This window comes from Panthera leo, chromosome A2, assembly GCF_018350215.1.
Source record: "Panthera leo isolate Ple1 chromosome A2, P.leo_Ple1_pat1.1, whole genome shotgun sequence".
In the NCBI taxonomy this organism is placed as follows: domain Eukaryota; kingdom Metazoa; phylum Chordata; class Mammalia; order Carnivora; family Felidae; genus Panthera; species Panthera leo.
Window position 1 is genome coordinate 81,173,782 of NC_056680.1, and position 288,358 is coordinate 81,462,139.

Consider the following 288,358-nt stretch of genomic DNA (forward strand, 5'->3'; position numbering starts at 1 on the left):
TAATTAGGTAAAAAAGAAAGATCTAGAGTCTGGGAGTACTGCTGAGGTCAAAGCGAAGGGTATGGTATAGAGGAATGAGGAACCTGAATATTAAAACACTATAGTTTAGGATTTCAGAGATGAAAGAGTGATGAAAAGGATCAGGAAAGGGCTATTTTGTGACTGAAACAGGATGGAAATGCAAGTCCTAGAAGAAACACTGAGGCAAGAATATTGGATGGCTCATAAGTGTGGACGCTGAGGTCAGTTAAAATGTTGGCTGAAGGGTACAGGGCATGAACATAAGCAAAATATCAAAATCTTCATTAAGTGTGGCAAAATGACCAGGAAGTCAGTGAAGGATGATACAGCCATACCACAAAATCTGATAGAAGGGAGGGATTTTGACATGACTTTGAAAAGTACTAACAACCTGAAATTCTGTGAGAGGGACAGAGAGAATCTTAAGCAGGCTCAAGACCAGTGTGGAGTCTTGATGTGAGATCATGACCTGAGTTGAAATTAAGAGTCGGACACTTAACTGACTGAGCCACTCAGACACCCTGAGAAGAAACAACTTTCAAATGTACAGGCTATGTCCTCAAGGTTTCAAACAAGATGGAGAAGCAGGGTATATGGGGTATGTTTTCAACAGAGCTTGTTATAGAGGAGAGAATGAAAAGGTGTGGGAAAGATTATCAGTGAGTTGATAACAACAATGAAAAGCAGAAGAAATGGGGATAAAAAGAACAGGAACAAACAAGGAATCTAGTCTTGATGGGGAAGAAAAGGTAGGCTTTCTAAACAAGTGAGAATTGGCTTAAGTTGAGATCCAAAGGAAGTGATTTCTCACCAGCATCTCATGTTCATCAGGTCCAAGGTCAGGAAGTAGTCCAAACTTGTCCCTTTTCCAATGTTTCCTAGCTCAGTGAATGTTACCACTGTCCATCAAGTCATGCAGGTTAGAAATAATGGAGGTATTCATGATATCTGCCTCCATTATGCTCATTATCCAAACCATCACAGAAGCATCAGGTAAGGAGAAAAGCTTTCCACACAGTGGAAACATATGTGATATTCTTAGGTTGAAAGATAGCATGGTGCATTCTAGAAACTAAAGAGCTTTTACCTTGATACAGAAGAAAGTACTAGATCATGATGTGTCTTGTAGGTCACATTAAGGATTTGCTCTTTATCCTAAAAGCAATGGAAGCCACTGGCAGGTGTGAAGCAAGGAAAGAGACATTACCAAATTTAGGTTTTGAAAAGAGCATTCTGGGTAGAATGGAGAACAGATTTGAGAAAACAAGAATATGGAAATCACAACAAAGGTCAGTGTAGTTATCCTGGTGCGAGGGGGCAGTACTTTGAATAGGGTGCCAACAATGGGCATGGAGAAAAGTGGATGGTTTCAGCAACGCAGCAGAGATTAAGCCAACAGGAATTGGTGACAGTGATGGGAATTCTCTCCTAATATTATAAGGAATGATCTAGTTGAAAGAGAATGGTTGATTACACAGGAAAGAAAACAGTTAATTGAACCCTGATAACAGTAATAGTGCAAACTGAATTATCTGGAAGGATCTTCCTCCGATTGCAAAGTGTAAGGAGTCCATGAGATCAGGGGACCATGTGTGCCCAGATCAGGGGGCAGACAGAGCTGTGCTGATTAGACATCACTATTTGCAGGAAGTGAAGGATATGGACATAAGCTTGGACATGTTGAATGCACACGTGCAAGGTTTCCTCTGGTGTGGTAAGTGAAGAAGCTGGGAATGGGAAGAGAATGGGATGCATCTGAGAATGCTAGAAATCTGAGAGTTCTAAATTTAAACCTGGCCTTCCAGATCATTATTTCAGTAGATACATCATGTATTAGAATAGAATACATTTTTTTTTAAGATTTTATTTTTTAGATAATCTCTACACCCAATGCGGGGCTCGAACTTAAAACCCTGAGATCAAGAGTTGCATGCTGCACTGAGTCAGCCAGGTGCCCCAGAATATTTTTTTTATAATAGTTTGTTATCTTGATTTATAACTTAAATGTTTAGACACATGGTACGTGAGCCTCTGAGCCACATTTGCCCAGGCTCTGCAAATTTAAGGTTAGGACTGATAAGAGTGCATAATAGTATAAAAGACTATATATAGTGCAAGCAGAAAAAAATTCCTGAAGGTGAGAGTACATTGTAGCTGGGCCCTTACAAAGTTAGACATCCTAGACTTCTATGTGGGAGATGAGAAAATAAATGGCACAAGTTTCCAATTACCATGTTACCATACACAAGAGACACATTTATGCGCTTGGAAGGTCAACAATTAAGAAGCTACTCTAGGGCGCCTGGGTGGCTCAGTCAGTTAAGCATCTGACTTCAGGTCATGATCTCACAGTTTGTGAGTTCGAGCCCGGTGTCAGGTTCTGTGCTGACAGCTCAGAGCCTGGAGCCTGCTTCGGATTCTGTGTCTTCTCCTGTCTCTGCCCCTCCCATGCTCATGCTCTGTCTCTCAATAATAAATAAACACTAAAAAAAATTTTTTTTTAAATAAAAAAAAGAAGCTACTCTAATTGTAATGGTTTCAGTGTGACTTTGTAAAGCTTCTTGCATATGGCAGAAGTTTAGAGCATGGAAGAGACCTTAGTGATCATATAACTGAATTTATTCCGCTAAAACAGAGGCTCTGACAGATGAAGCATTGTGATGGAGGTCTCAAAGCTAGTTAGTAGCTGATGATTTCCAGCCGCATCCTCTTAGTCTGCTTTTCCACCAATGTTCCTTTTCGTGAATACAAATGCTGACAATCAATTGCAACCACTAAGTTTTCACTTTCTTTCACTGATATGTATTAAAGGAAGTAAATACTTTATTTTAAAAATCTGAGGCACCTAAAAAAAGGACCACTATTAAATTTTGACTCCAAAGTATTCTAAACAAACAAAAAAGGGAAAACAAAAAATTCCAATTTCATATGGTCACAAGAAATGATAATCCTGGAAAGTTACTTTTAACTGTTTTCCAAAAAGTTACAGGTAACTTGGGGCTCCTTTTAAGACTTAAGAATATTCTCCGACTGCTCATTTCCTGATTTGACTTTTATTTTTGCGTCTGTTCCTTTGACTTGTTAATCTCCTGTGAAACCTCAAAGTGAAATTAAAATCTTACTCCTCGCCTCGGTTGCAACTGTACTACTGTACCTCATCTCCCCCAATTCCTTATCTTCTAAGCTAGAAATCAAAACACACGCTTATAAAACATGGAACACTCAGGATGCTAACCACTATTTCACAGTTAAAAAAATTTTTTTTGCCTTTCAAACATCAATAAATATCGCTAACGGATTTTTCTTAGCAAGGTTCATTTATAACAACTGCAATAAAATTAAGATCTTTACGGGTGTATCATAAAAGTTTAAAAGAAAAATTCTCCAGGGGGTCTTACCTTCGAGCTCGGAAGAAATCCGAAAGTTCTGGGTTTGCAGGAAGTTATCTCCCTCAAAGCATTAGAGCTGACGATCTTAGCAACTGTAACAAATCTTGTCAGGACACCAAGTGACCAAGTGACACCAAGGGACCAAGGTCCCTCCCATCCAACTGCCTAACAGAAGGAAGGACTTAATTCCGCACACAATTTTCTCCTCTGAGCTAAGCATCTGCGAAACTCGGATTTCTGAGAGCGAAGAGAAAGGGAGGGACCAAAGGGACCCCAAGGCAAAAAGGAAGAGAAAGTGATACAAAAAAAGTCGTCGAAACAGAGTCGAGTGCGACCTGGCGGGGGCAGATTTGGGGGTCCATTCCGAACACTCACGGGGCACCAGAGTTCACGCTGGCGACAATTGGAAGACCCTCCCCTCACGGCAAGCTCCGCCACTAAGCCGCGCCCAGAGGAGCTGTGACCTCCAAAACGGGTCCGCTTGGCGATCCTGCCTCTTCGGCTCCAGATTCGCGCCTTTGGTTGGCTCCCAGAGGGATCCCTCAGCATGGTTCGTCCAATGGAGGGCTTCGCCGGTGGCCCGTCCGCTCCGCCCCTCCCCCGCCCCTCGCCCGCCCCTCGCTGAGGGCCCGCCCCTGCCCCGCGCCCGGGAGCCGAGGAGAGTAAATACAACAGGAGCGCAAAATGGCGGAACCGCCGAGCCCCGTGCACGGCGCTGCCGCTGCCGTCTCGGAGAAAGAACCGTTTGGCAAATTGCAGCCCCCATTCCGGGACCCACCAGGTCCTCTGTCGGCCAAGAAGGTCCGGACTGAGGAGAAGAAGGCGCCGAGGAGACTGAACGGAGAAGGGAGCAGCGGCGGGAACAGCAGGCAGCTGCAGCCGCTGGCGGCACCTTCGCCTCAGAGCTATGGCAGCCCTGCGTCTTGGAGCTTTCCCGGTCTGTCTGCTGCCCCCTCCCCGTCCTCTGCTCGGAGCAGTTTCTCTTTTTCCGCTGGCGCGGTCCCTTCGTCAGCCTCTGCTTCCTCATCTCAGCCGGTGCCGCGCAAACTGCTGGTCCCTCCTACGCTGCTGCACGCTCAGCCTCACCATCTCTTGCTCCCGGCCGCCACCTCCTCGGCCAACGCCAAGCCGCGCCGACCCAAGGAGAAACGAGAGAAGGAAAGGAGGAGGCACGGCCTCGGCGGGGCAGGCGAGGCCAGCGGGGCCGCCCGGGAGGAGAACGGGGAGGTGAAGCCGCTGCCGCGAGGTGGGTGCCGGCGCTGGGAGGGGGAGGGGAGGGCTCTCGGGTCCCCGCGTCCCCGCCACCTCCTCGCGCCCGCGGGGCCCGGGCAGGGGGAGTGTGGCGGTCGCGGGCGCCAGCCTGGAGGGGGCGGGAGGCGTCCCGTTCTCAGCGGACGATTTTGCAGTCCCTTTGGGGACAGGAAATGGAGCCTGTAATTTCAGTTGCAGCGAGGGGAATGCCCGAAACTCTCATTTTTAAATATTGTTTCTATCTCCCAGTTAATGCGCTGAAAGATTTGTAGAATTCGGTCTAGAGTACCCGCTTAGGTGTGCTGGACTACGGAGGGAGATGGGAGGTGATGGGATCGCGAAGGGTTTGGTCTGGTAAAAGATTCTTGATTATTTAGACCGTTTAGACGTGATCGCGGAATTCGTATTTGTGAACACAGGCTCCAGCGCCAGAAAATCCTGTCAAAAAAGGGGTGTGGAGAGCATTGGCGTCAGCTGGAAGCTACCAGAGGCCCGAGCTTTTCATCCCTATTAGGGAAATGAGGTAGTGTGCAGGGCCCGAAGTGTGCTGTTTCATAAGGTACCTTCCGCACCGCTCCGTATTCTCAAGTGTTTTCTGGGGTCCTCTTTGGAATACCACCACCCTTCGGAGAGAATTTTCAGCCATATTCTTTTTTCCTGCAGCAAATGATAAAATCAGGAGCGTTGACGTTTTTTGGTCAGATCAAGTGACTGCAAAATGTTTTAACATCAGAAAATGGCAAATTCACGAGCGTCCGTTTCAGACAGGGCTAGGCAGTTTTCTTTTAAAATGTAGGCTAGCCATATAATTTTCCGAAAGTGTTTATTTAAAATAGATGGTCCTACTTATTTCGTTATTGATATATAGTGATCTGACGGTGGCACAACATGGAGACTGGTTAAAAAGTAGATTTTTATGTGATCAAAAGACTAAAGCATATAATGATGTTTATTATAAATATACATTGAAAATGTACTGTGAAAGTATCATTGTTTCTTAGGAAAAACGACATGTCAAGCAGTTTTAGCATTGCTGATCTAATTGTAGCTTAAACCATGAATAATTCTGGTTGAGTGGCAGTTTTCACAGTTTTTAAAAATGCTGCACAGGAGTATGTAGTAACAGGGTTACTTCTTCCCTGCTGTTTTGCTTATAGCAAAGCCTTGACATCTAAGCATAGCCATCAGGAACTCTGGCACTGAGTAAAGTTCTCTCAGTTTTGGACTGTGTTGCTTCTAGGAAAGTGGTTTTGAGGATGGAATTTATACTATTAGCTCTGGAATTTTAATATGATTAGTATTTTAAAGCCATTTTGTTTTAGTGGTTACCTTGAAAAGTTATTAAGTGCCTGAAAGTCTGTGCATTTGCAGTTTGGTATTAGTTTTATTTGTGGTATGTAAACAGTGTATTTGTTCTTCTGAATTCTTTGAATGAGGAAGTGAATGTGGGGTATAACATTTGTCAGTGTATTGGAATGGCTGAAAATAAAGAAGTAAACATTCTTTCACAAGTCTAACTTAAAATATGGAGCATAAAAATGGCCCTTAAAATGAAATGGCTGTTAAAGAGAAATTTCTGTAGTCTTTTACGTTTAGGCTCCTCCTTTTGAAGGTCACAGCTTATATTATGCTTTAATATGAGGAATGATAGCTGCTACATTAAAATGTGGGGAACATGTTTTTCCATGATTTATGTAGGGTTTTTACGTATGACTAGATGTAAACACTATTGTACGATTTTCATTTTTTTTTGAGAGAGAGAGAAATGCTGCCATTTTACTGAGAAAAAACTAAAAATCAAAGAGAAGAATTTTTTTCAGTGTCTTGATAAATTTAATGGTGGAAATCTTTCCCTTTTAATTTAAGAAGTACTCTTATCCTTCTAAAGTTCAGATTTAACTAAATCAAATTTATTTTAATTAAGAAAACTCTTAAGCAACTGTTATCAAAATAGCAAGATTACATACATCAATTCAATATAAATATAATTGCAAATATGAAAATCCTAATTTGTAATCCAATTCTCATTTCTGTGGGCTTTATGTAAGAATCTTAGTGAGTGGATGGCGCGGGGGGTTGGGGGGGGGGGGGAGACGCCTGGTTGCCTCAGTCGGTGGAGCATGTGATGCATGATCTCAGGACCTTGAGTTCAAGCCCCAGGTTGGGCTTAGAGTTTACTTTAGAAAAATCTTAGTGGTTAGGTCTGTTGTGTTGTGTATATATATATATATATATATATATATATATATATATATATATATATATATATATATATATAACTCTTTCTAGTGTTGCTCTAAGTTGGATAGTTCATGGATAGCACATAGGATAGTTCAGTGACCCCAATTATCCCATAGCTTCATGATTGAACAATCTGAATCAGAACAGGAAGTGAGCTATAAAGACATCTAAGCAAAGAAAATAGAATGAATCTTCCCTGAAAAAGCAAACAACAACAAAAATCCAAAAAATCTAGCCCACTACCCCATTTACCAGTTAAGTTCCTGTACTGTAGTAGGTTTGGTTTTGGGTTTTTTTTTTGTTTTTTTTTTTTTAAGTCTTTAGTGAGAACTAATTTTTTTTATTGGCTACCATTCTAACAGGAATTACATGGATTAAATGAAACTGTGTATGAAAAGCCTTGGCAGGCCACTTAGTCAATGTTATTTGAGTCAGAAACATGATGATTTTTTAACCCCATAGCAAATTAAAAAGTGGATTAGTCCAAACACAGTAAGGATCATTGACAGTGGATTTGAAAGTTAAGAGTGATAAACAACAGAATAACAAAAATGTGGCAGTTCAAGCCCATTTAGCATAAAGGTTGATGCCTTATGCACCTAAAACCTGTGAGGCCATCTGGTCATAGTGCGGTAGCTGATTTCCATGATAGCCTGAGTCATCATGTGAAAGTTAAATTTATTTCTTATAAAAAGGAGATGTGCAAAACATTTAAAATTTTTAAAACTAGAAAATAACCAGATTTGGTTATAGAGGTAATCTGCTGAAGAATTCACATTCCATCTTCCTGTAGGAGTGAATAAATTTTTGAATTGGTAAAATTTTTGAATTGGTAAATGTGGAAGGTAAAAAATGGACATGTGCTGGAAGTATCTGACATTTAGAATTATATTCTAGCAAAGAGCAAAACAAACGTATTATTAGATAACAAAGTGCTTTAATGATTCAAGTAAGCAGTAAAACTTGTATAGATCTTCTAATTTTTGTTAGTGTTTTTGCTTTGCATTTATTAACTTTTTTTTTCCTTAGAATGATTCTGTAAAGTATCTCAAGATAAAACCAGAGCATTTCACAGAATGTTTGCCTTGAAAGTATACAGAATTTAACTCTAATGAAAATAGAGACTCTTAAAGAATTGAATAATAGTTATTTTTCTTTTTATCTTAATTCCAGTTAACATACAGTGTTCTATTTATTTAAGGTATACGATGTAGTGATTCAACAATTTCATACATCACTCAGTGTTCATCACAAGTGCCCTCCTTAAGCTTTTAACCCCTCTCCCCTCCCCTTTGATAACCGTCAGTTTGTTCTTTATAGTCAGGAGTCTGTTAGAAATGAATAATTTAAGGTATGTAAATGTCAGTGATGTTGGAAGACTTTTCAAACTATACTTTCCCCTATCTTTCTAATATTGTTAATTCCACAGTTTTACCTTAAATTCAATTTTAGAGTTTTCATCATTATGGCCAAATGTTTGTCACTGCTGGCATAGTTTACTGTAATTTCATTTTCTTGTATAACCTTTTTTCATGCCTTGTTTTTTCATTTGTTTAGTTTTGTCTAGCAAAATCTTTCTATACCCTCCAGCAGCTCCATAAAATGCTTCTCAGTACAATTTTCCACATGGTCAGATCTGTCAGATAAACTTACCAGTTCTATTTGTTCTTGTAGTCATCTCTTCTGTAGCTGTCTTTCTTCCTGCTTTAGTCTGGTTTTCTCTTTAGGCCTGCTGCAAAGCTGTCATCTTGGGACTTCCCTTAGCTGATACTCTGAGAATTTCTTTCACTTTTGTTGAGTCCCTTTTTTCTGGATCCTATGTGTTCCTTTTGGTTTATTCCTTCATTTTGGTTTCCTCTACTATTACTGTGGAAGTGTATGTTGGAAATATTTTTTTTTTGGGGGGGGGGATTTTATTTTTACCCTCACAGTTGACTGGCTATTGAGAGGTTTGTATATTGGAAATCATTTTCCCTCAAAAGTTTGGAGGTGTTCCCGTATTGCCTAGCTTCCAGTGTTGATGTTGAGAAATTTGATCTCAAAAAGTTGCTGTGATCTGGGAGATTTCAACCTTTTCATTGAATTTTTAAATTTTAGCTCTCTTTTAAAACAATGTTTTATGAACTCTTGTTCTTTGATCCTGTATTGTAGCATCTTGTTCTTTTTTCATGGGTGTAGCACTTCTGTTACCTCTTCAAGAATATTAATTATAATTTCTTTGTTTCTTGTATTATTTTTGGTTCCTCTAAAATTTTTTTGTTGTTGTTGGTTTTGGTCTTTTTCTTTTTGTTGGAGGCTTTCTGCAGCTCTCCGTGATCCTTAGCCATTCCTTCATACTCAAGGAACATTCAAAGCTGATTTGAAAGCTCACTGGGCATGCATGAGCATGGCTTAGTGACTAATGAACTCCCATGTTTTATCTTGTTTTTCAAGATTTTATTTTTAAGTAATCTCTACACCCAAAGTGGCGCTCAAACTTAACCTTGCTGAGATCAAGAGTCACATGCTCTACTGACTGAGCCAGCTGGACACCCCTCCCATATTTTATCTTCTTTTCCCTGGGTAGTAGGTGACAAGGTTTTCAATTTCTTCAGATAAAGGTCCTTCATTTTTCTGTCCATCTGTATAACTGGAATAATGGAGATGAGGGGATTGGCAGAGGTAATAAGTTTAGATGGTAAGACTCTAATGCTGGATCAAGGAAGAAAACTGTAAGTTTCACCATTCAGTTTCTGGATTTTCATTTAGTCTCCCTGTTTTCATATGAATATGTCACTTCTTCCTTTTTCTGTGTGGGATGCACCTGAACCTGGAGCCATTCTGGTTCAGTTTTGCTGGAGATCATACCTCTCATTCCCTTAGGAGAGACAGAGAGGGAGGGTGAGAGTGTATGTGTGTATGGGAGGGGTGGGGGTTGAGTCTGCTCTCCTGCTTCTCCTAGCAACTCCAGTTTTTCTTTCTTTCTTTCTTTCTTTCTTTCTTTCTTTCTTTCTTTCTTTCTTTCTTTCCTTCCTTCCTTCCTTCCTTCCTTCCTTCTTTTCTCATTATTTTAGAGAGACAGAGTGCAAGTGGGGGAGAGGGGCAGAGGGAGAAAGAATCTCAGGCAGGCTTCAGGGGAGAATCCTGACTCAGGGCTCAATCCCATGACCCTGGGATCATGATCTGAGCCGGATGCTCAACTGACTGAAACCACCCAGGCACCCCTAGCAACTCCAATTTCTAAGCCTTTCTAAGGGTACTGCATAGTAAATAGGATTGTTTGGTATTATCTCTGTAGGACTTAACATTAACCTTCTTCCATTATGCTAAATTGTTTACTATTCTACCATCAGCCGGTTTTCTGCCTTTATACATTGTATTTCAGGTTACAGTTACAGTATCTCCTCGTTACATGAAAGATGGAATTTCTGTTTCTGTTTCTCTCTATTGTTTGGGTATGTTTTTTAAAACTAGATCTTAAATTTTAGCCTTATTTTGATGTGTTCCTATTTTTGGAACATTGATGAAATCACTTAATCTCTTTGAGCCCAACTTATCTGTTTTCTAGAGATACCTTTTTCACGGTGTGGTTGTTAGAGTTACATGAATCTAGCACATAGCACCCATTTATAACAGATGTTAGCTCCTAACTCTTCTTTCCTATCTAACACAACAGAGACATTTCATGTCACTGAACTTACAGATAGGTATAACCTGTATAGTTTTTCTACTGGTATCCTGGTTTCTGGGAATTTCTGGTATTTAGTATGGCCTATACTAACTTTTGAAAGAAATTTTTATTTTCGAGGTGTAGTTATTTTGGTAATTGCTATTTTTCACCATCCTTAAATGAATTAAACTTCCAAGTTACGCATAAACTACTTAAAATAGAGTATTGAAAAAATAAGGATGCTTATTTTGTGCTAGAGTAAAAAGAATTATGAAATATTGTAGCTTACATAAAATCTTTGTGTATGAGATTAGGAGAATCAGTGGTAAAAGTGCATTCTTAACTAAACTAATATTTTTATAACTTCAGACATTTTTATTTTTCAAGGTACATTAATGTGTTGTACATATTATTTACTCTTGAACTGTAGATTGAAAAAATTTAATTTTTTCCTCATGAAAAATTTTTAATTAATACAAAAGAAACCATAACAATATAATGAATTCTGAGTCTACCTTTCACACTGCTTTGACAGTTAACATTTAACACTTCAAGTTTCGTTTCCTTTCCTCCACTTATTTTTATTTTTTGAACTGGTATTTTAAAGCATATTCCCAGCATCTGTCATTTCACCCCAAAATAAGTAGGATAGAAACTTTTTGCATTATGGAACTAATAATGCCTGTAAAGTTTCACCAATGCCTATATGTATGCTTTTAAAGAGTGAAAATCTGCCGTAGTCCCAAACTCATTAATGATTTGGTATATCTCCTTTTGGAGTAGATGTGCGCATATAGATATATATACATATATATACGTATTGCTTAACTCCTTTTAAAAAATACTTCTTAAAAAGTTATGGTAAAATATACCTAAAACGTACCATGTTAGTCATTTTTAAGTGTACAACTCAGTGGCATTAAGTACACTCACATTGTTGTGCAACCATCACCACCATTCATCTTCAGAACTTTTTTTATCTTCCCAAAATGAAACTGCATACCCATTAAAGAATAACTACCCTTTTTCTCCTCCCCACTAGCCCCAACAGCCCCTGGCAACCACCATTCTACTTTCTGCCTCTGAATTTGACTAAGCATTTCCTCGTATGAGTGGAATCATAAAGTATTTGTCCATTTGTGGCAGGTTTATTTCACTTAACATAGTGTCTTCAAGATTCATTCATGGTGTCAGAATTTCCTTTTTAAGGCCGAATATTCCATTATAGGTATATACCACATTTTGTTTAAACATTCATCCCTTGATGGACACCTGGTTTCTTCTACCTTTTGGCTTTTGTGAATAATGCTGTGATAAACATGGGTACAAATATCTGTTTGAGTCTCTACTTTCAGTTCTTTTGGGTATGTGCCCTGAAGTAGAACTGCTGGATCATATGGTAATCTTCCAGTTTTTTAAAGGAACTGCCATACTGTTTTCCATAGCAGTTGTACCATTTTATATTCCCACCAGCTGTGCCCCAGGGTTGGGTTAACTATTTAGTATCATCAAAGTAAACCTAAGCAGACAAGGGGCACCTGGGTGGCTCAGTCAGTTGAGTGTCTCTTAATTTCAGCCCAGGTGGTGAGATTGAGCCCCTCCTCGGGCTCTCTGCTGAGTGTGGAATCTGCTTAATAGTCTCTCTCCCTCTGCCACTCTCCCTTGCTTGTGTGTGCTCTCTTCTTCCCCAAATAAATAAATAAATAAATAAGCAAGCAAGCAAGCAGACAAAAAACTCCCAATAACATTTATTTTGGAGCAGATACTTGTGAAGTCAGTGTGCAGTCAGCCACAACAGCTTAGGAAATAAAATTTGAGGGTTTGGTGGGAGAAAGGAAAGGCATTTGTCGAGTGCTTGTCATGTGCCATGGTATTATCTCAATATTTTTAGATTAAAACTCTGAGTTTTTCTTAGCTCACTCAGAGTTGCATGGCTAATGTGTAAAGAATTTGGATCAACCCCATCTCTGCAAGAGTCTGAGCCTAACTACACAGTGCTACAGTTAACTTAATTTTTTTCCCTTTAGACTGTGATAAACAGGAAGAAGAAAGTGAAGATGAACTTTAAAACTTTTTCCAACTTTTTCTTTTTTCCTGAATTTTTATTATAAAAAAATTTAAGCATACAGAAAAGCTGAGAGAATAACAATGATCTTATGTTGATTTTCCTCCTAGATTCGACAGTTGTTAATATTTTATCATATGTAAGAACGGACTTATTTAAAAGACATGATAGTTCATTTTTTTAAATTTTTTTTAATGTTTGTTTATTTTTGAGACAGAGAGAGACAGAGCATGAGTGGAGGAGGGTAGAGAGAGAGAGAGGGGGACACAGAATCCGAAACAGGCTCCAGGCTCTGAGCTGTCAGCACAGAGCCTGATGCAGGGCTCAAACTCACGAGCTGTGAGATCATGACCTGAGCTGAAGTCGGACACCCAACCAACTGAGACACCCAGGTGCCCCATGATACTTCATTCTTAAATAGTTCAGCCTTCATCTTCTAAAAGTAACCACATAACTAAAATAACATTAAAACATTCAAGAAAATAATCATACAGCGTGTATTCAAAGTCTTCCAATAACCCCCAATTTCCCCATTGTACCACAAACACACTACATCTGTTTATCTTAATCTAGAACTGTCCCACTCACATTTTTTTCTTCATGTGACGTTGACTTTTTGTAAAATTTATTTATTTTGAGAGAGAGAGAAAGTGCACGTGCTCACAGGCCAGCGGGGAAGGACAGAGAGAGAGAGAGGGAGAGAGAGAATCTCAAGCAGGCCCTGTGGTCTCAGCACAGAGTCCTTCTTGGGGATTGATCTCAAGAACCATGAGATCGGGGCGCCTGGGTGGCTCAGTCGGTTGGGCGGCCGACTTCAGCTCAGGTCACGATCTCACGGTCCGTGAGTTCGAGCCCCGCATCGGGCTCTGGGCTGATGGCTCGGAGCCTGGAGCCTGCTTCCGATTCTGTGTCTCCCTCTCTCTCTGCTCCTCCCCCGTTCATGCTCTGTCTCTCTCGGTCTCAAAAATAAATAAAAAACGTTAAAAAAATTAAAAAAAAAAAAAAAAAAAAAAAAAAAAGAACCATGAGATCATGAGCTGAGTCAAAACCGAGTCAGAGGCTTAACCGATTTAGCCACCCAGGCGCCTGAGATTGGCTTTTTGAAGATACTAGTTCAACATACCTGTTACCTTGTAGATTTTTTTTTTTTATATTCATGATTTTTAAACATTTATTTCATTCTGGTATTTTATTTATTTATTTTTAAAGATTTTATTTTTAATATCTACACCCATGTTGTGGTGGTATTTAACTTGATTCTTTTTATTTATTATAACCTGGAAGTTAGGTATCAAGATCAAGGCTGATTAAATTCAGATTAACTAGTTTTGGTGAGAATATTTCATAGGCATATTTCATATTATATCCCATCAGGATGCATATAATATCTAGGTTGTGTCGTTAGTAAATTGGTTGAGGTGCCCATTGTCCCCATTATTATAGTTCATTTTTTGTTTGCATTTAGTTTGTAATCTGTGTGTTGATGCTTTGTGAATATCCAGTTTCTCAGTTATTTTTTACCTCATGGCTTCAGTATCAATGATTTCTGCCTGAGTTACCATTCCGTTGGGACTTAAAGAATGATGCCAAACTATTTCTAACTAAAAAATGAATTAGATTTGGGAATGAGGAATTCATAATAAATCGCTACTCTTATATGTCGATTAACATTTGGCAATCTATTTTGATTTGGAGTACCAAAGTAAATAAGTTCATTGGTCTGACTAGAATTTCATGGTAAACACGTTTCTTGAATTCTTAATTCACCATAGTTTGAATTTTGGAAAACTACTTGCAGAATGCTTATAGTTAAAGATTGAGTGTAGTAGTCTAGTTACAATTGGTGATCTGTTACAATATTGGTAACACAGGCCAAAAATAAGAAATTCCTACCAGTCTTTTTTTTTTTTTTTTCAAATTTTTTTTTTTTTTTAACGTTTATTTATTTTTGAGACAGAGAGAGACAGAGCATGAACGGGGGAGGGTCAGAGAGAGGGAGACACAGAATCCGAAACAGGCTCCAGGCTCTGAGCTGTCAGCACAGAGCCCGACGCAGGGCTCGAACTCACAGACCGGGAGATCACGACCTGAGCCGAAGTCGGACACTTAACCGACTGAGCCACCCAGGCGCCCCCTACCAGTCTTTTTAATATAGTAAATATATAATAGTATAGCATGTTAGAAACTATATATATTTCAAAATTATAATCTCTATTACATAACGTCCTCTGTCGACTATTATAAATTAGCCATATACCTATATGAATTCCTGTTTAACTACATTATATCAATGCCTTCAGAACAGGCATCGTTATAGTCATCATTTTATGATCTTTGCCTTGTTCTCAGTGATTGAAGGAAAAAAAAATACCTCTACCATGAGAGGTAGAGGGAGAGAGAGAGAATCTTAAGCAGGCTCCATGCGCAGCACAGATGGGGTTGATCTCATGACCCTGTGAGATCATGACCTGAGCAAAATTCAAGAGTCAGATGCGCAACCAACTGAGCCATGCAGGTGCCCCTTAAGAAATTAATTTTATCTGTCCTCTTTGCATTGCAAATTTGAGTAGCTACACTTGTTAGCTTTTTTATAGAAAGGGTATACACTTTCTTTAGATATTACTTAAATCAGAACCACTTCAGTGGTTTGACATGTGGAACAATATTCTGAAAAATGGATGTCTCCAGACATTCATTTTCTGGCTAAATCACTGATGAACTTTATACCTTAAGAGGGAGCAAATAGCCACCATTTTTCAATTTTCTGCTTTGAGGATGATGAAAATATCAGAATTAGTAAATTCTGTCAGGCTGAGTTGGGCCACAAGCTGATACAATGAGTAATTGGATGCAGCTTGAGCTAGAATTTAAGCTTCTTGAGGACAGAAACAATAACAATAATACCAATAGGTAACATTTACAGAACTGTACTCAGCACTTTTATGTGTTTCTATCTAATTTTAACAACTTCTTTAAAGTTTAGTTAGATATTAACCTTTTTTAAGTATTGTATGGAAGCTCAGAAAATTTAAGTAACCTGCCAAGGATATTAAATAAACAGGCAATCTAAGTTTTAGATCATTATGTAGTTTGACTTCAGAGCCCCAGCTCTACGCTATTGTGCAAACTGGGTTAATGTTTTTAAATCTCCTTCATCCAGAATTGCACCTTACATTGTGAGCTAGTTTACCAAATAACCAGACTTTGAAAGAAGAATAGGACTTAGGTAAATGGAGATGATGGAGACAGGCTTATTAGGGGGAATGGTATGAGTAAGATCGTAGAGACAGAAGCAGAAGTGTGGATGGCATGTTCAGTAGTCTGTGAATAGAACCATTCAGCTGGGATTGGTGATTTTGTACAAAGTTGGGAAATAACACAGCATGCCAGTTGAAAGTTTGCCATGATATGCCTTCTATTTGCCAGGATAAGGAGTTCAGACTTCATTCTGTGGGCAACAGCAAGGCACAGTTTTTTGGGTTTTTTTAATAGAGTGATAATTTATTCAAATTCGTATTTTAGGAATATTGATTTGTTAGCACTATGTAGGATGAATTGGCTGAGAGAAAAATTAGAGACAGGGATATTGGAGACTACTTTAGTAGTAAAGTGAAGTGATTTTAGTAGTAAGATGATTGGAACTCCTGGACATGGAAAGGAAAAGGTGTGTGTGTGTGTGTGTGTGTGTGTGTGTGTGTGTGTGTGTGTGTGTGTGTGTGTTGTAAGTTTATTTATTTATTTTGAGAGAGTGCTAGCAGGGCAGGGGCAGAGAGAGTAGGGAGAGAGAATCCCAAGCAGGCTCCTTGTTGTCAGCGCAGAGCCTGACACAGGGCTCCATCTCACAAATTGTGAGATCATGATCTGAGCTGAAATCAAGAGTCAGACACTTAATTGACTGAGTCAGACACCCCAGAAAAGATTTTGAAAGGGAATGTATGATAGGGCTTCATAAATACAAATATATAGCAACAAAGGATTTATGTATTTAATTTTATTGTTTCAGATGGAGAAAATAAGCATATCATTGAACAAATGTGGGTAAGCTTGCAGGAGACCTGGTTGGAAACGATGTATATAAGTTTGAGATACAATCAAGTACCTTATGTTAGAGTTCTTATTACATGAAGCTCCAGTTAGTGGTGAGTCAATGTGTAAAGTTTAAAAATTAAAAAGAATTTTTTTTAATGTTTATTTTTGAGAGAGAGACAGACAAAGCATGAGCAGGGGAGGGACAGAGAGAATGAGAGACAAAGAATCCACAGCAGGCTCCAGGCTCTGAGCTGTCAGCACAGAGGTCTGGCGCAGGGCTCAAACCCATGAACTGTGAGATCATGACCAGAGCCAAAGTCGGATGCCCAACCGACTGAACCACCCAGGCTCCCCTAAAGTTTTAAAATGTTTAGGAGATTCTGTTCAGTGAGTGTGTGTATGTTTCAGTATTGTGTATGTGGAGGGGACCATTTTAAAAGTCACTGATAGTAGCAGGTAACAACCACTGTTTTTTTTGTGAGGAACAAATAATTTCAGATCCTGTCTTAGTTCTTAGGTAACCAGCTGTTCACAGCCTTTAAAAGGGCTCTAAAAAAAAATCAAGATTAGACATGGCCTAACAATTTAACAATTTATCTCACATTTGTCCTCCGTCTTCCGGCCTCCCCCACCATTTTTCTTATCTCTTTCCTTATCTTAGTATTTGGTTTAGTTTGGGGCTCTTTTACAGTACTCTTCTCTCTGACTTTGCTAATCTCCTTGTTGGTTTTCTAATGTCTGTTGTTAGCACTCCCCAAATCTTAGTTTAGTTTGGAGTTTTAGATCCATAGATTCAACTGCCTCCTTGACATAATCCCTGTTAGATATTCCGTAGAGCTGTAAAATTAATATGTTCAAAACCCATAGCCTTCCTTACTCAAATTTGTCTTGCTGTGTATGTTCTTTATCTCAATGCCATCATATATCTAGTAGCTCAAGCTTTAAAACTGGATTCTACACTTTACCTTTGTCTAACCTGTAGCCAAGTCTTGTCAGTTCTAATCACTATCTTTCATATCTGTGTCCTTTCACTGTCCTTTCTAGTCTTAGTTCAAATTACCATTATCTCTACCCTAGATCATTATATAACTGCCTCTTTATTGGAATCCCTACTTCAGGTCTGTGATCTTTCAATTCGTTCTTCATGCTACAGCCTTAAGTGATAACTAGAGATCTGAATGCATATGTGATCATGTCACTTTTCTCTTTATGACATGATGTTCAAATCCCAAAATGTCCTCCAACTCTCTGAATGATCATATTCTTGTTTAGCTCTTCAGCTTCTCCTCAGTGCTCCTTGCTGCCTAGGACTTTCTGTACCCATTATTCTACCCTCCCTAGTTCCACATTTCTACTGCACCTAGCTAATGACTACACTCATCTATCAGGACTCCACATGAAAGGAAGGCCTTTGCTATTCTCTAGATTAGGTTAGGCCCCCTTGCTGTCTCTTCCCACGTCACCTTGCACTTCTTCTATCTTCTTCACTTCATTTTAATCAATTAATTGTCTTCTTCACTAGACATAACCTGTGAAAACTGGGGGCTGTGGTTCTCTTCTTTTTAGGTCAGGGTACCTCTGGGCCCTCAATAACTATTTCGGAAATGAATGAGTAATACTACGTGTCAGCCCTTTCTGCCTGCTCAGAAGAGATGTCTGCCTGTTATTCAGGAAAGTTTGGGCACGTATTTCCAACTAAGAACGGCAGAAAAGTGATAACGGGATGAGATGTTGACCAGCAACTCACAGACGATGGTAAAATTGTCAAGTGAGTACAAAAGGCAGGTATTAAGGGCACAGGAACTAGAAAGACTCTGTAGATGATACTAATTGTATTGTGTTTGACTCAGCTTGAGTTACCAGAATTGACATTTTATATACTCTAATGTCAAACAAATGAAGCTTATCAATACATTACACAAAGAGGATATTTTACGGTTTTAATCTGCATGTGTTTACCATATCTGTAATGGCATTATAAATGGAAATCCTTTTCCAGATTGTCAAAAAAGTTGAATCCTACACTGTCTTTTTCATGTTTGGTGTCTTTCATTTAGGATATTCCTTTTTTGAGGTTTATCAGTGTTGTTGCAGTAATCAATTCATTCCTTTTTTTTAATTTTTTATTTATTTTTTTAGAGAAAGAGTGAGTGTGAGCAGGGGAGGGACAGAGGGAGAGAATCTTAAGCAGATTCCACACTCAACATGGAGAACATTGGGCTCCATCTCATTCATGACCCCAGGGATCACGATCTGAGCCAAAATAAGATTTGGACACTTAACCGACTAAGCCACCCAGGCACCCCTCATTTCTTTTATTTCTGAGTAGTTCATTGCATAGAGATACCACAGGTTTGTTTTTTCATTTCACCATTGATGGACATTTAGATTGTTTCTGGTTTTTGGGTTTTGTTTCTGCTACAATTGTTCACAGACGAATCTTGTAGTAGATGTATTTTTCATTCTCTTGAGCAAATATCTAGAAATGGGATCACTGGGTTGTATGGTAAGTTTATGTTTAACTTCATAAAAAACTGCCATACTTTTCTAAAGTTGCTGTACTTTTTTTCATACCCACCAACTTTTGATGTCAGTTTACTAAATCTTAGTCATCCTAGTGGGTGTAGCAGTATTTCATTGCAGTTTTAATTTGCAGTTCCCTAATGACTACTGATGTTGAACATCGTTTATGTACTTATTTTCCATCCTTGTCTCTTGTTTGGTGAAGTATCTGTTCAGATTATCTGTTATTCTTATTTTCAAATTGTGAGTGTTCTTTATTCTGTGTACAAGTTCTTTATCAGATATGTATTTCATGAATGTATTCTCCCATTCTGTGAATTTTCAGTCTCTTAATGTTGTCCTTCACACTTTTTTCATAGCAGAAAAATTTAATTTTGATGAAGTCCACTTTATAATTTATTTATTTTTTGTATGGAATGTGCTTTTTGTGTCTTAACTGAGAGGGCTTTGCCTAACCCAGGATCACAAGGGTTTTTCTCCTATGTTTCCTTTTAGATACTTTATAGTTTTAGGTTTTACCTTTAGGACTATAGTGCATTTTGAAAACTTCTGTATTTGAGGTTTGGATCAAAGTGCCCTTATTCTTACTTTTCCTTCTTGCTTAACTTGAGAATTATTTTGTAAAGTCCACTCTCCCAACCCACTAATCACTTAGGGTGTTTCATTAAATTTGTTGATTAAATTAAGGGCAGATTTTAATTACAGAATTTTCTTTATATTCAAAAGTTACATGTATGTTTTGGGGCACCTAGGTGGCTCAGTTGGTTAAGCATCCACCTTCGGCTCAGGTCATGATCTTGTGGTTCATGACTTCGAGCCCTGTGTTGGGCTGTGTGCTGATACCTCAGCCTGGAGCCTGCTTTGGATTCTATGCCTCCCTCTCTCTCTGCCCCTTTCCTACTCATGCTCTGTCGCTCAAAAATAAATGTTTAAAATAAAAAAAAGGGGGGGGCACCTGGGTGGCTCAGTCATTTTGAGCATCTGACTTCGGCTCGGGTCATGATCTTAGGGCTTATGGGTCAAGCCCCGTGTCGAGCTCTGTGCTGACAGCTTGGAGCCTGGAGCCTGCTTCAGATCTGTGACTCCTCTCTGTCCCTCCCGGGCTCACACTCTGTCTCTCAAAAATAAATATTAAAAAAAAAAAAATTTTAAAAAGTTACATGTATGTCTTTACCTACCCTTATATTCTTTTTTTTTTTCTTTTAATATTTATCTCTGAGTGAGAGAGATAGAGGTGTGAGTGGGGGAGGGGCAGAGAGAGAGGGAGACACAGAATCTGAAGCAGGCTCCAGGCTCTGAACTGTCAGCACAGAGTCCAATGCGGGGCCCAAACTCACAAACCGTGAGATTATGACCTGAGCCAAAGTCAGATGCTTAATCAACTCCACCACCCAGGTACCCTGACCTACCCTTGTATTGTTATATGTCTCCATAAAGTGTACTGATTTTTAATACAGATTATGAGTTTTCATCTGGCATTTTGTTTTATTTTGGGGAGTTTCTTCCAGATTGTTACTGGTATATAAGAAAGCTTTTGGGTTTTCTACATACACTTAGTAGTTGGGTATGTAATTATATAATAGTGAAAGGCTACCAATTCTTCATAATCAGGAATAGTTGAATTACAGTATGATACTTAGTAATACTCAGGAAGTTATGGTACTCCTTGTGGTACTTCAGGCATTGTGTTTGTCTTTGAAATCTGAGATCTCTATTAGCACGGTATAACTATTCAGCTTGACAAATATTTTTAGTGCTTAGGTGCTGTGGTAGGTTTTAATAAAATGACAAAAACAACAATATAAAGCTTCTGCCTTCAAGTACCTTAATCTAGCAGGATACTAGAAAAAGTAATTATTAGTGCAGTAAGTTGAATACCACAAGACAAATGGAAAGTAGAGGTGGTACTTGTGGAAATGCAGGTAGGCAGGGAGGATGGGATTTTTGAGCGAATCTTTGAAGGATAGTGTGGTAGGATTTCAGTAAAGAGATGAAGGAATTTAGGTGGAGAGCTTTATTTGAAGTGTAACATTCATAGAATTGGATAGGAATTGGATAGGAAAACACGTATACAATGTCATAAAACAAAAAAGGAAATAATTTCTAGATATTTGATTCTCTTTGTAGCTCTGACATTATATATTGCTAAACATCTTTATTTTAGCTCTTGACTCTTATTTTTGAGAGAGAACGTGTGTGTGCATGCACAAGTGGCAGAGGGGTGGGGGGGGGGGGGGGCGGAGAGAAAGAAAGAATAGAAAGAAAAGAAAAGAAAATCTTAAGTAGGCTCCATGCCCAGTATCGAGTCTGACATGGGGCTCTATTTCACAACTGTAGATCATGACCTGAGCCCAAGTCAAGAGTCCGACGCTCAACTGACTGAGCCACCCAGGTGCCCCATAACTTTTTAAAATTTAGAACTTTAATTGGTTGCATGAAAAAACATAAGCGTATATAATAAAAGCAATGATTCTCATATATGCTGTTATCATTATACAAAAAGAACTATATAGTTTACTGTTTGCATTATAGAATATAGTTTTAATTAAAGTAATTGTGTAATGTTGACTTAGAGGTCTAGAATGCCCCTGGTTGTATGTGGGTCACATTTTATATGACAGCTGTAGTATAAAATTCAATGAATACAATCTAGATACCAAATCTAGATACCAAATATAATGTCTCGCTACTTTATATCTTTCTTTTATAATATATAGAGAGGAGAGGAAGTATTTACTTCTGTTTTAGAAGCAGGTCTTCCTGGTAGATTAGTGAAGAAAACCTGACCTGAAATTTTTAATTATGATACAGGAAGGCGCCCAGACCACTGTTTCATGTTATGCCTGGTTTGGCTTTCATGTAGGTACATCTATATTAATTTTTTTGTTCTCCTTTTAGGGATTGTATTCTTGTGATTATTACTATACTATTACTATACTATTATTATTTTGTCAGTGTATGCATATTACTAAATGCTTTCCTAATAATCTATATTTAATGATGATAGCTTCTTTTGTCAAGTGCCTGCAATATAAACTGGGGATAGTTGGAAATAATGCATATGTTGCCTTTAATCCTCATAAAAAGTCTAAAAAGATAAGTGCTGTGATCTTTAACAATTAATACTGAGGCACAACGTGATTAGTAAGTAATTTGTGTCAGTGAGTGGCAGAACTGGAAATTAAATATGTCTAATTACAAAGCCTGAGTTATTTCCAACATATTACAGTACATTTAGAGTTTCTTAATACACAGCTGTCTTAAACTATATCATTTTCAACATTCTCTTCCTTGTTTTTTTGGTCTCAATATGTTAGCCAAAGCAGCCTGCCTTTCCCTGAATAGTAAGAGATAAGTATTGTACAATCTGAACTTCCTCATAATATGTTCAGGCAGAAACATTTTTTGCATTACTGTACAAAATATAGGACATTGTTGCTGTATGAGTCATTATACTAAGTTTTTTCCCCTTCATAAGAAAATAGAAGCACAGAATTGGGAAACACTAGAAGAGAAAGGGTCATCAGAGCTCAGTGAGCAGAAGCCCCTGATTTGCAAGTACAAGCAGCAGAAGCTTGCAGCCCTCTCACAGGTTAGCAGTTCCCAAGTCCTTCGGTTCTTACTTACTGGAACTGCACAAGTCTTTCACATCTCAGGGTTCATGACATGTAGCAGTTTTTACAATTAGGTCCATGAAGACCTTTCACTCTTTTAGCATTTTCCCCTCACTATGGATGAGCAGACAACTCCAGAGGAGGCATCAGGTATTTTAAATACCATCTGCCTCATGCCTGTCACATCTCAGCCGTCCTTTAATTGGAAAGGAAGGTTTTCTTCTTTGCCTTCCAAGTTTCTGAAACCCATTTCTATGTTATTCCTTCCCCTGTAATGTTACTATATCCTTATGAAGATGTAGTGCGGAAGAGGTAGAAATGGTGCTGCTTCCGTGTGCAGGTTTAAGTTAGGAACTATCTACGATTAGCTAAATTCAATGAAACATTTGTGGTCCAAAGAATTATATGTTTTTGGTTTTCTTTCCTATAGTGTAGTAATAGGAGCTTTTAACTCCTATTGGACCTGTTTGGGAGTTTTCCTAGTTCTGCCACTTAGTCTCTGTGCATGAGAACATCTTATCTGCTCTGAGCCCTGACTTTTATTCTCTATAAAATGAGGAGAATAAGTGAAATCTTTAATTTTTTCCTATGAAAAAAACTAATTTTGTGGAAGACTTTCTGGCAACTGTCCCGCTTCAACACTATCTTATTGATTTTTGTCAGAGCTCTATTTTTTTATTACTTATTTTTAGAGTCATATAAAATACTGATAAAAGCATTTACTTTCTTAAATTATATCACAGTTTCTCTAATTTGTCCTCTGCTTCTTTCTTAAATGATTCAACAAACACTTACTGCCTGCCATATGTTTGGTATTGTGTAGGGGAATGCAGAGAGAAAAGTTGTTTGTATTTCTTTCCTTCAAGATGTATAATTTAATTGGAAAGATTATTAGCTGCAATGTAAGAGGCACTTTGTATTGTTACTCATCTTGTTTCTGTTTCTGCGTGTTGCTTTTTTTGGGGGGGGTGTCTTCTCTGATTGCTGACCCTTCAGATGATTATTGGTAATAATTTGCTCCTACTTATATTAACCCTTTTTCTTTTGCCCTCTGGAATCCTCATTCATTTTTAGCATCAATTATGTGCAAAACACTATTCTGGGTTCTATAGAAGACAACAAAGATACATTAGATATAATAACCAAGAAAGAGTTTATAATCCAACAGAGCAGATAAAAAAGGTACACAAACAATTCAAATCATAAGAGAGGGAGAAGAAGGCAGTGGTCATTTCAAGTTGAAGGGACCAAAGAGTCCTTAATGGAAAGCTGAATTTCAGGTAGATTCTTGCAGAATGTGTAGGATTTTGGTCAACAAGAATTGGGATGGGCAAAGGCATCCTAACTAAATGGTATTAACAAAAATATTGGAGTAAGTTGTACTAATGAATCAGTCTGGAATCTTGTGTAGATATACATGTGGTTGAAGAGTAGAAGAAATTAAAATGTGTCTTGAATATGTAGATTCTTGAATGGCATACTGTGGGAATTTTCTCTTTTTATGTAGGGTGGTTTTGTTCATTTGTTTAAAGTAGAAGAGAGTGACATGATCAACTATATTTTCAAGGAATATTTTTTGGTCACTGCTGAGTGGATTGGTGGAGAGAGAAACTGTAAGTAGGAAGATCACTTGTTTTAAAAGATAAGTAATCAGTTATGGAAAGGGAAAGGAAGATAGACATATTTCAATGGAAAAATAGACTGAACTGAGAAAGTGATTTAATGTTAGGGAAAGTTATTATATATAATATATATGTTATTATATTATATATAATATGTTATTGTATATAATATTATAACGTTAAGGAAGTATTATAAAGGTTTTTGAGAATTTTTTGAATTTGGATGTTGGAGGATGTTGTGCCATTAACATAAACAAGGAATTAAAAGGAGAGCTTGAACTTTATTTATATGAGAAAGATGGTAATTTTAATGTTAAGTATTTCTTTTTTTTTTTTTTTTTTTTAAGATTTAAAAACATTAAGTAATCTCTTTACCCAGTGTAAGGCTCAATCTAACTCACAACCTTGAGATTAAGAGTCACATGCTCTGCTAACTGAACCAGCCAGGCATCCCAAGTTGTTAAATACTTCTTTTTTTTCTTTTAATAGTTTTATTTTATTTTATTTTATTTTATTTTTATTTTGAGAGAGCGCCAGCAGGGAAGAGGGGCAGAGGGAGAGAATCTCAAGCAGGCCCCATGCTTAGCATGGAGCCCAGTGTGGGGCTTGATCACATGACCCTGGGATCATGACTTGAGCTGAAATCAAGAGTCTAGTGCTCAACCTGCTGAGCCACCCAGGCACCCCCCAAGGTGTTAAATATTTCTTACGGAAATAAGTGGTAGAGCTTGGCCAAGAGGCTGAGTTGAGATATTAGTCTGAGGATTCATTTACGTAACGGTTATAGTTTGAATCATAGGAATGCATTTTCTTCAATGGAAAAAGAAGAGAGAAAGAAGCATGCCCAAGGTAGATCCTAATGAGAATGTGCAAGTTTTGATGGTAGGATCGTGAGTTACTGAGTAGACAGGATAGTGCAGTACCACTGAGACTTAGGGAGGAATTTTGAAGAAGAGGTTAGTAATGTCTTTTGCAGTAAGGACCAAGAAAAAAGGGCTGAGAAGGCATTGCTCCCCTTTTTACTATATCTTTATCTTTCTCTTTCCATTTTTGTAATGTTACCTTCCCTTCTACTTCCCCACTTAAATTCTGTATTATTTCTCTTTTTCTTCTATTTATTGCTTATTTTCAGATCTATTTCTAGCTATACTTACTCCTATCTGGGGAAGGTGTTTAAGGAGATCAGTGTTGTTGTTCAGACTAACTGATTTCATAGACTGTATTATTACAGTGTGAATCATGGCACATACCCAAAGCAGGAAAAACTCATAGCGTGAAGCCTATTTGAGGTTTGTGGTACAAGAATGTATTGTAACTGAAGTCTTCAGTAGAAAATTCTACCAACACTCCTTAAGAACAGGTAGTGTGGAGGGGCTCCTGGGTGACTTAGTCGGTTAAGCGGCCGACTTCGGCTCAGGTCATGATCTCACAGTCCGTGAGAGCCGCGTCCGGCTCTGTGCTGACTGCTCAGAGCCTTGAGCCTGCTTCAGATTCTGTGTCTCCCTCTCTCTCTGACCCTCCCTCGTACATGCTTTGTCTCTGTCTCAAAAATATAAATAAACATTAAAAAAAAAAAAGAACAGGTAGTGTGGATTTTTATGACACTTTATTTTTTTTATTTTATTAATTTTTATTTATTTATTCATTCATTTATTTATTTATTTTGAGAGAGAGAAAGAGTGCAAGTGAGGGAGGGGCAGACACACACACACACACACACACACACACACACACACACAGAATCTGAAGCAGGCTTCAGGCTCTGAGCTGCTAGCACAGAGACTGATGCAGGGCTCGAATTCAGGGACCACAAGATCATTAAACTGAGCTGAAGTCGGATGCTTACCTGAACCACCCAATGCCCCTATTTTATTTACTTTTTTAATGTTTGTTTATTTTTGAGAGAGAGAGAGCGTGAGCGGGAAGGGGACAGAGAGGGAGACACAGAACTTGGAGTGGGCTCTAGGCTACACACTATTAGCATAGAGCATGACACTGGGCTCAAACTCCCAAACCATGAGATCATGACCAAAGCCGAAGTCAGGTGCTTAACCGACTGAGCCACACAGGTGCCCCTGTTTTTTACTTTTAATTATTATTTGTTAATGTAAGCTCTATGCCCATGGGAGGAGTTGAACTCAAGACCCTGAGATCAAGAGTTTACTGAGTAAGCCAGCCAGGCACCCCTCTGACAACATCTTTTAAAAAAAAAAATCTAATGAATCTACATGAAGATCCTTCTTTATACAGAATTCTGTGGTTTAATGAGTCATTTATGGATTTCTCTCTTTTCCTTAAAAGCTATTAAATCTAACAAGTAGTACATGCATATATACATATTGAGAATAGATGTATAATTGCATCATATTTTCTCCTTTTGTTCTTTTTGTTAACTATAACATAACCTTGAGATAATGTATATAAAAGTGAAGTAGAAATACACTTGAACAATTTTAATGAAGTAAGGAATTTGGAAAAAGTAACATTATTTTCATGTGTGTTTGTGTGTTAGGTTACATATTCACTCTTTTATTTTGAAGTGGTTTGTTTTTTTTTTTCTTATTTCTTTCCTTCTGATGCACCTTGATTCTAAATCTTTAAAAAAAAAATTTTTTTTTTTAATGTTAATTTATTTTTGAGAAAGAAAGAGACACAGAATGCAAGCAGGGGAGGGACAAAGAGAGAGGGAGACACAATGCAAAGAAGGCTCCATCCAGGCTGTGAGCTGTCAGCACAGAGCTCAACACAGGGCTCAAACCCACAAGCCATGAGATCAGGACCTGAGTCAAAGTTGGATGCTTAACTGACTGAGCCATCCAGGTGCTCAACTGTAAATCTAGTTAAAAAAAATTTGTCTAAACATGAAATTATCAGTTCTTCTTTCAGGAAAGAGATGTATGCTAACAACTTAATTACATAAGTATAAATATGAATCCCTTTCTGTTGTAGAAATTTCAGATAATTTAGAATTACCTAAAATAAGAATCAGTAGTTCCTTTTGGAGCACCTGGGTGGCTCAGTTGATTAAGCGTCTGACTCTTGATCTCAGCTCGGGTCATGATCTCACGGTTTGTGAGTTCAAGCCCCGCATCAGGCTCTGCACCATGCAGAGCCTACTTGGGATTCTGTCTCTTCTTTCTGCCATCCCCCGCTTGTGCGTGCGTGCATTCTCTCTCTCTCTCTCTCTCTCTCTCTCTCCCTCTCCCTCCCTCCCTCCCTCCCTCCCTCCCTCCCTCTCTCTCACACTCTCACTCTCAAAATAAATAAGTAAATAAAAAATTTTTTTAAAGTTCTTTTGTTCCTTCCATAGGAGCAAACCTGTTAGGTATTTTGTGTTCTTCCTTCCAGATTTTTTTCAATGCATTTACATATGTACATGTGTACATATACATGCACAGAAAAGAATATGTAGCCTATTTTCAAAAGCCTAAATATTCTACCACTTTTGTGCAACTTGCTGTTTTTATTTAACAGTGTCTTGGAACTCTGTCCATTACATAGAGTGAAATTTATCTACACATGCACACAAACTGCATGTGTCTGTGTTACGTATGCATGTATAGTTGACACACAATGTCACATTAGCCTCATGCACAAACCTGTGTGTGTCTGTGTATTTGACTATGGTTGACATACAATGGCACTTTGGCCTCAGGTGTACAAAATAGTGATTTGACAGTTTATACATATGCTGTGATCACCACAAGTACAGCCACTGTCTGTCCCATAAATATGGAATGCTTCATGAATTTGCATGTCATTCTTGCTTGGGGGCCATGCTAATCTTCTCTGTATCATTCCAATTTTAGTATATGTGCTGCTGAGGCAAGCAAGCACTATATTTCTTTCTTACAATTAAGTTTTTCCTTTATAAATTTAGATAAATATAAGTTTTATTAAGCTTTCAATTTTGGAATAGCTTTACATTTATAGAAAAATTTTCTCTTGAAATTTTCTCACTTTCTCTTGTTCTTGAAATTTTATATTTGTATGATACATTTGTCACAATTAATGAACGAATATTGATATATTATCATTAACCAAAGTACATACTTTATTCAGGTTTCCTTAGTTTTTACCCAGTGTCCTTTTTTAAAAAAGTTTATTGGGGCACCTGGGTGGCTCAGTTGGTTAAGCGTCTGACTCTTGATTTTGGCTCAGGTCATGATCTCGCATTTCGTGGGTCCAAGCCCTGCATTGACAGCTCAGAACCTGGAGCCTGGTTCAGATTCTGTCTCCTTCTCTCTCTGCCCCTCCCCCACTGGCATTGTCTCTGTCTCTCAAAAATAAATGTTAAAGAAAAAATTTTTTAAGTTTATTTTTGAGAGAGGGAGGGAGAGTGAGTGGGTGAAGGGGAGAGGGAGAGAGAGAATCCCAAGCAGGCTCTGTACTGTCAGCATAGAGCTGGCATAGGGCCAGATCTCATGAATTGTGAGATCATGACCTGAGCCAAAATCAGAAGTCATATGTTAAACTGACTGAGCCACCCAGATGCCCCCCATAATGTCTTTTTTTCTGTTCAGGGATCCCCCACCCAGGGTACCACGTTACATTTAGCCATTATGTCTGTTTAGGCTCTTCTTGGCTACAGCAATTGCTTAGATTTTTCTTGCTTTTGATTATCTTGATAGTTTCAGGAGTACTGGTCAGGCATTTTATAAAATGTCCCTCAATTGGGATCTGTCTGATGGTTTTCTCACGACTGGAATGGGGAGATGGGTCTTTGAAAGGAAGGCCATGACTTTGTAAATTTTAAAAATAAAATTTAATCTAAAAAATCAAATCGGGATGCTTTGGTGGCTCAGTTGGTTAAGTATTCAACTCTTGATTTCTGCTGAGGTCATGATTTCACAGTTTATGGGATCGAGCCCCACATTGGGCTCTGTGCGGGTGTGGAGGCTGCTTAAGATTCTCTCTCTCTCTCTCTCTCTCTCTCTCTCTGCCCATCCTCTGCTCTTGTTGTCTCTCTGTTTCTCAAAAAATAAAATTTTTAAAAATTAAATACTGAAAGGTTTATAATGAGAAATGGCCCTAACTCTTTGCATTCCCTACCCCTACCCCCAGTTGTTAACTCTTTTAGTTCTCATCGTTTAATTCCAAATTTCTGAATAAAATGCTCATAGTGGCTTTTATTTTTTGACTGATCGGTTTTAGACACACTATATTGCATTCTTGTTAAGGGTAATAAGAATTTAGCACTTTTATAACCTAGCTTCTTTCCTAACCAGTGATTTCATAAAACTTAGTTAAAGTGCAATAATCAGTGCCTATTATGACTTTGCAAATACTGTTCAATGCAAATCAGAGATCCTTTTCTGTATGGCCTTCTGGATTTTCGTAATAGTTAAAAATGGCCTTTCTTTTCATACATATTGGTCCCTGACTTACAGTGACTTGGAATTTTTTGACTAGATGATAGTGCAAAAGTGATATAATTCAGTTAAAAACTATATTTTTGAATTTTGATCTTTTCCCAGGGCTAGTAATATGTGGTAGGGTACTCTCTGGTGATGCTGGGTGTGGCAGTGAGGTGAACTCCCCATCAACCATGGAGTCATGAGGGTTAACAACCCATATGCTTACAACCATTCTGTCTCCATACAGCCATTGTGTTTTTCACTTTCAGTGAAATATTCAATAAATTACTTGAGATATCCAACACTTTATTATAAAATAGGCTTTGTGTTGGATGATTTTGTCCAACTGTAGGCTAATGTAAGGGTTCTGAGCATGTTTGTTAAATTAGGTGTATTAAATGCATTTCTGACTTAATGAAAAAAAATGTTTCTTTGGTTTTTTTTTTTTAACATTTATTTATTTTTGCAAGAGTGAGAGAGCAGGAACAGGGTACGGGCAAAGAGAGAGAGGTAGATACAGAATCTGAAGCAGGTTCCAGGTTCTGAGCTGTCAGCACAGAGCCCTCTCTGAGGCTCAAACCCATGAATTATGAGATCATGACCTGAGGCCAAAGTCGGACATTTAACTGTGAACCATGGTTGGTGAACCACCGACACCCCAGTATTTTCAATTTACAATGAAAGGGTTTATTGGGACGAAATCCCATTATAAGTCCAGGAAGTTCTATTTATATGTATTGGCATCTTCATTTTCTGCCCTATTCTTTGTGTTCTGTAGTAAGAGATAATCTGGCAATTCCCTTTTATTCTTGGAGGTGGTTTGTGCAGTGCTCTATACCTGAACTGGTTATCCTTTAAGCCAACTACACAGTTTTCGTACTGATACTTTCTTGTGTGCCTTCCTGTGGTGGGTCTCCTGTTTCCTTGGTCTCATGCCGTTTTCCTTTTCCTTCTTTGTTTACTCCTTAATTTACTTAAGCGTATCCTAAGAAAGGGGGTGTGTGTGGTAACAATGTTTGAATTTTTGCTTGTGTGATCATGTCTTCCATTGTACTTGGTTGATAGTTTGACAGATCCTATAATTCTAGGTTAAACATTACTTTCATTCAGCATTCTGAAGGCACTTGTCGTCCTATTGCTCTCTACCATCTACTATTGTGTTGAGTTCCACACTGTTATCTGATCTTTTATGTGAGATCTGGTTTTTTGTGTTTTTTTTTAATTCCTCAGGAGGCTTTTAGGATCTTCTCTTGAAACTAAAATTTCATGATGATGTGCTTGGTGTGTATGTGGAGAGGGGGGCTACCACTGTGAATTCCATTCTTTGTTCTCCTCTCTCTCTCTCTCTTTTTTTTTTTTTTTTTAAATTTAAGTAATCTCTGCACCCTGCAGGGGGCTCAAACTCATGACCCTGAGGTCGAGTTCCATGCTCTTCCAACTGAGCTCCTGTGCTCATCCCGTAAAGTTTGGTGACTCATTTTTTCTGAGAAAATTTCTCATTTATTCATTTTGATATTTTCCTTCCCTGTAAAATTCTATTTTTCTTTTCTGAAATTTCAGTTAATTTGATATTGGATCTCCTGAAGAGATCCTTTAGGTAACCTTTTTTTCTGCTGTTTTCCACTTTGTCTTGTTGCTCTCTTTTTGGAAGATTATCTCAACTTTACCTTCATGTTTTTAGCTTTTCAGTTTTGCTATTGTATTTTTCTTAAGATTTTATTTTATTTTTAAAGTAATCTCTACACCCAACATGGGACTCAAACTCCCAACCCTGAGATCAAAGAGTCATATGCTCCACTGACTGGACCAGACAGGCACCCCTTTGCTACTGTGTTTTTATTTTATTTTTTATTCAAAAAAATTTTTAATGTTTATTTATTTTTAAGAGACAGAGCACAAGTGGGGGAGGACACTCAACTGCCTGAGCCACCCAGGCACCACAGTTTTATATTGTTTTGTGTTCCTTTGAACACTGGTAAGGTTGAAATTTTTTTATGTTCTTTGCACCTTTTTCTATTTTCTCTTTTTTATTAAAAATTTTTTTATTTTTATTTTTATTTTATTTTATTTATTTATTTATTTATTTTAATTTTTTTTTTTTTTTTAATGTTTATTTTTGAGACAGAGAGAGACAGAGCATGAACAGGGGAGGGTCAGAGAGAGAGGGAGACACAGAATCCGAAACAGGCTCCGGGCTCCGAGCTGTCAGCACAGAGCCTGATGTGGGGCTCGAACCCCCGTGGGTCGAACCCACGGACCGCGAGATCATGACCTGGGCTGAAGTCAGACGCTCAACCGACTGAGCCACCCAGGCACCACAGTTTTATATTGTTTTGTGTTCCTTTGAACACTGGTAAGGTTGAAATTTTTTTATGTCCTTTGCATCTTTTTCTATTTTCTCTTTTTTATTACAATTTTTTTTTATTTCTTTTTAAAATTCTTTATTGTTTTATTCATCTGTACACTCAACATGGGGTTCAAACTTATGACCCCAAGATTGAGAGTCACATGCTTTTCCTACTGTTACTTTCTTTTTCTTAGTTTTTTAGATGTTATGTTGTAAGAATTCTTCATAAAAGAGAAATTACCCCATTGTCTTTCAGGGAAAATTATTAGCCTTTTTTGAGACTTAGAAAAATTGTGGAACCCTAATGTTTTTGGAGGAGCAACTTCATAAATCTCAGGATTTTTTGTCAGAAACAACCAGGGTAGTTAGAAGGGGAAATAAATTTGAGGAACTACTCCTGGATGGCTTTAAGGGCTAAGAATTTCCTTCCTTGCTGTGGTATGGCTAGGAAAAGAAGGAAGAATTAATAAAGATCAATGTAGAGCACATAAAAGGAAAGTCACAATGTGCTTCAGAAAATAACAGTAATTTACTATATCACAGGACCTGTTTTGTGTATCAAACAAGCATTTATTGAGGTAGAGTCTTTTCTACTCTCAAGGATAAACTATATACTGGTGGGGGAGGATTGATTATAAGGAGAAAGATAAGTTTATAACTAGAAAGAATACAGTGTGAAACTTGTTTTAATAGGGCTAGAGATAGAGAACCTGCATACTGTTGTATACAGTATAGTATTGATGGACCTGGTCTAATTTCTTAGGACAGAGCAGATGAGAATGAGCCTATTGGTGACTGCCAGAAGTTATAGCTGTCACCTCTTGTATGTGGAATGATAAATGACAGCTAAGACAATAAAAATTAAATGATACTCAAATACTGTTTTTTAGTTTTGAACAGGTAAATTTTGTTTTGATTTGTTTTTGAGTTCATCAATATGAGTGTGATAGTGAGAGTTTAAATTTTTGTCATAATGAAAAGACTATATTTCCTAGATTTTTGAAAGCAGGGAAGTATAATACATTTTTGAAAATTATTAGAATGATTAAAAAACAGTGGCAGTCTTCTGTTATGTAGTAACTGTGAATTTATTCTGAAGATTCCAGATAAATGGATTGTTGGTGTATTAGAAGTCTCTCAAAAGGATTCTCTAACAATGCTTTTTATAAGTTCTACTTCCTTTATACTGGACCGATTCACCTAATATTTGTTTATGTGTGTGTGCGTTTTCATTCTATATTATAATGACTGTAATACTGGTGGAGACTAGTAAATTTTATAACAAGATGAAAACAATGATTTTATTATTTAAGAACCGGTCTTTTTTTGTTTGTTTGTTTTAAGAACTGGTTTTCCATAGTGGTACCAACAGTAAGAATCAACCAATATCAACTGATATCGTTGATTGTAAGATTCTTTAGTACAGCACTATTACTCTTTTTATCTCTTGCACATAAGTGCTCAATAGAAATATATTGGGTGCATTCAATCTGAAATATACTGGTAATTCAATAAATTGAATATATGTTTGAAAATCCCATTTATATTATTTGAAATTATTTTAATCAATTTTATTTTTTATATCTTAACTTTTACATATGGTATATGTCTTTAGCAAATGTTTATTTTTCCAACTTTGTAATTTACAGCTTGTTCTAGTTTGATAATGCTTAGTCATTTATTCCTTCTCTTTTCCTCCATTCTTATATTTGTTTTGCTTCTGGGTTCAAATTCTTATCATGGGTCTGTTTGTATCGCTTTTCTTCAGTCCTTTACCACCCTTTTTATTTTTTATTTATTTTTTAATGTTTGTTCATTTTTGAGAGAGAGAGAGAGACAGCACAAGTGGGAGAGGGGCAGAGAGAATCCTAAGCAGGCTTCACACTGGCAGTCAGCGCAGAGCAGGGAGTGAGGCTCAAACCTACCAACCTTGAGATCATGAGCTGAGCTGGAACCCAAGAGTCAGACACTCAACCCACTGAGCCACCCAGGTGCCACCAAAAATAATAGCTTTTAATAATTTGAACTGTTATTTTTCAGTCTTTTGAATGTGTGTACATTATAATTTTTTTAAAATTGGGATGTATAGGGGTATCAGTTCTATATGGAAAATCTGTATATACTTGCTGTTTAGTTTTGCTGAGAACCTAAAACTGCTCTTAAAGTCTATACTGTCTATAAATAAATATATTTATAAGTATATAAATTAAGTTTACTAAAAAATTGGGTCATAACCATATTATAATTTTATTTTCTGAGAAGCTAGTTTAATTTTATTCTGAAAAATATTTATATTTTGTGACTGTGGTAAGTTTATATTATATCATAGTCTTTGTATACATATATGCCATTAAAATTCTGTAGTTATTTCCATCTGTGTGATTAGCAGTTAGGATCTTGGTTACTCTTAGGGGTACTGGAAGGGAAGACGGGGATCCTTGAGGTGCTGTTCATTTTTGTGAAAATTGAACTGTATACTTACATGTTTTTCTCTGTGTGTATATTATACTTTAATAAACTTTAAAAGTTCAATAGTTATTGAAATAACACTTTTAGGTTAATAAACTAACAGGGATGATTGGGAAAATAAATGCAGAGACAGATTATTTTCTTCAGTTGTGATTTTTAAATGATGCATAAATAGTTCATTAAAAATGTATGTTTACTTAGGAAATATTAATTTATATATGTGTCTAAGCTCTAGCTAGTTGGAGTAAACACTTAATAGCTGGATGACAGCCTATGACAGGATCTCAAGGACTTTAAGCATCAAAAAGTAAACTAATCTGAAGTGTGAGAACAGCTTAATGTATTTCTAGAATTTAAGTTATATGTGAACAGATGAGGACCTTACTTACTTGTATTTCCCTAACCCTTTTCTTATACTCAGCAATGCATATTTTTTAAGTCGGTCCCTGTTTTGGTTTGTTCTACCATCACCTGTCCTCTCCTCTGTTTTGAGTATTATCATTTTTGCAAAAGCACTTTGTCAGTTTGATCGGTAGAAGATGTTATTTGAATTTTTTTTTTATTAATGAATGTAAGTTTTAAATTGTTAAGTGCATTAATTTATTTTTCTAAGAATTTTCTGTTTAAGTAGTCTAGACCTGAGCTGTTCAGTGTGGTAGTCACTAGTGTCACTCATGTGGCTGTTGAATACTTTGAATTGAGATATGCTGTTAAGTATAAAATATACACTGGATTTTGAAGTCTTACTGTGGAAAAAAAAATAATGTAAAATGTCTCAGTAATTTGTTAATATTGGTTTCATTTTGAAATGACCATGTTTTAGATTCATTAGCTAAATAAAACGTATTACTAAAATTAGTTTCACCTGTTAGTTTTTGTTTCTAATGTGACTACTAGAAAACTCAAATTTACATATCAGGTAAGCATTATATTTCTACTGGGCAGTACTGATATAGATGGTAATCTAATCATAAGGTGGTTATGGCCTCAGGATAATATTTATAGAAAGGACAGTAAGGGGGGATTTTAAGAAATTCTGCAGTCTGGGGGCGCCTGGGTGGCTCAGTCAGTTAAGCGGCTGACTTCAGCTCAGGTCATGATCTTGCGGTCCGTGAGTTCGAGCCCCGTGTCGGGCTCTGTGCTGACAGCTCAGAGCCTGGAGCCTGTTCCAGAGTCTGTGTCTCCCTCTCACTGACCCTCCCCTGTTCATGCTCTGTCTCTCTCTGTCTCAAAAATAAATAAACGTTAAAAAAAAAAATTAAAAAAAAAATTCTGTAGTCTGTGTATATACACTATATAATCTCTGTTACATTAGAAGATATTTTATAGATTTTATGTGCTTCAATCATGACTTTGTAATCAATGGGAAGCATTTTGAGAACAGAAACTACATCACTATTTTAAAATTCTCTAGATCTTCTCTTTTGCTGGGGGCATTGGAGCTTGATTGAACAAGAATAGGGCAATAAATCTTACAAACTCAAATTTAAATTTTTAGAATGCAGATCAATGATTCCTAGAGTTTTTACACCTTTTATTTAAAAAAAAAAAAATTTTAATGTTTATTTTTGAGAGAGAGGGAGATAGAGTGGGGGAGGGACTGAGAGAGAGGGAGACACAGAATCTGAAGCAGCCTCCAGCTCTGAGCTCTCAGCCCAAAGCTCAATGCGGGGCTCCAACCCACAAACTGCAAGATCGAGACCTGAGCTGAAGTTGGACGCTCAACAACCGAGCCACCCAGGCGCCCCTATACCTTTTATCTTAATATCCTAATATCACCAGCTAGCCAGATCAGTCATATCCTTTTTAAAAGATGCGAGCAAAGGTAGGGGAACTCACATTTAGTCTTATATAAACCAGGCTCTGGGTAGTCATTTTATAAATTGATTTATTTAATCCTTACAGTAACCTGTGAGAAAGATAATAACCGCCATTTTATAGTTTAAGAAACTGTGATTGTTTTTTCATTGTTAAGGTATTAATTCAGATATAGCCAACCTCAAAGCTAGCACTTTTTCCATTGTAGTTTACTATCTCAATTAGCCAGTTATTTTAAGTGATTTGAAGGTAGTCTAATAATATGGTTGACATGAATTAAATGAAGAATAATCTTTAGAATGAAGATTTTTCTTTAGAATCTCTACAAATCTTCATAATGATAAATTTTGACAATATATGATGTGTATATTATGTGTTCCATGTTAATTTATGACAGGAAATTCAGAAATCTATTTCCCCCAAACCTGAGAGGAAGAACAAAAGGCATGATTGTTTTTCATTCCGATTTTTCATGGTATATTGTAACTCTAGAAATTGCCCTATGGTTCATGGGGAAAAATTATAAAATGATTTTATTTATTTATTTATTTTTAAATGATTTTAAATATTTCCTTTGTTTTGTCTTTCAGATAAAATCAAAGACAAAATTAAAGAGAGAGATAAAGAGAGAGAGAAAAAGAAGCATAAAGTAATGAATGAGATCAAGAAAGAAAATGGAGAAATAAAGATTTTGCTGAAAAGTAAGTTTATATTTAGTGATGTAAGTTGTACTATATTATATTGCTCATTGTACTTTCAGACTTAGTGATTTAATGTTTGTTGCCAAATTTTGCTGAGAGCAAACTTTAATGGTTAGAATATGGAAAGTTATTGTAATAGTAGGGAGTTCTAATCCATAATGTTGTTAGTAGTATATTTCTTCAGTATACTTTATGAAGAAGTAGTAAAGGTTGAGCTTCATCAAACTATTAGTTTCCTTAAATATAGGTTATTTAATTCTGTGTTTGCATTACTAGTATTTACCCATGTTTAGATCATCTAAAGAGCTAAAACAATTTTAGTACAAGAGGGATGGATGGTAGAAGAAGTGATCTTAAAAATATTTGACAGTAATCACCATCTCAAAGTCTGGTATCATACAGGGATCATTTACTCTGAGCTGAATTAGAAGGTATACTCTTACTGTGTGTTGCTTGCATACCTAAAGAATATCCTGTTTTTGTTTCCTGCCTTTTCTCTGTTAATGTTTGTTTTCAGTTGCTGTTTATACATGGGGCTGGGTGGTTGAGTAATAATACTAATCCTATCAATAAATCTAAACCCTTCCAGGAAATATGTGGTAGAAGAGAAGTAAAAACAGTCTTAAATTCAGTCAGATAGCAAGAAGAATCCATGGCAATTTGGTTGCTAGACAGCTAACAAATTCATTTGCTGCCCCTATTAAGTCGAGAATTTATGGATCAGAATACATTGACTTTGATTAATTTGATGTTGAACTCATGTGTTAATAAACCATTATATACATTAGGAAGAAAAGCCTATAGCATTGTATGTGTAATGAAGTAACTGGTTAATTTATATTATTTAAGATAAACAGAATATTAGATTCTGTATTTTCATTTCATTCTTTGTCATATTTCCAGATGTTCTTGGGCTATTTTCTACTTGTCAGAACTTCATTTTTAATAAAATTCTTTTGACCTTGGAAGAAACAGGTCAGAGCTTAAGTTGATGGTTAGTTAATGTTCGTGGTCCTTTTATTCTATTTCTTTTGACAGCGTGTGTTAGCTGTGTTGTCTAATTAGATTGCAAGCCTTTGAGGCGGGACTCAAATCTGACCACTCTAGTGCTAATGATTAATGCTTGAAGTGTTTACTTAACTTTACCCTGCTGGTTTAGTCAAATAGTCATTTTTTACTGGTTTAGTCAGATAGTCATTTTCTTATCCAATGGAATGTACAGTGATGGAAATTCCTGTCACTTGGGTGAATGTTGGATTCCTTACATACCATTCATATGAAATACGTGAATCTAGAGATTATATATACAAACAAAATTTAAAATAGCCTAAGAAAATGGAGATTTTTCAGTAGTATGCAGTAGTAACCTTGACTTTGAAGTACATGAAAAATTTAGGAAAAATTTTGAATTGAACTAAACTGAAACCTAGTAATGATAAAGGGGAAGAATGAGATAGTTTTAGAAATGAATCTTAGTGACCTCTGAGATGACCATGGGAAAATGTACTTAATTATAGAATGAAGGTAAATAATAATGTAATTACTGCTTTACAGGGTTGTGAAGATTAAATCAGGTAAAGTATGGTGGAAGTGCCAACCATGGTGTCTGGCCCACAGATTAAGTGGATATGAATCTTTTTTGTAAACATGTATGAAAGATTAACTCTTGCGATTGAAAAACAACAAAATTATCTCCTCCCTAGGTAAAATATAATTAAGTGAATAAAACATGATTCATTTTGGAAATAGTGCCTGTCCCATTGTAAGCACCAAGTAAGTGTTAGCTTTTGTTATTATCCAGTGGAAACAATTTGCCCTGCTAGTCTATGATCAGGGAGAGGTGATGTCCTGGAGCAACAACAGAATCTGTTGGTGGGGACAGTGTGCTGGTATTTACTACTGTGTGCCCTTTGTGCCCTGTTTTCCTTTCAGCCTTTCTTCTCTCTGTATTATTTTCTCCTGATAATGTTACAAAGTATGGCACACACAGGCATTGATTGTTTAATGACAGTGTTTGACATCTAAAATAGATCCTAACTCTTAACTCTGCACCAGTCTCATTTCCTCCAGGTTTTCATCAAAAACTGCATGAGATTGAGTATGACTAGATTATGTACATAATTATATACATGCTAAAAAATCTTTATTAGTGCATAAATCTTGTAAATGTTTTTCATTGACAAAATAGGATTATTTGCTTTATGAGAAATAGTTTAAAGGAATAAGCTGATTTAGCTTATCCTTTTATGTTTAACATCTACCACCTACTTTTTCTGAGCATACTTATATGTTTCAGCCATTTTTATGTTGTGAAAAGTTGTAAGAACAGAGGTGTTACGATTATAGTATTTTTGAGAGTGATATTTATCATTATAGCACATAAAAGAAGCTTGCTGGTGAGCAAGGGGAATGAGGGTTAAAAGAAGCCAATATCCAAGATTATTACTAGTATACCAAAGGTCACAGGTAGGTAATTCATGTCAGGAAGAGTGAAAATATTGCCATGCAAAACAAGCAAAGTCATTCCCCTAAGACCCAGAGGTTGAAAATAGCTAATTACTACTTTTTTTCTATGTATGGTAATGAGTTATATATAAATATTAATTCCCATATTAGATACGAAATCAGATCCAATTTTTCTGCACAGCCCTTATTTTTTCTTTTGTTAACACTAATATACTAACTCTAGTGGTAGAAATTAATGCCAGTAGATTTGTGATTTTTTAAAGTTTTTGTTTAATTAGTTATTAACAATACATGCTGTTTTTGTATCTGTTTCGGTGTGTGTTTATTTCTGTATTTAAGTGAGGGTCTCTTTCCTCTCTGGCAGTGTGTGTGTGTGTGTGTGTGTGTGTCCGTCCACCTCTCTCTGATTGAATCTTTCTTTGGCTCTCGTTGCGTGTGTGTGTCTGTGGTGCTCTGTGTATGTGTGTGTGTCTGGGGTCCACTATGTTCATGGATCTATGGATCTGTGGAGGGAAGGTCCCTTATCAATCCTATTCTTTTATACTTTTTGAGGGTTCAAATTGACAACCCTTTTTGTTATGGGTACGTATCACGATCCTTTAAAAAAAAAGCATACATGATCCTCTAAAAAAAAGCATAGGTCTGATTTGAAGAATCATAGGATTTAGAGAAATGTTGCTTTAAATACTTTTAGTGTAAGAGAAGAACATTGATAATCAAAATGGTCTAATTTCCTTAAAGTATTTAAAGATTGTCTACCTATATGTCTACTGCATTTCACGTGTCTTTCTAACAAAGGAAATGAGTGACAGATTATATAAAACCTTAAAAATCTATCTAGTGAATGTAAAAATACGTCTAGTGAATGTTAGTGCCTCAGTTTGTAAAGAATGCATGTTACCTGTGTCCATCAGAGGTCCCCAACACTACCCCCAGGTTTGATGATTTGCTGAGAGGACTCGTAGGACTCAGCATATAGATGTATTCATGGCTATGATTTACCGTAGTGGAGGATACAAAGTAAAATCAGTAGAGAGAAAAGGCACATGGGGTAATTAATGTCTGGAGGAAATCAGGCACAAGCTTCCAAGAGTCCTCTCCAAGTGGAATCACAGAGGATGCGCTTAATTCTTTGAACAATGAATTGTGATAAACACATGTGAAATGTTGTTTATCAGAAAACTCAAGACTCGATGCTGAAGGTTTCTATTGGGGGTTGGTTACATAGGCATCTTTTGTCTAGCATGTACAATTCCAGGCTCCCAAAAGGAAAAAGGTGTCAACATAAACCATATTGTTTGCACGGAAAGTTTAGATACAGCGAGCCACTCTTACCAAGGAATTGTGGGGACATTCCCAAAGTACCAGTTTCTCAGATACCAGCCCAGGGCCACCCCTGTAAGCAGGCCTTTCTAAGACCAGCAGTCTCAGCCATGTTATGTTAACTCTCTTCTGCATACTGTGCTCGCTTTAGTGTTTAATTACAGAGTACTTTGTCTTGGGAATTTAATTCCTTGTTGCTCATTATAAGACTCTCTTAACTGATTTCTTATTATTTTGCATTTTTCAGTTTCTGACCATTTAATATTGTTACTACTTTCATTCATCCTTGTGAATAGAAAATAGACTGTTGTGCCTAATTCATTTCAAAGTAACATGTGATTCTAATGGCTGGATATTTTCTATTTTACTTTTTAAACATGTGTTAGGTATAAATATAATAGGATATGAAGCTTATATTTTCATTGAAATGAAATTCTTTATTTTGGCAGCCCATTTAATTTGTGCAACTTTATATATATTTTCCATTTAGTTACTGTACTTAGGCCTTTTAAACTTTAAGTTCTGTTTTTGGAGCTCGCTGCAGCAGCACATAGTACTAAGTTCTGTTTTTGTTTTGTTTTTTTTTTTTAAGTGGGTTCCACACGCAATGTGGAGCCCAACTCAGGGCTTGAACTCAGGACCCTGAGATCAAGAAGTGAGCTGAGAGCAGGAGTCAAACACTTACTGACTGAAACCATGCAGACGCCCCTTAAGTTATAATTTTTTAATTCACTGCTTTTTTCTTTGACGCATTTGGATTTTGCTTATGTATATATACCTATTTTATCTTTTCATGCTGATTAACTCCCTGTTTAAATTTTTTTCATTATTAATTTTGTTCTTAAAATATTAACTTAAATCTAATGTTTTGATCATTCCTAGGTAGCAAGTATGAGTTTATTAGTATATTCATTTATTTACGTGTAGACATTAGAGAATTAACACTTTGCATTTTATGACTCTACAAACCTATGTAATCAGTAATGTTGAAAGATTTTTATTTTTGCTTTACATAATTATACCAATTTGGTCTTCGTTGTATATTTATAAATTTTTAGAAGTAATGAATTTTTACAAGTTAACATTAAATTTCCCTTTTTTAGAATTGCTATTAACTTAAGAGAATTTTTATGTTCGTTGTTTCCAAGATTAGGATTTAGTGGTATTTATATTGTGGAAAACTTTGGCTGAAGGAGGGACAAGGAAAAAACCCACAGACCTCAGTTAGTTTATTGGTGAGAGAAATCTCTTCATTTATGGATTTATTAAATGTTCATCCGTAGCAATGTATTAAATGTCATGAGGAATACAATGCCTGGCTAGGGGGGGAAAAGTATCACTTAACTCTTTCTTATAATTCATATAAAAGTTACTTGTTTCACTCATATAGTATGTGGAAGGACGTGATATACAGGTATCCTATGAGTGAAAAAAATATATGAATTTATTTTTTTTAATTTTTTTATTTATTTTTATTTATTTTTTTTACGTTTATTTATTTTTGAGACAGAGAGAGACAGAGCTTGAACGGGGGAGGGTCAGAGAGAGAGAGGGAGACACAGAACCCGAAACAGGCTCCAGGCTCCGAGCGGTCAGCACAGAGCCGGATGCGGGGCTCGAACTCATGGACCGCAAGATCGTGACCTGAGCCGAAGTCGGCCACTCAACCAACTGAGCCACCCAGGCGCCCCTATATGAATTTATTTATTTTAAAGTTTTTATTTATTTTGAGGGAGAGAGAGAACTGAGGAGGGGCAGAGAGAGAGAATCCCAAGCAGGCTCCACACTGTCAGTGCAGAGCCTGATGTGGGTCTTGAACTCATGAGCCGTAAAGATCATGACCTGAACTGACACCAAGAGTGAGGCAGAAAGAGCCAGGAACCTGAGCCACCCAAGTGCCCCTATATGAATTTAGAATGAAGTGATTCCAGTTCCAACTAGAGAGGGAAAGCAAAATGAAGAAAATGACATGAGTTGTCTTTAAAGAATGGTAAGAAAGAAGTCAGATGTGCTGGGTAGGACAAGGGTATTTTCGGAAGAGGAGATGTCTTTGCAAGTAGTAGAAAGATAACACAGGCTGTTTTGTAAGAAATTGTAAGTAGTACACATTGACTAGAGAATGAAGTACTTGAGAGCATTGTCTGTTTTTTTTGTTTTTGTTTTTTGTTTTTTATTTTGAGACATAGTACATGCTTGCGAGCAAGCCGGGAAGGGGCAGAGAGACAAGGAGAGAGAAAATCCCAAGCAGGCTTCACGCACAGAGCCCAAGACAGGGCTTGATCAGTTTACCAACTGTGAGAGAGATCATGAGCTGAGCTAGAACCAAGAGTCGTACACTTAACCAACTGAGCTGTCCAGTTGTCCTGAGAGCATTTTCTTTGGATTCCATATTGAGGAGGTTGTATTTTATTTGGTAGGCATTGAGAACCCTTCAAAGCAGTTTTCTTAAAGGATAAATATGATCCAACAATATATAAAATTTATAGAAAGGTTAATATGACTCCAGCATTCAGGATGAAAGACAGTCATGAGGCTTTTAAACTAAAAATTAGCAAGGAAGTAATGTCAAGCAAAAAATCAAGGATGAACTGGATAATTCTGTTAAAGCTTGGAGAGATCAGGAAGAATGAATTGAGAGAATATCATTGGATTTAGTATTTGAACATTCTGGGAAAGTAAATTTGAGTAGACTGAAGGAGACTTAGAATTTAAGGGATAAGAATAAGGTAATAAATGGAAGGACCTCAGCATGGATGGTTGCTTTGAGAAGTTTGATCAAAAGAAGAGGATAGGGAACTATTTTTGTAAGGGTTTTTGGAGTTGGTGGGAAGGACTTATTTTTTAAAAGTAGGCAGGACATCTCGCTCACTGGAGACAGAAAGGAATAAAAGCTATATGTGCATATGGAAAAATTTAGGTAAGGAAACAGATTGGGAAGGTTTAATTTATAACAGGTTATCTATAAAAGTGAAATAACAGGTAGAAACAGTGAATGCTTTTTCTTCTTAACTCTTACCATATGGCTTTCTCATACTATCTTAGGAAGCATAGTATGTTTTTTAAGTTTATTTATTTTTGAGAGAAAGAAAAGAGCACAAATGAGGGAGGGGCAGAGAGAGAGGGCTCAGTGTAGAGCCTGCCACGGGGCTCAATCTCAGGACTGTGAGATCATGACCTAAGCATATATAAAGAGTCTGGCACTTAACCTATTGGGCCACCCAGATGTCCCAGCATAATACTTTCTTGTGAAGATGTTTGCTTTCTCCTATTTTTCTTGCTGTACAGAAATAAATATATTGTGATAAAATTACACATTTATATGTACACTTAGTCTATAGCTATATAGCCTCTGTGCATTACTCTTGTATTTTTTGGAGTTCTAAATTTCTAGACCCAGAATCTACCTGACTTTAGTTACAGAAGCTTATTAATGTATATGGTTATAATCCCTAAATGTTTTACTTTTTTATTCATCTCTTTACTAGTACATGGGTATCATTTATGCTTAGGACATGTGAAATTATTCTAATTTTGTCATCTCCTTTATGCTGCCTTATTGGGTCTTCATTGGGGACTTTGCAAAATCTAGTGGACCTCTAAAATAGTCCATTTTATTTTTTTTTTTAATTTTTTTTTAACGTTTTATTTATTTTTGAGACAGGGAGAGACAGAGCAAGAACAGGGGAGGGTAAGAGAGAGGGAGACACAGAATCTGAAACAGGCTCCAGGCTCGGAGCTGTCAGCACAGAGCCCGATGCGGGGCTCGAACTCTCGGACCGAGAGATCATGACCTGAGCCGAAGTCGGCCGCTTAACCGACTGAGCCACCCAGGCGTCCCTAAAGTAGTCCATTTTAGATGCAAGAATAGTTTAGTAAGGAGGAAATATGGTAAACAGCTAAGGAATTGCTGTGTTTGTTGCTGCTCATACAATGCAAGTAGTTCTCTCCCTTTGTGATTTATAAGTCTTTTGACTACATGCAATTTTTAAATAACTTAGATGCATTAAAATGATGATATGTGTCAGTGGGAAACATCTGACTGATCTCTGTTCAACTTCCCATTTCTGATTTTTTACATTTAAATTTGAAGATTATGCTTTCTAAAATATCCATTCATTACTTCAGTAAACACTGATTGAACGTCTGCTGCATGTCAGAATGGTACCATGCGCGATAGGTACAAATTTGTCGTAGGCCTTCGTGTGTGTGTGTGTGTGTGTGTGTGTGTGTGTGTAGAGAGGGAAGGAGATTGACTAAATTATGTTTATCAATATTGTGTAAAACAAGTCCCAGATACAAACTCAAATCTGAGTAAACTTTGCTTATTTATTGTACAATAGTTCCTTAAGCATGATTTTTAAGTAACTAAAATATGGAGTGAAAAAAATTTTTTTCTCAACAGGTGGGAAGGAGAAACCAAAAACAAATGCAGAAGACTTACAAATTAAAAAAGTAAAGAAGAAAAAGAAAAAGAAACACAAAGAGAATGAAAAACGGAAGCGTCCAAAAATGTATAGCAAATCTATTCAAACCATCTGCTCAGGATTGCTATCTGATGTTGAAGATCAAGAAGCCAAAGGCATCCTAAATGATAATGTAAAGGATTACAGTGGAAAGAATTTGGATACCAAGAACTATGATTCCAAAATTCCAGAGAACAGTGAGTTTCCATTTGTCTCATTAAAGGAGCCACGGGTTCAGAATAACCTCAAAAGGTTGGACACGTTGGAGTTCAAACAGCTCATTCATATTGAGCACCAGCCTAATGGAGGCGCATCTGTTATCCATGCCTACAGTAATGAACTCTCCCACCTGTCTCCTGTGGAGATGGAGAGGTTTGCAGAAGAGTTTGTGGGTCTAGTGTTCAGTGAAAATGAAAACTCTGCAGCTTTCTATGTAATGGGTATTGTTCATGGGGCAGCTACTTATTTACCTGACTTTTTAGACTACTTTTCATTTAATTTTCCCAATTCACCAGTGAAAATGGAGATATTAGGAAAGAAGGATATAGAGACAACGACTATGTCCAATTTTCATGCTCAGGTAAGAGGTTTTTAGGTTTTGGGTTTTTTTTAACTTTTAGTTACATGTTTTAGACAAGTTTCTGTTTTTTATTTTGCTGTGGGTTTGAAATAAAAAGGTAAGACTATAATGACAATTTTGGGAATATTAAGAATAAATTACTGTCCTGATGTGAACATAAGAGTTTAAATTTCAGATTCTGGGGTGCCTGGGCGACTTAGTTGAGTGTCTCACTCTTGATTTCATCATTGGTCATGATCCCAGGGTTGGGGGATTGAGTCCTGCGTCAGACTCTGTGCTGAGCATGGAGCCTGCTTAAGATTCTGTCTCTCTCCCTCTGCCTCTCCTCCCCTTCCATGCTCTCTCTCTCTCAAAAAAAAAAAAAAAAAGTAATATAAAAAAATAAATTTCAGATTCTACTTAATCTCTTTTTTCTTAGAGATAATGAAATAAGATTCTGTTGTCCTTTTTTGCAAGGATTTATCTTGGAAATGAAAGAAATGTGATGGATGTAGCCATGTATTTTCCAGCCCTTACAGCAGTACTCTTACCTAAAGATCACTTAAAATTATCTTGTTTTCTATCTTAAAAGTGCTTACCAGTGGATCCATCACATAGTAGGTGCTGAGTAAATGTTGGCTGTTAAATATATTTTAGTACAAAGGAATCAGTTAATTCTGCAATTAAGTGAGAAGGTTAGTGTATCAGTGCATTTATTGAGCTAATTTCCTTTTCCTGCCCTTCTCTATGGTATAGAATGTACATTATTTTAGAAAGCAGAGGCAAAATCAAATCCACTGGCTCTTGAAAGTGAATGTGGGCTCATCTAAAAGGTCATTGCCGGGGTGCCTGGGTGGCTCAATTAGGTGAGCATCTGACTCTTGATTTCGGCTCAGGTCATGATCTCATGGTTCGTGGGATCAAGCCCCACATTGGGCTCTATGCTGACAGTGAGGAGCCTGCTTGGGATTCTCTCACCTTCCCTCTCTCTCTCCCCTCCCCTGCTCTCTCTCTCTCTCTCTCTCAATAAATAAATAAACAAACAAACAAACATTAAAAAAATAATAAAAGGCCATTGCAATTTGCACCCACTCTCAGATCAGGGACTGCTTGCTTAGGCCAGGAGATCAGCCAATTTTTCAAATTTATGGGTGCTAAAGTTCCCAGTTTTCTAAGTAATAATTGACATTATGCTAGTTTGGAAAGAAGGAAAAAAGTGAAAAAAGTCCCAAAGAGATCTTAGTGATCATGTATTGCAACCTTTCTCACCTTACAGATAAGCAAACAAACATAGATAGGAGTAATTTACTATTTTAAGTTTGGTAGCAGTGTCAGGAGTAGAACACAATCTCCTCAATCTTCATCCAGAACTGTTTTACTTATTCTATTTCTTTTTGTGATATGTGTTTAAGTTACAGTCTTTTACCTTAAATGATAGTCTGGATGTCCAGTCATATCCACATGTCCAAGCCCCCTTCCCCCACTGTATGTTTGGTATATATTCTGTAATATACTATTGTCTGGAAAATACAGTAGTACTTAAAGTTTTAATGTGCCTGTGGGAAGATACTCCTTAATGTAACATGTTTGAGAATCAGAATGTAAATATTCTTTTAGAGCTGAAGGGGAGCTATAGAGCATCTATTATTAGCACTGTCATTTTATAGAATTCTAGAATGGTTAGTAACTTGTCTGAGATTACACCTCTGTCTCGTGGTGGAACTAGTGATAGTATCGATTAGTATCTAGTAATAGTATCTACTATTTAGTCAATAAATAGTTCTGTGCCAAGAACTGCTCTAAACACAAATGTAATAACTCATTTAAGCCTTATTACAATCTAATTTTAGAAATAGGGAGAGAAGAAATAACTTGTCCATAGTCCTTTGGTACTAGATCATTCATTTGTCATTTATTATACGTCTAAGTGCTAGGTTTTATGCTCGGCCTCTTGACTTCCAATCCCACTTATTTTCATTATATCACAAACTTTCTTGCTGCCATGCTATGCAAGTTTATTTCAGTAATCTTTCAAATGTCATAATACATTTGCTTTTCAAATAGCTCCCAATACATTTTCTTTCAAATTAGGAATTTTTTATTAAACAAGAATTTTCATGTTACTGTGTAATAAGTGCTTTTGTTGAATTAAAATGAGATACTGGGACTCATTAATTGTTCCACTGTGTGGCCGGGTTGTGGGTCCTTGAAGAGCCACCTACCATTCATTTCCTATCCAGGGTTTTGGTATAATACATGTTACATAGAGGAAACGCTAGGCAGATGCTAGAGTTCTTGGTTACCAGCTGTGGCTCTCGCCCCTATATGATCTGTCAGCTGCAAGGACAAGTTTTACCTCTTTAGCTTTATAGTTACTAGCAGGAAGCTGCCTATGCAAGGTCCATGTTTCACTGCCCCAAGATGCTCCAGATTGAGTCATTCCTGTGGTGTGGGGAAGAATATCCAGCAAAGAGCTACTTTGAACTACTCATTTGGTATTTCTTGTTTTTTTAAGAACGAGGTATCTGAGGAGCGCCTGGGTGGCCCAGTTTTGGTTAAATGTCTGACTTCAGCTCAGGTTATGATTTCATGGTCCGTGGTTTGAACCCTGCATCAGGCTCTGTGCTGACAGCTTGGAGCCTGGACCCTGCTTCATATTCTGTGTCTTCCTCTCTCTCTGCCCCTCCCAGGCTCATGCTCTGTCTCTCTCTCTGTCACTCAAAAATAAATAAAAACATTATTAAAAACAACAAAATGAGGAAACCAAGGAAGAAGTTGTTTGCTGCCGACTGGGGCAGGTAGCCTTGTGTTTGTTCTTAGGCGCTAGCTATCTGAAACTGAATGGAATCCAAAAGAGAGCAAATAGGAGAGAAATGAGTATACTTTTTGTAGCTTATTTTTATTTCTGGTTTCTTGATTCTTCCCAGTAAACCCCCATCTCTTAACCTAATTTGTGGTATCCCTCCAGGAAATTATTTAACCATTTGTATAGGTTTTTATTTGGGAAAATGCTTTATGAATTACAGAGACTAAGTTATAAACATGTATTTAGAGCTAAACCAGTTTATAACTTGAGCCTTTTCTTGTCCTGAATGTGAGAACCTCTCTTCAAAATTTAATTTGTAGTAATATCTTATAGTCATTGTAGTGAGTTGTGACTGGGTTAGTGTGAATAGCTGCTTGAACTCTGATGTGGGGTGGATGGAAAGAGAAGGGGTCTAGTCAGGGTCTTGCCATTTACCCACTGTGACACTAGCCTGCTACTTCAGCTCTTTGTCTCCGATTTCTAACCTACAAAATAAGGATAATATTATTTAATTCACAAGGCTGTTGTTAGCAGTATTTCATAGACTACTAACAGGTTATACAAAGAGAGTTGTTATAGTGACTTAGTGCGATATTAAAATTTTCCATTTTGTTGAATAGGTGACAGCTGACTTCTGGGTGAGGATTCTTAAAAGTGTGTTAATTTATGGTAGGGAGTTCAGCAAGTACTGAAGGTCAAAAATTACCACAAATGCTTTATATACAAATAAGGAGTTCACTGAATTATGATATATGCACACAATGGGATATTATTGAACCATAAAAAGGAATGAAATACAGATACTGTTACATAGTGTGGGTGAACCTTTAAAACATCATGCTGAGTGAAAGAAGCCAGTCACAAAAGGTCACATATTGTATGACTTCACTTACATGAAATACCCAGAATAGGTAAATCTATAGAAACAGCAGATTGGTAGCTGCCAAGACCTGGGGGAAAGGGAAAATTGGGAGTAACTGCTTAATGGACATGAGGTTTTCTTCCTCCCTCTCTCTCTCTTTCTCTCTCTCTCTTTCTCTCTCTCTCTTTCTCTCTCTCTCTTTCTCTCTCTCTCTTTCTCTCTCTTTCTTTCTTGCCTTTCCTTTATTGAGATTTTCAAAACTTTTTTTCTTAACTTTAATTTTTTTTTTTTTTTTTTTTTTTTTAAGTAATCTCTGTGCCCAGTATGGGGCTTGAACTCACAACTCCAAGATCAAGAGTCACATGTTCCACTGACTGAACCAGCCAGGCACCCCTTTTATTGAGAATTTTAATTGCAATAATTGAGGTAGAACATTATGTTAGTTTTAGTGTATAACTTAATGATTCAATATCTGTATATATTGCAAAATGATGACCACAATAAATTAACAACCATCACACATAGTTGCAGATTTTTTTCTTGTGATGAGTGCTTTTAAGCTCTATTCTTTTAGCAACTTTTAAACATAAAATACAGTATTATTAATTACAGTCACCATGCTGAACATTGCATGCCAGTGACTTACTACTTATCTTATAATTGGCTTGCACCTTTTGACCACCTTCACCCTCTCTTACCCCCTCCCACCCCACTTCTGACAACCACCAATCTTTTATCTGGATCTATCAGCTTGGTTTTGTGTTTTGTTTTAAGATTCCACATATAAGTGAGATCATACAGTATTTGTCTTTCTTTGTCTGAACTTATTTCAATATATAATACCTGCAAGGTCCATCTGTGTTGCTGGAATCAGCAGGATTTCCTTCTTTGTTTAATGGCTAATACTCCATTGTATGCTTATATACACCTCATTTTCTTTATCCATTTATCCACAAATGGACACTTACATTGTGTCTTTTTCTGTGTCTTGGCTATTATAAATAATGCTGCAGTAACCATAGGGGTGCATCTGTCTACTCAAGACAGTAATTTCATTTCCATGAGATAAATACCCAGAAGTGAAATTGCTGAATCATATGATAGTTTTATTTTCCGTTTTTCATTAAAATGTTTGTAAAAGATAAACTTCTTTAAGCTTTTGTTAAATTGATTTTTTAAATAAACTTTTTATTGAAGTATATATATATATACACAGAATGCACACATTATAAATGCATAGCTTGATGAATCTTTACTAAATGAACACACCGAGATTTTAAAAAGTAGAATATTACTAGTAGCCAGAGCTTTCTCCAAATCCCTCTTTATCACTACTTTGCACCCCACCACCAGCACATACACAAGCACACAGGCAACTACCTCCTGACTTCAAATATCACAGATAAATTTTGCCAGTTTTTGAACATTTCTGTGACAGAATCAAATAGTATGTGCGTTCCGTGTGGCTTCCTTCCTTTTATCTTTATGTTTGTGAGATTCATCTATCTTGTGTGTAGCAACAGTTTATTTTCTCATTGCTGTATGATATTCTGTTGTATGACCATACCACAATTTATTTGTTCTTTTTAATATGGATGAATATTTGAATTGTTTCCAGTTTGTGGCTATTACAGTAGGGGTGCTATGAATATTTTTGTACATGTGTTTTTGTGAGCATATGTATTTGTTTTTGTTGGCTCTGTATATAAAATTAGAATTTCAGGATCAAAAAGTATGCACATGTTCAGCTTTACTAGATACTGCAGGTTTTCCAAAGTCATTGTACCAATGTACATTCCCACCAGCAGTGTACCACATCTTTGGCTATACTCAGTGGTGTCTGTCTTCCTCATTTTAGCCATTCTGGTGGCTGTGTAGTAGTATCTCATTGTAGTTTTAATTTGTATTTTCCTGATGACTAAGGAAGTCAAGTTCCTTTTTATCTAATCATTGTCCAATTGGATATCCTCTTTTTAAAAGTAACTAGTTTACTCTTTTGCACATTTCCCTACTGGCTTTTTTTTTCTTCATTGAGTTGTTGGAGTTTTTAATATATTGTGGATAGGATAAGAATCTTGTCAATTATATGTATTGCACATATATCCTCTTACTCGAAAAGGCTTGCCTTTTCACTCTTAAGAGTGCTTTGATGACTAGAAGTTCTTAATTTAATGTAATCTAATTTATAAAGGTTTTTTGTTTTTTTTTTTCCCATTTATGATTAGTGCTTTTTGTGTCCTGCTTAAGAAATCTCTGCCTAACCCAGGTCATTAATGTATTCTCTGAAGTTTTCTTCTGGAAGCTTTTATTCTTTTATCTTTTGCATTTAAATTTACAGTTCTTCTGAATAGATTTTTGTATATGATATGAGGTCACCATCAGGGTTCATATTTTTTCATATAAGTACTCAATGGACATGATCATTTATCGAAAAGGCACCCATTCCATGCTACATTGCAATGTCCTCTTAGCCATAAATCAGCTGAATCGTATATATGGTGTGCATTTCTGGGCTCTTTCCGATTTCCTTATTCTTTTTGTCTTAGTTGCTATAACTTTATAATATTTCTTGATATCTAGTAGAGTAAGTATTAATTTTGCTGTTCTTCAAGATTTTCTTGGCTCTTTAGATTTGCGTATAAACTCTATAGTTGTCAGATTCCACAAAAAATCTGCTTAGGATATTGATTGGGATTACATTGAAGTTGTAATTAAGTTTGGGTACAATTGATGTCTTTACAATTTTGAATCTTTCAGTCTGTGATCATGGTATTTTCCTTCATTAGTTTTTTATTTTCTCTCAATAATATTTTTTGGTTTTCATCCTACAGATCTTACACATCTTTTGAGATTCATTCCTAGGTATTTGAGGACTTCATTTTATTTATCACTGTTTTTGAGAACTTGGAAGTTCTGAGTACCTCTTAGAATATGACATTAACACTCATCTTGAGAAACTGAAAATATGTCTTGTACCTTATTTCTCTTTCAGCACCTTTCTTCCCTTTACCTATGGCATTATTGTGCAGCATGCTTATTAGTAGAATCATATAGTGAGGCTATATATTTTGGTGATGTCAAATGAATTAGCCTACATCCTGCCATGTGCATTTGTCTTCACCAAAAGAATTGGTTGAGATAACATTATTGGACTCATGCATGGTAGTATTCTACGGGAGGAAGAAAATTAGGTATCAGTGTTGGAATGTAGTTTCACTTAATATCAACCATAACAAAGACAGGGTGTGGGAAACAAAGCCAAATTCATGTTCTAGTTTGATGATTTGATCATGACCTCTCATTAACTAAGTTCAATAGGTTAGGTTTACTAGAACCTGGTATAGTTGAGAGATAATACTTTTTACAGAGCGGAGGAAAGAAAATCTATAGAGAAGTTTTGAATTTTAAAATTTTGTAATTCACTATCCTTTAATTCCTCTTTCTGCCTTTTATATTCTGAAAAACCTCAGATTTAGTCAAAACCAGTCCAAAAAGCAGTATTCAAAAGATCTAGAAACATGCGAGAAGAGATAATTGAATGAGTTCATAGAGAGGAAGTGTGCAAATCTAACCTTTACTGTTTTTCTTTAATCTTAGTTTGGAAAATGCACTTAGCAGCATTAAAGAAATTGTTGATAGGGACGCCTAGGTGACTCAGTCATTTAAAGTGTCTGACTCTTGATTTTGACTCAGTTCATGATCTCACGGTTCATGAGATTGAGCCCCACATTGGGCTTTGCCCTTCAGTGCAGAGCCTGCTTGGGATTCTTTTTCTCTCCCTCTCTCTCTGCCCTACCCTGCTTGTGCTATGTGCGTGTGCGCTCTCTCACAAATAAATAAACTTTAAAAAATTTTAACAAAAGAAAAGAAATTCATGATAATGAGTATCTGTAATGAATTAGCACTATTTTTTAGTGGATAAAACAGTATAATAATGTTAAAATATGTATTTTATGTTTCCTTTATTTGTAGTATTGTACTGTGTGCAAATATTGAAACTTAAAATGTAAATAAAACCTCATCTGTTTCAACTTAAAATAGGTCCTCATATGCCCAAGTTTAGATCAGACCCAGAGAATTAATACTACCAGCAGGGCTGCTGTATATGCTGACATAAAATTGTTACTGCACCTATTCATAGTGCAACCTGATGGTCCTGACTACCAGTGGCTTGTGGAACCCAAACTAAGTCCATCCTCATGAGACTAAGTTTGTTTCCTTATCTCCCTCCTTTCCTTCCCTCCCTTCTTCCTAATTTCCTTCCTCCCTGATTAAAATCTGATCAACCAAAATTCATTTGTCCTCAATTCTGTGGAAAGTAAAAGATGACAAATTATGTAACCGTTCCTATGATCTTTATAGTGTTTATCTTTGTAATATTACTCTGTAGTTTTCACAAAAACTCATTTTTGCACCTGTTCAGCCTTTATCCTTGAAACGTGTTAATTTGAAATTTTTTGTGTATATGTGTGTGTGTATACACACAGTGCGCACGCACACACACACACACGGCAGTGACAGATGATCGAGACCTCCTAGTCTTTGAATTCTTTTGGTTTTAGAATTCTTTTTACTTGTGTAATTATGTTTTCTATCTTCATCTGTATCCTTGCAGGTTGCCTGAAAATTTTAAAGACCATGTAGAATTATAATGTTGTTTTAGTAGGTCATGTCATGTCAGTAGTGTTGTGGCTCTGAGGTTAGTGATATAATGTCAGTCAAAGTGTATGATAAAAGTCTTTTTGAGAACAGAAACATATATACATGGATTTTTGTTGTAAGTTAATAGCCTGTCAGTTCTTTTGCTGCAGCAAACAAAACCTTCAAAACTTAATGGCTTAAAGTGATTTCTCACAATTCTTTGGGCTGTCTGGAGAGTTCTTAAGGTCTTTGTTGGGTTGGCTGGGGCTGAATGGCTTCATTCACGTGTCTGGTGATTGGCAGGTCAGTTGGTCTTAAGAGATCTTGCTTGAATGTCCAGTGGTTGTTGTGCTGTCACCTGGAGTGATGATCCCATTTCTCTCATCATCTAGCAGGTTAGCCTAGGCTCATACACATGGTGGCAGGTGCAGGACTCCACAGAGCAGAAAGAGGGCAATCCCTAGTGCACAAACCTCTGCTTCTGTTGGGTTTGCTAATGTCTGTTGGCCAAAGGAAGTGAAATAGCCAGGCCCAGATTCACTTCTTGATGATAGGACTGGTGCAGTCATGTTGCTTAGAAGTGAGCACACAGGGGCGCCTGCGTGGCTCAGTGGGGTGAGTGTCCAACTTCGGCTCAGGTCGTGATCTCGAGATTCGTGAGTTTGAGCCCGGTGTTGGGTTCTGTGCTGACATTTCAGAGCCTGGAGCCTGTTTTGGGATTCTGTGTCTACCTGTCTGCCCCTCCCCCGCTTGCACTCTGTCTCTCCCTCAAAAATAAACATTTAAAAAAAAAGTTTAGGGGGGCGCCTGGGTGGCGCAGTCGGTTAAGCGTCCGACTTCAGCCAGGTCACGATCTCGCGGTCCGTGAGTTCGAGCCCCGCGACGATCTCGTGGTCCGTGAGTTCGAGCCCCGCGTCAGGCTCTGGGCTGATGGCTCGGAGCCTGGAGCCTGTTTCCGATTCTGTGTCTCCCTCTCTCTCTGACCCTCCCCCGTTCATGCTCTGTCTCTCTGTCCCAAAAATAAATAAAAAACGTTGAAAAAAATTAAAAAAAAAAAAAAAAAAAAAAAAAAAGTTTAGGGGCGCCTGGGTGGCTTGGTCGGTTAAGCGTCCGACTTCAGCTCAGGTCATGATCTCACGGTCCGTGAGTTCGAGCCCCGCGTCGGGCTCTGTGCTGACCGCTCAGAGCCTGGAGCCTGTTTCAGATTCTGTGTCTCCCTCTCTCTCTGCCCCTCCTCTGTTCATGCTCTGTCTCTCTCTCTCTGTCTCAAAAATAAATAAACATTAAAAAAAAAAAAAGTTTAAAAAAGTGAGCATACATGCTTGGGAAGAATTTTTGGCCATCATTTGCAATCTCCACATTTGTCCTAGTTTTTCTACCATCTCCATTTTGTTCAAATATTCATTTGATAGTAGGAAGACAAAAAGGCAAGTAAGACAGGAGTTTTATCTGTTAAGGTATAAATGAGGTTTCTTTCTTGTCACTCAGTATTTAATCAGCACATACTCTGAACACTGTAGTTGGAGCTGTGAGAATATGAAAACCAGAGCACTTATCTTCTGACCACCTTTCCCCTCCCCAAACTCTGAATCCTGGTTTTATTTCATCTTGGTTCTGAGTTGTTTGTATCAAATAACTTAGGTCACGATGTTAACTCATGATTAAATGGCTGGTACCTTAATAGTGAAAGTTATTAAATCTGATCTGATTTGTTAAGCTTTGTCCCTCTGCAGAATGAGACAGTTAACATTTGTTGGCTTCTTGCTGGGGTCATTCACTGTTTTAGGCCAGTAAAAATGATTAGATATGCCATCTTTGAACCATTGGCTGCATTTGTATTAAAATTTTATTTTGACCATTTGTGCCTGTCCCATCTTCCTTGAATGCTTAGGAGCAGATCTATGCAAAACATTACTGTAGCAAGTGCCAGGTGCTCTAAATGAGAAAGGGGACTTTTTCCTTTATTGTACTGTTTTAAAAATGAATAATGATATTTTGATCCTAATTTTAGTTGAAGTTACATGGATATTTTTGAAATAGAATGTTGACTAAATGTCATTACCTGTTAGATTTTGATTTGAAAGGATATGCCAGATGTGATGGGGAATGGCTCCCCCTTGTGGCACACTCATTTATGTTAGATTTTAGATTTGCCTCAGTAAGAATGGGATGAGCTTTTTTTTTTTTTTAAATAAGACTTTCCCTCTCCTTCCCCCTCTCCCCTCAAAACACCCAGCAGAATTGACAGCCTCTTCTGCCCTCACCCCCTAAATTTTTGGTTCTGATAACTATCCTGTTTTTGTGTTTTCTTCAGATTGATGATGATACTAGCTAGCTAGGAACATCTGTAATATCTTCTGTATTTATTATGGCTCACTATTATTCTGTGGAACCATTACTATCTCAGGATGTTGGTAGGCATGCTGAAACAAGTATGAGAAAAACTGGTTTTGAAGCCAGAATAGTTTGTGTAAGGCTGGGTCAAATAAGTTATGTTTACCTTGAGACCTCACAGAAATGCTAATAGTCCCTGTGTGTGGTAAACCTCCCACATGGAAGAGTTTCCGAAATTTATTGGACTGTATAGAATCCTCTTTGCAGGGGCTGGCATATCAAGAAACATATTTTAGGAAGCAGCAAGTTGTTTCACATGAGTCATTCTTCATGTTTTTTTTTTTAATTACTTATTACCATATTTGCTTCTTCCCTTGTAGCCATATTTATACATAAAATAAAACAGTTTTGAGTCCTACGTATTTATTTTTGGCTGCGTTTTTCTTGTCAGAAAGTCTACTTTTTTTCTTTTTGTAAGCAGGCCGACCTCAGAATCATAAGGTCTTCTTTTTGTTCATTTATTTTAAAGATTACTTTTCATGAGGAATGATGAATAGGATTTCGGTTTAAACATGATTTAATTAAACAGTTCATTTCTTGTTAACCAGAACTTCTTAGATTTTGTTTTTGACACTTAAACAGGCATTGGGTACAAGAAGTTTCCTATTCCTGATTTTTTTTTTCCCTTTATAACATTTATAAAGAATATGAGAGGGGAAAGGTAAACATGCAATCATGATGGTGGTAGGTTTTGCGGGGGGGGGGGGGCGGTGGTGAAGGGAGCTATAGGGAGGAGATTTAGATTAAAAATATTCCATCTGCTTCTAACAGGCACTTTTTAAAGATGAGCTTAATTTAACTATTTAAATATAAGCAAAAATGTCATTTCTATCTTTTATTGTGTTGTCTTTTGAGTGTACCTAAATTGAGAGGAAAAATATGTGTACTCTTTGTAACAATGCATTTTTCTTTCAGCATATAGGATTTGTTTTAAAGCAGTGACACGTTTTGATATTTTCTAGTAAACTTTTTAACTGCATCAGAAAACTGATGGCTTGACTACTGTTTACTGAAGTGAGTCAAAGCAAATAAAGTAATCTCATATCCAGTGTCATCAGGATGTGATATTTTTCAGATAGGTGGTTTTTCTAGATAATGGAAGCCCATAGTTTTAGGTACCAAGATTTTAATGAAAATACCCTTTTTAAAAGCATATGCAATACAATTTAACTCTGTTTTCAGTCTAGGTTTGTCATTCTGATGCTCTAATGCATGCTAGGGGAGTTGCAAATATGTATGCCTGCTTCTTGTCACCACTCCCCACTTCACATTGGTGATTTCTTATCCTTTATGATTTTAGAGTTTAGTTAGGATTGTGCCTAATGTAGAAACATACGTCAGAAGAGACCCTTTTATGAGTCATGGTTTTATGGCATTTATTTTGGCTCTCCAGAGATTCTTTAGAACCTTACCTGTTTCCTCCCCCTCAACTTCCACTGCCCTTTAGTTACAATTGTTAAATAGATGATTTTTGGAGAGTTGAAGCTTTTTATCTTATGATATTGTAGGTTTAATTTCATTCCGTGTAAGAATAGATATTTGCTATGTAGTATTGCAGTAAAATAGGTGTCCTCTAAATCAAGAGGTACTTACATTTTTTTGTGAAAGGTGTGTGGATCATATTCTTACATTTTGTTGTAACCACTTAAGTGCCATCTGTATATTTTATCAAGAGATACATACTTTTTGAATTTGAATGCATTATTATGTGTAATATGCCATGTTTAAAACATTAAATTAGTGATTCCGACTAATTTAGTCTATGTTTGAATATTGGGTTATGAAATTACAAAGTTAAGTGGTATATAATTAAAAGTTATATTACAGTGTATTTTAAAAGATTGCTTTCACAAAAATTACTTTTGTGAAATTTTGTAAGTAAGATTTTGATGACTTCAGTTTAATTTTTAAAATGTAGTTTTAAATTTAAATATATTTGTATCCATCGTATTGAGTTATCAGAGTATTATCTTTAATATTTGGAGAATAAATGTTTTAGAAGAAAATTACTGTTTTGTTTTTGAACATGATAGATAAGTATACATAGTTTATATAAAGACCATACTTTTAGTAGAATTTACCTGTGTGGTTTTTTTTTTTTTTTCTTCAATGTTTTTTATTTATTTTTGGGACAGAGAGAGACAGAGCATGAACGGGGGAGGGGCAGAGAGAGAGGGAGACACAGAATCGGAAACAGGCTCCAGGCTCCGAGCCATCAGCCCAGAGCCCGACGCGGGGCTCGAACTCATGGACCGCGAGATTGTGACCTGGCTGAAGTCGGACGCTTAACCGACTGCGCCACCCAGGCGCCCCTACCTGTGTGGTTTTAATAGTAGACAAATAGGATGTATTTTACAGTTTTAGCACATTTTGGTGAAAAGGAGAGAGACCTGTACTTTTATTATAGCAAATTATGTATATAAGTAAATTTCGTATATAATATATATGTATTTTGCCATGAGGTGACAAGAACTATAAAGATGCAAATACAATATTTAAGATTATAAGCTGACGACTAGAGTCTATATTACTTTACTCTTGAAAATTTAGTTTTTCCCAATTATCTTTTGAAATATTTATGACTTATAATAGGACCATATTTTAAAACATCATCAAAAGATATAGCCTCTTTTTAGGTGGCCTCAAAATAGAAATGGTGGGAGGGGGACTCAAGTTTGTTCTAATTTATTTAATGTATTATGTTAAAGTTTTTAATAGTTTTTAATTAGTCTGTACTAATTTAGATGTGTTTCGTTTTAGTATATGTGCTGCCAAAGCGAGCACGTTTCATTTTAGTTTTAAACAAACAACAATGTTTATAACTTAGAAATTAATGTAAAGGTAATTTGAAATGAGATGACTAGGTCAATATGTTCCTTTCAATTAATAATCATTCTAGGCTAAGATACCATCTGGTTAACATCTGGTTAAGTCAGTTAGTGAAGTACTTAAGTTATAAGATAAGACATTATCATTTGTCTTTAATATTATCATCCAAGAAGCTTTACCCATTTTTTCAGTTACTAAATGATACATTTTTACTTAACATTTAAACACAGAAATTATACTCTTAAGAGGGCTGAATGTTAAATTTGTTAGTAATTAGTTCTGGTTTTCTGATTACTGTATTTATCTCATCTTCTCTATAGTTTAATAATGCTTTTAGTAGGTTTTTGTTTTTTGTAGGATGGAAGCAATTTGAATTGCATGGCAACTGCTAGGTAGAACTCAGAAAACTACCTCAGTTATTTGCGAAAAAAATTATTTCAAGTATAGTAAGACCTGTTTTTACCTATTACATAAATTGTTATGATTTCATATTTACATTTCCTCAGAGAAGATTATCTTTGATTCCTAACATTCACATTAAAGAGCATTCTTTCTTGGTGTTATCTTTTATATGCACACATTTAATTTTTGCACTTGGAAAGAAAGTCCAGTGGACCACCACCCATTTGACTTTTCTTGAAAAGTATGTTCAAAGTGCCTATTTCTTTAGGAGAGCTCATAAATTGAGTTGTGCTTAGTATTTTAGAAGAATTTGATTGTTGAAGATTCCTCCTTCCCAAATTATTTAGTTGATCATTGAGTCACTGCCCCAATTATTCAGTTGATTGTTGTTGATATTGTGATGTCGTAGAATGAACAAGCTGGGTGGCAAAGACTTCCTTGATTTTGGCTTTGTTAGTACTAGTTAATAATTAGAAAAGTTTTTTTAATGTTTTATTTATTTTTGAGAGAGACAGAGGGAGACAGAGGGCGAGTGGGGGAGGGGCAGAGAGAGAGGGAGACACAGAATCCAAAGCAGGCTCCAGGCTCTGTGCTTATCAGCACAGAGCCCGAGGAGGGACTTGAACTCACAAACTGTGAGATCATGACCTGAGCCGAAGTCAGACGCTTAACCTAAGACTTAGCCACCCAGGCGCCCCAGAACTAGTTAATGATTTAGATGAGTTATCTGAGTTAAACAAATTAAGGAGATTTGAGGCACAGAACTTTGGTTTGAAGTGGAAATATTATTATCTTACTGTGACTTTTACAGGTCAAATAATGTATTTCAAAGCACTTGGAAAACTTGAGTTTTGCACTGTAGGTCTGATTTCACTGAATGGCCATGCGGTCTGTTAATACAATCATATGCAGATCCAAAACTGAAGCCACAAACTCAGAATCACCTAATAGAATTAATGTTATGTCCGTTCTGGTAAATTTGCTTAATTTTGAATTGATAATAACCTTTAGCTTTGTTAGACTGCATTACAGAATGCACACTGATGACTAATTTTCTTGTGGTACTGTTAGTACATGTAACCATCTAGAACCTCTAGAGTACAGTCAGATCTTAACATTTAGCTCTCTCAGTATTGAAGATGCTAAGAACTTGGGATACAGGAAAAAAGATGAAGTCATGAGTACAAAATGGGGACACAGAACTTCCAATTTTTTTTTAACTTGAGGATTGGAAGAGTGTGTTACGGTTCTAAGAAGTGACTTTTTGACAGTTAATCAAAACTTAAACTTGGAATTCTGGTAAATAAACTTATTAAGGAATTAACGTATCATTGTTAATTGCTTTTGCTGATTATAATAAAAATGAAGTGAAATTCTCTAGTATTTGAGTCAAATTAATCTATTGTGATGGAATTTTTGTCATCTTTTTTTTTTTTTTTTTTAATATGGGGGTGGAGGGCTTACATTCTTGGGTACATAAGACTATCTGTGCCATCTGTGATAATAGGAATTTGATTTGTGATGTGAATATCTTTTAAGAGTGTATCCATGATGTGACAAAAGCCTAACCATTCCAGGTTTGCCTCTTGAGATATATAGGACTTTGAATTTTAAAACTGCCATAGACCCAGGCAAAGTGAGATACTTTGATCTCCCTAAATTTAGTGCCCACCAAAGCTAATCCAGAGATGAAAAAGATAATTAGGATTTTGCTTAAAGTTTATGAAAGGAAGTTGTTTTGCCTTATAAAGATTTTTGTTTACTCCCATTAGGATATGAAACGGCATAGATTTCTTTGCAGGATTTAAATGTGCTTGTTAGAATTCAAGTACCAAGATTCTTGAGGTGTGGGTTGTTTTACTTCACTTGATACTCGAATGCCGCCCATTTGCTAGCATTGTGCAGGTGGCTTTATAGCTTTATATAATTGTTAAGTGTTCTTCAGCAATCTGAGGTAAATCATTCCACTTAAGGAAACTAAAACTCAAGGAATTTATGTGATTTCTGAAGGTCACATAGCTGGTAGATAGCAAAGGTAGAGTTGGAACCTAGGACTCCAGATTCTCAATCTCTAGTAGTTTTTATCAGAGTTAATCATAAAAATAAACTGGATCCTAGGTAATAATGTATGATCTAGAAGGGAAAATCATTCCTGGTGGCCTTTCAGACATATAAACCACTGGTATCGGATAAATGTAACATTTCAGGGGGAAATTCCAATAAAAAGATATGAGGCATTTAGGAAAAACTGGTATACAACTTTTTAATATAATTTAATTGGCCTTATAGATCATATAATTAACTGTATTGTGAGAAGTTAGTGTCTAGAATTATGCTGTTGATCTCATCTGTGGTTTTATAAGCAGTGTGTAGAAATAGCTAGAGAAGGTAAAATAGCTTGCCTTAGTATGGATTTTTTTTCATGCTTTTTTTTTTCTTTAACTGTTTGTAAAGGCTTTTGTTTTGTTTTGCTTACCTCACATTATGTTCTTATGTTCTCAGACAGTATAATTTAGTGTTACAGAATGATAGTAAACATTATCTTATGTGTAACTTTTAATTAAATCCATATCCTTCAGGTAAAAAGAACATATTCTCACGGTACTTACAGAGCTGGCCCAATGCGACAGATCAGCTTGGTGGGAGCAGTTGATGAAGAAGTGGGAGATTACTTCCCTGAGTTCCTTGACATGTTGGAAGATTCACCATTTTTAAAAGTAAGAGAAAACAGTATCAAGCAGTCTAAATCGTGGGTGTCACTTTCACACTATGGGTGACACAAATCATGGTTGTTTCAGAAATAGAATTCTTGTGTAGTGTGTGTGCACATGACCTCTCAGGTACTGATTATAATGGCAGAGCTAAGTGATGGACCAGAGTAACATTTGCCTGTTGCTCCCACTTGAGGAAATTAGGTTCCATCCGTTTGTCAGCTTTGTATCAACTGAGTACCAGAGGATTTAAAGTACAGGAAGGATGCCTACAAATTAAGTGTTTAGGACAAAGTAATGGCAGTTTGGCATTGTGGAAAACTGGCTTGGGAGATTATAGCTCTGTATTTCAATCTTGGCTCTACTTGCCTGGGATGGGCAAGCCATTTAAACTTTCTGGACTTCAGTTTCCTCATCCATAAAACATTGCATTTAGACTATGTGGCTTTAAGGCCCTTTTAAATTTTTTAAATGATTACTAGCCAGATTTATTTTTTCAATAATCTCTGCATTCTAGAAAATATTTCTTCTTGTGGGCTGCTGGGACTGTCCCACTGAGAGAGAAATTTCTGAGCTGTGTAGTTCTTTCATCAGTAATTTAAAGGTCAGAATATGACAGGATCCCTTTATCTCTAATATTTGCTACATAATTCGCTGTAGATAGCTTCTTTTTTCACTTTCTTGTTCCATTTTCTAATCTATGTGTGTATGCATATCTTTTCTAGCTTTTTCACTCCATTCCATTCCCCTTATATTTTTTTTATTCCTTTACTAGTGAAATCATGGAATTTGATTGCATTTATTTTGAGTGGTATTTTTAAAATGCGTAATTTAGGGGTGCCCAGGTGGCTTACTTGCTTGAGCATCCGACTCAGTTTTAGCCCAGTTCGTGATCTCACAGGTCGTGAGTTTGAGCCCCGTGTCAGGCTGTGTGCTGAGCTTGGAGCCTGCTTGGAATTCTCTCTCTCTCTCCCTCTCTACTCTCCTTCTCTCGTTCTGTCTCAAAATAAACTGTAAATTAAAAAAAATATATACCATTATTTAAACATCATTGTTTCAGATTTTAATTTTAAAGGCAAATGAGCTAAATGCATTCTTTCAGGGGAAATTTCATGTGACAATCCTCCCCTTTCTTGGAAATGATAGGATAAATGTTTGTTGGTTTTTTTTTTTAAATACCATTTTCACCATTCCCAGGACAATGGCCCTTAGACATTTTTTTTTCTCTCTTTTCTTTTAAAAAAAAAAAAAAGTTGCTTTTAGACCAGCAACCTCTTCAAGCAACTACTAAACAGAAATAAGTTTTGACTTTGGTTTGGTTTTCCTTTTCGTTTTGTTAGGTTTTGATGATAATTATTCATAGAGGTATCTTTTTTTTTTTTTTTTTTTGAGATGCCTAGTTTTTATAACTCAGTTCATTTTTATGGATTCTCATGGAGAACACTTGCTTATTTTGCCGGCTTATTAACATCATATGACCCTTTTATTTGGTAGAAGGAGGAATAACAGATGATGAATGTAGTAAATCATATTCTGCCAGGGTTAGAGGAGAGAATCATCTGAGAATAATTACTCTTGATATGTTTGAAATAGAATTTTTTGAAGGAAAATGTATAAATACATAGGAATATATTCAATATAGGTATGTGTTTTAAATGTATAAGTATAAAGGTATATATGAAAGTTTGTCAAGGGGGCAGTATTCTTTATGTTGGAAGATGCATTTTGAAAATAATTGGTTTCTGTGTAACTCTTTGCCTCTAGTGTACACTGCCATGGGGGACACTATCTAGTCTAAAATTAGAGAGTCGAAAAGACAGTGATGATGGTCCCATCATGTGGGTGCGCCCAGGAGAACAAATGATCCCTGTGGCCGATATGCCAAAGTCACCTTTCAAAAGGAAAAGGTATGTTGAATACAAATTTTTATTGCCAGGGATAGATGTCTGTACACTGGGTGTGTGTGTGTGTGTGTGTGTGTGTGTGTGTGTGTGTGTGTGTGTGTGTGTGTGTGTTTGTTGGAAATTGGAGAAAGAAGGAAGGGAAGGTTTAGAGCATACTTTAAATGTAAATTCAAAAATGGCTACACGTGCTGATTAATTTTTTTTTATAAAATATCAAATATAAATGAGGCTTGAGTAATGTAGGCAAATTACAATAAATTGTAAGTAGGAATGGGAAAAAATGTCATTCACAACAAAGACATTATAAACTATTTTGGAATAAATTTAATAAGATATTCAGAACCCATATTAAGAAAACTAAAACATCTCCTGGAGGATATAAAATAATAACCTAAATAAATGGAAAACCCTACTGTGTTCTAGATTGGATAAAAATGAGTGTCTTTTGAAATTTTTAGCATTCCAGTTGGACTCACACTTCCAGCACTGGATTTAATGATTTTAAAGTTCAGAAGGAAGGATAAGTAAAGTCAACAAATTTCCAAGAAAACTGTGAAAGAGAAGATAAGTGAGGGGGCCTTGTATTACTCGATATTAAAAATTATTGTAAAGCTCAAAAACATCACTGGAATACAATAGAGTATCCAAATAGATCAAAATATGTTGAGACCTTAATGTATGAGATGGATGGGAAAAGGAAGATTTATTTAATGAGTAATGCTGGCATAATTGAAGTCCATTTGAAAGAAAACAAAACCATAGCCCTTATCTCAAACCCTTATCAAGAAGTCAGAGATTTGAACATAATAGATAAAAAATTAAAATAAAAGAATAAAAACTTTAAACCTAGGAGTAGGTTTAAATAAGATAGAATAAGATAGAAAATAAGAAAGAAAAGATAGAAATAAGATAGAAAATAAGATAGAAATAAGATAGAAATACTATCTAGTATTATCTAGTATAATAGTAATACTATTTGTGAGAAAAAAGACATGAACAACAAAGTTCAAAACCATGATAGACTGGACTAAAACATTTATATTGTGTGCCAGACTAAAGTTAATATACAAAAAGCATTCCCAAATTCACAACAAAAATGTAACACAACCCAGTAGAAAAATAGGCTTCAGCCAGTTACATTAAAAGAATCATGAGATACTATTTCTACCTATTACATTGGCAAAAAAAAAGTATTAGAGGCTGGGAGGTATGAGGAAACAGAACCATTTATATATTGTTGGTAGAAAGGTGAGCTGCTATAATCATTCTGTGAAAGTAATTTAACAATAGCTCATGAAGTTTAATGCATATATACTATTTGATCCAGCACTACTACTTTTGGGAATCTGTCCTAAGAAATGAAATCACCAAAGGTAAATGTATAAGAATGTTAATTTCAGCATTCTTTGTAGTGAGAAATAGACTGTGAAAGCCTCTCCCCAGAACAGTGCAGATATACACAGAATTTTACATGTGATTTAAGGGAGTTCACCAGCCCTCTGAGGAAACTGCCTGCCCTCAGGGATTAGAATCCATGTATATGTGATGATTGTATATCACGTAGTAGTCTGACCAACTAATAACAATATTGCCCAAGGCACTGTGCTAAATGTTTCATATAAAGTTTTAATTCATTAGAATGTGGTGTTAATGACACTAGAATTGTAGGCTTGAAAGCCTGTTAGCTTTCCACAGGAATTATCATCTAGCTTTCTGGCACCTGTAGAACATAGTCACAAAAGGCAAAAAAAGTATGTTGTAGCATCACGTGTGTGTGTGTGTGTGTGTGTGTGTGTGTGTGTGTGTGTGTGTGTGTGTGTGTTGTAATACAAGAGTGCACAAAGAGCAGTGGTAGTAGAGATGGACAGTGGGAAATTAGAGAACTAATAAGAAAGAGTGATTCTAGGGGTTAAGTCTAGGATGAGAGGAGAAAATTATGGGGGCAATCTGGATTTGTCTCTGAAAGCAACAGAAAACCACATAGGAAGATAAACAAGATGATGACTCCCAAAGAAATTGTTCTCACCCTTTTCCCCTTTTGCAGCAAAATTAGAGGGTTTTTGCATTGAATGAGACTAAGTAGCAGCTTCTGTATGCTTATCTAGGTGAGCCATAGGGGAATGCAGGTGGATGTCCTTTAAGAGGGAGCTAAGGTTTTCCTTTCTGCCTCCAATAAATCATGCATGTTTTGTGGAAGTACTTACTACTTGGTATTTTCTTCCTATTTATTTGTTAGTCTTTCTCCACTGGAATATCAACTCCTATGAAAGTAGGGAACTTGTCTGTTTTATTCACTACTGTCTTGTTCACTAGCTGCAGTGCCTAGATAGCACCTAATATACAGTAGGTATTCTATTAATATTAATTAACCCATTTTTGAAAGTTACCTGTTTGTTCCAGATAATATATCTTACATTAGCCACGTGATTTGAATGAGGGGCATGGTTCTACAGATAAGACCCAAACCTCAGGTAAAGATTCTGGAAGGGAACCTGGGTAAACCACAACATCTATGATTTAGTTGTTTATCCACCTTACAGTGGCCACTTTTGTGAAGACTGTTAGAAAAAGGAGGGGATTATATGCATTTTTGTTTGTACTTGTTCATTTTAAAAATAGAACTTGATTTGGGAACAGGTGATGTAAAATTTCCTTTTGTCTGAATTATGTAATTACTAAATCCTTGATGGCAGTTAAGCCTCAGGACATCAATACAAATGTTTGAAGGCGATTAAGCTTTAATACGTAGGCCAGCCTCTTTCCCCACCTCCTCTATTTATCTTCCTTCCTCCCTCCCTCCCTCCCTCCCTTCCTTCCTTCCTTCCTTCCTTCCTTCCTTCCTTCCTTCCTTCCTTCCTTCCTACCTGTCTATCTTTGATTTTATTTTAACAGAACTACCAATGAAATAAAAAACCTGCAGTACCTACCTCGAACCAGTGAGCCCCGTGAGATGCTCTTTGAAGACAGGACAAGAGCCCATGCAGATCATATAGGACAAGGTTTTGAACGACAGACTACAGCTGCTGTTGGAGTGTTGAAGGCTGTGCACTGTGGAGAGTGGTATGTATTAACTACTGCTTTTTCTTTTCTTTTTCTTTTTTTTTGACTGCTGCTATTTTAATGAAAGGTTTTTGGGTTCTAAAATTTTTCTTGGGAAGTTTCTCAGTAATTCTCCTTCCTGTGGGGAAAGAAAGTTCCATTTTTCTCTGTATTTGTATGACTAATTGTATGACTGCACTAAAATTTTTTAATTGTTAGAATGTGCTTTTACTCTTTTGGGTTGGACCATAATAATTTGATTTTCTAAGTGATGAGAAGTAAAAACAATTGCCTTAACTAAGGTTAAAGAAAAACTAAGGTTCACTTGGTGCTTACTGTGTCGTCATTGTCCCTGATGATCTTACCCTACTTTCCCTGTGTATCAGTGTAACGTATAAGTTGTAGATTTTCTCTTTATCACTGGTTTTTAAAAATCTGTTTATGATTTGCCCTGGTATGATTGTTTTGTAGTTCTGTTGCTTGGAATTTCATTTCAAAATCCATTTTTTAGCATGTTCTATAAAAATGTATTTGTATATTGCTACTTAATTGACGAATTTGGGGATTTTTTAGAATTATAAAGACACTGTTAATCCTCCGCAAATAGAGTGGTAATAGTTTAGTAGCACTTTTCTAGTGAATGTCTCTTAATTTATTGAGTGACTTAGGAATTTTACACATAATTGCGGTTATATATGTCTTTATTGAAAGTATTCTCTTCTCATATTTACCTCTAATTTTTATTTAGTAATTTCGTCTTTAGCATTTAATTTGCTGAAGTATTAACCTTCAAGATAATCCCTTACTTTTTTGATTTCTATAATTAACCAATTCAAATTATTTTACTTTTTCAAAATACGGTTATACATAGCTATAATAAAATGAAGCGAGTTGTTCTACTTATGTTTAAGCCAAAACTCATGGTTTTATCCCTTTGTTTAAATATGTAAAGTGGTCTTTACATATTTAAACATTTTGACTTTATTTCTAAGTACTTTTGTTTTGACCATAAAATTTAATAAGGACTTAACTGAGTGAAACATTAATGGAAGATTCTTCATTGTTTCATGTTTTTGTAGGCCTGCTCAACCCCGAATAACCAAAGATGTAATTTGTTTTCATGCTGAAGATTTCTTAGAAGTAGTTCAACGAATGCAGTTAGATTTACATGAACCTCCACTGTCCCAGGTATATCTTTAACCATTATTGTCTTCAGTTTAATTTTTATTGTGGAAAAGACTTACTGGTATTTCTGTCTCTTTTTTTAGTGTGTCCAGTGGGTTGATGATGCAAAACTTAATCAACTGAGGAGGGAAGGCATCCGTTATGCCAGAATTCAGCTGTATGATAATGACATTTATTTTATTCCAAGGAATGTTGTTCATCAGTTCAAGACAGTTTCAGCTGTATGCAGTTTAGCATGGCATGTTCGGCTCAAGTTATATCACTTAGAGGAGGACACTGTACAGAATACAGCTACTCATGAAACAGGCACATCACCAGATACCACATCATCAGTTCTTGGACCTCACACTGACCACATGCTTTGTGCTATAAGCAAAACCTCCTTGGATTCTAATTTTTCAGACAAACTTCATTCTAAATCTGAACTGCAGCAGATTAAACATGAACCTATTCCATCTGTAAGAATCAAGGAAGAACCTGTGAATGTTTATATTCCTGAAAAGACTAGAGCACCGAATATGGATGGCAAGAATGTTAAAGCAAAATTGGATCATGTTCAATTTACAGAATTTAAGATTGACGTGGACTCTAAATTTGAAAATACCAACAAAGATTTAAAGGAAGAATTATGTCCTGGAAGTCACATAAGTCTAGTTGATACAAGACAACCTAGTTCAGCACATTCAAATCAAGATAGAAAAGATGATGACATTTTGTGCTGAATTTGTACATACCATTTACAATTCTTTTTTTTTTTTAAGTTAATAATGTAATAAAGATTCATGAATTCTGAAAGCAAGCCAAGGACTTGCTCCTAAGTCTGTTACAAAATAGAGTTTATGTAGCTTTGTAACATTCCTCAGTGCCTGTCCATAACTGTGAAGTATCAAAGCACTTAGGGCCAGATGCACTGTAAACATTACAGGTTTAAACAAAAGGAGTCTTTAAAAAAATCATTTGATTTGGAATTGTAGGTTTTAGAATAGAGCTGACATTAACATATATATATATAACATATATATATATGTTACATATATATATGTATACATATGTATGTATATATATGTGTATATATATGTATTAACATATATATATATATATTTTGTAATATGAGCCAGAATTCTTTTTTGACAATTTAAAGGCTTTTCCATAGAGCTTATTTATACCAATTTTTTTTTTTCATTTTACTGTGTCAGCACTGTAGTGTAAATAGCTTTTAAAAAATCTTTTTAGTGTGATTTATACTGAAATGTGAGCCACTTAATAAAGGTTCATAATAATAAATATGTTTTCTGTTGGGTCTGCAAAAAGACAAACTGACAATTCAGTTAAATCATTTGATCTATTATGTTTCTGCTGGTGTATGCATTTAGAGTGGTAATGGAGTGCAATGTACGTATTCAAATCTAGTGAATATTTAAATTCTCCACACTGTGTAAGCATTTTTAAAACCAAGGTTCAGTTATGAAAGCATATTTATATACGTGTGTATGTATGGGAATATATATATATGTATATCATATTTTGCATAACTTCTTAAATTGCTGAATAAGATGAATATGTGAAACTTCCTAGCCTCACTCCCTGGAATATGTTTTAAAATATTTATATTCAACATTAAGAAAGCAGTTTAGGTAATAGAAACAGTTTTATAAAGTTGGGAGAAACAAGGTCTGTTAGTGATATCTAACTCTTCTAACTAATGAAGTTTTGTGGCCAGATTGCATAGCCCTAAGGTAAATTTTCTCTGTAGTGTGTGGAATAAGTTGAGAAAATTTTCTTACTAATCAGCATCTGTACTATATATACTTCATAGAAGCTGAGTAAAAATCTTTAGTTACAGAATGTTTAGTTGTGAGCAGTTAAAATCCTTTTTTACATTTTTCTTGCAGACCAGGAGGAAAATACGACAAATACAAAATCGTAAGGGCAATGACTCAGCTGCCATACAGAGATAGAACTAACAAAATAAGATGTGTTACCTCATTTTTCTAAGGATCCTTCTCCCTACCTTAGCAGGTAAACAACTTAGAGTACTTTTTTTCCCCCCAAAAAAGCTCTAGAAAGTAAAATTAGGGTAGAAACATGATTGCCAGTGCCTACCTAAAGCTTAAAACAAATCTCTTCAGTGATGGACTTCAGCACTATTTGAGACTGCTTCCACTACTGTAATTGAAAGTCAAACAAATGTCTTTAATGTATACTTTGATATAAGGAATTCTACTCATTGCAGATCAATTTTATTTACCTTTGGTATTTTTCTGGGCTCTTACTTTGGTTGATGACTTTTAACTGTGGTTCTTTTGGGCTAGTGTTGCTATTTAAATTGTTTCTGTCCCAGCCTTATTTGTGGTACCCATAAAACTGCTTATCTTTCTGGTTAGGGAGAAAAAATAATTGCAGCAGTGATATTTCTGGCTCACAGTTTAAAAGGGTAGGCAAATATTGTAGGAAATCTCAGTGGTTTACAGGAAATCAGTATGTTTGTAACATAGGAATTTTCATGGGATAAGGAAGGTATAAATCATGATAATGTAAATAGGGATTTTGTTTTATACGTTACTGCCTTAGCCTGCTCTTCACCACTTAAATCTTCTCTTTTAAGCTAAATTTATCGTTTGCATCTACCTTTTGGATACAAAAGTTAGTAACAAACCAGTATTGAGAAGTAGGAGAGCATGTGGTTAAAATGTTTTTCTGTTTTTCTTTTTTTAATTGAAGGGTGATATATTTAACAACGTTTTCGTTTCAGTTTTCCAGTAGTATACACATAGATGCATGAGATCATACAGTAATAAAATGTCTTTAGGGTATCCGTCCAAAACATTATGAGCCTTAAACTTTTAACTAAAAGACGTATCTAAAACAACCACAGTGGTTGCTTTTAGGTATAGTTTCTTTTATAAATACTCAAAACTTGTCCATATTTTGAAAACGTAATGTTTTGTAAAATGCATACATTTCTCTGGAAGTGAAATACAAATCACTGGGCTCAGATTTCAAGATATAGCCTTGTCACCTTGAATAATGCTATGTTCCTTGTCTTACGGGTTATAATTTTAAAATCCTCTTCAGATGCAATCTGAGAACTTTCTGACTACCTTTGTAACACACAAATAACTTCTATTTCAATATTGCATTATATTAATGGTTTCCTAGTTAGTACATTCCAGTTCTTTATCTGAACACAAGTTTGTTAGGTTTTTTTGTTGTTGTTTTGTTTTGGTTACTTCCAGTTTGTTGGACCAGAATAATAAAGCACTTAAGATGTAGTTTCTATATGATCTTATGCTATATTAACAGTGATTATGTAAATTATTAAATTGATACACAGACCTTTAAAAAAATAACTAAGGTACCTCAGTGGTGTCTGCTACAGTGCTTTTTTTGTTTGTTTGTTTGTTTCAATTACTTTTGTTCATACCCTTTTAGCTAAGAAGTAGTATCTTTTCCATACTCAGGTTAGCTGGTTAGCTAGCAAAAGAATTAAACATTTGTGATATTTAGTTGAAAACTTTACTAAAGCCATATTCATTTTCTCCCTTGTCCCTAAAGCTGTTGACCTTAAATAAAGATTAGGTTGATCTAGCACAACACTGTGTATGTGTGTGTATGTGTGTGTATGCATGTGTGTAAGATTATTGGAAATATTATGTTTATTCCCACATATATCCATTTTTAATCCATTATATAACTTGGGGGAGTTGGGGCCAGGGAAGGTAGGAAAAATTTTATTTCTTTTGTTAGGTCTTCAAGGTATTTCATTAGTGTTCCTGAGTGAAACAGTTTTTTCCCCAAATACTTATGGCAGGTAAGATCATGTTTGTAAATAATAGATTAGCACTGTTTTGGTAAATTTGCATTCAGGTATTTTGTTGGACAAGTTCATTGTCATGTAAAGCAAATATCTAAAAATTCATTTTACATTTAGCAAAGATGCAAGATTTGTTTTTAGAGTTTGAGAGGAATTTTCCTTGTCTTCCACCTTTCAATAAATACTAAAATTGATAACTGTAATCTTTTTACCTTTGTTTTGTAATTATTTTCTTATATTTGACATTTTATTTTCATCTTGTCATCTTTAAAAGTTCTTGTTTCTCTGTCTTTAGCCAAAACCATAAGATCTTGAATTGCAATTTGAAAATCTTTTTTTTTCCTCTTAAAACTTAATTATCAAAAGTTGATTCATGCCAACTTTAGAATACTGAGGATTACTTTAAGACTGCTAAACTAGTTAGGTATGGGTGACAGGATGATGGGCTAAATTACTTCCGTTCCCTCTAGACTCTCTTTCCCCTGAGGGGAGGTCAAAAGTGCCATTGTTTTCCAAATACTTTTAAGCTGGTAAAAACTGACATGTTGGGTTTTAGATCTTCAGAGTGGTAGTAGAGCTCTTGCTTAATCTTTCTCCCACCTGATGTAACTAATTTGATATGTAAACAGAATTTTGGTTTTTAGAATGCCTTGTCTATTTCATGAAAGACTTATGTTTGGCACTGACAGTGTATCTCAGATAAGATAATTAAGAGGACAACTAGGGAGAAGTGTAAATCTCTATCTCTGCTCTGGCTTTTCTGTTCTGTGACATACTGCATAATGCAGATGGAACGATTGCTTTTTAGAATGTCAAGCACAAGAGGCTAAAAGCAGTGATGTCTTTTCTTTTTTAAGTTTACAGAGGTTGTATATCATATCTCTACTAGGTTGTATATCATATCATATTCTCTACCAGGGAAAGGAGGGGGAAAAAAAACATTCTGCATTTCAGGTTATCTTCCCTTCTAGGACTTTAGACCCAATCAGGAAATGCGAATGAGCCAAGAATAAAATGTGGGCATATAGAATATATGTTAACTAGAAACGAAGAGGACAACAAAGAAATACTACTGTGTTTTTTACTATTATCTGCCTTCCAAGAACTGCACTATCAAAATAAGAGAACTCTGGATCCTTCTACACATTTTAAAATTTAGGATTTATACATCTTGTGTGTTTTTAAAATGTTAAATCTATATAGTTTCCTATAAAGTTCATTGCTTTTGTATTACTTAACACTACTAGGCAGATTCAGAGACAAGTCAGTATAGCTGCAAATATTTTGCATAATGTAGTGTTTAAAATTTTATTTGGACAGGCAGTTCCACATCTTCCCTCTACACCCCAAGTGTCTTCTTTCTTTGAAATTTTGTTTTTAACTGAGCCAGACATTTATGTGAAAAATCTCATCTGCCTTCTTAAAAAAAAAACAACAAAAAAAAACCACACACTTTTCAGTCTGGCTTTTGTTTATACTATTGTTCCATCTTCCTGACAGTTCTTGGAAATCTCTGTCTGCCTTCATTTCCTCATTTCACTCCAATTTTGTTTTAAGCCTCAGATTTAATCACCCTGCTGAAGTGGTTCTCTCAAAGGTCACCGTTTGACTGCCAGATTCAGTGGCTTCACTTAATACTTCTGTTTAATCCTTGAAGCACTTGTAAACAATCATTTACTCCTTAAAACTCCGTACTTTTGACCTAACTGTTCTGCTTTGCTTTTCCATTCCTTTGGATGTCTTCTTTTGCCTATTTACTATTTAAAGCAGTCTCCGGTTCCTCAGGTCTCTATACTCTGTCCCTGAATTATCTTCATGACCCCATGACTTCACTCAGCCTTGGATTCTCACTGCAGCTCTAATGATCCCTGTAATCAAATCTAAATTCTTCTCCCTTGCCCCCAAGCATTAGCTGTTCCATCCCTCCTAATTTGGTTATTGGCGTCACTATCTCTCTACCTAGTCATCTCACAGTAATCAGAATTCTCCATCTTTCTTCTAACTATATACAATGTATTGTGAGATTTTGTCTTGGTCCCAGAAGTAGTTTTATAATTTGTCTACTTCTCTTGTTACAGTAGATATTTAGCCATAGTAGATGTTCATCTCACCTGGACTCTTAAAATAGCCTAAAATGTTCTAGGCTGACTGCAGTCTTCTGCCCTTATCCCCATTCCAATCCATTCTTTCTTACTACCAGATCAATCTTTGTAAGACAAACAATGATTGTTACTCTTTTGCTTAGAAATATTCCATAGCTCCTTTCCTAAATAGAAGCCAAATGCTCATCATTGTACCAAAAAGCCTTCATGATATGGCCCTTCCTTTCCAACTTCATCTGTTGTCACCTTTCATTAACGTGTGTGCCCAATTTTCAGATTTATCTGGTGCCAGTACTTGCCATTTCCCTTGTGTACTTTTAAAATTCTTTGCCTTTGCTGGGGAAATCTCTGCTTGGAATATAACACAGTGAAATTTTACTTATTTTTTTCGAAATTCTAGTTAAACATCTCTTCCACATGTCATGAATTTGTTCCATTTGTGCCCTTATCCCAAAGTCAGTGTAGAACCATTTTTTCCCTCTGCTTCTTGTGTTCCTTTGTGCATATTATTTAGTGTACATATTAGTTAAGTACATGTTGGGCTCTGGCTAAACCATAAGCTAGAAGTTACATTTTCTTTTCCTTCTGTATCCTCAACATCCAATATATACACTTGGTATTCAATAAATATTTGAAGGAACCTTAACTGTTGTACCTTTACTGGGAGTGGGAAAAACAAATTATGTAGATTTCTACTAAAAAGTCTGTCTCTGACTAATTCATAATGTAACTCCAGAATTGCAATAGAAAGAAAAGTGAGGAAAATTAGATCAGCAGGCACTATAAAGAGACCAAGTTTCTATTTTGTACTATGGTCTTACAAATAAAGTGTAAGAAGCGACCTGTTAAATATCTGGGCCCATTGAGCAATGTGGAGGAAGTAAATATTGTAAAGATCATTAAACCTGTAAAATCCAACTTTTTTCCTTCAACCAGACATACATTCATTACAAATTAAGGATAGATTTTAACTAGACCTAAAATGATTAAAATTGCAAATAATCATATAAGAAGCAGTCTGAAGCAGATTTTTAACTGTTGCTAAGTCTTGCTTGGCAAGATAAAGTCTCCCTATTGATACTGTAAATATTCAAAAATTGAAAATTTTGAAGGTGATAACACGCACTAGTGTTTTTAGTCTATATCCTTCTGTTGCAGGAGTGGGGCAAGGACAAAACGGTGGCACGTTTTCACAGACCCTCTGTGAACCCACTTCACTAGTATGATACTATGCTGAGGGCATTTGAGCAGTACAGCTATCAAGGGGGAATAATACACTTGTATAATGTTGAGAAATTTCTTAGTTTGTATTTTTCATATGTAAAATGGCAGAGTGGGGAGAAATACCTTTTCTGTTAATTTGTGGTGAGAATTAAATGACAACATGCCAAATGTTTACGTAGCACATTGATTTATATATTGTAGACACTACAAGTGTTAGCTTCTGATCCTGGAATTAACATAGTAAAAAGAATAGAAGAGCTATGTTCTGGGTCAGCCTAATCATTTCACGCCTTTCTCACTAATGATCTCTTCTCTGTATACCGCTCTCTAATTTTGGGCAAATGATAGGTATCTGGGAAGAGGAAAAAGTTTATCAAGGGATCAAGGTGAGGTTGTGGCAGAGGTTAGGGAGATACAAAACAAACTTCTTCCTAGTTCACTATTTTGCCCAGAGCCAGAAATTCAAAATCATGTCTTGTCACAGACTGCTTTTTCTGTCTTGTCACAGACTGCCTTTTCCTGATTAGAAATTTGTGTTTGTGGTATCTACATGATAGTGGTAGTAAATTTACTTTGAGGTATAAGATTACCAGTATGATTATAGTATGGTAACTTGAACATAGGGCAAGCAAAATGAGAGTAAAACATTAAAGTGTAAAGTAGATCCCTCTCATAAAAGCTTTTAACCCAGGGTTACCTTACCTAGCAGTTGATAACTGGTATGCATCTTCCACTGATAACTTTCTATTTTTTTTCAATAGCAAACCTATTTGTGGAAATAGCATTTGGAGTTAGACGTCTCCATTTATCAATGACCATGGTCTGATTTACATTTCATTCATCTGTGCTTTAGTTTTTCTGTCATTGTAATGAGGTGGTTTTTTTCTTAGTTCTAACACTGTAATTCCTGTGTACCTTCACTATCTATGTCACGAATTATAGGAACACCAACAATACTTTGAGATCGACTGACATTTACTGTGCAAACGTGACCAATCAAGATGAGAGGAAACTCCTTTTGTAGTTTGTGGCTTAATATAATACTAAAAGCACTCTGATTGTCTTCAGGAAGGGAGAAATGACTATTCTTTTCTTGATGACACAGGTGTATAGTAACATGCCTGCCCCATATGAAAATGGTTCTATGGTTTCCTCTTCTTTTTTGACCATTACTTCTGTTAACTAATCGACATCAGTTTCTCTTACTTGCTGCACTGTGAAAAAGCAGAATGGAAAACAGCCTAATTCATAAGGTTAATAACTTTTAAAATTACAGTAAACTTTAGCGCACGGATGGATCTCTACTTCTCAAAGCTTTGCATAACTATTTTTCTTGGTGCGTGAAAGCCCTCCATTGGTGGGCTCATGTTTCATGTGGTAAGTTGATTGTACCACCATACCCATCCTCTGTGTTAATGAAATATTGCTGAATTAAGTTGTGCGTTCTTTCATATTTTCTACTTTTTCTATTTCCAAGTCTTATAAAAAGTTATTTTGTTCACAAGTTGCTTTTACTCAGAATTTTTGATAAATCTTTCACCCCAAATCAGATTAAGTTACTTCTTGTCCATGCTGACCTGGAAAATACTGACTTCACGAAGAAACTTCATGTTGCATACTTTCATGTTTAAGTTTCTTTCTTAAGGCAGAGTGTGTTCTTTTTATAAACACCATTAGTAAACAACTTTATATTATAAAGGTAATAGCCTATAATTAAAAAGAAATGGGAAGGTATTTTTCTTCATATTATTTATTATTCCATTAGTTTTGCTTTTTCTGTGAGCATAGTTTCTATCCTATCTTTAATTAATATTTTAAATGTATCCCGACCACTGAGGCTGTGATACTGTGATTTATAAGAAATACATATTTGATCTTCATCCTTATTCCAGGCACAGGAATTTTAACACCCTTGGAACTTAAATGTTAAGTGTAATAAGGTGTCTGTTGAACTAAATGAGGTGACTTTTGGAAAACTCCTAGGTAACCTAAGAATAGGGGCTGGTTGCCAGGGGAAACAACCGTGTGATTAAAGGGTTGGAACTTCCAGTCCCCCTGTCCTTATACTCCAGGGGAGAGGAACTGGAGATTGACTTCTGTCACCATTGGCCATTGATTTTCTTAATATGCTATGTAATCAAGCCTCCATAAAATCCCCAAAGGACAGGGTTCAGAGAGCTTCTGGGGTGGTGAACACAAGGAGATGGGGGAAGAGTGGTGTGCCCAGAGAGCATGGAAATTCCTTGCCCCTTCCCCATACCTTGCCTTACCATTTCATCTCGCTGTTCCTCAGTTACATCCTTTTATAATAAACTGGTAATCTAATAAGTAAAATGTTTCTTTGAGTTGTGAGCTGCTGTAGCAAAATTATCGAGAGAGTCATGTGAACATCCAATCCAATGCTGGTAGGTCAGAAGCACAGGAAACAACCTGGATTTGTAATTGGTATCTGAAGTTTGAGAGAAGGAGGCATCTGCTGGAATTGGACCCTTAGCCTGTGAGATGAGATACTATTTCCAAGTAGTGTCAGAACTGAATTAATTCCTTGGTGGTATGGAGATAAAGCACATCTGAATTGGTGCCAGAATCAAGGAGGCATACATCAATAACTTACTATGCTGCTTCAAGTTGTTTGTTTATGGTGTCAGTATACCAAGTTAAGAAAGTTCTACTTTCTGGGAACCTTTCAGATACAATTACTTGATCCTCATGGGTCAACAGGTTGGTTATTACATGGCCTTTTAGATATATTTCTTACCTAGTTTCTCATCCTCTGAGACTTGTCCCATATTTTTCTTTTAGAAAATCTCATACAGAGATTTGCTTATTTCATGGCCTAGCTTAGGGGTCTGTTTTTTGAATGGCTGTGAGGCAAGAATGGATAGTTTTGAGTAAGTGGAACAAAAGTCAAAAGAATAATAACTTTGTGATATGTGAAAATTTTACAAAATTTAAATTTCATTGTCCATAAAGTTTTATTGGAACATAGCCATGGTTTATGGCTGCTTGCTTGCCACAGAGCTGATTTGAATTGTTGAGACAGACCCACATAGCCCACAAAGCTTAAAATATTTACTATATAGCCCTTTAGAGAAAAATTTTGCTGACTCCTGACCTAGCTAATTGTTTGCATGTGGTGCTGTCCTTTTCCTTTTCCCTGTGAGAGATTATACTGAGAGATAATACATGCACAAATATAGCTTTTGCCGAATTTCAAAATCCTATCTGGTTTCTCAAAGAGATGAAAACTTTTTTCTCCTTTGAATCTATCATTAGAGAGACCAAATGGTTTGGATCTCTCAGTTGAATTAGAAATATCTGATCAATTCTGGAACATTATGTTCCCCATATTAACTATCCCTCTCCATCCTATTTTTTGATGCTCAAAATAGAATATATACCAATTATAAGACAGCAAAATGCTTGTAATTGATAATTTTTATTTAGCTTAGCTCTGTAGTTTCATAAGCTACATTAATTTGTGGTGTTATAACTTAAACTGTCATCTGCTTTACAAAGGAGAACTAGACCAAAATGCTATATTCAAAGCAATCCTCTCAAGTATTAGCAGCCAGGAATCACTTTGTGTGTTAGATATTTTTTAAGACAAATAAAATACTACTTTAGGTTCTTTCTGAAGCTAAAAATGAAGGCTGTATAGGGCGAGAACAATCACCTGCTTTAGGGTTATAATACACTTAAGACTGTTGGGAATTCTTCTAAGTAATGTCACCTAGGCTTCACTGGAATGGGTTAAGTGCCTTGGTAGGATGATCTATAAATTCTCAAGCCAGGATATTCTAAGAGTGAAAGGGGCACTAAATTCCTGAGACTGAGGACAGCAGGCATAAATGAGGCCTGTCCTGATTTAACCAGGATAAAAGGCCCCTCTAAATTTAAAAAGAGGCAAGCCTCTGCTCTAATATGCCACTTCTAATTCATGGATCATAAACAGGAGAGAGAGTTAATGCAGTTAGCCTAGATAAAAATCTCTCAAACTCTGATTCTGAATGTAAACATGAAAGTGGCACACCTAAGTATTTCATTAACTAGGTTTCTTTGTTCATAATTACAAGCACAAATGACCATTTACATTGGTCATAATGGGGCCATGATATATTAAACTCCTACCCAAATAATGTAGATTAAAGACTTTGTGTTTACTTACTTTAAGAATTGACCACATACTTATAACAGATTATTCAAGAGTCAAGTATAAAAATAAGGTCAAAAACAAACTTTATTTATATAGGGATAATAAGGATATTAGTAACTCAAATACTGAATAATTAAGCTTTGGATTGACTAGAAGTCCATGATTCACAAAGACTATTTTATGGAAGCAGTATAAAACTACATTTGGTTATTTTTCTCAGTTCTCTGGTATTTCTTCAAGCTTGCAAAGATTCAGAACACTTTAATGACAGCTTGTTGAACAGCAATAAAATGAGATGATGTCCTTAGAAGTCAGTCTCTCACAAAAAAGACGTTATATCCAAGTTCTATCAAAGCCCCAGCCAGTAAGGCCCATAAAGGAATGAAGACATAGGACAGATTCATTGTAGTAAACTGTTCCAGTTTAGCACAGAGTGCAAGGCAGAAGGCTAATTTAAGTAACATTGCAATGAGGTACCAGGCTTTTTTTTTAATATTGTGTGATCCATGTCGAGGGTCAAAACCAGACTTACATCGCCCAGCCATTTTCACAATCAGCATGACAAGAAGGATAGTATCAAATATCCAGACTGGAATAAATATGAGGAACCAGTTCCAAGGTGCCTTCTCATCCAGTTTCAACACCAACATGATCAAGAAGAGTAATGTGAAAAGCCAGGTGAGTAGTACTCTCTGAGCCAAGGACATTCTCATTTAAACAGTTTAAAGAGGCTGTTGCAGAGTCGAAAAAAGGGAAATATACCCTAAGAGAAGGAAAAAAAGTCAAGATTGTTTTGATACCAGAAAAAAAATCACTTCCATTCCTGGTGAACAAAGCTGGTTCTTCCCCCACTCACAGATTTCCTAATTTTGAAAAATCCTATTCTGCCTTTCAAAACCTGTAAAATTTTGTAGCCATCTTTGACAACATTATATCCATCATTCCTTAAAGCCTATGACAAAATACAATAAAATTTTTAGTATATCAACTGGGCATAAGCTCTATACAAAAGTCTCAAGAATAGTCTGTTCCTTTTCATTTGCAGTCACTCAATTCCAAGTACTCATGACTTTATTCCTGCATCTCAGGGATATTCTTAACCTCTTTTTTATACATTTGTACATCTATAAATTTTCATTCAATTTGGAGATGTACTAAGAAAAAGCTTTCAAAATCAAAGTAGTGAAAAAGGAGGAAGTGGTATCAGGCTAAGGGAGGAGAGTTTTAATAAAGAGGGAATGATAAAAATTAAGATATTAAGTAGAATTACTTAAGTAAAGAGGTCATTGGGCTAAAATAATACAGAACACATTGATAATACTGGGTTTTCACATAGTTTAGTCTCTGGGTCTTATATTTTTAAATTAAACTTTCTCATTGCAATTCTTAATAAATAGCTATTAGTCTGAATTTTTCTTTTTAATACTAATTATATATTGTTTGGTTTGTGGTATAGATCATGATTTTTTATCATTTGCTATCCAATAATCAAGACCACTTAAACTTTTGACATTTTGTTACCAATAGATGCCAAATTATTCAATAATTTAGTCCCTTCTTTCCTTTCTTAGAGTAAGCTCTATGCCCGTTGTGGGGCTTGAACTCAGGACTTGGACAGGCAACCTGAAGCTATTTCTTATACTTCTATTTTGTCTTACTGGTCTATATTTGTTTTGCACTAGTACTATATGACTATGATTGGATATGTTCCAGGATATATGCTCTAATATCTGGGAAGCTTAGTACCTACTCATGGGATTTCTTTTCCAGAATATTTTGCCCTTTCATTTTTTCACTACTAAAATCACTAATTCTTTAAAAATTGGAATTTTGATTGGGATTCATTAATCTATAATATGGTATAAGCATTTAGTCTTCACATACAAGTTTACAGTATGTTCTATACTTAAATTGTGACCATTTGGAGAAAGAGTAAGTAGAATGGAAATCAGAAGCCAGATTGCATGCAGTTGGGTAAGCAGTTAACAGAAGATAACGAAATGCAAATAGCTGACAACATTTTATTCTTTTGAAACATTTGGAGAAAAAAGATGAAAGATAAGACAAATAATGAGCCTGAGAAAGGGTTAAGAAGAAATTTTTCAGTAAAGGAATAATCTATGATTATAAGCTGAGGGAAATAAGCTACAGAGGAGTGATTGAGAGAGGATACTTGGTGGAAAGAGGAAAGGATCAGAAGGTGGTGGGGTAGATAGCAAAAGCATGAGAGCTAGGAGTAAAAATGCAGAAGATAAGAAAAATGCAGGAAAATAAGATAAATAAAAAATGCCCTAAACTAGCATGTTTAATTAATTATATTTTAGAACTTTGATATTCTTTGCTACATCTCTACTACTTTAAACAATGGGTGGCTATCATAGGGCAAGAACATATATCTGTTTTATTACAATAATGACTTAATGGATCTCCAAACACCCCTCTTCCCCTTATACCCATCTTTTGGCACTCATTTACTTAGCTGGCAGATGCTTCATACTGCAGTATGAAAAGCAGATGCTTTTACTCCGAGGAAGGCATTTTCTCTAGGTCTCATTTCCTGACCAGAGGCTGCCATAGTGGGATATGGGCTGAATTTGGAAGAGGTGTGAAGGGTGTGTACTGATTATTAACTACAAATGGATTTCATGCTGTAAAGGAAGTTTTTCTCAATCCTGATTCCCAGTCTATCTGAACATTTTTGTGAACCTTTAAAAAGTTTACAATACACTTGCTTAAACACACTTTTCCACTAGCCATTGGATGAGTCAGGGTTCATATTTTTGCATGTTAAGACTGAGTAAGCACCTGGTCAAAGGGTAGCTGCACTCAACACAGGCACGTTAGGATTGGAGGTGGAAAAATACAGCACAGTCTTAAGGCTTCCAGTTTTATAATGTGGGATGCAACAAAAGCTCTGTATGCACTTATACTAAAATGCCCTCAACTGAGAAGCGCTATGTCGATATTTAAATGATGCTTTAAGAATTCTGGATGCTGAGCTACAACGTTAATTTTACTTTATTCGTAAATCTTCACTAATTGAAGCAATCGTTGTTTCCTACTACTACTCTTCTTTCCCCTCAAGGGAGGGGGTTGCCTTCTCCAAAACAAAAATTTGCTCTACTGAAGTCCCATTTTAGGTGGTTACTTCTGGTACTAGGAAGATAATTATTAGTTCATATGCTTCCTCATTCATTGTCAAAACGTTCTGCATCGCCCCAAAATGGAAATCGAAAGGGCTCTGCCCACAGTTCCAGCGTCTATCAGTTGTGTGTGCAGGCATTGATTTGCCCACGGTGCTTCCCACACCACCCCCGTTTCCTTCTCTCGCTACCGCCAATCCTCTTCCAAATGAACTCGCCTCATCCCAAAAGACAGTTTTGCTTATGAGCCCACAACACAGAATTCCTCTAAATAACGAGTAGCTTTTGAAAGGCCCCTGCTGCAACAGCCTTGGAAAACTTAACCTTCCTTCAGAGGAACAGCGTTTTGCTTACAACTTACATGGTTTTTGGGCCTACTTGTTCCTATAACTTCAGGATGTTCCTAAACTCTCCTCGCCCTTAGTCTTCAAACACTGACGGTCCGCCCTATCCGGACTGTTCCCATTCTGCGCTTTGGGCGGCCCCGTACATTTTGAGAGTTGAACGAGGTTTCCTGCACAAGATCCAAAACGCACGCAGAAGCCTGGTGCCAAGCAGGTGTCAGTCCTTTTGGCTGGGAGTGGGAGGGGGTGGGAGGTAGAGACAAACCCCCCGAGGCTTCGGGAAGCCAGCACCGGGGCACCGGCAGGGCAAAGGCACCTCGGGAGACTGCTGGCCCGGCCCATTGGAGCCCGGGACTCACCTGGCAGCGCCGCTGGCCGGAGAGCGGAATGGGGCGCGAAGATCAGAAAACTCGCCAGTTTGGATCCTTGGCCTTTTCCACGCTTTCTCCTCCATTAAATCCAGAACCCGTCACATGATAATCAAGAAAAAGATCTCAGTTCCGCCTCCCCAAACCACCACGGCGGAGGCTCTATGTTCTACCTCAGGGCCACGCCCACATCCGGGGCAGGTTCTCACCACCCCTGGGACTACCCTCTCTACCTATAGGTAGAGAGGATGCCAATCTAAGTTCAGAGGCCTTTTTTCCTGTGGTAATTGGACCATTTGGCCGCCAGTGCGAACCAACCGATCTTTTCTTACGTTTGGGTTTGTCAAAAAGGCGGCTATAAGAGAAGCCACTAGGCCCGCCTCTCTACCGCTACGGGCTAGGAGGGAAGTCAGTCTAAGCACAGCCTGGAGTGTCCGTAGTCCTATTGGGCCCACAAGTGCCAATCAGACCAGCCAGCTCTCGGCTTCGCCCCCGAGGGCGCCCCGCCCCTTCTCTCCCCCTCCGCGCCAGCGCGCGGAGACTGCAGGCTCCGGCGCAAAATCCTGCGGGAGAGGGGGTGGGGCGACAGCTCTGGAGGCAGCGCTCCCGCCGGCAGCCTCGTTGTGACTCCTCCGGCTCCCGCAGCGGCGGCGGCGCTCGCTTCGGAGTCTCCCGCGCGCACCCCAGCCGCCTCCTAGCGGCGCGGCGCCCGCTCCTACGGTAAGAGCCGGCATCACCTCTGTGCTTGGGCGGGCCGTGTGGAGGTCGTTGGGTTCTGACAGAATCCTGGGGATGGAGCAGGACGAAAGAGGAAAGCGGCGGGCAGGATGGAGGTGGGGGCTCCGGGCCAACGCATCGCCCTCTGCCGCTGGTGACTTCCCCGGCAGCCGCTGGCACCTGCGCGCCGGGGTCAGCCGCGGTCCCCTCCCATCATTTGACCGGTGGCAGAGGCTCAGCTTCCCTCCTCTCGAGCCCGTGCAGTCCTCGAGCCTCGATGGTGAAGGGCCAAAGCCCAGCGCCGCCTCCCGCCCCTCCGCCCCCTCTCGCGGCCCCTTTCCTTCGCTTCCTTCCCCTGGCGCTGTGTTGGGGGCGCGTCGGGTCCTGGAGGGCGTGTAGGGGCATCGGCATCGGGTGGCCGAGCCTGGGCTGGCGGGAGAGGTCAGCTAGCGGCCGGAGGAGCGGGCTCGGGCGGAGAGGGCGACTGTGCGCGCGCTGGACGCAGGTTGGAGGGAGGGTCGCTGCCCTGCACCCACTGAGCAGGCAACAGTTTAGTTTTCTGATTCCGGCACTGACTACGGAGCGGGTGCTGAAACCTCTCAGGGGCCTTAAGGGCTGTTTCCCCTCTGGAAACAATACTGCGGTCCACCAGCTTGCTTTACCTTTTCTTATTTTTATCTAATGTTGACAGCCAGTATTTTGGTATTCCTTCGTGTCATGACTTTTAAACTCAACACCTTCCTTGTGTAACTTTGGAGATCATTCTGTCACAGATTCATCACTATTTTTAGCCTGACCAAAGGAAAAAAAAAAAAAAAAAAGGAACTGCTTTATATCATCATATACTGACTAGGGGAGTGCAGAATATGGACAGTTTATTAATGTCAGCATTTACATACCAAGTAATTTTTAAATTCGTGAATGTATTAAACATTTTTTAATTTACACTCGCTGTCTTTGTTTATGGTATATCCTACTTACTTTGAGGTTATTTTGTTGTGTGCTTTGATTTTATAGTTTTTGGTTAGCTTTAGCCAACTAGCCATTTTAAGATTTTTCTTTTCTCCAAGACTTTCGGTATAGACATGGTGTTTGCTCTTGTTTTTAGAGATCATGTATTTTTTAAAAATTTGTTTCCTCCCAAACTGGATTTTTTTCATAACGTTTTTAAAGTTGTAAGGGGGAGTTCTGAGAATTTGGAAACTATGCACTTTAGCCTAAAGAACTGTAAATTATCACAACAATTTGAAATTCTAGCTTCTTGGAGTAAACATTGCTAAGTTGAAGAGAGGGAAATGGGTGTCCCCTGTCAGTTGTAGTGGCTCAGTCTCCAGATACCAGAGGAAAGGAATCTAGAGGTCTGAGGAGAATGAGCCATGCCTGAGTCCAGACACAAGGTAGTTCCAGGAAAAATTCTTGGTGGGGAAATAGCTTGCCTCCCACACAGGTTAGTTGTGTGCATGCATGGGATAGTATTAAGTTAGATGTTAGGTAGGAAATGTCTTTTCTAATTTTTACCACTTTCTGATAGGGCATGAAAATGTAATAAGAGGAAAAAGTATAATGTACAATGGAGGTCTGGCATAGTCAAACCTCCCAGAATAAACTTTTTTTGAGTCCAAACTGGCACTGGACAGTTGGCCCTAAAAATGGAGTAGGTGGCCTGAGCAATTTTTTATTTTTTAATTTAATTTTGTTATTTTAAAATTGTTATTTATTTACTTACTTGTTTATTTTAAATAAGCTCTAGACCCAGTGTGGGGCTTGAATTCACAACCATGAGATCAAGAGGCACATGCTGTATTGACTGAGCCAGCCAGACATCATGGCCTGGCAATTTTTAAACCACCAACCTTTTTACTAGCCCATTTGATACAAAGTTGCAAGGAATTTGTAATGAAAAAGGCTTCACTAAACTAAGCCAAAGAAAATTTAGAGTGGCATGTAGAAAAATTGAGGATAGAAAAATAGTCGGATTGCTTACATACTATCTCATTTAATCTTTATAATGCTATAAGGTATGTATGGGATTATTGTTCTGTGTTATAGATGAGTTAACCATAACTTAGGTTAATTCATTTGTTCAAGATTTCTCAGCTAATAAGTTGGTGGAGTTGGAATTCAAATCTGTGCAATCATTACAAAGCCTACATTCCAAGCCAATAAGTTTCACCACCACAGGGGCTTATTAGAGACCTGATACAAGGAGACTAATCAGTGGAAAATAATGCTCCAGAATCATAAACTGAATAAGAATATTGTAGGTGTTCAGTAACACTTTGAGTCATTGTATAGTACGGACTGTTGAGTGTTGCTGGGGATATAAGGATGGAGTCATCTTCCCTGGCCATAGTGGGGGAGAGAAATATTTAAACAGGTAATGATAATAAAATACAACATGTACTATAAGAAGAGTGATACAAATCTGTGATTTAATGGAAGAGAAATCAGTTGAAGTTTAGACATACCACCATTTTAATTCCTATTTGGCTTTATGACCTTTAACATGATGGCAAACCTTTTTGAGCTTCAGCTTCTTTATCTGTTAAGTGGAGAGAATATTACTTCAAAGGGGAATATTAAGTATTAAACAGAATATATAAAGTACTGACACATTGGTAAGCACTGAATAAAGAAGACAGAATAATTTTCAGAGAGAGTAGAGAAGGGGTTGGAGGTTTAGCAGGGAGCTATCTCTGGAGCCTTAAAGGGTGAGTAGTAGTTTTCATTATTGGGGAAGGAGGGCATTCTACACAGACAGAACAGGAGGCAGGGTCCTGGAACAGGAATGTGGATTGTTGAAGGAATGGCAAGTAATTGTAGCTTTGTATAAAAAGTATTTGCGAAGGCCAAATTTAAATGATAATTGTATATAAATGTGGCTGGGCAAGGTGAGTACTACCCAATTTTGGTGGTTGGAAATTGCATACTTAGATATTTAAGTTGTTGGAAATTATTTGTGCATTGTTGTATTTGTATTTAATATTTACCTTTTAATACTTATTTTCCCCACTGTCAGTTAAAACTTCATTTCCAAACATGTCCAGCTAAGCGCTTTCATTATTTCATTGTGATATTTCACTCTAAACTGTAAAGGAAGACTTAACACCACTAGAGGCATTTGCACTTAATTTGTGGGATGTATTTTGGGAGTATTTAAAAAAGAAGAATCTTAAAGTGACTGTTGCCTTCCCTTAACCCCTTTATCTAGTATGTAGCCACATAGAGCCAATATTGCAAACTACCCTTTGCATATGTTGACTGCTTTTTCTGAATCCAAATTTGAGACATGGGAGTGGGACAGAACGTTTCAAATTGGGACTGTTCTTAAAAACCTGAGAAAAAGTCCCATGTGTGTATCTTCCCTTCAGGTTAGCACAGAACCATAAATGTTCCCATTGGATTGATAAATGTAGATCACTTCGTGACCAGAATTATTTGACAAAATTGAAGATATTAAATGACATTTAGGAAAGCTGCATTTTTATTCCAACGTGTTAGCCTCATACAGATTGCCAAAAATGACACAAAATACAGAGATCAGATTTCAGATGAGAAAAACCAACTGCTTCCTAGAACAGGTAGGTTTAGAGCACAAGGAAAGAGTGCTGGACTTCATTCTGAGTAGTGAACAGGAACTGGGCAGGAAATGGCTGTGGCTGCACCACTACCTGATAATAATCATAACATGATTGAATCTGACATTTAATGAGAGGAAGTAAAGGGGGGAAAAAGTGCACTGTATGCAGCTTTCCAGTTTCAGAAACAGTAGGGGAAAGGAGCTGTTAAAAGTATTTCAACAGAAGTTTTGAAGATATGTCGTGGGCACTCCTCTATATTTACATGAATGAAAGCACCTTAGTAAAACATTCAGTAAAACATCTGTTACAGATAGCAGAAAACGTTTTGCTAAGTTATGCGGCACAAGTTTTGATGCTCTATAGACCTAGGTTCAAGTCTCAGTTCTTCAGTCTGTCAGTTATGTGACCTTGGGCTCATTATGAAATCTTTTTAAGGTTCAGGTTTATTTAATCATAAAATGGAGATATTTATTCTGAAAATTATGTTTGCTAATGTATGTAAAGCACTTGACACATTGCCTGGCTTATAAGACATGTTAAAAAAATGGTTGTTGCCGTTAAAGTTAAGTTAAACAGTTGTGTTTTTATTTTAAAAATACAATTCTCAAATAGAGTATGGGAAAGTCAGAAAATGGCAAACAGATAAAACCTTAAAGGGAGGCAGTAGGATGTCATACAGGCAACAGGCAAAGTTGAATAAAAAAATTGAGTTATTGCAGCCACATAGAAAACAAAGGAAAAGATGGGGAGAGGGTTTCATATTCTGAAGTGTTTTTTTTTGAAGATAGTATGTCAGACTCATTAAACCAGATAGAGTAAATAAATAAGGTTTTGCTATTCTAAATGACAATAAAAAGGTCACTGAAATTGGGTCTCTTGTACTGTGAATTTAGTATGTACAGAAAGGGACTTTCTTTTCTCAGACTCCTTAACCACTTTCTTATCTCTAAAATTCTTTTAACAGATAGAAGCCATTAATTTTACAGTTATAGAGAAGGCTTTAATTGCAGGGACTCCTAGGAGAGCAAATTAACTACATGTATTTCCTAAGTGTTGGTTCCATATATCCCATTGCCTGCTATATATCTTTTGGACACTGAATGTCTAAGTATATCGTATGTTGAAAAATAAACATATCTTGTTCCCAAATCTGTTTCTCCTCTATATTCCCTGTCGTAATGAATGGTTTTTCTAGTGTTTAAGCCAAGAATCACGGAGTATCCTTACTCTTTCTTCACTCTCCATACCTTTCATGTCCAGTCAGTCATTCTATCTGATCTTTCCTTTTATTAGCTGTCTTTTAATCATGCCCGGTCCGAATACTCACTCCTCATTGCCACTGATTTATTTCAGACCTACATTGTTTCTTGCCCAGATTATTGTTACTAGTTTTCTTGGTTTTAAATTAGCCTCATATTAATTAGTTCATATGTTGAAAAATAAACATATATTCTTGTTCCCAAATCTGTCTCTCTATATTCCCTATCCTAATGAGTGGTTTTTCAGTGTTTAAGCCGAGAATCATGGAGTATCCTTACTCTTTACTCTCCATACCTTTCATGTCCAGTCAGTCATTATATCTGATCTTTCTTTCTACTAGCTCTCCATCTTTTCATCATGCCCTGTCTGAACACTCACGCCTCATTGCCATGGATTTATTTCAGACCTTCGTCGTTTCTTTCCCAGATTGTTATTAGTTTTCTTGGTTTTGATGTAGCCTCATATTAATCAGTTCTTCCCACAGCTTCCTTCCAGAATGATTTTGCTGAATAATAACATAAGCATATTAAAATATATCCTTAGTGCCAGCACAAGATGATAATTAATAAATACTAGATCCCTCCATGTATCTTAAACTTAATACTAAATGACTTACATACCTGTGTCTAGAGTTTTCTTTGTGGGAAAGATTTTAATAATTAATTTCAATAGAGAGCTATTTAGTTTATTTATTTGTTTGTGTTTGAATGAGCAATAATAGTTTGAATCTTTCAAAGAGTTCGTCTACTTAATCTAAGTTGTTAAATTGGCATAAAATTGTCCATAATATTCTCTTACTATCTTTTAATGTTTTAAGATCTGCAACTATGTCCCCTCTCTCATTCCTGACCGTTAATTTCTGTATTTTTTTCATTGTTTCCTTTTCACTTTGGCTAGAGGCTTCTGTTTTATTGATATTCAGAGCAGCTTTTGCTTTTATTTATTGATTTTCTGTTCTCAATTTCATTGATTTTTTTTTAAGTTTTTCATTTATTTATTTATTTTGGGAAAGAGGGAGAGAGGCGAAGAGAGAGAGAGACAATCATAAACAGGCTTCACACTGTCAGCACAGAGCCTGATGAAGGGCTTGATCTCACAAATTGTGAGATTAGGACCTGAGCCAAAATTAAGGGTGGGGCGCTTAACCAACTGAGCCACTCAGGTGTCCTTGATTTGTATTCTTTATTATATTCTTTTTGCCATTTCATTTCCATTTTATTTGCTCTTGGTATGCTTGAATTTTAAAAATAAAATCTTAGCTCATTAATTTATTGTTTTCTGATATAAATGTTTAATGTTGTAAAATTTGTCTCTAAATAGTGTTTGGCTGCATCCCATGAATTTTGATAGGTTGTATTTTCATTTTTATTCAGTTCAGAAATCTTGCTGATTTTATTTGTGATTTCTTCTTTGACCCCATTGGTTATAAATGAGTATGTACATAAGTTTCCAAATATTGGGGGATTTTTCAGATATTGATGTCTGATTTAATTTTACTGTGGTCAAAGAACATACATTATAAGATTTGAATCATTTTACTGATTTTTATTTGTTTAAAGTTTGTTTTGAGAGAGAAAGCATGTGTATGTGTGCATGGAAGTGGAAGAGGGGCAGACAGAGAGGGAGAGAGAGAATCCCAAGCAGGCTCCATGCTATATCAGCAAAGAGCCCCATGCAGGCAAGATTTCACGAACCAGGAGATTAGGATCTGAGCCAAAATCAAGAGTCAGACACTTAACCAACCTAGCCACCCAGGCGCCCCAAGATTTGAATCATTTTAAATTTATTGAGACTGTTTTATTGCCCAAAATATGGCCCATATTGGTAAATGATTCATGTGCACTTGAAAAGAAAGTTGGGTGGAGTGGGCTATAAATGTCAGATCAAGTTGATTGATAGAATTTCTCAAGTCTTTTCTAATTGTGGACTTGCCAATTTCTGCTTGTACTTCCATCAGTTTGGCTTCATATATTTTGAAGTTCTGTTATGAGATGCATGCATGTTTAGGATTGTTGTGATTTCTTGACAAATTGGATCCCTTTATCATTGTGAAATGGCTCTCTATTTCTGGTAATATGCTTTGCTCTGAAATCTACTTTGTCAGTATTGATTTTCCAGCTTTCTTTTTTCTCCCAGCTTTCTTTTGATTGGTATTAGCATGGTGGCTCTTTTTCCATCCTTTTATTTTTATCTATTGATGTGTTTATATTTGTAGTAGATTTCTGGTAGATAGCATATAGTTCAGTCTTTTTTTTTTTTTTTTTTTTTTTTTTTTTTACCCAATTTCCCAATCTTTGCTTTTTAATTTAGACCATTTATATTTAATATGATTATTGATATTGTTGGGTTTAAATCTGCTGTCTTGCTGCTTGTGTTTTATTGCCCCATCTGTGTTTTGGTTTTTCTCTTTGCCTTCTTTTGTAGTACTTGAGTATTTTTTATGACTCTCCTTTATCTCTTTTTTTGGCTTGTTTATTATCTGTAGCTTTTTTGCTGTATTTTTGTTTTGGGGGTTTTGTTTGTAGTATGCATATATATCTTTACCTTATTACAGACTCTTTTTGGATAAAATACTACTTCACATATTATATAAGAACTTTATAATACTATGCTTCCATTTCTCCCTCTTATTCTTGTGTTGTCATACATTGTAGTTCTACATATGTTTAAATTGCACAATATATTTTTAGTTTTTTAGCTTTAAATGGTCAATTCTCTTTTAAGGATTTAAAAATAGTTTTTTGGAAAAAGGTTCTTATATTTACCCACATCTGTCCCATTTTCAAGGCTCTTCATTCCTTTCAAATTCCTTTTCCATCTGGTATCATTTTCCTTCTGCCTGAATGACTTCCTTTAGCATGTACTGTAAGCTGAACTGCTGATGAATTCTTTCCGCTTTCATATGTCTGAAAAATCTTTTTTTTTTTTTTTTTGTACTTCAGTTTTCAAATATATTTTTGCTGGGTATAGAATTCTAGATTGACAGTTTCTTTGTTTCAGGACTTTAATGATAGGACTTTAATGATGCTCCACTGTCTTCTCATTTGCATTTTTCTGACCTGAAATCTACTGTTCCCCCTATTTCTTTATACTAAAAGTGTCTTTTTTCTCTGGCTACCTTTTTTTTTTTTTTTTTAAGTTTATTCATTTATTTTGAGAGAGAGAGAGAGCACAAGTTGGGTAGGGGCAGATAGAGACACAGAGAGAGAGAATCCCAAGCAGCCAATGTGCTGTTAGCACAGAGCCCAGTGGGGGACTCAATCTCACAAACCGTGAGATCATGACTTGAGCTGAAATCAAGTCAGATGCGCAACCAACTGAGCCACCCAGGTGTCCCCTCTGGCTACTTTTAAAATGATGTCTTTAGTTTGTGGGTTTATCATTTTAATCAAATTTAGAAAAGTTGTGGCCATTATTTTTTCAAATAGTTTTTCTCTCTTCCCTTCACTCTCTTCTCCCATTCTGGTATTCCATTTAATATTGTCCCACAGCTAACTGATACTGTTTTGTTTTGTTTTGTTTTGTTTTGTTTTTAGTTCTTTTTTTGCCTTCTTGTCTCAATTTGGATACTGTCAATTATTATGTTTTCAAAATTACTAACCTTTCTTCTGCCGATTTCTAATCTGCTGTTAATCTTATCCATTGTATGTTTCTTATTAGATAGTGTATTTTTTATATCTAGAAGTTTGATTTGAATCATGTTTATAACTTCCATGTCTCTCCTTAACAGTGCTCATGCATTCGTCTTCTACTTTTTTGAATAAATGGAGTTTATAGTAGATGGATTTTTTTTAGGTCGTGGTTAAAAATACATAACATAAAATTTACCATCTTAATCATTTCGCCATTTTTACTTAACCAGTTCAAGAGTGTTAACTATATTAACGTTGTGAAACAACTCTCTGGAACTTTTTGATCTTACAAATCTAAAACTCTATACCCATTAAACAACTCCTCTTCTCTCCTTCCCCCGACCCAGGTAACTACCCTTCTACTTTCTGTCTCTATGAATTTGGCTATGCTAGATACCTTATATGAATGAAATTATGCAGTATTTGTCTTTTGTGATTAGTTTATTTTACTTAGCAAAATGTCCTCAAGATTCATCCATCTGTAGTTTGTAACAGAATTTCCTTTAAGGCTGAATAATATCGTAATGTATGTATTTACCATATTTTCTTTATCCAGTGATCCCTAGATTTGGGGATCTTTACTTATACCTCTTGATTATTGTGTATTAGTGCTGCTCTGAACATGGGTATGCAAATATGTCTTCAAAAACTAAGCTTTCACTCTTTTTGAATATATACCCAGAAGTGGGATTGCTGGATCATATGGTAATTCTACTTCTGAGTTTTTGAGGAGCCTCCATACTGCTTTCCATAGCGATCACACCTTTCTACCATTTCACTAACAGTACACAGGGCTCCCAATTTTTCTACATCATTGCTAACACTTGTTATTTCCTGTTTTATTGATAGTAGTCATCCTGATGGTTGTGAGGTGATATGTCATGGTTTTGATTTGTATTTCCCTAATGATTAGTGATGTTGATTAGCTTTTCATATGCTTCTTGGCCATTTGTACATTATCTTTGGAGAAATGTCCATTTGAGTCCTTTGCCCATTTTTTAATTGAGTTATTTGGTTTTTTGTTGTTAAGGAGTTGTTCTTTATATATTCTGGTTATTAACCCCTTATCAGATATATAACTTGCAAATATCTTCTCCCATTCTATAGGTTTTTTTCTCTGTTGATTGTATCCTTTGATGCACAACAGTTTTTCAAGTTTGATATAGTCCCACATACTTGTTTTTGCTTTTGTTGTCTGTGCTTTTGGTGTCATAGCTAAAAAATCATTGTCAAGTCCAAAATCATGAAATTTTTCCTCTAAGTTTTCTTCTAGGATTTTTATAGTTTCAGGTCTTAGGTTTAGGTCTTTATCCATTTTGTGTTAATTTCTGTATGTGGTATAAGATAAAGGGCCACCTTCATTCTTTTGCATGTGACTATCCAGTTCTCCCAGCATCAGTTGTTAATGAGTCTGTCTTTTCCCCATTGAGTGATCTTGGCATTCTTGTTAAAGATCATTTGACCATATATGTGACCATACACGTTTATTTCTGGACTCTGTTCTATTCCATTGGTCTTTTTGTATGCATTTATGCCAGAACTACACTGTTTTGAATGTTTTGAAATAAATGGTGAGTCCTTCAACTTTGTTCTTTTTTAAAATTATTTTGGTATTTGGTGTCCTTTGAGATTCCATAGGAATTTCAGGATGGATTTTTCTATTTTTGCAAAAAAAATATCATGGAATTTTGATAGAGATTGCATTTAATCTGTAGATCACTTTGGATAGTGTGGACTTCTTAATAATCCTAAGTCTTCCAATCCATGACATAAGGTTGGTTTGCATTTATTTTTGTCTCATTTAATTTTTTTCAGCACTGTTTTGTACATAATAGCTGTAATGTCCTTCCTTAACTAATCCTATCACTTTTGTCATTTTTGGGTCCATTTTTAAAACTGGTTTTTCTCCTTATTATGTATTGTATTTTCCTATTTTGTATGCTTGCTAATTTTTGTTTGAATGTTAAACATTGTGAATTTTGTTGTTTGGAAATACCTTTCCTTTGTATTACATTTTTGAGGTTTCTTCTGGGACACAGTTAAGTTACTTAGAAACAGTTTAATCTTCCAAGGCTTGCTTTTTAAGCTTTGTTAGGTGAGACCTGAGCATCCTTTAGTGTAAGGTTAATTTGTTCCTAGTACTGGTATAATCCTCTTCTGAATGCTCTAGCTGTTGCCCCTTGTTACAGGATTTCTTCACTTTGTGAACTCTTTTCATTCCTTTGTGAACTTTGGTAATTGTTCTGATTGCTTCTGTCTCTGGCTTTCTTACATACATGTGCTGATCAGTATTCAGCCGGAGACTTGTGGGGGGATGTACTGCAGAACTCCAGAGGGTTTTTTTTGCTGCTTTTTCCTCTCTAGTACTTTGTCCTTGGAACTCCAGCTATCTTGGTATCACTGAACTTTCTTTCCTTTTTTAAGTAGGTTCCACGCCCAGTGTGAAGCTCAAACTCATGTCCCTGAGATCAAGAGTCATGTGCCCTACCAACTGAGCCAACCAGGTGCCCAACTGTTTTCTCAATTTGGGGAGTCTCTCTGGCTCTGGTTTTCCCATCTTAGTGCTGCATCCTAGAAACTCTATGGACAGAACACTAGAGAAATTAGAGGGCTTACTTTTGTTTCCTCTTTCAGAGATTGTGCTGCCTGTTGTACAGTATCTGAAAACTTTTTACTCTTTTGTCCATGTTTTTGGTATTTAAGATGGGAAGATTAATGTGGCCCCTGATATTCTCATCATGGTTAGAAATGAAAGTCTCTGTTGGGGCGCCTGGGTGGCTCAATCTGTTAAGCATTCGACTTCGGCTTAGGTCTTGATCTTGTGAGTTTGAGCTCTGTGTCAGGCTCTGTGTTGACAGGCCCAGAGCCTGGAGCCTGCTTCAGATTCTTTGTCTGTCTGTCTGTCTCTCTCTCTCTCTCTTTCTCTCTGCCCCTTCCCTGCTAGTGTACTCGCTGTCTCTCTCTCTCTCTCTCTCTCAAAGCATAAATAAACATTAGAAAAAAAATTTTTTAAAGAAATGGGAGTCCCTGTATATTTTTATAGTCATAATTTAAATGTAAAGTACCACTTTTTAATTGTTTTAATTAAATCCCATGATTTCATAATGTATTAGCTTTGCATAGCCAGAACCAAAGGATACCGTATATTTTGATTGGATAAATGTATTTATGTTCATGTTCCTCAGCATTCCTATTTCCTTTAAAACAAATGTAGGAATGTATGATGAGTTAAAAGGTGAGCAATTAGTTGCATTTGCTTCTTTTATAAATCCAGTTTTTATGACAAAAATTGTTGAGTGTGAAACATATGACTAGAATATTACTAGGGTCAATAGTGAGAAGTGTTTATTTCTCTAAGTATAATAATTCAATTTTTATCATCATTGGAAAATATTTGCAACGATGACTAAAAATACTGGTATGATCCAGAGTTATCTTTTATATTTTGAGCAGTCATTATAACTTAACCTTTGAAGTAATAAGTATTAAATGGTGTTAAAAATCTCTGGAGGAAATGGGCTTTAAGATATTAGAAGAGGAGCAGCTGGGTGGCTCAGTCATTAAGCATCTGACTCTTACTTTCAGCTCAGATCGTGATCTCACAGTTTGTGAGTTCTATCCCCACATTGGGCTCTCTGCTGTCAGCATGGAGCCCACTTGGGAACCTCTCACCGCCCCCCGCCCCCACCCCCGCCGGCCCTTCCTTTGTCTCTCTCACTCTCTCAAAAATAAACATTAAAAAAAAAAAGATATTAGAAGAGTATCTAAAAATCTGTCTCCTCATTGATCATAGGCAACTGAAGTGACCTTTTTCTTTTGATGGAGGTGGATTTGTAAATTTGTTAAATTAAAACACAGGGATAGTTTTCTTGTGCTTATCCTATTCTCTACCACTGCAACCACACTAATGAGAAAATAAACTTAATTATAAGAGGAAGGCTTTGGGGTGCATGAGTGGCTCAGTCAGCTGGGCGTCTGACTCCTGATACCGCCTCAGGTCATGGTCTCATGGGTTCATGAGTTAAGAGTCTCGCATCGGACTGTGTGCTGACAGCATGGAGCCTTTTTGGGATTCTCTCTCTCTCTCTCTCTCTCTGCTCCTCCTCTGCTCATGCTCTCTCTCAAAATGAATAAAAATTAACTTAAAAAAAATAAAAGGAAGCATTATGTATATTTAGTTGATAGTTTGTGTGTAGAAAATTAACATAAAAAAGGTATTTTAAAACTGAATTAAAGCTTATTGTAGCTTTTTTCTTTTTTGACATAATTTCAGGTTTGAAGGAAAAGTTGTAAGAACAGTATAAAGAATTTTTGTGTATCCTTAGCCAAAATTAACTGTATATTACAATTTTCCTATATTTGCTTTATCCTTTTTATCTATGTTGATAGATACACGTGTATTACTTTTTCCTGACTTATTAGAATCCTGATACTCCTTTTCTCTATATGCCTCAGTTTTGTTTCCTAAAAACCAGGTGATTCTCCAACATAAGCAAAGTGCAATGATCAAAAATCAGGAAATTAACATGGATACAATACTATTATCTAGCTGCCAGTATTATTCACATTTCACCAATTGTCACAGTAGTATCCACTTAGCAAAAGAAAATCCCGGATCATATGCCGCATTTAGTGTCATGTCTCTTAAGTTTCCTTTAAGCTGGAATATTTCTTAAGCCTATGTTTGTATTTCTTGATATTGACTTTTTTTTTAAGTGTTGAGATGTCATTTTGTTGAATATCCTTCCATTTTAATTTGATTGATTTTTCTCCAAAAATTAGATTCTGGTTCTATAAGGGCAGGAATACCACAGATGTAATGGTGTGTTCTTCATAGTGCATTATATCAAGAAGCAAATGCTGCAATTTCTCCTTTTACTGATGATGATAACTTTGGTTATTTAGTTAAGGTGATACCTGCCAGGTTTCTCCAAGGTAAAGTCACTCTTTGTAGCTAATAAAATACCTGTGGAGAGAACCTTTGTGTAAATATCCTATTACTCACAGATTTGCCCATTAGCTTTAATATTTATTGATGATTCTTGCATGAATCAGCTATTAAGATGGTTACTTAAAAGTTCTCTTTACAGAGATACCTGTCTGGCTCAGTCAGTAGAGCATGCGATTCTTGATCCGGGGTTGTGAGTTCAAGTCTCATGTTGGGTATAGAGCTTACTAAAAAAAAAGTGTGTGTGGGGGGGGTGGGGGTGGGCGGTGCCTGGGTGGCTCATTTGGTTAGCATCTGACTTCGGCTCAGGTTTTGATCTCGGCTCAGGTTTTTGATGAGTTCGAGCCCCACATCGGACTCTGTGCTGACAGCTCAGAGCCTGGAGACTGCTTCACATTCTGTGTCTCCCTCTCTCACTGCCCCCTTCCCTGCTTGCACTCTGTCCCTCTCTCTCTCAAAAATAAACATTTAAAAAAAAAAGGGAAGTCATTTAGGTGACTTAGTCAATGAAGCATCCGACTTCAGCTCAAGTCATGATCTCACAGTTTGTGAGTTCGAGCCCCACATCTCTGTGCTGACAGCTCAGAGCATGGAGCCTGCTTCAGATTCTGTGTCTCCTTCTCTCTGCCCTTCCGCTGCTCATGCTCTGTCTCTCTCTCAAAAATAAATAAACATTAAAAAACATTTTAAAAAACATTTAAAAAAAGTTCTCATCACAAAGGAAAAAATTATAACTGAGGTGATATATGTTAACTGAACTTATTGTGGTAATCACTTCACATTATATCAAATCATGTACAACTTAAACTTATGCAATGTTCTGTATCAATTACATCTCAGTAAGATTGTTGCCAAATGGTAACTTTGTTTTTGTAATTCTCTAATTTCTTCTGTGTTAGCTGGCTCCCTGCTATAAAGAGAAGTTTCCCTCTTATTCATTCATTCATTCATACCAGTATATTCTTTTTTTTTTTTTTTTTTTTTTTTTTTACATTTATTTATTTTTTGAGAGACACAGAGAGAGCACAAGTTGGGGAGGGGCAGAGAGAGAAGGAGACACAGAATCTGAAGCAGGCTCCAGGCTCTGAGCTGTCAGCACAGAGCCCGATGCAGGGCTTGAACTTACAAACCATGAGATCATGACCTGAGCCGAAGTCCGATGCCCAACCGACTGAGCCACCTAGGCGCCCCATACCAGTATATTCTTATTTTAATTTTTGACAATGTCCCTATCATTCTTTGAGCACCTTCTTAATTTCTGACCCCACAAGATGTTCCAGAATCACCTTGTACTGTCTCTGTGCCAACTGGAATCAGACATTTCTCTAAGGAGCCTTGGTTTCTTTTAGTGTAGAATGGTGTTTAGAGATTTGGTTGCTAGATATGCTTATTGCTACTAAGGAATCGCTGCTTCTAAGCCTTCTCAGTGGACATAGCTAAATGTATTGTATACGTATGTGTATGTATATGTGTGGATGTGTATAATACACCTTTATTTTCAGAAATGATTATTGAGTCAACCAGTGTCGTGGCTGCTAAGAAAAGTGAATATATTCTTATGCCGCGTGACCAAATGATCATGTCCCAATTAGTAGAAGTTATAAGTCTACTGTATTTTGTACTCTTGGGATAAATAAATTATTTTCTTGGCCAACTACATTTTAGGAATTATTTAGATCTTATCTGGTGAGGAAGATGCCTTGGATCATGAGAGGTATGGAAATCATGTTATATGGAGAACATTGAAGGAGCTGGGCACATTTAATCTGGAAAATGATTAACAACAGCATATACTTATTACATTATTTTATTTGAAGGCTGAAGATGTGATAAATAAGTTTTGTGCTCATTTAAAGTAGGTAACTAATACAGGTGAATGGAACTTAAGAAAAACACAGTTTCTCTCTGCATAAGGAAAATTTTGAGGCAAACTCTCTTCTAATGGAGTGAGCTGCCTTGAAAACTTCAAACTCAGTCATTACCTCTTCAGAGGGAAATTTTGCCCATTTTTATATAATTAATTTGTGCTGTGAAAAGTTGGAACTACTTGAAAGATAGCTTAGTATGGTATATTTAGTGGCTTAGTTAATTGTATATCTCACAAGATGCGTCATGAGGAAAGGATTCTGTTCTAAATAAGTATAAGACATATTGTGTACATACTCTTCTCTTGGATATTTATAATGCACAGTAATATATTAAAGGCTCTGAGAAGTCCTTAGGTAAGGAAATTTATCTGACTTTTTCTAAACTAGGGGATTTAGGGGACAGGTGAGGCTGCAGCTGTAATCTACATACATGGTATTTAAACCAAGATACCTGAAGTGATCGTCAAGGGACTAAACAAAGCCAGAGAAGATGTCTAAGTACTGAGCTTAGGGAGAAGAAGAGAGCCAGCAAAAAAGGTGAGAAGGAATAGCCAGAAAGTTAAGAGCAAACCCAAGACAGGTTTCCTAGAAGCTAAGTGAATAAAGTCTTCCAAGAGGAGGGAACATAATTGGCTGCATTGTATACTGCTGGTATGTTGAGTATGATGAGCAACTGAGACCTGATCATTGGATTTATTATTTTTTTTATCTTTTAATGTTTATTAATTTGAGAGAGAGAGCACAAGTGAGAGGGGGCAGAGAAAGAGGGGGACAGAGAATCCTAAGCAGGCTCTGTGCTGCCAGTGCAGAGCCTGACACGGGGCTTGAACCCACGAACCATGAGATCATGACCTGAGCCGAAACCAAGAGTTGGACCCTCAACCAACTGAGCCTCCAGGTGCCCCAAGACCTGATCATTGGATTTGGCAACTAGAGTAGAAGTCATTGGTATCCTTAAGGAGAGTTTTCAATAGAGTGTGGGGAGTAAAAGCATGATTGGATTGAAGAGAGAAGGTAGAGAAATTGGAGAAGATAGCAAAACTTTGCTGTGAAGGAGAGAAGAGAAATGGAATAGTTGTAGTGATTGAGCACCTACTGTGGTCTTTTTTTAAAAATTTTATTTATTTTTAAGAGAGAGAGAGAACATGTGCGAGCAGGGGAGGAGCAGAAAGAGACAGAGAGAGAGAGAGAGGGAAAGAGAGAAAAGAGAGAGAATCCCAAGGAGGCTCCACGCTGTCAGTGTAGAGCCCGACACAGGACTCACAACTGTGAGATCATGACCTGAGCCAAAATCAAGAGTCAGATGCTCAACCAGCTGAGCCACCCAGGTGCCCCCCTACTATGGTTTTTATTGTTGAAAAGATTAGGCAAAAATGAAAAGCTCATGAAATTGAGCTCATGATTCTGGTTTAAGTAGTAGTTGTAGCATGTTTATAAAGTACTTTTCTCTGTGATACAGATTTGAATGGGCTAGAAAATTGAAGTATTTGTTTTTTCCTGATATGTAGGAATTTCCCTCAGATTAGAAGAATGTAAGTTTAGTGGCTGTGAAATTGTGTTGCATTCCTGACTTTCCAGGCAGATTAGGCCTCTTGGTGTGGTAGTTAGTAGTAATATGGAGCAAAGCCCCCAAATTTTATTTTTATTAATCTGAAGTGATGATCTGGACATATTAATAACGGTTTTACCTAAAATAGATTTGCAGACCAGCAATATGTTCATCATTTTAAAAATGACTTGGTTTCCCTGAATAGTTCACTTGCCCCTAAAAAGTACTCTGGTTACATTTAAAGCCATAAATACTAATTTTAAATTGGCCACTGTAACTATAGGACAAAGAAGCCCAGGAACACAAATTGGTTCTCATTTCTACTTCACCATATTAACCCTCCATCTGCCTTCTTAGAATGAGCCCAGTCAGTAACTCCAATTACAGTTGATTCCTGTTATTCATAGTAGTTGTGTTCTATAAGGTGGCAGCAAACACTGAATTAGTGAACATTGAAGCAAAGCTCCTATGGAAATACAAGGTTAAGCTCCTATGAGCCACTGGTCACAGCATTTTCATCAGCTGATCAGTACCTAACCTTGTTTCATATGTGTTGCTGTTTACAGACACCTTATTTACTTAGTGTTGGTTTGCTAACATTGAATTCATGGCCAATAGCCCTGTAACTAATATGAAAATGAAACTTACCTAACACACATTTTCTTCATAAGGCACATCAAAGCCTTCTTGCATTAGGAACACTAGACAGCACTTCAACACTACCCTTGGGGGCCATTTTAAATAAAAAAAATCAATAAAAAGCAAAACATGCAAAAAAAGGTCACAAAATAGTCCACAAAAAAGGTTTAAAAAAGATTAAAAAAAGATAGTGTGAAAGCTGTCTTAAGAAGACAGACCATCATCTTGTTTGACCTCTTCTGGAAACCTTCACATCAGACATCTCAAGTTTTTTGCTAGTCTCTGTGTGTCTGGAAATGATTAGGGAAAGTACTATGAGTATTTTGACCTTGCAAGTAACAATTAACTAGCAGGCAAATTTGCAAATAACAGAATCTGAGAATAATTAAGACTATTAGGTAAGAAAGAGGTGGCTGTCTGATATGTTAAATGAATGTTTTGGAATATACTTACATAATTGAATCATGTTTATGAATACTAGGATTCCAGTTTACTGAAGCTATAACTTTGGAAATTGAAATCTAAAACTTGGTTCAAGTTGTAATTTTTATCAGAGTTCCACAGATACATGTCTTAAGAGTATAATTCTGGTACCAATTCCAATGTGTGTGTTTTTCCCCCGCCACCAAGCAATTCTCCAGCATCATCTGGGTGTCCTATAATTCAACTCAATTCTGACACTATCTTTCTGGAGATAACATCACATCCTACCAGGTAAGGACTCAGTCATGCAAGACTGCCCCTCCCCCTGCCTCAGATGTCATTCACAAGTCCAGACCATCCCCTGGGCTTTTGACTTACATATAGATTGGAGGTTCCCACCACCCCCTCCTGGAGGTCAGTTAATTTGCTAGAGCAGTTCACACTACTCAGAGAAACATTTTACCTACTAGATTACTGGTTTATTACAAAAAGATGTAACTCAGAAGAGACAGATACGGCAGATTCATAGAGGACATGATATGGGGAAAGGGACTTAGAGCTTCCATGCTGTCTGCGCACACTTAACCTGTCCCCAGATCTCCACATGGTCTCCAACCTGGAAGCTTTCCAAATCCTGAACTTTTGTTTTTTATGGAGGCTTTATTATATAGACACAATTGACTGAATCACTGAACTCCATCTCCAGCTGTTCTCTGCCCCCAGGAGGTTGAGGGAAGGGTAGGGAGTACTAGGACTGAAAGTTCCAATCTCTTTGACTCCACTGGCAAAGAGTGTCCTTGTTCAGGTGCTTTCCGAAAGTCACCTTATTAACATAACAAAAGACCCCTTTAGCATTCTCCCCATAGGAAATTCAGAGGGTTTTAGGAGCTCTGTGTCTGTAATAAGAATGAAGACCAAACATGGTTGACCTTTCAAAAACAGGGGTTTGAGCGCTGTGAGTCCAGTTATATGCAGATTTTTTTCCCATAAGTACAGTGTAGTACTGCAGATGTATTTTTTTCTTCCTTATCATTTTCTTAATAACATTTTCTTTCTCTAGCTTACTTTACTGTAGGGTAATAATACATAATAATACATATACAAGATATGTGTTAAGTGGCTGTTTATGTTATCAGTAAGGCTTCTAGTCAACAATAGCCTATTAGTAGTTGAGTTTTAGGGAAGTCAGAAGTTACGTGTGGATTTTTGACTTTGCAGGGGGGTCTGTACTCCAACCGCTGAGTTCAAGGGTCAACTACATTTCTTACTATGAATCAAAATATCACAAAGAGATGGTTATACAAAGTTTAGGAAAAATAACAACCCTAGAACACCTTCCCCACATTTTCCCTTTCCCAGGGGCAAATACTTTCAACATTTTTAGTTGATATTGTATTTACCTGTCTTTAGATACACATGTGACTTGGTGATCTACAGGGGCATGGAGAAATAGTCACTATTATAGTATGGAGTGAGAATGCACATCTGCTGCTTTAATAGCTTTTAACTAGACCTCCTTTCAGCCCCACCTTTACTCCTACTTCCAGTGGAACCTGGGCCACAGTCCTTGAAGCTTTTGTTGATTTTTATGGTATAAATTGGGTTGATGTTCTCTTTTGTCCACTATCATGTTCTGCTTTCTCAGATCTGCAAGGTTAGTTACTAGTCATACATCTTATTTAAAGCTTCATTTTTATTTTTGTTTTCTATTTACCTGTGCATATATATGTATGCCTTTGCTGTAATTTCCCTTATATATTATATATTTTTTAAGTTTATTTATTTTGAGAGAGAAAGAGTGTGCACACAGGAGCATGAGTGAGGGAGAGGCAGAGAGAGGAGAGAGAGAATCCCAAGTAGGCTCTGTGCTGTCAGAGCAGAGCCCAGGTTGGGGCTCAAACTCACAAACTGTGAGGTCATGACCTGAGCCAAAATCAAGAGTTGACCCTTAACTGACTGAGCTCCCAGGCACCCCTCAGTTACATAGCGTAAAGGAGTAAAGTTCAATGCCGTGTTTAATTAGCCTTTTTTTTTTCTAGTAGTTTAAAATACGTAACTATAAAATTACTCTCTAACTAAGTCATTTGAATGCTACTGCTTGTATGTTCTCAAAATTTAATTTCCTGATGAACTTGGCCTAGAAGAATCCAATGTGTCTTGTCAAATAGGTCAGAACAGGGATAAAGTTATTTTATTTTATTTTTAATTAAAAAAAAATGTTTATTTTGAGAGAGAGAGAGAATGGGAGAGAGGCAAAGAGAGAGAATACCAAGTAAGCTTGGTATTGTCAGCTCAGAGCCCGACTCGGGGCTCAACCTCATGAACTGTGAGATCATAACCTGAGCTGAAATCAAGAATCGGACACTTAACCAACTGAGCCACCCGAGCTCCCTGATAAAAATTATTTTAGACAGAGGAAATATGACCAGGACTGGAAGGCAAGCATGAAAATGTATGGTACATTCAGAAACCCACATGGCTAGATTGTAGGATATGTATATGAATGGTAAATTGGAGAGGGTAGCTGAGAGGTCGTGTGTGGAAGAAGATAGCTGCTACTGATTGTAAAGGCAATAAATCTATGATCAGGTTGTGAAAAAGGGGGGGGGGGTTGTCTACTATACTAATTAAGCTTTTTTTTTTTTTTAAGTTTATTTATTTATTTATTTTGAGAAAGAGCACGTGAGCAAGGGAAGGGCAGAGAGAGAGAAGGAGAGAGGGAGAATCCTGAGCAGCTCAACACTGTCAGCGCAGAGCCTGATGTGGGGCTCAAAACTGCAAAACATGAGATCATGACCTGAGCCGAAACTGGTCATGCCTGAGTCAGATGCTTAACCAACTGAGCCACCCAGACGCCCCTGATTAAACTCTTTTCTTAGGCAATGGGAAATCATTAGATATTTTTGAAGAGGAGATAGACATGAGGAGGTCAGGAGTTCAGAAAATGAAGAAGTAGTGGGGCACCTGGGTGTCTCAGTCAGTTAAGCGTCCAACTTCGGCTCAGGTCATGATCTCGCAGTCCATGGGTTCGAGCTCCGTGTCGGGCTCTGTGCTGACAGCTCAGAGCCTGGAGCCTGCTTCTGCTTCTGTGTCTCCCTCTCTCTCTGCCCCTAACCCACTCGCATTCTTTCTCTGTCTCTCTCAAAAATAAATAAACATTAAAAAAAATTTTTTTTAATAAAAAAAAAAGAAAATGAAGAAGTAGTAAGAGACTGTTAGAGTGTTCTTGGTAATAGATGATGGTGACTTACTTGCACCAGACCTGATAATGGGCCCGGAAGGGTTATAGGAGAGATGTGTTGGCAGCATGACAAAGTAGACTATATTTATTTACTCCTTCATGTTTACTGAATGGTTCCTATGTGCCACATATAAAAAACTAGTGGTGGTGGGAAAGGGAGAAGGCAAAAAAGTTTCTAGCGTTCCTTGTGTGCATAGGAGATTGAATAGATGGTAAAAGAGGAGTCAATTTGAGAAGGGAAAATGCATTTTATTTTTTTTTCTTGGAGGTACTTATTACAGGTTCACAGAAAAGCTTAATTTATGGTCCCATATTTTCTGTTGAGTGTCTTGAATTGAAAAGAAGAAGTGAAACTGGGTGTCTTCTCTGTACTTCCTTCTGTTAGGAATAACAGAAGTAAAAATGCAGCTGTTGTTAGTTTTATTAAAAAATAAAATACAACCGAGTAAATGTAAAGATCCATTTGGCTTTATTCAATAATTCATGAATTGGGCAGCATCCCGTTTAGCAAATAGAAAGGAGCTCCAAAAAGCTGAACAAAATGGAACACTTTTATAGGCAGAAGGAGTAGGGACAAGGAAAGAGCAGATTAATTCATCTTTCTTTGGGGGTCGGAAGGGGTCTGTTAGACAGACTACCTCACTAGTGCTGACCAGGAAATTCCAGATTCACTGGTTTAAGAAGACATTCCTGGGAAGAGTTGAAGCTGCAGTTAGGTTAGGTATTAAGTCTTGGTTTGCTGACATGGGGTTTAGCACAAGTGACTCTATTTGGAGTCTGTTGTCTTTTATTTATTTATTTTTTTTACATTTAACAACTCTATCTTAGAATAATTAAATTTTACTTTTCAGTTGTGTCAGTAACTTAAAAGATTACGTTTAGTACTTAAAACATAAATGTTGAAAAAAAGTAAGGGTAGAGTTTCTGAATAAAAATGAAGTAGGATCACAGACCTTTTCTTCACTAAAACCAAAAAAAGAAGGAAAAAGTGGGTGGGAAGAGGAGAGGGCAAAAATTGAAATAGAAGAGGACAAAAGAGGGGTATGTGTGAACTTATGCCAAATACTTAAAAAACTAGAGGCCAAGGAAAGAATGAGAAGCTAAAAGGTGTGTCAGATGAGGTTGGTAATTCCCGCTGCAAATCCCAGAAGCCAGACTAAGGAAGACAAGGCCTACAAAACAGTAAGCAAGCTCAATAATACTGCCCCTGGAGGCAGAGCTAAGAGGTGCGTAGGGAGCGAAAAGTCAAGGAAGAATCTTCATACTGATGCTGAGCCTCACAGAGTCAGGGAACATTGCCATTTTAATTACGCTTTGGTAAAGGACAAGAGCCAAAGCCCACGAAGGTGTAATAGCCTTCTGACTGGAGGGATAGATCCTCATACAAGATACCTAATGAAATTTCAGCATTCAGAAGTACCCCATTTCCTGCATCTTTGGGTTATAGAAAAATAGATGAAAAGCAGTATCCAGTTGTCAAATTGAAGACTCTGTGTGTGTGTGTGTGTGTGTGTGTGTGTGTGTGCATGCGTGTGTGTGTGTCTGTCTGTCTATGCCTGCATATGTCAGCACAGAAATAAAAATGATCCCAGCTATAGTGAGAACGGTGTTGAAGTTGTTAAGCAGAACCTATTGGATATCAGAATAAGTAGGAGCTTAGCACAGCCCTCCCCATGTTAAACACCATCAAGATTTAAAAAAAAAAAAAAAAAAAAAAAAAAAAAAAGGCATGGCAGCTCTACAGATATGCCACAGGAAATAAATAAAGGAAAGAAATGACCACGAAAAGACTCCTGGATAAGAATAGCGTGTATCCCTGACAGAGATTACAACAAATGGAAAAGAAACAATTACTCAGAAATATTCTGAAATAAAACCTGCATTTTCAGGTTGAACGACACTGAATTCCAGGGGGGAGAATTTATGAAATGATTAAAATTGACTGTACCTTAGAAATAACTAACTTTAAAAATGAGAGAATTATTTTGGCATCCTGGACAAAAAGAGAACATGACCTATAGAAGCAGGGACAAAAATTTAGCTGACTGCAGACTCCTCAATTGCAGTCAATAGCCAGAAGACACCAGAGCAGTGTTTACAAAGTTTTGTTGGAAAAGAAGAGTGAACCAAAAGTATGCCCAACAGTATCCATTAGATTTGGTTTGGCTGCTAATAACAGTGGCTGTTATAAGTCAGTCACATGATCTATATTGAAGTGATCTTTGAAAGGCACATCTTTCAATTAAGTATGCATTTGTTCACTTTTGACAAATGCATGTATCTGTATAATCCACCTCTGATTTTAAATATTGACAATGTGTTTATGGTTCCCAAATCCATATCTCTATCCTTCTTGGTCTCCTCCAGCTTCAGACCCATCTCTCCAACTACCTGTTTGACTTCTTTATTTTAACGTCTAGTCACTTTAACAGGTCTGAAATTTTTGTATTTATTCTCATAAACTTTTTTTTAGTGTGTGTCCATCTCAGAAAATGGTTCAAGGCAAAAATCTAGATTCTTCTTTCTAATCCCTTTCCCCAACCTGCTTCATCCTAGTCCGTTTCCAGGTCTTGTAGATTTTACCCATAAATAAAACTCAGAACTGCCCACTTAGTGCCATCTCTCCTGATTGCACCTGAGCCCAATATGTTGTTATCTTCTACATGGGATTAAGACTTTCTTAACTAGCATCTAACTAGCATCACTGCTTCCACTCTAGCTCTTCAGTCCAGTCTGTTCTCTATAGAGTTGTCAGAGTGGTCTTTGCAAAATAGAATATTACTGCATTCTCAAATCACTTCAGTGACTTCCTATCTTTGTAATAAAATTATTTGCTATGGTGCCTGGGATCCCATGACCCCTACCTCCCTTTAATACATCATCTTGAATCACTGTCACTTGTGTCACATTGGCTTCCTTTCTGTTCCTTAGAAATACCAAGCTCATTCCCACCTCAAGGTCTTTGTGTTTGCTCCTCCCTCTGCTCAGGGTGTCCTCCCTCAATTCTTCATATAGTTGGCTATTATCGTCCCTAAGATCTCAATTCACATGTCATCTCACTGGGATTTCTTGACCATTCTTTTCAAAAGTTTCCCACCCTGTCCCAATCATATTTCCCTGTTCATTTCTTTTATGGCACTTCTTCAACACCACGTTATCTTGTTTGTTCATTTTCTGTCTTTTCTCTTTGCAGTGTAAGTTTAATCAGGGCAGAGACCTTGTTTGGTGTTCACTTTTGTATCCTCAGTGCCTAGAATAGTACAGTATTAGTAGTAGGTATTCAGTAAATAAGTATTTTTATTAAATGATCAGATTAAATATCTCTAATGATTTTCAAATTGTATTCATAGCATTTTTGATGAGGTATAGTTAACTATTTTAATCTCTAAGTAAAATCATTTTTAAGATCTATTAAATCTTTAAACCATTTGAATATCATTTAGTGCATTATTATTTTGATAAAGAGTACCTGGGCCATTTATTTAGTGAATGTTTCTACTAGAGGCCAGTAATAACATATCTATATTTAAAAATTTTTTTTAATGTTTATTTATTTTTGAAGGAGAGATAGAGACAGAGTGTGAGCGGGGGAGGGGCAGAAGAGAGGGAGACACAGAATCCGAAGCAGCTCCAGGCTCTGAGCGGGCAGCACAGAGCCCAATGCGGGGCTGGAACTCACAAAGCACTACGAGATCATGACCTGAGCTGAAGTCAGACGCTTAACTGACTAAGACACCCAGGCACCCCAACATGTCTATATTTGAGTGGCGCCTGATTGCTTGATGGTAAAAATTTCTTGTCAGTAAATGAGGAGGTTAAGCCATTTAGACTGTATCTCATTGATTTTTTCTAAGTGGCACAACAGTCAAAAATATTAAGTACTTTAAAAAAAAAAAAAAGAAAAGCCCCCCAAATGCTCAAGAAATAGAGATGATGTGGGTATATGCTAAGGTTAAGAAACCCTGAAATTTACAATGTTGCATTAAGGGACATACAGGGTGGGTTGGTTGTACCCATCAGGAAGTTCCAAAGAGGTCTTTGTGGGTAGTATTAAAACTATCACTCTAGGGATTCTCTTGGATTTCACAGTAGCACAAAATGTTTTTGTAAATACAGATTTAGAGAGTTACATGCTTAAAATTTTCCTTCTTAGATTAGGTGTTATCTTCCAGCCTCAAATATACAGACTATGCACTGGTTCCATGCAGGGAAATAAGAATTACAAATATTCTTTTTAGGGGCACCTGGGTGGCTCAGTTGGTTAAGTATCGACTTCAGCTCAGGTCATGATCTCACGGTCCGTGAGTTCGAGCCCCACGTCAGGCTCTGTGCTGACAGCTCAGAGCCTGGATCCTGTTTCAGATTCTGTGTCGCCCTCTCTCTCTGACCTTCCCCCTGTTCATGCTGTCTCTGTCTCAAAAATAAATAAATGTTAAAAAAATTAAAAAAAAAAAACAAATATTCTTTTTATGAACTGGTAAAAGAGGAAATGTATAGCTCTTTTTATTAGACCTTATTTTCCATTTCATTTTTCTGTCCTAAGATTGAAAACAACTTTAAACATGTAGTGTGTGGTATTTATTCTTCACAACATTTCTTTGAAATCGTATCCTCATTCCAGATTTAAAATTTTGCAGGAAATTTTAACAATCTGTGGGTCCCATGATTAGAAAGTAGCTGCCTTGAAGCTGGTAGATTTCCTTCAGCCCATACCATGTTCCTTCTACCAGAGTTTCATTGTCTTCCCAACTTTGCTACCAGTGTAGCAAATTTTGACTTGAACTTTAGCATTCATTGCCTTTCTAAGGTCAGAACAGCTTCCTAGTTTCTGAAGCAAAAAAAAAAAAAAAAAAAGGCTTATTTTAGCTGTGGAGGAAGTCACTGAGTTATATTTAATTTTAGCATTTAAGAATGAAGTTAGACTAGAGTTGGCAGGTTTGACTTTAACTCCTTTACTTTATACTTTTTAAATCTACAAATATTTATATATTTGTTGATTGAGTGATATGTCAGTAAATAAGCCATATTTATTATACTTCACAATATTTTTATACCTCTTAGTGTTAGGAAAGAGTATGTTTCTGTATTTATGCACGTGTCACAGTAGTGCAGGAGTTTGATGGGTAGAATTTTCAATTGTGGTCCTTAAATGGACTCATCTGTGGGTGTGCTTTCATTAGCAGTTTTTAGATTTGGTTGGTAAACATTGTGTTTAATATATACAAAAAAGCTATTATGAGAATTCAGAGATAATGACAACATTGGACTGCTCTCAAAAAATTTATAGATGGGACGGGGCCACATATCAGCAAGTACACAGAGTATACACTAAGTATAATGGGAACACAGAACAGGATGAGAAATCTTTAGTGGAGAAATTTGGGAGAAACTTGTAGAGAAAGTGGAATTTAGGATGCCTTCTGGAAATCCCCCTTGTTTTGTAAAGAGAAGTGTTAATTTTGACACAGAGGTGGAAAAGTGTAGGAAAATATGGTATGGTTGAAACAAGATGTATGAAAACAGATGAACATAAGGGAAGCAAAAATAATATAAAAACAGAGAGGGCGACAAAACATAAGAGACTCTTTTTTAAGTTTATTTATTTATTTTGAGAGAGAGAGGAAGAATAAGCAGGGGAGAGCAGAGAGAGAGAGGATCCCAAGCAAGCTTCATACTGTCAGTTTGGAGCCCAACACGGGGCTCGATCCCTCAAGCGGTGAAATCATGACCTGAGCTGAAATCGAGAGTCTGACACTTAACCGACTGAGCCACCCAGGTGCCCCATGTAAAAGACTCTTAAATATGGAGAACAGACAGAGTTGCTGGAGGGGTTGTGGGTGAGAGGATGGGCTAAATGGGCAAGGGGCATTAAGGAGGACACTTGTGATGAGCACTGGGTGTTATATGTAGGGGATGAATCACTGGATTCTACTCCTGAAATCATTATTGCACTATATGCTAACCAACCTGGTTGTAAATAAATAAATGAGTGCATGAATAAAGGAATGAATGAATGAAATAGGGTGTATGAGAAGATGATAGCAGTAATGTTGGTAAGTTGGTTAGGGTGAGATTTTAAAAAGTCTAATTCTAAAGGGTAGAGGGTCTAGATAGGTTTGTAAAGGTAGTAGACAGTGATACAAGGTTGTTGAACAGACTAATAATGAAATCAGGGTCTGAGGAGATTTGCATAAACTGCCTTTTAAAAATAACCCATGTTCCATTTTGTCTAAAGGTTTTATTATGTTAAGTTCCATTTATGTAACACTGGTTTAACTAATGGTCGTGTTTTGGGGTGAGTTAGTAAAGGAATGCAGAGAAACTCCTGTACATTATTAGAATTGTTAGTTGTTTAGTCTTTATTGAGTTGTGGAATGTTTGGCTAGATGGCACTAGTGAGAAACTAAGGCCCAGAGAACTCAGTAACTAATTCAAAAGCACATCTCATTTAGCGTCAGAACTTGGATCTAGAACCCAATTCTCCTGATGCTTAGTCATTGCTTTTTCTCTGCTCTACTTCCTCTACGCCTATTTTAAAGTACTGGGTATTTAGAGACACAAAGGAAGAAAGATGCATCTGTTTTTTTCCTTTACAGTGTTTACATGTAATCAAATGACATGTGGCTATACTGCTTTTCATTTTTATTTAAATACCAGATTTGTTAGTACAGACCAGTCTGAAAGAGACATCAAGCTTCAGCACTTTTTGTCCAAGTGAACACTTGTAAGAAGCTTCATTTTAGAGTAAGTAGGATTCTAACTGATTGAAGAGGATGGTTGAGTGGAGAAAAGGAATGAGAATAACAGCACAGGCGAAGCATCAGGGGTGGGCATGAATGAGTTGTTTTGGAGCATGGTGAGAACCATGGTAAAGCAGAGAAGTTTGTTTCAGAATAATGAGAGAAGTTCCTTATAACATTTGTAGTGTTTGATAGACTGGGTTTGTTTTGTTTTTTTTGTTTTGTTTTGTTTTTTTAACATTTTTTTAATGTTTATTTTTGAGAGAGAGAAAGAGAGACAGAGTGTGAGCCAGAGGGGCACACAGAGGGGCAAAGAGAGAGAGAGGAAGACACAGAATCCAAAGCAGGCTCCAGGCTCTTAGCTGTCAGCACAGAGTCCAACACGGGGCTCAACTCTCCAACCATGAGATCATGACCTAAGCTGAAGTCAGACGCTTAACTGACTGTGCCACCCAGGCGCCCCTAGTCTTTGATAGATTGGGTTTTGTTCTAACATAGGGAATGGTTAAAAACCTCCCCCCCCCCTTTTTTAAGCTACAAAGAATACCCTTGGGCATTACTATATTTGTGATAGTGAGATTTTATAAAGGTGTACTCAACATACGATCTCTTTGTAGTCGTCCTTTTTCTCTACCCTGGGCTTTAGCATCATAAATGCATTTTGCGTTGTCCTTGACATAGTAAAGTATTTTCAGGTGTTTTGACAAGGTATAATGATTAAAGCAGTGTTAAGGAGAGAATTAGCTCAGAGTAACTGTCTATACTGATATTTAAATGTTATGTCTGCAGTTAGCTCTGTGGTTTATAATTGGATTATTTCTATATCTTAATACCCATCCTTCTCTGAGATCAGTTGATCAAAAAAGATTAAGATTCTCAATTCAAGGTACCCAGTAAGCTTTCTATGCCCCTCTTTTTGTCTGTAAATTAACTTTAGTGTCATAATGTAGCATTAAAAACAGCATGAACTATCAATATGATAGAGACTGTAAACCTGTGTTTCTGGACTGTTAGAATCATCTTAATTATTCATGAAATCGTTTGTTGACTTATTCTTGTTGTATGAAATTTGGGTGTCTCTGAGTGTACTTTTTCAGATGTCCAATTCAGAAATCTATCTCAGCATGCTGTAAAACCTGTTTTAAAAATAGGTATGAGCCACTTGTGTCACTGAAAGGCTGTTGACACAATGGAAAAACTATTAAATGAGTTTGCAGAACAAACCTTGCCATTACTGAGGAAAGGCTTGTTTAAAAAAAAAAAGTAGATTGACTTTTTATTTCTGTAGATCCAAAGAAATACAAATAAAATGTTTATAACATTTCATATACTTTGTGTCCTGTTATAAATGATTTTCAAAATTTATTTCTAAGTGTAGCTTGGTGTAAACCAAAGTATATTAAAAAATAATCTTTTAGATCATTTTATTTGAAGCAGGCAATGTTTTCCTCACTTTCATTGAAGCTTTTTTTAAAAAAGTTATTACTGTTTATATGTAACCACTTAAAGATTCCCCAAATGTATTAAATATCTCATACATTTAATAGATGGAGTGAATAAAAAATCCTTTCACATTTTGTATATGAAATGCATATTATTTGCACTCCTGGAGGATTAGGAGAGAGGATCTTTTATCTTGGTAGATAACCTGGAATTTTTGTCAATAAAGATTAGGTAAAGAGAAAGGAGGTGAAAGTGAAATGTTGAGATTCTCATAGTTTTTGTACCATTTTTTCTGCTTTTGCATTTGGCAAAGGTGAAGGGCAGGAGAGGGGAGAATGAATGGAAAAAACTTCTAGGATGAAATGTGTTGAAGCTAATGAACTACTCTCAGAGATGTCTAGGAAAAAAAATGGGAGATTTTATTTATTTTATTTTATTTTATTTTATTTTATTTTATTTTATTTTATTTTATTTTATTTTATTTTTTAGTGTTTATTCATTTTTGAGAGAGAGAGAGAGAGAGAGAGAGAGAGAGGATGAGAGCATGAGTGGGGGAGGGGCAGAAAGCGAGGGAGACGCAGAATCCTAAGCAGGCTCCAGACTCTGAGCTGTCAGCACAGAGCCCAATGTGGGGCTCAAACCCACAAACTCTGAGATCATGACCTGAGCCTAAGTTGGACGCTTTAACTGACTGAGCCACCTAGGCACCCTGATTTTATTTTTTTTAATTTTTTTAATTTTAGTTTTTTTAATTAGGGAAAGAGAGAGTGAGAGAGAGAGAGAACGAATGGGGAAAAGGGGCAGAGGGAGAGAGAGAATCCCAAGCAGGCTCCATGCCCAGCACAGAGCCCGACTCAAGGCTAGATCCCATAACCCTGGGATCAATCATGACCTGAGGCTAAATCAAGAGTCAGACAATCAAATGACTGAGCCACCTAGACGCCCCCAAAATGAGAGATTTTAAATCAGTAGTAAGGGAAAGCTTCCCCAAAAACCCTGGTAAGAAAAATGGAAGTAGCCATACCTGACTAACTTCAATGGCGGTGAACTTTGAAATCTCTAAATACTCCCATGTGCATGTAGTTGGAAATTGACATTGTGATTTTATGATAGTCTGGTAGCTATTTTTATTTTAAATGTCAACAAAAACTGATTACAGGTATTCCTTCTCTAAACCTTTTGCCATGTTTAAAAAAGGAAATATAAACACTTCCCAGTTCTTGGCTTGCAGGATTTTTAAATATAAAATTAATAATAAAAATAATCATAATTAACATCTGTTCTACGTACTGGACTCTGGTAGGCATTTTATGTATATCATCTTATCAGTCACAAAACCCTCCAAGGGATGAACAGATAGTCATTCCTATTGTACTAGTGAAAGAAACAGGTTAGAGAGATTAAGTTGCTTTTTCAATATTACATACCAGATAGTGGAAGACAGTATTTGAATCCAGGTCTTTAGACTCTATGCTCCTCCGTTTGTCCGGAATTTCAAAACATAGTTTGGTTGAATTTGGTCAGTTAAAGATGGAATTATTATTATCATAGGAAAGGTAATAAAACAATCTGGTTTATAACACTGTCAAAAATACACACATCAAGTAAATTCTGCCTTAAATTTTATTTAGAGACTGATCATCTGAACATTTGAACTTGTGGATAGTAATTTTCTTTATATTTGAATCCTCATATGCTTCCAAGAATGATTTGTAAACCTGGTATTTTGTTTACTCTGGGCAGACTCTGTAGCAGTAGCATCTCTAAAGTTGCAGACCTGCATGTGCTCACTAGGGTACTTTACTCCCAGGATTTCCCTGACATCCTCTGTAGCCTTAGATGATCTTGGTTTGTAATGAGTTCTGGGGCAAGTGTTTGTGTTTGAACCTGTTTAGGCTCATCCTTAACACCATACCCTCCATGCCAGCCTGGTCTTATGACTAAAGAAGTATTCCAGAGTTAACTGGAATCAGCCTGGAATTAATTCTCTCCAGGGCTAAGGAACCATTAAGTTTTGAATCCAGAACTCTTTTAGACAAACACACACAATATGCTTATGAAATGGTCTGTGGTAAATTTCTGAAGATTAGCAGACTGATATCTGGGAAGTGTTTAATATTAATTATTCCTCTGTAACTAACCCTGATATCAATTTAGTATTTAACATAAATTAGTTAAGTTTCTCCAGTTATTTGATTTTAGTTCGAAGTTCTGTTTACTGAGTACCAGGGAGCATTAAATATGATTATAAACTTTGGCATCTTTATCAAGCCATCCTTTAGCAACAGTAATTGGCACTAGTTCCTAGATAGGAACTGTAGCAAAACTGATCTGTTACTGAGTGAATGAATGGATTTCTACTTTTAAATGAAGAAGTTCCAGTATAACCTGGGAAATTCTGAAATTTATTTAAAAGGCTTATTTAAAAAAATCCATCTTGTTAGAAAATTCAAGTGTTACATTCTCTTAGAAAGATCCTTTTATTATGGCAACTGATTTTTGTTTACTTAAGAGAACCTGTTGCTAAAATAGTAATGAGGAAGGGTGTAATACAAGTATAGTCATACACCCCTTGCTCTGCAAGTAACCAGAGTGCTATATTCGCGTGTTGTTTAGTCTCATTTTGGACGTTGGAAATAAAGTCGTCTGTGTGTTTTTCTCTCTTGCACAGCCTAAAATGACGAATGTGTGATTTCAGTGGAATAAATGGCGTCCAAAGTCACAGATGCTATAGTCTGGTATCAAAAGAAGGTAAGTTGATCGTCAAAGCTTTCAACCTTTTAAATATTTTTATTCTAAAAATGCATGCTTTTTCTTAAGGTGCTATGGGTTTATGTCAAATATTACCTGAAATAATGACATATAGATTTCAGGATCTTTTGAGTGGAATGGGAGCATTTTGGTTTTTCTTGTGCTAATTTTATTTCTAAAGAAATTAGAAAGATGATGCTTCACAGTGTTTTTCTCCACTGTTTACTCCACATTATTAAAGTAGCTAGATTAATTATTTTCAGTTATAATATAAGCCAGATTTCCAGGACTTTGAATATAATTAGCATTTTATAAAAGCATTAAATTTTTCTTGCATTAACTTCTTTTAAAGCTAGGTTAGCAGAAGTCTTGTAATTTTATAACTTTTTATATCTAGAAAATATAGTCTTAATCTGTTTCTTGTAAGTTCAACTCAACAGTTGAATCTTTTCAATAAAATAAAATAAACCTTTGAGGTCTGTGTTTTTCAAACCAAAATAGTAAAATGTTTATTTTGATGTTTTAGGATTAATTGTCCTAACTACTAAACTAGCTGTGTCCTCTATATATTTCAAAATAAGCTTTCAATGTAATATTTTTATGAAGTGCAAGAGAATAAATGTCTTTTTTGAAAATAAAGTGTTTTTTCCTGAAGAGTGTTGTTTAGACTCTTTAAAATGTATGTTGTTATATGTAGTATTTTAGATTTTTAGTGTATATAGTGAGTTATGTTTGTTTTCATAGTTTAAAACATTTTTGATGCCTTATTCTTCAAGTCCCTATTAACAAAATATAATTATATATTTAAAGCTTTTCTCATATGGGGTAAAATCAGACAATTTGTAAGTTTACTTGAATTGAAATGGTAATTAGAGTGCTTTCAAGATTAAGCAAACCTGAGAATACAGTCTGTCTTTGGATGTGTTTCTCTTCTGTGTAGAACATGCCACAGATATACAGGATCACGTTTCATATAAGGTACTGAATTGGAAGTATTGACATTGATCATACTATTAATTCTGTCTTTTGTAGTTCTGTATTCATGTCATCTTTACCTTTAAACTTCCATTCAACTTAAAACTGAATAATGAAACTAAAACAAAATTATTTTTTATTTTTTTTTATTTCCTACATAAATCCTTGAAAGCTTTTCTGTTAATGCCTACTTATTATGAGAGTTAGTAATGTTTACTAAGCATTTTATCTATCTGGTTTTTTATGTTAAACATTTCAAACTTCACTGAAGATCATTTGTAGAACATGCTAGATTTACTGTCCTTTCTTGGTAACGGAGGGTTTGAAATATTACACTCGCATTCAGTTAGCTCACTAATACCCTTCTTATCTGCGGGTCATTTACCTAGCAGCTTTAGATATGTGCAACCAAAAAATTCTCCAGAGCAACCATAACAGATGTCACAAATTATATCTAGCAAATGTAATCACACACTTTATGTTACTGAGTCACCAGAACCATTAACCAGATTTTATTTGCTCTATTTTTAAATTTTGCTTTTAAATTTAATTGTCTTGAAGAAATACATGTGACTACTTTGAAAAATTAATGTTTCTGGGCTAATTGGGAAAAAAAAAAATAGCCACCAGTACTACCTTTCCCTGTCCTTACCCAACTTCTGAGCTTTGCTCCCCAGAGGCAATGATTTTACATTCTTTATAGCTGAAACCAAAGTTCTACTACTCCTCATCACTGGTAGGGAGTTAGGAAGGATGGGTTACAAATGTGGGGTGTGAAGTTTTGGTTTTCTTAATTACTTTTGGGAGAATGCTGATATTTGTGGGTTAGAAATCACAGATACTAAATGTCATGCAATACTCTAAACAAGGGTTGGCAGACTTTTTCTGTAAAGGGCCATATAGTAAATATTTTAGGCTTTGAGAGTCATACGTATCTGTGACAGCTATTCAGTTCTGCTGTTCTATGGTACAAAAGCAGCCATAGACAGTACATAAATGAATGAATGAATGAGTATGGCTGTTTTCCAATAAAAATTAATTTACAAAAACAGGCAGTGGGTTAGATTTGGTCCACAGGCCTTAGTTTGCTTATCTGTACTGTAACATAGCCCAATACAACAAATAATTGTCCTATTCAAAATGCATTAGTGCCCTATTAAATTACACTGCTTTTTTTTCTAATGGTATTTGTGTTTTAAACTTGGCCCTTTCTTGATTATTTCATTATAGATGTTACTTGTTGATTTCTGACTGTATGATAAAGATTTAGCTTTTTTATGAGTCCCTCTTCAACCAGTATTCCTTACCCGAATCCTCCCAATGACTACAAATTTTGGTGAAATCACTATGCAGAGCTTCTGTTTGTGTATGTGTTGTTTAGAGCTATGTCATGCCATATACTCTGATATTTTCTGTCTGTGCAACTTTTTCCTCCTTTTGCTTAATTTTCCTAATTCTCCAAAGTCTCTGATAGAACTATAAAACTCCTTTTGTTGTAGTCAGTCATATTCAAATATTCTAGTAGTTCTTTGCCTCCCCCCACAAATCCCCCTTTGGGAATGACCTCCTAGAATTCTCTGTCCTTCTCTTCCATTCTGGGGGGATTGTTCTCATGTCACACCTCTCATCTGCCCTCTTGGTGTTTTGTTTTGTTTTGTTTTGTTTTGTTTTGTTTTGTTTTAAATATGAAATTTATTGTCAAATTGGTTTCCGTACAACACCCAGTGCTCATCCCAGCAGGTGCCCTCCTCACTACCCATCATCCACCCTCCCCTTCCTCCCACCCCCCATCAACCCTCAGTTTGTTCTCAGTTTTTAAGAGTCTCTTATGTTTTGGCTCCCTCCCTCTCTAACCTCTTTTTTTTTTTTTCCTTCACCCCTCCCCATGAGATTCTGTTAAGTTTCTCAGGATCCCCATAAGAGTGAAAGCATATGGTATCTGTCTTTCTCTGTATGACTTATTTCACTTAGCATAACACTCTCGAGTTCTATCCACATTGCTACAAAAGGCCATATTTCATTCTTTCTCATTGCCACGTAGTATTCCATTGTGTATATAAACCACAATTGCTTTATCCATTCATCAGTTGAAGGACATTTAGGCTCTTTCCATAATTTGGCTGTTGTTGAGAGTGCTGCTATAAACATTGGGGTACAAGTGCCCCTATGCATCAGTACTTCTGTATCCCTTGGGTAAATTCCTAGCAGTGCTATTGCTGGGTCATAGGGTAGATCTATTTTTAATTTTTTGAGGAACCTCCACAGTTTTCCAGAGCGGCTGCACCAGTTTGCATTCCCACCAACAGTGCGAGAGGGTTCCCATTTCTCCACATCCTCGCCAGCATCTAGAGTCTCCTGATTTGTTCATTTTAGCCACTCTGACTGGTGTGATATCTGAGTGTGGTTTTGATTTGTATTTCCCTGATGAGGAGCGATGTTGAGCATCTTTTCATGTGTCTGTTGACCATCCAGATGTCTTCTTTAGAGAAGTGTCTATTCATGTTTTCTGCCCATTTCTTCACTGGATTATTTGTTTTTCGGGTGTGGAGTTTGGTGAGGTCTTTATAGGTTTTGGATACTAGCCCTTTGTCTGATATGTCATTTGCAAATATCTTTTCCCATTCCGTTGGTTGCCTTTTAGTTTTGTTGATTGTTTCCTTTGCAGTGCAGAAGCTTTTTATCTTCATGAGGTCCCAGTAGTTCATATTTGCTTTTAATTCTCTTGCCTTTGGGGATGTATCAAGTAAGAAATTGCTGCGGCTGAGGTCAGACAGGTTTTTTCCTGCTTTCTCTTCTAGGGTTTTGATGGTTTCCTGTCTCACATTCAGGTCCTTTATCCATTTTGAGTTTTCTTTTACCATCCGCCTGAGAGTTCCCTTCACTCCTCTTAGGTCATACAGATTTGTTTTTTTCTTAAATACGTATTTATTTAAAAAGTCCTTTTACAGGTGTTTAAGTTTCAGTGAAAAGAAGGCTTGACTGCTGTTGCTGATATGATACTTGCTGATTATATGACCATGGGCAAATAACTTCATTTGAGTTTCGCTTACCACTCACTACATTAACTTGATAATCATTCTCAGCTGCTTTTCAATCATCCCTTTGAAATTGTGATGAACTTTCCAAATTCTCAGGATCTTATTGCCAGAAAAGTGTATATAATATAGAAACACAATAAAATTTTCGCATCTGATTTGAACCCTCTAAGTCTTCAATTAGATAATTTTTAGAACATTAGTATTTTAACATTCTTTAATTTTTGTGACCTATCATTCAGTGGTATTCAGCTTATAGTAGGAAGTATTGCTATAAATAAAACCAAGAAATGTTCAGGGGCACCTGGGTAACTCAGTTGGTTAAGTGTCTGACTTCAGCTCAGGTCATGATCTCGCCGTCCATGAGTTTGAGCCCTGCCTGTTGGGCTCTGTGCTGACAGCTCAGAGCCTGGAGCCTGCTTTGGTTTCTGTGTCTCCCTCTCTCTCTGCCCCTCCCCCACTTGCGTGCGTGCGTGTGTTTGTGTGTGTGTGTGTGTGTGCACGTGCGCTCTCTCTCTCTCAAAAATAAATAAACATTAAAAAAAGTTTCTTTTAAAAAAAGAAATGTTCAGCTTCATTTTCTTGAACATATGTATGTTTAGTTGTAGCTCACTTTAGTATCACCTTTTCCACTTAAAAATGGTGACATCTTTATATTTTTGTTTTGAGTACTGAGCACTAGCTAACCCCAAAGACCATGACTTGATCTGTGGACTGTTGTGAACATGAACTCTAATATCAGATGTGAAATTTCGAGGAGAAAATAAAAACAAAAGTTTTAAAGTATTAAATCTAATTAGATGATGTCAGGGTACCTTTAAATAAATTATTCTCTGCATGATTTATTTTGAAATTTTTAAAAGTTCTTTTAACATCTTATTTTAAACTTCATTTGGTACTATTGTAGCCATCCATAGTCATGAATAATTTGAAAGTCCCTATTGAAAAAAATAATCTTCAGTCACTAATTCAGAAGAAAAATTAATGCCTCAAGAATGGTGATTGGAGAAACCAGAATAGATTTCCATTAGTATTAGGCTGTTAAATTGAAGTACTGAGCCTCAGACAAATGGGTTTATTACTTTTTCTCTTCTAAGTTTTTTTTCCCTGAACCATATTCTCATATGTACCATTAAATATTTAATGTAATTTTACTTACTTATTTTTTAAAATGTATTTATTTTTGAGGGAGAGAGAGAGTGAGTGCGAGCACGTACACATGTAAGCTGGGGAGGGGCAGAGAGAGAAGGAGAGAGAATCCCAAGCAGGCTCTGTGCTGTTATAGCACAGATGAGGGTCTTGAACTCAGGAGATAAGGGATCATGACCTGAACCAAAATCAAGAGGTTGAGCCACCCAGGCTCCCCCAAACCTTTTATTTTTAACTAGAGGTGATGAAAAAGACCCTGTTGCTTCTTTCAAGGCACTAGAAGGATTGAAAGTCTGCAGCAGGCAGAAGACAATGAGACAGCACCAGAGCAGGTCAGAAATAGGGAAAAAAAGAGACAACCACAGGCCAGCATAGCGCTCTAGTCCCTGGATTCACTTCACCCCAAGATTAACTTCACTCCAAACTTGGAGTTGTTTACCCATGTCAGCCAATAACCCCTCCCCCCCTTTTTGCTGATGCTAGTGTGAATTGGATTTTTACTTGCAAAACAGAAAGTTCTGACTAATGCAAAGGCAATATATATACATTTTATTGAGGTGTAACATACTCAGAAAACCACACAGATTTTAAGTGTTCAGCTTCATGAATTTTTACAAACTGAACACCTGTTTGTGTTTAGGACTGTTTGTGTCTTGTTTATGAAACAACTCAGATCAAGAAACAGAATGTTAACCAGCTCTACAAAACTTTCATCCCTCCCTCTCAGTCACAACCTGCCCTTGTTGAGGGTGACCACTGTGCAAAGCTGTGTATCTTAATGGGTAACAAGAACATAGATTTTGGGATTAGAAAGCTGAGATTTGAATCCTTGTTCTTGAAAGCCAGTATGATTTTGGACAGGTTGCTTAATTGTCTCTGAATTTCACTTTCTTCATGTACATAAATACCATTTTTTGTATTTATTTTAGGAGTAACTGATGATATATGTAAAATGTTAAGCAAAGTGCTCCACACAGGGTAAACCTTCAATAAATGAGAATTATTTCTATTATTATTACTTCATATTCACCATACTTATCAGATGAATTGTTCCCCAAACTTATCAGAGTGCTTTATTTCATGGATTCTAAAAATTCTCATGAGGCTAAAAAAAGATTCTTACTTGTAAATGAGAAATGTAAAATGTCAGGCTTCTAATATTCAATGTTAAAACAGTGGGTATTTGTTGACGTTTGTTGTCTAACCCTCATACCATAAAATCATGATTAAGTGTAACTTATAAACTTCAACTGTCCTTGCTTCAGTCACTGATCATGTTTTCCACTTCTTCCTTTTTAATATCACTTACTTGCCAAAAATAAGACTTGTCCTACCAGAAATAGATTGGTTAGTTTAGTTGCTCAAATATTTGCCTTTTCACTTAAGGTTTTTCTCCCCGTTTTAGTCATGAAATCCTTGATTTTCCACCTTTATCCATTTCCAGTTCGGGTATTTATAGCATAAATAATTTGAGTTTTAGTTTTAGTTATAAGGAAGAAAGAAACTATGCTGTGCAGTAGTCATGATAGTTTGACTTTAGAGATCATCTGGTTTCTGTTAAACTTTTTGCTTTATAGGTAAGAAACCTGATGCCTGTAGATCTAATAACTTGATCATAGTCATGAATTAGTTATAAAACCAAAACTCAGGTCTACTGACTTTCAGGTCACTCATCCTTCTGTACTAACGTAGCTTTGAAAAACAGACTGAAGAAACTTTTACTATAAAATTTTCTTGTTTAATTTGAGAGTTTATTTTTAGATGACTTCTAATGCGAAAGTGAGGAGATACACATTTTTTTTAAAAAGATGGTTAGTATTATACATATATATCTGTTGATTTAACAACAGTAATGATAGTGATGATGATGGTGGTGGTGGTGATGTGATAGCACTGCTTCACATTTAAAAGCATTTATTTTTCAGAGTGCTTCTGTTTCTGTTTTCATGGTTTCATTTATTGTGATAATGAAGTGGATTAACTCAGTGGTTATTATATCAAGATACTGTAAGAAGTTTTATAAGTTTCCTGGGGCTTTTGTAACAAAGGACCACAAACTGGGTTGCTTAAAACAACAGAAGTTATTTTTTTTCACAGTTCAGGAGGCCGGAAGTCCAAAATCAAAGTGTCAGCAGGGTTGGTTCCCTCTGTAGGGAGGCTTGAGGGAGAAATTGTCCCATGGGCCTCTTCTAGCTTTTTTTTTTTTTTTAAGTTTATTTATTTTGAGAGAGAGCACACAAATGGGGGAGGGACAGAGAGAAAGAGGGAGAGAGAATCCTAAGCAGGCTCCACACTGTCAGTGCAGAGCCCGATGTAGGGCTCAAACTCATGAACCATGAGATCGTGACCTGGGCCAAAGTTGGCTGGTTAACTGGCTGAGCCACCCAGGTGTCCCTCTTCTAGCTTCTAATGAACACAATCCTTAGTTTTCTGATGCATCATTCCAATCTCTCCCTCCATCTTCATGTTGTCTTCTTGACTCTTCTTATAAGGACACCAGTCAATGGATTTAGATCTGCTCTAAATTCAGAATGATTTCATCTTGAGATCCTTAATCAATTACACCTGCAAAGACCCTATTTTGAAGTGAGGTAACATTCCAAAGTTCTGGGAAGACATGTGGTTTTTTTCCCCACTACAGAAGTATGTCTAAAGCATATGATTGGTTTGAGTGGATTCAGTGTGGAGATGTGTAGCTTTATTTATGTCCTTTTGTGTAGCTGTGTCCTAGACCACCAGTATTGTACTGAGTAGAAGAAGATCAGGATCCTCACTATTTTCTTTATATTCTTAAAAGTTAAGATTGTGATCACTTAGCTCCTCCCATATGAAATGTTAAGGAAGAAGTTTCTATAGAATTCAACACAATTTTCTGTTTCCAGTTCTTAATAATACATAGATATTTGTGTTCTTTATTTAATCTAATTATATGAGGTTTATTGTCTTAATTATCATAGATAATAATAACATTCTTTCCCTTTAAAACTGCATGTAAGTTAAACCACAGTGTATATTTTTCAATGTTCTAATCTTTAAGGGTCATCAGATCTACTTTTTGATAAATTTTGACTGTTTCTTAAAATGCCAATTGTTTATATTAGAACCAAACAATTTTATATATAAAAGTAAATATTTAAATGTGTTTAAAATATTAATCTGTTGTTTCAGATATAAAACTGTGTCAGTTGAGTTAAAGTATGGAGTTTTATTTATTTCTTATTTCAAAGCTTATTTCTTTTGAAAGAGAGAGCATGCACACATGTACATGGGAGCAGGGAAGGGCAGAAAGTGAGGGGAGGAGAGAGAGGGAGAATCCCAAGCAGGCTCCTCACTGTCAGCTCAGAGCCCTACATGGGGCTCAATCTTGTGAGATCATGACCTGAGCTGAAATCAAGAGTAGGACACTTAACCAACAGAGCCACACCAGGTGCCCCCAAACTATGAAGTTTTAAAAATTTAAACTCTTATTGAATTAAATGTATGAGAACATTTTTTTTTCTATTTTTTTCTATATTTGCTACAGACTTTTGAACAATTATCAATCTCTTTGATGCTTCAGGAACTTGTATTTGGGGCTAATTATGTACAACACTAGTTTCTTAACTTTACTGAGTTTTAGTTTCTTTGTCTATAATACTGAGATGAGAATCCTTAAAGATTGCTATGATGATTAAATGAGATAATATGTAAACACCAGGTACAGTGTTGGTGTATAGTAGGTATTCAGTAAATATTGCTAAATACCAGTTCCTGTGCCTTATGTTCTCTTTCACTAAATATGGAGTGTTGTTAATAATATATTTGGTTAATTAAAGGTTTTGGTTAGTAGTTCTTGTAAACTGAACATTTTTGTATCTATTAAAATAGAAAAACATTAAAAGAAGTGGTCAATCTTTTGTGTGTTTTTGTATTCTGCACTTGCATTTAATTGCTGTCTCCTTTATCCTTTGCTGTAATTTCTAGCACAAATAGTTTTTTTCTCAGCATATGTCATTATTTATCTGAGATCATTTTCTTCTTTTTTGGCAAGAGGTGTTTGGGGAATAAACAAAACAAATGATACATTAAAAAGTGGATAGATAGATTGGGGCACCTGGGTGGCTTAGTCAGTTGAGCATCTGACTCTTGATTTCAGCTCAGGTCGTGATCCCAGGATCTTGGGATCTAGCCCTGAGTTGGGCTTCTTGCTGAGCATGGAGCCTACTTAGGACTGACTCTCTCTCTCTCTCTTTCTTCCTCCCTCCCTCTACCCCTTTCCCCTACTTGTATTTTCTCTCTCTCTCTAAAAAAAATAAAGTGGATAGATTAAATAAATAGAAGGATAGATACAGTTTCTTACATTTAATGCCACCTAACTTTACATGGTATTTGCAGGCACATACTACACTGCTGGGTGAACTTTCTGGGTACCTTTTTTTAAATGACCAAACTTTGTTTTATTTTTGACTCTTTATAAAAAGTTTTTTTTTTTTTATTTTCTTTTTTCTTTTTTAAATTTTACATCCAAATTAGCATATAGTGCAACAATGATTTCAGGAATTGATTCCTTAGTGCCCCTTACCCATTTAGCCCATCCCCCTCCCACAGCCCCTCCAGTAACCTCCAGTTTGTTCTCCATATTTATGAGTCTCTTCTGTTTTGTCCCCCTCCCTGTTTTTATATTATTTTTGTTTCCCTTCCCTTATGTTCATCTGTTTTGTCTCTTAACGTCCTTGTATGAGTGAAGTCATATGATTTTTGTCTTTCTGTGACTGACTAATTTCAATTAGCATAATACCCTTCAGTTCCATCCGCGTAGTTACAAATGGCAAGATTTCATTCTTTTTGATTGCCGAGTAATACTCCATTGTGTGTGTGTGTGTGTGTGTGTGTGTGTGTGTGTGTGTGTGTATACATACACACCACATCTTCTTTATCCATTCATCCATCGATGGACATTTGGGCTGTTTCCATACTTTGGCTATTGTTGATAGTGCTGCTATAAACATGGGGGTGCATGTGTCCATTCGAAACAGCACACCTGTATCCCATGGGTAAATGCCTAGTAGTGCAATTGCTGGATCATATAGTAGTTCTATTTTTAGTTTTTTGAGGAACTTCCATACTGTTTTCCAGAGTGGCTGCACTAGCTTGCATTCCCAACAAAAAGTTCTTTAACTTCAACTGCAAATTGAATAGAAATAGCCATTTCTAATATTTTTCTGAGCAGTGGTTGTTTTCGTCTATTAATTTCAGCTTTGATCTAGAATGCATTGTAATTTATCTCTCTTCCTTTCCTGTGAATTTTTACTTCTATAAACTTCTCTCCATTTGTTGTTTAATCAGTTAGTGGAACTGAAGGTAAATTAATTACATTGCTCTGAAGCAAAACCTGATGGAAGGCTCAAGGGAATTTCTCCTTGGGTAAAAAGTCAAGTATTCCAGTGAACTGATTTTGCAGACAGATCTCTAAGGTTCAGAAATCTCCAGTTTGCTTGCTTGCTTCTTGCCTGCTTGCTTGCTTTCTCTCTTTCTCTTCTCTCTCTTCTCTTTCTTTTCTCTCTCTTTCTTCCTTCTTTTCCTTTCCTTCCTTCCTTCCTTCCTTCCTTCCTTCCTTCCTTCCTTCCTTCGTTCTTTCCTTCATGTGTGTTTGCCTGAGGCTATCCCTGAGGTTGCCGTGTGCTAGAATCTAACTTCTTACTAAGGAATCAGGAAGTAGAGATGGGAAGGACCTTAAAATTAACCATTCTAATATTTTTATTTTACAGATGAGGAAACTGAGACACTGAGAGATAAGGGAACAAGGTTTTGTTTTGTTTTTTAAATCTAGTCTAGAGATCTTGTCAGCTGTACCATGACTTACAGAATTTCACTTTTTGAACAAGCAGAACCTGTACTTAGTTGAGATAGCAGCTTCACCTCCCATGGGTAAAGAAAATGGAAAAAATCGGAGGAAAAAAAAAAAAAGAAAGAAACCTTTCACTATTCCCTAGCAATATCCTTCTGGGCTACCCAGTAATGTTTACAGACTCCAAGGGGACCTATATTCAGTACTCCTGAGTATAGAAGTACTGGTTTCACAAAAACACTTTCAGTAGAAAATTCTTTATCTATTTTTAAAGTTTTTGCAACATCTTTTTAAACTGTGAAGACATGAACACCTAAATGGTTAGTATTTATGTTTGTCCTCTTTAGAAACTGAGTGTTTGGAAATAGAAGGTTTTGTTTTTGTTTTGCAAATACATTGATGTGTCAGAAATAGGAATTTCTACATAGTACATAACCTCTTTGAAATGCTGTGGTTCTCTTACTTATTTGCTTATGAATTTTTTTTTCTTTTGGATAAATGTAATAGTTATTCCATTAAAAGGAAACATCTATGTGCCTACAGCAGTTGCCAGTAACAGTGCCTAATAATTAAAGTAGTTGTTTACACAGGTATGAGGAGATTCAAGAAACAGTATTATTTGACTAGAGTTGAAATTTTTAATGAATAAAGCTTCTTATGCCTCTTGGGAGTTGGGAAGAAAATTATTTTATGGCATACTGGAAAACTAGTTTCTAACCATTTTCATTTTCTGATGAATAGATTTAAAATAGAAATGTTAGCCAAGGATAGAATGTTTGCCAGTTATATTCCAAATATCTTGGAGTTTATCTTTAACCATGGTAACAGACATAGTGGTGAAATAAGTTGGTAGGTTGCCGTTGGCTGCCTAAAATTAGGCAAATGTACCAGCTTTGAAAAGGCCTGAGAGTGTCTAAAACACTGGTGTTAACCTGCTGAATGTTTATAGTTGCACGATGAATAACATTTATAAATGCTGTTTAACAGAGTAACTTAGAAGCTAAATTGCTCTTTGCCATATGGCCCCTAGAGTTTATTCAAATGAAAGCTGTTAATTCAATACCAGGGACTGATTCACAAGAAGGAAATGCTGAAGAAGCTATGAAACTTAAAAATTTCTCATTCTAGTTTTTGCCTAAAATTAATATCCTTATTAGGATATGTTATATTCACTTAAAGTGGAATCTTGTTTTAGTTTGCTTTCTGTTTTTAAGTCTTCCCCCACCCAGCCCCATGAGGGAATTAGAAGTACAGATAAAGAGTTCTGGTTTACCTTGTTTATGGAGAAATGGGTTGGTATGTGGCTCTAACCAGGTAAAAGACAGTATGTAAAGAGAAAGTCAGGTGGCCTTATTAAAATTTAAGTCTTTTCAAACATTAGGGAACAAGAAGATGAGATCTTATTTTTCCAATCTCAAAATTGTAGACAGCAGGATATATTTTAATTACCGCTTTATGGACACTGTAACACTTTGCTGTGTGGTTTATTTTTATTTACTGGTAGAAAACAAAGGAAAATTGCTAGGTGAAGCCTTATTACATTGACTTCAATTAGGGAAGATTCAGTACATTTAGTTTTACTAGTACAGTTTGACTTTTAACACTAAAGACTTTTATGACCAAGACTATCTCTGTCTCTCTGTCTCTCCAAAAAAATAATGTCATGGTAGAATTTGCATCTGTCTACCTTTAAATAACATTTATGATGGACCTACTATGTATAAGGCACTGAGCACTTATCTTAATACAACTCTGCATCATGGAGGAACCAAAATGCAAATAACTATTATACTTTATGGTAAATGCTACAGTGGAATTGTCTTTAAAGCATTATGGTAAGTCACATAAATTTCCATCTAAGTTTGTTTTTCCAGTCACCATTCTGTCACTACTTTTATCTCCCAGATATTTTTCAGATTTCCTATGATCTCCCTTCCTTCATTGTTTTCTTCATTCTTATTTTCAGTCAAATATTTTCTCTTCACAACCCACCAGGGTGACTTGTCTTAAATAAAAATTTGACCTTGTCATTTACCTACTGAATAACACTCTTCCAAGATTTCCTCTTACGTGTGGTATAATCTTCTTCCCGAGGCCTTTAAGGAATTTTTTTAACATCCAGTTTCAGTTGGCTTTCTAGCCCCATCCAGCCTTCAGCTTTTATTCATTAACTCCATCCATCAACTCCATTCATTAACACCAAATACAACTTTTTGAAGTCTCTCCATGCTGCTTTTCACCTTACTGCTTGGGATGCCCACATCTGCTTTTTTTTTAAATTTTTTTTTTTTTCCAACATTTTTTATTTATTTTTGGGACAGAGAGAGACAGAGCATGAACGGGGGAGGGGCAGAGAGAGAGGGAGACACAGAATCGGAAACAGGCTCCAGGCTCCGAGCCATCAGCCCAGAGCCTGACGCGGGGCTCGAACTCAGACCGCGAGATCGTGACCTGGCTGAAGTCGGACGCTTAACCGACTGCGCCACCCAGGCGCCCCCATCTGCTTTTTTTTTAAATCTCACTTAAATTGGTCCTTAAAACTCAAAGCTAGTATCTTCTTCAAGGACATCTTTCCTAACCCCATGGGGACTGGATTAGGTGTCCCAAGCTACTTCTCCTATACAAAGGTTATGTGTGCTGTTTTCATGGCAGTAGTATTTTTTATTTCTTGATTCTTCTTCTTTTTTACAAGTATACCAAGTAACATGGTAGTTACATACCATCCTTCAAAAGTCAGCACTGTTGTTTGTCTTTAAATATCATTGTGAACTCTTGGTTTAAAGATACTTTACATGCTTCAAACTGTTGCAGTTATTCATGCTTAGATTGTTCTGTTTTGCCATTGGGAGCTTCTTTAGATGGCTTCTGAGTGTCTAGTCGTATTTGACTGTGTTCCTTTGAAGAAGCAAATTTGAAATGGGAGCGATCCTTTCTGCATAGGGACAAGGAAAACTACAGAGAGATCTTGATCCTTTTTTAATCATCCTAGATATAAACATGTTGAGATGGTGGTATAGTTATAGACTGAATTACTTCTGCTCCATCTAAGAGCAATTACAGGGAAATTTTTCTATAAATTCAATTTTTCTTTTATCTCTGTGTTACAGTGGTATTTGTGTATTCTAGCATTTATCACAGCTTGACTTGCATTATAATTAATTCCCCCCCTGCTAATCTGTAAGGGTAGGAATCATTATGTTTGTATCTACATCATTTATTCCAGTGCTTTACCTTATAGTTGGTACTTGGTAAATGTCTGCTGCTTTGAGAACAGTGCTCTCAGGAGACAATACTTACCTTAAACTTTTATTTAGTTCATGTAGTTCTTCGTTATATTGAGTGCTTAGGATGTGCCATGCACCAAGTTAGACACTAATTCAAGTAACTTATTTAATGGTAATGTGTGAAATTCTGTCTGTATGCTGAATATCTATTACATTAAGTGCTAAACATAATGCTTTAACCTATAGCAATATTTCCCAAAGTGCATACTGAATAATGTCAGTAGGCATTAGCAAAATTAGAGGGATTTTGTGATCAAAGAGTTTGGGAGATACTGAGCTAGACAAAGATAAACAAGTTTCTGATTACAGGATTTTATTATGCAAATACGTGTAGTGTTATTTACTACCTAAGAGTCAAAGAAGATATCATTTCTCAATTTGTTTGACTTAGGTTTTTTTTCCCCAAGTATTTGTGGAACATTCTTAGGAAAATGCTGACCAAGTTACATAAAAGAATGTGGTTCAGCAGAAAGGACGTGGGGTTGTAAGTCAGAACTTGGGTTCTGCCCCTAAATACTAGGTATAGAACTTTCTGACCCTTCTTAAAGCCTCAGTTGTCTTCTTAATACAAGAAGTTAATACAGGTCTATACAGCATAAGACTGCAAATCCTTTACAAACCACTTGACAAAAATTAGTACTTTTGTACAGTCTTAGTATCTAGATAAATAGTTCATTATAAAGTTAAAATCTGTAAGTGAATATTTTATTTCTTCTTCTGCAGAGTTTTTTCCTTAATTCTCCATACTAAAGATTAAAGGTATAACTTCTGTAGGCATACTTGAGTCAGTAGCAGTTTTATAGCCACCTGGATTCTTACAATTACAGCATAACTTTTCTTGACCAATGATGACAGTGGACTAGCTCCCTTAGATTGTAATTCTGAGGAATCTGGACTAAGCACCCAGGAGCAATTTATCTTAAGTTTTTTCTCCATAGTAATGTTACCCTATATAGATAAATGGAAGGAAGCCAAACAAATTAATGTTTTGATTTTGAATAATTGAACAGATTTAGATCTGTTTCAGGGTCTCGTTTTTTATTTCAAATAAATGAATGACAGCAATAATGTTAGTTATTTTCTAAAATACAAATGTACTTAAGTAACCAAGATATGGTAATACTCTTGGCATTTAAATTGCCTTAAAAATATGATACACATTTTTATGCTATTTATAGTACACTATTAGAAATATGCAAACAAGGAAGGTACTGTAGTCTTGATTCATATTACTTATATGTGGTTTAGTCAGGTTATGTTTTAGAATAACAAACGAGAATATATCCTATGATAAAAACTGAAAGAATGTAGATAAGGCATATGCATTCCTTCCTTGTTTCATGCTGCAGTATGAGGGAAAAGGAAGCATTGGGTAATTCATCCAATGACATAATAGATAACTTTTTTGAGTTCTTATGTGTCTGTTACTGTTGTTAGCTCAGTATGTGTTAGCACATTTAATCCTCAAAGTGGTACTGTGATTAATATATTAACTGTTTTACATATTTTTAGGGCTGAATAAGTTGGACTTCATGAAGTTTCGTGTATTTTCATTTGCTCTTTTAACAGGGTCTGATAGCTTCCCTGCTAGGAAGGCAACCAGGGAGAGACATGAGAGACAGAAGTCTCTGACAGCAGTTAGGGGTTAACTGCCACTCTTCAGACACCTCTTAGTGATCAGAGCCAAGACAAGAAAGAGAACATGGGTGGGTTTTGTTAAGAATGTGAATGAAATCACTGGTGGGTAACTACTGGCTCAGCTGTGGAGCCAGTCACTTGGATTTGAATTCCTGTATTTTGCTGCTTACGTTTAGCTTTGTACAATTTAAGGTTTTGTTAACTGTGCAACAGGGATGCGGTAATGTCTATTTCATAGAGTTATAAGGATTAAATGAGCTAATACATGGAACATGTGTCTGGTACTTGATAAATAATAAATGCTAACTCGTTATTGTTACTGTTACTACTATTATTAACAATATCAATTGCCTTGACTGACAAGGGAGTGGAAACCAGAGACCTTAATATCTTCCTCAACCAGTGGTGGGACCTTCCATCCAAGCTGGGTCCCAGTCAGTCCATGGTTATTTTAGACATAGCCTCTTATTGCCATCTTGGGTAGTGTTTAAGTTGTTTGTTTTCAATGATTATCACCCACTACCAACACTTTTTTCTACATTTATTTTCAAGTTATGCATAATTTTTATATATACTGTTTCTCAAACAAAACTCCTAATAAATATGTTATTATTATTTGATTTCTTGAGGGGGAAGGTTAGGGGAGAGATTTTGAAAAAATGGGAAATTTCTTCTGAAATGTCTCTCTACTATCATAAATGAGAAAACCCAGAGAACTCAAAGTAATTTGACTGAACTCATTGAGCTGGTAAGTAATGAGGCTGGAGTTTAAATATAGGAATTTAATTCTGTGCCCTTACTAATTAGTTCTCCTGCCTTTTTTTTTTTTTTTTTTTTTGCAAAGAAATAATAAAACAAATTATTTTAGAGTGAATATATATTTTCTAATTTACTTTCTTTTTGTAAAGACGGTAATGTCTTAAGTTAGACATGTAATAAGACTGGGTTCCATTTTTTAAAAATTGCTTTCATTTCTAATATAGAATGATTTTTTTTTCCCTGAAAGTAAATACTATGGTGTCAACAGACTGTAGTTTGATATGGTTGGATTTTTAAAATCAAATCAAAATGGAGATAAATATTAAGTCTGATCTGTACAGTATCCTTGGTTGATGTCTTTGATGCAAATTAGCACAAGACTCCCTTTTTATTCACTTGGAGATACATTACAAATTCCTGTGAATGAGGAAAATCTTCATTTATGTAACCCCAAGCAAAAGTGACTGCATAGAAATGCAGACAATGAGAAATAAGAAGTTGAGGGATTCTTGGAGTGTTTGAAAAATGTTCATAGGGCACCTGGATGGCTCAGTTGGTTAAGCATCCAACTTTGGCTCAGATCATGATCTCACAGTCTGTGAGTTCGAGCCCCATGTCGTGCTCTATGCTCACAGCTCAGAGTCTGGAGCCTGCTTTGGATTCCATCTCCTTCATGTTCTCTCTCTCTCTCTCTCTCTCTCTCTCTCTCTCTCAGAAATAAACATTTAAAAAAATTGAAAAAAAAAACAATGTTTAGATACAGGTATTCAGGAGACAGGAGACTCCATCTCCTGATGTTTTGTTCTTTGGAAATTTCCTTTATTGAAATTGTTTTTGTACCTGTGATGCTTAGAGAAATGCCCTGCTGAACTAATCAAAATTGAAGGCTAAGAGAGCTTGGTTTTCCAATGAATACTTCAATTTAATAATTGCTGTTGTCTAATTAATATAAGCATTCAAATCCTTCCTTCATAGCTTAAACTGTTCCTAATTACTTATCATTTCTATTTGCAAGTTCATACCACAGTTCAACGTGTCTAAAAATCAGAAATTAACTCAGCTCTCCATTGTATTTGAAATACTATGTCATGGAATCAAGAACTCATACTTTTATTTCAGTGTTGATCCAAAAATTCAGGAGAGATCACTTTGATGAAGTCCACTTACACAGATTCTCTCCAAATTATATGATATTTTTGTGTAATTCTAGACCTGGCTGGGGTTAAAAACAAAATTTAAACACCTAGTGTATACCAAGTGTTGTGCTCAATGAATTACACATCATGGTCCAGTTTCCCAAACATTACTGAAGAAACAGGCTCAGAAGTTTTTTTCATTTGTTTTATTTTTTTTTTAAGTGCTCCAGTCACTATATAAATGGCCTGCCCAGATGTTCAGTCTGCTTACAGCCTTGCCTTTAAAAAACATTCTCAGGGCACCTGGGTGGCTCAGTCGATTAAATGTCCAACTCTTGGTTTCAGCTCAGGTCATGATCTCATGGTTCATGAGTTCAGGCCCAGCATCGGGCTCCACATTGCTGGTGCCGAGCCTATTTGGGATTCTCTCTCTCTCCTTCTCTCTCTGTTCCTCCCCCACTCACGTGCACTCTCTCTCTCTCTCCCTCTCAAAATAAATAAATAAACTTAAAAAAAAATTCTCATTCTCACCCTTTATTATTGTAGCAATTACCTGGTCATCCAAGCAAAAATTATCTATTTAATAATTTCAATTATTTGAAATGTCACGTAATTTTAATTTTTATTTGAAAATTTGCATATTTTCAAATAAACCTTAAAATTCCAAATAATGCAAATTTAGCAACTATTTGTACAGCATAGACAATTTTTAAATATTTTTTTAAAGTTTGTTTAGTTTTAGTGATCTCTATACCCAGTGTGGGGCTTGAACTCATGACCCTGAGATCAAGAGTCACACACTCCTCCAACTGAGCCAACAGTTTCTTTATATTGACAACTTATTTTCTCAGTTGCAATGAACTGTAATTTACACCACATAGCGTTTAAATATCTCAAATCCTTTGGGAAGTAAATCTTACCAATATGCAAGTGAATGTTAGGCCAAGATTAACATTAATTAATAATAATCTAGCATAGGCACCAAAAAAAAAAAACAAAAACAAAAAACAGAAGTAGTCTTCTGGATAGAGAGGAATAGCCTGCTAGGAGTCAAAACTTGATGAAAAAGTTTTTTCATTCCAAATTCCCCTAAGATCTAAGGCCTGTGTGTGTGTGTGTGTGTGTGTGTGTGTGTGTTTATCACTTTAAATGTTTGTCATGTTAAAGAAATCTTACAGAAATATAGCTATTTCTTCTTTTACAAAACAGCTTTATTGATATATAAATAAATGCCATAAAATTCGGTTGTTTTAAGTATCTAACTCACTAATTCTTACTAAATTTATAGAGTTGTGCAGCCATTACCACAATCTAATTTCAGAACATTTCCATCATTCTAAAAAGAAACTTCTTTCTTGTTTGTAGTCACTCATTCCCACCTTGAGGCAGCCACTAGTCTACTTTTTGTCTCTATAGATTTGCCTCTTTTGTACATTTTATATAAATGGAATGATACTATACATGGTCTTTTGTGTCTGGCTTCTTAACATGATGATTCTGAATTTCACCCAAGTTGTAGCATGTTTGAGTACTTCTTTTTTTTTAATTTTTTTATTGCCGAGTAGAATCCCATTGTGCCACATTTTTTTATCTGTTCACAATTAATGGACATTTGCATTGTTTCCACTTTTTGACTAATATGAATAATGCAGACATAAACAATTATGTACAGATCTTTGTACGGACATTGAGTTTCATTTCTCTTGGGTAAATAAGTAGGAGTGGAATTATCAGGTCATCACTGTCAAATTATTTTCCAGAGTGGCTGCTTCATTTAACAGTCCCACAATATATGAGGATTTTAATTTCTCCACATCCTTGCCAACATGTTATTGTCTGTCCTTTTGATTTATGGCCACGTTAGTAGGTGTGAAGTAGTGTCTCTGTGGTTTAATTTGCCTGGCTACTTCTTTTCATTAATTGTTTATTGTCTATATTGAATGACATTTCTATAGCTTTGGAAATCCTGCAAGAGACTTAAACTGGCATGGTCCTTGCCATGTGAAGTATTGGTTTCCTCGAAGATTCTGACTGTATCCTGTAAAATAAAGTCTTTGAATTGTGATTTAAAATTTAGGCCTCTTCAGGTAAAATCAAAAGGAAAAGAGATTAATTACTTGTCACACAAAAAATAATCAATCTTAGCTGATTGGCATATTACTGGTCATTTCCTGCTTTAACTCTGCTATTACTAGTTGAGTTGTAGGAGGTTTTTTGGGGTTTTTTTGTTTGTTTTTTTGTTTTTGTCTTGATCTTACCTATTATCATGAACTATTATTCCATTTTCCTCAAAGTGTGATGATAATTGATGAAGTAGTCCTGGAATTTTCTTTCCCCTTTCTGGACCATCTAAGAAAACATGTCAAATAATAGATGTCAGTCGGCAAAAAAATATTTTCATTTTTTTCATCATTGTAGGTTGGGCAATAAAAGGTGTAAAATAAATATTTAATCTACAGTTTGATGCAGTAAGACATTTATGGAATTTTCCTTTTGGTTTTATTAGACTGATGAAACCCTGTTTAAGGAATTTACGAGGTGGGCTGAACTTTAAAACAAGTTGCATTTTTGTGTTAAAGCATGCCCAATACCTGTTATAGTTAAACAGTACAGGTGAGAGGACAATATAAATATATATTCATTTTAAGGAAATGTTTCTTTTTGTTCTTCCCCCTCAGTCTACCTGAAGTGCCTTGGTGGGAACTTTTCCCACTCTTCCAGGATGGCATTTAGCCTATTCTTTGCAAAAGAAGTAATAATATTGGACTTTTAATTATAATCATGAATACAAAGAAAAAGTGATAGCTGTTCTTGGGTGTGTGGTTATTAAAAAAACAAGTCTTGGCAAGTCGAAGGATGGATATGTCTGAAATAGGTGATATATTTACTTAATTCTTTTCTAAAAAAAATGTTTGAAATGGTTTCTGCTATTAAGGCATAGCAGTTTCTACAGACTGCTATTATTTTGAGAAAAGACAATTAAGATTTATCTTAGGAAGGTAAGACTACGTAATGGCCAGCCAGCCAATGGGCAACTGTGTCTGTAGATGGGGTCCAAATTCTATGTCTTAAAAGCTGTCCGACCATGGGCAAGTTGTTTCAATCTCTCTGAGACTCAATTTTTTTATCTTTAAAATTGGAGTGAAAATGTTGACTTATGAATAGTTTGTAAGAAAGTTCTAGCACAGTATCTGAGAGCTTTTGAAGTAAACATTATGTTGACTCAATTTGTATTTGTACCACACATGGATACACTGTGAGTCTTATAACTTAAAAATCAATCAGGAAAAAAAACAAAACAAAAAATAAGGCCCTTGGAGCCAGCGCATCTTGTGTTTGAATCTGGTTTGGTCATTTGCTGTCTTTCTGACTTTGGGCAAGTTATAGAACTTCTCTATCTCTGTTCAGCTTTCTTTAAAATTGGAACACTATCTGGGGCTCCTGGGTGGCTCAGTCGGTGAAGCAGCCGACTTCGGCTTAGGTCATGATCTCTCGGTCCGTGAGTTCGAGCCCCGCATCGGGCTCTGTGCTGACAGCTCAGAGCCTGGAGCCTGCTTCAGATTCTGTGTCTCCCTCTCTCTCTGACCCTCCCCCCGTTCATGCTCTGTCTCTCTCTGTCTCAAAAATAAAATAAACGTTAAAAAAAAAAATGGGAACACTATCTATTTCAAGGATTGTTGTGAGAATCGAATGACATTGTGTAAGTAAAGTAGTTGGCCCAGAGCTTCCTCTGTCATGGTTGTTGTGCTGGTTGAATAACAATAGGTGGTATTTATTGAACACTTACTGTGTGCTGCACACTTTCCTAAGTCTTTACATGCATTTAGTCATCACAGCAACCCCATGAAATAGGCATTACACTCGTACATACACTGACTAGCTTGGTTTTGGTCATTATTATTTAACTGAGTTAATTAATTTTTATAAATGCATATTTGGCTAAGAGAATTGTGACCTTTGTTGTCAGTGAAAGCCCTTTCTTGGACTAGGTGGGAGGATGAAGTTCATGTCTTTTTGAAGTTTTTTTCCCCTTAAGTTTGACATATAAATATGAACAGCGCTGTTAGTGGTAAAATCAAGAGAGAATAAAGTTTGTTATTTGGTCTTCCACTGTGTTTCAATGATTTAGAAGCTAAAGACCTGAAACCTTATTTTTTTTAACTAACCTGTTTGTTTTAAGTAGTAAATAGCTTTTAAAAAGCCATTTTAATTCGTTTTAATAATTATTTTAACTATTTTTAATAAAATTACATTTTTATTTAATAAACGAATTGTTGAGATAACACTTAATGAAAAGCCCAGATAATTATTAATTAAATTAAACTTTAAGGGTTTGTCTATATAAAAGGTTTAAAACCTGGGGAGATATGTTACAAGTTTGTTAAATAGAACTTTAGTATTTACCCTGGATAATGTGTCTTGACCCTCTGCTTAATTGATGAAGTAAGGCATATTTGAATTATTTCATGTGATTAATATAAAAACCAGTGATGGGGGCGCCTGGGTGGCGCAGTCGGTTGAGCGTCCGACTTCGGCCAGGTCACGATCTCGCGGTCCGTGAGTTCGAGCCCCGCGTCGGGCTCTGGGCTGATGGCTCGGAGCCTGGAGCCTGTTTCCGATTCTGTGTCTCCCTCTCTCTCTGCCCCTCCCCCGTACATGCTCTGTCTCTCTCTGTCCCAAAAATAAATAAAAAACGTTGAAAAAAAAAATTAAAAAAACAACAACAAAAAAAAAAAAACAGTGATGATCTTTTTTCTGTCATTAGCGGGGTCTGCACAATTCATGATGCAAGGTTTGGTTAAGTAGAAAAGCAGAAGTTAAACGGTCTTTGCCAAGATGACTTCTTGGGAAAGGTTATTAATTGGGCAGTACCTTGATTAATAAATCTACTGAGAATGTACTGCCATGTACCAGCAAGTTGGAAAATAAACAATCTTTGTAAATTATGCAGAGTGGTGTTGGTTTGCATTAGCAGCAATGTTCTCATTAAAGTTGGGCCAGGAAAAAACACCACTGTGTTCTGCTTCTACTTTTCACTACGCATGTAAACTACGCCAACAGCAACAGCCAACACCTGGGAAAGAAAGGCAAACCACCCCTATGTTGGGCCCCTTAGCAGCAGAATTTCTAGAAACTTGTCTGTAGGACTTTGTTGTTTAATTTTATTCTCCTCTATTAGCCATCCAAGTGTTTCTCTTGATGATCGGATGTTTGAATCGGGAGAGAATCTGATTGGCTCAGCTTGGGTCAGCTCTCTAGCTTTGGATTACTGTGGAGAATGGTTTCTTGCAGGATCAAATAACAGTGACCTGGTCCTGGAGAGTGCCCCTCACACACAGTATAGCAGGTTCTTAGTTCTTTACGCTTAGTGATTTAATGATTTTACTTAAGTATACATGAGAGAGAGGTATTGAATCAACTAAGTACTTGCTTTTTTTAATCTTAAAGAATTAGTTTCTTATTAAAGATGGGGCTTGGCATTTGAGGACCATTGAGGGACCCCTGAAATCTGCACTGTGTCTAGTAAATCTCACTGGCTCTGAGGGTTAATTTTAATCTCTTGAGAACTGAGGGGGAACAGAGAACAGGAGTCAGATGAGACAGTCCATGGCCAGTCCCTGCTGGTTGCTATAGAGGCCAAAAAGCTGATGATGGCCTTCTCTCCTTGGCTCCCAGAACTTGGAGTTCTCCCAGTTCTACCATGTAGCCGTTTATTGGGCTCCCTTCCCTCCATTGCCTCCCTTTCCTGTGTGAACCATTTGAATTCCTTCCCTTACCACCTAATGCAATTTAAGTTACCCTTCTGCCACAAGAGTCCCTTATGGAATGTTGTTTTCTGGGGTAGTATATATTTTAGCATTTTGGTTCTTTAACCCATTTTTTCCCCTTATATCCTAGCTAGGATATTGGTGTCTGTCTGCCCTTTTATAGTACTCAACTTTGACAGTTTTATTGTTAAGGTATAACTTTTTTTTTTTTTAACTTTTTCTTTTTTTATTAAGGTAGAACTTATTAGGTGAAATTTCCATTCTGTAACTCATAGGAAAAACCTTATTTATTTTCACAGTGAGACTTAATTAAATTGATTTTGTGCAGTGGCAATTCCTTTCTTAACAACTTGCCCCTCTTAACAGTATTTTTCCATGAGAAAATGTGTTCAAGAGCATCTAGTCCAGTGCCTAACAGTTGTTATTACTGTGATTAGCTTTCATTTTCTCTTGATGTTTTTAAATGAGATTTTATTATGATTTAAAAGTTATACATGTCTATCATAGGAAAATTGGAAAATGCAGGTAAACATAGTAAAATCACACAATTGCCCTACTGTTAACCTTGTGAAATTTCCCCCAACAATATTAGGATCATATTGTATCTAGTTTTTCTGTTATCCTGTTTTCATGTAACATACCAAAAGTATTTTCTCACATTACTGAATATCCTTTTACTTTTTAAAGTTTATTTATTTATTTTGAGAGAGAGAGCGAGCGAAAGAGAGAGTACACATGTGATTGGGGGATGGACAGAAAGGGAGAGAGAAAGAATCCCAAGCAGGTTCCCCACACTGTCAGCGCAGTGAGAACTCACGAACCGTGAAATCCTGGCCTGAGCCAAAATCAATAGTCAGATGCTTAACTGACTGAGCCACCCAGGTGCCCCTGAATAACCTTTAAAACATAATTTTAATGAGCATAATATTCTATTGTATAAATATGCCGTAATTTATTTTTTAAGCCTTTCCCCTGACTACATATAGCATTCACGTCGTTGAGATAATCTCTTACTGGGACGCCTGGGTGTCTCAGTTGATTGAGCGTCTGGCTTCAGCTCAGGTCCTGATCTCACAGTTCGTGGGTTTGAGCCCCACATCAGGCTCTGTGCTGACAGCTTGGAGAGCTTGCTTTGGATTCTGTCTCTCTCTCTTTCACTGCCCCTCCCCCACTTGTGCTCTGTCTCTTCTTTCTCTCAAAAATAAACAAACGTTTTTTTAAAATTTTAAAAAGTAAACTCTTATTTCCTTTTTTTTAAAGGTGTTTTTTTTTTTAAGTTTATTCATTTATTTTTGAGAGAGAGAGAGAGAGAACAGGGGAAGGGCAGACAGAGAGGGAGACAGGGAGAATCCCGAGCAGGCTCCACACCAGCAGCGCTGAGCCTGATGTAGGGCTCAAACTCACAAACCCTGAGATCATGACCTGAGCCGAAACCAAGAGTCAGATGCTCAACTGACTGAGCCACCCAGGTACTCCTCTCTTATTTCTTTAATAGGTTTATAGGTAGAGATTTCTGAATAAACACAGTGAACATTTTCAGTCTATTGAGCCCTCAGTCTCCACATATGTAACCAGTCTCCCATTGTAGCTGCCATCTCATTCTGTATATGGATACCTTTCTCATCCCATTCAAACTTTTTATTGTAGACCTCTTTATCTTTCTTGGGCTCTGACACCCCACATTAGGATAGATGTTCTCCATGTGAGGATCTTCCTCACCCTGCATGGGTTTTTAACACCCTGTCTGTGCTGGGTAACCCCAAAATATGGTCATCTTCATGACCCTGCTCAGGCTCTGAGTTCCCTGACACCACAAAGCCCCTGCTCTACACCCCACTTGGGCTGGTACCCCACACCTAGCCACACCTATGTGTTAGACCTGGCTTTGGGCTCCCAGGGCTCTGCCCTATTTAATGATGTTGACACTGAATTGTTCAGGAAAGGCATGGGGAAAGGGAAATGATGCTATACCGTTTGAAGACTTACTGAGGGGTGTTGCCAGGTGATAGCATCATGCCTGGCGTACTGTAGGTATTTGGTGGCAGGGTGTGCATACGTGTGTTTAATTCTTCCCCTCCTGATCCTGGAGTGTTGAGTCTTGGTGGTAAAAGGAATGATTGCTGTTTACCTTTTTTATTGACCCCCATTTTCCAAACTCCAAGCTTCTATATCTTGGCTAATGACTTTGCCTACTATTTAAATGAGATCAAGATTATTTGAGATGAACATGTTTAACTGCCTAACCACCTCAGAACATTTCAATATTTTCAGCTCTTCTTATTTTACCTTCTTTCTTGAAACTCTTTCCTCTTTTGGCTTTTATTATAGTGTATTGTCCCACTTTTCTTCTTGCCTGACTAATTTTTCTAAATCTCCTTACCTGACTTTGATACGTCTACCCCCCAGCTGGATATTTATCTTTCTTAATATTTTGTTATTGATCTCCTTAAGCCATTCTGTTTCCCTAGATTATTATTAGCCATAAATTGTCCCAACACCTAGGTTTTGCTGCTGAATTCTGGATTTTATTTTTAGTTTATTTTTATTATTTTTTTAATATTTATTTATTTTTGAGAGAGAGAGAGAGAGAGACAGAGACAAAGCATGGGCAGGGGAGGGGCAGAGACAGAGGGAAACATAGAATCTGAAGCAGGCTCCAGGCTCTGAGCTGTTAGCATAGCGCCCCACTCGGGGCTCAAACTCACAAACTGTGAGATCATGACCTGAGCCAAAGTCGGACACTTAACTGACTGAGCCACCCAGGTGCCCCCTGAGTTCTGGATTTTATACCTTCCCAACTCTAGCTCAGATTTTATACTGACTCTAGCCATAATTCCTAGTAGGTTTATAGCTCCCAACAGTGGTTTTTTTTTTATTCTTTTTCTTCTCTTTGCTATTCTTTTATTTCCTTTTTAAATGTTTATTTATTTTGAGAGAGAGAGAGTGTGCAAGCAGGGTGAGGGGCAGAGAGAGAGGAGAGAGAGAATCCTAAGCAGGCTCCATGCTTGGGGAGTGAGATCATGACTTGTGTTGAAATTGAGAGTCAGATGTTTAACCAACTGAGCCACCCAGGCACCCCTGCCCCCAATTTTTTTAAACATGGGAGAGGGAGAAAGAGAGAGAGAGAACATTTTAAGCAGGCTTCACATCCCGCACGGAATCTTTTGTGGGGCTCTATCTCCCTGCCATGAGATCATGACCTGAACCAAAATCAAGAGTTGAAAGCTTAACTGACTGAGTTACCCATCCCGTAAGTTTCCTGTTGTACATTTTACCTTACAAATACTGCTATTTTTCAGACTATCTCTCATTTGTGTATAGTACAATAGTACTTACTTGATTCTGCTTTGAATTATAACTAATTCTCTGAGTATTTTTCTTTGGATTTGTAACTTCTTCGAGGCAAGTTCTACTATAATCATTTCTTTTTGTTGAATTAATGAACACTCTTAAAGACATTTTTTCTAAACTTGAGTCAGTGTTTTACTGTATCATTAACTGGTTTTCCCTAGGCAATAGGAAATTGGTCATGATTTGATTATATGTATGTGGCCTGTAATACACTATTCTTAGGGTTAATGCAGGAAAGGGTGTGATTTTAAGATGATGCATAAATTGACAAAATATGTGGGAAGATTTTAAATAGCTTTAACTACTATTATAATGAATAGAATCTTTGCTAATTACCTAGATTCTAGCATCTCCAGATGAGAATGTGTTTTCAGACTTTGATGTTTACGTCTGAATGTCAGAGGCTACCTAGAAATGTATTTCATAATTGATTGGATTCTAGAAATCTGTTTTCTTTCTTGAAAAGTTGTATTCTCCCCCCCACCAAAGATTTTAATCTTTTTAAAAGTTTTATTTTTTTATTTGCTTTTCTACTCAAGCAGCTTTTCTTTACTGTACTTAAACTATTAATTATATGATTCTGCTAATAACTAATAGCAGAAGAAATAAAGGACAGTTGAAGCAAAGGTTACAAAGAAACTCTTTGCTTATAATTATTCATATTTATTCCATGATTTAGAATTCTTTCCCCAATTAAGATATCTTAACTCTGAATACTTACCCATGTCTTCCCTTTCCCAAATAACACTAGAATTGTGGTGAAATATTTTAATGATTGGATTTAAAGACTTCTGTGATTTGGCTTTTCATGTTTTTTAGAGCTCTAAGAAAAGGTTGATTCAGAAGAATTAAAGATTTGGTAAAAAATTTGGTACTTGTTTTACATTTGGAAGGGTTACTAGCTCTTTCCATATCCTCAGACCACACCTTTTTGTCTGACATCATCCTCATTCATAGTTCATATTGTGTAATTAAATGATTCAACTTCCTCATATTTCCTCATTATTAAAGTCACCTGAGTGTCTGACCTCTCTAGGTATTGGGGGGGGGGGGGCAGTGCATGTGCACGCATGCAGTGGGCAATCAGAAACATTGGCAGTATCTTGATTAAAATAGGACATTGTGGGGGCACCTGGGTGGCTCAGTCAGTTAAACGTCCAACTTCAGCTCAGCTCATAATCTCACTTTTTGTGAGTTCTAGCCCTGCATCAGGCTCTGTGCTGACAGCTCTCTCTCTGACCCTCCCCGACTGGCATGTGTGCGCTCTCTCTCTCTCTCTCTTAAAAATAAACATTAAAAAAATAGGACATTGTGAAGAAATAAGAGAATAGAACAAGAGAGCACGAAAATGGAGAAGTAATGGGAATTGCTGCGCAATATAGTAGATTAGAAACAAGGTTCTTCAGGAGCAGTTATAAAGACTCAGAGATAGGGGCGTCTGGGTGGCTCAGTTGGTTGAGTGTCCAATTTCAGCTCAGGTCATAATCTCACAGTTCCTGGGTTTGAGCCCTGTGTTGGGCTCTGTGCTGACAATTCAAAGCCTGGAGCCTGCTTCACATTCTTTGTCTCCCTCTGTCTCTGCCCCTCCCCCACGCGCGCGCGCGCGCTCTCTCTCTCTCTCCGTCAACAATAAATAAACATTAAAAAAAGAGAGAGAGAGAGAGAGATATTGCCAGGCATTCAGTAAAGAAATTTGTTTGAAAGTCAGTAGTTATGATCAAAGAACGGTGAAAACCTATTTGATAAGCCCTGAAAGCTATACTTGGAAATTAAAAGTTATAAGAAGTCTAAAAAATCAGTTTCTACTAATGGATTTATCTCAAGGTTAATCAACAATTCTGATGGAAGTGGCCCTAATCGTTTTGTTAGTATGGTTTAGTGATATGAACAGAAGTATTAAGTCTAATTTCAGAATGTCCATAGTAACTTTAATTTTGTTATATTGCTCAATGCTTCAATTTATTTTTTACCAAATTTATGAAAATGCAAGTTATATATAGTTTAGATATCTGGGCAGATTAGATTGTGAGTGTTGACAGCCCTGTTTTAATTTATAAGTTGTAAACAATTCTTTAAAAAGTGTAACATTGACTTTTTAATTGTCAAAATGACATTTATCTCCACAGCTTATTTCTGCTTTATTCTTTGTTCCTTTTGCCCAGGCATTTATAGCTACTTTTATTGGTTCTTTCTTTTTTCATAGTTGTAATGAGTCTTTTCTCCCCACATACTCATACATTAAAAAATTATGGCCATCCAAATCCTCATTAGTGAATATAAATATTGTTATAAATTAATTTAAGTATAGTTCCACTTTATCAATTTAAAAATGAGATATTGAAGCCTAGAGAAATTGATTTACCAAGAAAGGAAAGAACTAATATTTAAGGAGCACCAACTATATACCAGACACTCTTTTTACATTCTAGTTCTGTGAAGTATGTTTTGTTGTCCCCATTTTACAGATGTTCAGAGGTCAAGAAACTTGCCAAGACCATAAGACTTGTCATGGTGGAGGCAGGATGATAATCCACTTCTGGTGCACAGTCTGGGGTCCTTGCTACTCCTGTCAGCAAACATTAAAAGTCAATCAGCTAAGGCAGTGAGAGAACAAAGGATTAAAAACAAACACTCCAAATATAACAAAGGGTATTTTCTGATTGATAATTTTGTTTTTATTAAAAAAAAAAGACTCAAAGGTAAAAATTATCTTTGGTTGTGTAGCTATTTAAATCACTATTGGGGCACCTGAATAGCTCAGTTCGTTAAGTGTCTGACTCTTGATTTCAGTTCAGGTCATGATCTCATGGTTTGTTAGATCAAGTCCTGGGTCAGGCTCCATGCTCATGGCAAGGAGTCTGCTTGTCTGCTTGGGATTCTCTTCTCTTCTCTTCTCTTCTCTTCTCTTCTCTTCTCTTCTCTTCTCTTCTCTTCTCTTCTCTCCTCTCCTCTCCTCTCCTCTCCTCTCCTCTCCTCTCCTCTCCTCTCTCTCTCCCCCTCCCCTGCTCTCTCTCTCTTCCTCTCTCTCTCTCTCTAAATAAGTAAACATTAAAAAAAAAATAAATCCCTATTAAAATATGAGACTTGTAGGTATAAAAGCAACATGACCTTTACCTATTTGGGTCTTCTAGTTGATGATGTATGTACAAAAATATAGTCACAGAAAAAACTAGAATATATTTACTATCAGTATAGAGATGGAAAGAATCACGAAGGTCACAGGCATCTTTCCTTTTATTTTCTTTTTGAGAAGTGGTCTCAAGAGATTCTTTAGCTTCTTGCCCTGAGGGTATCCTTGTCATGTTCTTAACACACACACACACACACACACAATGGAGTACTACGTGGCAATGAGAAAGAATGAAATATGGCCATTTGTAGCAACGTGGATGGAACTGGAGAGTGTGATGCTAAGTAAAATAAGCCATACAGAGAAAGACAGATACCATATGTTGTCACTCTTATGTGGATCCTGAGAAACTTAACAGAAACCCATGGGGGAGGGGAAGGGAAAAAACAAATGAGGTTAGAGTGGGAGAGAGCCAAAGCATAAGAGACTCTTAAAAACTGAGAACAAACTGAGGGTTGATGGTGGGGGTGGGTGGGAGGGAGGGAAGGGTTGGTGATGGGCATTGAGGAGGGCTTCTTTTAGGATGAGCACTGGGTGTTGTATGGAAACCAATTTGACAATAAATTTCATATATTAACACACACACACACACACACACACACACACACGCACACACACACTTTTGCTATCAAAGGTTCATTTGTCCTGGCACGTGATTGGCCTCTGATTAAGTTTATTGAGTGGACCAAACTCAGAAGGGATTTGGGTTCTGTGTTAACTTTTTGAATTAAATTTGATGTTTGTGAGAATTAATAGGTTGCTTTTCAGAGTTTTTGAAATGAGATTCCAAAAACCGAAACTGAGCATGATAGAAGTAGGAAAAAGTAGGACTTTGATATATAGTATTATGGTGTATCTGTTCATTTTCTAAGGAAAGGAGGTGCTTAAAATATGTGTGCAAATCTGGGCCTCCATTTGCCCTGCTTATGTCTATTTGTTAACTCTAAATCTTTTATCTAAGCACTTAATCTAATTAAACTATTGGTAACTACCTTTTTGAAGCAAGACACCTTCTCTTTAGTCTCTTGATATTTGAGCCACTGCCATTCTGAATGTGATGACCTAAGGGGTAATCAGATCACCTAAGAGTAGCTTTTCAAATTGTTTTTCAAACATTTCTTTTCTAGAATTCCTTAGTGATGTGTGTTTCCCATTTCATCATCATCTAGGTTTTAACATTTGTACTCTTGATACCATCATATTCATTACAATTTTTTTTTCCCTTAGAAGCCAGAGCTGATTCTGGCAGACACCTAGACAAAGATACTCTTTTTCTCCACCCACCAATCCTCCCCTTCCTTATCCCTGTCTATCCCTGACTTCCCCTCATTGTCCTCCCCTCTTTTTCTCCTTCTCCATTTTGTTTTGTTTCAGTGTACAGGAAGATAAAAAAATTAGATTGATGATAGGTAGAGGTAGGTGATTCCCTGTAAACATACTATTTAGTGGTAGAAACATTAATTTCTTAGTTACTTCAAATTACTTTGGGTTAGAATCTTACTTTACAAAAGTAGTACATATCTATTATGAGGGGGAATATGATGTAAAGAAAAAAATAAAAGTATTCTCCTATACTTCTTTTAGATAATCTCTATTAATAATGGCTTTCATGTATCTTTCTAAATATCTACTATATATATTTAGGGATATACTTAATGTAACATTAGCCACATTAGTTTCAGATTTATAACATGTACATTTTCTTTTTATTTTCTTTTTAAATTTTTTTTTAACATTTATTTATTTTTGAGAGACAGAGAGAGAACATGAGCAGGGGAGGGGGAGAGAGAGAGGGAGATTCAGAATTCAAAGTAGGCTCCAGGCTCTGAGCTGTCAGCACAGAGCCCAACGCAGGGCTCGAACCCACAAACCGTGAGATCATGACCTGAATTGAAGTCAGACGCTTAACTGACTGAGCCACCCAGGCACCCTACATTTTCATTTTATGATAGTCTTCTGTAGGTCAGAAAGTATATATAGTATTCATTTGATTCAATTTTAATTCACTTGATATTACTATAGTATCTCAATTTCTTCTTTTTTTAATCAGTCAACCTCTGTAAAGGCTCAAAGTTTATCAAAATAGGAGGAAAGAAAATAATACTACAAGTAATAGATGAGAACACGGATACTAGAGATGGAGAAGACAGGAAATGAAGACATTTGCATCTTATGACTTCAATCTTAGTAATTGGAGTGGTTAGCTATATGTTCTGCCAGGAGAGGTAATGCTCACAGTAATTAGGAATTAAAGCCTGTAGGAAGAAAGTTTAGAGCTCCCCTTACTGTCATGGGAAGTATTGTAACAAATCAATACAGGATTGCCAGACCTGTTGTTACAGACACAGAACGTTACAGATATAGAATGTTACAGATACAGAATGATTTGTAGAGGGCAAAGTGTTTGGTCTGGAACCAGGTGAGAAAAAAGCTAACTGTAGGTCAGCTCTGGTTGGGTAAGAGTACACCGGAGGCCTAGGTGTTCATGGAATCTGTGGGAGTAATAACCAGAGTGTTAATAAAATTGCTTATCATAGCCAGGCACCAGATAATGAACTTTCTTAATGGTTGCCTGCACATCAAATGTAAATCAGGATTTCAACGTAGTCTCTCATAATTTGAGAGAAAGTGTTTTTGCCTCCTTGAAATAGATGGTTGGTTATGAAGAATATTGTTTGAAAGCCATATAACTACTCATACATTAATTACGTTGGTATTTTGTAAGGTACCTTACAGAAGGTTGGTCTGTTTACCAACAAAGCATTATTTGTATGTATATCCCTTTGTTTCCATAGAATATGGGGCACTTTTCTAAACATCCAAACAGTGGAGGGCAGGGGAGAACAGAAAGGAAGTAACTGAAATTTGGAAGTAGCCAAAATATTACATAACATTCTTCTCTCAGTGGGAAAACATATTATCTTTTTTTTTTTTAAGAACATATTATCTGATTAAATTTCTTTTCTGTTGGACAAATGCTACTGCTGAGATTCCTTTAACTTTTTGTATGGCATTTAAAAAATAATGTAATTTTTTTGTCCTGATCTTTTGCAGAGAACTATAATTGAACTCAGCTTTGTGACTTAATTTTATGTAGAAGAAATACAGAAACAACAACAACAGTTATTAAGGTTAGGTGACTTAGTCAAGTCTGCCAAGTGTTTGTGTGTAGAATAGAACCTTTGGAAAGTGTATTGAATTATTTGTTTTTTAATTTTGTTAGCATAGCTCTGCAGCTTATTCTTCATCCCTGACCCTAAGTCTTGAGAAGATGGTTCTTCTGTTTTTCAGTCTGAGTTTCACTTCTTTTCTTGCTCTGTGATGATTGACCATAAGATCACGTTTCTTTCAGGGGAAAAGCTTGAACTCAGCCACTGGGGTTCTGATTTATCGTGACAGATTGCAGCGTGGAATTAAATGAGGCTTTAGACCAGAAGGGGTCTTGAGAATTCCTTCCCTGCCCTTCTGGTATCCTGTCACCACCCTTATTTCATGATACTTCTGATGTGCTACACACATATCCCAAAAAACCAAGCAATTTTCAGACGCAATTAGGTCTGAATGTCTATTTAAGAGTAATTTGTTAATGGCATATGCATTGCTAAGCAGAGCCACGAACATCTAAAGCACCTTCATTTAGGTTCACAGCACCCTCACAATTTTTTTCAGAGAAGTAGTCTATTTGCTTATGTAACTAAAGGGTCCATTCTGGTGGTATTTTTTAAAACAAAAAATGTCTACTGCAAAGGAAAACTGATGTTTCCACTTGGAGAGACATTTAATTGCTTGTAACTGAAAGTGATGCTTCTCTAGTTTTTTTGTTCTTTGTTTTAAGATCCCACATTCTGTTACAGTAAAAGTTGTTCTTCCTCTAACCCATTAAATCTTTGGGAGAAAAATGGACTCCCCAGTAAAATAAGCCATCTTTATCCTCTTTATATCCTTTTTATAGGAATATCCCTCACCACCACTGCCCTTTTTTTAGGATTACATGATGCTATTTACAAGTGCCTCAGCCTTCAAAAAGCTTTTCGCCTTTTAGCCACTGCTTCACCTCAAGATTTATTAGACTTTCCTAACCTTTTTAAGCCTGGAGCTACTGAGTACTGTACTGGGATTGTATCAAACCTAGTTAGGCCAACAATTAACATGTATTTCTGATTTGGTCTTTTGCATATACATTATTTTATCTTCCTGATTTTAAGATGGTGGGACATATATTTCCATGTCCATATTCTTGAGTCATCTTGAAATAAAAAATATAGTTCTTTTTAAAATTCTCTTTAGAATTTAGTACATTCTTTTGTACATGCAAACAAATACTGCCAATATAATCATTAAAACAAATTAGTGCCTATGGGGCGCCTGGGTGGAGCAGCCAGGTCACGATCTCGCGGTCCGTGAGTTTGAGCCCCGCGTCAGGCTCTGGGCTGATGGCTCGGAGCCTGGAGCCTGCTTCCGATTCTGTGTCTCCCTCTCTCTCTGACCCTCCCCCGTTCATGCTCTGTCTCTCTCTCTGTCCCAAAAATAAATTAAAAAAAAAAAAAAAAAATTAGTGCCTATTCCTTACTAGTTTTGGTTATTGTTTCACTAAAAAATATACAGTACCATTGAAATAGTTACACATTTTAAAGGTAAGTTTTGATTAATCCCAGTCATTCTGAATTATCAAGTTAGAGCAGAATTACTCTTGTGGAATCTATGTCCCCATACTTACCTCTTCTGATTTTAAAGAAGATGATTGTTTGATTGAATTCAGAATTTAAGAGGGTAAAGGACATCTGGTCACTGCAGGTCAGCTCTGCCACTAAGTCCAACCAGTTGGTTACTGATTATCTACCCTGCTTTAGAGACACTCATGGCAGATTCGGTTACATATAAGTGAGTTGTTCAGTCCATGTGGCTTGGTCTAGGTGTTCTAAGATTTTAATTTGCAGGGTATATTATATCACACAGTGATTTTAAAAATAAGAAAGGAGCCACAGGAAAGCAGTGAAAAAGAGAAAAGGATTTAAAGGACCAGAGAAATTAGTATGAATAAGATAATGTCTGAGAGAGAATAATCAAAATGAACGGCTCTTACAGAATCATGTAATCATTTTTTTTTTCAGAATCATGTAATCATTTTATTGTACCTCCTTCATGTCTGTCTTTAAACCATTCCTGTATTCTCGATTTCTCATTCCTTGAAACAAGATTTTTATTTGAGTGTTTATTTGTTTTGAGAGACAGACAGAGAGCGTGCGCATGTGTGCGTGCGAGCAGGGGGAGGGGCAGAGAGAGAGAGGGAGAGAGAACATCTCAAGCAGGCTCCGCCCCATCAGCACAGAGTCTGATGTGGGGCTGTATCCCACAAAATGTGAGATCGTGATCTGAGCCAAAATCAAGAGTGAGACACTTAACTGACTGAGCCACCCAGGCACCCCTTGAAACAAGATTTTTTTTTAATGTGTAAATAAGAGGACTTTTAGAATGATGTTGTGAGTCAGAAAGTGCTCTCTCCTGAATTTCCTCATAATATCTCTGCCTGTTTCTGGTGTCCATTTCGTCTCTTAATTGTAATTATTTGAAATAATTTTAATTTCTCAGGATTCTAATTTTCAATTAATGCTAAAAGCGAAAATCCTTAGTTAAAACTATGTTATTGACCCATTTCAGTGTCCTGTTGGATATTGGGAACTAAGGGGAAACTTAGTTTCTTAGTATTTAGTTTCTTAATACTGAGATGGACCATAAGAGTGGTTTCTTCATGCTGCCCCGCTGAAGGTGTACTTCAGAGAACTTTCCAGCATCTGAGAATGATGGGCATAGAAGCTAAAAGGAATTCTACTACTTGATGTTTACCCTGTGGCTTCAATTGCTTTCAAGACTTTATTTTTCAGTTTAAACCGTAACCCACATGGTAATTGTGATCTACATGTTTATGAATTTTTAATTCTGTAAAACATTGACATTTTGTTCTTTAAAAATAACTCCATAAAGAATTTATTATTGGTAGTTTTTTCTTGAAGGTACTAGAGCTGTAGCAATTGTGTTTATTTAAAATAAAGATTCCCAGTGCCGCGCTAGTCTCAGTCTGGTGAAGCTTTTCCGTCGCTTGCAGAGATTCGCCGGGTCATGGTGCCAGCCTGACTGAGAAAGGGACGCTCCTGGGAGACGAATGAGGAACCACCTCCTCCTGCTGTTCAAGTACAGGGGCCTGGTCCACAAAAGAAAGAAAAGCAAAAGACAAGAATGGCTAAATTCGTCATCTGCCCAGCCCCTGCCACCCACTGCAGTGACATCCTGCGGCTGATCAAGGAACTGGCCAAATAAGAATATATGGAAGAGCAAGTAGCATTAACTGAAAAAGATCTATTAGAGGATGGTTTCGGAGAGCACCCTTTCTACCACTGCCTGGTTGCAGAAGTGCCCAAGGAGCACCGGCTTCTGGAAGGACGCAGCGTTGTTGGTGTTGCCATGTACTAGTTTACGTATGACCTGCGGATTGGCACACTGTTGTATCTTGAGGACTTATTCATAATGAGTGATTACAGAGGCTTTGGCATAGGATCACAGATTCTGAAGAACCTAAGCCAGGTTGCGATGAAATGTCGCTGCAGCAGCGTGCACTTCTTGGTAGCAGAATGGAACGAACCATCTATCAATTTCTACAAAAGAAGAGGTGCTTCTCATCTGTACAGCAAAGAGGGATGGAGACCCTTCAAGATAGACAAAGAGTATTTGCTAAAAATGGCAGGAGAGGAGTGAGGAATGCTGGTGCAGAAAATGACAGCTTCCATTCTATTTTAGATTAAATTCTCAACTGATCTTGCTTTCTATCCTGTTTGTGGTCAAATAATAGAATGAACACCCATTCCAAAACTTTATTACCAGTGGCGTAGTTTGCATATTTGAAATGCGGTCTGTTTAAGATGGTAGTCTTGTATGCCGTTTGGAGTCTCCTTGAACATCTTTTGATAAACAACAAGATGGTGTGATCTTGATGTATATGAAAAAGACTTCATTCTTGTGAGTCATTTAAGTGTGTACAATGTACACACTGGTACTTAAGAGTTTCTGTTTTAATTCGTTTTTAATAAACTCCCCTTTGATTTAAAAATAAAATAAAAACATAAAAAGGTTCCCTAGAGTAGTGGTTCTCAAACTTTAGTAGTGTGTCTGAGTCATCTAGAGGAATTTTTAAAACACAGAGTGTTGGGTGCTATTAGTCATATTACTGATTCAGCAACCGTGGGATGAGGCCAGAGACTTTGCATTTCCAACAAGTTCCCAGGTGGTGCTAAAACTGCTGGTCCTGAAACCATACTTTGAGAGGCACTGAGTACAGTATTGATTGCAGAAGTCTGAGACAAAGCTGAATCTCATCTGTGCTGAATGAATGCTGAGTTGCTTGTAATGCAAGCAGAGTCATTCTACCTATTGGATGAGTACCAACGATGAGCATTTAATGCAGTGTCATATTTTATTTATTTTCATAGATTGGAGCATATGATCAACAAATATGGGAAAAATCTGTTGAGCAAAGAGAAATCAAGGTAACAAGTTTATTTCATTTTGTATATTCTAAAACATAGTTCTATAAGTTGATTATTAACCACATTTTAATTTATATCTTTCCATATACTTTTAATTAAAGTACTTTTAAATAACGAGATAAACTCCAAAGTTTTAAATAAAGAGGTAAACTCTTATGCTGGCATAATCATGTGTCTTTACCTCTGATGATTTATTTATTTATTGTTTTTGCTTTTTAGCATCTTTCTGTTCTTTTAAAATTTAATTTCTTATGATTATTTTTTTATCAGCTGTCTGTCTTCCCCTTTCACTTGTCACCTTATACTTCTAGTTTGCTTTTCCTCCCTTTTGATGCTGTCATTGCTCTGTACAGTTTATTAAACTGGTAAGTGTTTCAGGACTTTTCCCGCCTGAGTGATCCTGTCAAATGCCGCTCTGCTTCATTGAGATCTGCTTTTGGTGCTACTAACAAGAATGACTTGGACGCAAATAGTTTCGCTGAAAAGTTAGTCATTTTTTAAAAGAACTTAGGAAAATAAGGCATTAATTAAAGTGTTTTTGTGTTAGGTGGTTTTCATGTAATCACTTATGCTGATAAGACATTGTCATAGGCTCCTTGCTAGCATGAAAACTATTTTTTAACCAAATTTATTCTGTTTCTCAGCAGTTGCTCTTTTTTGATAATATTTATATTTTTCATTTGCATAGATAATACTAATCTGTGTGTTCCTGCACGAGCTAAATTTAATCTGAGCCCAGAGAATGTTACTTTAGCTGCTTGACATTTTCTATCTTGTATAGAAAGATGTATATTAGACTGGAAACCAGTTTTAATAGTTACTTAAAAAAAATCTCAGTGTTTAGACAATTTAGTCATCTATGATAAAGGGCAAGGTTCTTTGCCATTGGTCATTTTTAATCTTTAAACTTTTCATGAAGAATTAAAGTTGGTGTAAACACCCAGTATGTTAAATATAGGATTAAATCATGGGGACAAAAAGATGGAATGGATTTTATTTTTGTAGTAAGATACATAATTACAAATGTGATCAGTTCAGTTAGGCAAGGGAGGTGTAGGTCTGTGATGGGGAGTGCAGGGGGAGGCATCCCCGGGGAGGTTAAGAAAGACTGCATAGAGGAAGTGACTCATGAGCCGAGTTTGACAGACGTTAGGGAGAATGAGGAAAACATTCCAGACAGAATGGAGAGCATATGAAAATAAATATGCAAGAAGGAAGGAACATGACTGACTGACTGAGGAATCCTCAAGAGCTTGGTTGATAATAGGGTGGATGGAGGAAGGAAATTGGAACGGTTAGGCACGAAACTAGAAAGGAAAATGGGAGTCAGATCACGGAGGGGCTTGACTGCCTTACCTGCCAAGTTTGAATATAATCTGGAATACAGTGAGGGAGACATGGATGGATTTTATTTTATTTTATTTTATTTTATTATTTTTTTAAAAAGAGAACTTTTTATAACTTTGATGTGCAGCAAATTCAGCAGCATACATTTAGCCCAGTTTGGTGGCCAATTCTTTAGCCTTTGCCTTTTCTAACTTGACAGTGTGAGCCACTGCCTTTGGACCCAGGACCCAGGATAGTGGATCTCATCATCATATCTGTCATTGTAACTGGTCCTAATAGCTTCCACCTGCTTAGCCAGAGCTTCTTTGTCTTCCCAGTTAACCTGTGTGAAGGCAACAGTGGTGCAGATCTTCCTATGGACCAGACACCCTAGCCTGGCCTTTCCCTTGATGATGCAGTAGGGAACCCCCCTCTTGATGACACAGGGCAGGCAGGAAGACAACCAGCTCAGTGGGATCCACATGATTTGCAGTCACCACTGGCTGAGCTTTCTTATTTTCCACCAAGGTGGTGACAGTATTAACCCCAGCTCAAAGGACAAGCGACCTCTTAGAGGGGACATCACCTTTGCTGGCAGCTTTCTTCTCAGCCTAGGGCATCAGTCTCTGCTTCTTCTCTTGCTTTGTCTCTGTTGTGTGTCGGGGGTGGGGGTGGGCAGTATAAGTAGTTGAGCAGCTATTTGATGGTCGAGGGCCCGGGAGAGCTGGTTAATTGTGGGAGGCACTTTTAGACATTTATAGAGAATGGCCCTTTGCCATTACAGCTGGATGTAGTGGGGCCATTTAACAAAGCAGATGAGGTCTCTTTTGGTCTGGATATCCTGTCCAGTGCCAAAATTCTTGGGCCTTTTCTCACATAGGGGATTGACCACCTTCTTGACCTCCTCCTGCTTCTGCATGACAGCAGGAGGGGGCGGGGGCAACTAGCCTCCCCTTAGCCTTTTTTCCTTTCAGCATCTTGGATGGCTGGAGCTGTGCTACTTTGATTTTTAAAAATTTTATTTGAGTATAGTTGACATGCACTGTTACATTAACTTAAGGTGCATCATATTTTAGTGACTTGGCAAATTCATACGTTGTGCTATGTTCACCACAAGTATAGCTACCATCTGTCCCATTGCATCACTGTTACAGTAGCACTGACTGTATTCCTTATGCTCTGCTTTTTATTCCCATGACTTACTCATTCCATACTGGAGGCCTGTATCTCCCTTTCCTCTTTACCTGTTTTGTCCAACTCTCCCTACTCCTTACCCCTGCCCCCCCCACCCCAGCAATCATTAGTTTGTTCTCTGCGTTTATAGGTCTGGTTCTGCTTTTTTATTCTTTTTTTTTTTTTTTTTTTTAAGATTCCATTTATAAGTAGAATCATATGGTATTTCCTTTTTTTAATTTAAAGTCAAGTTAGTTAACACATAGTGTAATAGTGGTTTCAAGAGTAGAATTTAATGATTCATCATTTACATATAACACCCACCCAGTGCTCATCCCAACAAGTGCCCTCCTTAATGCCTATCACCCATTTAACCCATCCCCCCCCCCCACCTACCTCCCCACCAGCAACCCTGTTTGTTCTCTCTTATGGTTTGCCTCCCTATCTGTTTTTAGACATTGAAGGATTTTAAGCCGAAAAAGTTGCCTGATTAAATTTATGTTTTAGAAACTTGGCTTAGGCAGCACTGTGATGGGAAATACTACAAGAGGAGCAGATTTAAAATTGTGCTTTAGAAATATCCAGGTGGTACTTGAGAGAGAGATTTGGGAGTCCTTGGTATGAATGTGTGTATATCTAGGAATGTATATATGTATGCTATGTGTATTATATAACATATCATATAATACAGCTGTAGGAGTGGGGGGATTTCCATTGGATGATGAGAGGAAAAGGCTGAGAATAGAACACAGGGAAACATCAACATGTAATAGGTAAAGAGGGAGATATAAGTGGAGAGTAAGAGATCCATGACACAATAGTCTGGCAAGACTATCAGGAAAAGTAGGAATAGTCAAGCAAGTAATGAGCAGCATACAGGTTTAGTAAGATGCCTTGAAACCTCTTAAGCTGCTCAGTACAAATAACTGCATTCCTCATTTTTAGAACTATTTTAATGCCTAAGCAGAGGTTAGGGTAAAGGAGGGTTACTTATTTATTCCTTTGTGCACTGACAGGATGAACTTGGAGAAGACTAAGAACTATAACTTTTTTTCTGGAATATGTCTCCCTTTAAAGATAGTACTTTATAATTGAAGAATTAAAAATGGTATTAAAACTTACTCTTGTTATTTTGAATTAAATAAAGGGGCCAATTTGTTGACAAGTCTAAAATATTCCATTCTTGCTAAACATTTTAGTGGAGGCAAATTGTTTGTAGTGTAAAATAATTTTGCATTTACTCTAAGGAAGGTAGAGAAATAGCTGCTGTGTATTAATATAATATTTGATTTAAAGCACCTGGTGCTTCGAAAACACTGTACGGAATGTGTTGAGTTTGTCCTCTGTAATCGATTGTCTCTCTGTCATGGCAGTGAGCAGCAACTAAAGAAACCAAAGAAAGCCATAAAAGTAAATTCTTTGGAAATGTTTATTTTTTTAATTGAGACCTTTAGTTGATATTGCCAAAGTTTTTTGTAAGTTGCAGATTATTTTTTTCTTAAACATTTTAGAAATTATAACTGAAAACTTACATTTTCTGATCACCTTAACCCAAATTTAAAAGTTAATGTGGAATTTCTCCCAGCTTTAGTGCTTACTAGAGTTTCAAAACTTCAATAAAAAGAACCATGCTATTTAAAGTCATTATAGAGGAAAAACAGGATGGGGAAAACTAAATAGGATTTCTGGAAAGTGAAACTGATGGTTACGTCCTTTGGTGGAGTCTAAGTATTATAATAGTTCCATGCATGGGAAGTCTGCATCATTGAACAGAAGTACTTTCTAAATTTAAGCAGCTGTTTTAAGCTTTTTGGCTCAACATTATCTGTGTGTACTTACAGATTTAAAAAAATTCAAAACTTCATATAATTTGTGTCATTGCACCTTAGGAAGGTACTATGAGAGTTTAAGTATTTATTCAATAAAGAATATATTATTTGGATTCTTAGAGATTAATTATATTTCTAATACTTAGTTGTTTCTACTTTCTAGTTTGATCAGTAAACTAGAAAATCTTATTAATTAATTTTAATAAAAATTATTAACATCTTTTATTTTAAACTAACTTGGTTTTTATTTTTTGTTCATTTAAACTTTTGGTGGTCCATAATTATAGTTAGTACCTGAAAGCTATGCTATTTTGTTTGAATATAGTCTACTCTAAACCAATTAAAAATTTTTCCAACTTAAAATATCTACTTAATTAAAATCAGATTTTTTGAATGCTCACCTGTGGGTGCTAATATCTTTTATTTTTGTGATTGAAATAATTAATGTTAGAAGATTTATCAGTGAAATTTTTCTTTGTTTTTCTTTTTTTAACACTAAATAGTCTGATAGGTTACCTTGAAGGGGAGTTTTATCAAAACTGGCAATTATGCTATGATTCTACAATGTAGCTCAAAATAAATATTTTAATAAAATATAAAATAAGAAATGAACCACATAAAAAAGGTCAAGAAGAATGAATCTTGTGTTGTTGAAAAACAACATAATTGCAGAAATCAAGATAATTTACTGTTCCACTCAAAGGACTTTAAGTTCTTAAAACAATCTTTAGAAATTATAGGTACATAGCAGTAAATTAAGCTTCAGGTTTGCCATAAAACATTGGCAATAAGATTATTTTCAAATTATCAGGAAAATAATGTGTAAAAGAAGTAAATCAAAGTATGTTACTGTTTTCAAATTTGTTGGCACTAATAAAGATTAAATCTCAAACTTTTTTCTACATCTAGTGCTCTATTAAAGAAATTTTGTTTTTCCGTATGTGTATTGTTAGAATTGTTTTCCCAATTTGCAAAATGTTGGGAGTGATTTATAGTTCTGCTAGCCACTCGATCATGACGTTAGAATGGGAATACAGATGGAGTCAGTTCTCGTTATTTGCAGGAGTTGTGTAAAGTCACCACAAACACTGAACTAGCAGATACTGACCGTTGCTCCATCTCTAGTCACAACTCTTTTGTCAACCAATCAGTACTTATACTTGGTTTTTGTATGTTTCTGTTGAAAGGCATCTTATTTAATATATATTGTTGATTCACTAACACTGAACTCATGGCCAACGACAGTATGACTCATGTCCGAACAAAGCTTATGGAGCACATGTTTTCTCAGTGAGGCACCTCTCAGCCTTCTTATACTCACTTCAGCACTGTGCTTGAGGGCAATTTTAAACAACAAAAATACCAACAAGAAGCATAAAAAAAGCAAAAACCAGCACTTTGTGAAAACAGACTGTGAAAGGATGCATATTTACAGCATGAGAACTGAAATAAGAAGGCAGATTGTTGCCTTGTTTGACTTCAGATGGGAATGTGCACATTGGGTGACTCAAATTTTTTGCCAGTCTTACTTTGTGCATGTCTGCAAATGACTGCAAAAGCACAGCAAGTATTGATTTGGGGTTACAAATAAATTCTGTGAGCAGGTAAATCTGCAAATACAGAATCTATGAATATGAAGATTGACTATATATATAAAATTACCATGGCTGTGTCTTCAGTCCTGACTCTTTTGTTTTTGTACCTGCCAGTGGTTTTCAGCTTCACATGGACAACTATTCGAAGGGGTTCTAAGGTTAATTGCTTCTTGATTTCAGGGTACATTTTTGATTTAAACATCTCCGTTAATTCTGAGCTCAAATAGTCTCCTTTTCTATGTTTCAGATGCAAACAGTACTTAACTAAACGATTACCTTACGGGTCATTGTTACTTGGATTAGGACCAAACAGAATTTATTACAAAGTTACCTGATTAACTGAATGAATAGTAAACAAATTACCTACACACTGTGTCATATTTCAGCACTTGACTCCTAAAGAATTTAGTCTAAGCTCTTCCAATTCTTAACATCCCTTTTTAAGTTATAAAGTGTGATTTTTTTTTTTTTCAGTGATTTTGATCTCTGCCTCTGCTCCTGCTCCATACACTGATGGCAGAAACTTAATCTTAGTGTTCAGTAATTCTGGGTTTAAACTAATTCAATTCATGATTCCTGCTTTCCCTCCTCTTCCTCCTGGGCATGGCATCTAAGTTCTAAGGTGATTAGGTGGCATTGTGGTCTCATTGGTGGTTGGCATGTGAACGTAGTGGCGACCCTGAGATCTGCATCATCCTCTCCGGGTCTCAGCTAGTATCACCCCCACATGCTGGCATCTGCTGAGAAGTCTGCATCCCTGTCTGTCCCCAGCTTTGTGATCTTCTGCTTCCTGCAGCCACACCCCCAACATCACACCTTGAGGGCTTTTCAGGGCCACTGCTCTCCCAGCCAGCCCCACCCAGTATACTCTCCTGTGCAGATCTGGGGCCAACACAGTCTCCTGGACCGTCTCAGGCTTTACATCCAAATTGAGTTCTGGTTATGATAGTCTTTGTTTTAGAATTTTACTTTTAGTAATAAACAGACCTCACATGTTACACACATCCCTAAATGTATCCTTTTGGAAAGTAATAAAATTTATTACAATACTACAGTTATGTTCCAATTGTAACAAATATGTGATGTGTTATATTTTTGTCCAGTGTATTACTTACAGGGTTTTTTTAATTGAAATCTTTAGAATTTGATTATTTTCTGTTGTTCTGGATTTAAAAATATGTAAATTGAATTCTACTTTTTTATTGAGGTATAATTGACATATAAGATTATATTCTAAGTGTACAACATAATGATTCAATATTTTTATATATTGAGAAATATATGTATTGAGAAATGATACCACAATAAGTAGTTAACATCCATCCCCATACATATTTCCAAAGATTTTTTTTTCTTATGATGAGAACTTTAAGATCTACTCCCTTACCAATCCTACTTTTAATATATTATAGGGTTTAAGGAATAAACCAAAGAAAACAGCGCATGTGAAACCAGACCTCATAGATGTTGATCTTGTAAGAGGTGAGTCTTGAATAAATAACAGCTTAATGCAATTAGAAATTGACCCTGAAGAAACATTATTCAAAGTGGGTTAAATATATATGTAGAGATAAAAGAAATGTGAGCCAAAATGAAGGTGGGAATAGTACAAGAAAGACATAGTGGAAGTATTTAAATACCATTGACTAGTCTTTCTCCCCACTAAAGATCAGTCCAAGAAATAAAAGAAAAGCAGCTTGTGTTTGCCTAGCCAACTATATGGCTTGTTTATAAAAATTTAAGTGGTAATTTTTAATTTCTAATTGGAACTGACCTTTGAACATTGTCTTGTATTTATAAAATATCTGGGAGAAATTCTGCTGTTGTTTCAGTTAAAATGGTTTCTTTCAGAGTACCTAAGTTAATAAGATAGCACTAAGAATGTTTTTAAAAGTGCCTACCACCCAAAATTGGGCATTTCTCACTCATAGTATAGTGCAAACTAAAATTATACATGGTTTTCTCTGTCCTTCAAATGTTGAAATATTTTCTCTAAGGAAATTAAAGAATGATGCATGTATTTTGTCATTTTATTTGACTTTTTTCAGGGTCTGCATTTGCTAAGGCAAAACCTGAAAGTCCTTGGACTTCTCTGACTAGAAAGGGAATTGTTCGAGTTGTGTTTTTTCCCTTTTTCTTCCGGTGGTGGTTACAAGTAACATCAAAAGTCATCTTTTTCTGGCTTCTTGTCCTTTATCTTCTTCAAGGTATAGTTAAGTGATAGAAATTCATTTTGCTTTTAACTTTCAGAATGTTATGTTTTTAGGCTTACTAAGGCTTTTGAGAAAACATATACTAATTATATGGAGTATGAAGATACACATTTGTTGTGATATTTCATTTAATAAGACACAGCTGGTTTGGTGTTAAAAATGTTTGAGAAAACAGTTATGTTCCATTATAATTTTTATGAAAACTTGAATTTGCAAATGGCTAAAGAAAAACACAAATTGAGAGTAATTTAACAATTAGAAAGTCTCTTCAAAATGCACATACATATCACATGTACCTACCACACCAGTCTTTTTTTTTTTCTTAAGTTTATTTATTTTGAGAGAGGTAGAGTGTGTGTGCACGTGGGCACACAGTGGGGGAGGGGCAAAGAGAGAGGAAGACAGAGAATCCCAAGCAGACTCCATGCTGTCAGCCCAGATCACCACATGGGGCTCAGTCTCACAAACAGGGAGATCATGACCTGAGTCAAAATCCAGAATCAGACTCTTAACCAACTCAGCCATCCAGGCACTCCCACACCAGTCTTTTTGTATACAAGCTATGTGAGTTCATTTTTCCTGTATCAGCTATAGTTTCTCTTTTCTTCTAACCACCATATTTGGAGACTGTCCTCATTCTGTATTGAGAGTCTGTGTGCCAGGCAGTATTCTGAGTGCTTTTCAGAGTCTCACTTAATTCTAACAACCACACAGTGAAGTGTTGGTACCAGTAGTTTGCCTAGCTTATAGAGATGGGACCCGAAGGACCTGAGGGCCCCAAGTCACACAGTCCCCAGGGGCAGTAGAATCCAGGTTCGAGTCTAAGCCATCTGACTACCAAGCCACATGCTTAACACAACTCCATTACGCTGCCTCCCAGCACAGCAGCACTCTGGTGCCCAGTCAGAGCAGCAGCGCACAAGGCATAATACGTGATGCTCTATAGAGTGTTTGGAGGCTTGAAGAAGACACCACTCGCATCCCAGCACTGTAACAAAAGCAGTGGTTTTAATTCAGTGGGCACCCTTTCAGTCTTTTTAATGTCTTGCTTTTTTAAAAAGACATGATAGTAATCCTGAATGATTATTTAAATACGTTTCATCAACAAACTCTAAGTAAAAGATTAAGTATCTTATTTTTTTTTTTCAGATAAGTATCTTCTAAGTAAATGAAAATACAATAAAGCCTTCAGACTTTTATTTAGGTAAAGTTGTTTCTTTTGAGCCAAGGTACATCATATATACCTAAGAGAGAGTAAATTATGAAGATTCTGTGATTTTTATCAATAGAGAGATTTGTGTGTTTTTCTGATTAAAGAAATGATAAATTTTAATTGAAGAAAATTTGGAAAATATAGGAAAAAAATATTAAAAACCTGCCTGTAATCTGGCCCTTCAGTTTACTTTGTAACATTTTTTATGTAGTTTTGATTATTCTGTATAAACAATTGTATTTTTTTGCCTTATGTAATCACAAGTATCATAGTCTTTATAATTATATTTTTAAATTATTATATACTGTCCTACATCAGTATTGAGCATTTAAGCTTTTTGCTGTCTTTTGCTATTAGAATTACTGCTGAAGTGAATGTATTTGTGAAGTTTTTCTTATATTTTGAATTATTTTCCTATGATAAATTCCTAGAATGCCTGCAATGGGGTGTAATAACATGTCCAAGGATTTTCATATGCAATTTTTAATCACTTTCAAGAATTTGACCTTTATTGTTATTGTTAAGTAATGCTATTATATGATAGTTCTTCTAACTGTATTTTTATCAGCTATTTTCTAGGTGTAGTGATCCCAATTTTTATTGAGTTACCATCTTGTGTTTGCTGTCCTCCCCAAAAGATTTAAGAGAACTTAATCTAAATGTAGCTATCTTCTAATGCTTTCTAGTTTACCTACAGGAGAAAGCTTTATTCTAAAGTAGTCAGAAACTGTAATTGCTAATGAGAGTAATGAGTAATCAGTACCATTGATTGTAATCTCTGTGCATTGTGCTTTCTACTATTTGAGGGCAAGGAAGTTTCCACTGTAACTAGATGTTCACATGTTGTGTCTGAAATTCACTTACTGGCTTGCCAAAGTTAAATAAGAAACACGGGTTAGAACAGACATGAGGTAGATCTTTTTCAGTTCAGAACCAAAGTTTAACATTATAAGTGTTCATAAGTGATAAACACTGAATATTCTCCTAGTAAAGCTTAAAGAAGTGACTTAACCCACTTCAAGTCACACAGCCAGTGACAAAGTGTTGATATGACCCTTAATGACCCTCAAAAATCTGTTGGCACCTTAGAAACCCCTGTGCCTCCATTTTTTTTGAATTAAAAGTTGTGTCCTCATTCTCTATCCCATCCCTAGCTCCTGAAAGGTAGAAAGAATCACATGCAGTCAGACTTGGTTTTGTACAACTACGTATAGTTTTTCACTTCAGTTACATAAGTATCTCAACTGTGTATCCTCAACTACATTTATGCTTTTTGCTTATATCATTTCTCACCCAGATTTTTGCCAAGAGCCCTTATATCTTCTACCTTCTATTCATTTATTTATTTATTTACAGAGAGAGCTAGAGAAAGCACCAGCAGGGGAGAGGGGCAGAGAGAGAGAGAATTTTTTTTTTAATTTTTATTTATTTTTGAGAGAGAAAGAGACAGAGTGTGAGTGGGGGAGGGGCAGAGAGAGAGGGAGACACAGAATCTGAAGCAGGCCCCAGGCTCTGAGCGGTCAACACACAGCCCGACACGGGGACCGAACCCACGAACTGTGAGATCATGATCTGAGCTGATGTTGGACATTCAACCGACTGAGCCACCCTTGCGCCCCAGAGAGAGAGAGAGAGAGAGAAAGAGAGAGAGAGAATCTTAAGCAGACTCCATGCTCATTAGAGAGCCTGACATGGGGCTCTATCCCACAACGCTGGGGTCATGACCTGAGTGGAAATCAAGAGTTGGACCCTCAACTGACTGAACCACCCAGGCAGCCCTGTCCATTTACCTTTTAAATTGCAAATCCAAACCAGCCACTTAAGGTCTAAATCTCTTTTTAGTTACCATTGCCTTCAAAGTGAAAGCCAAGTTTTTAGTCAATCCTTTGTTGAATCTTTCCCCAGGTTTAACCAGACTAAATTAGCTCTTCGCTGTTTCTTCAGCATTTTGCGGGTGTTTTTGTTTGTTTGTTTGTTTTTTTAATGTTCTCTGCCTTTGGACACACAACTGTCTTTGCTTGGGTAACCCTTTTTCCTTATAGTTACCTGGTCAGCAGCGTCTTCTTGTTCTCTCAGTTAGATTAGGCATCAGATGCCCCATTCTTTGAGAATCCTTTCATAACCCCCCAATTTAGTTATAGGTCTTTCCTGTATATATTACAGCACTCTTTGTAGGTACTGCTCGAGCTGCCATAACAAAATAGCACAGACTGTGTGGCTTAAGTGACAGAGATTTATTTTCTCACAGTTCTAGAGGCTAGAAGTCTTAAGATCAATGTGCCATCAGGATGGTGTCTGGTGAGGTTTCTCTTATGGACTTGTAAATGGCTACCTTCTCACTTGTTCTCACATGGTCTTTCTTTTGTGTGTGAGCAGAGAAAATTCTCTGGTGTCTCTTCTTAGAAGTATACCAGCTCTATTGGATTAATGCTCCACGCTTACAACTTCATTCAACCTTTGCTCTATGCATTTGGCCGTTTAGGGCTTCAACATATGAACAGGGCAGAGGGTACAATTCAGTCCATTACTGGTATCTTGTTTCTTTCTTTTTTTTTTTTTTTTAATTTTTTTAATGTTTATTTATTGGGGGGGGGGGGAGGGAGAGAGAGAGACTACAAGCAGGGGAAGGGCAGAGAGGGAGACACAGAATCCGAAGCAGGCTCCAGGCTCTGAGCTGTCACAGAGCCCGATGTGGGGCTCGAACCCACGGATTGCAAGATCATGACCTGAGCCAAAGTTGGCCACTCAACCAACTTAGCCACTGAAGTGCCCCACTTGATTCTTTATATGTCCCCCTTTTCCTCTAAATTGAGGAGGGGCAGGGAAAGGGACTATGTCTTATTTGTCTTTCTACTCCCAGTGGCTCACATATGTCACTAAATCTCAAAGACTGACAGACCTAAAAATTGACCTTTAGATGGTTTTTTATTTCTAATGATTATCCCTAGAGTTCTGCTTGGCCAGTATGTGAATCTTTGGAACTTTTGTGCCTAATAAACATTTTGTCATAGTTGAGCTCTTAGAGGAATCTGTAGAAGTTCTGTCTAACAAAAATCTCCAGTAGTTCTGTCTAGTTCACAGGACTTCATTACATGATCAAAAAGTATAACTTAGCATTATGTAAGAGAAGTGAATGCTTTCTTCTTAACCCCTCACTTGAAGGGGAACAATAGGATGGAGGTGATACCAGAACTGTGGATACAGGAACCACTGTCTCAGGAACTGAGGCCATGGGAGGGACATGGACACTTAGGCACAGCCAGAAGAAAGGAAGAGGGATAAAGTTGGTTCCCAGCCCCACCAGAGAGGATGGTAGTCACAGGGCTGAAAGAATACAGATAAATAACCAGCAAGAGGTTATATAAAATCTGAAGTTCTTTAAGATGTTCTTCTTTGTGCCTGAAACTCTGAACCTCATAAGTAGCGTTTGCATCCCCCTTCTTTTTATTTTTTATTTTATTTTTTTAATTTATTTGTTTAGTAGTCCCTACACCCAACCTGGGGCTCGAACTTATGACCAAGAGATCAAGAGTCACATGCTCTTCCAACTGAGCCAATTGGGCAGCCTGTGTCCCCCTTCTTTTCAAAGATAATTAATTTAGTGTTAGTGAATAGAAGTACTATCACTAATGTTAGATACACACTATGTAAGGAGCTTTTCAGAGTGTTTTACTTGAATTTCTAGTACCTATCTCCGATTTTATTTTACAAAAAAATAAATAAATAAAACAAGGCTCAGAAAGGTAAAGGGACTTAATAAGCGTCACATTAGAGTTCATATTAAAAACATCAAAAACTATACTTTTCAAAATTTCAGCTTTGTTATAAAACAACTAGACACTTTGAGTTAAATTCCAGGGTAGTTCATAAAGATGATTGGTATTTAAAAAAAAAATTTAAGTCTCTTTTTTCTTTTTAAAGAAACTTATTACTTAGGAGATTATAAAGCTGAAGTTTGTTTTTATGGGACCTCTTTAAATACATATTAGGAGGTAAAGTGGTATGTTAAGCTTCCATCTTGGTGTGCTAGACCAGGATTCTTTCGGTTGCAGGTGGCAAAAACCAAATGCAAACTAGCTTTTGCAAAAAGTGTTGTTTTTGTTTTTGTTTTTTTGCTGCTTATTATAAAAATTAAAAACAAAAACAAAAAAACCAGGAAACTAGATAGACTGGTCAGTAACAATAGCCCGATGGCTGTATGTTCCAGTTTGCCTGGGACTGTGCAACCGTCCAAGTCTACTTGTGTTGTCCTGAGGCTTTTATTTCACAGCTCTTCTTTCACTCTCAAAAGAGTCCTGATTTACATGATAAGTTGCATAGTCATTCAAAACAGCATATGCCCATCTCTTTGATTAAATAATTATTGATATTTTAGAATATTTACTTAATATATTTTGTTGAAGTAAATTATATACATCATGATATTTTACCCCAGTATACATCAACATGCATCTCTTCAAAATAGGCACATTACACGACATTACAACAATCACACCTAACAGAATGAGCAAAAATCTCCTAACTTTCAGATTCTCCAGTTGTTCCAAAACAGAATTTGAAACTCCTAGGCCCTGCATTAAAGCATTGCTGGATCTAGAGGCTCAGGTGATGTCTTTTTGTGGTGTTGATTCTGTTCTCATCATGCTGGTCTCATTCTTAAGAAGGCTTTTTTCTGAGTGGTGGCTGAGGTGGTATGGTAATTTTGTATTTCCATAGTAGTACTTGTGATCTAGGAGAAGGGCCTTCTTTCAAGTACTTATATTAATCCCTGAAAAAGATTCTGATTGGCCCCACTTAGGCACATGCCCATCTTTTTATTTAAAAAAAAAACAAACAAAAACAATTTTTTAAGTGTTTATTTTTTAGAGAGAGACAGAGACATAATGTGAGTGGGGGAGGAACAGAGAGAGAGGGAGACACAGAATCTGAAGCAGGCTCCAGCCTCTGAGCTGTCAGCACAGAGCCTGATGCAGGGGTTGAACCCATGAACCGTGGGATCATGACCTGAGCTGAAGTCAGACGCTCAACCAACTGAGCCATGCAGGTGCCCCGCCCATCTTTTTATTAATTCCTGTGCCCAAAATTAAGACTGTGGCAAGACTAGCATACATTTCTATCCCTGAAGTCAGAGAAATAAGACCATTTGATTGACAGATAAAAGGGGCAGACTCCCAAAAGGTAGACACTTTTATGTCTAGAAAGTATAAAGGATGCTGAGCAGGCAAAAGCAAGATTTCTTCTTCGTATGACAGTGCTTAGTATTGGTGAGTGTTTAGAGGTTTTCCTGAAAAATACACCCAAGTAAATTTATGTTACTATTTCTGAGTGGATAAACTTCTATTGAAAAGAAGCTCTTTATAGCCTTATTACACATATCATAGACTTACTTCCTTGTTTGGAAAACAAAGAAATAAGAGCACTAGAAGTTAGTGGTTCTTTTGATTGTGATCTTACTAGGGATGCCCTTAGATTTATATGCAGCTGGTTTTCACTATAGCGTTAAAGTGTGTACTTTAGAGACTGTGTTGGATGTTATCTTGTTCCAGGAGTTTATTACTGAATACTGTGGGTAGCCAGTGGCAAAGAAAAAATAGTCTGAAAGAGCTTGTCTGGAGTAACATCTTAAACTCATTTAAAATTAGAAAAATAATCTGCCAAGAAGCAGTGTTAGAACAATTTTTAAAGTTTTGAAGAAGTGACTATCAGATCTATAATTAAACATATTTTCTTTCCCTTTTTGTAGTTGCTGCAATAGTGTTATTCTGTTCCGCTTCTAGCCCACATAGCATACCTCTGACTGAAGTGATTGGGCCAGTATGGCTGATGCTGCTCCTGGGAACTGTGCATTGCCAGATTGTGTCAACAAGAACACCGAAACCTCCTCTGAGCACAGGGGGTAAAAGAAGGAGGTACTCTGTTATAAGTGATCTTTTTGTGTTATGTCTGTAATTTGAATCTAAGATTGTTCTTGACTTGAATAAAATGTCATCTTGTAAAGTCACTCTTTCAAATAAAGCAAGGAGTTTCAGAGTAAACTGCCAGGAGATTTAGGTTGTGCATTTGCTTCAAGGCCATTGTGAGACCACATACCTACTTTTGTTGTTTTTGCTTTCTTTTCTGAAGCTCATCTGCAAGGCACCTAATATCATTGCAGGGAATATATTAGCTGGAATTGCTGATAATTCTCTCTGTTTACAAAATCTTGTACTTACACTTTGACAATAAGAGCCAAGAAAAAATTTCAGTCAAATTCTATTTATTAAATGCTATTTGAAGCTGTTTCATATTGCCCCTTGATTAAGTAAACGTAGCAAGTCTCACTGGCCACTCAGCACAATGGAGTTCTGTTTAAAGGGTCTTTTGGAGGAATTCCTCTTTTGAATATCGTTGCTAAGAGATTGTGACATTTGCAGTATGGGGATGTTGAGATTTAAGCCCTTTTTGTTTTGAAAAGATAATACCTTCATTAGATAAATAGCATTATTGATCAGTTAGATTATAATTCTTTCCAATCTAAATTTTCTTCTTTCTTCTTCCTTCTTCTGCAGATAAGTGGCATTCAAGTAGGGAAGAAATGCTTTTGTAAAAATCTGTCCAGTGTTATCCTTACAACCTAATGTCCACTGACCTGTCATTAAGAGCAAGAAACAATACCTAACATTTATAGAAATTGTTCTCAAATATGTACCTTAACATTTGGATTAACTTCTATCCAGTTTATTTGAATTTTATTGTGTATTGAAGTTCCTGTGTTTATGTTTTATCAAAATTTTGAATGTACTGCCAAGAAAGTGGTTGTTAAAATTTTAAAGTTAATCGGCTCTTAACCTCTTCTGATGAAGGAAATTAAGAAAAGCAGCCCATTTGGAAGTACATAGGGAAGGAGATGGTTCTAGTACCACAGACAACACACAGGAGGGAGCAGTTCAGAGCCACGGAACCAGCACCTCTTATGGCGTCGGCGCTGTCTTCAGAGACCTCTGGCACGCGGCTTTCTTTTTATCAGGGTTTGTATTTATTCAAGGCTTTATATGGCATAGAGATGCACTATCCCTTTTCTGGGACTCAGTCTCAGTTAATGATTATTAATGACTTTAAATATGACAGTTCTGGGGGGTGCCTGGGTGGCTCAGTTGGTTAAGCATCTGACTCTTGACTTCGGCTCAGGTCAGATCTCACAGTTCGTGAGTCAAGCCCCACTTTAGGTTCAGTTGAGACCCTGGAGCCTGCCTGCTTCAGATTCTATGTCTCCCTTTCTCTGCTCCTCCCGCATTCATGCTCTTTCTCTCTCTCAAAAATAAATAAACATTTTAAAAAAATAAAGAAAGAAAGAAAGAAAGAGAAAGAAAGGAAAGAAAAGGAAAGGAAGGAAAGAAGGAAAGGAAGAAAGGAAGTAAGGAAGGAGAGGAGAGAGAGAGAGGGAAAGAGAGAAAGAAAAAGAAAGAAAGAAAGAAAGGAAGGAAGGAAGGAAGGAAGGAAGGAAGGAAGGAAGGAAGACACAATATTATAATTGGGCACCTGGGTGGCTCAGTTGGTCCCACTTCGGCTCAGGTTATGATCTCGTAGTTCGTGATTTCGAGCCCTGTGTCAGGCTCTGTGCTGAAGAGCTCAGAGCTTGAACCCTGCCTTGGATTTTGTGTCTCCCTCTCTCTCTGCCCCTCCCCTGCTCAGAGTCTGTCTTTCTTTCTCTTTCTCTCAAAAATAAATAAACATTTAAAAATTTTTTTTTAAATATGGCAGTTCTGGTATGGATTTTGTTTTGATAAATTATAATGCTACAGATGATGGAAAAACAGAGACCATAAAGTTTACTTTGGGATATGTGTAAATACATCTATATGAGAATGAGTATATACCATTACAGTATGTTTAGTTGGGATTTCTTGATTTTGGTTTATTTAATGATTTTTCAAATACTGTTTGACTTCTATTGAATTGGTCATTTTATTTTTATCAGCACTATTAGTCAAAGTGACTATTAATGCCATGTGAGTTGTACATTTTTCTCTAATCCCTGCTTCAATTATGTAAAATTATCTGAAGTAAAACATATAGGCATTATTATTTAAAATAATAAAATGTATACCATAGCATGAAATTCTGGTTTTATACATTGGGCTTTTTGTATAGTTTGTATCACAGCAAAGATTTACCAAATAGGGAAATATAATTACAGCAAACTTCAAAAATAAACCTAATTCAATCTTGTATTGTCATTTTTAATGGTTGATTCAAAACATGTAAGGGTTATATTAATAGTTTACATAGACATAATAAGTTTGAAAAAAGTTAAAAAGCTATGATCAAAACACAGAATTGATAAAACTTGCCAAGTTAATAAATCAAGGGATACTGCACGTAACTATTTTTGAGCACTTTTGTTAACTCCTTCACTAGTATCATTGTTTCCTCAACTTGTGTTTGTGCTCTTAATGATAAAGTTTATCATACGTTACACAATTAAGCCATGGTATCCTGGGAGTATTTTCAAGTGCTTGTAATTTTGAGGGAAATTGTACCAAAGCCTAAGTTTGAAGTAACATGAAATTAAGTTGGATCCCCTGACCATTCCAACCACCTGTTCTTTGTCCAGAAAAGATACAGGCTTTGGTTTTATTTTGAATTTGACTTTCATTGTCTTTGTTAGTTTTTTGTTGTTGTTGTTTGTTTTTTAATAAATAGCTGTCCTTTCCAACAGTAGGATGTGAAAGTTTTATCACTGTGAAGTCAGTTTCTTAAGACCTTCTGATGAGCACTTATAAATAGCATAGTATATATGTTTTGCTTTTGGGGAATCATTTAGTTGTTTGGGTTGTCCAAAACTAAAATTGTATTACATAGTATTCAAAATCCCCCTAGATCAATAGGTTAGTGCCTTTGGAATTCTACCATGTTTCTCTAGTCAAATGAGATTCAGACTTCAATTTTCTTCCTTTTGGACTATAGAATGACCTTGACTACCAGTCACTGATATTATAATGGCTAAATCCCTTTGGATTTATATCTTTAAAATGACAACTTTGTAATCTAAATGTTTCTATTTTTAAAAAAAAAATTTTTTTAACGTTTATTTATTTTTGAGACAGAGAAAGACAGAGCATGAACGGGGGAGGGGCAGAGAGAGAGGGAGACACAGAATCCGAAGCAGGCTCCAGGCTGTGAGCCATCGGCCCAGAGCCCGATGCGGGGCTTGAACTCACGGATCGCGAGATCGCGACCTGAGCTGAAGTCGGATGCTTAACCGACTGAGCCACCCAGGCGCCCCTCTAAATGTTTTTAAAGATGTACTATTTTAATCTGTCTCATTTTGGAACGGGTTTGTTAGCATATGAATGAATGTTTTAAATATTAGGTACAAAAAGATCTTAAGAAAAATGTTAATTTTGGAATTTCTAAACTGAGTTCTGAAATCTTGATGATGTCTTGTTCTTTCAAGCTTTGATAAATCAGAAAGGCCTTAAACTGAAATACCAACTGAGACTTAAAATTGTTTCTGGTGATAATAAATTGAAAAGCTAGATACCTCCATTAAGGTATCTGAATTAACATAACTAGGAAAATAAATGTATGACCACACAAATGTTTAAGCTTCATGTAGAGTGTCTGTTGGTTTTGTAGATGTTAGGATGAAAACTACTGTTTATTTTTATATCCTGAATTTGTAAGTTGGGAAGGCCCTATTTATCATTTCTAAGTACATTTCATTTTCAGGATAAAACAATTTTTTAGATAAGGCATAATATTTCTCATTTGAAAAAAAATTAGGAATTATTGTAAAAGGATTCCATGAACCTAAGAAAACAAAGCCAACGAAAGTAGCAATTTAAAAAGATGTAGAAATCAACTATACTTCCTAAGTATTTAGTACTTTAATTTCAAAGAATTATAGTCATAAATTAGCATAATTATAAGTTTTAGTAAGAATATTGAATAGGAAGAATTACATCTAGCTAGTATATCTCTTCAGCATAATACCTTCTTCAGAATTCAGATACTAAGGTTTCTTACCTGTCCTTTAATTTACTATCACAATATCACTGAAAAACAGTCAATATAAATTGACTTGGTGGATGAGAGACAGATGCCAGAGTAAAACTGGTTATACGTTAATTCAGATGGCTGACCTCCATATTGACTATTTTTAACACCTAAAGATTTAATAAATTGATTTTTTTCACATAATGTAGTATACTGCATAATGAATTAAAGTGGTATGCAGTCCCACCATAAATTTTTGGTATAAGGATTAAAATTTTATTTTTAATTTAAGTCATTTAAGCTATGAACTGGGTGAAGCGTGTCTTCCACAGACAAGGATGAAGACCATGTAAATATCAGTATATCACAGATTTTTCAAAAATATCTTAGGCCAAGGGCGCCTGGGTGGCTCAGTCAGTTAAGTGTTCAACTTCGGCTCAGGTCATGATCTCGCAGTTCGTGAATTCAAGCCCTACGTCGGGCTCTGTGCTGTAAGCTCAGAGCCTGGAGCCTGCTTTGGATTCTGTGTCTCCCTTTCTCTCTTCCCCTCCCCTGCTCTTGCTCTGTCTCTCCCTCTCTCTCAAAAAGTGAATAAATGTTAAAAAATTTTTTCTATATCTTAGGTCACAGATTAACTCATTAAGCTCTGCTAGAGCCACTCTGTTTTGGAGTAGTCCTAGAAAAATTACAGGTACCATACATAAACCTGGTACATAATACATAATTTGGTACACACCTCTCAAATTTGCATGTTACAAAGGATACCTAGGGAAACAGGGGCCCAAAAGTCTTTGAAGGGCTATGTTAGCATATCATGAAGGTATATGCATAGTTGTGCACACAGTAGAGGTAATATGTAGGCTTCTGTGTCATTTTCTAATGTCTGAGATTTTATGCATTCTGTCTCTCTAGCTTCCTTTCCCTCTGGATTCTTAACCTTGTAGAAATGACAGCAGGACTAGAAATTTCATACCATGTTCTAGAATAAGAGTTATTTGCTACTGTTAACTTTCCCCATAGGAACATCTCTCGAATATCCTTTAGTACTGGAAGGATAATCTTCAGTTGGGTCTATTTATATACCTCTAAATGTTTTCAAGAGCACCAACAAACATTTCCAACTTTTTTTTTCCCTATAGCAGTACAGAGTACCATGAATGTTATGATTACCTGATGAGGTTTTTCAAATAGAAACACACTGGTTTTCATGTTTGGTACAGTAGATCTGAAATTTCATAAGCTAGTAAATTCTTTAAAAGTTGTGTTACATTTTTGGTTAAAGTTTTCAGTGTTGAAAAACGCAACCATTTTCATGATTTATTTATGGCATAGGCTGTACATTTATTTGCATTTTTTCAGACAAGACCAAAATCATCATTCATCTCACAAAGGAACTAAGCTAATTATACTGCTTACATTTTGAAAGTCATTTCCTCCTCAGAGTATTTTTGACATAGAGTTATCCTTCTTGACTTGTCAAGCATAAGACTTTTAAAACAATTCTACACAGGTCATGCCATTCAAAGATTAATGTAGTAGGCTAGTTACAAAATTAACTATAAAGTTATAAAACATGGTAAGCCTTGACCATGGCAGTGGAATTGCACATTGTTTCTTTGCAAATGCTTTTTGTTCAAAATCCAACGCATGAAATACTGTTTCTATCACAGAAATAACTAAGAGCAGTATGGCCTAGTATGTCTCCTGTTTTCACCGCACTGCTAACCTCATTGCCCACATGCCTGTGACTCATGGTATTTGGGTTGATCTAAGAAAAAAATTGTTAACTCTGGTTTTTACCAAGTTAGTGTATTATATGCATTAAATGTAGCTGTCAAAAGGTAGATTTTTTTTGTGGATAATATGAAAAAAGTACCATTTCTTTCTATACTACAGTACTTTAATTCCTAATACCAGCTTTTTTTGTACTGTGTGTTTTATTTTTGGTAGAGAACGATGATTTAGATACATATGTTTGTTTTAAAATCAAAATGCTATTCACTTACTCTTATTTTTGTACATATTTTAAAGTTGACTTGAATGAAGTACCCATCCCTTTAAAAATTAGTCTAAGTAGAATTTTACAATATTAGTATTTTAAATATATCTCTCAGTCCTACTCCCTTTCTCTAGTATCTTTACTCCCTAAAACAATGGAATGTGGTAATAAAGCATCTGAGTCTTGGTAACCTGTGTTCCTTTTGAGAAACTAATATTATTCTCTGAGGTTCTTACTTTCAGCTCTTAATGGCACTATGAACGACACAGCAGTCAGTGGTGGAACTAAACATCACCTGGAGCAGCCAGTTTTTGACCCTCTTTACCTCCATTAATTGGAATTTAGCTTTCCTACTCTCTCTTTCCTTTCCGCATTTTTGTGATGCTCAAACCAAGAATACCCTAATCAGGGTACAAATCAGCTTGTACTTTTTAAAAGATGTAATTTTATTTTGAAACAATTTCAAACTTCTAGAAGAGTTGAGAGAACAGCACAAAGAACTCCCATATATCTTTCACCCAGAGACCCCATTTAAATTCTGATGGTCTCTGTTAATAGCTTTGTTCCTTCCCGCAGAAGCTCTAATCTGGGTCATGTCTCTCTAGTCTCCTTCAGTCTGGAACAGACATCAGTCTTTCCTCAACTTTCACGTTTTTAACGTTTCTGAAGACTTACAAGGAAGTCATTTTGTACAAAGTCACTTAATTTAGGTTTTGCCTCTGGTTGGGATCTGACTCCAAATGACTTGTGAGTGCCAAATATGTGTATCTTTTCCTAACTCCAAGGTCAGCATTATCAGTTGGTTGGTACTTGAAACTGGCCATGGTGGGATTACTTACACCATGGAAATCAGGAAACACTACAAACAAGGACTGTAGAGCTGGTTGTTTAACATTTAGCAGCATAATACTGAGTTAGTAGTGTGATGTTTCTTCATGATTAAACCCAAGTTATGCATTTTTGGCAGGAATATCAGAGAAGTGATACTTAGTTCTTATTTCATCCTATCAGATGGAAAACAAAGTAAATTTGTTCCTTTACTGCTGATATTGATGTTAATCACTTAATATAATATCTACCAGATTTCTCCATTGTATATTTACTTTTCCATTTATAATCAACAAATCTCCTGTGTGGAGACACATGAAGATTATAAAAATAACTTCTTTCTCATCCCACCTTCACCTTCTAGTTTTAGCATCTATTTGATGATTATTGCCTGAATTATGGTGGTTGCCGAATGGTGATTTTTCTTTCTCTGTCATTTCTTCTGCATTTATTAGTTGACATTCTGCTTTAAGGATAAGCTTTCCCTTATTTATTCCTAGATTTTCATTTTATTCAATTGGTTAATGTCATTATTCATTTTGATGATCAGATTGGCCTAAATTTGGCCAGTGGAGCCCCTTTGAGCAGTTTGTCTTTTTCATATTTCCCTATCATTCCTTGATCACTTTCTTACTTTCTAGAACAACAAAATGTTTTAGGTTCGGCTTGTACTTCCTCTGTCTCAGCCCTGGAGTCATCCATTTCTTCGAGGAGGGTGGTATATAGAAAGCAAGATCTGAGTTCTAAAAGTGCTCATTGCTGTTGTGGTGTTAAAACTCCCAGACCTTCTTAGTGGGCAGAGCTGGAAAGTGGTGTGTGTGTGTGTGTGTGTGTGTGTGTGTGTGTGTGTGTGTATCCCTCTACTTTTATTTCTATATTTAGATGTATTATAAACCATGACTTTGCAATGATAGCTCCAATTCAAATATGGTACCTCAAAGTTTATCTTTTCTTTATATTCACATGTTCCTTCTCTATCACTGAAAAATCTGATTCCCATTGTCCTCAGTATACTTATTTATTCAGTTAGTCTCCATTTGTAGCCCATTCCCAAAACCCCATTGGGCTACACCTGACACCTTGCCCCAGAATTGTCCTTGAATGGGGTGCTATTATTGGCTGCCACCGGTCTGCCCTGCTGCCCCACTGCAGCACTTCTCAAGCAAGAGCCCTTACTACCAGCCACTGCCAAGCTGCCTGTTTGTATTTTGAGCTACTTTGTAAACTCTGAGGGTGGTACTTATATTTGCTATTTTCTTTGTCCTTTCAGCTTGGTTTGCAACTTCTCTGCATTTAGTTTGTGAGAAACATCAGAAAGCTGCTATAGCTTAGTAACTTACTGTTGATGTCTCCTGAGGGTGTTCCATGTACTTTGAGGAGATAGTGGGGAAAGAAACAACCCAGAGAAGATTGGAAGTAGAGATAAAGAAGAGAGGAAGGGAGATAGCAGAAAGGTATGTGGAATGGGTTACTGCTAGTACTTCCATCCTCCCCTCCACCAAGAGTACATTCCCCTCAGAAAAATCCCAGAGGCAGCAGTTACTACTGATTCAAAGCCCTTTTCCCTAGGCCTTTATCTTTTTGCCCTTTAGGGTTCTGGTTCACTCTGCAGGTTTTCAGCTATTTTTTCTACTTTGACTATAGGCCTCCAGGCCTGTGTTTTCAACTGCCTAGTGATCTTTCTAAGGATGTTCCTAGGCCCTTGAGGGCCATCATTTCCATCTTCTAAGATAAATTTCTCCTCTTGCATATCCTGTCTGATTAATAGTTCTACCAATTTTCCAGTCTTCTTTCATCCCATTCATCTCCTTTTCCCCGTTTTTCCACCCCAGTGTAATTTCTAAGAACCTTCATAGATCCCTTTCCAGCACACTGGTCTAGCTTTTCAATTCTCACATTTTTGAAATATCAAGACTTTATTTCCCTAGGTCTTTTTCTATATCCACATGTTGCGCAATGTTTAAGGGAGAGATGTGAAGGGAACAATTAATAACTGATGATTTTATCACTTTATTTCTGAGGCAGAGAGGGTCACACATTTTCTCTGCATCTTTTATCTTCTGTTTTGCCCTTTCTCCTCTCTACTTTAATCCATTTTCCTCCTTCCCTCTGTAACTCTTAAGTGATCTTTGTTCAATGGTTCATTCCCTTGGTCTCTCCATCTCTTAGGGTCATATAGAAAGAAAAGGGTCAGGAGATTGGGCTTCTGAGTCTTGCAACTCTATGGAGATGTGTTCTGAATGACTAGAAGGCATCAGACATCTGCGAAGCTTATGGGAAGTGTGGTCTGTACCATTTAGTAACCTTGCAGGAGAAGATCAGGAAGAAGAGAGGCCTGTTTGTATAAAACAAAAGCTTTTTAGGCTTTGATGAGTGTGTTAAGAAATCCCATCAGGCAATTTCCCCACGAGGAGGCACTTGGAGGTAGTGTGGAGAATATAGTTACCTTCATAGTCAGAAGGTCTGTATTCTAATGCTGGCTTTGCCTCTAACTAGTTCTGTCACCTTATATAAGTTACTTAGATTACTTAGATCTCTTTATATCTCTGATCCATTGTTTCCAAAATGAGCATTTAGAATAGGTGAGTTCTAAGGTCCTACAAAGTTCTAAAAGATTCCAATACGACTGAGTTAACTATAGTATTAAAGATATGTTTTTTGTGTGCATTTTTAAAAAATTTTGTTTTTTGGCCTTTAAAAAAGCAATATAATTTTTTTTTTCCTGCAAGTCTGATACTCTGCAGAAAATTCAAGGGGATTTATTTAAATAAAGTTAAATGCAATTGCTTTTTAATAATACAGGCTTAATAATTTAGGCTTAATCTGCATTGAGCACATTTTAATTTTGTGTGGGACTTCCACTGTATTTCTGCTATTTCTTTTGGATAGCTATTCTTTCACCCTCTGTAGTCTCTGAGAGTCTCTGAAAAAGACTCCTCAAGCATTGGCCTGTTAATCAAAAAGTCTTGTTTATTATTTTACATGTTGTATTTTATGTATTGAAAATAATTAAATTCCTATAAGTGAAGAATTTCAGTGGTAGCCTTTTAGGTAATTAATGGCTACATGATGCTAATATTTTTTCCAGAGTATTTCTAGTGGGTGAAAGAGGTTACTTCTTTATTTTCTTTGCGTTGTTCATGTCTACTTCTTCCATTATTTATATTTCTTTCTAATTTTTTTAAATGTTTATTTACTTTTGAGAGAGAGAGAAAGAGAGCAGAGGCAGGGGCAGAGAGAGAGAAGAAGACACAGAATCTGAAACAGGCTCCAGGCTCTGAGCTGTCAGCACAGAGCCCGATGCAGGGCTCTAACTTGTGAACTGCAAGATCATGACCTGAGCCGAAGTCAGATGCTTAACTGACTGAGCCACCCAGGTGCCCAGAAACTTGTATTATAAAGTTTTCCCTTTCTTAACATATTTTTATGCTACAAAAGGTTATATGGCTCCTTTGTATACTACAATGAATTTATCAGAGATATTTATTTATATATACTAATAGTAAAGTATTGGGGTAAGCAAAAGTATTAAAACCAAGATAAACCACCAGTCACAATTTAATCTAATAATTATAGAAACAGTTTTTTTGTTTTTTGTTTTTAAATTTATTTTTTGAGAGAGAGCACATGCACTCACAAGTTGGGGAGGGGCAGAGAGAGAAGGAGAGAGAGAATCCTAAGCAGTCTCCGTGCTGTCGGTGCAAAGCCCAACTTGGGGCTCGATCTCACAACCCTGAGATCATGACCTGAGCTGAAATCAAGAGTCAACACTTAACTAACTGAACCACCCAAGCACCCTTAGAAACAGTTTTTAAACAAAAATTTAAAATATATTATTAACTGTAATAAAAAGGGCAAAGTTTTGATCATAGATTTTTCATAAAGACCAAGTGATTTTAATCAAGAATCATTTGATAAGTTAGGGCATGTCTCTTAGAATTGATATTTGTTAAGACCTCAAAACCAATCAAGTAAGCTAAATTAGGACATTGATTGACAATTATTGACTTACTTTTTATGATAGGTATTCTATTTCTAAATTATTTATTGTAAAAAATAAGATAGCCATTAAAATTCTGAAAAATAACTACCAGATTTAATTTTTAACAGAGCATAATTTCTATCTAACCCATGAAAATAAGCTAGGTCTACATAACATGCTTCTGCAATTTCTTCTTTTTAGATCAAAGAAAGCGAAGAATTCAATTGATAAATCAACTGAGACTGACAATGGCTATGTATCCCTTGAAGGGAAAAAAACTGTTAAAAGCAGTGAGGAGGGAATACAAAGCCATGAACCTCAGTGTGAAACTGTTGGACCAGAAGAGACAACGTGGCACACAGGAACACTGAGGAACATTTCCAGCAAAGTAAGTGTGATTTTTAAAATTGTTTGTTTGTGTGATCTTTTATCAGCTGATGGAAAGTGACTTAGACATCGGAATCACCTTTGAAGTATGTATTTTTTCCAGAATTTATTCTGTAGCCTTTACAAATCACACTGATAAAGCTGAAAATAAAGTTACTTGATTAAATTTGATTGCTAGTGTAACTTGGTGCCTTCTGAATTGATTGATGGCTCCAATTTTTCCAAAATGTTAAAGCACTTGGGGTTGCCTCGGTGGCTCAGTCGGTTGGGCGTCTGACTTCAGCTCAGGTCATGATCTCACAGTCCGTGAGTTCGAGCCGCACGTTGGGCTCTGTGCTGGCAGCTCAGAGCCTGGAGCCTGTTTCAGATTCTGTGTCTCCCTCTCTCTCTGCCCCTCCCCTGCTCATGTTCTGTCTCTGTCTCAAAAATAAATTAAAAAACATTAAAAAAAATTTTAAATGTTAAAGCACTTTATAATTTATAACTGATGTTTGTTAAACCTACCTTCTCTTTCCTCGTTTCTCTGTGTGTGTGAGAATTTGTTTTAAATGGAACATTTAAATTATTTTAGAAACTGAACTAGGAATGTGGCTTTCCATCCATGTTCTCCATAAGAAAATATTACCTGTTTTTCATTTCATTACCTTTGGTGTCAGCACATTTGTTCTGTTTTGTTTTGTTTCGTTTTGTTTTGTTTTTAATTTGAAAAAAAATTCTTATTGATGACATTTGTTAAGGATAGCAATTGTTTGTTTACTTTTCCAAAATAATAAAGAAATCCAGCATTTATTGTAACAAAGCCTATCGTAATATTATATATCTCTTTGTTTCTTTCAGGTTTTTTTGTTAAGTAATTTTTTCTTTAAAAAACTGTTACAATAAAACAGTATGGCCAAATTAAAAGATGTTTGCTTCTGTTACATATAGAATGTGAGCATGAACATTTATGTTGCTTCTTTAGGTTTGAGTGAAATATGTGTTACCACTTGACAATACATGTATTTTCAGTACCAGTAGCATACAGTAAATACCATGGGGTGCAGTGAAATAGAGTCCCTTACTCTGATTTTAGATTTTGGAAGCATTTAGCTCTTTAATACTGTGAGCTTCACATCACTATCATCATTCACCAGATAAGTTTTTAGTCCTACCGCTTTCAAACACATTTTTAGCTGTGTATTACCTACTAAAGTTATATGAGTTTATTGAGAAAATCAAAACTAAAGCTCTGGAGTCTCCCAGTTTCAGAATTTCCAAACTCTGGATGTCTCTTACAAATTGGTATGGACATAACGTTGTCTGTCTGATATGCACATACATACAACTGCCATTCACTTCCCCCTGCCTCATAAGCCATTATTAAACCAGTAATGGGCTTATAACTGACCGCATTTTGGGTTTGTAGAAATAGTATAATAAGTTCATCTCGGTTTTCTCAGTTCCTCTTAAATAAATGGTCTCTGTTCTTCTTTTATCCTATTTTATATTTCTTAATTTTCGAATCTATTTCTCATCCTTTTGTGAGCAGAAATTTTATAGGACAGTATTTGACAAATAGCTGTTGAATTACTCTTAAAATTGAAATAACAGTATAGTCACTAACTTAAGACATTTTTAAAGAAAATCAGGTAATACTAATCAATCACTTTTAGGTTTTTGAAGACATATGTGTATGTATGTATAATTTAAACTCTTACAGTTTTAAAGTAACAAATTCAGTCATAAATTACCAATAAGTCTCTTCCTGTACTCTCAACTTAGGATACTCAAAGGACAATAACAAATGTTTCTGATGAAGTCTCCAGTGAAGAAGGCCCTGAAACAGGATATCCGTTACGCCGTCATGTGGACAGGACTTCTGAGAACATTCTTCGAAACAGAAAATCACACCATTATAAGAAACATTACCCTAATGAGGTATATACTTTGTCCTTATGTATATGTATACATACTTACTTATATGTTACTAATTTACAGCTTCTTTTCAATAATTGAATAAAATTACTGAAATAAATATATCCCATCAGTATGAATACCTTGTTATATGACCTGGGTTTATAGAGTAGCAGTTTTGGATTTGTGTATTCCACACATGATAGATAGCTACACATTTGTTCTCGTTTTGTGCATTTTATCCAAAGACTCTCATACATTCAGTTCATTGTTTGCTTTTAAAGACAACCATCCTAGAGAGAGAGAATCTGTGAACGCCTGTGTTAGTCTTTTTCACAGTATGAAAGGCTTTATAGCTTCTTGATTGTAGTAGAGTTATCATTCCAAGTGACTTTCATGTTATTATTACTAGTTATTGAGTTTCCTATAGTATAAAATTCAATTATTTTTTCTTCTTTGATTCTTTCTTTATTAATATTTGGTTTTCTCTAAACCCTTTTCCAGCTTTTTCACATCTCTTGAAACTATTTAAATAGAAAAAGAATTTCATTCAATTGTATTTTTAGTTTTTATTCTAAGGACAGAAAATTTCATTACCTGACTTCAAGGCAGATGTCACTTATGTCACTTTTTGATAAACATTGCCTTCTCCTCTTTTGAGACTATACTAGAATTTTTTCCTGGATGATTTAGGGCTATACTTTTGAAAAATCATACATTATGCTTGCTGTGAGTGTGAATACCTTGATTGTTTTAAGCTTAGAAGAGTTACTTCTTTGTACATTCTTCTCTGTGGTTGTAGCTCTGTTTAATCTTGCTGGTAACTGTGGCTATGTTTCTTCTCTCAGTGGCTGCCATTAGGCAGACACTAATGCCAGTGTGTCTGCTCATTGCCTGTTCACCTGGATCATCTGATATACTTGTGAAATTCAGTCTCGTTAATTTCTCAGTGTTACACTAGGTATCGTTAGAAGTCAGTTGGTACTAGAAGGGATTTCAGGACCTCTTATAGAAAGAAGTCTCCACTCTCTAAGAGAATAAATTATTTGGCTTTGGAGGTACTTTTTTTACCCCATAATCTTTGCTCTTCTTGATTTGCAGCTATATTTTGAACTATTGAGATTCTTGAAGGGCAGACCAATATTCTACTGATCTTAACTTTTAAATAAATATGTTGCTTAAAATCTTCCAGGTTTCAGGTTAAATAAGGCTGATAAGTAGCAAATCGGCATTGATTGTTTTCAATCTTTTTTTAATGATGTAAAAGATTACCTAAAAATAAAATCTTGTCTTCAGATTCTTTATCTGTAAAGTGAGGAGCTTTAGACTAGAACATATTTTAAAAACTGCATTTCAGGGGCACTGGGATGGCTCAGTCGGTTGAGCGTCTGACTTTGGCTCAGGTCATGATCTTGCAGTTCATGAATTTGAGCTCAGCATTGGACTCTGCTGTTAGCATGGAGCCAGCTTCAGATCCTCTGTCTCCCTCTCTCTTTGCCCCTCTTCTGCTTGGGCTCAGTCTCTCTCTCTCTCTCAAAATTAAATAAACACTTAAAAAAAAATCTCTTTAAAAACTACATTTCAGTTCAAGAAAATTTTGACTCTCAAATCAATCTCACAAGGTATTTTAAAAAAGCAAAACAAGGGCGCCTGGGTGGCTCAGTTGGTTAAGCATCTGATTTTGGCTCAGGTCATGATCTCACGGCTTGCGAGTTTGAGCCCTGCATCTGGCTCTGTGCTGACAGCTCAGAGCCTGGAGCCTGCTTTGGATTCTTTGTCTCCTGCTCTCTCTGCACCTCCCCCATTTGCACTCTTTTTCTCTCTCTCTCTCTCTTAAAAACAAACAAACATTAAAAAAAAAAAAAAGCAAAATGAAACCTCCTTTGAATAAGTAAAATTGAGACAGATAGCCATAGTGTTGTAATATTGTTTTACTTCTTTATGTATATATTATTCTGTTCTTTTCAAATTACTGGTGATATTTTTTTCTTTCAGGTTGAGGCACAAAGGAATCATTTTGGGAAGCACTTTGTGCTTGGGTGGAACTGGTGGTCTTCACTATAAAATGAGTGGTTAGGGATACAGCCATTTGTTATAAGGCTCTCGAATGTCAATATCTATAGATACACTTTTTAGGGGATTTTAGTTTTTCAGGAAGAATCATCCAATCTTTGGTGGTTTGGGTGGTAGATATTATATTAGGCTGCCGTAATGTTTGGCATCAAGGAGATTGGGAATGAGGTGGTCTTGTCATTCAATATGTAGACTTTCACTTAACCTTCTTTCCTCCCACCCCTCAACTCTCCCATCCCCACTTCTGCCCCAGTTTTTTGCCTTTTTCTACTATCCACTATGTATATCTGGTTGTCTTCTTCTAGTCTCCTGTTGGGAAGATGGTGGTAGAGTTACTTGATTATCTGGCATAGGGGATGTCCTGTGGAATTGATACCTTCTTTTAGGCATTTGCCCAGTTGCCTGCCCCATCCTGCTTTGTTTAACTCTACAAATACCTTTCAGTTTTTATTCCCTATTGAAAATTAGGTTTCAGTTTTGATGGCAGTCATAATAAAGAAACTGTGGGCTTGGACTCAGAATATTTAAGTGACTTTGGAAAAGTTATTTAACTTCTCTGAGTCTCAGTTTCTGCATTTGTACAGTGGAGAGAGACAAGCCTCATTGGATTGTTAGGATTAAATAAGATTTGCACAATTACCTGGCACAAAGCATTTATGTTATAAATTCTTATTCCTTTCAAATAAATATTTTTTCTCCCCTTAATTTGATTATATACTCAGTTTTAGCTAAATGTCTAAAATGATTTAAAATGAGCAGAGCAAACCAAATTAAATGAGCTATTAACTTGAGCTGCTTTCTTCAATTCAGAAATTTCTAATTTTTAGCCCTTATTCAGCAATTTGTAGTGGAATCCAAAGTGGCCATTAATCACCTAAATATTGCAGGCAAAATTCTGTTTGGCATGTAATCAGTTATAGACCATAATTTTTAGATTTTACATTTGTAAAGTAGCCCACTTATTAATCAGTATTTGGCAAAATGCATCTGTAAAGAATTAGAGATATTTTCTTATCCCTAAAATCACCCATTAGTTTCAGTTAAATAATCATCAGGGCTTTAATCCTGTTACTCATTTCTGTATCTGATTAGCAAATCTACATCAGAAATTAATGATAGTTGGGGCGCCTGGGTGGCGCAGTCGGTTAAGCGTCCGACTTCAGCCAGGTCACGATCTCGCGGTCCGTGAGTTCGAGCCCCGCGTCAGGCTCTGGGCTGATGGCTCGGAGCCTGGAGCCTGTTTCCGATTCTGTGTCTCCCTCTCTCTCTGCCCCTCCCCCGTTCATGCTCGGTCTCTCTCTGTCCCAAAAATAAATTAAAAAAAAAAAAAAAAAAAAAAAAAAAAGAAATTAATGATAGATAATTAGCTAGTTTTATCAAAAAATTTAAACTAGCCATTACTGGTTTCCTAATGCATTCTGTGCCTTGCTAGCTAATGAAAACAGTTGTAATGAAAACTGCTTATGCTTCAAGTATTCTGGTTGGCATTAGTGAATCATATATTTTTGGAGTGCTTTTTATAAGACAAAGCAGACTGATTTTTACCTTTTTTCTTTCTGTATTTTTTTATTTTGATTTCTTTACTTACTTTCCTGCTCAACTCTTTCAAAACACTTTTACTTCTCCTTCAAACATATAATTCTCCCACAAATCCGTAATCAGCACACTAAATGTGTTTTCATGGTGCTCCATTCTAATATCAGTAAATTAATTATCAATAACCTGTCTCATTCATTCAAGATATTTTTTTAACTTGTGGTGAGGGTGGCAAAAAAATGGTTTTTGTCTTTCATTGACTTACAGTATAATTGAGAGTTATGACTTATTTGAGCATATGAAGTACATGAACATTTAATAACAGACAATATTATAGATGCTGAATAGGAATGTAAAATTTATTGTCGTGAAAATAAATAATAATACCTCACTTCAGGGACAAAGGGATCACTCTAAATAGAAGGCTCCAGGGGCGCCTGGGTGGCTCAGTCGGTTAAGCATCCAACTTCGGCTCAGGTCATGATCTCACAGTTCGTGGGTTCGAGCCCCGCATCAGGCTCTGTGCTGACAGCTCAGAGCCTGGAGCCTGTTTCATATTCTGTGTCTCCCTCCCTCTGTCTCTGACCCACCCCTGTTCATGCTCTGTCTCTCTCTGTCTAAAAATCAATAAACGTTAAAAAAAAATTAGAAGGCTCCAGAACTAACATTTGTGGAGCCCCTGCTTTGTACCTGGTTTGTCTTAAAAGCTACAGTGCTCATTTAATTTTCAGTGTCTCTTTAATTAAGATAGGTGGTTTTATTCCCCCTTCGTAGAAGACTAAACTAAGGGTCAGAAACAAGGTAAGCCACCTAGAAAGGGATACAGATGGCATTTTCCAGACGCTTGGTTGAGTAGGTTGTAAAGGAGAGTAGGATACAAGGTAGGAACATAATTAGAGACTAGAGTGGCAAAGAACAAACAGGTTTAGGGGCTGGGGAGTAGCCCCTTGTCACTGGAGGAGAAGGTTGTGGTAGGGACAAGTGGAGAACCAAAGTCCAAAGAATAGCACATTTGAAGACAATCATGCTGGTGAAGGAATTTGAACTTTATCCAGGAGAGCAGTGTGAAGTCACAGAAGGACTTTGGTCAGAGGAATGGAAAAAAGCTGCACTTTTGGAAGATTAATCTGGAAAGTGGGGAAGGCCTTTCAGATAGGGGTCAGTTAGGAGCCTCTTTATAGCAAACAAAGTGTAGATGATAAAAGCTGGTGATAGCATGAGAAGGAGAAAGAGATACACATAAAACATTTTAGAGGTTAAATTGACAGTCTTAGTGACGACATAGGATAGCTAAAAATAAATGTGAAAATTTCAGCATACTTGGCTGTAAGGATTACCATTCTTTATTCAGTAAAAGTTATTTTGAATTATTTTTTAAGCTTATTTATTTTGAGAGAGAGAGAATGTGAGCAGGAGAGGGGCAGAGAGAGAGGAAGAGAAAAAATCCCAAGCAGGCTTCGTGCTGTCAGTGCAGAGCCCAATGTGGGGCTCCATCTCACAAACCATAAGGTCATGACTGGAGCCAAAACCAAGAGTCAGATGCTTAACCAACTGAGCTACTCAGGCACTCTGTTTTCAATTATTAAATCAAACTTTTACTCAGAATATTTATTTTATACAATAACAATTCCTAGGAAAAGAAGTAAATTGATTAGAAATTATGTAACTTGTACCTTTTAGGTTTCACTTTTGTACCATAGATGACCTCAAAAACATGAGTTGGCAGTTATCTTCCTGGTATAGATTATTTACCAGTTTTACATCAGTTTCTTGAACTTCTGTTTGAAAAACAAAAACAGTAGGTATATGAGATCCACTGTTGCTAAAAAAAAAAATGAGAGTAAGAAAATACTCTTAATACTCAAAATACGTTAAACACATCGGTTAAAGTTGGTTAATATTCATTGACTATACAGTTCATATGAACTTAGGCTGGTCTCTGCTTGCCTGAATTCTGAACTTTGTATAAAAATTTAAGAGAAAACAAGCACAACCTTTGCATGCAAAATAACACTTGAGCTGAGATGTGAAATCAAATAGATTTTTGATAATAAAAAAATTCTGTTACTCCTTAAACACTAATATATATCTTTAATGTTTTGCTATTTCACTGTCATTTGACAGTGTACTTGTCATTGCAGCAAAAAGTAGCAAAGTATGGTTCTGATAGAATCCTTTGATTTGGAAAGGGTACATAAATTGTATTAATGTCAAAGAATATCTTGATTTCAGGATGCCCCTAAATCGGGTACTAGTTGCAGCTCTCGCTGTTCAAGTTCCAGACAGGATTCTGAGAGTACAAGGCCAGAATCTGAAACAGAAGATGTATTATGGGAAGACTTGTTACACTGTGCAGAGTGCCGGTCATCTTGTACCAGTGAGACAGATATGGAAAATCCTCAAATTAATCCAAGTGTGAAAAAAGAATATAGAGACGACCCTTTTCATCAGGTTAGTTTACAGCATTGGGTTATTTGGGGCTCTCAGTCCAGCTCTTTTGAATGTATGTACAAATTTTATAGAGGTAAAGAAAAAGCTTACATTCAATTAAAGTAATATTCCTGTGATTTTTTTTTTTTTTTCCTTTTTATGTGAGCTGTGGTCTGGCTTCATTGGAACATAGAATCTCAGTATTTATATTATGGTTGTGTCTCTGATGTTGCTACTGAGAGGTTGTTGGTAAATGGAGTTTTGTAAGTCAAATTGTGTTTTAGATGCATTAGTCCTTTTCTCCCTCAGCATACTTCATGGTCAGACCAGCACTCATGGCCTTAACTCCACCTATAAGGTTATAATTCACAAATCTATATCTCAGTACCAGATTTATATCTCCTAAGAGCCCATATAATGAGAATCACATATGTAATTTTAAATTTTCAGGTAGCCTCATTTAAAATGTTTAAAAAGGTGAAATTAATTTTAATATGTTTTACTTAGCCCAGTTTATTCAAAATATTTTCACTTCAACTTACAACCAATGTGAAAAATACTAATGAAATATTTTGCTTTTTTTATACTAAGTCTTCAAAATCTATTGTAAGCCCTGACAGGCACAACTTATTTAGACTAGCCACTTCAAGTACTGAATAGCCACATGTGAATAGGGTACCATATTGGACAGCACACCTCTATAGCATATCTTCTTTTGAATGTTCCACCAGTATCTCAAATTTAACCAAACACCCCATCTTCCCTTATAAATCTGTTTTTCTTCTGGGACTCAAAATCTTAGTGAGATCCATCCATCCACTCACCAGTCCAGAAACACGGTGGTTATTTAAAATTTTCACTCTTCCTCTTCTTTCTCTTATTTAACTTTTCATCAAATCCTAAAAATAAAACCAACAACTAAACTCTTAGAAAATTAGAGGTAGAAGGGAACTTCCTTAATCCACTAAAAGGTAGCTATCAAAGAGCTATAGCTTCTAAAAACCTATAATGATGAGATTTTAGAAGTGTTTCTATTAAAGGCAGAAACACTCAGAGATGTCCATTATCACTGCTTTTTCTATCAAAATTACACCAGTTATGTTTGTTTGCCTGTCTGGTTGAACTTAGACTGATTTAAAGTCCACATTGAAGAGCAAAATGTCAAGAATAACTGAAGCAGTTTTGAAGAACAACAGGGAGACTTTCCCTGCCAGATATAAAAACTTACTTAGAAAGTACATACAGTAATAAAGATAGTATGCTATGGGCGTCTGCTATAGACTGAATGTTTATGCCCTCCCCCTTCCACTCACCAGTTCCTTTGGTGAAACCTAAAGCCCAAGGTGATGGTATTTGGAGATAGGGCCTTTAGGAGGTGATTAGGTTATATGGGTGGAGCCCTCATGAATATGTAGAGTGCCCTATGAAAGAGACCCCAGAGAGCTCCCTTGCCCCTTCTACCATTATGAGGTTACAGCAAAAAGAAGGCAGTCTCTGAGCCAGGAAGTGGGATCTCATCAGACACCAAAACTGCCAGCACCTTGATCTTGGACTTCGAGCCTCCAGAACTGTGAGAAATAGACTTCTATTGTTTCTAAGCCATAGAAATTCTGTGGTATTTTCTTATATCAGCCCAAGCAGACCAAGACAGTGTATAAACAAATAGACCAATGGGACAGAATAAAAAACCCTGAAGTAGTGCATGTTACATGGGTCTCTAATATATGACGTAAGTGGCATTACAACCATTGGGAGAAGAATGAACTCTTCAGTATATAGTTATAGATCAAATGATTATTCATATACAAAAATATATTCCAGATAGTTCCTAAATGTGAAGAAACAAAACCTTAAAATGTTTACAAGAAAATATAGGAGAAAAATCTTTGTTACTTTTGGTAAGAGAAGAATTTTTTAAAGAAGAACACAAGAAACACATTCAAATACCAAAATGAGGCAATCAATAATTCAAATATCCTAAAATTTAAAACTTTGGGCTACAAATTAAGCCATAAACATTGTTAAAAGATGGAGAAATAGAATTGAGGGAATGTTTTGACTCCACCCCCCTCTCTCCCCCCCCCCCCCCCCCAAAATGTGAGATATTTGAGCACCTGTGTACATAGGGGAAACCCAGGAGGGAAGGACTGAAGAGATACAGGAGAAGAAGTTGTTGAATGAGATTTCTTAGGATTCTAGAGGGGAACCATAATTAGGAAGTTTTGCCTTTGATAGGAAGGGGATCACATCTTCTGCTGAAATAGGAGGAGGAGTAAGTGCACAGAGAAAAATTAGTAAGATGATGAAAGGATTATTGCCTAATGTAGTGCAGGAGGCCAGGAGGTCTGTTAACAACAAGTGAGATGATAGGATTGGTGGTGACGGCTCATAGTTATCATTTGTGAAAAGTGAAGAGAGTTTGTTTGTGCATGTATTCAAGCCAATGAACACATTAAGAGTCACACTGCCATATTGTTGAGGGTCCAGATGGAATCTGAAACCATGAATTTGTGATTGCTCAATCCACACAGTTGTGTGATAGTCTCTGAAATACAGTTGTGGTAATCAATAAAGCAAACATTTAAAAAGCATTCACTACATGCCAGGCACTGTGCATAGTAATCTAGAAGCATTATGTCATATAATTTTCACAACCTACAACAGTGTAGTGTATCTTTTATATATATGGTTATATATTCATTTCATAGATGAGAAAATTGAGGCTCAGAATTAAATAACACACCCAAAGTCATACAATGTAGGTGCTCAGTAAATAGTTGTTATTCAAGGAACAGGAGAGACCATGAAATAATGGAAATGCTAAGAGTCCAAACAATGTTAGATAGAGAAGAAAATGAAACCAAGAAGGGGATAGACTGAAGGATAGGTGTGTTCAGAAGTGTTTTAGAATTGAAGGTTTGTGAGACCTGGTAAGATGAGAAGTCGAGCAATTCAGTCCAAGGCCCAGACTATGGCCATGGGAGTAGCTGAAGGTCCTTGGAATTTAAGAAGCAAAAAATAAGAAACAATCCATGAGAACAGGTTGTTGGATGAGTCACCTGGATATTCATCTAAGTCACTGGGCAGAGAGCTGAAATTGAAGTTTAGGAAAATGCCTGTGAGCTATTTTCCCAGTGACACCATCAGAGGCATAGAAACAGGGACTGTGTGTTCTTTTGCTCATAGTTGTATCACACAGTGCTTGGTACTTAGTAGGTGTTTAACAAAAATTGAGTAAATGAATGAAAGGAAATACAGGTTTTTCAAAGCATTCCAAATTGTTTTTAAAGGATGCTGTACAGAATTAGTTGGCCCTAAATCTATCCCACTACTCTGCTCCTTTTTGGTACGATTTTTAATGTTCTACTCTGCATATTAATTACAGTATCACAGACTTAACATTGGTTTTGCTTGCGGATTAAAGACTTGATTTTACACACATTTCTTATTCTCAGGCTTCTAAAAAATGAGCTCATATCTTCAGTTTTAATAGTAGCCATGTAATGGAAATTAGCTCCCTTTAATGAAAAGCTACCAGTTTTTTCTTATTAGACTAAGATCTGTATTGGGTTTATTGGGTTTGGAGGACCGTTTTCTGCCCACCATAAAAACTGAAAAATACCTCCTTACGAAGAAACAATGAGCATCTGAATCTGTGTGTTCTAGGCAGGATGTCACCAAATCTGTAGTTCTGTTTTATTGTTTGTTTTATTTTCTTTGGAAATAGTAACTGAAACATTTCTACAGCAGAAAACTTCTCTCCCCCAGTCGTGGCTGAGTATATAATAAAGTATGAGGCCATATTCAAGTGAAATTCATTTTGCTGTAGGTGAAGCCAGATTTTAATGGGTACAGTTCCCACAGGTAGAAACTGCAGTAAAGCGGTTGTCATGGTGAATTTACTTGAAATAAAACATGGAACCAATTAAGTGTTAATGTTTTCAGGCAGTTTTGAATGAACATGAAACAAAGCAGTTGAGATTTTGAATGAGGATCCAGATTTTAGTCTGAAAAATATACCAAGAAGAACCTATATGATAAAATTATGAAATGGAATTATTCAGTTTTCCTTGAGCCTTTCTGAAAAAGCATTTCATGTAATGCTGCTCTTCATACACTGTAGACAGCACATGTTGCAACAAGACTGTGGTTTCAGAATATATTTCACACACACAGATACAGGGTTGGGTTGGGTTTTTCTTTCTTTTTTTTTTTTTTTTTTTTTCCAGTTAAGTCTTTTTAAATTCACCAGTTTCTAGTTGCTCTCTTTCTCCTACCTGTTGGCTTTCTAGAAATAGGAAGATGATATCAAATGCTAAGTAAAGTAACTGCAAAGGTGACTGGGCAAAATGAATACTTTTGGAGGGTGAACTTCTTGAATTCCTATTTCTGTCCTAGATAGACCTTGATATGCCTTGCTTCATGTAATTGGGAAGGCTTTAATTCACTGTTAACAGACTGAGAGTTTAAAAAGATTAGAAGCCTGTAAATCAGTGGTTGAAATCTTGTCTCTCCAGGCTTTACACTCTGCATTCAGCTTCTAGCTCTTCTTCCTAGCCTTTGAGCCCATGTTGTTTCATAATGATTAAATTTCCGTGGAAAGTTTGATACATATTTCGGTACAAATAACTTTTATCCTAGTTAGAATATTTTGTGGAATTTTCATTTGTGGAATTAAGTGGATAGTAATAACTAGTGTCTTAACAGTTTTGAAGGCTCTCCAATAATGAAATATATACTATGATGGTTAGTGTATATTAAAATACCATATCTTTGGAAAAGATAAATTTTTAGAGAAAACTTCTTCATAGTCAAGTAAACTAAATGTAAAAGAACTTTGCTAATAATATGGCTAGTGGCATTACGGTTTGCCTGTAATTATTCATCAATTTTTATTTTGCTTATAGTAAACCTGGTATATATAGCTTTACATGCAGAAAATTAATGTTCGACTCAGAATGATAATAACTTCCCATATCTGTTTTCTTACGTATTATTAATGACTATTTTATATCTTTAATCAAAACAAATCAATGCAATTTTATTCTCCCTACAGGAAAACAATTCCTTAAGTTTTCAAAAAACTTACCTTTACCATATTTTAATCACATTTCTGTTCTTCAGAGAATAACTATAACTATAGTAGATTCTTCTACTCATTGTTAGAAGTTATTTTAATGAAATATGTTATAAAAATAAGTTAGTAATACTGTAATGTAAATTCATGCCATTTTGGGTCTAATCTTTTAATGTTTTAACTTCTCATGAATATCTGATAAGGTAAAGATTAGTGTTGAATTTTGTTGCTGTCTTTAATCCCCAACATCCTATTTTGAAGTTTTATTTATTTATTTATTTATTTATTTATTTATTTATTTAAAGATTTTATTTAAAAAATTTTTTAATGTTTTATCTGTTTTTGAGAGAGAGGGAGACATAGAATCTGAAGCAGGCTCCAGGCTTCAAGCTGTCAGTGCAGAGCCCAACACGGGACTCAAACCCACGAACCATGAGATCATGACCTGAGCCGAAGTCAGACACTTAACCGACTGAGCCACCCAGGCGCCCCTAAAGATTTTATTTTTAAGTAATCTCTACAGCTAATGTGGGGCTCATACTCACAACCGCAATATCAAGAGGCACATCTTCTGACTGAGCCAGCTAGGCACCCCAAAGTTTTATTATTTTAATTATCTAAAACAAACAAAAAAAACAAACTTAAGCATCTGATCCTTTGTATTAAGGCTTTCAATTTTTCTTTTTTTTCTTTTTTTTTTTTTTTTGCCTTTTTCTATTTCTTGAAACATTGAGAGAGTACTTTTAGTATCATGTGCTTCCATTTGCAATATATACTCAAAGGAACAAAAAAAAGTTAATCCTTTGGGGAAATGCTAGATTAAAATACAGAAAAGTAACTAAATTAAATAATGAGGGTAAGGGCATGCGGAAGAGTCTCTTCCAGGATGAGATTGTATCACTGTTTAGTATTTCAGAGAGGTTTAAATCTTAGCTGTCATGTGCTTTGTATTGAACAACCGTAAGTTGGAGAGTCAGTAATATGAACAATTTGATATCCATTTGTTTTTGAACACTACTATATTAGTAGCTATGTAGACAATTGACAACTAAGGGCTTTTGCTGACACATTTTAGAGGATTTTTGAATAGTAGCTTGCCTAACACCTATTAGAGGAAGTTCTTAATGTACACATTTTTATAACTGTAATTTTTATGCCATCTGTTCAATGTATATGCTAATTAATGTTAAGATAGAATTTTAGTGTCTTTGAAATTGGGTGTATGTACATACAGGTATACCCGTGTTCAGACATACATATGTTCTGTTTTATAAAATATGATAAATGCATTCACCAATTTGTTTTTTAGTGTATTTTATATATATACACACGTTTTATTTATGAAATGTGACAAATGTATTCACCAATTTCTGTTTATTTTTTATAGAGTCATTTGCCCTGGCTCCATAATTCCCACCCGGGATTAGAGAAAATAAGTGCTATAGTATGGGAAGGCAATGACTGCAAGAAAGCAGACATGTCTGTGCTTGAAATCAGTGGAATGATAATGAACAGAGTGAGTGCTTAAATATTATTCTTTTAGTTCAGGAATAAGACAGCAATTATTAATATAATAAATAATTACTAGGATGTTATGTTTACAACTTATCTCGTTTCTTCAACATGAAAAAAAAGTATTTGTATTTGGTCCTGTCTGTGATTTATACAGTGATTTGTCACCAAACCACTGTCATGCTTTAGTGTTTCAGTTCTTCTGACTAAGAACAGATGATGCAATTTAAAATTTTCTTCTTTTATGTTATTCTTTCTTTTGCTTTTCATGGATCAAATTGTGCTAGACATACACAAGTGTTGATGAAGGCTTATTTTCCTGTGTCCTCCCTCCTGCTTCATTTATTATTTAAAAAAATCAAAATAGAATATTTATATTGATACTTGCTTGCCCACTTAAATATATAGAAGTAAATGCAGCTAGAGGTAACAGGTTTTGAGTAGTTTCAGGAGGTAGAGTACAAATACTATGGGTTTTAATTTCAGTTATGAAATTGTGTCTTTTATGAAATCATTACTACTTATTAAATTTTATCTGATTCCTCTTGGGCAACTAGGCATGATTTAACTTGGACTTTTTTTTAAATTTTTTAAAATGTTTATTTATTTTTGAGAGACAGAGAGACAGTGTGAGCGAGGGAGGGGCAGAGAGAGGAGACACAGAATCTGAAGCAGGCTCCATGCTCTGAACTGTCAGCACAGAGCCAGACTCCGGGCTCAAACTCAAGAGCGTGAGATCATGACCTGAGCCGAAGTCAGAAGCTTAATCGACTGAGCCACCCAGGCACCCCAATTTTACTTACACTTCTAAATTTCCGTGCATTGTTCATTATGTAAGAACTATTATGCATACTTTACGGAGGACAGAAATTAAAGTAACTGCTCTAGAAATTGATTTCCATCCTATGACATACTCCTAAGGAATCTCTGGAGATGTGGATCTAGTTGGTGCTCCATACCTTAGCTGTCTGTGAACTAGCAGGTTGTTTCCAGAATGTATAATATGATGATAGAAAGTTAGCTAGATCCCTCCCAGTCCTACCAGTCTTATATTTCCCATTATTTCATTTGCAGTTTCCTTTTTCATAATTCTCCCTTTTTCCCCTTTTTTATTTAATTTTCCCCCCTCTAACACATTTTCTTTTAAAATGGTTTTAAAGTATAAGGAGATACCCATTTGTATACTGAGCTCTTTGAAGGAAAACACAGATTGCAAATTTATCAAATAAGTGTAATTCTAGATTTTTCTTTTTATGTACTGAGCTTAAGTGGATATGAGATCTCATTCTTTTTAATATGGAAGTATTTGTGAATATTTCTAACTTTTGAAATAGTGAGATCTATAGAATTTTTTCCCCAGACCTAGGTAAGACCAAAATAGTTCATCCTTTTGCATCTACTTAGTGAATTAGAAATCTGATAATGAAATGTTTTTAAAAACTGAACATATAATGACTTACAATCTACCTGTAATATGCTCTGAAACTTTGAGTCAATTTAAATTTCATTATTTGTGTATTAAAACTCATATATTTTAACAAAATGATTTTATACCGCTATAAATAAAATAATGCCTAATAGAATTCATTTTACTGTAGATAAAATTTATGTACAGTTGGGTTTCTTTCTGTCTCTCTCTCTCTCTCTCTCTCTCTCAATATAGGTGAACAGCCATATACCAGGAATAGGATACCAGATTTTTGGAAATGCAATCTCTCTAATCCTGGGTTTAACTCCATTTGTTTTCCGACTCTCCCAAGCTACAGACTTGGAACAACTCACAACACACTCTGCTTCAGAACTTTATGTGATTGCATTTGGTTCTAATGAAGATGTCATAGTTCTTTCTATGGTTATAATAAGTTTCGTGGTTCGTGTGTCTCTTGTGTGGATTTTCTTTTTTTTGCTCTGTGTAGCAGAAAGAACTTACAAACAGGTGAGTATAATATAGAATTTTGAATAGAGAATATTTTATCCTTTTCATAATAGATAATTTCTGAAGTATTTTAGTATTTCATTAAATTATTTTGACCCGCTAATTATTTTCCTGTTTTGTTTTTGTAGTACTTAAGCAAATACAATCCTATAACAAGCCATATTTTGTTGATTTTTGTTTTTCTATGGTAATCTACTTGAAAATTAATCCTATCCTAATCTGTTTTTAGCGATTACTTTTTGCAAAACTGTTTGGACATTTAACATCTGCAAGGAGGGCTCGAAAATCTGAGGTTCCTCATTTCCGGTTGAAGAAAGTACAGAATATAAAAATGTGGCTATCTCTCCGGTCCTATCTTAAGGTAGAATGGTAGTGATAAAAGTACTCTTAACATGCTGCCTTCCTCTCAGAGTTTCTCTTTTTTCAATATGGATATATGTCTAAATGTATAGTCACCTGTGTACTCAACATGCTGCTGCGTGGTCATACTTAGTGTTCTTTTCAATCCATATTCAGAAATTGAAAATAAATGTTTAACTGGTTCTTTAGATAAAACACCTGAGGTCTGAAAGGCTTGCATACATTTTTATGTAGATCATTCAAGATCAGATTGTCAAGATTTATATTTTATTTTTAATTTTTTAATTTTTTTAATTTTAATTTTTAATTTTTTTTAATCGAAGCATAGTTGACACACAGTGTTACATTAGTTTCAGGTGTACAACATAGTCATTCACCTCTGTGTGCTATGCTATGCTATGCTTACCACTACATGTAGCTACCGTCTGTCACCTTACAGCACTGATACAATACCATTGATTATATTCCCTAACCTGTGCCTTTTATTCCTGCGACTTACTCATTCCATAACTGGAAGCCTGTACCTCCTACTCCACTTTGCCCATTTTGCCTATCCGCTCACCCCCTTCCCTCTGGCAATCATCAGTTTGTTCTTTGTATTTATAGGTCTGATTCTGCTTTTTGTTTGTTTATTCATAGGTTTTGTTTTTTAGACTTGACATTAATCTTTTTTTCATAAATCTCACCAACTTCTACTCATTCAGAAGCTTAAAGATTTTATTCGTACCTAGAATGGTTATCAGAAGCCAGCAGAGGGAGCCCACTGCTTAAAAAAGAATTTAAAAAACTAATCAGTGAGTATCCTCACTGAAGTGGCCTATTACTATTTAAAAATATTAGCTTGCAGTTCTAAGCCATTCTCTTCATGCTGTTCTTTTCCCTTAATCTTTTAAAATAACTTTCCTAATTATGGCAGTAAGATATAAAAACTCAGGAGGGAAATGGGAAACTTCTGAATTAAGTTTAGGAAAGCACTTCTTCTGAGGATTATTTCTTTGCTACGTTAAGATGCAGTGATTTTCATTATGCATGGAGTAATCAGGCCTTAAATAAAGCTGGCCAGAAGATCAGAAACCCTCTGATATACCTAGATCTTTAATGCTTTTTATTTTGAAGTAACAATGAAAGAAGTGGAAAAAAGTTTGCACTATTGTCTACCCTTCTATTTAAAAAATTCATTGTTCTGTTCATTGATTTAATTTGTTAGTCTCCATGGGGAAATGCTAAAAATTGGCATGGATTATTTTTGCTCACTGTGAATTTTTTGTTATGTGGAGGGATGAATATGATCTTTGTTACGTGGCTTAGTGAGAAGCCATCTGTAATTCGTCCTCATTATCAATCTGTTATATAAGTAGATGTTGTATTCTTTTGTACATTGTTTGTTTCATTCAATAAACATGTATTTAATGCTAACCACTTAACATCCACTACTGATGACATGCAAGGCCTTACCTTTCGGAGCTTAAAATTTAGCGAGGAAAATCTGTAGCCCCAGACCTAGGAATTATCCTTGGTATTTATTACTTCCCTCTCTTGCATTTCCAACATCCAACTCATCACCATTTTCCACCCTTTCTACTTCCAAAATATATCTTGGATCCATTTACTTCTTTGTTTCCAGGTCTGCAACCTGAATGAAACCTTCAATCATCTGCTTTGGGCTACTGTAGATGCCTGTTAACTGGCCTCCCTCCATTCAGGTTTCCTCCTTCCAATACATTCCTCAGTCTGCCACCAGAGATCTTTTTAAAATTTAGATTTCATTATATGATTCTTTAAAAAAATTTTTTTTGAATGTTTTTATTTATTTTTGAGACAGAGAGAGACAGAGCATGAGCAGGGGAGTGGCAGAGAGAGAGGGAGACACAGATTCTGAATCAGGCTCCAGGCTCTGAGCTGTCAGCACAGAGCTCAACACGGGGCTTGAACTCACAGACTGTGAGATCATGACCTGAGCCGAAGTCGGATGCTTAACCGACTGAGCCACCCAGGTGCCCTTCATTATGTGATTCTTAAAACTTTCTGAGGGTTCTCCATTGCTCTTAAAGGACAAAATCTGAACAGGGCTTATCAATGCTCTTCGTGACCTAGCCCCTGAGGATATCCTGTCTCCCTTGTCTCATTTTGAAACACTTTCCTCTCTGCATTCCAGCCATACCAGACTGCTTCAGTTCTTTGAATGCAATATTATTTTTACTGTTTTGTGCTCTTGCACTTGTCCTTCTTTCTGCCAGGAACACTGCCATGTGCTATCATACCTGAGCACCCCATTCTGGTATAAATATCACAGTATCAGGAAGATCTTCCCAGGTTATCTTCCTAACTTGCCTGTAAGAGTTAGGAGTGTGGGCCTGGGAAAGATCTCCTTAAGGAAGTGATACTTAAACCAAATTCTCTACCAGTTTTCTCCGAGCATCCTTTACCTTTCCTTTATAGCACTTATTACAACTGATCACATATATCTGTGGCTATAAGCTTGATGTCTGACTTCCTGCTACTTCCTGTGAAGGTAGGGACCGTGTGTGTTTTGTTCTGTGCTGTATTTTCAGTGCCCAGCACAGCGCCTCATTCTGAGAAGGTGCTCAAGAAATATCTGTTGAATAAATGATTAGTGTTTGACAAAATATTTGGAATGAAAGGAAATAAAAAATGTGGAAGTTATGCTAAGAATTTTATGCTATGTATTCACCATGTTTACTGTATTGCAAATCCTCAGGAAATAGTAACACTTTGTAATTAAAATTCATCCAACAAATTAGGTATATTTTCAACATTGTAAGCTATGATCAACCTGCAGGGAGGGATCAACACTTTAATTGAAAGCATGGAATTAGCTGCTAATTAGTAAATATATTTAAAAGCATTTTTCCTCTTTTTCCCCAGCGTCGAGGTCCTCAGCGATCTGTTGATGTTATAGTTTCATCTGCTTTCTTGTTGACTATATCAGTTGTATTTATCTGTTGTGCCCAGGTGAGTTGACTTGTTCTGTGTAGAAAGTAGATAATCATATCTATAATTATTAGGCTCCAGAAGGCTTTCTAATAATAAACAACCACAGTAATAATATTATAAGGAAGCCTAGTTGTACAAGTTTTGAAATTGACCTTTTGCAGGTTTTTTTTCAGTAGAATAAATAAATGTGTCTTATTCATCTCTGTGTCATGAACAGTGGCTAGCATAGTCTCAGATGTCTATTGATTGAATATATAGTAATTACTTTTTCTCAGTCACTTACCTGGTTATCTTTATTTCCCAAAACAAACTTATTAGTGGCTAGAATTGCAATATTGTTTCAGACTGTTTTTCACAAATCTCTGCTTTATTCACATGTAGTATTCTTTCATTTTATATCTGAATCGTCGCTGTGACATGACTGCCTCAGGCTCTGAGAAAGAACTCTCGTTGTCCAAGACTAGTCAGGAAGCACAGAAGTATCTCAGGATATTCTGCGTTATAAAATTAAACTTCCATTTCAAGTACTGTGACATACTAGATTACCTGAAGATTCTTCTGCTTTAAAATACTGTATAGTCCAGAGGGTGGGTGGAAACTTAGCTGTTTAATATTCATATATAAGCTCTTCTATGTACATATTACATGCATATCTGAGTTTATAAGACAGTAAGGGGCCAAAAATGAAGATAAAGCTAAAAAACAGAGCAGTTAAGTATATGTGTTAATGCTGTGAGAGCGCTAGGATGAGGAGGTGAGGTACACTGTCAATCTTCGTATCCTAGAGACTTGAGATTTAGGCCCACAAGAGGACAGAAGATGAGGCCTCAGCCTGCATACACCCTTATACATGCTCCCCCTCGTAAACCAGACCTCTTACAGGACTATGGTCTCCATGAAAAGGTAGAATAAGAAAAACAACCTGTCCACCAGCCCAGGAGGATAATAAGAAAGCTCATCTAACTCTGCCTGGACTCTGACTAGAATGGGGGGATAAGTCTCTGCCCTAAGAATATGTAACTGTAGGTCTGCCCTTATTAGAGGTTCAGGGTTTAAAATGTGCATTACAGATCTTGTCCTGTTATCTCCATGTCAAGAAGTTAATATAAAAAGCGGTCCTAGGATATTTGGCAGAAGCAAAACCAAGATTGGTTCTTGGGGAATGTGACTTCAGCCTAGGCCTCAGGATGTCCACAGATGAAGCCTCTTGAGGTTTCAAAACACTGAAGAAACCATCCATGTTGAGCCAGTCAGTGAACCAACAAGCAGGAGATTAGGTCTCCAGCTGCCTCAGATGATAAACTGATCAGATAAGAACTATAAGATAAAGACACAGATAACACTATGAAAAAAGAACAGAGAGATTTGAAAAAGAACTGACAGCACTTCAGAGAAACGAAAAATTCAGTTATTGACATTAACAACACAATAAAAAATAGCAGATTGAAGACAGCTAAAAATAGTGAATGGGAAATGGAAGAAGCTACCCAAAATATAGGACAGAGATAAAGAGATGGAAATATGAAAAGGAGATTGAAACATGGGAGAGCCAACATATATCCATAGGAATTCCAGATGGAAAGGAGAAGGAGAGCAATATTTGGAGAGATAATGGCTAACAGTTTTTCTGTGTTGCTAAGACCTTAACTTCGGATTTAGGAAGCACAACAAGAATAAGAAGGAGCAATAAATATAAATCTACACTCAAGACACATTGTGGAAGAACTACAGAACACCAAAACAGAGAGAAAAATCGTAAAAGCAACCAGGAGGAAAAGACTGATTTCTTTACTTACGGTTCCTTATTGCATGTTAGCCTTTTGTTCCAAGTTTAATTTCCATGTTCCTGAAGTACATCCTGTAGTAGTTCTGTCTCTTATGAAGAGGCAGGCAAATACTAGCTATAAGAAAGCTGGTGAGTTCATATTAATACCAGATGAAATGACTGTAATCTAAGTTCAATGGGGTTTAGATAAAGGGAAGCGTGACAAAAATTAAAAGAATAATTCATCAAGGTCTTATAATTCTCAGCTTGTATGCATGTAATCCAGTAACTTCAAAATATATGTACAGATAGCCAAAATCAATAACACTAAGAAGTTATTTTTAAAAACCTCATTGGAAGGTTTTTTTTTAAATTTTTTTTTTAATGTTTATTTATTTTTGATACAGAGGGAGACAGAGCATGAATGGGGGAGGGTCAGAGAGAGGGAGACACAGAATCTGAAACAGGCTCCAGGCTCTGAGCTGTCAGCACAGAGCCCGACACGGGGCTTGAACTCATGGACCACGAGATCATGACCTGAGCCAAAGTCGGCCGCTTAACCGACTGAGCCACCCAGGCGCCCCAGTCATTGGAAGGTTTTAACACATTTCTTTCAGTAATTGATAGATTAAACAGACAAAAAACAAACAAACAAAAAACAACGAAGATATGTACCTAAACAAGATAGTTTAAATTTTGTTCTAAAATTAGAGAATACATATTCTTTTCAAACACAAGGACAGTTTACAAAACTTTCCTATGTACTTGGACACAAAGTAATTCTCAGCTGAGACAATGTAGACCACTTAATCTAACAGTAATGCAGTTACGGTAGAAAACAATGACAGCAGCAAAAAAATTCATACATTTGGAAATTTTAAAGCATGTAAATAACAAATATTTAGAAAGCATAGTGTATTAAACTGTAAGCTACTGACACAGTTGAGAAATTGTTTAAAGAATGCTAGTATAAATTACTTTATATCATTAAAGTTGAAAACCTAGGTGGACAATTTGTACAAATGCATAATGTACTAAATCTGACTCAAAAACTGAAAACCTGAGGAGACCTGTAACTACAAAGTAGTATTGATTCAATAGTTTAAAACTTTGCCACCAGCAAAAATCCTCTAGACCCATGTGGTTTTACAGTTGAATTTTGCCAATTATTCAAATAAACAGTAATTCTAATCTTACACAAAACACCTCAAGAGTAGAAAAAAGGGACTATTCCCCAACTCATTTTGTGTGACTAATAGAATCTTGATACCAATTGACTGGAGAGACAGTATAAAAATGGAAAACTGTGAGCTAATTTTCCTTATTAACTTCAATGCAAAATACTAGGAAGATGAAGCCAGCAACTTAATAACAATAAATATGCCATGACCAATATAGTTTATACCCGGAATGCAAAGATTTTCAACTCACAAATCTGGTTTGAGCTCCTGTAGTTGATTAAAAAGGGAAAAAACATATGATCATCTTAACAGATGCAGAAAACAAATTGGTGAATTTCAGTGGAGATTCATAATACAATGACTGGAAAGTACTATTCTTAATCTTAAAGTATATCTTTAAAAATTTAAAGCAGACGTTGTACATACGATATTTAGTACCTTAGGGGTATTTACTTTAAAATTGGGAGTAAGGCAGTTACCCTCTCTACCTTCTCGTCGTGGGTTTTGATTACATTATTGATGTGTTTGAAATATTTCATAATAAATGTGGAATGTTTTTAAAATAAAAATACTATATTTGTGATCAATTTGTATGAAATAAAATGTTATTTCCTTTAAAAAAGAAATTGTTTCAATCACATTGCTGCTTCATGTTGCCTTTTTCGTACACTTTTAGTTGCTTCACGTGCATGAGATCTTCCTTGATTGTCACTACAATTGGGAACTAGTAATCTGGTGCATCTCGTTAACACTTTTTCTCCTAAGATTTGTTACCCTTGGATCAGAGACAAGTAAAAAATATAGCAATACCTCAATATTACTTACTGAACAGGTGAGAATGCATGTTTATTATAAGTTAATGCCTATAATCTACATATTAAACTAAAAATCTTTTCATTTACTTGAGGTTTTTTAGGAACCTGTTTTTAGATTGCTTTTGTGTTACAAGGAAAAACTTGACATTTGATAGGACATGAGCCTTTCTTCAATGTTCCTGCCTTGATATGGCTTTCAAATCTGACCTGTTGTTTTTCTGTTTCACTTTGATTTGACAAGAAGCAAGTACTATTTATAGAAGTGATGAACTTTAAACCATTAGTGGGATATGTTTGCTTGGCAGTCTAGCAGAGCCATATTTGAAGAAGTAGGAATTTTTATTCAGTAGGAAGGATAAAGCATAAGAGTTTTGATGGTTGACTTTGTTGTGTATTAATTTGTTTAATATTTTCCTTACCATTCCATAGGAATTACTCAAAGAAACTTACTGCAAGTGAAAATGTTTTGAGTAGTTTTGCCAGGGAAAGTATGATTTTTAAAAATCAGTAATCCTGTCACATGAGCTCAATTAAAGGGAAAGGGGAGAACAGCAAACAAACCAATTGATCTACTTTAGTTATTACTTACTCTTTTGTTTTGGCTCTAGGAGTAAAGTATTTCACCTATTAAATAATGAAATCGAGTTTTCCTTTCTTGTGTCAGCTTTAATCTGAAAAGTTTAAAATTTTATTATAAAATGTTTACTGTAAGAAATTTGGAATATACAGTAAAGTATGAAGGAGAATATTAATGTCATCTATAATCTCAATACCCGGAGAAGCACCATGAATGTTTTAGTGACTGTCTTTCAGTTCCTTTTAAAAATGAATATTTGTTGTAATTTTAAGTATTTTTAACTATTCATTCCTCGTTTTCATTCCTTTTTTTATAAAAGATAAACCTCTACTTGAAAATGGAGAAGAAACCTAACAAAAAAGAGGAACTGACACTAGTGAATAATGTTTTAAAGCTGGCTACTAAACTGCTAAAGGTAAAAATAAAACTGAAAATGGATATAACGTGGAATATGCTGTTCTGACATTTTATCTTAGTCTTTTGTTTGCAGATCCTATCTTATGTTTGGTTTTTATGATTATCCAAATTGTTTCCAAATTATATTTGAACACATTCATGTCATGTACATTTTACTTACTGTAAAACTAACCAGTGTGATCCAAATCATATCATTTTGAAATTTTAATAACTTTTGAAAATCTAAGACTTTAATGTTTAAAGTATTTAGAGGTTGGTATCTTTGGAAATTTTGCCTCCTAGTACTTAAAATAGGTTTCAAAAAGGGAGATTTGGTGTTAATTTGGAAATTTTCTCATTTTGTATTTCTCAGAGCAGTCTTCTGCGTGGCCTGAGTTAGCTTAAAAATTAGTAATACAGAGTAATTATAATAAATATATATCACCAATAAACCTTTAAATTTTCGAATCATTTTTGGTAACAAAAAATATAATTTCAAAATATTTGATGTCATAATAATACTCTTTGGAGGTAATTTGATAAAATATTTCTAGCATTGCTTTGCAGTGTTAGTAATGTTTTTCTTTCTTAAAAGGAAAATGTTTTTTAAAATCTCAATTTCTGTAACAAATTGAATATAATGTTTTCAGAGAATGGTGTAAAATTAGTAGTTTCTCAGTATTACGTTTAATTCTTCAGTCAATTAAAAAGTCTTAATTAGGTACTGCCTCACAGTATATAATAGGCCTTGACAAGCAAGGTTCAGAAGAGAGGCGGGTGGGCTTGTCTGGTACATATGTGTTGAATATCTTCAGAGTGTAGGCACTATGCTAGACAGGATGAGACTTACAAGCAGCTTCAATCCCAGAGTAGAGGGAAATTTGAGAAACTAAAGTACAAAGCACAACAATGTGATCCTTTTTGATCACACACAGTCATATACAATCTTCTACTCAGAAACCTGGGAGTTAATATAGATTGGTTTTTCTCTGTCACTCTTCACTGCCAAGAAATTCTCAGGCCCATTGATTTAACCTCTCCAATATCCTCTAGTTCATCTCCGCTTCCCTATCAGTACTATCCTAGGTCAGGCCCTCATTGTCTCTCACTTGAGCTTTGATCCATTGAACAAAGCAGGCCTTCCTGCTTCTAGTCTCACTGTTCTCCAGCACGTTTTCCACAGTGCTTCCCTACTGCCTGTGACCTTTCTCATGTGCACATCTGATACACTCTTCCTGATTAAATTCAGTCTGTTAGTACGATTTGTGTAAAGAATGACCCTTACCTAAGTAGCCCGTTTTACAAATTTGAAGGATTTCTTTCCTTGCAGTTGGCCCCTAACAATGCTGGGCAACCTGTAGCCATTCAAAGATGCCATGTTTTCATGTGTCTTATGGAATATCTATTACCTCCTCCCACTAAGTTTTAGGAGCACCTTCCTCTAGGACCCACTGCGTTTTTAATACATAGCTCTTTTATGGGAGACACAATTAATTATTTGTATGTCTATTCAACTGTAAGGTCTGTCAGCACAGGGACTAAGTCCTGACTTCCTAGAGCTTAACACAGGGCCTGCCATATAACTTTGAATCTGAGAATAAATAAATCATAGAATTTTAAATCTTTGAATCAGTTAATTCTTATATTTGAAAAGTAATTGTCTTAAAGGGAGTTTTGTGTATGTTTTAATAATAGCAGAAAATTTGGCTACTTTTCTAATTCTTGTGCAAAAAGGTATTATTCTCTTACATTTTTTGTTCTTATACTAGAAAATGTTTCCATACCTCTTGGTAATTATTAGACCAGTACTTTACTAGTCATTCATTTGAGACGGAAATTGCAGTTACAAATTTAGATCACAGAGTTCTTTTAATGGAAGTCACTTCTAAGAAAAAGAAAAACCTGAAAGTATATATATATATAATATACATATATATATATATAGTTTAAGTTTAACCAAGTTTATCCTTTCTAAAACTATCCACAATTTGTAACTGTTTTATGAAAGTTTTTTTCAAAAATTCTCATTGTATATTGCCCTGAATTAGTTTAACTCTTGATTCTTAATGTATTTCTGGGCTCATGTTTTTTGTTTTATGTTTTTTCTTTTGCTAGGAATTGGACAGTCCCTTTAGATTATATGGGCTTACAATGAATCCACTGCTTTATAACATCACCCAGGTTGTCATCCTGTCCGCTGTTTCTGGCGTTATCAGTGACTTGCTTGGATTTAATTTAAAGGTAAGAGTTTCCAAGTTTTTGTGTTGTTTTTTCTTTTTAGAGAGAGAGAGAGAAAGAGAATCTTAAGCAGGCTCCACATGCAGCATGGAGCCTGAGGTGGGGCTGGATCTCACAACTGTGAGATCATGACCTGAGCCACAATCAAGAGTCAGACACTCAACTGACTGAGTCACCCAGGTGCCCCTTCCAGGTATATTTTTATTTCTTAGTGCCCTGTGACACCTTGTGACATTTATTTTACCCTGTCCGTCTTTTGAGATCTCGAATGCACAGTGGTGAAATCATTTTCATAATATTGTGCACAAAGAATGAATAATTTTCTTGGTTTATAATGCTCATGGAACTCCTAATTTGGAACAGTATTCATACAAATAGGATTCTTGTATAGAATAAGGTATTCATTTTTTACTCATAATCTGAATCTAATTTAGGTGATAAAAAAGGAAAAGAAGAGGCTTATTTCTTTTTTTGGCCAAAAGTTATTTATTACACAGCAATGCATATATCCCCCAGCATATGCACAACTCTTAGTGAGTAAGGTGTAGATTATTCATATTAAACAAGTGGTATATGTATATTGCTACTTCCCAGTAAAAGAAAGCAAGGGAAATCTGATTTTTACTTTTTTATTTAAGGTGAGTTACTCTTGAAAATGCAAGGATAAAAGAGTTTAAAATAGTAGAACCTATACTTGTTTATGAATGAAATTTAGATAATAGCATTATGTAATATAATTTATAAGTTACAGTATTAAAACTGACTCTAGGGGTGCCCAGATGGCTAAGTTGTTTGAGCGTCCAGCTTCTGCTCAGGTAATGATCTCGTGGTACATGAGTTGGAGCCCTGCATTGGGCTTGTTGCTGTTGCCGTGAAGCCTGCTTTAGATCCTCTGTCCCCCTCCCTCTCCCTGCCCTGCCCTCCGCTCAAGCGCACACTCTCTCTCTCTGTCTCCAAAATAAATAAAAAACATTTAAAAACATTAAAAAAAAAAACTGACTCTAATGGTTACTACTTCTATTATTTTTTCACTAGCTGTGGAAGATTAAATCATGACAATGCAGAGAAAAGAAGATGTAGCCTCTTTTCCAGAATAAGAGTACCAACTAAGCTGCCTGAAAGCAGTCACTGACTCTTTGCTTCAGGAGTCTCAGCTGGGAAATCGAAGTGTTTACATCAGACTGTCTTGTGCAATTCTTATATTTATTTTACTTGTTCACTGTTTTTTACATTTATTTTAGTCTTTATATTTTATTTTTAGCATTGATGTACTTAGTTGTCGAAAGGGTGATAAAACTGATATCCAGATACTTGAGATCCTGGTAATTGTTCATAAATAATTGACAAAATAACAAATCGTGAGAATAGAAGCCATTGCTAAGCCCCGTTTCTCCATCAATGCCGTGAACTTGCCTTACTTGAGGAAAACTTCTTTAACTTGGAATATTGCATTGGACTCAGCTAAACACATAAAGTGTGTTCTTTGGTGAATCAAGATCCAGTCAGGGTTTCTCTTGAATTATTTTGGAACAATGCCAGGATCTGAACTGATTAAGCTGCAGTTACACACCCTTCAGTATTAATATATATGGTATTACATAACAGGTCAACAAGTGCTCTTTGATGATAAAACTCTTAATAGAGCAATAATTGTAAATGGTTACCATACTGTAAGATATTTTGATAAAAATTAACTAGTAATAATTGTATTTATTTGAAACACTGGGCTGTTTGCACAGCTCCAACTGTGCATGCTCAAAATGTGCACTTTTTAAAATTGTTACTTTTAATGCGTATCTTTATATGGGGTATGTTATAGTGTACTAGGGCATGATATGGTATCCTTTTGAGTGAGGTATACACTCATCTCACAAGTGAAGTGCCTATTGATATTACTAAAGTACATTATTATGTTTACTCAAGTAAAATAATTTTCTCCCCATGGTACACTATAGTGTATACACACTCAAATGAACAACTTAAGAACAAGGTTAAGAACCAATAAAATATTCCTTTGATTGCTAGTTATAAAACTATATCCAAATTTTCAGAAAAGAGCTTCAGTTTGCAAATTCTATCCTCTAAACTTAACCTGGTGCATCCCCCTCACCTCCAATTTTATAAGGGCTATTTTAGATGCTTTTAACCTGGAAAGTTACCTACTCCCCCCACATACACATGCACACACAATTTGCCAAGTGTCCAAATGAGAACATATCATGTTGGCATGTTAGGTAGATAGGGCAAATATGGTGATATCTTACATTGGACCTTGATTTTAAGTTGTTACATTTGTACAATCAAGAATATATTAGGAATTACATAAAACATGAAATGTTTTTGCAATTTTTTTTTAACTGGGTATCTAGTTTCTAAAACAAAGAATTTATTTGAAACAGTATAGAATTTTCTTGGTGCAAGGTATATCATGTTGAATATCCTCACATTTTTTACCATGTTTTAGGGAATTTATTAAAATAATTAATTGTAAATGATTTATTTGATTGGTGCAGTTTTAATCCCCAAATCATAATCTTAAGATCAGGAATGTGTAGAGAACAGAGCCATGTCATAATATCACTTTGCTCTTACCATTCCTTTTGATCAGCCTCATTGTGTAGTATATTTTCTTTATGTAGAAAACAACAAAAGCAATTTGTTTTATTACCTATGTTCTCCTATGTTTAATAATGACCAAAGTGCATTCTGAGTTCTTTCAAGGAATGTATTACTGGAGCTTTAAGAACATACTTATTTTCTCATGTGGAAACTTAGGCTTTGTTTGATATGTTTCTTCTTCCTCTATTGTCTAATGTTGAGGTTGTTTTTAGGAATTATATTTTATAAACTTTTTCAGAATAAGGTACATACCTATACAGAACTTAACATTTTGCACAGAATATATCAAATATATTTTGAGAAAAAAAAGTACAGCATGAGTTCTGTTAGGAATAAAAGATGAAACTATTGTATCTCACAAAAAAAAAAAACTTATTTCAGAATGGAAATATTTTTGAGAAAGGTAGCTGAGTATACTGATTTAGGAAAATGCTTGTTTTGGATTGAAGTTCATTTTAACTTAGAGTTGGGAGTTGATTTATTGAGTACAGTATACCTCTCAACAACCTATAAATACTATGAATTATGTCTCTAATGTGGGCAGCAATAGAATACCAAAAGGAAAAAGTTGTCATTTTAAGCAATTTCAAAATATTAATGGAATTGTTTTCAAAGCAGAAAAAATAGACATTTGCTGCCTTTAAGAATACCATGAATGTAAGAAATTGAAAGAAATTGTAACATATCACATAATATAGAAAAGGCAGTTCAGAGATAGAATTGTGGCAGATGTTGTGTGTTAACTGTTGTTTCTTTGCCACATGTGTTGTAATTGAACGTTTGAACAGCAAGTTTAAAATAAAATATTCTATGCTGACAGTGTTAAACTGAAGGTTTTCTGTTGTTTTCTTTTCATTTTAAATTCATATATATTTCTATGGTAATGTTGTATTTACTATAGCATAAACTTTAGTTATCACTCTTAGATTTCAGACGAGTGGAAATAAATTTTTTAAAACTTCCCGACATTTAAGATTTTGTTATGATTCTCAACATGAAAGAATATCTTCCACCACCAAAATGCTATGATGTCATTAATTTTTTTTTTTTTTTTTTTGCTTATTTGTTTGTATTTAAATACAGAAAACTGGCCATGGCCTGGGATATTAAAGCTCATTGTCAGAAGGATAGTGGTATTTTTAATCAAACAGTTTGCCACATGAGTTCAGCATGAGAGATCATGGCCAAAAATAAGATGGGTAAGCATTCTAATATTTCTATTGATTGGTACAAGTGTTCATAGGACTTTAATTAATCAGGGACTTTTAATTCAATTGCACTTTGCAACTTACCTTAAGCTTGGAATTGGCTCTTTCAATGAGTCTCCCTTCAGAATGCAAAATAGAGCATATGGCTGGCATGTCTTTGAATTGCCGTATCATTTAGAACACTGATTCTCAACCCTTTTTCTGCCAAGTCTGTACAAAGGATACCTCAAATGCTTATCAATAGCACTGGCTCCTCACAGAGCCTACCTACTGGGGGTGAGACTGTGGATCTAGGAGGCAGTATATTTTTTAAAAAGTGTTCCCCAAGTGACTTGGAAAATTTGTCCCACCTGTCACTCCTCACCACCTTGAGAATTACTACCTTATGATCAGGAATTTTGTAGAATGTAAATTCCATGAGATTTTAACTGCATTCACCACTGTATTCCTAGCACATAAAATGGTACCTGATACATAGAAAAATCTCAGTCTATTGAATGAATGAATGAATGAGTCACATAGGCCCTTAGACACCACCTAGTCCAACGTCCTTATCAGATAAAAAACCTGTCGTCACAAAAGCGGTTAGGAAGCTTGCCCAAGGTTGGTATGCTTTGTTAATGATAAAACCCACATTTTCTTTTATTCCCTTTGAAAGTATATTCTATAGAGACAAAGAAGATGGAAGAGTAGGAGGACCCTAGGCTTGTCTCATCCCATGACTACAATTAGATAACTGTCAAATCATCCTAAATACCCCAGAAATTGACCTAAAGACTGGCAGAACAAATTCCATAACTGAAGGTCGAGAAGAGGCCACATTGAAGAAGGTAGGAAGTTCAGAGAAATGGATTTTGGATGTTGCAGAGGGGAGACAGCCATAGTCACACAGAAGGGCGAGAGGGAGAGGAATGCACAGGGGAACACACAAGAAGAATGTTTCCCCATAGCCATTGGCTTGGAAAGTGAGAGGGGCTGAATTTTGTGAGTTCTTGCAACCAGTGGGGCTTAAGGCCTGAAGTTTTAAAGATGAGCAGGCTTGGCTGGGATAGAGCCTGGAGAGCACTGTGCTGCTCCTAGAGAGAAGGCAAGCAAACAATACAGGGGTATATACAGTGTGGAAACTGACCTGAAGAACACCGGGAGCACATGGTGTGAAGACTATTTGGAGCATATCCCTGAGTGGCAGTGTTCACGGGGACACCTCTCCTGGAAGAAAAATTGGCCAGCACCATTTCTCCTCCCCTGCCCTTCAGCATAAACACAGAGTTACCTGTGGGACGCAACACATTGTGGACACTGGCTGCCTAACTTGCTTATCTAAGGCCCACCCCCTGTACTCTGGTGGAACTGCCATTCTCAGTCACATTTACCTCAGTCCCAGTACAGCGAGCCCCTCCTTAAGAAGACCAACACAAACCCCTGCCTGCACATCTCCTGACCAGAGAGTTTTGCAGGGCCTCATTTACAGTGGAGGTGGTGACAGGTCTCATTTCACAAGCAGACCAGATCACACCTAGTTGAAGCTCACCACATTCAGGCCAGGGACCAAATAGTGCCCACAGCAAACAAGGAGAGCCTCAGCAGACAACTGGCCTGAAGGATAGAGCATCCAGAACACAACAGGAGAGAGCACATGGCACATACTGGAGACACTCCTAAAGTGCCAGGCCCTGGGCACTACATGACTTCGTCATAAGGCCATTACTTTCAGGAGTAGGAGACACAACTGGCTTTTCTAACATAGAGAAGCAGGTGGAAACTAGACAAAATGAGAAGACAGAGGAATTTATCCCAAGTGAAAGAACAAGATAAGGCCACGGCCAGAGATCTAAATGAAACAGATATAAGTAACATGCCCAATGGGGAATTTAAAGCAATGATAATAAGTATACTCACTGGACTTGAGAAAAGGATGGAAGGCATCAATAAGACCCTTACCACAGAGATAAAAAAGTTAAAAAAGAATCAGAGATGAAGAGTGAAATAAATGAGATTAGAAACACACGTGATGCCACGAACAGTGGGTTGGAAGAAGCAGAGGAACGAATTAATGATCTAGAAGACAAAGTAATGGAAAGCAATGAAGCTGAGTAAGAGAAAGAATTATGCAACATGAGAATAGACTTAGGGAACTGACTCCATCGAATATAATAATATCTGTATTATAGGAGTCCCAGAAGAGGAAGAGAGAAAAGAGGGCAGAAAATTTATTTGAAGAAATAATAGCTGAAAACTTCCCTAATCTGGGGAAGGGAACAGACATCCATATCCAGGAGGCACAGAGAACTCCCATCAAAATGAACAAAAGCAGGCCCACATGAAGACATAGTGTAATTAAATTTTCAGAATATAGTGATAAAGAAAAATCTTAAAAGCAGTAAGACAAAAGAAGATAGTGATTTATAAAGGAAAACCCATAAAGATAGCAGATTTTTCTACAGAAACTTGTTAAGGCACAAGGGAGTGGCATGATATATTCAAACTGCTTAATGGGAAAAATCACAGCCAAGAATACTCTATTCAGCAAGGCTGTCATTAAAAATAGAAGGAGGGGCGCCTGGGTTGGGCTCAGTCGGTTAGTGTCCGACTTCAGCTGAGGTTGTGATCTCACGGTTCATGGTTTCCAGCCCAGCGTTGGGCTTTGTGCTGACAGCTCAGAGCATGGAACCTGCTTCAGATTCTGTGTCTCCCTCTCTCTCTACTTCTCCCCCACTCATGCTCTGTCTCTCAAAAATAAATAAACATTTTTTAAAAATCAAAATAAGAGAGTTTCCCAGACAAACAAAAACTAGTTTGTGACCACTAACCCAGCCCTGCAAGGAATATTAAAGGGGACTCTTGGAATGGAAAGAGGAGACCAAAAGTGACAACATAACACTAGGAAACACAAGAGCAGTAAAAATGAGTATTTCTGTAAAAAATCAGTCAGAAATTCTCACACACAAACACACACGCATAAAGGATGTAAAATGTAACATATATCTAAAACATGGGGAGGAAAGAAGAAAAGAATGGGTTCAAACCTAAACAGCCATCAACTTAATATACACTGCTATATAAAGAAAAGGTTATATACAAATCTAATAGTAATCATATATCAAAAACCACTAATAAACATGGAAAGAATAAAGAGAAAGAAATCCAAATATGTCACTAAAGAAAATTAGCAAAACGTGAAAGATAGAAAGACAAGAAAGGATCAAAGAAAATCTCCAGAGACCACCACAAAACAAGTAATAAGATGATAATAAATACATATGTATATCAATAATTACTTTGAATGTAAATGGACTAAACACTTCAATCAAAAAACAGGGTGTCAGGAAGCCATCAAGATCCTCAAGGAGAAAGCAGGCAAAAACCTCTTTGATCTTGGCCACAGCAACTTCTTAACATGTCTCCAGAGGCAAAGGAAACAAAAGCAAAAATGAACTATTGGGACCTCATCAAAATAAAAACTTCTTCACAGCAAAGGAAACAATCAGCAAAACTAAAAGGCAACCGACAAAATGAGAGAAGATATTTGCAAATGACATATCAGATAAAGGGTTAGTATCCAAAATCTATAAAGAACTTCTTAAACTCAACACCCAAAAAACAAATAATCCAGTGAAGAAATGGGCAAAAGACATGAACAGACACTTCTCCAAAGAAGACATCCAGATGGCCAACTGACACATGAAAGAATGCTCAACATCACTCATCATTTGGGAAATACAAATCAAAACCACAATGAGATACCACCTTACACCTGTCAGAATGGCTAACATTAACAACTCAGGCAACAACAGAGGTTGGTGAAGATGCGGAGAAAGAGGATCTCTTTTGCATTGCTGGTGGGAATGCAAGCTGGTGCAGCCACTCTGGAAAACAGTATGGAGGTTCCTCAAAAATTTAAAAATATAAGTACCCTACGACCCCAGCAATTGCACTACTAGGTATTTTTCCGAGGGATACAGGTATGCTGTTTCGAAGGGACACATGCACCCCCACGTTTATAGCAGCACTATCAACAATAGCCAAAATATGGAAAGAGCCCAAATGTCCATCGAAGGATGAATGGATGAAGAAGTGGTGTATATATACAATGGAGTATTACTCGGCAATCAAAAAGAATGAAATCTTGCCATTTGCAACTACGTGGATGGAACTGGGGGGTATTATGCTAAGTGAAATGAGTCAGTCAGAGAAAGACAAAAATCGTATGACTTTACTCATATGAGGACTTTAAGAGACAAAACAGATGAACATAAGGGAAGGGAAACAAAAATAATATAAAAACAGGGAGGGGGACAAACCAGAAGAGAATCAAATATGGAGAACAAATTGAGAGTTACTGGAGGGGTTGTGGAAGGGGGGGGTGGGCTATTTGAGCAAGGGGCACTAAGGAACCTACTCCTGAAATCGTTTCACTACATGCTAATTTGGATGTAAATTTTAAAAAATAAAAAATAAAAAAAAAACAGGGTGTCAGAATGGATTAAAAAAAAAAAAACCCTATGTATATGCTGCCTACAAGAGACTCATTTTAGACCTAAAGACACCTGCATATTAAAAGTAAGGGGATATGGGGACATCTGGCTGCCTCAGCTGGAAGAACATGTGACTCTTGATCTTGGGGTCATGAATTTGAGCCCCATGTTGGGTGTAAAGATTACTTAAATAAAATTTTAAAAAGAATAATAAAAGTGAGGGGATAGAGAAACATTTATCATGCAAATCGATGTCCAAAGAAAACCAGAGTAGCAATACTTATATCAGACAAACTAGACATTGAAACAGACTGTAACAAGAGACACAGAAGGGCACTATGTAATAATAAAGAGGGTAATCCACCAAGCAGATACGATGATTGTAAATATTTATACACCCAACATGGAAGCACCCAAATACATAAAACAATAACAAAGGAAGTAATTGATAATAATACAATAATAGCATGGGACTTGAACATGCCACTTACATCAACGGAAAGATCATCTAAACAAAATAAACAAGGAAACAATGACTTTGAATGACACACTGAACCAGATGGACTTAACAGATATACGCAGAACATTCCATCCTACAGCAGAATACACATTCTTTTCAAGTGCACATGGAACATTTTCTATAATATCACATATTAGGCCACAGAACAGGCCTCAACAAATTCAAGAAGATCAAAATCATACCATGTGCCTTTCTGACCACAACACTATGAAACTAGAAGTCAACTACAAGAAAACATCTGGAAAGACTGCATATACATTAAGTTAAATAACATGCTACTAAACAATGAATGGTCAACCAAGAAATCAAAGAAGTTATTTAAAAATACATGGAAACAAAATGAAAATACAACAGTCCAAAACCTTTGGGATTTGGCAAAAGTGGTTCTAAGAGAGAAGTATATAGCAATACAGGCATACCTCAAGAAGCAAGAAAAACCTCAAATAATCTAACCTTACACCTAAAGGAACTAGAAAAACAACAACAAAGCCTAAAGCCAATAGAAGAAAGGAAATAATAAAGATTAGAGAAGAAATAAATGATATAGAAACTTAAAAAAACAAACAAACAAACAATAGAACAGATCAGTGAAACTGGAGCTTTGGAAAAGTTATTTGAAAAAGTAACGTTGATAACTCTCTAGCCGGGCTTATCAAAAAGAAAAGAGAAAGGACCCAAATAAAATCACAAATGAGAGAAGAGAAATAAACAACCAACACCACAGATATACAAAGGATTATAAGGGAATATTATGAAAAACTATATGCCAACAAATTGGATAACCAGAAAAAACGGATAAATTCCTAGAAACATATAAATTACCAAAACTAAAACAGGAAGAAATAGAAAATTTGACCAGACCAATAACCAGCAATGAAATTGAATCCATAATCAAAAGCCTCCCAAAAAACAAAAGTCCAGGACCAGATGGCTTCACAGGCAAATTCTACCAAATATTTAAAGAAAAGTGAATCCCTATTCTCAAATTATTCCAATTATTTTGGAATATTCCTTATTCTCTCAATTGTTCCAAGTATTTTGGTTGAATACAACCAAATACAACATCCATTCATGATAAAAATCCTCAACAAAGTAGGTTTAGAGGGAACATACCTCAACATCCTAAGGGCCTTAAATGAAAAATGCACACTAACGTCATCCTCAATGGAGGAAAACTGAGCTTTTCCTGTATGGTCAGGAATGAGACAGGGGTGTCCACTCTCACCACTTCTATTCAACATGGTACTGGAAGTCCTAGCCACAGCAATCAGACAACAAAAAGAAAGAAAAGGCATCCAAATTGGCAAGAAAGAAGTAAACTTTAACAGTATTTACAGGTGACAGGATTCTACATATAGAAGACCTTAAAGGCTGGGGCGCCTGGGTGTCAGTTGGTTCAGTGTCCAACTTTAGCTCAGGTCATGGTCTTGTGGTCCATGAGTTCAAGTCCCACGTCGGGCCCTGTGCTAATAGCTCAGAGCCTGGAGCCTCCTTCAGACTCTGTGTCTCCCTCCCTCTTTGCCCCTCCCTCACTCACAACGTCTCTCTCTCAAAAATAAATATACATTAAAAAAATTTAAAAAAAGAAAACCTTAACAGCTTCACCAAAAATCCTGCTAGAACTGATACACCCAATTCAGTAAAGTTGCTGGATACAAAATCATTGTACAGAAATATCTGCATTTATATGCATCAATAATGAAGCAGCAAAAAGAGAAATTAAGGAATCAACCCCATTTACAATTGTACCAAAAATAATGAGATACCTAGGAATAAACCTAACCAAAGAAGTGAAAGACCTATACTCTGAAAACTATAAAACATTGATGAAAGAAATTGAAGATGACACAAAAAAATGGAAAGAACTTCCATGCTCATGGGTTGGAAGAACAAATATTGTTAAAATGTCTATATTATACAAAACAATCTACACATTAAATGCAACCCCTATCAAAATACCATAAGCATTTTTCACAGAGCTAGAACAAACAATCCTAAAATTTGTATGGAAACACAAAAATCCTGAATAGCCAAAGCAATATTAGAAAAGCAAAGCTGTAGACATCAGAATTCCGGACTTCTAAGTTAATATTACAAAGCTGTAGTTATCAAAACAGCATGGTACTGGCACAAAAACAAATACATAGATCAATGGAACAAATAGAAAGCCCAGAAATGAACCCACAATTATATGATCAATTAATCTTCAACAAAGCAGGAAAGAAGAGCCAATCGGAAAAAGACTGTCTCTGTTCAACAAATGGTGTTGGGGAAAGTGGACAGCAACATGCAAAAGAATGAAACTGGACCATTCTCTTTCACCATACACAAAAATAAACTCAAAATGGATTAAAGGCCTAAATGTGGAACCTGAAACCATAAAAAGTCCTTGAAGAAAGCACAGGCAGAAATTTCTCTGACATTATCTGTATTAACTTTTTTCTAGATAGGTCTTCTAAGGCAAGGGAAACAAAAGCAAAAATACACTGTCAAGACTATATCAAAATAACAAGCTTTTGCACAGCAATGGAAACAGTCAACTAAAAGGCAACCTACTATATATGGGAGAAGATATTTGCAAATGACATATCCAATAAAGGGTTAGTATCCAAAATACATAAAGAACTTACAAAACCTAACACCCAAAAAATGAATAATCCAATTAATAAACGGGTAGAATACATGAATAGACATTTTTCCAAAGACATACAGATGGCTAGCAGACACATGAAAAGATGCTCAGGGACATCTGGGTGGCTCAGTTGGTTAAGTGTCCAACTTTGGCTCAGGTAATGATCTCATGGTACATAAGTTCAAGGCCCACATCGGGCTCTGTGCTGACAGCATGCAGCCTGTCTGTGATTCTCTCTCTCCCTTTTTCTCTCTTACCCTCCCCAGCTCTCTCAAAAAATAAAAGAGATGCACAATCAACATCACTCATCATCAGGGAAATGCAGATCAATGCTACAATAAGATATCATCTCACATCTGTCAGAATGGCCAAAGTCAACAACACAAGAAACAGCAGGTTTGGGGGAGGATGTGGAGAAAGAGGAACCCTCTTGCCCTGTTGGTAGGAATGCAAACTTATGCAGCCAGGGTGGAAAATAGTACAGTTTCCTCAAAAAGATAAAATTACAACTACCCTAGGATCCTGCAATTGCAGTACTAGGTATTTACTCAAAAAATACAAAAATACATGCACCCTGATGTCTATAGCAGCATTATCTACAACAGCCCAAGTGCCCATCCACTGATGAATGAATAAAGAAAAAATATGTGTGTGTGTGTGTATATATATATATATATATATATATATATATATATACACACATATATACACATATATACATACATATATATGAATATTACTCAGCCATGAAAAATTAAAATCTTGCCATTTGCAATGACATGGATGGAACTAGAGAATATTACGCTAAGCAAAATAAGTCATTCAAAGAAAGAGAAATACCATATGATTTCACTCATATGGAATTTAAGAAACAAAACAAGCAAAGAGGAAAAAGAGAGAGAGAGGCAAACCAAGAAACAGACTTAACTATGGAGAACAAACTGATGGCTACCAGGAGGTAGGCGAGGGGATGGGTCAAATAGGTGATGGAGATTAAGGAGTGCGTTTGTCATGAGTACTGGGTGATGTATGGATTTGTTGAATCAGTATATCATATACCTGAAATGAATATTACACTATGTTAAATTAAAAAATAATTAAAATACTTAATCATGGGAAAATATTCTGGAGAGAACAAAGATACTGATAAGTTATCTGTCCATATTTGTAGTGAGGTAATAATATAAAGTAATAGGCCTTGGCAGTAGGAAAAAATCAGAAGTCATTTGACATCTGCCTGTTCAACTCTCTGCAGTGTGGTTTGTTGGAAAGTACATATGCTTTGGAGTCAAACTTGTTTTACAATCTTGGGCAAATTACTTACCCATTTGTGAGTTTTGGTTTTCTCAGCTGTAAATTACTGACAGTGATACTAATATCTATCCTACAGGGCTACTAGGAGGATTAATGAGACAGCATATGGAAAGCACCTAGCTTAGGAACTGACATGTATGGGTTATGCAGAAAGGTCAGTTCTTTTTCCTCTTCAAATAAGTAATGGCTTAGGACAATTAACAAGGATTTCCAAGGTAAACCATTCATATTTCATATGGTGTCATGTGCATATCTGTCAAATATGATACATAATTAATAATTATGCTTCATATAAATGATCATACACAAAGAGTTCTTTTCAAGGATTCAACATTTAATTCCTTCTCTTTATAAGCAGGCATACTAAAATATGGAAGGGAAGTTTTCTCATTCTTATGTAAGCCTACATGTTATATCCAATTATGAACAATTTTGCTTAATTCTCAGGAGTATATTCTATTCATATCTTTCCATTGTTAGATCTCTGTTTCATTTATATATGGATTCTCTCATTAATAACACCCTGGAGCTTTTTTATCTTCTGCCTTGTCTCAACCCTCAACCTTAAGTTGTCTGCTCACTGTTCATGCTCTGAGTTGCGAGAACATCTGACTTGACTTTTGACAAATTGCACTTATCAAGATTTTACTGGAACCTTTGAGTTGTATATTTGACAGGTTGTTTGTTTTGTTTTAATCAGTCTCTTGTACATTTGTATGTTCTCTACAATGGCTCTTCCAAACTTCCTCTGTCATCCCCCAGCTCCTAAATCCCTCTCATCCTATAACTATCAGCAATTGACATCATCATGTGTGAATTGTATCACTTTCCTCCTTTGTCACCTCTGTGGAACAAGTGTTGCTCTGTGAGGCCATCTGTCCATCAGTGCTCAGGATTCTGTCCCTGCCCTTCTATATAATACTTCTTGGTTTTGCCCTGCCATCATCATTAATCTTTTCCTTGTCTGATGTTGTAAGCTATTTGGATTTCAGTGAGAACTGCTTTGATCTAGAGTGTGAGAACACTGTTTCAGGTTTATAGGTTGGCTGGAACCATGGTATACTGGATGGCACTGTGAGGGCTCACCATACCCTCAGCCCTTGTCTAAACAAAGCAGGAAGTTGTTTCTTCATGTTCATCAAGCTTTGTTGGACTATACAGGTATTCCCTGCTTTTTGAAAGTTTGTGTGACGCCACTTTGCTCTTATGAAAGACCTACATTAGTACCTGTTTCCTCTAACCAAAAGAAACCAAAGAGGATTTTGGCTATTATGAGAAAAGGCGAAAAGTGAAAGTGCCTTCAACATTTGTTTTGCAGCCGTTATAGAAGGAGTAGGCACCCTGAGCCCCAAGAGTAGTACTCCCAATCTCCTTCCAGGGGACCACATTCAGCATCTCAGCATCAAGCTGCCGTAGTTTTGAACTGTGTCCTCAATTTATTGTGTGCATCCATTAGCAAGATGAGCCCTAAGATGTCTGAAAAGCCTAAAACAGGTTATTTTTTTGGGTCTGGGAACACTAAAAAAAAGTAATGGTAATTGCTTCTTCGCTTTATGCTATTCAGTTTATGAAATAGGAATGCTGTTCTTTCAGATAGCAAGAGTAAACTATTAACTTTTCCCTCAGATGCAGCTGATTGGTGCCCAGCCCTAAAGCAGCCAGCCGTTTTATGGGCCTGTGAGTAACCTGTGAAACCAGCTGGCACAAGATCTGTGCCCAGTGGAGGCACTTCTACCCTTGATGGTGACTTGCTGACCCAGTGTCTCTCTGTTACCGCAAGTTTGAGTCAGGATACTGTGTTAAGCAGGGAGAGTTGCTAGAAAAGCAGAGACCCAAGAGAAGTCATGAATTAATCAGCAGAACCATAAAGTAGAAAGGAGGTACTTATAGTGGAGAAGGGAGAAGCAACTAACAGAAATTACCCCAAACTGGCAGAGAACTGAGTGATAGCTTGGTAGACTGTGTTATTGGGTCATTAGTCTCGGACTGTGGGAGCTTCATTCTATGTCCCGAATCATGAGGCCACATGTCCTGTTTATCTTATGATAAATTCATCACCTGAAGTAACAGAATGATGATTCTCATCCTGAATAAGACTTACACATTTGGCTGCCTGTTCAATCTTGAGCCTTTTTTCTTCTCTAATTAGTTCTCACTCTTTCTACCCATATCGAGTTAAGTGTACTGCTTGGCAACCTACCCTTTCCGCATATTTAGGCATCCTCTCTGTCTATAAAATAATTGTCAAACTCAGTGCCAAGAGTTGTGCTTGCTGCTTAGTTTATAGAAAGTTATTTAGTTCTGTGTATTCAACAGTGACCTGAAATTCAAATTAGTGGCTTGTTTTCTTTATTGTCTTTTAAAGCTAATCCAACTCTTACTGCCAAATTTAATCATTGACTTTCTGAAGTTATTTAATAATCTCCTTGACAGATAGGTTTTCAGGAGTTCAGGGTTGTTTTAGTCAAATTCTCTTACAAGTTTTGATCAATTATTTATATATGAGAATTTGTATTTTTCCCAACCTTGGTACTAAGAGGTATGCTTTAAGGCAAACTAGACTTGTTGCCAAAGGCTATAACCAGTTTGCATCCCTTGGGATATATGCCCAGTGTTAGCAAATGCATTTACTTGTTTTTGCCCAGAAATGCAGACTTGGAGCTAGCAGCTATTCTGCCTTCTATTTATATCCTTCCTATTGCTCTCAGCCAGAACTGCTGGGTCAGATTAGTGGTACTGGAAGATTCTAACAACATGAATTGTGCTGTTTGGGAGAAGACATTGGGGTAAGATGTTAGCCTTGGAAATGTGGGAAACAGACCAAGTATTTTTATTTGTTCATTCATTCATTCATTCACATTTATTTATTTATTTATTTATTTATTTATTTATTTATTTATTTTAAGAGAGAGAAAGACAGCATAAGTGGGAGAGGGGCAGAGAGAGGGAGAGACGGAATCCCAAGCAGGCTCCATGCTGTCAGCACTAAGCGTGATGCAGGGCTCAATCCCCAAAACCACGAGATCATAACCTGAGCTGAAATCAAGTGTCGGATACTTAACCAACTGAACCACCCAGGTGTCCCCAGGCCAAGTACTTTAAAATTCCAATTGTATTCAGTTTCTCTTTCATCCATTCCATGAATAGTTTTTGAATATTATGTGCTAGACAGTGAGCTAGGTACTAGATATATGGAAATTAAAATATAGTCCATCCTTTCATTTAACTTGGATGTTAGATGAAAGTATAATACTTATTTGGTATAGTCATCCAAATAAATTAGTTTGAAGGAGGTACATGCTATAATGGATTTGCTAGTGTAAATAAGTGTCATAAGCAAGCAGTAGTATGGCTAGAAGATGAGTTTGTGAAGCCAAGGAATTTGAATTTTGTCCTCAAAGATGAGGACAGCCTCCTACAGTATTGGCATGTCATAGTTGCTTGCTGAATACTAAATTGAGATGTCACATTCTTCACTGGGACACATAGTCCCCAGCTCCAGGCTGAGAATTAATTTTGTTAACTTAAAATTTTAGTACATGTTAAGGACTCTGTTGGAATTTTTATGTAATTAAAAAAAAAAAAAACAACTGGAGCATCTGGGTGGCTCTGTTGGCTAAGCGTTTGACTCTTGATCTCGGCTCAGGTCGTGATCTCACGGTTTGTGAGTTCGAGCCCTGCGTTGGGGCTCTGCCCTGACAGTACAGAGCCGACTTGGGATTCTGTCTCTCCCTCTCTCTGCCCGTCCCCTGCAGACTCTCTCTCTCTCTGTCTCTCTCTCTCAAAATAAATAAACTTAAAAAAAAAACTGACAGGAACACCTGGGTCATTCAATTGGTTAAGCATCTGACTCTTAATATTGGCTCAGGTCATGATCTCACAGTCATGGGATTGAGCCCCGTGTGGGGCTCCATGCTGAGAACGGAGCCTGCTTGGGATTCTGTCCCTCCCTCTCTCTGCCTCTCCCCACCTCTCTCTTTCTCAAAATAAATAAATAAACGTTTAAAAAAAAAAACAAAACAACCCTGACATGTCACAAATCTGTATCCAAGAATGTGTATAATTAAATTAACCTCAGTTGGATGACAGAGTTAATTTATAATTATTTGCAAAATGATTTTTTTTTAAATTATAGAATAACCCAAGTCATGGGCACTATGATAAAGATTATGGGTTCTGGAATCAGGCAGAGCTGTGATTCTTTGCATGTGTATGACCTTGGCCAAGTTACCTTACTTCCCTGATTGTCTTCTGTAAAATGTGGTGGGGAGATGCTAATGTTGGAGCCTCATGCAGTTCTTGCAAGTATGAAATCAGAGAGGGTTTGTGTAATGGGCATAAACTTGCTCTACAACACTCCTGTACAGCAAAACATCATTTTTTTGTCCTCAATTAAACTATATCTGGCACTGAGCCCCTGCTCAAAAGACTATCAAGAATTCAGTCTGTTAAGTTTGGAGGAACCCCTCCTCCCTGGATTGATACAGAAATCCAGTGGATTCAGCCAGCGCCTAGAAAGTATGGAAATGGCCTGGTCCTTATTCTCTGATAGTAGCTTTTCCTCTATCCTGCCGCTTCTGCCTGGCTGACAACCTCTTGTGTGTGTTGGGCATGGGTGTCCTCGCCAACTCAGAGATGTTTCCCATAGATATCCTCCCTGGCTGACTCCAGACTCAGCCTCACAATCCTCACCTGTGCTTCAAAGCCTTAAGATCTCAGTGCCTGTCTCCTTCCACACACACCCCTCAGCCGTGCTCCGTTGGGCACATCTGCAACCTCTCTGGAAGACGAGCCCCTCTCCCAGCAACTCCCACCCCATGTTTCCATGAGCTGCTTTCTATCCACCGGACTCCCAAGCCAAAGTCTGGCTGAGGAGTTGTCTTCTGGGACCTGACAACTTCTACTGTCAGCCCAGAGCTCCAATAGCAGTGGTCCCCATGGAGGGGAGGGAATCCAGCTCAAAATAGGGTTGTGTGATGATCTTCTTGGAACAGTGGAAGGACGCTGCTTATTCTTCTAAGTCTTTCAGCAGCACATATCCCAAGTTCTCATGCCACTTAGGGAACATGCTTAGTCACCTCACAATAATTATTCAACATTATTATTTTTATTAGCATCCCTTATGGAAAATAGGCAAGGATTCAGAGAGATCTCAGTAAATTAAAGAAATTATCCAACTAGAAAATGAAATGGAGAACCTGAAGCTGTCCAAAGAAAGAAATCTAAGTTATTAAAGGGAAGAAAATAAGGCTTTGGGAGAAAGCACTAGTATTACTCAGTGTGGAAAATAAAACAAGTAGAAGGCTTACATTTGTCTTTAAGCATGTTACAGCTTGCAGCCAAGGTCCCCATCCTCTGTTCTTCATCAACCCTGAGGTTTAAAGCAACAGACAGTAATTTGAATTGCATTGTGAGATTTTGGCTGGTCACACACAAAGTACTTGCTCAATGCAGAATGGTAATTTGTGGATGCCACGCCCCCAGGGATGCTGGTGGAGTTCACCTGCAGGGAAATGAGGACTGGCTTGCTTGATACATTGGGTCCTCCTCAACACTGCGATTCTAGATATGCTTTTGTTACTTAGTGGGTGATCCTGAAAGTTATATTTGCTCACGTACAGTTAAAATACAAAGTGAGATATGGCATAGATAGAAGGTCTTACTCTGAGTATCTGGAACCTAGGCTTGTATCTGCTCTTAGACTGGTTTCTTGTGTGACCTGTAGTGGCTGTTTACCCTGGAACCTGAATAGAGGTGGGTTTAGAATTAGCATTAGTTGATCTATCTTTCCTCCTTTAGCTTTACCATTCTGAGATGTTGTTCTCCATATTTTCTTTATCTGCTAATGAGCAGGAGAATTAAGAGTACTTTTATTTTCAGAGAGTTGACTGTGGTTGTAATTTCCCAAGGTAATTATTTAATTTATAAACGTCTAGTTTCTAAAAGAAAATTAAAAGGTTTCCTTGTGGAGAAATTTAGCTGCCTTGTTATTCCAACAAAATATGTTTTTATCAGTTGTTTTAATTTGAGGGAACTGATTTTCCATGGGCCGGGTAATTTAGTATAGTTTTGTTTCTTACCATGACCCATCTCTTTGGCAAATTGTGCTTTTTTCACCATTCTCAAGTGAGCTTTCATTCGTTTTGGGTTGGTGGGATCAAGCACTCCCACTTTTTTTTTTTTTTAACATTTATTTATTTTTGAGACAGAGAGAGACAGAGCATGAACGGGGGAGGGTCAGAGAGAGGGAGACACAGAATCTGAAATAGGCTCCAGGCTCTGCGCTGTCAGCACAGAGCCCGACGCGGGGCTCGAACCCACGGACAGTGAGATCGTGACCTGAGCCGAAGTTGGACGCTTAGCCGACTGAGCCACCCAGGTGCCCCCAAGCACTCCCACTTTTAAACAGAGCCATGGTGTTAACACAAGCCCCTCTTCAGTTTCAGGTTTTTCTGATTCCCTGAAACCAGTCTGTCTTAATTAAGCCATTTTACGCCTGACCATGGCATTAATCAGATGACATCTCATTAATAGTTTTATTTTAAAACTCTGGAAACAAAGTTTCTTCTCCCATTGCTTTTCCACCCATATCTAAAATGCAGCTCTTGGTGGCAACTCTTTTTTTAATTTTCTACAGGTTTGTCTCATTGCAAATAGGTGAATTACAGGATTGGAACGAGGCATCCTTAACTGATATCCATTTCATTCTTCCCTCCTTGCTTCAGTCCCTAGCAGGTATTCGACTGTGAGTGCCACCTTGCTAGCTGGTGACAGAACCGCTGCACTTAGTTCTTTGTGCATTGTGCAGTTGGACTTTGTGTTTACAACTTACTTTTCCTATCTTCTCTAAGCATCTTATTAGAAGGTAAGGTAGTTTATAATGTAAACCAGCCTAATTCTGCCTCCATAATGGTGAATAACATCTATGTAGCTAGGTTATAAGATGCTCTTCAAAACAAAGTCTATGTCGTAACTATTTTTATGTATTCCAAAAAAATGTATTGCAGGTCTTTGAACATAGGTACCCACTGAGGGAGAATAAGGGGGGAACAGCAGATGGAGACCAAAACGTTTACTAAGAATGTGGTGTCTTCATAATGGACTCAATACTGGCTGCCTGTTACAATGGCTTGGACTCAAAAAATAAAATACAATACTGATACCTTTGTTCCACTCCTAGAGATTCTGAGAGGAGGATTTTTTTTTACTCCCCACCAAGTTGTTCTTGGGGAGCAAGAATTGTCATTATTAAAACACTGGTCTACATTGTCAAAGGCATTTAGACAGTGATGAAGACAATTGTCAGTGAGTACATGAACAAAGATGCTAGAACAAATGTATCTACTATGCTGACAACTTAAAATTTTGTGCCCTAAATAATGTATCACTGTTTTCCATTTTTTTATTTATTGGTGGGGTGGGGGGTACTTCTCTTGCCCGGAGACCTGATCCTTGTCACATGCTGACAGCACACCCAAGTGATAACTGCGCCTGCTTCAAGGGCTTAAAGATAAATGATATGTTCAGATAGTATATGTCAGCTGAGTAGTGGCAGTGACATTTAGCCCTTCTGTGTTCCCCTGGGTGCTCATCAGTGGTACACAGGTACTGCAGATCTTTTAGGAACTTTGTTTCAAGAGGATATTTAAAGAGGACAGAGTAGCAATTTGTTGCCAAAATTGAACTAATCCAAACTACCTACTAAATCTAGTCTTTAAATCAACATGAACCCTGCCTTCCTCTCTTTGTCACAGATCCTTTGTTGTTGGCTCAGTTGCAAGAATTGCCTTCATATTAGTTGGTAATTTAAGCCTTTTTTTTTTTTTTTTTTTGACAAATTGAATAGTTTTGGGGCATCTGGGTGGCTCAGTCAGTTAACTGTCTGACTCTTGATTTCAGCTCAGGTCCTGATCTCAGGGTTCATGAGATTGAGCCTGTGTAGGGCTCTGCTCACTGACAGCATGGTGCCTGCTTGAGATTCTCTCTCCTCTCTCTCTCTGCCCCTCCCCCTGCTCACATGCGTGAGGTCTGTTTTTCAAAATAAATGAATAAACATTTAAAAAATTGAATAATTTGAATCAGTGGTTGTCGAAGTGTGGTTCCAGGAACTCTGGGGGTTCCCAAGATTATTTCAGGGGTCTGCAAGGTTAAAATCATGTACAGGTAAGAGATCTATAAAAGTATAATACGGACCAATGGATTTCAATGAAACAGTATAAAATGTGCATGATATGGTTTCACATTCTACCCTGTGACTTACCTTTAAGAAAATATGCCAAGTTTGGGTGTAGTAGCAAAGGAGAGTATCTATAATTATCAGAAAAGTCTAAGAAAATATCTCTCTTTTCTAGTAACATATCTGTGCCAAGATGAGTTTTCTTTTTTCATTTTTTAAGATTTTATTTTTAAGTAGTCTCTACACTCAATGTGGCTCTTGAGCTTAGAACCCTAATATCAAGAATTACATGCTCTACTGACTGAGCCAGCCAGGCACACCCCTGAGTTTTTGGGTTTTTTTAATGGAAGTTTTTAAATTTTATTTTATTTTATTTTATTTTATTTTATTTTATTTTATTTGTTTGTTTTTGGAGAGAGGTAGTGCGAGCAGGGGAGATGGGCAGAGGGCGAGAGAGAGAATCTTTTTCTTTTTTTTTTTTTTTCACTGTTTATTTATTTTTCAGAGAGAAAGAAAGACAGAGTGTGAGCAGGGAGGAGCAGAGAGAGAGAGAGAGGGAGACACAGAATCCGAAGCAGGCTCCAAGCTCTGAGCTGTCAGAACAGAGCTCGACATGGGGCTCAAACCCATGGACCACGAGATCATGACCTGAGCCAAAGTCGGATTCTGACTTCAATGATGACCAACTGAGCCATCCAGGTGCCCTTTGAGTTTTCCTCACACACATAATCAAACAACACATCAAAGCAAATCAAATAAAGACACACTTAAGAGAGTATAGCTATCTTCTTCCTTTTCTAACATCTTTGTTGAAACCTAGTTGACATTCAATAAACTACACGTTTAAAGTGTACAATTTGATAGATTTGGGCATACATGCATATCACAAAACTGCAGCATAATCACTTTCATGCAGGTATCTGTCATCTCTAAGTTTGCTCTGGCCCCTTTGTATTCACTCACTCTTGCACCTCTCACTCCCTACCCCTGCCATCCTCAGACAACCACTGCTCTGCTCTCTGTCATGATAAATCAGTTTACCCTTTCTAGAATTTTATATATATGAGACTGCATTTGGTTTTTTTCCTCAGGATTCTCTTTCACTTAGCTTACTTATTTTGATATTCATCAATATTATAGCATGTATCAGTGGTTCATTCTTTGTGTGTGTGTGTGTGTGTGTGTGTGTGTGTGTGTGTGTGCAAATAGTATTTCATTGTATTATGCCAGAGTTTGTTTATCTGTTCACCTTTTGAACATTTGGGTTATTTCTGTTTGGGGCTGTTACAAATAAAGCTGTTTTGACCATGCATGTATGATTCTTTGTGTAGACATAAGCTTTCATTTCTCATAGTAAATACTAAGAAGTGAAATGACTGGGTTATATAGTAGGTGTATGTTTAATTTTTTAAGGAACTGCCAAACTGTTTTCCAAAATGGTTATACCACTGGATATTCCTCCCCACAGTGTATGAGAGGTCCAGGGGCTCTGGACCAACACTGGTCCAACACTCTGAACGGTCAGTCTGTTTTAGATATTCTAGTAAGTGGATGGTGTATCTCATTGTGGTTTTGACTTTCATTTTCCTAATGACTAATGATGCTGAGCATCACTCCTTTATATTTTTATGCCTTTATAGAGATATGTTTCACATATTGAAATTCATCCAGTTAAAGGGTACAGTTCAGTGGTTTTTAGTGTATTCACAGAGTTGTGCAACCATTACCACAGTGTATTTTTAGAGTATTTTTTGAGCATTTCTAGCATCCCAAGGAGAAATCCCATGTGCATCCAGTGATCATTTCCCATTCTTGCTCCCCTAAACTCCACCTCAGCCCCTTGCAAATTCTAATTTACTTTCTGTCTCTGTGAACTTTGCTATTCTGGGCATTTGTCATATAAATGGAATCATATAATATGTGGTCTGTAGTGTGACTGGTTTCTTTCACTGAGCATAATGTGTTCAGAGTTGATCTATGCTGTAGTATAACTTCATTCCTGTTTATTGCCAAATAATATTCCATGTATAGATATATCACATTTTGTTTATTCATTGGTTGATGGATATTTACATTGTTTATACTTTTTGAATTTTATAAATATTGCTACTATGAATATTTGTCTATTTATTTTCTATATATATGTTATAATTTTTCTTTTTTAAGTCAGCTCCATGCCATGCCCACTGCAGAGCCCAACATGGGGCTTAGATTCATGACCCTGAGATCAAGAGTTGAGCTGAGATCAAGAGTCAGACACTTAACAGGCTGAGCCACCCAGGAGCCCCTATCCTTTCTTTTATTGATGTGATGTATTACATTTTGTGAATATTAAACCACCCTTGCATCCTGGGGATCAATCCCACTTGATCATGATGTGTGATTTTTTTAATGTATTGTTGGATTCAATTTGCTTGTATTTTGTTGAGAATTTTTGCATCTATATTCATGAGAGATATTGGCCTGTAGTTGTCTTTTTTGTGTGGTGTTTTTATCTGGTTTTGGTGTCAGGGTTATGCTGGCCTCATAGAATGAATTAGGAAGTTTTCCTTCCTCTTGTATTTTTTGGAATTGTTTGAGAGGAATAGGTACTAGCTCTTCTTTAAATGTTTGGTAAAATTTGCGTGTGAAGCTGTCTGGTCCTGGACTTTTGTTTGGAGGGTGGGGGGTAGGGAGCTGTTCTTTGATTACTGATTCAACTTCATTGCTGGTTGTTGGGCTGTTCACATCTTCTATTTCATCCTGCTTTAGTTTAGGTAGGTTACATGTTTCTAGGAATTTATCCATTTCCTCTAAGCTGTCCAATTTGTTGGCATTTACATTTTCATAATATTCTGTTACAATTATTTCTCTTCTGTTTATATTGATAGACTCAATTTGCTAACATTTTGTCAAAATTCTGTATCTATGTTCATGAGAAATATTGGACCATAGTTTTCTTTACTCATTATATCTTGTCTGGTTTTGTCATGCTGGTCTCATAAAATAAGTTGGGAAGTATTTCCTCCTCTTCACTTTTTTTCCAGAGGAGCCCTGTATAGAATTGTGTTATTTCTTCCTTGAAGGTTTGGCAGAACTCCCCAGTGAAGCCATCCGGACTCTGATTCTTCTGTGGAGAAGATTTTTAAACTACAAATTAAATTTCTTTAGTAGGGGTGATCTTTAGTAGTTTGTGTCTTTCAAGGAATTTTTCTATGATCGGTAGTAGTTTGTGCCTTTTAAGGAATTTGTTAATTTCATCTAAGATGTTCAATTTATTGGCATAAAATTTATTCATTATCCCCCTTATTTTTCTTATATCTATGGAATTTTTAGTGATATCACCACCCTCATCCCTGGTATTAAAAATTTATATATTCCATTTTTACCCTGATGAGTATAGCTAGAGGTTTATAAATTTTATTAAAATTCTCTAAGAATCAATTTTTTATTTTATTAATTCCCCCTATTGTTTTGTTTTGTTTTCAGTTTCATTGATAAATATTTTGATTTTTAATTCCATTCTGTTTTTTTCCTCTCAAGCCTCGAAAGGTGGTAGCTGAGGTCATGGATTTTAAACCTTTCTTTTTTTTTCTAATATAGACATTTAGTACTACAAGTTTTTGTTGAATACTGCTTTATTTTCATCCCACAAATTTTCATATGATTTGTTTTCAGTTTCATTTTGTTCAAAATACTTTCTAATTTCCCTTTTGGTTTGTTATTTGATCCATCAGCTGTTTACAAGTGTGCTATGTAGTTTCGGAATTTTAGAGATTTTTCAGATAATCTTTCTGTTACTGATTTTAAATTTAATTCCACTGTGGTCAGTGAACATGCTTTGCATGATGTGGATCCTTTTATTTATTGAGACTTGTTTTACAATCATGAATATGGCCTGTCTTGGTAAATGGTTTGTGTACACTTGAAAAGAAAGTGTATTGCTATTTGTTGGAGTATATGACAAATTTCAGTCAGGTCAAATTGGCCAGCAGTGTTGTTCAAGTTTTCTATACATTTATGAATTATCTGTATGTATTTTCTATCGGTTATTGAAGAAGCAGTATTGAAATCCCCAACTATAATTATTGATTTAGCTATTTCTCTTTTCAGTTCTGTCAGATTTTGCTTCATTTATTTTGAAGTCTTTTTTTTTTTTTAATGTTTATTTTTGAGAGAGAGAGAGAGAGACAGAACACAAGCAGGCGGGGCAGAGAGAGAGGGAGACACAGAATCTGAAGCAGGCTCCAGGCTCTGAGCTGTCAACACAGAGCCTGATGTGGGGCTCGAACACATGGACCATGAGGTCATGACCTGAGCCAAAGTCAGACACTTAACCGACTGAACCACCTCGGTGCCCTATTTTGAAGTCTTATTATTAGGTGCCTACATGTTTAGCATTCTTGTGAACTCTTGATAAATTGATTCCTTTATCATTATGAAATGACCATCTTTATCCCTGGTAATATACTCTGTTATGAAACCTACTTTGTCTAATATTAATATAGCCATCTCAGCTTTCTTTTGATTAGTGTTAGCATGATATATATTTTGTCCATTTTTTTCACTGTTAGCCAAGTTGTGTCTTCATATTTAAAGTGAGAGGGTTTTTTTGGTTTTTGGTTTTTGTTTTTTGTTTTTTTTTTGTAGTTGGGTCTTTTCTAGCCAGTCTTCTAATCTCTGTGTTTTAATTGGGATATTTAGACCATTTACATAAAATGTGATTATTGATATAGCTGGGTGTAAGTCTACCATGTTGGTATTTGTTTTCTATTTGTCCCTTTAGTTCTTTATTCTCTTTTCTCTTTTTTCTGCTTGCTTTTGGAGTGAGCATTTTTTATAATTCGTTTTTTATCATTTTGTTGGCTTGTTAAGCTATAGCTATTTGTTTGGTTTGGTTTGGTTTCACTGATTGCTTTAGGGTTTGTTTTAAACTTACCACATTCTACTTTGAATTGATGTTATATTACTTCACATGTAGTAAAAGAACTTTATACTTCTATACTTCCATTTCTTCTGAGAATTCGTTTTGTTCTTACCAAACATTTTGCTTCTACATGTATTATAAATTCCACGATGCATCATAATTGCTTTTACTTGAATAATTGGTTATATTTTTAAAGTATTTAAACAATGCAAAGAAATATTTATAATTATTGACATAATTACCAGTTCTGGTCTGCTTTATCCCTTTGTGTAGATGAAGTTGTTGTTGTTGTTGTTGTTGTTGTTGTTTAAGATTTCTATCTACTGACCTTTTTCTTTTACTTGAAGGACTTCCTTTAATATTTCTTTTTGTGTAGATCTGCTGGGAATAGATTCTTTCAGCTTTTGTATGTCTAAAAAAGTCTTTATTTTGCCTTTGTTTTTGAAAGATATTTTCATGGAAAAAGAACTTACAGGTTGTAGGAATTTTTCCCCCCAGCTCCATTTGTCTTCTGCCTTGTATTGTGTTCATGACAAAATCTACCTTCATCCTTGTCTCTTTTTCTGTATAAATTATGTGTCTTTTTTTTCTGGTTTCTTTTAAGATTTTCCTTTTTACAACTGGATTTAGGCACTTTGATTATGAAGTGATTTGATGTAGTTTTCTTCATGTTTCCTGTGCTTGGAATTTATTGAGATTCTTCAATCTGTGGATTTATAGTTTCATCAAATTTGGTTTCATTAAAATATTGGTCATTATTTCTTAAAAATTTTTTTTTCTGGGACGCCTGGGTGGCTCAGTCAGTTAGGCTTCCAACTTCAGCTCAGGTCATGATCTTGCAGTCTGTGAGTTTAAGCCCCATGTTGGGCTCTGTGCTGACAGCTCAGAGCCTGGAGCCTGCTTTGGATTCTGTGTTTCCCTCTTTCTGTCCCTCCCCAGCTCATGCATTCATGTATACACTCACTGTATAATAAATAAATATTTTAAAAAATTTGTTTTTTTCTGATGGTGCCTGTATGGCTTAGTCAGTTAAGCATCTGACTCTTGATTTCAGTTCAGGTCATGATCTTGTGGTTTATGGAATCGGGCCCTGTGTCAGACTCCACACTGACAGCATGGAGCCTGCTTGGGATTCTCTCTCTCCCTCTTTCTCTGCCCCTTATCCACTTGTATGCATTCTCTCTGTCTGTCTCTCAAAATAAATAAACTTTTTTAAAAAATTAAATTTTTTTTTATCTCCTAACCTGCTTCAGAGTATCCAGAAACATGAATATTAGGCTGTTCAACACTTTGATTTTCTTTTCTTTTTAATCTTTTTTCCACTTTTGTTTCTCTGTATTTCATTTTGTATGGTTTCAACTGTGGTATCTTCAAGTTTACTAATCTTTTCCTCTTCAGTGTCTAATCTTCCATTAATCCCCAGTATATTTTACATTAGAGACATTGTAGTTTTCCTATTTGGAATTTCAAGTTGGGTCTTCTTTATGAACCCATGTCTCTACTTAACCTGTTCATTCTTTCACCTTATTTCTTAAACATATGGAATATAGTTAGAATAACTTTTAATTTCTTTTTTACTAATTCGATTATCTGTATCATTTCTGGTTCAGTTTCAGTTGGTTATTTCTCATTTGTGGTTATATTTTCCTGCTTATTTGCATGCCTGATTATTTGTTGGATGCCAGACATTGTGTATTTTACTTTGTTGGGTGCTGGATATTTTTATATTCCTATAAATATTCTTGAACTTTGTTCTGGGAAGTGAATAAGTTAGTTGGGAACAGTTTGATCCTTTTGGGTCTTGCTTTTTAAGCTTTTAAAAGCAGAGCCAGAGCAGTGTTTATAATTAGTTTCAGATTAATCTTTCCCCATAACTGAGGCATTATTTTCTGAGTGCTCTACTTTGATACCTCATGAATGATGATGTTTTCCACTCTGGCCTGTGGGAATAGACAATATTTTCAAACTTGTGTGCATTTCCCAATCTTTTCGGGTGACTCATTAACTTCAGGTAGTTCTCTTACATAGATTCTCCAATCACTTCTTGCCTGAATACTTGACAGGTGCTCTCTGGGACCTCTGGAATTCTCTCTTTACATGGCTCTCTCTTTTGGTATTCTGCCCTACATACTCTATTCAATTTGACTTACCCACACTCCAGCTCCATCTCAACTCACGAAGACCACAGAACTTTTACTGGGTTCCCTTCCTGGCATTGTCCCCTGGAAATTCTCCCAAGGCAGTAAGCTTCAGCAAGTTTAGGACTCATTTCATTTGTTTTCCATGTCTCAGAGATTAGTGTCTTTCACTGCCAAATGTCTTGAGAATTAACTTTTTATACATTTTGTCCAGTTGCTTAGATGTTGCAAGAAAGAGGGTAAACCTGATTCCTGTTACTCTGTCTTATTTGGAAGTATTAAACAGACTTGCAAAGATTTAAGACAATTCTACTCTTTAAGTTGTTTTATTTGTTTTGGAAAATACAGTTTTTATAAAAAACATTTAGTTAACATGTAATTGGTTTATTATCACTATCTTTAAATGAATTAACAAATACTTAAATTTTTTTCTATTTAATTTTTTAACTTAGTAACTGTCAATAGAAATAACCCATGTAAACAAAAGGTCTTTGGATTACTCAATAATTTTTAAGAGTGTAAAGGGGTTCTAAGACTAAAAGGTCTGAGAACAGTTGATCTAAATGTATTGAAGTAGTTATTGTTGGATGCCTGAAACTTAAAGTTGGATAACCCTCATGCTGGGGAAGGGCATGGGTACAAAGATGAGAAAATCCATAAACAGAGAAAAGAAAGAAGAAGAATAATAAAAGGAAGTTAAGAATCCATTTGGCTCCCAAGAGACACAGAGAGTAGCATAAATTCCTCATTTTCCAGTTGTTGTCTACACATTCGCAAGGCTCTCTTGCCCTTGGATTCTTTGAAATAATACTAAAAATAAATTCTTTTTTTTTCCCCTTAGAAAAAAGAAACAGGGGCAGGAGGATTAAAATACTACGTAGGCTTGAAAGGAGGACATTTGGAGAGTCCAGGGTCCTTTTGGAGTCTAGAAATCACAATGCTATGACAAAGGCTGATACTCATGATCATGAGCTCAAGCATAGACTAACAAATCACATTCTGGAGTGTGGGGAAAGAATCTAAGTTCTGTGATTTTATGGCTATTTATGCTGGTTAGTCTGTTAGCACTATACTGTGTGGAGAACCAGGACTGTCCCTCATCTTACAGTCTAATCTTGACTGACACCTCTCTGGAACTTACTTTCTCCACATTAAAAAATGAGAGTCAGAAGACTTTCTAAGTCTTTGTTTGCAAGTGACAAAACCTACGGCAAATTAGCGTAAGTACAGTAGAGTGTTTATTGACTCCTATAACTATGGGAAACCAACCTGAGCTAGTGCTGGCTCTGACATCCAGGTGTTCAATGTCTTCATGTCTTCACTCTATTTTCTCTCCCCTCCTATTCCTTCCCATTTTCTGCACATTCCCTTTTGCTTTCCTGTTTGCTTTGTTCTCCATTCAACCACAGAATAATCCCCAGAAACTCTAATCATTTATGGACCTTTGAGATCATGAGTCCAGATATAGAAACAAAGATTAACTCTCTCCCAGCATCCACAGGCCCAATCCCTTGGAGACTTTATTGTTGGCTGTACTTGGGTCACCTGACCATCCTTTATTTATTTATTTTATTTTATTTTATTTTTTAGTTTTTAAAATTTACATCCAAATTAGTTAGTATATAGTGAAACAATGATTTCAGGAGTAGATTCCTTAGTGCCACTTACCCATTTAGCCCATCCCCCCTCCCACAACCCCTCCAGTAACCCTCAGTTTCTTCTCCATATTTTTGAGTCTCTTCTGTTTTGTCCCCCTCCCTGTTTTCATATCAGTTTTGCCTCCCTTCCCTTATGTTCATCTGCTCTGTGTCTTAAAGTCCTCATATGAGTGAAGTCATAGGATACTTGTCTTTCTCTGACTCATTTCACTTAGCATAATACCCTCCAGTTCCATCCATGTAGGTACAAATGGCAAGATTTCATTCTTTTTGATTGCCGAGTAATACTCCATTGTATGTATACACCACACTTCCTTTATCTATTCATCCTTCGATGGACATTTGGGCTCTTTCCATACTTTTGCTATTGTTGATAGTGCTAAATAAACATGGGGGTGCATGTGTCCCTTTGAAACAGTATACCTATATCCCGTGGATAAATGCCTAGTAGTGCAATTGCTGGGTCATAGGGTAGTTCTATTTTTAGTTTTTTGAGGAGCCTCCATACTGTTTTCCAGAGTGGCTGCACCAGCTTGCATTCCCACTAGCAATGCAAAAGAGATCCTCTTTCTCCGCATCCTCACCAACCTCTGTTGTTGCCTAAGTTGTTAATGTTAGCCATTCTGACAGGCGTAAGGTGGTATCTCATTGTGGTTTTGATTTGTATTTCCCAGATGATGAGTGATGTTGAGCATTTTTTCATGTGTCGGTTGGCCATCTGGATGTCTTCCTTGGAAAAGTGTCCATTCATGTCTTTTGCCCATTTCTTCACTGTATTATTTCTTTTTAGGTGTTGAGTTTGAGAAGTTCTTTATAGATTTTGGATACTAACCCTTTATCTGATATGTCATTTGCAAATACCTTCTCCCATTCTGTCGGTTGCCTTTTAGTTTTGCTGATTGTTTCCTTCACTGTGAAGAAGTTTTTATTCTGATGAGGTCCCAGTAGTTCATTTTTGCTTTTGTTTCCCTTGCCTTCAGAGACGTGTTGAGTAAGAAGTTGCTGTGGCCTAGATCAAAGAGGTTTTTGCCTGCTTTTTTCCTTGAGGATTTTGATGGCTTCCTGTCTTACAGTGAGGTCTTTCATCCATTTTGAGTTTATTTTTGTGTATGGTGTAAGAAAGTGCATGACCAACCATCCTTTAAATCAATGACCTTGGACAGGACCATGAAGAACCAAGAATAGCTGGACTGGGTTCTGCACCTGCTCCTTTGACAGGGAGTGGAGGACGAATTGGTACTGGCAGTCCCATCAGAACGCATCTAGAATGTGGGGCAGCTCAGTGGGGTGCTTATCAGACTGCAATCAGCACTCTTAAAGTGAAACAAACTCTGTATGTTCTGTGTTTATGATTTTAAAAAGAAATACAACCACGTGGTTATTGCAGCATTACTGGGAGTTTGGCAATTTCTTCCGAGTCCCCAATTCTCTTCTTAGGGACAGTTTCATCTTCTCCTATTGCTTTTCAGGTATTTTATTTACATGGTTTAAATTTCATCTTTGTTCTGAAACCTTTTACCAACTTTCTTTATGTCAAGAACAGAGTTAGCTGCACCCAGAGCATTCCCAGTGATTCCAATTCCTGCCAACACATTCATGCTTCCTTTCAAATCTAACTTTCTTCTACCTGAATCTTTTCTTAAACCTGATGTGTAACAGAGATGTAGAGTCAGGGTTGATACAAAAAGACTATAAATCAATAAAAAGCAAAGAGGATGATCTCTTGATATGGAGCCCTCATCAGATTTAACATTTAGTTGAATAATCACTTCCAAGCTCCTTGGGAGTACAAAGTAGAGTGAACACACAGGTGAGGGATTTATTCACTGCACCAGAAATGCTTAGTATGCAAGACAGAGTCTCTTCTCCCTGAAGTAGCAGCCTCTAGTAAGAAGCTCTCTACACTAACTGACTTTGGAACTCATTCCTGTGTTTTTCCCTTCTGTTCAGAAGGACTGAATGAAAATGTAGAGTCTGAATCTGTTTACTCAGAAAAATAAGATCTATGAATAGTGTGATTTTAGGCATAGTTTCTGAATGCAGCTTAACACCTACATGCTATATTTAGATCGGTACTATCAAAATGAAAAGGCAACATGCCAGGTGGTTATTATGTTCTAGAATATTCAAGCAAAGAAATTTGTGTTTGGAATTAAATATAAAGTCCTTGCTCTCCTATAGATCCAGCTAATGCTTGTGGTAAAAGACAATCACTGTTGTGTGCTCTTAAATGGGTGAGCTGCTAGAGAGAAACACTTGAAATAGTCAGCAAAAGTTGTTTCTGGAGGTGAAAATATATGTGATATTAACTTTCCTTTGTCCACTCTTCTCTGCTGTTCAGATTTTCTGCAATGGATACATACCATTTTATTTCACAATAAATACAATTCTAAAAATTCCATTTATGCTAAATTGTGAACGTTTTTGGTATACGCCAAATTAAGCAACATACACCTACTAAATGAAACTGACTGGTACCCAACTCCTTGGCTTGAACCATGTTCTAGAAACTCGGATTCTACCTTGACTTTGCGGCAAGAGTCCCAGTGGGGTCTGGCATGTGTACCCACCTCAGGACCCTTTGCTGTGCCATTAGGTCTACAGGAGTCCTGTCTGCATGAGCATTATGAGGCCTCTTAGGACAGACCCAGAGAGGACTCTGGAGCTTAAGTTCAGGTCTCCAGTTCCCAAGCTTTCAGACTGAGTCAAAAAGAGGAGACTTTCCCCCCAACCTCTGGGAGTGAGGGGCAAGGTGGAGAGTGAGAGCATATCCCTATCAGTATGTGTGCTGCAGGGGGAACCACTGGCAAACTTCCCTGAGAAGACCCTTCACGCCTAAGCCTTCTCCTCAAGCGCTTAACTAGTCTACGTGCACCATGTGCCAGCAGAACCCTGGCTCATCTCTTCTGAACACCTGCAGGCTGAGGTGTCAGGTTTGGATAGCATCCGCTTGGCACACAGAGAGAGCCCTGTGGATAAAGAGTGCTCCCGAGAACAGCGTAGTGTGGTAGCACTCAAATCTCTGACCTAGCCTGTGGAAGCTGCTCTTTCTGATTCACAGTCTACTTGTTCAAGAACAAAGTCACAATTTGGAGCCTATGAAGACCCGAAGAGCTGTGAGCACCCACCAGTAGCATCAGGTCCCAGTTAAGAGTGTGAATGGGCCCTGGAGACAGAGCTGAGTCTGGCTCTTCCCCAGGAATGGTGAGATCTGGGGGAAGCACTTCTCCCCTCTGAGACTTGATTTCTCCACATGTAGAAGGTGGTGGTTTATTTAGTTACCAGAAATAAAATGGGGGTGAAATGTTGACAATAGAAATTACTCAATAAATGACAAACATCATTGGAATTACATGTTAAATCATGGAATACAAAGTAAGCTCAGTCTGCTCCCAGTCATTTCTGTCAGACTCAAAACCCCATTCTTCAAGTTTCCCATTGAACTTCTTAGTAAAATCAGCAACCAGCAACCGTTTGTTGCTCATCTCTGAACCAGCTGTGAATGTCTTTTTCATGTTTCAGCTACAATACAGAAGCTGAAAACAACTTGGCATTCATCTTTTGGATTCTAGGGATGACTTTTATCACCTTGGGAGGCTTGAATGTGTTTATTCATAGGAAGTGCTAATAGCAGGGAAGATCATCATCACTACTGTTGAAATTGAAACATATCAGAGTGGTTTCTTTCTTCTTTCTTTCTTTCTTTTAGATAAAAGGAGAAAGAAGGGGGAAAAAAGAAACAACATTACTGAGTCTGCTGATCCTATGGTTGAAGTTAGGGCCTTACTCTTTTGTATATTCATCTATCACTAGGTTAGCTTTCATATTTTACTTTTTTTTCTGGTTAATAAGGCCATATTTGACAAAGCAATAGTCACCAAATCAGTCTGTTTCTCTAGTAGAGTGAGATGTGTTAACGATAATGGAAGTCTTCGAGCATCTGGTCTTGGCAGAGAGTAAATGGAAGGTGGGCCACAGTGGACTGAAGCAAAGGAAAGTATAATCCTTGGAACTGTCATTGTGCCACAGACACTATGGATAATCATACTTTTCGCATGCAAATGTTAGTATAACATTTCTATCTTTTCCCCAAATCACCCAATAATTTCACATGAACAAATACTTTGCCAGTGTTTTATTGAAACTAAGATACCATCTATTTTAAAATATATCATTATTCTGTGTATTGCTAAGAAAGCAAAGGCCTTGCTATTGACGGAGATGTTAAATGTGAAAAAAAAGAATCTAGAAATCATCAGAGATGGATGGTACATCCTTCTGTTTGATGAGCTCATTTTAACATCCTTTGTGTCTGTCTCCTTCCCACTATACTAAAGACATTGGTTGACTAGTTTGAGAGCATTGATCACAATTCAAATAGATGTTCTACTTTATGCAACACAAATAACAACCATTCACCACTGAATGCCTAAAACTTAATGGCATTTTAAGCACTAATGAAATGAAGCTAGTTTATGTTTCTTGAATTAAATAAATAAGGGCTCAGTCATTAGGCAAATCATGACAGACCTCACCAGGAGGACTGGCTGGATCTTACAGTGTTCAAAGGATTTGAAAATGGAAATGTCACTTTGTCTTACTCCTACTTTCTTGAACATTTGTTCCTAACAAATTCTTGAGATAACACCAGAAAGATCTGATGTTTTCTTTTCTTTTTTGTTTTGTTTTTTCTTTTCTTTTCTTTTCGTTTTGTTTTCTTTCTTTCTCTTTCTTCCTTTTTCTTTCTTTTTCTTTCTTTCTTTCTTTCTTTCTTTCTTTTCCTCCCTCCCTCTCTCTCTTTCTTTCTTTCCTTCTTTTTCTTTCTTTCTTTTCCTTCCTTCCTTCCTCCTTCCTTCTTTCCTCTTTCTTTCTTTCTTTCTTTCTCTTTCTTTCTTTTCCTTCCTTCCTTCCTTCCTTCCTTCCTTCCTTCCTCCTTCCTTCCTCTTTCTTTCTTTCTTTTTCCAGAACCAGTCACAGAAGAGCTCCAGATTTTGGCTAATATTAATCAGTTCACCTCAGGCAGTTATGGAATATTCTTCAGGAGTATAACAGACAGAATTGTTTAAGAAACTTCCCTAGCGGAAGGTTAAGAAACAACTCAGCAAGGAAAATGGTAGATGGAAAATGTCAGGAGAGAGACTGGGTTTCTATTTTGAGGATGGTAAAACCATTATGTTTTAATGCAGCCAAGTTCAGACTGAGTCATAGCCAATGACCACTCAAGTTAAAGCCAGAGGTTGCACACTTCCAAGATGCAGTGAATTCAGACTCTGCCTCTCAGATTGGAGGATAGGAGGTAGGAGCTTGATCTCTGGAAGCTTCAGTTTCCTCATCCAGACTGATGGTCTCCAAACTCCTTTCAGTCTATAGTGCTGTGGTCTAGCCAGAAGTCATGAGCCATGGGACAGCCTCCTCTAGAAAGAGATTAGGTCTGAGTAACTGTGCCGTGGTGCCAAAGACTTCTGGCTTTGGACTGACGTGCAAGGCTTTAGACTTTAGGTTCCTAGACCTTGCAGAGTGGTTCCTAAGATTGTGTTTGGCTGCCTAGTATCCAAACACCTTTCCTATTGGGGGACAGCCCCAAATTAGGGAGAGCACAGGGCCAGCCACCTGTCACAGAAGCTCCAGGGCAGCCAGGACATGGGCATGTGCCAGGCCTAGCCAAGCAGAGCCACAGACAAAAAACACAGGGAGAAGCTGAACTTTCCAGGCTGGGCTCAGCAGTAGGAGGTGAGCCTTGAACAATGTCATCCAGCATCCAGGGCGTGGTTCTGGCAAGATGGTTCTGGGACCATAGTCTGGCTGTGTTCTTGCTGTATAGTCTCCCTTTGTCCCTGCCTGTTCTTGGAGCCTCTTTCCAACTTTTATGAAAATTCTCTTTGATGTCCATGATTTCCTGCCCTTTGCCACAAAGAAGTCTGACTCTCTGATGTCTGTGAAGGGCATGTTGTCTGTACTAAGCTCTGGAAAGCCAGAGATAAGGGCCTAAGCAAAAAGGTGGCCAGATGGGTGCTATTGGGAAAGGCAGCATGGGAGGACATCTGGAGTGGCATTGTCAGCTTGTCTGACTGCTTAGGAGGCTCCCCACAAGGCACCATGCCACCTGGTAGATTGTCCACGTTCCATGTCTGACCATCGGCCTCTTTTCTCTGATCTCCTGTCCCCTGTTCATAAACCACTTCTGATGCCCTGGGCATGCAATTAAATACTTTTTTTTTTTTAAATCAACTTTATCTATGCTCCTTATGGGTTATCTCTGCTCCCACAGAAGTGCTGGAAACTGACAGCACAATAATTACACCCAACTTGATAGAGTCAGCCTGGGGAGTTGAGATGTATGGGGCAGCTCTATTCTTGGCCTGCCTCTCTTGTGGGTTTCAATACTTATCTCTTAAGTCACTGAGATTTTTGTTGCAGTTTCCCTCATGGTATAGAGAGTGCCTGACATCACAGTGCTGAGGTAAGATGGATTTCTTTCTTTAAAAAAAAAAAATCCTGCTTTTTCAAGCACTGGGAATATAGTTCCTGGCATTTAAGAGAATGTGACTGTTAAACTCTGAATAAGGCCATTTCCTCTGCAATTAGAGACTTTTGGCTCAAAAAAGATCTTTTCCGAGAAACCATATAAGCCTATATTCTGGTATTTCAACATTTTATCCCTCTTCCTCCCCTCACTCCTCACTAGGGTTCTTAATGTCCCAGAAATTGAACATCACCACAAAGCAATCACCCAAACTGATGCTTCTACTTTGTAAGCTTAAGAAAAGGAAGTTAAAAACACACAGAGAGACCCAAAAACCTTTAGTAGGGCTTTAGACCTAATATATGTGACTGGCTGTTTTCAGAAGGAATAATAACTAGAAGGCACAAATAAAGCACTGAAGTAAAATCCCCCTTTGAATTATGCATAAGCAAAGTAAATTAGTAAAATCCAAATGTACTTTAAGAATAGATATTTGCCATTTGCTGGGACTGGAATTTATTTTGTTACTGAAGAGGAAGGGGGAAAACAGAAATAATAAAGTTAGTTGTACCTCATGTCAGTGGCAAATGTGCTTTACATTTTGATGGTCTTCTGTTGGGTCCATAAATATATTGTTTGAGCTGTACATGGGTTAAAATTGTCTTTATGAGGAGAACTGTTTTTTATTTTATTTTTTTTTTAAGTTTATTTATTTCTGGGGCACCTGCGTGGCTCAGTCGGTTGGGTGTTTGACTCTTGGTTTTGGCTCAGGTCATGATCTCATGATTCATGAGATGGAGCCCTGCGTGGGACTCTGTGCTGACAGAATGGAGCCTGTTTAGGATTATGTCTCTCCCTCTCTCTCTCTCTCTCTCCTCCCCTGCTCATGCAATCTCTTTCTCTCTCTCTCTCTCTCTCTCAAAATAAATAAACTTTTTTTTAAATCTCAGTCAGGCTCCATGCTGTCAGCACAGAGCCCAATGCTGGGCCCAACCCCACGAACCATGAGATCATGACCTGAGCAAAACCAAGAGTAAAATGCCTAACCAACTGAGCCGCCTGGGTGCCCTAAGAGCTATTTTTTTTAAGGGTTAATAGTCTTTTGAAAAACATGAAGGTTGGATTTGTCTTTCTTTTGTTTGTTCATTTTTTCATTCATTCATTCATTTATCCATTTGTTCATTATGAAGCCCCTTCTCTGTTCTCAGTACTAAGAGGGGATATTAACTCAATACAGGACTCCTATTCTTCAGGGGCTTCCCAGTCTCCTTCAGTATTTAAAAATGGAGCCTCTTGTCCTATGTATTCCTCATTAGATACTATAGAAGTTGTGTAACCAGTGACTCTTTCTGAGTTTCAAAGGAGAACCGCCACTTCCTGTTTGGGGTGATCTGGGATGGATTCATGGAGAACAGTGGTTTGAACTGGGTTTTCAAGGATAAGCAGAATTTTGACAGGTAGAAACAGGCAGCACAATGGAACTTGTGGGGAGAGGGGACAATGGGGATTAACATATCTGGGAGATGCTAGTAATATTCATTCAGAATGAGAATCCCCTGGGCACCTGGGTGGCTCAGTTGGTTAAGCATCTGACTTCAGCTCAGGTCATGATTTCATGGTTCGTGAGTTCAGGTCCCACATCAGGTGAGCTTAAGCCCTGCTTCAGGTGAGCCCCACTTCCTTCTCTCTCTCTGCCCCTCGCTCACTTGTGCCCTCTCTCTCTCTTTCTCTAAAAAAGCGCATGCGTGCGCGCTAGAGAGAATTCCCTGGCATAAGATGACAGGAGTAGTTTGGAGCCACTCAGTGGGATGGCTTTGAATGGAGAACAGAGTTTTGTTCTGGGGTACGTTTTGAGCAAGGAAGCTCTAGTTTCTTTTCTGTCCTTGACCCTTCCTGTAGGAATTGATCCTCTGCTTTCCATTTAATGGGCCTGGTTAAAAAAAAAAAAAAAAAAAAAAAAAAAGGAAAAAAACTGGAAGGCTTGCTGTTGGGTTCTCCCCTTTCACCTTCCCAGCTATTGAGGAATTCTGGCAACTTTGATCCTAGGGAGTCTGAAGAGCCGGGAGTCCCTGAAGGGAGGCTTCCTGTGCTGAGAGCTTGTGTGGTTGAGGTGTGACCACACCGCAACCAATGCTGCTCATCAATGTGGGTCAACTATCGGGGAGAAACAATGGTGCAGAAAGAAACATGAGCCAGGGGCTGAAGTTGCTCTCAACCTTTCTGTAAAATGAGAATGGGACTTCCTCATCTCGAAGATGACTTCTTGTCATGCTTCAGTCTACCCTGAATTTGTCATTTTCATGAGGAGCCCCCTGTCTCATTTTGGCACAAGATTTATGGATCTACAGGCTATGGTTTTTCTGAGCTCCCTTGATAATATTAAAATTACATTTCTTTCTTTCTTTCTTTCTTTCTTTCTTTCTTTCTTTCTTTCTCTTTTCTTTTTTTTTTTTTTTTTGTTTCTTTGGTTGCTTAAACTTTTAAAGTTTAGAAGTTTTTTAAATAGTAAGATTTAAAGTCTCAAGTCATCTTAGAGGCTGTAATTCTCCTGTGATTTCAGCTCCCAAGCTGTTCGTGACTTTGATCAGGTCTCCTATTGTGATGGATGATTAAAGGCATGGGGACGTCAGGGGAAGAGCATCCTGGGAGTGACATTTGAAGGGCTCGATTAGTCTTCTGTGTAGATCAGGTAAGGTCAGGCACAAGATATTGTTAAAACTCTAAATTCTGGTCGTTTGTTGCTGAACACAGGCACTCTAACATTCAGAGGGCTTTGCTGCCTTTGAAAACGGTCGAACTAATAATCTCATGAAGATAATACTAATAATAGTGATACCAGCCAAATTTTATTGTGTGCACTATGCTAACCCATCTACAGGCATTAGCTCATGTTATCACCAAAAGAGCCCTATAAATTAGCCCATTTCACCCAAGGAAACTGCAGTTAGGAAGATTACCTATGTGTCCTAGGCACAGATGAGGGGCAGAGCCAGGTCAGGAACTCTGGGTTTGCTCTTAACCCTTACATAATCCTACCTTTCTCAGAAAAGCGCGGGACTTCATCCTTCCTACTTTATGTGTGAGGGTTAAACTTTCCTGAACCAACCCTGTAGAAAAGGAAGTTAGGCCTACTTGGGATCTCTCAGCAAAGGAAGGACTTAGGCAGGGAGATGAGTGGGGGAAGATGATAGGTGAGAAAAACTAGTCTTTTTCTATTCCTATTGTACATTATGAAATTTAAACAACTCTTTGATTTTGTTTTCTGTAAATTTTTTTCTTATTTGAAACTATGAAGAAGAAAACTACAATTATCTTTTGTCTCCTAAACAGGAAGAAACCCTATGAATTTTTTTGTGTGTCTTTTCTATCTTATTTCAATGCATGTGCATATGTATGTGTGTAAACTAAACTGGGATTATATATATATTTGTTACAGTACCCATTTATTACTGAAACCACTTTTGTTTCTACAGCACTAGAAAGATTGCACACGAGGCAAACCAAATCACAATACAAAGTATTTTTGTTAAATAGCTATATATGGCATATTTGACTTTTCATTCTTTCTTGTACCAAGGAAAGATCTTATCTCTTGCCACATCTTGCTGATTTATCCCCTGCCATATGTCTTGCGTTCTCTCTATGCCCATTACCATTTCCATATACAACCCTTGTTACCTTTCTCGCCTTCCTTTCCTCCAAAACAACTTTCATCAAGGTCACCAGAGTCCTGCCCAGTAATAAGCCAGTTCAATTTATCTCTTTCTTTGGTTGCTTGTGCTTTTGTTATTACACTTAAGAAACCATTGCCTAATCTAAGGTCACATAGATTTGTGCCTATGTTCTTTTTAAAGAATTTTATAGTTTTAATTCTTACATTTAGGTCTTGATCCATTTTTAGTTTATTTTAATATACAGTGTGAGGTAAGGGTCCAACCTCATCCTTTTGCATGAGGATTTCCAGTTGTCTGAGTACCATTTGCTGAAAAGACTATTCTTTCCCTAGTGAATTTCCTAGGCACCCTTTTTGAAAATCAATTGACCATAACTGGGTGGGTCTATTTCTGGACTCTCAATTCTATTCCATTTATCTATATGTCTACCATTATTCCAGTACTACACTGTCTTAATTATTGTAGCTTTGTAGTAATTTTTGAAATTGGGAAGCGTGGGTCTTCTAACTTTCTGTCTTTTGAGATAGTTTTAGCTCTTCCAGGTCCCTTGAATTGCCATATAAATTTAGGATCAGCTTGTCCATTTCTGCAAAGAAGCCAGCTGAGATTTTGATAAACATTGTATTTAAAATATAAATCAATTTGGGAAGTGTTGCCATCTTAACCATATCATATTTCTTTCTATTTATTTAAATTTTCTTAACTTCTTTCAACAGTGTTTTGTAGTTTTCATAGTATGTTTTACACTTTTCTGTTAAAATTAACATAAATATTTTATTATTTTTGAATTGCAAATGAAATTTTCTTAATTTCACTTTAGTTTATTACTACTGTATAATATACAATTGATTTTTGTATATTGATCTTATATCTTATAACCTTGGTGAACTTGTTTATCAGTTCCAATAGATTTTTAATGGATTCCTTAAGATTTTCTATTCACAAGATCATGTCATCTGCAAATAGAGATAGTTTTATTTCTTCTTTTCCAACTTGGATTTTTTTTTCCTTTTCTTACCTAATTTCCCCAGCTACAACTTCTAGTACAACCTCTGCATCAAAAAGCAGACGTCTTTGTTTTGTACTTGGTCTTAGGTGGAAAGCATTCAGTTTTTTTGTCATTAATATGAGGATAGTTGTGTTCTTTTTCATAGATACCCTTTATTAGATTGAGGATGTTTCCTTACATTCCTAGTTTGTTGATTTTTTTAATGTAGTGGGTTTTTAATTTAATTTTTTTAATGTTTTAATGTTCATTTACCCTTTATTAGATTGAGGATGTTTCCTTACATTCCTAGTTTGTTGATTTTTTTAATGTAGTGGGTTTTTAATTTAATTTTTTTAATGTTTTAATGTTCATTTATTCTTGAGAGAGAGAGAAACAGAGTGTGAGGTGAGGTCAGAGAGACGGAGACACCGAGTCTGAAGCAGGCTCCAGGTTCCAAGTTGTCAGCACAGAGCCCGATCTCACAAACTGTGAGATCATGACCTGAAGCAAAGTCGGATGCTTAATCAACTGAGCCACTCAGGCACCCCTGTAGTGTTGTTGTTGTTGTTTTTATCCTGAGCAGTTTTGAATTTTCTCATTTTTTTTCTATCTATTGAGTTGATCATGTGTTTTTTCCCCTTTATTCTATTGATGTGGTATATTACAGTAATTGATGTTTTTCAGATGTTAAAATACTCTTGCATTCTTGGGATAAATCTCACTTAGCCCTGAGGTATACTTTCTATATATTGCAGATTCTATTTGCTACTTTTGTTGATACAAAATTAGTCTATAAGACAAATTAGTCTGTAATTTTGTTTTGATACTTTTGTCTAGTATGATTTCAGTCTCATAGAATAGCTGACAGTTGTTTCATCTTCTGTGTTTTGTAGGAGTTTGTGAAGAATTGGTAGTAATTATTCTTTAAATATTTGGTAGAAGTCACCAGTGAAGCCATCTGGGTCAGGACTTTCTTTGTAGGTAGTTTTTAAATTTCTAATTTAATCTCTTCTTATTATAGATCTATTCAGATTTTCTATTTCTTTTTGAGTCAATTTCAGCAGTTTTTGTCTTTGTAGAAATTTATCCATTTCATCTAAGCAAATAGAATTCTTTTATAGTCCTTTTCATTTCTGTAAGGTTCGTAGTAATATTTCTCTTTCATTCTGATTTTAGTAATTGGAATTTTCTCTCTTTTTGCTAGATCAGCTTAGTTAAAACTCTGTCAATTATGTTGATCTTATCAATAGAACCAAGTTTTAGTTTAATTGATGTCCTCTATGGCATGTCTATTCTCTATTCCATTAATTTCTGTTCTAATCCTTATTATTTCCTTCCTTCTGCTTGCTTTGGATTTCATTTCTCAGTACATATTTGTTGAATTACAAAATAAATGATAAATATATTTATGTCTCTATTAACAAAATTACACAGGAAGAGCCAAGAAATAACCTCTAAATAATAGTCATGTGTGTGCCCTGCAGAATAACCGACTTCACTGATAGCCCTCCATCATACTGATCCTGCCTGAAAGAGTGACTTCATTTTGAAATTAGCAGACACTGCATGTAGGACCCGGATCACTTCAGGATTTGATGCCACACTCAATTTGCTCTAATTCCTCTTTTTCAGTAAGGTTTCTTGGTTTCTTCAAATAGAGAGGCCAATCTAATGAACCAAATTGAGGTTTGAGGAGAAGAGGGCTGGAGTCATGGTGGTTATGTTTGCGATTCAGATTAAAATTCTTAATTCTTAAAACGCAATAATAAGGGATGTGTAGTCTAATTAGAAACTGTCTTTACCTTGGGAACCAAAAGGAAAACCTACATATGAAGATGCAGTGGCAGTGTTCAAGTTTAAAATGAAGGAAGCTTACCACCCAGTGCCACTTGAGATTGCAGAGGGTCTCCAAGGCTCTTGGCTTAGATGCTATGACCCAAATCAGTGACCATACCCTTAGGGGGAATGGCAGCAGAGAGGATCTGGAGATAGTCCTTGTGTACGCCAATCCTGCCACTTAACCCTTTTGGGTTTTTTTTTAATTTTTAATTTTATTTTTGAGAGAGAGTGCATGCAAACAGGAGTAGGGGAGGGACAGAGAGGGGGGTGGAACAGAAGATCCGAAGCAGGCTCTGCACTAACAGCAGCAAGCTCCGTGCGGGACTCAAACTCACAAAGTGCAAGGTCATGACCTGAGCCAAAGTTAGACGCTTGACCGACTGAGCCACCCAGGTACCCTCCTGTGGACTCTGAGTTTGGAGAGACTATGCATTTGCTAATTGAACAATTTGAGGTGGGCTTTCTGATATTTGGAGTTGAAAACAACATAACTGACATACCTCCTGCTAACTCTGTCTTTAGTTCTCTCTTAAGTCCCTGGAGGTCTGTGTCTGGGAGATGAGATCAATATCTAAGCTCCAAATGCATTGCTTTGGCCCTCCTCTCACCTCTTGTGGTTGGCAGAGGTGACATTTCCAGCTCTATAGCTGAAACATTATCTTCACATGCAGCAAATAATATGCAGTTTCTCAAACTAGTATGGTTAAGAACTGCTTGGGTATTGAGGGGGGAGTGGCCTCTTAAAAAGGGATTATGTGTGTCTTAGGTGGGGCACAAGAATCTTCTTGTTAAATAAGTTTCCAGTTAATTGTAGTGTGAGATATCTGAAGACCACATTTTGAAAACATCCCTCCCTACTCTGACCATCTTCTTCCCTCTCAGTGTATTTACTGACCTTACCAGGTCAATTTCCTTCCCACTTCTGGCCTTCATTCAGGACTTTATTATTGCTTATTCTCTCTCTAGACTTTTTCCTGGAATAAACACATGTTTCTCCACTGGGGCTCTCTAGGAGTTTACAGGAGATGTCCATATGCGTCCTCCATCTCTGCCGCACACAGTAACTGCTCTGTGTGTGGCACTGTGGTGGATTTTGTCACTCATTCATTCATTTATTCATTCAATATATTTATTAAGTGCTGGCCACATTGTAGCCACTCTAGTTCTAGGCCCAGGGGGATCTTAAGGAGGACAAGACAGAGTTTCTAGATACCAAGTTGAACAAGACTATGTGCTCTTCTCAAGGGAGCGTAGGTATGATGTTTCCAAATGACTATAGTAAGGAGGACAGATAATTAAACCTGACATAGTAATATATGCAATGTAATAGAGAATATTAATATTATCTTAAATATAGCTCTCTCTTTTCCCTGATGACTTCAAAATATCTTATGATCTGTTATTTTATTTTCAGTGCCCTTTATTATTCTCTCCAATTTTCCCTTATCCTGCTACTAGCCATATTTTACACCATCTTTTCTGCCAGTCCTTTATTGCCAGATTGTAATTTAGTTCTGACACCTGAAACACATCCGCTAGCTAGGGTTCTCAGTTGCAGAAAACAGAATCCATCAGAGCTACTTTATGCACGTTTATTGAGGGAAGTACTTACAGAATTAGGAGAATTTGAAGAGATAGACTCTACGTCAAGCTTCTAGGAGCAACCTTCTGGACCACATAAGAGAACAGTTATTGTCTTAACCTTGACCAGGAAGTTGCCGAACCCCTTTGGCTCCAGGACCACCTCACTTCTGTTGCAGTCTGCACCATTAGAACAGGTGCCATGTGCCTAACACTCTCCCCACACAGCTCAGAGCCTCAATCTCCTCATTTATAAACCGTGAGTAGCATCTATCTCCAGGTCACATTTAATACATTTCACAGCTGATGTGGCATAGGCACAGACCGACAAGAATGGATATATATTATAAATCACTCATTAGGACTTACTGGTGCCAACCAGCTGAATATCAAACCTCTTGGCAGTACTACAAGTATTAAATGGGCTTGCCACAGTAATGCCAAGTGGCAAGGGCTGGTCAAATGGCACTGGGTGCATAGCACATGAGTGGTTTGATTGAGATCATACAAGGTGCCAGCGGTCAGACTAACGTGGTAATTCTGTGAACACCCCCAAGATGTTAGAGAGAATTCTCTCACAGATCTGGAGAAGAAACCAGGGTGGTAGAGGTGAGAGGTTAGCATCCTAGTCTCAGACTCTGAATAGTGAGGCACCTGGGCCATCCATCGGAGCACAACACCCACACACAAGGAAGATGGCTGGTAGGGGGTGGAGTGGGGGGTGGGAGTCAAGGAGGAGGCTGCTTCTTTCCTCAACTGTTGTTCTAGTGAAACAGATGGATGACTTGAAGTGTGGGAGGTAATAAGTAAGGGGAAGGACCAGGGAGTATTAGGCTTTGGGGTGCCCTCTGCATGAGAATGATGAGCACTAAACCTGTCTGAGTGAAAGGTGTGGACAGGATTAAACACACCAGAGACTGGAGTCTAGCACCTTGAAAGTTTAATGAGGACAGTCTGTGAAGCAATACTCTGTGATTAATCACATCAAAAGCATCACTTAAATCAAGTAGCATCATGGTGGACAACGACCATTTAATTTAGCTACTGAAAGTTCATTTGGAACTCTTAATAGTGCACTGTCAGTAGGACTTGGCTTCTATATCCAGGCAGATAAAGGTCCATTAGGTCCCCGGAGTGAGGGACTTAAGATCTGAGCCATCTGGACGGGTGATGCACCTGAATATGTAAGAAAAGGCAATAGGAGATACATCAAAGTGAGGCAGAGTCACTGAGGGTTTCTGGTTTGTTTGTTTTTTGTTTTTACCTTTTTTATTTTTAATTTTTAAAGATCTTCCTACTTGAGGTCCCAGAAAAGTGATATTAAGAAAGGCAAAAACTGAACACAAGGCTATAAGAGGGAGTATTGCTGTTGTGTTTTGTAGGCAAATGAACACATTATATAAGCATCAAGTTATAAGGGCCATGCACAAAGAGCAGAGTTTAATATTGTCAGAAAATCAAGCTTACAACTGATTGTATCTGATGCATATTTAATGATGAACATAATGGAGGGCTATGAGAGCTGTAAAGGACCTGGCCGATTGTTTGGTTCAACCTCCTCATTTGCACAGACCAGGAAAATGGATGCAGAGATGATACCCATGTCCTGAGTTTACACAGTCACAAGGGGTGCAGCAGGGATTAGCACTCAGGCCACTGGACTCTGTCCAGGCCCATCCACCTCACCCTAATTGTGCCGCAGGAGCCCCAGCTGTAAACAGACATTTCCTGTTACTGCATTGCACCTAAACAAAGACTCTGGGGAGACAGCTGGGAGAGGGAGAATCCAGCTGTGCCAGAGTCGCTCAGGAGATCCTGACAGGCTGTGGATTTAGAACCCAAAGGGCAGAACCTCCATCTTTTCTCAGAAGGGGTGTCTAGAGCTTGGGCACCCCCTGCCCACTCACCTGCCAGGAGGCTCCTGAGCTCGGAGACAGCCAGGCTTGTGGGGGGCAGAAGGGTGCCTATGCACGGGTCAAGGGAAAGAATACTTTTGCAGATGCCCCAAATCAGTCCCTTCCTTCTGGTGTCTATCTTTAATTTCACCATTGAAATACACAGCTCCTTTTTCTCACCTTTCTTACCTTCTTTGTAATGGATTGCTGTAACTCGCTTACTTTTCTTATTCCATCTCCCCCTCTTTACTGGCTAGGAAGTTATACCCTCTATTTCCATTTTTTTTACTGTTAGTCCTCGAAACTTCAACATGTATACTTCACTTATCAAGCTACTATTTAATCATATCATAATTCGTTTTACGTCGTTATAAAGACATTCGACCTCTTTCACTCAGATCCCCGTCCTTACTTTCAAGCTATTGTTGAGGGTTTTTTAACCCTAAAGATTAGATATTGCTATTTTTTAATACAGTTAATGTTCATTTTACTTCCATGTTTACCAATTTCTTTACTCACAGTCCTTTTTCAGACCTGCCTTTTTTCCTGAAGTATACCCTTCCCTTAGTGCGGGTCCTATCGATGCAAGTCTCTCATTTTTTTTTTTTTTTTTAATTTCATCCCTCTTCCTAAAAGACATTTTGCCAGATACGTGATTCTGTACTGATTCTGTGCTGTGCATGATTCTTATTTTCTCTCAAAAGAGATTTTCCCACCCTTCTGTGGCTTCCTGTGTAGCTGTAGCCAGTGGGCTATTGGTCTAATTGCCATCGCTTGTAACCAAGTTATCTGTTTCCTGTGCCGGCCTTGGGGATCATCTTTATCTTTCTTGTGTTGTAGAGTTACTACAACATGCTCAAGTGGGGATTTCTTTTTATTTATCTATGTGCTTCTTATCTGTGTATTAATGCCCCATGACTTTTCAGAACTCTCAGCTGCTGTGTCTTTACACTTCTCTACTCTCTCTGCTCCAAGTGGACATTAGTTAAACCTGCTCCTTCTATCTTTCGTCTCTTTTTACTTTGAGATTTTCTGTTTCCATGACTCTGTGTGCTTAATTTTGGGTAATGCCCTTGGACTGGTCTTCCAGTTTGCTGCTGCTTTTTTTCAGTACCTCTAATCTTCTGTTTAACCCACTCCTCATTTTTAGTTTTAATAATATTTTTCCTTTCTAACATTTTCTTATGAATCATTTTTAAATCTTCCTGGTTCTCTATTTCTTGATCCTTTTCTGATTTTGTCTTTTCCTTTAAACATTTCACGTGTCAGGGAGCCTAGGTGGCTCAGTCTGTTAGCGTCCAACTTCAGCTCAGGTCAGGATCTCACGGTTCTCGAGTTCAAACCCCGCTCACTCTGCCCCTTCCCTGCTTGTTCTCTCTCTCAAAAATAAATAAACATTAAAATAAATAAATAAACATTTCATGTGTCATAATTTTGTTTCCAGTAGCTCTGAGGTTCTTCTGGATGTAAATTTTTTGTGTATTGTTACTCCTGACTTCCACCATGTTGACTTATTTCTGTCTGTATTTGGTAAGTTTTACTTCAGGGATTCTTTTTTTTTTTTTTTTTTTTAACATTTATTTATTTTTAGAGACAGAACACTTGCTTGTGGGGAAGGAGCAAAGAGAGGAATACAGGATCCAAGACAGGCTCTGGGGCCCCCCTTTGAGGCTCAAATTCACAAACTGTGAGATCATGACCTAAAACCAAAATCAAGAATCTGATGCTTAACCAACTGAGCCACCGAGGTGCCCTACTTGAGGGATTCTGTTTGAGCTTAATTTGTTCTTCCAGAGAATTGTGTTTGCTTCTGTTTGGGCATTATATAATGCTACTAACATGGCACCACTTAGTTTTAATTTTTTTTTTTTTTTTTTTTTTTTTTTTTTTTTTTTTTTTTTTACTTTTACAGTCCCTAAGGGGAGGGAGAGGGAATAAGGAAAGAGAAGAGACCAGTCTTCTAGGAACACACACAGAGCACATTTGGGTGAGTCCCTCCTGCGCTTAAAGAGTTTGTGTGCTGTGTGTATTTAACCATGTAAGCAGGTTATTGATGCTTGGGGAGGAAGAGTAGAATAGAAAAATAAAAAACAGGGGCGCCTGGGTGGCTCAGTCGGTTAAGCATCTGACTTCAACTCAGGTCATGATCTCCTGGTTTGTGGGTACAAGCCCTGCATCGGGCTCTGTGCTGACAGCTCAGAGCCTGGAGCCTGCTTCAGATTCTGTGTCTCCCTCTCTCTGACCCTCCCCTGTTCATGCTCTGTCTCTCCCTGTCTCAAAAATAAATAAACGTTAAAAAAAATTTAAAAAAAAAGAAAGAAAAAGAAAAAAACAAAATCTGTAGCTCTTAATATTGCATTTGTTTTGTTTTTCAAAGGGGAGGGGATACTGTGAGCTGCAAAATAGCTCAGGGGAGTGGGTTTGAAATGAGAGGGGTAGTGGAAGCCAGGTGATCCAGCTACTTTTTGAGCATTTCTCCATACTCTGTTGGATTTCAAGGGGTAGTGATGAAACCATCTGTAGGAGGTCCTTGCAGCAGGTGGAGGGGGTATGAAAGAGGCCTGAAAGGAAGTGCACCTGTGCAAGATTGGAAGGCTTTGGAGTAATTGTGCCCACCCGGAGGAGCCACAGATTGTTCTAGAGAAAAGCAGGGTCACAGCCATAGTAGCATGAGTTGGGAGAAGGAGCACTACATGCGATTAGTAAGAAGGGGAGCCTGGGTGGCTCAGTCAGTTAAGTGTCCAACTTCGTATCAGGTCATGATCTCATGGTTCGTGGGTTTGAGCCCTGTGTATCTGTACTGATAGCTTACAGCCTGGAGCCTGCTTCAGATTACATGTCTCCCTCTCTCTCTCTCTGCCCCTCCCCCTGCTCACACTCTGTCTCTCTCTCTCAAAACATAAATACACATTTAAAAAAATGTACATGCGATTAGTAAGAAAATACTCATTATGAAAAGGAGAATGTTAGCCAAATGAAAATACTAGTCTGCCTCGAGGGAGAGCTGATTTCATCCTTTGCTTTCAGGTCCTTCAGAAAGCCTTCCAGGATAGTACCCCTTTCCCCCAGGTCCCAGGCAACCTTCACTTGGCTTGTTCTTGGCTTTTGGTCTTGCTCTGACTGAGGGCGCAGGCCCAGGAGACAGGGTGCCAATAGCCAGGCAGGGGTCCCTGCGGCCTCAGGAGGTGATGGCTGCATGGGTTCTAGTCTGAAGGAGGGAACCGGGCAGGAACAGCTCAAGGGGGAAAGGAGAGCACAGAGTGACCTCTGTGACTGTCTCCAGCAGATCCACTTGTTTTAATTTTTATCCTACAGCTTGATAGCATGGGTTATGTAAATGTGTTCTCCACACCAGGGCGAAATAAGGCCTAAGGATGCAAATTCTGAGAAAATATTATTCAACTTTTTTCCATCTACAGTTTGAATAGAGATAGTTCAAATTCTGGGCTATATTTGGTTTTATTATCTATTGACTTTTACTGACCTGGCTTTAGCTCACTGTGGATATTTTACCCCTTGAATCCAAGTGACTTCCCATATTTTCATTTTAGCTAATCAATACTTTATTTCTACCCTGTTTTATTGAGATATAATTGACATATAACATTGCATAAGTTTAAGGTGTACAACATAACGGTTTGATATATGTTTATATTATGGAATGTTTGTCACACTAAGTTTAATTGACATCCATCACCTCACATAGTTACAAAGATTTTTTTTTCTCTCTGATGAGAACTTTTAAGATATACTCTTAGCAATGTTCAAATATACAAAACAGTATTGATGACTATGGTCACCAAGCTGTACATTCGTCCCCCAGAACTTACTTATTTTATAACTGGAAGTCTGTACCTTTTGACTACCTCCAGCCATCTTCATCCCGTACCCTCCCATCTGTTGGCAACCACCAACCCAGTCTCTGTTTCTATGAGTTTGGTTTTTTTAGACTTCACATAGAAGTGAGATCATGCAGTATTTGTCTTTCTCTGTCTGACTTAAAACCTTCAAGATCCATCCATGTTGTTGCAGATGGCAAGATGTCCTTCTTTTCTATGGCTGAATAATATTCCATTGTTTATATTTACCACGTTTTCTCTATCCATTCATTTGTCAACGGACACTTAGATTACTTCCATGTCATGGCTCTTATAAATAATTAAGCAATACTTTAAAAAGCATATTTGTTGTCATTAATCCAGGACCTGTATTAATCACAGAAGGATTTTATAATAGCAATCCATAATCCTGCCCTAAGAGGAATCCCTACAAGTGTGTTGATCTACTCATTTTTCATACCTACCTAGTTCAAAATTATTTTAGCTGGCTTACAGACAGTGCATGCTAGAGTCATCTTGTACTGGCTAAGGAGAAATTGATTGTTAAATTTCTAGGGATCTTGCAAGTCCCTAGTTAAACACAGCCATTATTAAACACAGCCATTATTAAAAATTAAAATACAGAAACTTACAATTAAATAAGTTATATTAAAAATAAAATAAATACTCACATTCTTCACTTCCTAATTCTGTGTCACTGCTCCTCATACTGTTGAGTTTGTTTATGTCCATTGTTTCTGCATGACAACAATGCTACAGAATGGTGTCCCTACCACACATCTCTTCCTAAATCCACATTCAGCACCCTCATGCTGGCAGCTTGAAATTGGTGGTACTTGGAGTATTTACACCATGAAAATGAGCAAACACTATAAATCAAGGTTTCATTTACTGCTTTATTGATTGTCTACACGTCTTAAAGGATAATAAGCAAATAATGGTAAAATACACAATACTCTTTATTGTAAATTCTGCACAACCATGTGATTTTTGTACAATAAGGGTTAGACATCATTTATGGAAGCAAAATTTGTAATAAATTTATGTTTATAAATATGCATTTTCCCCCCAGAGAACCAGTTGTGAGACATTCACCAGCTCACCTCTGCTTGCAGAGATCTACAAATACAACAAGGTAACGCAGATTTGAAGCAGATGAGAAAGAGCAAGGAACAGCAAGGAGAGGGATGTATTAGAGCTGGAAATGATGTTAATACAAAATTTCATATTGTAGAGTTTAGGTACATGCCGTGATTGGCCATAGATTTGTCTTTAAGCTTCCTAGCATGTTTTGTATAAAGAAAAATGTGATCTCATGTGCTGAGTTTTCAGCGTTCCGATGAGGAATTGTGGAGTTTCTCCTGAACTAAACCCAGAAGGAATTTTATTCTGATGGTTTGTATAGAGCAACATATTTTTATAAATGTCAATAATGTCCTTAGAGAAAATTGTCATTTAGAGTCATGGGGTGTTCCCAGCAGAGCCGCTGTTGGAAGGCTGAAAACTTCTTGCCAAAGTGCATTTCTGGAAGAAATACATACTGAAGTATTTATGGGTGAAATAATACGAACTCTGGGTTTTGCTTTAAAATCCTTCATGAAACAAACAAACAAGCAATCGAAGTGAATAGCTGAAGCAAGAAGAACAAAATATTGATGAATGTTGAAGCTGGGTGAAGAGCAGTTGGAAATTTATTGTACTCTTGTGTCTACTTTGAGACAAAATTAAGCCTGATGCATAATGTCTCTTATCTCTTTTATCTTAAAATTATTTTTTTAGGTTTGTTTATTTATTTATTTTTGATAGAGAGAAAGAGAGAGAGAGAGAGAGCGTGCGCAGGGGAGGGGCAGAGAGAGAAAGAGAGGAAGAGAATACCAAGCAGGCTTTGCGCTGTCAGCACGATGCGTTGCTCCAACTCACAAACTGTGAGATCATAACCTGAGCCGAAATTAAGAGTCAGACGCTTAACCAAGGGAGCATCCAGGCATCCCGCTTATCTCTTTTATCTTATAATAATTCCTCTTCCTTTCTTCCCAGCACAAGTTTATGCCCCTATTCCTACCTGCCCCCATGACATTCATATGGTAGAAAAATCGGGTAATTTGCTCTATAGAATTTCCCACGTTGTGAATTTGTCTGTTGCATTCTTATGGTGACAGAAAGTGTTACCTTAGCAGAGAAATCCTTTAAAGTTAAATATTATCCCACAGGAGTGAGAAACAGGGCAGGAATGCTTTATTGGAGACAAAGTGAAGAGAGATGAGGCCATCTGACCCTAGGGAAGGAATCACAGTAAACAGGGGCAAAGCCTACAGGAGAATAAGAGAGGGGACCCAAAAAGAAACCCTTTAGAAAGCCTTCATTTACTCCTGAGCTCTGTGTATTCTTCGTCTTCTAGCACCTTCCCTTTCTTAACCTTGGCGCCTTAACCCTCAAGCAGAGTGGTAGGGACAGGGCAGCAAAGGAAAAAAGTATCAAGGGCATTTTCTTTCTTCTGGCTGCCCTCTTGAGCTACTTAAGAAGAGATTAAAAAAAAAAAAAGGATTAAAAAATGTTCTCTAGAACAATTTCTACTTAAACAAAAGGACTAATACATTTAAAACCAAGTTGGTCTTGAAGGGGCAGCATATTTATCATCTACCCATGCTGGGTCTTCATTTCATATCCAAATAAATAGAAAACTACTTACAAAAAGGCAAATGAGACCCAGATTTACCTGCAGGTGGCATTTTATGCCATAATTTAATGGCACTTCATCAACATCAGCTTTTCTGGGCTCATGGATTAGTTCATGCTACATGAAAAGAGCTTTTGCTTCATTAGCTTCACGAGTTATGCCATTTGAAACCATGTAAAATGGCTAATGTTTTAATGATTTTAAAACCACTTTATAATCAGAAGTTCAAGAACCAAATGCCAGTGACTCAGGGACCATTTAGACATCTGAGACATGACCATGATGGAAGGTTAGTTGTAACAGTTATTTAGATTTTGTAGAGTCTTTGAAATGTTTGAGCACTCATACAAACATGATGATGAGCATCAGCCCTGGGGTATTCCTGTGGCTCAGCTGCAGGCAGAGAGAGGTCAGTATCAACTCAGGCACACTGATTTTCAGTTCCACAGGAAAAATGCCATCCCTGTCCCTCAGCTCTCCTATCTGCTAAGGCACATGGGTCAGCTTTCCAGGCAGCACAGAAGATGCCCTCACCATTCTCACCTGGAAGAACTATTTCAAACCCATTGCAGTCCAAACCTGGGAGATGCTTGACCACACAGAGGACTGGTTTTCATGGAGAACTGCCTGGAAGGTTTCAGTGGGTTTTATCCAGTTTTTTAAAAATGGAGTACAACAGCATGAAGTGGATTGGGGAACCGTCAGAGCACGGTATAAGGGTAAGTACTATTTTGTGAAACTTTTGTTTCTGTTATTTATTTGGGTATATGTGTATACTAAGACATAATGTGAAATGTATTGCTTTATTTTAATTTTAAGTAATCTCTACACCCAACTTGGGGCTCAAACTCATGACCCCAAGATCAAGAGTCACATGCTCCACTGACTGAGCCAGCCAGGAGCATCATGAAATGTATTTTTTTTTTAATTTTTTTTAATGTTTATTTATTTTTGAGGCAGAGAGAGACAGAGCATGAACGGGGGAGGGTCAGAGAGAGGGAGACACAGAATGTGAAACAGGCTCCAGGCTCTGAGCGGTCAGCACAGAGCCCGACGCGGGGCTCGAACTCACGGACTGTGAGATCATGACCTGAGCCGAAGTCGGACGCTTAACCGACTGAGCCACGCAGGCGCCCCCATGAAATGTATTTTTTAACGTGAGTCAAGTCAAAAGGTTGAAGAATGCTGCTCTAAGAATGTATAATTTACCCCTGGAATAAGCCAGGCTAGTAAGAAGCTATTACTTGAACATATCACGTGCAACCAATGGTTGAAATTTCCATAATAACATGTTAAAAATAATACATGCCTTTCCTCTCACGTCTTACCTCTCTGAGATATATGTGACCTTAATGAATTCCTCTGCCCAGGTAATAAGACTTAGCATTTAATTCATTTATTCATTCAGTCAACAAACATTTTTTGGATTGTTCAAGCCACTGAGAATGTAACAGTAGGAAAAAAATTGACAAAAATCCCTATCTCAGTGGAACTTATATTCAAGAGTAGAGGGGGAAGCACAGACAATAAGCAAGGTAAATAAGTAAAGTAGAAAATGTTAAATGGCTGTAAGTGCTAAGATAAAAGAATAAACAGAATAGGGTAACAGAGGGTGTTTGGGGATGTATTAGTTTTCTGTTCTTCTGCATAGCAAATTACTGCCAACTTAGCAGGTTATCTCTTAGTTTCTGGGGGTCCCAGAGTCTGGGCATGGCTTAACTGGGTCCTCGGTTCATAGTCTGGAGAGGTTGCAGTAAGGTGACAGCTGGGATGAATTCTCATGTGGAGAATTAACTGGAGAATAGTCCTCATCCAGGCTCATTCAGGCTGTGGCAGAATTTAGTTCCTTATGGTTGTATGACCAAGAGCACCAGCTTTATATATATATATATATATATATATATATATATATATATATATGTATAAATTTTCTTTTTAATGTTTATTTAGTTTTGAGAGAGAGACAGAAAGAGACAGAGCATGAGTGGGGGAAGGGTAGAGAGAGTGGGAGACACAGAATCTGAAGCAGGCTCCAGGCTCTGAGCTGTCAGCATACAGCCCGATGCGGGTCTTGAACCCATGAACTGTGAGATCATAACCTGAGCTGAAGTCGATGCTTAACCAACTGGCACCCCACCTTGGCTTTTTGATGGCTGTCCACTGGAGGTGCCCTCAGATTCTCAAGGTCTCTTAGTTCTAGCAGACCTCTCACAATATGGCAATTTACTTCTTCAAGCCAGTAAGGAAGTGGTCCTGCTCTAGTCTGCTAAAATGGAGTCTTATGTAATGTAACATAAATATGGGGCCCAACACTTTGCCATATAACATAACATAGTCAAGAAAGTGACACCTCCTTACCTTTGATACATTTTATTTGTTAGAAGCAAGTAACAGGTTCTGCCCTCAGCCACTAGGAGTGGGATTCTACAAGGGCATGGCTCATTGGAAGTCACCCTAAGCTATGTCCACCATAGGGAGTTGCAATTTTAGACAGGTGGCTATAGAAGGTCTCCCTGGGAAGTATCATGTACGTAAGGGCCTGGGAAGAAGAAGGAGTCACGTGGCTATCTTGGTGAACAGCATCTGTCCTAGAGGATAAATCAAATGCAGGGCTCCAAGGAGTAAAATGTCTGCTATTTTAAGAAGAAACAGCCTATGTGCTGATGAAGGGGATCAAAGAGAGGGACAAATGGATGATGCAGGAGAGTTGCTGGACCATTGAGTAAGTAAGAAGGATCTAGTATATAAGTGAAGGGGTTGGCATTTGCTACTGGCACAGACAAGCAATTCATGATAAAAGGCCTGGAGATAGAGTGTATGGGCACAAATACAAGTGTAAATATGGTAATGGGAATTTCTACTTTCTCAGTGAGCTAGGAAGTGAGGCCATCTGCAGAGGGTAAGTGTTAGGGGGGAGGTGTTAGCGATTTGAGGAGAAATGAGAAGGTATGAAACAGCCATTCATGAGAGTGGAATGGAAATAGGTCCATCCCTGAGACTGGACCAAGGAATGTTTGTCTTTTGGCTTAGCAACATACTAGGCCCACTTGAGGTTATAGGTCATGAATTTTAAGAGAGACCAGTCAGTAGGAGTGGGTGTTTTTCTCCAACCATAGTCAGCATGTGTGGAGACAGGAAAGGTATATGCAGAGAGCTGGATTAAGCCAGGGTTGTGGTTTAGGTAAGGGAATGCACAGAAACAGAGAGGGGCAAGGTGCAATGGAGGGAGTATGGTGAATGGCCATGGAATTTAAGTGAGGTCAGATCCAGCAAGGAGAAAATTACTAAGGACATAGTTGAACTGAACAGCACCATCAACCAACTGGATCTAATTAACATTGATAGAATACTCCATCTAGTTATAGCAGAATACTCATTCTTTACACACTTACATGGAAGACTTAACCAAGACAGAACACAGTCTGGACCACAAAAACGTACCTTAACAAATCCAAAAGAATAAAAATCTTACAAAACATATTTTCAGACCACATGGAATTGAGCTAGAAATCAATAGCAGAAGGATATCTGGAAAATCTCAAAATATTTGGAGGTTAAACAACACACTTCTACATAACACATGGGTCAAAGATGATGCCACAAGAGGAACTTTTAAAAATATTTTGAAGTAAGTGAAAAAGAAAATATAATTCAAAACGTATGTGGTACTGCAAAAGCAGTATTTAGAGGGAAATTTATAGCAATGAATGTGTATTTTGGAAAAGAAGAGATGATCCCTATGGTTGAGTCAGATGACAAGAGATTCAAGGCTAGCCATTTTAGGGAGGAGGATGGAGAAGGGGCTGAGAGTGGCAAGGAGATGCAGGAAAGAGATTCTCATGGAACAAGAGACATGGGAGAGAAAACAGCTACCACTGGAGAGGCGCCAGGGGAAACACTATCTGAAGGAGAAGTCAGGTTCCAGTGATAGCACAATGATTCAGTAAAGTTCAGAGAAGAAGTGATGGCTATGGAGATTTTGCTGCTGATTTTCAGGGGGCTCTGGTGGAAGGGCTTCAGGGAAAAGGATAAGACAAAGGAATGTCAGAATGAGGTGGGGATAAAAGTTTGGAGGATAAAGGAAGTCCAATCAAAGCAAGGTTAAAGGGCATGATGAGACAAGTCGTTCCAGTGTAGGGGCTGCTGTCGGGGTGTCCTCGGGGCACAGAATTCTGTTGTCACACTGCTTTGAGGCCGGCAGAAGAGTAGTCTTTACTCTTCTGACTCCTACCCGTGGAGACCTGCATAGGGCACCCTTTTTCTAGAAGGGAAAACCATGGATGCCTTAATCTACCACAAAGAGTGTGGGATGAGTGGTGGGTGGTTAGGATCTTTTTTTTTCTTTTTTAACTTCATTTATTTATTTTGAGAGAGACAGAGACAGTGTGAGTGGCGGAGGGGCAGAAAGAGGGAGAGAGAGAGAATCCCAAGTAGGCTCTGCACTGTCAGTGCATAGCACGCTGTGGGGTTTGAACTCATGAACTATGAGATTATGACTTGAGCCGAAACCAAGAGTTGGATGCTTAACGGACTGAGCCACCCAGGCGCCCCAGTTAGGATCTTGGAGTGAGTGACACATGCAGGGTGTCTTAGTCTAAGGGGGTTTGTTGTAGGGATACTCAAGGAAGTAAAGAAGACAGAGAAGAGGAGACTCAGGTGAAGGAGACTGCAGTTTCAGATTGTGATATGTTTGTTTATCATATGCATGCTATTATCATATGCAGCTATTCTGGTGACTCACCAGTACTTCAGAAAAGCAAGTAGCTGTGGCTTCTGATTTAGCGTTTCATCTTTTCGGTAAATCAGTTCCTCTTGTGTCTGTTTTTACTGTTACAGTGGTTGCTCACTCTCATTTCATGTTTTCTATTCAAATTCTCTAAGAGAGAGCATCTAATCAATCAATATCCAACCAATCCACCACCCATTCCACCCATTCCTTCCTCTCTCCCTTCCTTTCTCACTCTCTGGCTCCCTCTGTCCCTCTCTCCATCCCTGCACCCATTCATCCCTTTATGCATTCATTCAACCAGAGTTTAGAAACACCGTGTTTCAGGACCTGTCTTAGGAGACTGAAGCGATAAAAGCAGACAAAGATGAAATTTACATTCTTGGGCATGCAAACAGAAAATAAATAAAAATAAATGCATGAGAAGTGTTATGGAGAAAAAATAGAGCAGAGTAAGGGGGAGAAGGAATATTGAGAGAGACAGAGAGAGACAGAGAGAGACAGAGATCAGGAAAGATCTCTGTGATAAAGTGACATTGCACAAGGGCCATGAAGGCAGTGAGGGAGGAAGCCATGCAGATATCAGAAGAAAAAGCATTCAAACAAAAGAAAATGATAATGTTTCAGGAAGAGCAAGAAAACCAGTGTGGTTCCTGTGAAGAGAGAAGAGTAGAAGGAAATAAAGTCAGGTGTGTGAGGGGATGATGGGTGCCAAGTTTCAGCAGGGAATGACAGGATTGGATTGGATTTTCTTGTAATCATAGCATTTTATTCAAGTTCTTAGGTGATTAATTTTTTTTTTTCTGAAAGTCTAAGTACAGGGGTGCCTGGGTGGCTCAGTTGGTTAAATATCTTACTTTGGCTCAGGTTGTGATTTCACGGTTTGTGAGTTTGAACCTCACGTTGGCCCAGAGACCTCTTTGGATCCTCTGTCCCCCTCTCTGTCTGCCCCTTCCCAACTCACGTGCACTCTCTCTCTCGCTCTCTCTCAAAAATAAATAAAAACATTTAAAAATAAATAAATAAAAGGCCTGAGTAGAAATCTTACTCCTATATAATTGTTTGAGGTACAATTCACATCAGTGAATGCACCCATTTTAGTGTATAGTTCTGTGCATTTTGACAAATGCACGGAGTCATGGAACTGTCACCACAGTCAGTTTCGCTACCCAGAAAGTCCCCTTTGGGGTCAACACCTCCCCCACCCATAGCCTCTGACCACCACTGTCCTCTTTTTTGGCCCTTTAGTTTTCTGTCCCCAGAGTCATAAACGTGGAGCCATACATTAGGTAGCCTTTTGAGCCTGGATTTGTCGACCTGGCAGCATGTGTCAGACGTTGCTGTGTGCAACGGTAGTTTGGTCTTTATTGCTGATTGCTGAGTAGTATTCCAGTGTGTGGATTTCACCACCATATGCTTATCCATTCACAAGTTGAAGGGTGTTGAGTTGTTTTCCAGTTTTGGTTTTATTTGGAAGATAGGAATAAAGTCACTATAAAAATTCACATACAGACTTTTATGTGAACATAGGTTTCATTTCACTTGGGTAGGTGACTCGGAGGGGGATTTCAGGGTCATATGGCAAATGTATTTTAACTGTATGAGAAACTACCAAACTGTTTTGCAGAATGTTGTATCATTTTGCATTTTCGCTATTAATGCATGTCAATTTTAAAATTTTGGTCATTTTAGTAGGTGTGCAGTGATATTTCTTTGAGGTTATAATTTGCATTTCCCTAGTGATTAATAATGTTGCACATATTTTTATATGATTATTTGCCTTCTGTATATCTTCTTTTGTGAAGTGTCTACAAATATTATGTGCCTTTTATAAATTGAAGTATTTATTTTTTACTACTGAATTTTCATGCTTTTAAAAATATATATTCAGTATATAACTCCTTTATGAAATTTTTGTTTTACTAATATTTTTGATGAGTCTGTGACTCTTTATTTTTCTGTTTTTTAAAGTATCTCTTAAAGTTTTAGATTTTACATTTAGATCTATGATACATTAAAAAAATATATATTTATTTATTTATTTATTTTGAGAGAGAGAGAGCACAAGCAGGGGTAGGGTCAGAGAGAGGGAGAGAGAGAATCCTAAGCAGGCTTCTTGGTGTCAGTGCAGAGCCCAACGTGGGGCTTGATCTCACAACCATGAGATCATGACCTGAGTCGAAATCAAGAGTTGGATGCTCAACCAACTGAGCCACCCAGGCACCCCTGGATTTTCAGACTTAAAAATATATATATATTCAGTATAGAGGTGCCTGGGTGGCTCAGTTGGTTACGTGTCCAACTCTTGATTTTGGCTCTGGTCATGATCTTACAATTTGTGAGATTGAGTCCCTCGTTGGACTCTGCACTGACAAGGAGAAGCCTTCTTGGGATTCTCTCTCCCTCGCACTCCCCACTCACCTTCTCTCTCTCTCAAAAGAAAGACAGAAAGAAAGAAAGAAAGAAAGAAAGAAAGAAAGAAAGAAAGGAAGAAAAACATTTTTTAAAATCTGAAAATCCAATAATAAAAAAAATAAATAGGGACGCCTGGGAGACTCATTCAGTTGAGCATCTGACTTGATTTCGGCTCAGGTCATGATCTCACAGGTTCACGGGTTCAAGCCCCACATTGGGGTCCTTGAGCTGACAGTGCAGAACCTGCTTGGGATTTACTCTTTCTCCCTCTCTCTCTGCCCCTCCCATGCACACTCTCTCTCTCAAATAAACTTAAAAAAAACTTTAAAAAACATATATTCAGTATACAACTCCTTTATGAAATTTTTGTTTTACAACTATTTTCTACCAATCTGTGACTTTTTTTTTTCTATTTTTAAAATGTCTTTTAAATTTTTAGATTTTACAGTTAGATCTATGATCCATTTTGAGTTAAATTCTGTATACAGTATGAGGTATGCTTTAAAGTACTGTATTTTTTTGCATGTGACTGTTGAAAAGACTATTCTGTCTCCTTTAAATTGCCATTGAGCCTTTGCTGAAAATTAATTGATTGTATATGTGTGGATGTATTGTTGGACTCTCTAGTCTGTTTCATTCATCTATTTGTCTGTCATTTGCCAATACCTTACTGTTTTGATTATTGTAGCTCAGCGGTTCTCAAGTGGGGACAATTTTGTTCCTGTCGGCTGTCCCACCATGCCCCAGGGTATTTGACAGTGTCTGGAAACAATTTTTTTTTGTCATAATTGGTGGGGAGAGGTCAGGGATGTTCCTAAGCATCCTACAATGCACAGGACAGCCTCCCACCACAAAAAATTATCCAGTCCAAAATATTAATTGTGCCAAAGTTGAGACATGCTGCCTACCTTTACAGTATGTCTTGGAATGAGATAGTGTGCCTTTTTTTTTTCTTCCTTTTTCTTTTTTTTTTAATTTAAACTTTAGTTAACATACAGTGCAATATTGATTTCAGGAGTAGAATTCAGTGATTCATTACTTGGGTTCAACACCCAGTGCCCTCCTTGGTATCTATCACCCAAGTATCCCATCCCCTCCTTACCTCCCCCACCCTCTACCAACCCATATTTTGTTTTCAAGATAGTGTGGCCTTAACAAGAGCAGTTTTGTAGAAGTGGGGAGATTATGAACATACAATGTTACTGTAAGGATAAAACTGGACAATATATGCAAAAGTGCTGGGCACACAGCTCATGCTAACTAAATGCTAATTTCCTCATTATTTGTTACTGCTCCTCTTTGCAGTCCCTTCATTGTGACTTCTGCACTTGTGAGGGCCTACATATTCACTTTTGAAACTCCCACCATCATGAGTTCTCCCTTAATAGAGACCTGCTTGCTTCTCCTCTGCCTATACATGTGGTACGTGGCCTGATGTAGGCCCCGGTATCTGCTGTCAAAGTAGTGTTTCCCCTTTGGCCACCTGCTCATTGAAGAGGTATGAGCATCAGAGATGTCTGTTTGTCCACCAATATCTATCTTTCCCATTCCATGATGTGGAGTGGTAGCTGCCAGATAGCTGCCCAGTCAGGAACTATATTTCCCTTGTGTCCAGCTGTGGCCATGTGACTAGGTCTCACCAATGGAATGGGATTTGGAGTGACTTGTCATTTGTAGGCTGAGACTTTAAGCAAAGGACAGGCTGTATTCACTCCATGCCCTCTTTCCCTTTTTGCTTTCTGGTGCAGAGGGCTCTGAAGTTCCAGAGAAGGGCTTCTCAAACTTCTGTGCACATGATTCACCCACACCTGGGGATCTGCTGAAAATGCAGGGCTAGTAGAGTAGATCTATAGCAGGGCCTGAGATCTTGCATTTCTAACAGGCCCCTAGAGATGGCAGTGCTGCTGATGCTCAGACTACTTTTCAGAAGCGAGGCTTTAGGGGATGGTGGAACCGTAGAATAAAAGGAACATGGGTCTCCAAGTCACTAAATAAAGAAAATCTACTTCTTCAGTCAGCAACTCCTGACTTGTTACCTGTGGAACAGGTGCCTTTTTGGACAGCAGCTGGTCTTCTGGAAGTGGTTCACACAATTCACTGCTTCTGTTTGAAAACATCTTGGCCAACTAGTTCAGAACAAAATCACCCCCAGCTGTCCCCACCCCTCCTTGGTATATGTGTGTGTGTGTTCCAGATTACTCCTTCATGTTTTAAGAGATCCCTACCTAACTCTACTTTAAAACACTACCAAGCCCTCATACCATTAGCTCCTTGAAAATAGCAATGGTTAAGAAAAAACAAAACAAAACAAAAAAAGTCTTGGTTTTTGTATTTGTTGGCTCAGATTAAAATCGGAGAGCAAAAATAAGGTTTGGGATGGTTGTGGACGACCACCTTCTGGAGGAAAGGTTAGTGGAGAGTAGACCAAGAGGGTCTTTAATCCTGAGGGGTCAGTATAGGGATCTCAGGTAGAGTCTATTAAACAAGGGGCCAGTGGGTGAGTATCAGGGCCCTGGTGTAGGCTGAAGGGCCAAGGTTGGCTGGACCAGCTCAGCTGAAAGTGCAGTCACTCAAAGGTTGCTAGACATGAATAACAGGAGCCTTGGCAGGTAGTCAAATGGGATTGGTGGTGGTGGTGGTGGTGGTGGTGGTGGTGGTTTGTGTGTGTGTGTGTGTGTGTGTGTGTGATTGTGAAGAGCTAGAATTGGAGCAGAGAGGCAGAGGGAGTCTGGACCAGTACAAGGCCAAAATCCACAGGGGCCTTTTGCATGCTTCCAGCAAACATTTACAGTGAGGAGGCCAAGTTCATCTAAAGAACGCTGACCAGCTGGACACATTGTGCTAGAGTTTAGCCAAGGATATTAGTGGAAAGTCCCTCCCTGCATTTTGAGCAAGGATGGCTGGAACAAGAAGGCCTGCCATATCATTGTTGCTCTGGCCCTGACCTGACTTTCCAGAAATAACAGCTACAGCCAGGTCCTGCTCAAGCCCTGCTGGCTTTGGGACGAGTCTGGGCCTGAACTGAGCAAGAGAAAGTCAAGGGGAAATAGTTACATCAACTTATTTTGAATACATCACTTGGGTGAGTTGCAGAGGCTAGCCTTTATCCCAAGTGGTGCTCAAATAACATCATCAAGCCATTCTATCAGTATTTTGTAGAAACAGCAGCAAAAAAATGTGAGATAAATTGCAAACTGTCCACTCTGACTAGTCAGGGCCAGTTACTATGTTGACAGCCGTTCTTATTCAAGATAAACTATATTGGATTTAGAGATGAGGCCAATTTTTAAAAAAATATATCCAATTTTCAGCAACTATTCTGAGTGCCTATTCTATGTTAGGCATCATGAGGATTAATTATAGAAACATGAGCTGAATCTTCAGTCCACACTTTGATGATGGAGGAAACAATGGAGGACCTATAAGGTAAGAGTTGTGAGTCTGTGTACTGATCATACAGGAAAGTTCTTGTCAGATTTGCAAATGCACCGACAAGGGCTCCTGAGTCCTCCAAGAAAGGCTGGCATCATCTGCCTGAGACAGAAGTTCCAGAAGACTGAGCTAAGTGTCAGCAGCCTGGGGGTGGGGGTGGGGAGTGAAACCTCCTGCAGAGGATAGAAAGGAAGGGACAGAGAATTAAAAGTCAAGGGAGAGAGCAGGAAGTAGGGAGCACAGGGTGGTCTCCACTCCAGACCAGCATGTTATGTACAGGAACAGGTTGTTCTGCCCAGTGAAAACCCAAAAGTAGCCTCCTGCTGCCTTTGGAATGGAGGCTCAAATCCTGACTAAGGCCTATTAGGCCCTGGGAGTTCTGGATTCCATGGCTCTCTGGCCTCCTGTTGGCCGGTTCTCGTCCTCCCCGGTACTTCATGTGACTGGCTCCTGTAGGACCCTCAGATTTGTCAGCCCTGGCCACATGACCTTCCATCCTGGCTTGCTGGGCCTGAGGGGTTTGCTTGGATACTGACTCACAGTTTTAAAACCAGGACCATAGGTGCCTGGGTGGCTCAGTCAGTTAAGTGGCCGACTCTATTTCGCCTCAGGTCATGATTTCACGGGTCATGGGTTCAAGCCCCTCATAGGGCTCTGTGCTGACAGTGTGGAGCCTACTTGGGATTCTCTCTCTCCCTTTCTCTCTCTCTGCCCCTCCCCTGCTCACATACACATGCACGCACACTCTCTCTCAAAATAAATAAACTTAAAAAAAATTAAAACCAGGACCGTCCTTGGCAAACTGGGACAAATTGGTCACCTTGTTCCCTGAGACTCAGACTCTTCTGTGCAGCTCCTGCCACCACTGTTCCCATCTGACACCCGAGCCCACTCACACTCTTAGCTCAGCAGCCATTTTCCAGGCCACCCCTCTCAACCAGCACACCTCCCACCCCTGCCCCCCACTGGACCTGCCTCTGGCCCCTTCCCTGCTTCTTTGTAGCTCTTACTACATGAAACTAGCCTTTATCCAGAGTGGTGCTCAAGTAACATCAAGCCAGTCTGATGGAGTATCTCCATCTTTAGTCTATGATTATTGGCTGGAGGAATATTTGCTTCTGGGTGACCTGAGAGCCCCTCACACTTTGCATGTGAAACGCTTAGCTTCCTGGTGGTTAAAACACTGTAAGCTTTCTGTGGGGTGGGTAGTGCCTGCCTAGTTCCTGGTTACAGTCTCAGACCTCTGCACTGTGCCTGGCACATGGCTAACACCTAATAACTATTGAATGAGAATCCCAGAACACCACTGAAAATGTTTACATATCCCTCAATTAATAATAACACGAGTAAAAAAGTGTATGTTTAGCAAATATTTACTGTATGCCAGGCTCAAGTCAGAGTCCCTGACTCTTTCTCAGCCTTGAGATGATTAAGCATGTGCCTGCTTTAAAATTGAGTAAGCTATTAATAGGTTTTTATGTATTTTGGGGTGTATAAGTTATTTTGTCACAATAAAAATATTGAAATTGGAGGTCCTGGGTATATGTCTGTGTATGCCTGTGTTCATATGCAAGTCTGTATGTGTGTGTACATGTGTGAGTGTATCTATATATATTATCTACCTATCTATCTACCTATCTTCTTTGTCTTGTAGCTGCTCCTTTGCCCACATTAGCCTGCTTTGAGTTACAGCTAAGGGCATCTCAGAGTTGCTAATCCAGATCAAGAAGCAAGAATCCAGGGATTCCTATTAATAAGACATAACACAGAAGTAATTGGAAGTATGCCGCTGAGTTCTATGACCCCTGCTAATCTTTCACATGTGAAAAGTGTGGCATACAGGACTATTGGTTTTGAAGTATCTCTTCTGTGATTTTCTCCATGTTCTGTGCAGCTGAACGGCCTGCAGCTCACTTTCATTCTCTTGTTAAGGACTGGAAGCATAAATTGATTCGTATCTTTCCCAGTGGCTCCTGGACTTTAGACAGAAGTCAAATCTTTCCAGAATCCTTGCTTTCTGTAACAAGGCATTCTTTGCATCTGACAGTTATGTGGCTGTATTTATAATGCATAGGACGTTTTCCCTCCCAAATGGTCCCATCCTAGCCAATTACATCAGAATCTCTGGGAATCAGTCCCAGCAAGGGACTCCCCAGAGTTGGTCCCCAAATGTTTATCCTAGTCTCAGTCTCTCACCTGAACTTTATTCTCTTTGGAGCATGTCCATCTTTTTGGTCTATGATTATTGGCTGGGTAAGTATTTCCATCTGGGTGACCTGAGAGCCCCTCACAGTTTACATATCAAAAAAATGTAATGATGTCCCTTCTAGATCTAGTCCTCCTCTCATTTTCTTTTTCACTCAGGCTTGGAGCCTGTGACTGTCCCTGACTTTGTATCCAATAATTCTGAGGTCTGTTTGTTCTCCCTCCTCTAGAGCCCTATCTCTCCCCTCCATTCTGGGTGCTCAGGGCTTCTTATCTCTCACCTGATATTAGTGCCTGCCAGTGTCCCTCATCTCTGCTTCACCCTGGACAGGACTGCCAGGACCTCCTTCCATAGCCAGGTGCTGGTTTTATCTTTTCTCTGCCCAGAAACCTTTAATAATTCCCCACTGTTCCTAATGGCATTTGTTATCTGCTTGAACCTACCTCTGTTTAATCTCTTCCCTTCCTCCCTCCCTTCCTCTGTTTCTCTCTCTCTCTCTCTCTCTCTCAAACACACACACACACACACACACACACACACACACCCCACAGTCTTGGTCAAAATAAACAGTTCATGGTTTCTCTAACGTATCTCAAAGTTTCTTAACTCTGACTTTGCTCATGTTGATCTCTCCCTTCCACCGCATCTGCCTCTTGAAATCCTATCCACCCTCAAACCCAACTAAAATGCCACGTATCCAGGATGACTTCTGCCTCCTACTATTCCCACATCCTACTGGATCCGGCATTCCCATGTCACACACCCATTTTGTCTTGTGTTAATAGTCTTGGTCTCCTAACTAGATGACAGGCAACATGAGAATAGAGGCTGTGTTCTGTTCACCGGTAGTGTTTTATATATAGTAGACACTCCACGCTATTTATAAACTTTTGTGAAACAGAGTTAAGTAGGTTTGTCTTAAGGAGGGCCCCTTTTAGCACATGTAGCTCCCGAAATAATTTTATAAAATTCTACATCCCATTTCATTTTAAAGTTAACAGCCACATTTTTTCACAAATTATTGCAAAGGCTGTATGTTCTCGTTTGCATGCGTCATAGATGTTTATTTAAACCTTGCATTTGCATATTCAACTCATTAATTTATGGAAAATACCTGCCACATAATCCAAGGGGCAAAGCCAGTCATTGTGGTCAAGCCAGACAAATAGCCATCACACGTTCAATCAGAAAAAGTCCGACTTTATTTTAAAATTCAAATAAATGTGAGTGCTAAGTTTGTTTTTGTTTTTGTTTTGTTTTGTTTTGTTTTTTTTTTTTTTTTTTGAGTGCTAAGTTTTAGATAGGAACCCTACCAGGGCTTCTGGATGAAGGAAGCCATTGCCCACTTGAATATTTCTTACCGAGGCTCTCTACTTTGATCTCTCGATTCTTCTTCAGGAGGGCTGCTTTCTCCAATTGTCTCTTTGTTTCTACACCCCTAGGTAATGTACCAGAGTGAAAGGCGGGGCAGATGACAGGCTCATCCTGCTTCTCTAATTCAAAGGGTCCTTGCACTGGGCAGGTGGCAATGGGGAACTGGCCATCCTCAGGTTTGAAATGCATAAAAATAGAAGTTGAATATCTGAAAATGAATTTCATTTAAGCTGTCCCTGCCTACGTACCCCCTAAAAAGTCTCTTTGTATCCCAGGAATGTGTGCTTCTCCACGTGAAGGCAGTTGACCTGGGATGAAACCACAGAGGGGGTTCAATTTCCCTTCACACAGATACACCTTGTTAGGGTTTTAGTAAATTTACCTTCCACTGAAGAAAGAAAGTCAAAGGTCACTTTGTTGCATCACAAGATTGCCAGGTTTTTCCAAATGAAATCACTCTTGGAGAGGCAGTTTCATCAGAAGCAAAGATCCCACCAAGCTATTAGAAAACACAGATGATGCCCATGTGTGGTCGCCAGTTCCCCTCCCCTGAGTGGCAGGACACACTTAAGTTTTTATGAAATCCCTGATAACTGAGCTGTTTAGGTGAAATATGCCACCAAATGCCCAGCAAGGGGTCGGCTTAATTCTGCGATGTTGCTCCGTTGTTTATACTCAAATGCTTTCCACCCAGCTTTTACCACCAATAATCATAACCATAATCTTTACACATTTAATTGGTGCCCCAAATGAACTAGACACAATGCAGAACTCATCATTAGACTTAGGACCCTTACTATTCTTAGCCTCAGAAAGCACTCTTGTGATTTTACAGGCATCCTGTCTGGCACTGTGGTTGTCTGAAAAAGAATCTTGGTTAAGTCCAAGTTCTTCAGCAATTAGGTCATTTGATTTTGCCATGAGTTTGACCTGAAAAAGAGTAATATCACTAGGGTGGGGGAGATTCACCTTTGGATAGCCCCCAGCTTACATGGTTTGGGGCAAACTCACCAAGAAAGAATAGAAAATTTCAAATGGCTTCAGGGCTCTTGCAAGCTCTAGTTTCTTCACAACAAATCCACCTCCAGTGCAAGAACAGCTATCAGGTTTCTGGCAGAGGGCCTCACGCTTTGAATACACATTTGAAGCTATTCCAGGCACGTACGGACTTACGAGCCACACGCTTTTCCATCCCTGGGGTCTGTATGATGCACTGCTTGGAAGGTGAATCAGACCCTGATAAAAGCAAGCGAGGGGTTCTCTGCTGAAAGTCTGGCCGTTCTTCCAAGAAAGAGGCTGCAAATTGGTGGGCTGTGGGCCAGACTGGGTCTGCAGATGGCTTGTTGTGGTAGTGTTTTGTCTTCTGGTTCAGTGTTTCTTAAAAATGTGCATTAAACTTGTCAAACTATAAAAACCACAAAATTGCAAATAAATAGCTGATTTTTTTTTTCTTTCCTTAAGAAACCAAAAGGCTATTCTACAGTGGACTTACACCTGACAAAAGTGACAGCTTTAGAGGAGGGACATGTTTGTCCATTGGCCCAGTCCCCACCTGGCTCTCTTCATTTTTTCATATTTCCTGCCTGACCTTGGAGCCATTTGATTCATGGTAAGGCCCTTGTCCAGGCCTGGTGCCTTACCTCTCAATGTCGTCCTGCTCTGTCCCTGTCCTAATCCCTTTGGTCTCTGATTTCTAATCTTTCCAATGTCCTAATTACTTCTAATGACTTTTGTATTTTTTTTCTTTTAAAATGGTAATTAGCTGTGTATCATTAATACGTGCAACCTGTTTTGTTAACTACATTGTTTTAGACGTCTTTTGATTTTTCAGCTTGTGCTTGCCTTCTTAGATTCGTTCATTTTATGAATGACACATATTTATTACAAATGCCTTAACTTTTGTGCTTGATTTCACACTTGGTGTCAGCTTCTTCCCTTTTCTAAAAGTGACACGTTTAATTTTTAAAAAATTAACAGTGAAGTAAAAGCAGTCAGTTTGGGAGTTTTAGGCCTCCTAGTGACATCACTGGGAGGTCCCAACAGGATTGGGATTGCTAACTGCTTCTCTGGATTGTGATCTCTGTGGTGGCCGCGTTGCAGTCCTCCCATAACCCCGTAGACGTCTCTCCCTAGCGTATGCTCTGCAATAAACTGCAGAGGGCATCTGGACTTCTACACTACTGTTCACTAAATGTTGACTTCTACATAAACTTCTCTGGATTTTACATGAAAAAATTTCAGAATTAAAAGGAAAACATGTGATGGGATATATTGTTGATTGATACCTGACATCCTTTTTGAAAAAAAAAGGGCTCAGTATCAATCAGTGTAGCAAGCAACGGAAACATACTGCCAGTTCACAGATGGTGTAGTTAGCTGACAGACAAGTACCAACTAGAGAGTCTTTGAGAAAACTCTCCATTTACTTGGGCAAATAAAGTCAACAGTTTTTTTCTTTTTTTTTTCTGTATAATTGCACTACATTTAGGTTCAGGTTTGAAAAAGGAGTCCTGTTTGGGGGCATTAAAATTACACTCTAAAAAAATCTATGAAAACTGCAGTTTAAAAAAAATTAACCCCCAGTAATTACTGACTTAAAATTAACACACAGCCTACATAGTTGGAAAAAGAAAAGATTTTTGGATATATATTTTATTTGACAGTGTTTTAGAATATCATACAGTAAACAAGATTTCTGTAAAAGTTAATTTATCCATAGTGGTGCGTTTCATAAAAATAGTTGCTCACTTACAGTCTTTCTGTGACTATTAATACATGGAATTATATTTATAGAGATACAGCTGTACAGGGTAAATTCACAGCTAACACTACACAGATATATTATTTGGAATGGGATTTAGATGATGTGCTGTCTTCACAGGTTATGGATTACAGCCGCATAAAGCAATTACTGCACGAGTAGTAGCTGTGAACTGTGCAAATTAGAATTTATGCAAGCGTAATCTCAACTTTTTTTTATCCTTTTGTAACACATGAAAAATAAAGGTCAGAGGATACAGTACTGGGACGTGCAGCTACACTACAGAAGCATTGTCCAAAACCAGATTCAATAAATTAATGGCAAACTATACTGGATTTCTAGTCCAGGGGAGAAAGACTAATTGAGATTAAACCCAAAGTATTGTAAACTGCTACATGTGTTTGTGCTTTTGTTTATGTTGAATGGATTCCATTTTTGGAAATTGCTTTTACAAGCTGCAAGATTCTTCACTTGAGGCTTTCAACCATATTCTCTTCTTGTCAAACAACGAAACTACTCCTATGCCTGATGGAAATTAAATGGCTAGTGCTCAGGTTACTGCAATTTACAGAGACGGAAAGAGTCAGCTGAGGGAGGCTATTATGTGTGACCCCGTGTGATGGACCTGATCTCCCGTTTTACTTATTTGACTACAAGTGCAAGGAGGTGAGGCTTATTTGCATTTGAACTCCTGTAAGGGGCAGAATATGGGAAGGATGCAGCCTCATTCATTCAGGACAAATTAAAGAGAAACTGCCCTCAGAAACATTTTGCCTTTTTAATATGTGTAGCTACAAATCAGTACCAATGGATAATTAACTGAGGGTAACATTTTACAAAGAAATATTAAAATGGCAGGGAAGAAAGAATTTTACTAGGGAATCAACCATAGATTGATGAAGATAAACGGAAACACCTAGAGGTTGCTAAAGAAATTAAAAAATGACAAAGAATACAAAGACAAGAAAGCAAACCAAATGAAAATAAAAGGAGAAAGACTAAAGAACAATAAGCAGAAAAGAATGCTAAAAGGTTCACATTCTTTGATGAAAATAAATTGGTCATAATGATTTTTTAATATCAGGGATTCATTATAATCTGAGAAATACAGGAGAAACACTTTGTCTCTGCTCTATCAAAGTGAAAATGAAGCAATGGAAAGAGGATTAAAAAGAATAAAATAAGTGAAAAATAACACTGCTGTCAAAGAAGCTACTATCTCTGCTAGCCTGAGACAATAGGAAAGCCTTTTCATAAAGGAACTGCAGCGTTGCCAATCTTGATTAAACAAATTGTGGTCCTTCAATTATAAAATGCGTATTTTAGATGAAAACCAATTAAGATCTCTGAGCTAAACTGCAAAATTCTGACTTATGGCAATCTGTTCCCTAAGATACAATTTTCAAACCTTTTTTTTCCTACCACTGAAAATGTACAGAAATATGATTTGATCACAGAAATGGCAGTAAAAATGGCATCACACCAATGAATTCACTAGATTTCTAACTCGTCCTGCAGTACGCAGGGAACGTTGCAGCTAATACCGGTGATGGATGCCACGAGTGAGCCATGGAAACAGGTCATGGGTGAACAGTTCTGAATGTTTCAAAGAAACCTTTTAACCCCTGTCTAGATATGTCGAGAACAATTTATTTACAACTCTTTAGATCAATTAAAAGATATAATCTTGTCTCAGTTTCAGCTTGCTCCGTGCAGTTTGATTTTTAAGGCGATATTCCAGTTTGTGATTGCTCTTAACTTGTCCAGTTTCTTGATATAAAGTTTGGATGGCATCCAAATCCTTCATGCAGTGGGGGTAATTTTTTTTTCTTTTTTTCTTTTTACTAAAGCTACACTGCACTGTCTCTCTGTGATGTTCTTCACGTTATTTTGGTTCTTCCATAGCTGCCAAAGCCCCCAAAATGGAACCAGGGGCTTTAGGATCAGTTTAGGTCTGCGCGTGGACGCTGTACGGCCCATGCTCGTTGGACACGTGGGACTTCACGTCGATGCTCCCAGGCCTTGGTGCCTCGTGGATCTATGCGTGTGACAGTGAAAATAAATTAAAACGCCGTGAGACGGAACCTAAGAAGAAAGGCCTGCAGGCGTCGAGGCGGGGCGGCGGGCTGCTGCCGCGCGGCTCATCTGCCCGCAGCCGAGGCGCCGGGCTTCAGGACGCCCGGCAGCTTGTCGGAGCCGGGCACTTTCCAAGGCCCCGGCGCGACGGCGGCTTTGCGCGCGGGGGCGCCCCCCGGGGGCCGCGCGCCCTGCCGGGGCCCCGCGCGCGCGCCCGCCCTGCCCTCGGCCTCCCGCGCGCCCGGGCGCTCCGCGCCACCGCCACGGCCCGGGCCCGCGAACGCGGGCGCAGCCCCGGGGCCTTCGCGCCGGCCAAGCTCGGGGCCCACCGCGGCGCGGGGCCCCTCCTTCCCGCCGGCCCGCGCCGCGTCCGCCGCGTCCGCCGCCGCGGGCCCGGGCGCCCTGGCCTCCGAGGAGGGCCTGCCGGCCTCGGGCCGCCCCTGGCCGCCTGGCGCCTCCTCGAGCCTCGGCCGAGCGGCCCTCTGCGGGCTGGCCGAGCGCTCCCTCTGCTCCCCGAGGCGCTGCTTCTTCTGGCCGCCGGCTGAAAGCTCCTTTGGTTTCCTAACGTCGTGTTCCCTTTTGATATCCCAAGTTGGGTCTGGGCCTATCTGGTGGGAAGGGTCGGAGGGTGGGGCTGGATGTGATGGAGAGAATGGAGAGAGGACGTCTTCGAGGGAGACGCCTACTTCCGGCAGACCTGGGGAGGCGGCAGCGGGAGAACTCCAGCAGTTGGGTTCGTCTGTGGGACAGGAAGCACAGGCGTTAGGAGGCGCGCCTCGCAGCCTTTCCACGCTCCCGCGACCTCTCTCTCTCTGTCTACCTTAGGGACGAGAGCAGGCGGCCAGGGGCGACTGCTTTCAAGGTCCCAAGCCACCGCCGTTCCCACCCTCACTGCCAACGGGGCAGCCGGCCGTATCCCCGGGGGTTCTGTGTTCTCCGACTCATCTACCCCACCTCCTTCCCTCATTGATGGATCAGGGAGGTCATTGCTAACTAAGGTCGGGCCTGATCCGTCCCTCCGCCTTGGCCCCTCCTAGCTTCCTGGGGTGCCTTCAGGTCTGACAGCCCCGTGTGGATATCTGGCTTGGCAACTAGAGTATCAGTGGTTCTCAAACTCGAGTTACACATCTGAATCACCTGGGGTAGTTGTGAAAAATACAGATTCCCAGGTGGCTAGTCCCAGAGAATTCCGTAGCTTGGGGCCCAGTAATTTCTCTGCATTTTTAACAGGCACCGGATGATTCTGAAGATGGTCTGAGAACCAAGCTTTGAGAAACACTGGTCTGAATCCTCTGGAAGAAGTTGGGACAGTGACTTTCAACTGTTAGGTGTCACTCAAAGCATAATTAGCTACCACCAGATGCTCTTGGAATTTGGATAAATTCATCAAAAAAAATTTACTGTTGTCTTTTGGAAATCACAGTCCTTAATTCTTTCGAGTAATCCTGACATTATAGCAGGGCCAGATTTAGAGAAATTCTTTCTTTCTAGGAAGCCTAGTTTCAACATTTATTTGGGGTTTAAGATCTCCCTACTTTGAGAAAGGACTTGAGACATTTATAACAACACACATACAAAATAGAATGATAAAAATGAGAAACGATTTTTTTTTTTAAAGGTCAGAGGCCAAGTAGGAGGACAGATGTGTTAGGAATCTGGGATGAGTTAGTTACTACTATGAGCACTAAAGTTTCTGGCCACTAAAGCAAAATTAAAACAGGAAAATCCAATACAGTGATCCTTGGATGTTTGTTAGGAGTATGTCCCTCAAACCTTTGGAAATCCTCAGATTTTGGACTGTCTTTCTAGGGCGTAAGTTTTCTCCACAGAACAGGTACACCGTCATGAGTGGGAACAAGGAGACCACATTGAAATCTGAATGCTGGGTGGCAGGAGGGGCTCTTCACTAGCCCCAGAGATTCTGTCCCACATACCAGCCTCAGTGCCTGTGGGTCAGATTCCCACCACTGGAACATTATGTGTCACAGACAATTAGAGGCTCTTATTCAGACTTAATCTGTGAATGTCAAGGGTCTACTTTAAAATTTGAGAATTCTTATCTGGTATCTTTGATGCTGATTTATAAAGAGATAAGGAGAAGATAAAGGCAGTGGGGTTGATAGTTCCAGAAATTCTGGTCACCTGTACAATATCAAGTCAGTTATAAAAAGTTTCTCCTTTGATGTGAAATTTGAATGGAGTATTTTAGGGCATAATATTCTCTTCCTTCTTTTCATAGACATATCCATTATCATGTTCACATGAGTAAAAAGTAAAAAGTCCTGGAAAAGCATGGGAAAACCTGGAATCTAATCCTGCCTCTGGCATTTACCAAGATGGGGTTTGAGATCAACTACTTGATCTCTCTGAGCCTCATTTTCTCCCTTTATAAGGTAAGGATGAAATGTTTACCTCACAGAGATGAGACTTGCACTTTCAAAGGGAAAATCACTTTGCAATGGGAGGACTATAACGATTTTATACACATAGTTGAGTCAGATTTTTCTTAGATGTCCCAGTTGTGACCCACTTACAAACTGGGCCGCATTAACTAGTACACTAGCAGGTGACATTTTGAGTAAGTGCCAGTAAATCAGCCATTCCCATATGCTGTGATTCCCATGTGCTGTGTTGCTCTACCCCGGGTAGACTTGGCTACCTCGAGGAATATTCTAAAATCCTCAAATGCAAATGTTTTCATTGAAAATTGGAGTATGTTCTGATTCTGGCTGGGGTAGCGTCTGAAAATGAAACCGTTAGAGCAAATGATAGTCCGTGGCAATTCCATCATACAGGAAGATATTGCCTGAAAGAGTTAAAAGTGGTTTCCAAAAGGCCTAACTAGAGTGTCGTTGTGCAATAGTAATCTCTAGCTTGGACCGTGATAATGATAGTTCACTTTTAATATCTTTCTCCACCATTCCTCCCACCCCCACCTGGGCCAATTCCATCACTGTGGCAGAGTCAATTAGCTGGCCTTGAATTACTGTGAGATACAGGGAGGCTGATATTATTCACAGCATTTCCTGAAGGAGGAATTGGAGCAGAGAGAGGTTAAGTAATTTGACCAAGATGACAAAATGGGTCAGCCAAGAGTAAAATGTTGGGTTTCTTTCCTCTTTTGCACTTACTGAGAAAATTTTCCTAACATCTTGCCTTGCAAATAGGATCAAAGCATGTGAAATGGACATGCTCAATGGCCACTGCTGACCAACAGGGACTAGACCCCCTCACTGAACAGAATACTTAGCATTTATTTCTGAACATCTTACTTGTGATAATAAACTAGAAGGCGAAATCATTCAAAATACAAAGCACAAAAGAATACCTCTTATGATAAAAAGATTTCTCAAGTGTTTGTTTATAGATCATTAAATTCTTAGTGGGAGAAACTACATGCTAAAATATTCCAAGCTACTACTGACTGCGAGTATTAGTCAGAAATTAAAATGAACTAGATCTTAACATAAAATGACTTAAAGGATGGACATTTGTATAAGTGGCTTAATAGTTTTCATTTTTCTGGACAAGAATTCTCCATCTGAATACTAGCCATGAGGTGTCTGCACGAGGCAGGAGCCTGCAAAGCTGTGTATAAGCGCCAAGGGCAGCAGACAGCCCCTCCCCCACCTTGCCCTTTCACTGGCCTCATCCGGGTGACAGGAACCCTGGTGGTCAGGAAGAGTCCTACTCTAACATTTCAAACTCCAGTTTTCATGAAATCTTGATACACAATAACCAGAAGAAGCAACCATATTTTGTTCTGCTTCCTTCAAACCTTATTTTCCTCCTGGCTCCTTCCCCCTTCTTTTTTTTTCTCCAACCCGGCCACCGCCTAAAGCATGTGATTGTGTTCATTTGCTGAGTCGATGCCCAGGAAGATGAGCTGCCCACATTCTTCCTGTCTGAGATGTTCTAACCAGAACCGGAAATAACAGAGATGCATCCTAGGAAGACAAAATCAGCCATGTGGGCCTGCGGGAGTTTCTGCAGCCCCATTGTCCAAACAGTGTTCCCAGCCCAATGGGCTGAAATCAGAAAGGAAAAAGCCTCTTATTCCAACCTGACTTCCTCTACCTGCTCTTGTCCAGGTCACCAGTGATCTTTCTATTGGCAAGTCCAGAGGCCATCTCTCTGTATTCATCTTAATGCTTTATCTCACCACATTTCACTGCCAGAAACAAAGCCAACTCTGGGCTCCCATGACACTCTGTTCTCCTGTTGTTTAGACTCTCTCTTTGGCAGTTGCTTCTCAATTTCCTCTTCTTTTACTTGACCTCTAAATGTTGGCATTCCTCAGGGGTTGGTCTTAGGTCATTTTCTTTCTTTATAGTGTCTCCTAGCTATTCTCCTCTATTCATGTGGCTTTTATACAACAGCAATACTCCTGAATGTTTCTGCTGAGCTCTATGCTACGAGCTCTGGGCTGGTGTGTCCACCTGTCTATTTGCTGTCTCCACTCGGATCATTCACTGGCATCTTCATTTAACAGGTCAAAAGTGGAAATCTTTTCTCCCCAAGCCTATTCTGCACTCTTTCCTCATTTTCCCATCTTGGTGAGTGGCACAACTATCCCCTGGAGTCATGCTTGATTCCTTTCTCTCCCTCACCTCACAAATACAATCCACCCACAAGTCTTATCAGTCTTATCTTCAAGTATACTTGGACTCTCACCACCTGAGGTCAAGATTTAGGGCACTCCCTAGAAGGACTGCAACCAGTGTGGGCTGCCCAAGATAAACACAGTTAAAAACAGCCATGGGCGTGCCTGGGTAGCTCAGTCGGTTAAGTGCCTGACTTTGGCTCAGGTCATGATTTCATGGCTCGTGGGTTCCAGCCCTGCATCAGTCTCTGTGCTGACAGCTCAGACCCTCGAGCCTGTTTTGGATTCTGTGTCTCCCTTTCTCTCTGCCCCTACCCCATTCACACTCTGTCTCTCAAAAATAAATAAACATTAACAAGAACTTAAAAAAAAAAAAAAAAAGACCGTAGTGTGGACCTCTTTCATAACCCCTTGGCAATACTGTTGAAGACAGAGAATTCAAAAATGAATTTCAGTGCTGTTCAGACAAGAGAAGTGTAGGATACACACCCTCTCCTGAGCTCAGAGCTCAGGACAACTAACCTAGTTCCCATAACCAAGGATGTACGTTCCAAGCCACTGTTTCTCACAGGGCTACTCCCGTAATCCACTCTTCTCTTTACTTCCAGTCTCGCCTACTACTAATTATTCTCCATACAGCACCCACAAGAATCTCTTTGCGACACAAAGTAGACCATGTCATTCCTTTGCTTAAAACTTCAGTGGATTCTCAATGCTGTTAGATGAAAATGCAAAATTAATATCATAACCCACAAAAGCCTGCGTGATCTGGCCCCTGCCAGACTCCTCAGCTTCATCCCCATTTATTTTCTATTCTCCACCCACACTGGTCTTCGTTCAGTTCCTAAATGCACCAAGCGCCTTCTCTATTCTGGGATATCATTACTGATTCTTCTGCCCAGAAGGTTCTCCCCCCAACTATTCACATGGTGAGTTCTTTTTTATTCTTTAGGTCACTTAAATATCACCCTAGAGGACCCAATCCAAGGTAGATATTGTGCTGTCCTCAAGAGGATCTTGCTTTTATTTCCTAATAGTAATTATAATTTGTAATTATATATCTGCCTGCTTATTTGATTAATATCAGTTTCAACTACTAGGTGGCAAATCTTCACGAGGGCAATGGCCACCTTGGTCTTGTTTATCACAGTGGGAATTACTAGTGTTTGACACAGTGATAAAGGCTCAGTGAATATTTGATGAACAAATCAACCTGTTCCACACACAGAAATGGAAGACTTGAAACCAGATGCCTACTTGAGCAAATACTTCAGAGAAGATCTTCATTTAGAGGATAATCAGCAAAAAAAGGTTTGTGTCTATGACTTTTATCAGTTTTCAGAGGGGGAGGATGGTGGTGAATTGCTAGTGTGTATTTGAAGTGGGAAGGGAAATCAGTAAGTTTGGGGCAGGAGTGCAGAGGGAGGACGGCAGCCACAGAAAGGGCACTAGGAAGAGTTCTTGGCTTTCATCAGTGGTCCCTGGGATGGAGAGAGATAGAGAAGCTCTATCTCAGTTTAGTTCTAAACTAAAGAGACATAGAGAAGCTCTGGATGGAGAACAGGCAGTTTAGTTCTCCTGACTTTTAACAGATGTTCTTTCCCTTGTTAATCTTCTCAGCCATGATGATGTTGCTTAAAGGAGCTTTATCTCTGGGGAGTCATTACTCACTATGCCAGTGAATGTTCAGATGAACCACAGGCAAGACGGACCCTCAATAGCTCACACTCTATTGGGGGGCATATGCAGGTCCCCATCCTAAGTTAGGATTAAGTTTCTTCCCCTTCTTATTGTTGGTTCCAGTCACTTTGGATCTCTCCTAGAAAATAGACTGATTAGGGGTGCCTGTGTGGCTCAGTTGGTTAAGCAGACTGACTCTTGATTTTGGCTCAGGTTCTGATTTTGTGCTTCATGAGATCGAGCCCCGTGTGGGCTTTGGATTCTCTCTTTCTTTCTTTCTCTTTCTCTCTGCCCCTCCCCCACTCTTTCTCTCTCACTCTAATAAATACTTAACAAAATAGACTGATTAATATGTAATTACATATTATTAGTATATATGTACACAAATCATACACACACTCATACACATACTGTTATCTTTGAGTTAAAAGATGTGTGATCTCTTGACTTTATCTTGTAGGAACCCAGCAATATTGACAAATAAAATGTTGTATTGCACTTCATGTGCCTGAGATTAAAAAAACAAGCAAACAAAAAAACCTCATCTACTGTGTTTCAACAGCTTGTTTCTTTTATGGAATATAACTCAAGTGACGGTAACCAGAGAAGTGACCCACTAGGAAGAGACTACTTATTGCCATAAATAAGTATCTGCAGGGGTGCCTGGGTGGCTCAGTCAGTTGAGCGACCGACTTCAGCTCAGGTCATGATCTCACGGTTTGTGAGTTGGAGTCCCGTGTTGGGCTCTGTGCTGACAGCTCAGAGCCTGGAGCCTGCTTCTGATTCTGTGTCTCCCTCTCTCTCTGCCCCTCCCCGACTCATGCTCTGTCTCTGTCTCAGAAATAAACATTAAAAAAATAAGTATCTGCACTACTGGTTTTCCTAGGTGGTTCTTATCTCCAGCAAAAAAAAAAAAAAAAAAAAAAAAAAAAAAAAAAAATTGTGCAGGAGAAGAAAATGTAAGGAAATCAAGGAAGAGTTAATTTTATCCTGTGCAGAAGGGTGAGGGAGACACCATAGAAAGGAGCCAGGGATTGCTGCAGAGGAAGGAGGGCTTGTCTCCTGCCCCACACCTCACCTAATAGCCCTAGTGTTTCCAGCTTTGGGCTGATTGGTTCCCACACTTCTCTCCTCCTCCCAACACAGGGCAGGTATGCAGAGCTAATGGCTGCCTTTTGGATTAGTGTTCAGGAAAGTCACAATAGTATTACCACTATTGTATGACTCATAACAGCAACAGGGAACATTGAGTGAGGTGCTTCCTAGATACATCACTCTTCTAATATATTTACCCACATGCAAACTTGTACGTTTTACATACAAGTAAACATACAAGCCTGTTCCAGGCTACCTAGCTGGTCAGGAATGGAGCAGGTTGCTGAATGACTTTCTCAGTTGGGTGGTAGTCTACAAACTCAGCTGAAACACTATCACTAGACTCCTTTGCTATCCTCTATTTTGATTGTGAAATGGGGCTCATCTCTTCTTCTGGGGCAGTAGCAGAGAAACTTCTATCTCAAGTGAGTCTGTCAGAGGCAAATCCATCGTTCTTCCAAATGGAGACTCTGAAATGCCATTTGTGTTTGAACCTTGGACACAGAAGGGTGGGCACCATAGTTAAGGTGTTGATTTGTGGAAATGCTGGAAATATGAGCTAGAATTGGAAGATAATGAAATTAGATTTCTTAAGAGCAGGGATAATACTACATACTTCAAAAAAGACCCTCACAGTGTCACACTTTGACCTGGACTGAATTGAAAATACTCCCACTAGATATTGGAAAACACTGGGTCAGTTTGAGACATACTTTTACTGCTCAAATGAATAAAATCATTTTGCAAAGAGATCCATGGATTTGGTAAGTGTTCCTTCTTCTTATGAAAACCTTTCCTATTGCAACCTACAGTTGGCTGGGTTAGAGGATACTGATGTGGCTATACTGAACTACAGTCTCTTGTATTTTAGAATATTATAGGAAAATATAAAAAATGATTACAGTAGATCAAAGGACAGTAATGTGAAGTCATTTGGTGTTCAAAAGAAAAATCTTTTAAAGATGTGTCCAAACCATAATGGTTCATTTGGATCTGTTCAACTATCACTAAGGCGATTGCTTTTTGTAACAAAATACAAAGAAAAATGTGCCTTTAAAAAACTTCTGAACACATTAATTATTTTACTTTGCTTCTGCTCTTTCTGAAGCATTGTTTCATCTTTCTTACCAGAGAGATGCAAACGAGGTGTTAGAAACATCAATAACTTTAAAAATCGTGACCCTATTTGGTTACTGCTGCTTCACATTTATACTCATTTTAAGAGCAGCAGTACACCTGTGGCAAACTTGACCTCCAGGGCTGAAGGGGCTATTGATAATGGAGCTACTGTTTACTGAGTGCTTCATCTGTAACAGGAACTGTGCCCTGTGTGCCACATAGAGTATCTTTTCATCCTCACAATGGTCCTGAGCAATATGGTGCTATTATCCCCACTTTACAGATGAGGAAACTGAGGTTTAGATACCTTAGTCAATTTTCCAGGACCACTCAGCTGGTAAGTGAGAATCAGGACACCTGACTACATAACTCCAGAGCCCAAGCCCAAGCCACTATTCTATTTTGGTGCTTTCTAACTTTTTCCACATCAGGACACACGTAGAAAAATATATTATTTAGTGCATTAGAGTAAACAGATGGAAATGATCAAGGTCTGAAAACACCAGCCAAGCCCTTCTATATGCCCCCAGGGCCAAAAGGAGTTGATATCTTGATGTAACCTATCAGAAGTGTGTCATGGAGAACAGATTAGGAAACTCAGTTCTGTTTTTCAATGAGGGAAAATCTTGATGACTCACATTGACCTGGGAATGTGGGGATGCTCAGGAATCACTCTCAATTAGTAAAATATCTACATTCCGGGATATATGAAAAATATGTTGGTTTGTTTATTTTATGGATGTTTTGGAGAGCAACACATTCTTCTTTTCAAATAAAATCTTAAATGAA

The 288,358-nt window shown here is 37.3% G+C and overlaps 4 protein-coding genes, 1 long non-coding RNA gene, 1 other non-coding gene and 1 pseudogene across 8 annotated transcripts in view; 4 read left to right on the forward strand and 3 right to left on the reverse strand.

Annotated features, from left to right (window-relative positions):
* The first annotated feature begins 4,051 nt into the window (after nt 1-4,051).
* On the forward strand, nt 4,052-69,479 carry RSBN1L (round spermatid basic protein 1 like). Its single transcript, XM_042916359.1, has 8 exons — nt 4,052-4,656; nt 36,986-37,096; nt 45,288-45,928; nt 62,421-62,558; nt 64,317-64,459; nt 67,349-67,516; nt 68,575-68,683; nt 68,764-69,479. The coding sequence occupies exons 1-8, from the start codon at nt 4,095-4,097 to the stop codon at nt 69,400-69,402; spliced, it is 2,511 nt and encodes an 836-aa protein (XP_042772293.1). The 5' UTR covers nt 4,052-4,094; the 3' UTR covers nt 69,403-69,479.
* On the forward strand, nt 16,454-18,413 carry LOC122206818. The gene is made up of 2 exons (XR_006196583.1): nt 16,454-16,755; nt 18,212-18,413. It is a non-coding gene; the product is annotated as an uncharacterized LOC122206818 (long non-coding RNA).
* Nucleotides 28,131-28,237, reverse strand: LOC122214623. Its single transcript, XR_006200003.1, has one exon. It is a non-coding gene; the product is annotated as a U6 spliceosomal RNA (small nuclear RNA).
* A 10,557-nt stretch (nt 69,480-80,036) lies between the features above and the next one.
* TMEM60 (transmembrane protein 60) lies at nt 80,037-84,213 on the reverse strand. The gene is made up of 2 exons (XM_042916333.1): nt 83,823-84,213; nt 80,037-80,739 (listed from the first exon to the last, which is right to left on the reverse strand). Exon 2 carries the CDS (start codon nt 80,687-80,689, stop codon nt 80,288-80,290), a length of 402 nt encoding a protein of 133 aa, XP_042772267.1. The 5' UTR covers nt 80,690-80,739; nt 83,823-84,213; the 3' UTR covers nt 80,037-80,287.
* Nucleotides 84,214-84,469: 256 nt separating this feature from the next.
* PHTF2 (putative homeodomain transcription factor 2) lies at nt 84,470-210,926 on the forward strand. Of its 3 annotated transcripts, none has more exons than XM_042916397.1 (18): nt 84,470-84,551; nt 116,544-116,623; nt 154,157-154,213; nt 161,549-161,618; nt 162,185-162,343; nt 169,306-169,471; nt 170,405-170,569; nt 180,551-180,737; nt 182,498-182,653; nt 188,471-188,689; nt 195,133-195,261; nt 196,921-197,193; nt 197,423-197,554; nt 200,440-200,526; nt 204,131-204,286; nt 205,166-205,261; nt 207,358-207,483; nt 208,516-210,926. In XM_042916397.1, the coding sequence occupies exons 2-18, from the start codon at nt 116,579-116,581 to the stop codon at nt 208,534-208,536; spliced, it is 2,244 nt and encodes a 747-aa protein (XP_042772331.1). In that variant the 5' UTR covers nt 84,470-84,551; nt 116,544-116,578; the 3' UTR covers nt 208,537-210,926. The 3 variants fall into 3 exon arrangements, with proteins under 3 accessions (XP_042772331.1, XP_042772348.1, XP_042772340.1); XM_042916406.1 differs by lacking the exon at nt 84,470-84,551 and adding an exon at nt 102,650-102,739; XM_042916414.1 differs by lacking the exons at nt 204,131-204,286; nt 205,166-205,261; nt 207,358-207,483; nt 208,516-210,926 and adding an exon at nt 200,939-202,612.
* LOC122206840 lies at nt 152,750-153,580 on the forward strand (annotated as a pseudogene).
* Nucleotides 210,927-276,860: 65,934 nt separating the features above from the next.
* Nucleotides 276,861-288,358, reverse strand: part of MAGI2 (membrane associated guanylate kinase, WW and PDZ domain containing 2) — a 1,332,916-nt gene continuing 1,321,418 nt past the window's right edge. The window contains exon 22 of the mRNA XM_042916449.1: nt 276,861-279,811. Coding sequence (XP_042772383.1) covers nt 279,138-279,811 — 674 coding nt within the window. The 3' untranslated portion in view covers nt 276,861-279,137. The remainder of the gene's footprint in view (nt 279,812-288,358) is intronic.

Coding starts and splice junctions, on each gene's coding strand:
- PHTF2 (XM_042916397.1), top strand. CDS start 116,579: ATGGCGTCCAAAGTCACAGATGCTATAGTCTGGTATCAAAAGAAG. Junction 116,624..154,156: donor TAGTCTGGTATCAAAAGAAG/GTAAGTTGATCG, acceptor TTATTTTCATAG/ATTGGAGCATATGATCAACA. Junction 200,527..204,130: donor TATTTATCTGTTGTGCCCAG/GTGAGTTGACTT, acceptor GTACACTTTTAG/TTGCTTCACGTGCATGAGAT.
- TMEM60 (XM_042916333.1), bottom strand. CDS start 80,689: ATGAGAATGTCCTTGGCTCAGAGAGTACTACTCACCTGGCTTTTCACA.
- RSBN1L (XM_042916359.1), top strand. CDS start 4,095: ATGGCGGAACCGCCGAGCCCCGTGCACGGCGCTGCCGCTGCCGTCTCG. Junction 4,657..36,985: donor GGTGAAGCCGCTGCCGCGAG/GTGGGTGCCGGC, acceptor TTTGTCTTTCAG/ATAAAATCAAAGACAAAATT. Junction 64,460..67,348: donor TCACCTTTCAAAAGGAAAAG/GTATGTTGAATA, acceptor TTATTTTAACAG/AACTACCAATGAAATAAAAA.